The sequence below is a fragment of the Lepidochelys olivacea genome (genome assembly GCF_965140295.1).
Source record: "Lepidochelys olivacea isolate rLepOli2 genome assembly, chromosome: 9".
Lineage (NCBI taxonomy): Eukaryota > Metazoa > Chordata > Testudines > Cheloniidae > Lepidochelys > Lepidochelys olivacea.
Genome location: NC_140419.1, coordinates 96,610,548 through 96,839,908, shown reverse-complemented (window position 1 = coordinate 96,839,908; position 229,361 = coordinate 96,610,548). Strand labels below are relative to the sequence as shown.

Here is a 229,361-nt window from a genome sequence, read left to right as displayed (position 1 = left end):
ATTTCAGAATATACCCCTAAATAAATCTTTATATAAAAGAAGGGTACACGCAACTCTAGCTACACTTTCTTTCCAGTTCCTGTGGATCAGTATCACTTCAAAATTCTTTTCTTAGATGCACTGGTGTTTATGGTATGAGAATTCACCTCTTTAATCCCCTTGAGCTCCCCATTCACTCTTTTAAAGCCCTCAGGCAAATGAGATTAGCTGGCATGATTATGGTCCTGAGCCTTTTCCCTTTGAATTCCATAATAAAACCCTCATTGACTTCAACTGGAGCAGGATTGGGTCCTAAATCTGAGAGTCCAAACAGGATAAAGTCTCTCTAATACCATTTTCTCTTTCCTTTCCCGATGACATTATTGCATTTAGATGGGAACTGGGAGTATTCATTACTTTGTGATCAAAGCAAGTATGTGACAGTCAGCCATATCCAATGTTTTACTACCACCGTTTCTGAAGTCTACTTGTAAAACACATCCAAACAAATCCATCACACTTTTTTCGTTAGGTCCTGATACATTTCAATTATAGCAGCAGTGTCATTAGAGTCAATGTGAGTTTTGTCATAAAATCATTCCCTTAAAAAGAGAGGATTGTGAATGGTTTGCTCTAGTTGGTAAACACAACATTCTGGCCAAAATATGCCCTATTTTCTGTCAGTTTTTAAAGATCCACCTTGTATCCACTAAAAGGATCCCCAGTGGACTTATCATAGAATCATAGAATATCAGGGTTGGAAGGGAGCTCAGGAGGTCATCTAGTCCAACCCCTTGCTCAAAGCAGGACCAATCCCCAATTAAATCATCCCAGCCAGGGCTTTGTCAAGCCTGACCTTCAAAACTTCTAAGGAAGGAGATTCTACCACCTCCCTAGGTAACACATTCCAGTGTTTCACCACCCTCCTAGTGAAAAAGTTTTTCCTAATATCCAACCTAAACCTCCCCCACTGCAACTTGAGACCATTACTCCTTGTCCTGTCCTCTTCCACCACTGAGAATAGTCTAGAACCATCCTCTCTGGAACCACCTCTCAGGTAGTTGAAAGCAGCCATCAAATCCCCCCTCATTCTTCTCTTCTGCAGACTATACAATCCCAGTTCCCTCAGCCTCTCCTCATAAGTCATGTGTTCCAGACCCCTAATCATTTTTGTTGCCCTTCGCTGGACTCTTTCCAATTTATCCACATCCTTCTTGTAGTGTGGGGCTCAAAACTGGACACAGTACTCCAGATGAGGCCTCACCAATGTTGAATAGAGGGGGACGATCACATCCCTTGATCTGCTCGCTATGCCCCTACTTATACATCCCAAAATGCCATTGGCCTTCTTGGCAACAAGGCCTTGTTCATTCATATCCAGCTTCTCATCCACTGTCACCCCTAGGTCCTTTTCCGCAGAACTGCTGCCTAGCCATTCGGTCCCTAGTCTGTAGTGGTGCATTGGGTTCTTCCGTCCTAAGTGCAGGACCCTGCACTTATCCTTATTGAACCTCATTAGATTTCTTTTGGCCCAATCCTCCAATTTGTCTAGGTCCCTCTGTATCCTATCCCTGCCCTCCAGCGTATCTACCACTCCTCCTAGTTTAGTATCATCTGCAAATTTGCGGAGAGTGCAATCCACACCATCCTCCAGATCATTTATGAAGATATTGAACAAAACCGGCCCCAGGACCAACCCCTGAGGCACTCCACTTGACACCGACTGCCAACTAGACATGGAGCCATTGATCACTACCTGTTGAGCCCGACAATCTAGCCAACTTTCAACCCACCTTATAGTGCATTTATCCAGCCCATATTTCCTTAACTTGCTGACAAGAATACTGTGGGAGACCATGTCAAAAGCTTTGCTAAAGTCAAGAAACAATACATCCACTGCTTTCCCTTCATCCACAGAACCAGTAATCTCATCATAGAAGGCGATTAGATTAGTCAGGCATGACCTTCCCTTGGTGAATCCATGCTGACTGTTCCTGATCACTTTCCACTCATGTAAGTGCTTCAGGATTGATTCCTTGAGGACCTCCATGATTTTTCTGGGGACTGAGGTGAGGCTGACTGGCCTGTAGTTCCCAGGATCCTCCTTCTTCCCTTTTTTAAAGATTGGCACTACATTAGCCTTTTTCCAGTCACCTGGGACTTCCCCCATTCACCACGAGTTTTCAAAGATAATGGCCAATGGCTCTGCAATCACAGCCACCAATTCCTTTAGCACTCTTGGATGCAATGCGTCCGGCCCCATGGACTTGTGCATGTCCAGCTTTTCTAAATAGTCCCTAACCACCTCTTTCTCCACAGAGGACTGGCCATCTACTCCCCATGCTGTGATGCCCAGTGCAGCAGTCTGGGAGCTGACCTTGTTAGTGAAGACAGAGGCAAAAAAAGCATTGAGTACATTAGTTTTTTCCACATCCTCTGTCATAGGTTGCCTCCCTCATTCAGTAAGGGGCCCACACTTTCCTTGGCTTTCTTCTTGTTGCCAACATACCTGAAGAAACCCTTCTTGTTACTCTTGACATCTCTTGCTAGCTGCAGCTCCAGGTGAGATTTAGCCCTCTGATTCCATTCCTACATGCCCGAGCAATATTTTTATACTCTTCCCTGGTCATATGTTCAACCTGCCACTTCTTGTAAGCTTCTTTATGATGAAGATCTGCTAGGATTTCACCGTTAGGCCAAGCTGGTCGCCTGCCATATTTACTATTCTTTCGACACATCGGGATGGTTTGTCCCTGTAACCTCAACAGGGATTCCTTGAAATACAGCCAGCTCTCCTGGACTCCTTTCCCCTTCATGTTAGTCCCCCAGGGGATCCTGCCCATCCGTTCCCTGAGGGAGTCAAAGTCTGCTTTCCTGAAGTCCAAGGTCCGTATCCTGCTGCTTACCTTTCTTCCCTGTGTCAGGATCCTGAACTCAACCAACTCATGGTCACTGCCTCCCAGATTCCCATCCACTTTTGCTTCCCCCACTAATTCTTCCCGGTTTGTGAGCAGCAGGTCGAGAAAAGCTCCCCCGCAGTTGGCTCCTCTAGCACTTGCACCAGGAAATTGTCCCCTACGCTTTCCAAAAACTTCATGGATTGTCTATGCACCGCTGTATTGCTCTCCCAGCAGATATCAGGAAAATTAAAGTCACCCATGAGAATCAGGGCATGCGATCTAGTAGCTTCTGCGAGTTCCTGGAAGAAAGCCTCATCCACCTCATTCCCCTGGTCCGGTGGTCTATAGCAGACTCCCACCACCACATCACCCTTGTTGCTCACACTTCTAAACTGAATCCAGAGACACTCAGGTTTTTCTGCAGTTTCGTACCGGAGCTCTGAGCAGTCATACTGCTCCCTTACATACAGTGCTACTCCCCCACTTCACCATTCCTATTCCTGATTAATCCACAGAGGCCCCTTCAATGGCAGACAGTTTACTGTGCTAAATATTCTTATTTTTGATGACCAACAAGCAACTGCTGTATGTAGTCCAACCCTGATATTCTATGATTCTATGCAAATAGAGGTCTAACTAATGGATAGCATGGAGATTGCAGCTTAATTTCACTAAATAATTCAGTCAAGTAAACACCACAGCAGCCCTTAGCAGATAGTGATAATAGATAATGATCATACACACACCGTAAATCTCTCACCTATTTAACATGAATAGTTTCCAGTTAAATTAATGAACATTAAGCCTTCTGTGCTACCACTCTGATACTTGGGTTTATTTCCCTAGGCTACGTAAGGTGTTCAGTGCCTGAAAGATGGAGTGTCTCCCATGGCTCTGCAGTGACCCAGCTCAGACTCATAGACTTTAAGGTCAGAAGGGTTGGGAGTTGCAAAGGAAATTCTAAACTAGGAGGGCTGAAGGTGGCCTGGAGGGAGGAGGCAGGAGAGTCCTTAGTGCTGGGGATCAAAGTCTTACAAAAACTATTGAATATCTAAAAATAGAATTCTATACATGTCTCAAAGTCTTTTACCCATACTCCAGTCCTGCTGATGAATTAGATTAGTCACCATCAAAATACAACCATCCTCTCTGTAAGAAAGAATCACATGAACTTGGTGTTTAAGTGAAAATCTTTACAATGAAAGCTTCTCAGTTGTGATTTAATACAGAGAGATCTTATTATAAAAAGGGATATAAAATCCAAAAGTCACTTCATTCACTGGTATCAGGTGTATTAAACACTTTCACAGGAGGTCTGTTTTAGATCCTTTATTTAGTGGGATATGTAGTTTATTCTTTTAATGCCAAAACATTTTTGAAAATAGAAATATCCACTCAATGTGCAGCAGCAGCCAAAAAAGGGAACAGAATGTTGGGAATCATTAAGAAAGGGATAGCTAATAAGACAGAAAATATCATATTGCCTCTATATAAATGCATGGCACACCCACATCTTGAATACTATGTGCAGATGTGGTTGTCCCATCTCAAAAAAAGATACATTGGAATTGGAAGAGGTTCAGAAAAGGTCAATAAAAATGATTAAGGGTATGGAACAGCTGCCATATGAGGAGAGATTAATAAGAATGGGACTTTTTGTGTTGGAAAAGAGATGACTAAGGGAGGATATGATGTTTATAAACTCATGACTGGCATGGAGAAAGTAAATAAGGAAGTTTTATTTACTCCTCAAAACACAAGAACTAGGGCTCACCAAATGAAGTTAATAAGCAGCAGGTTTTAAAACAAGAAAGGAATTTTTTTCCCCACACAACGCACAGTCAACCTGTGGAACTCCTTGCCAGAAGATGTTGTGAAGGCCAAGACTATAAAAGGATTCAAAAAAGAGCTAGATAAGTTCCTAGAGGAGAGGTCCATCAATGGCTACTAGCCAGGATGGACAGGGATGGTGTCCCTAGCCTCTGTTTGCCAGAAGCTGGGAATGGGTGACAGGGGACAGAGCACTCGAGGATTACCTGTTCTGTTCATTCCCTCTGGGGCACCTGGCATTGGCCACTGTTGGAAGACAGGATACTGGGCTAGAGGGACCTTTGCTCTGACCCAGTATGGCCATTCTTAAACATCGACAGGAAAGAAATAGTGAAAGATTCATTTGTGGGATGCTGGTGGTGAAAAAGTCATTGGGCGAATGGAGCATTTATGAAATTATTAACAAGCTGTATGTAATACTGTTTGTGATTGAGCTTTTAAAACTCTGAACTTATCTGCAGAGTTTACACAGATTTTCACTGAGGCACAGAAACTCTGAACAGACCTGCCTAGTAACTTTTCCGTCTTAAAATCCTGCCCACATCACTTCTAACAGGGGACAGCTTGATTACCTATTCTTCTGTAAGGATGGGTCCACTCTCCTTACCTATATGCCAGTTTATCTAAAATAAAGATGCCAAACTATGATGGGCAGCTGTAGAATTGCAAGTGCCATCCCTTCTTTCCAAATTTGTGACAGCAATGCCACAGTGACACCAGTGTTTCTGTACATCTGATCACTGTTTATCACCTGCATGCTAAAACAGAATACCAAACAGTGAGGAAAGACACAGGGCTTGCAAGCCTTTTAGGGTGCTTTATAGAGAGGTTTTCCAGGCACCCACTGCAACCTATTAAGAACATATGAAGTGACATAAGAGAACTGATTGCTGGCACTCTGTAGTAAGTAAGTCCAAGGCAGACATTAGCAGGAAGGGCCTAGTTAAAGTACAATTAAGTCAAGGACATAATGTTCAAAATGCAAGTGGTTCACTTGCCTTGAGAAGCAGATGACTAACCAAAACTTCGTGACTTTTATCTGGTTAGCCTTTTGGAGGCTGATGTTTCTGCCCTCCCGACCCCAACGATTTCCTTTTATTTCCTGTTCAGGAGAGAAATGAGTGTAAACAAATGCAAGGTCAATAAAAGGTGTCCATGCAGTAGCTGCAGCTACTGCATCACTTTTCACATTAGCTTTATTTCGCACAGCCCTTAGCGTCTGCATATTGGACATTTGATTATTTTTCTGCACGGCAGCCAATGCTGAGAGAGCACAGTAGATCTGACAAGCTCCTCTCCCCCTGCAGCACAGTTTAAGATTAGTGTTTCTTTGTAAGCTTTGCTAAAAGCTTACAAAATGAAGAGTGATCGCCTATGTGGGTGGGGAGGGAAGGGAAGAAAAGAAAGGGAAACTTGACATGCCTGTAAAACTTCATTTAATCCCAACACTCCAAAACAAAAATCACCTGAATTGAAAACAAAAGCATCCAGAATTCTGCATGAAGCGCAGCTACGGTATCACTTGGCCTGGCAGCTTGTGTTGACCTGCAACCTTGCTTAAAGGGTGTCAGGATGCTGCCTTCTCTAAAGACAAACAATCCTTTCTGCCTCTTAAGATTTGATGGGGATTAACCATGACAGGTTGGTACTGGGTTTTGGCAGAGGTAAGTGGGAACGTTTTGTGAACCTTGTCAAAAGCTCATGGAAGGTTCATTTTGAGAGATGGCAGGTAGAAGTTTGGGATGGTTCTTATTCTAGCCAAGCCAGTCCAGTCCCTCAGGCAGGTCACAAGAGAGACTGGTGGTCCCATACTCCTCATGCAAGGTCACAAGCACAGCTCAATGTGACCATCTTTGCTCCTTTTACCTACAGGGTCAGTAGTCTTGCAAGGCAAAGGGCTTTCCCCTTAGCACTGTTTCTGTTACTCAGTCAAGCCTTAAATGTTCCAGTGTTTTGAAGTAGTCCTGAAACAGAAGCCTTGTTGCTTGACTCTGCCAAGGTGTATTGAGATGTAGGCAGACATTGTGGTGCTGGAAGGAAAAAAATAATATTTGAAAGTCAGGGAGAAGAGAAGTGAAAATTCACATTCTGGAGCAGAGGTTCTTAAAAGAAAGTTCCTTGTCTGGGCCTGAAAACCAACAAAGTCAGACCCCATAGAACCTCCCACGTACCAGTAACCAGATGTTAGGTGTCTTGGGATAGTTAGAGAGTAAAGCAGCAGCAGATGGCTTTACCCCCAAAAAATTCAGTGTGGAAGAACCTGAACATCAGAAAACTGAAGCAGAGAGCAATGGCAGAATTAAGAGACTCTATGGTGAAATGTGAGGGGGAAAAAATAGCAAAGTACACCCGTAAAGTTATAGTATTACATTAGCAAGTTCATGGCTATGAATACCCTCATCTTTGTACAAGTACCCAATTTGCATGATAAAAAACTCATAGCAACTGCATGCAATTTTTAAAATCAAGTCCACATGTTTTTATCTGAGAGCAACTCATGTTCTCTTCTTGTATCTATCATCTGTGTAGCACTGGAGAGAAGACGACCATATATTTAGTACTGGTGTTTGTTAATGAGGTAAAAAAGGGACAGCCGGTAGTTCATTAGAGCCCAATTTTGGGGTTCAGGTCCCATCTTCTATGTGCTCAAGCCATTATATATATCTATATCTATCTCTATCACAAAAATCTTTAAAAAGTCAAGCACTCAAGTGAGGAAATGCCACAATTAAGGTTGCCTGTGTAACCTTAATTTGGCACCTTTGTGCATACACATTAGGATACAGTCTTTAATTACATGCCCTCCATGTTAAGAATAAAAAACTGAGGGGGCGGGGGGTTGTTCAAAGGCAGTGTTAATAGGAATAGTTCCAAAGTGGACCATTGGGGCTGCTGTTCATTTCCGCTCTTCCCGTCAGGGTGCAACATCATTATAAACCACAATGTGTGTGTCCTCTTGATCATGACGTTTTGTGCATCAAATCGGATTGCTCTATTTCTGCATTTTAAATTCCCAGAGCTGTTTCTTTTCTTCTCCCTATTTGGCTTAGTTATGTGCCTGAGGGGGAAAGGGCTACATGCCCTTTGGGAAGGGGAGCTGTATCGTCAAACAGAAGCTCTGTTTGTAAACACGTCAAATCCAAAATTAGCAGAGGTAAGTAGAAGAAGCATTTATAAACTCCTGGCTCCCTGAGGCATCTTAAATAACGTCACAGACATATTGACACCTCTGCTGCGGATTTAAATAGCAACCAGAGTTAGCTTCCCTCTGCTGAATAGGCCAATGAAAAGTCTGTGTCGCCAACTCCTTATATGACTTGTCAGATGACTCGGCATGCCTAAGACTGTCTTGTTAAGCCAAAGACTCGAAGCTGCCAGACCACAGCAAACAATTGCAAATAATTTTGGCTGCAGAAAATATTCAGCTTATATTTCACTCCTTTCAAAAAGGACACTTAAAATGGTCTTGATCAGTCAGTCTTAGTCTGTAAAATATGTTGGATCCCAGCACCTGATTTAACAGTTAAACCCTATTCACCCATTACAACATTAACCATTTTAAGCACTCGTATGCCATCTATTTTGAGGCCTCCGAGGGAGAAGTTATAAGCCATGTTAAGTATAGCAAGGGATTTAACTATTAAGTGGGAGAAGAGCAGCCCCTTGGTTCTATTTGGAAGTAATAATGAGCTACAGCACAAGAAATGACCTTTGCAATGGCTAAAGGAATAGCACAACTACAGGGGAACAGAGTTTCATCCGCAAATACCACGTTCAATAAAAGCCAAGCTTCTCTCAACAATCCACCGCATATTGGACACCAGGTGGACTGAACAGATTAAAGACTTACATTAACTCTTTCTAGGTGAAAGCACTAACTCAATATCAGCACATTATTTACAGGAAAAAAAAAACCCCACACCCGTGTTTTTATAAACTAGCATGCTACTTGTTTTATAAAACAGTGAACTACGGCTGTGTCTTCTTCTACAAATGTACTGACATCAGGACCACCACATAAAAGGAAATGAGTAGGCTATGTGGAAAGAAAAGAAATCATAGCTTTGAAAATTACAACTTCACTCCTGCAGCCATGGAGAGAGAGCACACAGTGTAAATACAGTCATGGGCCAAAACAATACCATTATGGACGTGTTTTCAGCCATTATTTGGCAGTACTGTTGCCTTTTCTTCCCCAAAATGTGAAGACACACACCAATAAACCCTTAATTATGGAAGAGATTTATGAAAGAAGACATTTTTATTTCAAAAGGAAAAGACTGAGTTGAAAGAGTAAAATGCTGCAGGTTACTATTGTCTACATGGAAAATTAAACACTCACCTGGCCAGCAAAGGCAAATAAAGAGGAGGCAGGAGTTCAGAGAAGCCTGTATGTGATTGCCCAAGCCGTAAGCCTTTATCTTATATAGCGTCCAAATAATGCAATACATTGCATTGCTGGCCCTTTAAAAGAAAGACGTGCAAAGAGATTCCGCATGTAGTTGTGTGATGTCAGAGGAGTTACACTAGGGATCGATTATGCCACCGACAGAGCATGCCTGGGCCAATTTAGAGCTGATAATCGTGGTATTCTGACCTTAACACAAAAGGATAAGGGAGTATTTGCAATCAGTAATAAATGTTCTAGTGTCATTTGACCAGGCACTCTCAGCCCTACTGGGACAGCCCCTAAAGCAGGCGGAGATAAAAAGCAAAAGCCAGTACTAAAATGAAAGCCCTACAGCCTCTTATATTCCAAATACTCCTGTCAGCTCCAAACAATGATCCAGAAACTGGTGCCTAGAGGAGGGGAGAAAATAGTAGAACTACGTGACTTTGGGTCACTTTTGAAAGCTTTGCATCCTTTCAGCTTCAACTACAATGCCCATCCATGCTTCTGTTTTTCTACCATCTGCAATCACACACGGGGTCATATCCACAAAATACTTGGCAACTGTTTACATGCCAGAAAGCCTCGCCATATGCAAAACATTCTATTAATTTAAATAGGAGGATTATGGGAGGAGGAGGAAGCTTAGCACAAACAATGGCAGCGAGCAGAACCAGAATGCACACAAGTGATTTGTGGGAAGTGCAAGACATCTCAAAAGAGCCTCATGCTCTCGAGCTATTTATATTTATGGACTCATTTCACAAACACTCCTTAATTTGGTACACTCCTAGGATTCTTTATGAAAGGGAGAGATGAAAGAAATTGTGGAGAATTACTGTGTGATCATGTCTTTTTTTTTTTAAGCATAGCTCGTGTAAGTATATATATATATATAAATTCTATGAATAGAGAAATTTTATTAGGATTTTTGAACAGTACCAAAAAACCCATAATAAACCTCATCTAATCAGCTTTAATCATTCTGAAGCAACACAGACAGAAGAGTCAACGAAGATGCTACGGTCAAAAGATATTGTACAGCTTTCTAAAGAGAATCTTGGCAGATTAAAGGAATTGAATTAGCAAGTAGCATGGAATTCAGCACACCACAATGTACTGTATATTCTTCACACACACACAGAGTGGCATTAATGGGAGGTGCAGTCAGTGCATTGACTGCATGTCTAAGGCCCTGTACTGAACGAGAACAATTACTCATCCTAAAGTAACTCTGACTCTCCAAGGTGTTGTCCATGTGGATTCAGCGTAGGTGTGCACATGCTTCATGCATCGCAGATTGGAGTCTTTTGAACCGCAGCCACTGTTGAAGCAGCATATGGCCTTCATGCCTCCTCTTGCTCCTACATGAGGGCATAAAGGACAGAGCAGCTGCGACCCTCCCTTAGTTCCCAATTCACAGTCTGTGGTCGCTGGGGACTCCCAAAAGTGGGGACGGAGGGCAGGTTGTGGATCCATACGGATTATAACGTCTCAAAGAACTGCAGTTACTGTAGGGTGTGTAATTGTTCTCTCTTCTTGGCTCATGTGTCAGTTTGGATCCCAGGCAGCCTCCTCTCAGGATGGTGGGAAATGAGGCGTTTCAGTTGCATTGGTCAAATAGTGATTGTAGAACTGCTCTCCCAAACTTGGCAGCTGACCTAGCAGCTAAGTCCAAGGCTTAATGTTTGACAAAGTCAGTGGATTACAGATTTCTGATATCAGCACATTCCTGAAGCAGGCAGAGGATGTTGCTTGCACTGTAGTGGAGCGATGAGCATTGATGTTGGGTGGAAAAAAGTTATTCCAGCCAGCTGGTAACACTGAACTGTATTACCCCTTTAGCTATTCTCTGTGAAAAGACGACCTGACCTTTAGAATTCCTGGCAGTGGCTAGAAATAGACAGACGACAGTCTGAATGCTTTATTCCACTGGCAGGACCAATCCAAAATCCTGAATACATCTAGCGTGTGCAATTTCTTTCCTCCCACTGCTGAGTGAGGCTTTGGGAACAAGACAGGCAGGCTGATCGATTAGTTTCGAGGATATTCTTGGACCACTTTAGAAATGAACGTCAGGTGAGGTCTTAGCACCACCTTGTCCCTATGGAATGTCAGAGAGAGGGGTTTGGCCATAAGTGGTCTTCTGACTGAAGCAAGAGCTGCTAGGAAGACTATCAGCAGAGTGAGGTGGTGTAAAAAGGGACATTCTGAGGGAGGCTTGAATAGACGCTCCAGGAGTCTCAGAAGGACTATGCCGATGTCCCAGGCAGGATTAGCTTCTCTGTCTCATGGGCAAGTATGTAATAGCCCTTTAAGAAACTTCAATACCATTCAAGTGAGAAGACTGAGCATGACTGCTCAGGCACATGCCAAGAGGACATTGCTGTGAGATGGACTTAAAAACTGGCCCGCTTTTCATCCAGCTCTATTTAAAGTTCAATAAGTACGTAACGTTCAATATCAAGACCAGGACAAGGACCAGGACCGGGGCCAGACAGTGGTGAGCTGCCCATGTTAAGAACCTCTTCCGTTTGGAGGTTTTCCTACTCTACTTCAAAATTTCCTGGATCTGCTGGATGCAGGAGTCTCTGTCCATGGTGCTCAGACACCCAACAGCCTTACCATCAGGTTCAGCGAGTTCAGGTCTGGGCCTTGGATTAAAGGATGAGCAGACATCTACAGCAGGTCCATCAGCAGGAACTGTGTCAGTCAGTGTGGAGCTACAGAAATCACCACCCTGGGAACCAGGGGAAAGGCACATAAAAGGCCTTCAATTCACTAGAGAAGGAAGGTGTCCAGTAACAACCTTGGGCTCACTGCTCCCCCCTGCCCCAGCCACCCCTTCCCTGGAACAAAAGTTTGCGTACTTTGCATAGTTGTTGGTGTTGAACAAGTCCTTCGTGGGGGCTCCCCCAAGGCAGGAATGGCTGCTCTGTGATGGATGTCTGTAGTGACCACTCCTGAGTAGTAACTCACTGTCTTCTCAGAAGTCTGCTAGGTTGTTGCTGACACCACAGAGGTAAAAAGCCATGGGGTTATCCAGAGTTGGTTGCACCATGGCCAGCACTTGATGGCTTCCAGACAGAAGGGAGACAAGCATGGACCTCCTTACTTGTTTGCATAATGCATTGCGGATGATACTAAACTGGGAGGAGTGGTAGATATGCTGGAGGGGAGGGATAGGATACAGAAGGACCTAGACAAATTGGAGGATTGGGCCAAAAGAAATCTGATGAGGTTCAATAAGGATAAGTGCAGGGTCCTGCACTTAGGACGGAAGAACCCAATGCACAGCTACAGACTAGGGACCGAATGGCTAGGCAGCAGTTCTGCGGAAAAGGACCTAGGGGTGACAGTGGACGAGAAGCTGGATATGAGTCAGCAGTGTGCCCTTGTTGCCAAGAAGGCCAATGGCATTTTGGGATGTATAAGTAGGGGCATAGCGAGCAGATCGAGGGACGTGATCGTCCCCCTCTATTCGACATTGGTGAGGCCTCATCTGGAGTACTGTGTCCAGTTTTGGGCCCCACACTTCAAGAAGGATGTGGATAAATTGGAGAGAGTCCAGCGAAGGGCAACAAAAATGATTAGGGGTCTGGAACACATGAGTTATGAGGAGAGGCTGAAGGAGCTGGGATTGTTTAGCCTGCAGAAGAGAAGAATGAGGGGGGATTTGATAGCTGCTTTCAACTACCTGAAAGGGGGTTCCAAAGAGGATGGCTCTAGACTGTTCTCAATGGTAGCAGATGACAGAACGAGGAGTAATGTCTCAAGTTGCAGTGGGGGAGGTTTAGATTGGATATTAGGAAAAACTTTTTCACTAAGAGGGTGGTGAAACACTGGAATGCGTTACCTAGGGAGGTGGTAGAATCTCCTTCCTTAGAGGTTTTTAAGGTCAGGCTTGACAAAGCCCTGGCTGGGATGATTTAACTGGGAATTGGTCCTGCTTCGAGCAGGGGGTTGGACTAGATGACCTTGTGAGGTCCCTTCCAACCCTGATATTCTATGATTCTATGATCACAGAGGTGTTGTCCATTAGGATCTGCACTGTGGAGTTTTGAAAAACCGTAGGAAAGCCATGTAAACTATCCTGATGGCTCCAAGCTCCAGGGCATTGATGTGAACCCCGTTGTCTGTGGTGGGATAAAAGACAACCTTCACAGTTTACTAGAAAGCCCAGCAGTCACTCAATCATCTAGATGAGGATAGATGCAGATGCCCATCATTCTCTGAGACTGGCCATTACCTCAGCAAGACACTTTGTAAAGATTCTCGTGGTTGGAGAGACACAATGGCAGTATTTTGTACGGATAATGATTGGGCCCCACTGTGAATCTGAGTGGAAGCCTCTTCCCTTGTACTTCCTCTTCTACAGCTCCCATACAAAGCCACTTCTGTCTGTAACAGGGTCTTGTTGGAAGGGTCCCTGACAAGGGCCAGGGTAGGTAGGGGGGGATGAATGGAAATGTATAGGGTAGCCTGTGGCAATGTCGTCCAATGTCTATTTGTTCACTGTGATGGCTGCTCCGTCCCAGTGCAAGGATGCAGCGTGGTTCCCAAAGGTGGGGACAGGATTCAAATTGAGTCACACTGGAGCCATCAACCATCGAATCTGCTGCCTCCGAGAGGGCACCCGCTTGATTAAAAGGGCAAAAGACAGATACCAACCGAGAGAAATCCAGGTACTTCAGGGGGTATTTTGTCTATCGACCTGGGGACCAGGATGTCCTCCTCTGCCTGTGATGGGGTTCATATCTGTAGAGCTTCCTGTAATGTATGTAAATCCCCAGGGACCTTAGTGGAACCCTTGAGTCCTTGAGGGAATGGAGTGGTTCATCGGTCCTCTGGCTGAAGAGCTCCATCCCCTCAAAGGACAGGTCGTTGACTGTGGCCCGTACTTTGTGTGGTACGCCCCATGCCTGGAGCCACAAGGACCAACTCATTGTCATGCCCATGGCCATCAACCTATATCAGAACTTGCAAAGTTATTTGCAAAGTTTGCAGCTATATCAGAGGCATCCATGGCTGCCTGCAGCAATGTTCTCACGACCATCAGTGCCTCCCTGATGATCTATTTCATTTCATCCCTCCAATCCTGCCAGATTTTTGAAAGAAAGGGAGGGGGTGACTCTCTCCCACGTGAGATAGTTATATTTGGTGAACACCACCCAGAGCTTCAGTGAGGCTGATGAATCCTGCAATCGCAGCTACATAGGCAGACCCTTGTGCCTGCATGGAGCTCCACTGACCTCAGCAAGACTCTGCACTGGAGCAAGGCTCACCCTGCAAATGGATTTCTGCAGGTGGACAGCTTTTAAACTCGGTGAAAAATAGGAACTGATCCATGCAAAGTGGCCAAGTAAGGCACATCATCCAAACCAGTCCTGCTATGAATGCTTGTTGAGTGTAAGAGAGAATTATGAGATCATCCTGGGACGCATGAGGTTGATCTGCGATCTCCTGTACTCCCTGGTTTAAAAGAGATCAACACTGATTTCACAATATAAACTGAACCACCCATGTGCATTGTGGAAAAACATCCAATTTCAATCCAGATACCCTTTAAGTGACGACTCCCACAGCATTCTCATCCTTACCTTTGTAAATCTGGAAATAATTGTTTGAGAGATTTCTAATTCTGACTCATGATTTCATTAGACAGTGCATCCAAGTGAAAAGGGTAGCACTTATGTTATTTACATGCCAACGCAGTACAAAGGAGCTAACACAGGTTCAAATGTCAGAGTGTAAACGGGACAACCTATTCTTGATAGCCCTAATCCTATAGTCTTTAGTCAGGCGTGTGGCCATTAAAGTGAATGAGCGTTTGCCTGAGTAATAACTGTAAGGATCTGAAGATTCGTCCTTCTCTTTTGCACTATTGTATTTTTCAATAACTACTGCAACATGTCTTGTTGCAGTAGGCAAAAATCACCAACATTGGAAAAAAAAATAATTAGTAACAAAGAGCTTTGACTATGTGCTAAGTACCATTATCACCGTCTCATTATAACTAAAGCAATCATACAAATCTCAGAAATAATTTGGGGGGTGGGGAATCTAATCTGCAGTCATTTTACACAAAAAGAAAAATAATAAATCATGGCAGACATACAGATTCTAGTCTAAGAAAAAAAAAGCTAACTAGTCCTATGACAAGACGACAAAGTTTTTAAAAAAAAATCATTGCCGGATGGATATATATGCTTTTATACCAGGGATTACAGCAAAGCGATTGATTTCATTAGTGGTTCCAACAAATGCTTGACCAGAAACCACTGAAAAGCCTATAAAATGCAAGAATCCCATATCAAGAAAGCATCAGTTTAGTTTATTATATGGTACTTTGTCCTAGGCACCGGAGTACTCATCATACTCTGAAAAGAGATAATTTTCAAATTAAACAAGAGGATTCCATATCTTGTCCATAAAATTGTTCTATTCTATGTGCACTGGTATCATAAATGGTCATCTGAGGTGATAAGAAATTACATTCATAATCTCGTGATAACATAAGTGCTGATGTTTCTGAGTATCACACCAAAGGTGGGGGTTGGGGGGGGGAAGGAAACCCACACACTGCATGATGCCAGCCGGGGAAATATCGTGGCTCCCCAGTGGATTGGTGCAGATGAAAGAAAATTCCTTGGTAGTTCAAATTATAAACTAGAAGTGAAATCACTACTATGTGTTGCTTTCTGAGGGAAAAAAACGAGCATATAAGGAACAGTGTGAGTGAGGCATACAAAACCCCACACTGGACAACAAGGGGCGAAGGAGAAGCTCTCAGTTCAGGCAAGGCATGAGGAGGAGCTTAAAAGTTTGAGGAGAGGGGCTCACTTGTTGGCAGATGGAGAACAGACCTTCAGCTCTTGAGGAAAGGGCTGACTGAAGGCAGGCACTTCTCAGAGGACCACTGCCTGAAGGCCCCTCCGTGAGGGAACAGGGGGGGCAGATTCTGATGCACCCTAAGAGCGAGTCATTCCCCTCTAGTTCTATTTGTGTTAATTCTTCTTGCTTTTTGTTCATGGACTACCTTGGAAGGGGACAGACTTAAAGTGACCTGGTTGGAGGGCCAAGTCCTAGAGAGAGGCAGGCCACCACACAGGTGGAGCAGCCAGAAGACACCCAATGGGGAGAAAGCTGCTGTGCCACACCTGGCCACAAGGAGGCTGTAGCAGTGAGTCAATCCCTTCACAACATTCAGAAGTCTCAACAGAGCACTGAAGCCATAAGAAGATTGAGCTAACCCCTGCTGCCTAGAGGTGGTTCCGCATGGTATGGATCGAGAGCTGTTGATGGGGAAGTTTGAAGTGCTGTTGTACTTGCCCTGTTCAGAAAGAGAAGGCTTCAGTCTCCAAGGCTATCAGTCCAGCGCTTGACATGAATTCACCCTCATTTGTTTTAAATGGGGTGGGGTTAGAAGTTTTGACACACATTCACCTGACTTACTAGGAACGTTGTTACAAAGGGGATGCATGGAACTGGAATGACTAGGGTTTCAAAACTCAGCTCTGCCGATCTTTCCTGGAAACAGGAGTTCTTTAATAATGAAGGACAGTGTTTTCTTTCCATGAGAAAAGCTAAGTAAATCTTTCTACTGTGCAGAGAATGAAACACTGCGAGTAGAGTACTGGGGCTAAATCCTGTCAAGGCACAGGCCACCAAAAGTGGATAACCAGCCAACAAACTGCACACAGGCACTAATACCCACAATGCAGACATCAAGAGGTAATTCATCCATGGCACACAAGAATATGCTAACAAATGTGCCTAGCCAATGCCTACAGATTATGTGCCCACTGCCCCAGAAGGGTAACAGGGGTGGAGGTAAGCCAACAACCAGTGAATACTGTCACCCGTCTGCCAATTTGGTAGCACATGTTTGGGCCTTGCAGGTCGGTTTCCTGTTGGAGTTTAAAATCACTGACACAACGTCTGGGTATTTTCTTAGTGTAACTGGTTTTATTTACACTATATGCACCAGTCCCGGAGCAGAGGTGGTCAGAAAGGACATGCAGGCAGCCTCTTACTTTAGGGATCTCAGCCCAAACACAAATATGCCCAATTCCCTGGGAGCAGCTCTGCCCTAAGAATTGATTCTAATTAACGAGAATAAGGCAGAGAGCATATACTCTTGCTGCTTGCTAGAGCTTCCCTAAAATAGGAATGACATTACAGAACAAACACTACACTATTTCTTCAAAGACTGTGCAGTGCTCACATGCTAGACCATATGGAACAGTACCATCTGCGACAGTACATATGCTGCAGTCAATAGCACGTGCAAGATAACACAGACTGTATTTATGTTGCTCCTGTAAAACAAGCAAAAAGCCCCAGCAAATGGCATCCTGCTATGTGCTAAACAGCCTTCCAAATGCAGCATGCTGCCCTGCAACTGACGGATGGCTGCACAACCAGCTACGCCTCACAGTGCATTCCAGCTATCCTCTGCTGTCCAGGTTTTTGAACACAAGGCCGGAACGATTTCCTGAAAAATATTCATTGCAAGTGAAGGGGTCAGGAACCACAGCGGTTACTGACACACGCAAAAGCCTCGCCTCGGTATCATCCTGAGGCAACAGTCACACAGCTGAAGTGACAATCACACAGTTTTTGGTGATACTCAGTGGGGAAAATCCATCTCTGGTGTAAGCCCTAGTGAAGACAGCAGCTTTTACAGCAGAGGAGAATTTGGCCCATTGTATTTAAATATCAGGACCTTTAGAGATTTATTTAGTGCACTATTTGTAGAAAATCTTGTAGCACTTATATTTCAATATGTGATTTTATTATAAATGGAGAATTTCGCTAATGTACTCTTTACACAATTGATTGGTACTACAAGAAAAACATCTGATATTGTGTGAATAAAACTTATATTCTTCTTTTAAAAAAATAATTGGTGCAAATACTGAGATCTCTATATACTGATATGAGGGTGGTGTTTCCCCTAAAAGGAATAATGTTTTCTGTTTCTGGCATACAATATTTTTGCAAGCTGTTTGAGTTTATACGAGAAGAGTGGCATAGCTAGAAGGAAAAAGAAAAGTATCGCCTAGTTTTATGAAAAACAAAAAGCTCTTGACAGTGTCTGATTTTCAGAGATGTGACCACCGCTCCTCCTGCCTTCAATTGCTCAACACTTCTGAGAATCAGAAGCACCGTTTCTTCATTCTAAGGTCTTTTATGCAGGCAGCAAACACCAACAGGTTGGACAAAGCCCTGTCAGCAATGATCTAGGTTTAATGGTCCTGCTTCATCACAGGTGACTGACTTGATGAGTTCTTGAGGTCCCTTCCAGCCCTACATTTCTATGGTTCCATGAGACAGGGCTCTGTCCCCTTAAATTTTCAGGGTTGATGCACCGTGTTTTTCTCTTCCCCTCAGAAATGTTAGGACATAGCTTTGATCCCTGCCCGGGACAGATTACTTACAGCATAAATGTTTGCCGTCTTTAAACTCACTGTCACTGGTTATGTTTCTCAGAGCACAGGAAGGTCTCCAAAGTACAAAAACGTACTGAGGCATGGGAGATCACCAAGAAAGCTACATGGACAGTGCATGATGTAAACACCCCCCCCCCCTTTGGAAAACTGTCCCAGAAGGCACTGCTGTATGAGGGAGTATTTCACCAGTACCAGACAATACTGAAGTCACAAAATTACCTCCTGGGACAAAATTCTGCTCTCAGTTATGTAGGTGCAATTCCCCCTGAAAAACAGCACGCTTACATTTAAGGACTCCAAGACCGCCTAAACCTTTATCTCCTTCGGCACTGTGGTGCTCTTGAAATATGCTGTAGCTGAAACATGGCTGCAGAGCGCACTGCTGACCCGGGGGTGGGGCGATATCGCTGCTCTTCGAAAAATCATTGACAAATTATTCCTTTTCCCAAACCTATCAGTACTTCCTGAAACTGCTAGTACATTTCTACACAGTCGGATACAATCATGTCAACTATCCTGCTTCACTAACCCTACTAAAGTGAACTTGTTACAGAATTATGCAGCCTTTGGTCAAGCTCAGGTGTGTTCATAACTGACGTGCAGTGTTGCATTACAGGTGTATGGGTACATTGAGGTCTGTAGATAAGGAAATTAACACCACATTTGTTATTCCAAATGGGTGACTATTTGTGTAGCATAATAGGACCACAACGAATGATGTAAATCTATTTAACCGGCATCTTTAAAATAAGATTTTCTTAAGTCACACATGAAATGCACCTTAAAAACCTATGTTACATATAATCAAATAAAAATGTGTCTACTTATTTACTGAATGAAATGTCATCCCAAGGTTATAAACATCACTTCAATGTTAATTACAACACAGCTGTTTGCTTGATAAAACACTCAGGCCTTCATCAAGGCTACGACAGGTTGTCTTTTGGAAAACGTAAGTCCCCAAACCTCCTGTGAGCCAGCTGCTCGCTGGACACCCTTCTGTACAGTAACCCTCCTGGAATCCCACCTGATTCCTCCCTCTCTCGCCCTCTCTGCATGCACATGGTGAATTTAACAAAAGCCCCCTGCTGCATGACACTGAGGAGCACCACCGGTTTTTGGATTACACTGTGCTAGGCGCGAGCCAAATGCATAGTAAGACTCGGGTGACCAGATGTCCCAATTTTATAGGGACAGTCCCGATTTTTGGGTCTTTTTCTTATATAGGCTCCCATTACCCCCCACCCCTTGTCCCGATTTTTCACATTTGCTGTCTGGTCACCCTAAGTAAGACTCAGTCCCTGTCCCAAAGAGTGCAGAGTTTGAGAGATGGAGTGTCACCCTTTGAGTTAAAACCTGATGGGTGATGCCAAGGGATTCTTTTATCCTACTTAGCAGGATCCCCTGTGCCCCATGTTTGGGGTCTCCTTTTTCGCATAGGACTGCAGTTGAGATTCAGTTCAGGACTTGTTTAGTCCTAAAGTAGCAACAACAAAAATCACATAAGCCTTAAGAGAAATTCCAGTTGCAAAGGGTTTGATCCTGCAAGGTGCTGAGCACCTCCAGTGAAGCCCAGACTCCCCTTAACCCTAGCTGCTTTCAGTGGATTGGACCCCTTGAGAGCCAAAGCACACAGGAACTACCCCTTCCTACCAAAATCCTATGTTCAAATAAGATTGAAGTGAGGAACTTGTACGTCAACACTTCATTTAGCTGGCCCAGCAGTACAGCATAGATACACACTGGTCAGCTGACCACTGTCACCTTATGTCCTGCTTCCAGAAATTCAAACTAGTTATGCTCACTGTAAAAGAATGAAGGGGTGCAGTGAATCCACAGCAAAGATAGGGTTAACTTCAAATCAGCTTCCTCCTCCCTTGGGTCAGCTCCTCAAGGAAAGAGCTATAAGAGTGACTGCTTAGGAGACCGAAAAGAGGGAGCGGGCCACCTCCAGGAAGTCAGAAGACTGAACCCAAAGTTGGGTTCTTTTCTGTGTTAAACAAAAATCCTCAAAGAAAAGACCTTGCTGACAGTGGCTGTTTGTTCTGATGAGTCATTCCACCAAATTACACATCCATTACAATAACTCTTAGCAAAGCCAGCGGTAGACAATGGCGATAGAAGGTGTATCTGGGCTTTCACATAAAGCCTCACTGCTCTTACCTGACAGTGTTTTTGGTTTTGTTTTTTTAACTGCAACAACATTTGCTGGGAAGGAATGATCAAAGTCTTACCTAAATGTAGCCTGTTTTGACTAGAGCTGCTAAAGGCTTTTCCATCAAAGATGATTAGATTTTGCAAAAACTGCATTTTCTGTCAAAAAAAAATTTCTGGAGAAAAAATTTCAACAAAATTCAGTATTTCATCAGGAAAATCTAAACAGAATATTTTGTTTGGAGTTGGTTTGATCTTAATCAAAGCCTTTTAGTTTGACCTGAATGGAAACATTTTGCTCCAGATCATTTCAACATTTAACCATGCATGGGCCTATTGTGCTGTGAAGTGTCATGAGATCTGTAGTTTGGGTGCTTTATGTCCCCATTCTCTCCTTTGGGCAGGGCTCCTTGTCTGGACTACAGCTCCCATGATGCTTCATGGTCTTCTCTGACTGGGCTGCATGGTGCATCATGGAAGATATAGCCCAGCAATGAAGCCGTGGGAAGCATGAGGGCATAGCACTGAAACTATTATAACCACTGCATCTTAGGCAGATACAGTTTACCATCAAACTGACTTGAATCAAAATGTTACTATTCAATTCAGCACACCAAAATGAAGTGTTTCAATACATGCACGTCAAAACATTTTGTTTACATCAAAAATGTTAAAAGGAAAATGTTTCAATTTTTACAGATCAAAAATGTTTCAGAACTTTTTGGTCTGCGAAAACCTTCGATATTTTGATTCCGAGTCCAGGACAAAAACAAATGTCAAAATATCAGAATTTCCCAAGGGATGGAAATTCACTCAACTCTTGTTGTGACTTTCAGTGTATGTCTACACTAATCACGAGGTAGGATGACAGCTCAAATAGACATACCCAAGCTAAGTATAATCTTCACCAGAGCAGCGAAGCCGTGGCAACGTGTGTCTCAGCACAGACCGTACAAGTTCAAGAACCCTGGGTAATTATTTGTGTCACTTTGGTATCCGAGCTAACTGGAGCAAAGCTAGCTTGGGTACGTCTACATAAGCTGCAATCACACCCCGTGATTGCAGTATAGACATAGCTTAATACAGGATAGCAAGCAACTTCATTGAGAGTCTTATCCAAAGTCTATTGTGAAGTCAATGGGAGCCTTTCCATCAACTGCATCAGGATCAGGTCCTAATGAAAGCAGAAGTAGGTTTTTGTTTCTTGAATGTTGAAGATTAAAGTGCTTTCCCATACGTTAACATTCAAGCTCTGATTAGAGCCTGTGACAGAGTCCACTCACCACAGGAGCCCTCCTGCTGGCCATCACAGGGCTTAGTTCTGCCAGTTGGTGTGTCCTCTCCAAGTGATGCCTCTCCCATCGTTGTCTCCACCTGCAGACCCACCTCGGTTCAAGTACCGCCATGACCTCTTCCTGACTTGGCCTTCGAGCCTTGTCACCATCCTTGTTCCCCCCCTTTGAGGGGAGGGGAAGTATCTCAGTCTTGCAACTTCCCCACTGGTAAGTATGTGTGGAGGCGGGGTGTGTGGGGGGGGAACCCAGGCCTACCCAACACTCTGGGGGCCCTGTAGATAGCAGCCTCCTGTTGCATCTCCTTAACTTTGTTCAAGCTGCTTCAATGCCCTGGGCCACTTCCCCACAGCACTTCTTTGCCCTCTTCTCAGAGCATTCAGCCAGCAAGTCTTAACAGCCAGCCAGGGGCTCCCTCTTGCTCGCCTGGTACCTGCCAGAAACTGCTCTTTCTGTCCAAGGTACTACCCTTGCTTCAGCCTGCTAGAAACACAGTCCTCACTCGTTGGGCTCTCTGCAGCAACTGACTGTCTCTAGCACTGCAGCTCCTTTTATCTGAGCCCGCTGGGCCCTGATTAGCTGCATCCATGCATCCTCCCTCCAATTAGTTGCTTCCAGTACAGCCTACCTAGGCTGCTTGGAGGACTCCCCTCCACTGCTCCTTTCTGGGACAGGGTGTGGCAGGCCCTTCATGAGGCTTCTATTAACCCCTTTTTCTCCATTGTGGGGTGAACACCTCATCACAGAGCCATCAAGTCTACATCCACAAGTTTCAACTTTTTAATGTATAGAAATGCCATTTAGGTGTCAAATACAATGCCTGCTTGTATACTCAATGTATAGAGTACAAAATTATTATTTCCTACAGCTTCTATATTTGCAGAGAACTGGGATAAATTCCTACAGTCTCTTTTAGCCCTCACATGGATGTTAGAGTTATGAAAACAATGATTCATATTTCATCACTATGGCTCATTCAATATTTTGATGGCTGCCTCACTTCCACAGGGGATTTTTCTATCAGCTCAGTGCTATGTTGTGGATACTGGAAAGGAGGTAGCACTTGATTTGAAATGTAAATAGCTGGTTCTCCTCTTGTGACTTGAAGGCTCATGCTTGCATTATGCATAGTAACACCACGGACATGAATGCCCTCAGCAGGGTCTGATTCATTGTCATAATTACATGATGCTCTCTGATGCTTAACTTCGGGTGGGGGGGCTGTTATCGCTGGATCAGGTCAGTCATGCAGAATCAAAATGCTATCTTACAGTATTTCCACAGCTGTTCTTATTGTTTACCTATCTGGCTGGGAGGCAGCCTAACTGGTTTAATACTAATAATCATTCCTGATGTAAAGTGAATATAGATGGCAGAATTCACATACTTTACATGACCCTTTTCCAATAATGTTGCCATCTTGTGACCTTTCCCCCCCCCCCCAAAACCGGCATAAATTATAACACCCATTAAAGAATGACTTGTTAGTCAGCCAGCAATTCTATGTGTATTACTCATGCGCCTAAATGATCTTAAATTCTGGATCCTGAAAAAACAGTCAGGTCACTTAACACATTTCTGGAAAGTGCTCAGTAACACTGACAGACCCCGGGTGGGCGGGATTGAACCTGGGATCTCTGAAGCTTAATGCATGAGCCTCTGCTGCATGAGCTAAAAGCCACATGGCGCTTAGCTAAGGCTGTAGCTGACTCATTCATCTCTAAGTGGTCTTGGGGGCACTGGAGGGGACAGAACAGCACACCCAGGAGGTGTGTGGGTTACCCGCAGATACCATGAGTGCACCACAAGAATGTGAATGGAACAGAACAGCTTCTATTCCTAAATGTCCTGAGTGTTTAGATCTAGGGTTTTGGTTTGGTCCCATCTCTAATATCCTTTCAATGTACTGTGTATTTGGTCCCATCTCTATCCTTTCAATGTACTATGTATTTATCATCTTTGTAAAATAGTAACAGACCAAGCCACAAAAAGGACCTGTTAATCCAGACTGCTATGTTATTCACTCCACCCATTCCCTTTCTTTTCCAACAGTAAGTTAATTGACTACAAACAGCCTGATGATGTTTGATGGGTACCAATAAACAAGTGCCTAAAGGAGGCTGCTGGAAATAGCAAGACGCAATCTGAGCCTACAGAGCGCAAGCATCCTTGGGCCTGAAGACCCATATTGTCTTTGGCAGCCTTGAGTCTCCCAATGCCCTTTGTTAACCTCATTTTAGGAGCTGAATTGTTTGAAATATTAGCTATAAGTGTGCAAGTTCCAAAATGAGGAGCCTTTTCTTATCAGCTGCAAAAATTGTAACGTTGGGTGCAGACTGAAACAGCGAAACTGCAATTAAGTAATGGTGGTAGTTTATAAACTGATAATAACAAGGAAATATAGTGTAACGGAGGTCATCGAAGGGTGATACTTGGGCACCATTCCTTACGTTTGTGCTGTTAGGTGTTTCACAAGGACTGCTCTGGCACGTCAAGACACCCTACAGTTGGGCTTCAAGGAGAGTTGCATTCTGCCCCCAGTGCAGGAAGGACAAATTAGATTGTATGCCTTCTGGAGCCGAGACCGTGTCTTCCCATACCTCAGTACAGCGAACATTGTGTGTGTACAACCCTTGGGATGTCCCTAGTCACTCAGACCCACCCCCTTTGTCTCTAGGGCTCTGTTCCTGCTCCCACTGATATCAAAAGCAAAACTCCCACCAATGCGGGTCCTTAGAACATAAACATGCATATTCTGGATGCTACAAATCTGTCAGTACAAAGAGGTAGGAAGGGTCACCGCTACTCTTTCTCTTCTCTTGCACACTTGAACTGGAGTTTTTCACCAGCTAATTAGCTGAAATTCTTGGCTGAGTCTTCAGTATCTGAATCACAGAGGTGAAAGAGGAGACTTATCTGTCTGTAAGTGAGGGAAGTTTGCGTCCAGTAACGATTATCATTAGGATCTACTTTCAGAGGAGACTTAATTGCTCTCTTGCCGAAGTTCTGGATACCTTTGCTGTAAAAGTTACTTGGAGGATACAGTATGTTTAATGGTCAAGTAATAAACTAATTTTCAGAGAAGAATCAGTAGATGGACCACCAGTCTCCTGATTTCTCAGGTGAGGCTCTGCATTAAAGTGAAAAAAAGGAATTAGTCTACTTACCTGTCCTTATCTCAGCCTTTCTGTCAAGCAATGAATGCCTGAGCTGAATTTTTGCTACAGGTTGGCAGTTCAGGTTCCAAGAGATGACCAAATAATTATTCTGCTCACATGGACAGTGGGAATTTTAATATAAAACACAAGGCAAAAGACCGTGTTCAATATCTATGCAATTATATTCTTAGAAAAAAATAGTTGAAAATGATACAATAAAGTAATCATCACAGAAAAAAAAAATCAATATAGAATTTTCTGTCCATTCACTGTAGGTCAGATCCTCGGCTGTAGCTGTGTAGATCTGTGGAGCTCCATTGATTTTACTGGAGCTCTGCTGATTTACAGTATGATGTGATGTGAAATACCCAAGCAGCTCTTTTTTTGCTACTGCAATTACTGCAATTCCTACCATGAAGAATATTAATATTTTCACTATCTAATAAGATAGCTTGGCAAACATAGTAGATGATCGAAGCATTATTGTACTTTCATGACAAATATAGAATGTGGTCCACAGTTCCAAAAACTACTTCTGAATTTGCACGCCTAAATTTATACACCATGGTTTTGCACATGCAATTTTGGAAGATGCAGGCCAATCTGGAAGGCATTTTATATAACTTCAGTGTTTATACAGATTCCGCTACTAACACTCTTACATGGGAGTAGCGCCTCACTACCCAGGTTGCATAGAAACATACTTTAGATCAGGGATTCTTGACTATTTTCTTATTGAGGAACATGTGTCCAAAGAATGGTAGTTTCTCAGTCCACTGCCTCCAGCATTTAGGATCATGAAACATCCATGCATCAACTACAACAATTACAACCATGGAAAAAACAATATTAGGGAAGTAGCGATGAGTTTTTAGCTATCTTTTAATGAAGCTGGAAACAAGAAAGAGAGCAAGCATGGCAGCAGCAAGTGATTCTCAGTTTGTAAGGGGACTTCTGTAACACATGAGACTATCATGTCTTGCAGGGTTCTAACATATGGTCATGACTTCTGAGCAGCCGGGAAGATTCTCACTCCAGGACTGGGTTATATTCTTTCGGGAGAAAAACAGGTAGACAGATTTGGGATACTTTACCCTAGTTAGCCCTCGTTTACCATATGTGCAGCTTTAAAGAGATGTTAGACAGTGAAAACTAAAGGCTACAACTGACATATCCTGGTGCTACCCCCACAACTTGACATCAATACCTAGACAGACTAGTCTTGTATTTACCTACTACCAGCACAGCACCTCCCAGCACAGAAAATCCATTGCTATATCCATATGCCCTCACAGTCACTCAAAACCACCATCAGTCAGGTGGTGTAATTGTCAAAGAAAATCCAGTGCAGATGGATCAGCCCTCGGGGGGGGGAGGGGGGGAGGAAGGGATCCATGTATAACTCATGCCATTTTTGCTGTAATTCTTGCATTTCACAGTAACCTCAATAGCTGGGGCTGTAAATTCCTTTTCTATTTGTGGAAACCCTGAGACAGCAACCATTTAAATTCCCCATTTAAAAACCTGATAATGATAGTTGGTTGGAACAGCCTTCTGTGATGATTTTAAATATTCCTCCTTGTTGTGAAAGATACCCTTCCATTTCAGACACAGTTTTATTTTATTACATGTTTCAGGTTCCTACTAGTATTACTACCAGTTCTACTAAAGCTCGAAGACATTCTTCTACTCTGATATTAAAAAGACCCAGAAATAGCATTAAATAATGTGAGGAAGATAAGAGAATTTAAATTCTCTTGGGTTTTTGGGAACCAATAATTCATTCCTATTGCAAGATGAAGTCTGCTGGTACATATCATCCAGAAAAAGCATTCATAATCTCGATCAAGAAACCTCTTAACTCTAGACATGGTATGGCGTACTATATTTCTTAAAGAGTCAGACGCAACTCATCAAAGTCTCAAACTGTCCACCTTTTTCTTTGTGTAGAAAGCTATCCAACAGAGCTCTCCAGCACCTGCTTCCAGCTGGTCAGGCAGGCCCAGGAGAATTGCCACTTTTGAGCTAATTATAGTTAAAAAAAATTAATGGTCAAAATCAAAAAAACAGTTTGAAGTTATAGAACGAAAATGTTTTGATTGATCCAAATAGACTTGTAAAAAAAATATTTAAATAAAAAAAACTTAAGATTTCAACTTTTCTCCTGGATTTGTGAAAGAAAATATTTTTGAAATCTCAAATACTTTCCCAGGATGGAAAAACCATTCCTTGCCCAGCTGTAATAATGTGGTTATTCAGTGTAGGCGTGTGCACACTGTTGAGTCTATTAAATTATTCTGGAGGTTTTCAAAGTAATTGAGGGGATTTGGATTAAAGTTCCTAGCAAATATAACTGAGCACCCAAATCCCAGGTTTGGAACTCTCAGTCTATATATTGTATTGATAAAGATTGAAAATCCTACTCGCTAAGTGTTGGCCGAATTCTGCTTCTGCTGAAGTCAGTGGCAAAACTCCTATTGGCATCAGGGGAGCACTTCTGAAAAAGAAAACCACACAGAATATTATTACCGACAATTATTATAACAGAACATTGCCTCACGTTTTGCAGAAATAAGTACGTTCTTGTTGAGTTGCCATACTGCACTTCCAATGCCTATAACTAACAGGCAACTTAAACTCTACAAAATAAAAAGTTTTGCTATAGAAAAAAAACTTATTTAATTTGTAAAGTATGGAACAATTATAGTCCAATTTGTTTCTTAACCTTCTCTGTGCCCTGGAGCAAACATAGTACATACCAGGGAATGGCATTTTTAATTGCTTGTCGACATATGCCGTACGACCTCATATGAGAATGCTAGAAATGATCATCTGCAAGAGCATGGGGCTTCCATCTGGCACAGTTTTGATTTGAGACTTACAAAATCTCTCGGAGAAATAAATCTAAAATGCTGAGATACCAAATGGCCTGCACGCAGAATCCCTCTGCAAATCACACCATATGCAACAGCACATTTCAAGCAGCTAGCGAGAGAGATTTGCTTCTTACTGTGGCTGTCTAGGTGTCCAATGCAAGCTCACATGACATGGAGCTATGCAAACTTATTGTTAAGGTTTCATGGACAAGGAGGTCACAGCTTTGTGAGGCCGTATCTACCATGGGAAAATAGGTGACACCTTAACAACGAGGAACACTGAGTTTTGTTCTCCGTAAAATTCAAAGGAAAGAACTCCGTGAACACTCAAGTTTCACCTGGGATTGTGTTGACTTTGAAACCATAAATTTTGCATTATTTGGACCCCAAACCATAATCTCCCCAGCTTTGTGAAAGAAGGCAAGGAAGGGGATGTCACCTGTAAACTGCCACAAGATCTTTCACTATATCAGTGGAGCTTCTGAATATTAAGAGAAAGAAAGAAATCAGTTCGGAATGTTGCACACTGAGGGGCCAGAAACCGCACAGAGCCCTAGATAAATAGAACTGGGCAACTGCTGACAAAACAAATTCCAACTATTTGTTAAGTGTGTTTAGGCCATGATCATGCCTGGGTTTGCTTTCTGTTAACATGCATGCAATCACTTTGTACAGGAACACGACAGGAATTTCAAAGTTGCCTGCATGAGTAACTGCAGAAATGGGGTTATAAACTGGGTGTGTGCGCATCACACACACACAAATGTTTACACTGGATGCAACTGTCTACTTGTCCAGTCAGGGAACACTCACAATGTTACATGATTTGACCCGTCACAATTAACCAACGCAGCATAAATACGGAGTATCCACAGGCATCTGTTTGTAGTCACTCCAGAATCTACAACATTTGCAAACATATATATAGTCAGCTGTTTTTAGACCTAGCTGGAAAATTTAGAAGTTGTTTTGATTTAAAAATGGAAGTGAAATTTTGCAAAAGTTTGATGACTCTCACCCCCACTCCTGCCCCTACCCCTCTTTTCCAACCAGCTGTACTTTCAGATGACAAATGAACTCTAGGAAACTGCAATCTAAGTAGCTAAAATTATCAGATACATTATTTATTGCAAAATATTGTCTCAGTTCTGATAAACAGAACCAAACTGTCTGTTTTTAATCCAAGGTATCTGTGACAAGGTAGTCTGCCTTTAAGGGTAGTGCTGCTCACTCCTGTCACATGGTATGGTCCTTTAACGATTTTGAAAGGTCCAATACATAAGGATCTAGGGGATGCTGATAAAAAGGAAGCGGTCCCAGAAATGAGCAGCTGTCCCAACTGCCGTGTTTGTAGCAAAGCTCCCCAAAGTGTCTCTCCTTTTCTTCCCCCTATAGGCCGGGCATTGGCTGCAGGTATAGATGGGCAGGGCTCGCTGGGCCTGCAGGCCCTCTTTAATCCTTTTTCCGCTGGTGTGAGGTTTCTCTGCTCCATCCCAGGGGACATTGACCAAACCAGAAAGAGAGAAAGGAATTGCACCAGGGCAGAGACTCATTTTAAACCTAAACAGACGGAGAATTTAAGCGCATCTTGTGTTATAGAATATATGGCGAGTGGCCTTGCAACAGAGCTGCTGGTCCTTCCCCTCCATCCCAGCAGCATAGGGACAGTGTGCACTCTGGACCTTCCCTTTGGACGCTACAATCTGCTCCCTCCAGTGCACCTGGGCAATTCTATTGGGCGCTGCCTCTTCTTCTCCTTCTTCAGGATGTCATGTGGGCCCAGGGGCTAGGACGGAGCAGTCCTTGTGTTCATTCACACTCAGGGACAGCCCTTGAGTCTGGTCATTGCACAGAGAGGGAGAAGGCTCCTTGTACTTGCTCTTCACCCCTGCTCAGGCCAGACACCATCAAGTCCCTGGTGAGTAGCAGGATTTAAAATCACCATACTTCATGCCTTCCCTACGTGTCTTATTCACAGCCCCTTGTTTGTGGAAGAGTACCCACAAACCTTTGTTCCCTCCCCTCACCCACATCACGCGTTACTAGCTTTCTCCCAAAGGATCAGCAATGAGATGACAGCAGGGTTTCCTCTCGGCAACTGAGCCGAAGTTGAAAATGAGTGACATCTGCGCTGAACAAAGGGAAGTTCTGTTCAGCCTTCATATGCCCCCACCCCAGGCTTGAAGAAGAGTCAGTGTCTGCTGACTGCACGTCACGCCCCTTCTTTCAAGCCAGTACAAGTCGGCCTTCTCTGTCCAAATGCCCAGCTGTGCTCTCTGGCTTCTGAACAGCACCCTTTGCTTTGCTCAGAAAGCATATCCGTGTCCGCGTAGCCACATATGCTCTCAAGTTCTGACCGCCACCTGCTCCCAAAAAACACAAAGGCACTTTTCAGTGGAAAATATAAAATGAGCAAACTTGCACTCCCCTAACAACCCCAGCCACTATAAACCCATCTGTGCTGCTGAAGTGCAAAGCTTCAAGCTGATGCAATATGGAACTTACTGTACGGGGCCAATGCCTGTCCTAGCAAAATCCTTTGTCATCACTTCCTGCAAAGGAGAGGTTTTGTCGGCTACTAATTCAGAGGAAAGTATCCGTGGGGACCTCTATGTACTAGTCCCAGCTCTGTCACCAATGCGCTGTGTGCCCACAGACCAGTCACTTTACCTCTTCATGTATCCAGCTGAAAACTGCCTGTTAAAAATGCTCTTCTGAAGTCCAAACCCTAGGCCACCCACCTCGGTGTTGAGGGGGATACAAGCTCACCTGTCCTGACAGCTTCCAAGCAAGCCAAGGCGACACCTGTTCCAACCAGCACCACTTCCAAATAAGCATTTGTCTCCCTATTTCACCCATGACCTCTACAATAACCCGTACCATTTAGTGGGGATAAGATCACCCCGGAGCAGACCCCTCCTCCCACAGTGATTGAGGGTAGATCTACACTGCAGTCAGAGGTAGACCCACAAGCCCCTGTAGTCACACCCATGCTAGCTTTGATCTAGCCAGCTCAAACAGCAATAGCAGCAAAGCTGCAGCCGCGTGGGCTGTACAAGCCCCTCCAGAATTGGGGGGGTGGGGTGTAGCTAGCCCATACTGCCCCTCACGTGGCCACACGGCTTTACTGCTATTGTTATGTGAGCTAGTTAAATCAAAGCTGCCTTGGGTCTGTCTACACATGCTGCAGTCACACCTCTGACTGCAGTGCAGACCTACCTTTATTAGTCTCAGAGCTGAGCTCATCCTTTAGCCCATTGTTTGGATAAAAAACTCCTGCATCATTAGACTCCCAACCATCCAAGTGTTCTGCTCTTCAGACAACTGCTCATTTCACAAACACGTGGGGAAACTGCAGTTTCTTTGGTGCAAAGCATAATTGACCTTCGTCTGACTGAATGGCATTTCAGCAGTGACGTTTGGAGGGGTTCCACCCGTCCTGCCCATTCACGTCAACCATCTGGTCTGTATTCAGGGGATCGGAGGAAAAAAAAAAACCCATGCACAATATTTTCCCCTGTCATTTCAACATCCCCAGACAGTCTGTTTCCCTGTCCTGCCTGAAGATAGCTGTGCGAAAGAGCTGCATTCATATAAATGTACAGTCATTGACATAAATGCAAGTCACTTTATTTCAGGATGTGCAGTCCTGACTGTGTGGAGCTATGCATTAGATTTTGATAGTTCCCATATATCCAGGGATTACTCCTCAAGGAGAGCGAGTGTCTCTGAGTGTCTCTGAATAAATGTGGTTTAGGAACAACGTTCCGAGTTGGCAAGTTGCACACTGGGCACGTGCAGCATCTGATGAAGATATTTTTGAACTGAAAACAAAATTCTTCGTTAGTGAAAGCCACGGTCCGGCGACATTCCAGGCAGCTGCCATGGAGATATCTGGGCACAAGCCAAGCCTTCTACGTCACCTTTGAGCTGCGAACACGTGTGATAAATTTCAGCGGAAGGGGTAATGTTTTTGAGTTATAAGCATCTAAAAATAGGGCTGTGTAATGAAATTGCCTTCTCAACCATAACTAGAGCATCGCTAGTAATAATGCACTCTGTCCTCCTGGAAGCAGCCAATACCTTACACATACTGTCATGTCGTCTTCAGCCTATTGAGCCAGCTCCAACTCCCGCTGAAGTCAATGGAAAGATTCCCATTGATTTCACTGGGGCATTATCAGACATTGGGCCCCTTGGCTCTTGTAAAACTCCACCAACGTAAGTGATGTTTATCAAAAGTTCTGGAACAGCAGGATCAAAAGCAAACCAAGGCTATTCCTGCTCACCCGGGTCTGCTTCAATAATTACTGGGCATAATGGAGCTCGTCCATTTTTCATTTTGTCAGTATTGTTTTCACTCTCTGTTATCCCTCTCTTTAAAATGATCGCTTCCACATATTACCCTTTCCGGCCACTCACATAGCTTAGTGTTAATCTCCTAACAATTGGGAGGAAAGCTTTTTAATCAGCGATGAAAGCCAAACATTAATCTAACCTTCGTTGAGCTGTGATAACTTAACTACTGCTTGCACTTTTCCCCTGTGGCTCTTGCACAGGTTCATTTGACTGTGCAGATTGTTTCTCGGCCTGTGATTGGTGTTTATTCTTAGCTCGCAAAGCTGAGAGTTTGTAGCATTGATTTGCTGTACTTCATGTCCAATCCCCAGCTGCCCCTCAGCCTCCATGTATCAAGTCTGAAAGACACAAACACTTCTAGTTCTGAGACACAATCCTGATTGTGGTTTAGATCATGTGAATATCGTTTTCCACCTCTTCTGCACACAGCACCTTAAACATTAGGGACAATATTGATATTACAACAAAGCAGAGGTATTAACAAATGAGAGCTTGCTTTCACCTGAGCCAAGAGCGATTTTTTTTGGAAATGGAAAGGACGGTACGGCAGATTATGTACACTCAGGATACAAACATCTTTTCTTTGTTAATGGCTAGGCAGATGGTGAGCCACATGGTGGGCAGAGCTAGATAATACTATTGTTACCATGTCCTCCTTTGTTTTTTGCATCCACCTGTTGTGTCTTATCATTAACCTCGATTGGAAGCTCTTTGGGGCAGGTCCCATCTGTCTACTATATGTTTGTATAGTATCTAGCAAAAGAAGTGTAAATTTCCTGATGCAGGTAAAAGAGAGGTGATAAGGAAAAAATGTATGGGGAGGTGGAAGGAGATTTTAAAGTAAAGCTGACTAAATGAGGTGCATAACCACATCCTCCTGCACCTAATGGAAAAATGACATCAGGTCTATCTTAGGTAGTTACTCCACCCCTGTGAGGTAGGCCAGTGCTGTTATCCCCATCTTACAGAAGGAAACTGAGGCACAGAGACGCTAATGGCTACATTTTAAAAACAGTATTTAGATACTTAGCTCCCATTGAAATCAGCAGGAGTTAGGTGGCTAGAAATCTAGCCTGGAGTGATTTGCCCAAGGAAGTTGGTGATGGAGTAGGGAACTCAACTTGTGTCTCCTAGGTCCCAGGCTAGCACCCAAACCATGGACAGTTCCCAACATGTGACACTTGTTCCGTAAAACTGGAGCCTCCATCTCTGGGAGCTGAAGAAAGTTGCATCACAAAACTCCAGCCTGGACAAAGAACTCACTGGCAGCCTGCTACAGGAGATGATGGGGTCGGACACCCACCAAATGCATATGGCAGGATGGGGATATGTGCAAGAATCTGTTTTCAGTCATGTGCATTTCTTTCCTCTACCACTCAGATTTGGAGCAAAATGGCAGCAATTTCACCTTCGAAAGAAGAATTGGAAAAATCCACAGAGATCTGCAAGTTTGGCTTAAAGAGCCAGATCCTCCACAGAGGAAGCTAGCCCTTTGATTCCAGTGGAACTACAGCCGAGGATCTGGCCATTGATTCCAATGGAGCTCAACAGATTTCCCTCACGTGGGGCTCTTGGCCCAGTCGGAGGCGGCGGGTGACTAGGGCGAGAGGGGGCTCAGCCTCCCCGGCTCTGAGCCGCCAGCCAGCCTTGCATGCAGCCCAGGTGAAGGCCCACAGGTAAAGCATGGCACTGAGCCGGCGGGCTGCCCAGAAGCAGGACAAGCAGGGAGAGTCCCTGGAGCCCAGAGGTGGCCGCAAGGTGAGCCCACGGGGCCGTGGCATGGTGCCGCGGGCAGAGTCTGTCCCAAGTGCGGGCAGTGCCCGGCGAGCCAGCCTCTTCCTGATGTGACAGAGGCGAGTCCGCCCCTTCCCGGGTCAGCGAGGGGGCAAGCGAGACAGAGAGAGGAGAGGAGAGGAGAGGAGAGGGGGCTGTGGAGGAGAGAGCCAGACGCAGCACCAACACGCGGGTCCCTGCGCTCCCAGCCGCTCCCCCTGCCATGGGCCCCCAGCCCACCCCACCCCCACACAGCTTCCCTCAACTCCCCCACCTCCCACTTAAACCCATCCAACCCTCGCTACCCCTTCCCCTCACATACACCCCCCACCCCCATCTCCCCACACAAACCTGAACCTCACAAAAATCTCCTCCTGCCCCAGCCCCCACCCCAAATAAACCCAACCCCCAAAAACCTCCCCCCAGCCCACAAAGCTTCCTTCCCCACAGTCCCCCCCACCAAGCCCATTTCTTCAAATAACCCCACCCCATACACAATCCCCACATAAATCCCTCCTTAAAACATCACTGTCAAACCCTTCCCCCAAACCCCACATCCTCACCTGGAAACCCTCCCTTGCTGTTGCTCACTATTCCCCCCCGCCCCCCGCAAAGCCCCATTCCCCAGTAAACGCACTTCTTAAAACCTCCCTTCCACCCCAGCCCTCACCACATCCCTCCCGCCCCTGTGGGGTGAGTACAGGGCAGGCTCACTCGCCCACCCGCCCAAACCTCTCCTCCACGCAGGGCCGGGACAGGGATAGTGACTGTTACACACACACACACACCCCAGAGCAAGGCCTGACCATTTTACTCAGCTGCCCCTCTCCCCACCGAATATTTTCACCAGCTGCCTAGGAGCTCCCTGTCTCCAATGGAGGAGCACTTATTCACACCCGCTGGGAATCCAGTGCACAAGTGGTTCCATAATTCTGCTACTCACCCTTTCTCCACCCCCTAGTTCTCTTCTCTTTACTGTGTTTCCATTTTCTTGTTGTCACCACGCCAAGCCCAACTCTTCTCCCCTGGTTTCAAGTTAGAACAGAGAAAAGATGCTCATTTCCCTTCTGGTTCAAAAGCCAGAATGAGTGACCAGCAATAGTTGCATTCCAGACAGCAGTGTGCCCTACTTTAGCTTCCTTCATAGTCATGCTCGCTCAAAGGTCTTCCCACTGTAAATGTGAGAGCTGCTCATTATATGGCCATGGAGACCTCTTCTGCAAACATGACACAGTAAGTCCAATTCCCTCTCATCTTCAGCTCTTCCCTATGCTTAGAGATGGATTATGCATCCTCAGATCAGTGTGAACAATGCCGTATCATGACACTAACACGTGTGCTACACTGTGGGGGCTCTTCAAAGCCTGGAAGCTGAATCTGCCCTAAATCCATCGATACCTCTAAGCTTTGGTTTGATGGCGAAAACTACATTTCATATTTAGCAAAACTTTTGTGGTCTGTACATAAATCTGGGCTATGTCACATAAAGCCAGTACTAAAGGTAAAATTTTCAAAAGCCCTTTGATTCCTAAGTTAATTAGGTTCCACTTTCAAAAGTGACTGAAAATTTTACCCAGCACACCTATGTCTATTTTCAGCTTGAAAAACTAAAGTCATCGTTAAGTGGTAGAAAATTTAATTGTACATCTCAATGTGTTGCCTCTGGGGACATGACAAGAGAAGTGTCTTAGTTTCAAGATTTGATAAATACTGTAGAGAAGATGGGAATGAACCAGACCAGCTTCGGCCTTTCTGTGCTCCCCAAAAAAAGGAAATTGTTGCAGGGACACTGATTGCATCCAATGCTTGATTGTCTTGATCTTCTTCACTCGTGCTACTTTATTGCAGCCACAAGGCCAGACTGGTTTTGAGCAGGGCTGTTTTGATTAAACCACAAAGAAGTCACTCTACTATTTTTACTGTATGGATACATTATGAGATAGGTTCTTCAGGATACCCAGAAGCTCAGCGCTGTTGCTGTGGAAAGGGAATTAGGGGTAATTTCCAAATCCAAGACACTTCAATGAGGGACGGAGTCAGGAGGCCTTGCTGAGGAGATGCAGCTGAAATGGTTTTAATTTCCTTTCCAGACTGGGGAGCCTTCCAGTTCAGGAAGATGTCAGCTAAAAAGCAGTTCCCATGAATTTTGCCTACACCTACCAAAAAAAGGCATTGCCAGCACCAGGGGTTTGGGCATTTGGTTCCAGCAAAGCTTTGCATCCAGGGTCTGTACAGGTGCTGCTGGTGGTAGTACACTACCTGCCTTCAAGGCCAAATAAATATTAAATCTCATATTTGCCAGCCTGCGGGATGTGAACCAACTCTTTCCTCTCCCTGCTTCCCCACAAGTGGACTAGATCCCTTGGGCCCACATTCTCAGAGCTGGAGCACGGAAGACAGAGTGGGGCTCTAACAGAGGAGATCTGCTCTCTCCAGACCATTGCATGGAGCATCCCCATGGGAGAATACTAGGGGGAGGAATACAGAAGAGGGAAGGAAATGAGTAATACATACACACCGTTCTTTTCCATGCATAATGCCCAGGAAGAAAGTATTCAGGGCCTGCTCTGCTTTTGCTGGTTCCCAAGCCCATATGGGGTAGTTGCCTGTGACCTGGGTCCCACAATGCCGTGACCGGAGGATATTGCTATGTGAATAGGAGTCCGCCAATGCAACAACAGATAGTGCAAACAATGATGGCATGCACTATTTGTTTCTGCACCCAGTGCAGTTGACTTGGCTATTTAAGAGTAACAATCAATTACTAGCATGGGAGTAATTAATCATGCTATTTCCAATTTAACAACAGTTCTATTTAGATTCTTGTCCTGACTAAAATCAACTTCCACGTCAACAACAGAAAAATATGATAAATAGTACAAGGTCAAATCCTAAAGTGGAGTAAATTTGCGTAACTCCTCTGAAGTCTATGGAAAGGATGCCAGTTTACAATCTGGCCCGCAGGATTTAAAATTAGAAACAAAAAAAAAAAAAATACAGAAAACAAACTTAATATATCCCACTTACCGCACTCTCTTTTCAAAATGAGAAGGAAAACAGTCAGAACTAGCCATTAGGCACAATAACTCATCATGGGTTTAGGTTAGGACCATTACCCAAAACTGGATTTTAAAAGTGCTACCGCACCTACTTTCTGCACAGTAGGATGCAAATAAAGTCAACATACATTAGCGTTAATCAGAGGGGGAAAAGGCAAATGGCTTTATATTTCATACAGCATTAGAAATGAAAAGATTCCTGAAAGCCTTGTTCTTCGATTCTTTAACGGTCAATGGGAAACAGGAGTGGCAAGATTTAGCAATAAAACCATGCTATTAACTGGGGCATCGTGGGGGAAATTCAGTTATTACAGCATAAGTGGTGTGTTTTCTCTCTCTGCCTTGTTGTTACAAGTTATCTTAACAAGTTCCTGCACTGCACATACTATGCTACACTTTCGCTTTAATTCATAGATCCATGGAGTTTAAGCCCAGAAGGGCCCATTAGACCAGCCAGCCTGACCTGCTGTATAAGACAGGCCATAGAATTTCACCAGTTACTTCTTCACTGAGCCCAGTACGTACAGGCAACATTTTGCCTCTTGATCTTAGACAACCCAAAGTGTCACTATCCTTTTAACTGAAATGATTATATTTGTGTGTCCCAGGACGTGCGAAAACAGCTGCTTTCAAAGGTGCCTTGTGAACCCTTGGCCATTAAAATTGAAGGGACAGACAGCCATGTGTCACTGGAACCTATTTTATTCCATCAGGATGATGCCACATTACTATGAGACAGATTCCACACTGCTAGCCAAAGTATGTTATATGTATTACGTACACCACATGAATATGTGTTAAGTGCACAATATAACTATTGTCTGCATGAATGCCAGACAGTTGGCCAAAAGAATTGTACTGCTTTTCCCACAGTGCTGTTCGCTTTTATTCACCAGTATATCCCACTGTATCTTGGACCAGGCCAAGTATTTGGCATAAGTGGACCAGAAAACTGTCCAAGGCAGAATACATGAACGTTCTGCCTCTGTGCCTTCACGGACAAATACCTGGAACCCACAACAAAGCTGAGAAAGATACGAAACAAGTTAAGGAACTGGTACAAAGTGGTGGGTTGGATCGTAGGTGACATACCAAGTGTTTTCTAACTTGTAAGCAGTCATCCTATAAATCCAAGTGGTCTTGGGCGTATTTTTGGGAATACACCTTCTGTGTAAGGTGAACTGAACACAAACACGAGAACCCTCTTCCCAGAAGGATTGGTGATGCATTACGCCCTCCTTACTTGTACCTTACTGTTTTGTCTATAGGCAATGAATTGGCTGAGCTTGGTTATAGCATTTTTACTATTAGATTGCAACTGCAGTCAGAATGAATTTGCTATACATATAAATCGACAAGATACTCCCCACTGGTGCTGCCAGGCCTTGAATGTCATTTGTTGTTCTCATGGGATAATGTACCCCTGAAGCACCATGAAGGTTCACAAATTCTCACACCTATCCATCCACAAATGGATATTTAAATGGTGTCACGTTAAAAAAAAAAGAGAGAGAGAGAGAGAGAGTCTCAATACTTCTAAAAATAGACAGCAGTAAAAAAAAAAATAATAATAAAATGTAAAAATAGCCTCAACATATCTCAAACAGATCCTTTTATTCCAGGGTTTCATGAAAGCCATATAGTTAAAATTGCTTGAGGATAATTCCCTTAAAGCCTTACAAGAAATGTTGCGGTCCCAGAACCCTAGTACAAATCCTGGCAAGAATATTGGAGATAACAGACTGGATGCCATGGAAACGGAGACAGACCTAATTTCAGCTGTAACCATTGCTGTTATTTATTAATTCTGATAAGCCATCTCAATGGAGAACGACTAAAAGGTCCACTGTGCTAAAAATAGCATGCTTGTAATATTTTAAATCCCTACTGTTGAATAGCAGATACCCACAATATTGTTTAAAAGTCCCTTTCACCGGGGAGATGTCATAGAACGCCACCTCCTGATGTACTCAGGATCAGAGGAACGCTCAGACAGCCCATGCCCTCTTAAACTGACATTTTACATGCAGCCAGGGCCCCTTTTTTTAAGGCCACAGAGTCTATGTTAGCACATAGGGGCCCAATCCTGCCCCCACTGGAGCAAATGCCAGGCTTACTGTTGACTGGAATGAAAGCAGACTTGAGGAGAGGATGTTAGAATGAGGCGACATTTGATCTTAACCCAAAATGTTCTTCGTCTATAAGCTGATGACATTTTCCGAAGGTGCCTTACTTATGGAGACAGCGACAGCAATCCATGCCGGAAAATCATCGTTCAACAGCTTCCCTCTTTGTTGAATGGGAGCAACAAAAACACACCAGCAAAAATATTACACTCTGCTCTTCTCTGTAGCTCAGCACAGCTCTGTGGCACATGACAGGTGGCTGGCTTCATGGAAAGCAAAGAGAGCAGTGGAAGTCAGCCCTCCCGGTCTTCCTCCATAGCCCTATCCAGCATGGTTTTGGGGGCAGGACAGCTGTGAGCCCAGGGGGCATAGGATCTGCTGCTATGTGACTCAACCAGCCACTAGCCTAGTAGGGGACAACAGCAGCTGCTCCTCTACAACTGCTCTGTAGCCGGAGTGGAGGGTAGAATTCCTCCCCCGCCACCCTCCTGTGAAAGATTTTGCCCGTTATCTGATTGGCATTTAACTGTACGTCGATTCATGAGGTTTAAGGGCAGAAGGGACCATTATGACCTTCTGCTCTGACCTCTTGCATAACAAGTCAGAAAACCTCACCCAATAAACTTCAGCATCAAACCCCTGGCTTCTGTTTGAGCTAGTTGTTAGAAAGACACTCCCTCGCAAAGACTGCAGGTGCTGGAGAATCACCACCGCCCTAGTGAACACAGATGTTAGTAAGAGCTGATGTTGATGTCATGACCTTGGTAGGTACCAAGGGACACAACCTGAGCTCTTTGGCCCTTTTCCCTTTTTTTGCTGGGGGGAGGGGTGGGTAACCTTTGACATTTCCACAGAAAAGATACCACCTCTATATTCCCACCAAAGCCTATTGAAGAATATATTTGCCTTACATTGCATAGACTAGGAATACAAATCCTGGTCGTGTTACATCTTTACTAGAAACACTTCCCACATTTAATGATCTTAGTGTCAAATGGATCACAACATCACCAGCTTCATTATTTTTATTATCCCAGCATCCTTGGTACTTAATGACTGTTTAAACTTCTCTTTTTCTTGTGGGCAAAAATCCATAAGCTGCAGCACCAAGAATAAATTTTCATGGCATTTTCCAGGCACTTTGTTCTTTCCCTCAGCTTTGCTTCTCTTAATAGATTTTGCTCTTTTCCCCTCTGCTCCCATTCCCTCTTTGAATTCCCAGCTAAAAAGATGACAAAATGAAAATCTACATTCCAAATGGGTGACGAGAGAGGAGCTGCTGGCACTGATGTGCCATCCCGCACAGCGGGAAGCGTTCATTCTGCTGCAAGAGACACAAAGCCAGATCCTCATGCCAATTAACACCAGCTAACTCCCTTCACTTCAGTGGAACTGCGCCAATTTACACAGCTGAGGATCCGGCCCATGGCTTACCGTGGCAGTCTGGATTTTGAACATGAAGTAGTGATGTAACCAATATGCCTTTCTGATTATATTCTTTATAATTAGCTAAGTTCCCTGACAATACAAAGGCTTCTTTTTCAGCTGGATGAGGCTGAAGGGTTAGCTGCCACCTTGTTTGTCTACTTCCTTTAAAGATTCAGAAGTGGTACTGCAAGAAAGGTAGTCTAGCCTAAAATCAAATGAATAAGAATTGCTTTCAGAGTCTATCACACTGTGTGTATAGCATCAGTTTGGCATCCTTTGCTTACGGCTTACAAACAGGAAGTGATATTGAAGTAACTGACATTTATAGAATTCAAACATTTTTTATATTCAGCTGATTATAGCTACAAGGGACCTGCGTATGTTGGAATGATCTAGCAGTAATATGGTACATTAGTATACAATGATGCAACTATTTTGTTTTTATAAGGCATAGGAGACTAGAATTATTGTGAAAGGGTAGAAAGGTTGTGATTACAGCTTTTCACAGCTTCACTGAATGTGTGCTATCGGATTGTTGCCAGTTTAGAGATTTAATGGTTAGCTATTATGTTTAGATTGGAAGGGTTCATTCATCAGCTAGGATTTAATCTCTGGCATGATACAACTATAAAATAAATACTATATAACATGCTGTTCACACTTTGGGGACAAATGAAATCCTGTTAGCTCAATTAAAGACGAAGAACCAGAGTTAGCTGTTTGCTCCAAAGACCTGAATGAGTCTAATCACAACCAAGTTTTCCCTGATATGAAAAGAGGAGCAGCTTATTGGCTTGATGCTAAGTGCCTGTGGAAAAACATTTTAAGGGGCGGGGGGGATATAATGTCTTCACATCCCAGTTACACATCTGGTCATTATGGTGTTTGTAAATGCTGAGTTTCTGAATGGGGGTCTGCCTTTTTAAGGAAGCTATTCTTAAGTTATCCAACTAAAAACTCAAAAGCATTTGCAAGAAGGGTGGTTGTGTTTTTGGCAGACTGCTCTACAGTGCAATAAAACTTGGATTATCCAAATGTAGTGGGGAATGTTGAATAATTTCAGATTATGGAGATGTCAGACAATAGAAACACCAGCACCTAAAATTAGCCACCTAAATCCATAATTAGGCTCCTAAATGAAAAGGATTATCAGAGATGCTGAGTGATCTACATCTCCCCATTAAAGCAGTGGATTTAGATGCCAGAGGTTCCCTATCCATCAGCGATATAGTAAATTAAGAGCAGCCCAAGAATAAATCCAAAGCGGGCTTTGGTTTCACTCGCCTAGGGTTTGGTTATTTCAGTGTGGATCATTCTCAACTACTGGCATTGTTGCTCTTTTCCATTTTCCCTTGCCTCTCATCCATCTCCTCTCTTCCCCCCACATCTTTTCCCAACCACCCACGGACCATCCTTCTCAGTCCTTCACTCCTAGTCTTAGCTTATGTTGGCTGTGGTATGTTTTTGTGGAAAGGTGGGATTTGCACCAGGCTCTGAAGGTGCTTAGAATAGATTCCATTCCATTCTTCTGAACCATTCTCCATAACCTAGGACCTACTGCTGAAGATGCCTGAATTCTGGCTTCCAAGGCTTTCTCCTTGGGCACATGCAGTCCCTATGTTCCTCCTGTTATGTTGGAAGGCCATCAATGGAGACATGGTCCCTAAAGTAGTCAGTTCATTAACAGCTTTGATGATTAGGAGCAGGACTTTGACTGAGACTTGGTTATGATCAAGAAGCCAAGAGTGGGCATAGAGCACTGCTGTTGTGGAAGTCCCTAACTCCCTTAGGCTCCTTTGAACATCCCAGCCCCAGTGCACAAATCTGTATTGACTGGAGAGAGAGCGCGCAGAGCAGAAGGTAGGTGGCTTGCTCTGTACTTCCACAATTTCCACCAACTGTGCCCGATTGCCATGCCACTTACACCACCTTTCGATTGCTAAGACTCTACTGACTTCAGTAGGATCCGTCCCAATTTAGACCCCATTGTGAAATCAGAATCAGACCCGATCTGTTCACAATCACACTTGGTTGTTCAACCTCAGAACATTCCAACAAAAGCAATTCCATTACAATAGAGGGTACAAGAACAAGTTGTTAATTCTGCTTAATATTTGAGTTGCCCTTGACATTCAGTAACAAGACTCTAGTGCATTGAAACAAGTGTAAATAAAGCTGAAGCATCAAGAGAATTGCTCTTAAAATTGACAAATGTAGTCGTTGGCTGACAGTAATCTATTCTTTTAGTCACAAGCAACAACACTATAATTCTGGAAGAAAGCTACGGTTGAGTCAGCACTTCATTTCCAAGAATTTATAACTTGGTCATTTTAAAAAAAAACAAAAAAAACCCCAAAACCCCACACCCTTAGCTGAAATTTCCATACAGGCTTTTTGGAATGATTTTTCTCTTTTAATATGTTTAAAAATTCTGGGCATGATTCTCCACTGCCTCACATCTTGTGTCATTATTTATGCCTATGCAAAGTGAGTGTGAAAAATTTTGCTCCTGGCTTAGCAGCCATCTAAATGCTTTGCACACACGTGACTGACTCAAAGTGCAATGCATTGGAGACTTGGATGCCGGATAGCAGTTTCCTCCTGCGAGTATAAATATAGGGAAAATGTCAGAGTCGGATAGTTATTTCAGGTTATTTTTCAGAAATGAAACGTGGCAAATAACTTCTCTATGGTGAAAACTAGCATGGTTCAAGACTGAAACACACGACTGCTGGTTTTGCATTCAATATTTTTCTTTTACAGACATTTCATAAGGGATTTGCTACATGCTTAACTACCTGCTAGTAATAAACGGACAGACTATCACTGCTCTTTTGCAATGCATTATGCCTGAGGTAATTATAAGGTCTTAAAAACCATTTACAACAATGTACTGATTTTCTCAATTGCATAGACTACCCTGCCTGCCCAATTGGTCATGTCCAGGACTGGTTTAGCCACAGGGAAATTTTTTGACAATAGGGGAAGCCAGAGAGCAGAAGCAGGGGAGTCATTTGGAAACTAACGGCTTTTTAACGCAACTTTTTAAACTCTGCGTTTCCCCTGTAACAGTTGGGGACAACACAACCCAAAGATGCCATGGAATAGAGCATCAGCTGGTTTAAACTGGCATAGTGCCATTAAAGGCAGTAGAGGTTGTGCTGATTCACTCCAGCTGAGGATCTGATCCAGTATAGGCAGCTGCATGCATTTCCCTGCCTTAGCATTAAGGCAGCTTAAATAAAGTTACCTTCAGGGGAGTCTGTGCACTCCTAATGGAGGATTTCAGTCCTCTCTCTTGCAATTACTGCAGCACAACAACTATTTAGGAGCTGATCCTACAAACAAGCAGGAAATTAAGATTTACTCTAAAGCTGGCTAAAAGTTTTCCAATTCTGAAGTTGATAAAATTGGATAAGTGGGGAAGGGAAGAAGAAAAGACTTTTGTGACCATTTCATTGACTTTTTTTTCCACACATGTCTCTCTACTTCTAGAACTGGTTGAAAGTCATTAATATTTTAGAGTCTCGTCCCACTCCAGTTGATGCCAATGGGGCTGGGGGAGGAAATCCTGTTGACTTCAGTTGGAGCAGGAGTGTGTTTGAAAAGGGAGAGATAACAGCACTGCAGAGGTCGCATTGATTAAAAACAACACAAACAAAACACAGCTCCAAGTCTTTGAAAAGCAGACTAAGGTCATGTCTTCACTATCACTTACGTTGGCAAAATTCGTGTCGCTCAGGGGGGTGGGTTTTTTCACACTCCCGAGCAACAAAAGTTTTGCCGGCAAAGCACTTGGTCGCTGGGAGATGCTCTTCCCCCAGCATTGCTAGCCACCGCTTGTTGAGTTGGTTTTATGATGTCGACAGGAGAGCTCTCTCCTGCTGGCATAACGTGGCTACGCAAGCTCTCTTACATCAGCACGGCCGTATCGGTACAGCTGTACCGATACAAGCTTGTAAGCACGGACGTGGCCTGAGGCCCTTGTTCACCAAAGCACAGGAGAGAGAGTGTTCTTACCTAAAAGTTGCACTGCTGTCCATAGGATTTAAGCACATGCTTAATTGTAATCAGGTACTTAAGTGCTTTGCTGAATCAGGGCCTTAATCTCTTAGGGCTTGTCTACATTACCCGCAGGATCGACGGGCAGCAATGGATCTGGCGGGGGTCGATTTACTGTGTCTAGTCCAGACGCGGTATACCGACCGCCAAGCGTTCTCCCGTCAGCTCCGGGACTCCACCGGAGCGAGAGGCACAGGCGGAGTCGCCGGGGGAGCGTCAGCTGTCGACTCACCGCCGTGAACACTGCAGTGAGTAGACCTCAGTATGTCGACTTCAGCTATGTTATTCACATAGCTAAAGTTGCATAACTTAGATCGATTCCCCCGCCCAGTGTAGACCAGGCCTTAGTTGCTTTAATTCTAATTTCCTCTATGTTATCCTTTACTGAAGGAGAGTATGTTTTATCCTACTGCACTACAGAATTACTACATTTTGTTTGTTTCCTTCTGACATTCTTTTACACCTTATAGAAGTCTGCAGAACCACTTTAATTCTCTTTGTCAAGATTTTTCTCCACCCAGATCCATCTTAGCTGTCAGTTCTATCATAAGGACATTAAAATACAAGTACCATGCTGTCAAATGAATCATGTAATGACAGCTAAGAATGTAATTCAGAGGATCCACTATTCTTCAGGGACTGCATTTTAGCTATTTTGGATTTGTTTCAATTTGATTTCTTAAAAAACAAAACCAAAAAAACTATCCACCTAAAAACATGGTTAGGTAAATCAGATGTGTAATTTCTAGTAGAAATATTTCATAGTAACATGTTCTGTAAACACTGATTATAGCTCAATAGAAGTTGTAATTCCTCTTTATTTCTCTCTCAATTGTCCTCGCTAGAACCAGAAATAAGCCTCTGTAGGCATTTAAGTCAAATGGATGCATAAATACAGGAACCCAAGGCCTTAATCCAGAACAGTACTTGAGCACACACATAAGTACAAGAGCAGTCCTACTGAAGTCATCAGGATGTACATTTATGCACGTGCTCATGAGCCATGTTGAATCAGGGTCTGAACACACGTCTTTCATTTTCCAGGAGTGTGTCTAGAACATTGGATCTGACCCAATACCCTAGATCCACATTTTCCCAAACTCAGTCTAAACCTTAGGTCCAGATTCCGGTCTATTTCACTTGCACCTGAGCAGTTAATAGGACAAAAACAACTTTAAAAAAAAAGCCACTTGTTTTTTCAGAAGGTTTTTACCTACTATTACTGCAAGCAACACTTAAGATGTCTGTAACAAAGATTTGAGGGAAACGTTTTTTCAGTCTATTTACTCTGGGCATTCGTCAGGAATTTGTGTGGTGTCTGTTTCACTGTAGGCAGAGTCCCATTGTTTCATTATTGTGCGCATTTGACAGCACTTTCTGTATAGTAATTTTCCTCAAATTTGCGCCAAAGTTTTACACAGCTTGAGGGGGTGAGGAAGAAAAACAAATAAGAAAATACAATTGTAAAACCACAAAAATAGGCAGGAGCTCTGAGGAGTACCTAAAACAATTTGTAACTCATTTTTGAAGTGGCTAGATTTCAAGTTGCAACAGCTCTCATCAGGGCAGGCTCCACCCCTAGTTGACTGAATACCCAGGGTAGTAGTTCCCCCGATTTCAGAATAAGGTGCATTAGCCAGTGGTAACATCTACAGCAGATTTAACCCATTGCTATTGCACATTTACAAGACAGTAATCTTTATAGTTAAATGTTATTAATTCTTTTCTCCATGGGATCTCTTTCATAGACTTTCAGGCCAGATGGTACCATAATGATCATCTAGTCTGACCTCCTGCACATCGCAGGCCACAGAACCTTGCCCACCCACTACTGTAATAGGCCCATTATCTCTGGCTGAGTTACTGAAGTCTTCAAATCATGATTTAAAGATGTCAAGTTACAGAGAATCCACCATTTACCTAGTTTAAACCTGCAAGCAACCCGTGTCCCATGCTGCACAGGAAGATGAAAACCCACCAAGGTCACTGCCAATCTGACCCGGGGGGAAATTCCTTCCCGACCCCAAATACAGTGATCAGTTGGACCCTAAGCATGTGGGCAAAATCCAGCAGCCAAAACACCTGGGAAAGAATCTTCTGTATTAACCTACAGCCCTTCCTATCTAGCATCCCCAACGGTTATCAATGGGATATTTGCTACTAGCAGTCACAGATCGGCTACATGCCATTGTAGGCATCTCATCATATCATCCTCTCCATAAACTTATGAAGCTCAGTCTCAAAGCCATGTACGTTTTTTGCCCCCACTGCTCCTGTGAAGGCTGTTCCAGAACTTCAGTCCCTTGATGGTTAGAAACCTTTGTCTAATTTCAAGCCTAAACTTGTTCATGGCCAGTTTATGTCCATTTGTTCTTGTATCCACATTGGTGCTTAACTTAAATAACTCCTCTCTCTCCCTGATATTTATCCCTCTGATGTATTTATATAAAGCACTCATATCTCCCCTCAGCCTTCTTTTGGTTAGGCTAAACAAGCCAAGCTCTTTGCGTCTCCTCTCGTAAGGAAGGTTTTCCCTTCCTCTGATTATCCTAGTAGCCCTTCTCTGCACCTGCTTCAGTTTACATTCATCTTTCTTAAAGAAGGGAAACCAGAACTGCACACAATATTCCAGAGGAGCTCACCAGTTCCTTGTATAATGGTATTAACACTTCCCTATCTCTACTAGAACTACCTTGCCTGATGCATCCTTGGATTGTGTTAGCCTTTTTCACAGCTGCATCACATCAGTAGCTCAGTCATCCTGTGATCAACCAATACATCCAGGTCTTCCTCTTCCAGTTGATAAGGCCCCAGCTTACAGCACTAAATTTTTGCTAGTCCCTAAGTGCATAACATTGCACTTTGCAATATTAAATTTCATCCCATTTCTATTGCTCCAGTTTTCAAGGTTGTCCAGATCTTCTTGTATGATATTCCAATCCTCCTCTGTATTCCTCTCAACTTTGGGTCCACTGCGTATTTTATTAGCACACTCCCACTTTTTATGCCAAGGTCAAAAAAAAAAAAAAATAAAGTAAGGTTGGTCCTAAGACAGCTCCCTGAGGAACTGCACTAGTAACCTCCATCCAGCCTGAGAATTCATCTTTCAGTGTGAGCTGCTGTAGTCTTGCTTTTAACCAGTTACTTATCCACATTTAAATTCTCATATTGATCCCCGTAGTCTCCAATTAATAATTTCCCCTATATGAACTTAAGAACAGCCATACTGGGTCAGACCATGGTCCATCTTGCCCGGTACCCTCTTTCCGACAGTGGCCCATACCAGAGCATACCAGACCGGGCAGTTTTGGCGTGATGCACTGCTGTCTTCCACTCCCAGCTTCTGAGTAGAAGCTTCCCAGTCTGAGGTTTAGGGTCACCCTGAACATGGGATTGCAATAATCCATCGGTGTCATGGTCCATCCGACTATCGGCTGACTGCCAACATAGAGTCCGATGCTGAAATATATACTCACAGCATTTACTACCATGTGAAGTCCAAATACATGCTTTAGGCACAGCCCTGAGCAAGGGATTTTTCTTCGAGGCTTAGCCAGACAGTCGGCCATAGTGATAGTTCGCCATTTGGTCCATTCCTGCGCAACTGCAAAGGCTTGACAGCCTGAGAGTCCAACATCAGAACAGACTTGATGAACCCATGTAATAGGGAGTCTGCCTCTGGGCCGCCTCCACCCCTCGGTTGGTGGAATTTTATCCCGGATGTTACAAGCACCCAGACAACGGTGTTCGCTGGAACATCTTGTGGCATCCTTGTGACATGTCCGAAAAGCATAAGGCTGTGGACAATGGCCCCAGTAGGCTGTAGACCCGAATGACCATAAACATCTGCATTACAGATGAAGTAATTCCACTTTATGTCCAAGATACGATGTTGACATTTTGTGTGGAAAGCCTCCAGCTTTGTCCAGCTGCGCGGCATAGTGTCCATGATTCACAGCCTTACAATAGTATGGGAAGGATACATCTCGAATACATCCTGAACTTGGTTGTCATACTAAGCTGATGTTGATTCCATATCCGTTGTAAATGACCCATGGCAGATGCTGCAATGCCAATCCGATGGAGAACCTCTGTGTGAGAGCTGGAGGAGCTGGTAAGTATAGAAACAAGATAGCAAAAGCTGGAAACTGATTCAACCGTTTCATTGTTCAAAGAGATTGGACTCGCAGGTGGACCTGGTCCTAGATTTTGCAGTTTTGTCTTTGACCATGAAACAGGGAGACCAAGCTTAGCTGACTCCTCCTCCATATGCTGGAAAGCCTCATGAAACCTGTCGGGACTCTGTACTAAAAGAACAACATCATCAGCGTAGTCAAGGTCTGTGAGCGAGAGATCATTGATCTCAGTGCCTATGGACCTGATGGAATGCTGCATTATGAAATCCATTGCCCAACAAAAGAGTGCAGGGGCCAGAACACAGCCCTTCCTAACACCAGATACTGATTTAAAAGGTGCTGACATCCAGCTCCCCAGACAAACACGGGCAGTGGTTGCAGCTTTCTAATCCCGTCCAGCAGAGTGGTAGGGACACCTACACCCTTTAAGGCCTTCCATAATGCAACACAGTCTATTGAATCAAATGCAGACTTAAGATCAACATACGCTATGTGCAGTGGCTTCCTGAACTCGCAGTGTATCTCTGACAAAAAGTGAAGGGCCAAAATGGCATCTAATGGGGACCTGTTCCTCATAAAGCCTCACGCATCCAATGTAGCAAAGACTCCAGGCATGCCAGCAAAACATGCACAAATACCTTCCCTGGAACGGAGAGCAGGATGATTGTCCTGTAGCTCTTACATTCACTGTGTGTCCCCTTGCCCTTATATAGAGTGAGATCACAATACCGTCCTTCCAGGCAGTTGGCAGGTTTCCAGTTCTCCACACCAGAGGAAAGATGGCCAGAAGTAATTCTGCTACAGGATCAATAGCATATTTTAGCAGCTCTGAGGGGATGCCATCAACTCTGGCTGTGCATCCGTTTTTCAGTTTAGATATGGCGCACTTCACTTCATTCAGTGTTGGTGCATCAGTACAAATGTCTGGATCCTGAACAGCAGTGACTGCCAGATCATCCAGCTCTGAGGAAGTGGCAGCTGGAGGATGGTTCAGGACATTGTGCTAATATTCCACCCAGCGTGAGAGAATGTCATCATCCGATTTACATGGATGGCCTTGGCTGTCATTCAGGATGTTGTTTGTAGTGACTACCTCTTGACCGCTGAAGTTGCAAATGGCATGGAATGGTGGCTTCAAGTCGCCCCTGGCTAAGCCAAATTCAACGTCATCTGCCACTTGGTTATAATAGGCCTTGTGATCACAGAGTGCCAGGGTGTTAAATTTTTGCTTCAGCTGATTACGAGTGCGCTTATCACCACGCTGGCGGGCTGCGGCCTTCAATTTAATTGTCCTTCAATAGCCATGGTTGGCGTGCTGGATGCCTATAGCCAATTGTCTGCTCAGCAGATCAGTTGAGGGTAGAAGTGAACAGGGATACGGCAACCTTCACGTCGTCTGGCAGATTGGCTAGAGCCAAGAATCCGTTGCTGATGTCAATACAAAACCTGTTGGCTAAACCTGGCACACGGAGTGCATCCATGTCAAACTTCTTCATCATTGCAGAGGGCTTACCTGCTCGTTGGAGCATCAACATGATACGGACAACCACTAGATGGTGATCTGTGTTCGCCGCGCATTCTGCGCCACAATATACTCTACAGGAGGCAAAGAGGCCTATCGTGTGTAATGATATAGTCCAACTCCTTCTGAGTGACACCATCATGAAAGATCCATGACATCTGTTGTATGTGTCACTGCTTGAACCATGACCCAAGAATGGAAAGATTCTGGGAGGCACAGAATGTACACAAGCAGTGAGTTATCATTGGGTGTGCCTAAACCATAATGACAAACGACCTGTTCAAACCTGGTTCACAGGGAGCCAGTAACTGCATTTAGGTCCTCCAGAATCATGAGATTATCATGTGGAGGGTCTGTGCACACTAGATGTTCCAACTGATCGTAGAAGTGATCTTTAACTGAGTCAACGGATTCTTCTGGCGGCGCATAGACTTCTATGACAGGGAGGTAACTGTGCTGATGTTTAAGACATGCAGTAAGTAAATGAGGAGACACGGGCATCCAGGTTGTCAAGGAGGACTTGGACTCACCTTGCAGTAGTACTGGTATCACATATAAATGGTTAGGGCCACCAGAATACAGAAGTAAAGAATCTTCCACCCTGTGACATCTGTGATCCATCAGCCTCGCTTCTGTTAGTCCTGTGATTGATATACCAAGACAGTCCATTTCGCATGCGACAGTGACCTGATGACCATGCCTGTGAAGAGTTGCAACATTCCAAGTTGCAATTTTGGTGGACTGTCGGAGATCCCAGATACAATTGGATGCACTGTCACAAGCAACAGGTGGTATGATGTGTAAACTGCACTACCCCAGGAGTGGGCCCAGAAAGCATTGCAAGTCCGAGACATTCCTCCCCTGCTTCATTGGAGGGGTAATCATTTATGGCTGGTCTATATCAGTAACAAATTACAACTGCCAGTTCATCAACACTCTAGCCTTCCCAGTTTCTCCCTGGCCACCTACTATATGTATGGGCCAGGAGAGTCAGTAAGTGGGCACAGAATGCATTATGACTCACATACCTGGACCTAAGATCCTTTAACCCACACAATGAGGTTAATGGGGGTTCTTTCTTAATGTAGTCCAAATCATAGTCTAGCCCTACAGGGTGGCAGGATTGAGTCTGTTGGTTTTAATCTTCTAAAGGAAACAAAAATGGATCAATTTACCTGCAAAGCAGACCCCCCCCCAAAAAAAGCAATTATTTAAATAGTAAAATCTTCTAGAGTTGATCATTGTCTATGTAGGAATCTGATGTGTATCTGCAAAGGATCTTTTCAGTATGCAAATGTTCTCTGGAAGTTTAAATTAATAGCATCAGAAAGATATTTAATGGTTAGCGACAAAATATCAGAATTTCAAAGAAGAAGCTTCAGCGTTACCCTATATAGCAGAGTCTCCTAGTTTCTGTTACCAAAAAGGAGTCTAGCAAGCCAAGCGAACATGTTTCTCTGCCAGTTCCAGGAAAATACAATTAACCTGTGCATCATACTGTAGCTCTGTACCCCACAGCAACTAAAATATTGACAAGGCTGCATCAAGGGCTAGCGGTGCATCTGTGAAAGAACTATATTAAATCGAGCAGTTGACGTGAAACTAAAACGGAGTAAAGCTTTTGGGGCCAAAAAAATCCACTGAAAATATTTACTAATTCATTGTTCGATGACGGACTGCTTAATACTGTGCACATTTCAACATCAAGCATTGCTGTGACAGCTTTTTAAAATTCTGATTGGCCTAAAATATTGAGTTCATTTTCATGTTAATTAAGGCAAGCAGGCAGGCAGGGAAACTACTGACTTGTGAGAGGGTAACCATCTGTTTTCATTTTAAATGAGGTGCTTTTTTGCCTTCAAGTACCAAAAATGTGATAAAAAACTTTAGGTGTTTGTAGGTATTGGCAATCCACTTCTACACGACAGATCACAGCCAACGGGGTTTTTGGAGACGGCATTTCTTAGGCAATCATGGGTGAAGGGGAGCAAAATTCTGTGATCAAACACAAATCAAAGGCACCACATACTGTTACAATCCCAAACTAAATGTTCTTTCTTCGTTTTAGGGCAGATAGTTCTGTATCTTCTAGGAAGTCTTTGAACACAGAAGTTACTCTAGCTGGCTAACCCTCTGGGGCATCCGGGGGGAGGACAGCTTTTTCTGATAGTCTGCAAGCGTCCTTTTCATCGCTGTGGTAACATCTGAGCTCCTGCTTCCTGAAGCTTAGGATTTACCAGCTTTCTCTGGCATTTTTCTGTTATCTGTTTTCACTAACAAGGTCAGCTCCCAGACTGCTGCGCTGGGCATCACAAAATGCGGAAGAGATGGCCAGCCCTCTGTGGAGATAGAGGCGGTTAGGGACTATTTAGAAAAGCTGGACGTGCACAAGTCCATGGGGCCGGACGAGTTGCATCCGAGAGTGCTGAAGGAATTGGCGGCTGTGATTGCAGAGCCACTGGCCATTATCTTTGAAAACTCATGGCGAACCGGGGAAGTCCCGGATGACTGGAAAAAGGCTAATGTAGTGCCAATCTTTAAAAAAGGGAAGAAGGAGGATCCTGGGAACTACAGGCCAGTCAGCCTCACCTCAGTCCCTGGAAAAATCATGGAGCAGGTCCTCAAAGAATCAATCCTGAAGCACTTGCATGAGAGGAAAGTGATCAGGAACAGCCAGCATGGATTCACCAAGGGAAGGTCATGCCTGACTAATCTAATCGCCTTTTATGATGAGATTACTGGTTCTGTGGATGAAGGGAAAGCAGTGGATGTATTGTTTCTTGACTTTAGCAAAGCTTTTGACACGGTCTCCCATAGTATTCTTGTGAGCAAGTTAAGGAAGTATGGGCTGGATGAATGCACTATAAGGTGGGTAGAAAGCTGGCTAAATTGTCGGGCTCAACGGGTAGTGATCAATGGCTCCATGTCTAGTTGGCAGCCGGTATCAAGTGGAGTGCCCCAAGGGTCGGTCCTGGGGCCGGTTTTATTCAATATCTTCATAAATGATCTGGAGGATGGTGTGGATTGCACTCTCAGCAAATTTGCGGAGGATACTAAACTGGGAGGAGTAGTAGATACGCTGGAGGGGAGGGATAGGCTACAGAAGGACCTAGACCAATTGGAAGATTGGGCCAAAAGGAATCTGATGAGGTTCAATAAGGATAAGTGCAGGGTCCTGCACTTAGGACGGAAGAACCCAATGCACAGCTACAGACTAGGGACCGAATGGCTAGGCAGCAGTTCTGCAGAAAAGGACCTAGGGGTGACAGTGGACGAGAAGCTGGATATGAGTCAGCAGTGTGCCCTTGTTGCCAAGAAGGCCAATGGCATTTTGGGATGTATAAGTAGGGGCATAGCGAGCAGATCGAGGGACGTGATCGTCCCCCTCTATTCGACATTGGTGAGGCCTCATCTGGAGTACTGTGTCCAGTTTTGGGCCCCACACTTCAAGAAGGATGTGGATAAATTGGAGAGAGTCCAGCGAAGGGCAACAAAAATGATTAGGTGACTGGAACACATGAGTTATGAGGAGAGGCTGAGGGAGCTGGGATTGTTTAGCCTGCAGAAGAGAAGAATGAGGGGGGATTTGATAGCTGCTTTCAACTACCTGAAAGGGGGTTCCAAAGAGGATGGCTCTAGGCTGTTCTCAATGGTAGCAGATGACAGAACGAGGAGTAATGGTCTCAAGTTGCAGTGGGGGAGGGTTAGATTGGATATTAGGAAAAACTTTTTCACTAAGAGGGTGGTGAAACACTGGAATGCGTTACCTAGGGAGGTGGTAGAATCTCCTTCCTTAGAGGTTTTTAAGGTCAGGCTTGACAAAGCCCTGGCTGGGATGATTTAACTGGGAATTGGTCCTGCTTTGAGCAGGGGGTTGGACTAGATGACCTTCTGGGGTCCCTTCCAACCCTGATATTCTATGATTCTATGATTCTATGATTTGTTCATCTCTCTGCCAGCCCATTTACCTCTTCCTCATAGGTAGAAATTCCTGACATCTCAAGAGGCATGAATAGTTTTGGAGATGATGGGAGACATGATCAAAAGCCAGTCTTCTCTCTAAAGAGTGAAGATGACAGAGAGCACACCAAAGAAGAGGGATTGTGGCCTTGGGGCATTAGCCAATAACGATTTAAGTGGCTGTATGTATCAAATGTGTCACAACCCTTCCAGAGCTCCCCCTGCTGGACGCTCACCAAGTTGCTGTGTTTGGATCCCAACATGCTGGACCTGTGTGCTTTAAGCTTTCCCAGATCTCAGTGAGCTCCAGCCACTGGTTCTGGCTCCAGCTTCTCGGGCACACTTTGGGTGGGACTGTCCATGTCCACTACCCCCTCATACAAGTGGGATCTCATGGTCCAGCTGCCCCAGGCCCAGTACTGATTCTCCACTCCCCAACATACCCCAGTGACTTTCCCAAAGCTCCATCTGTGGGCATTCTGATTTACTAATCAGCTCTTGAGGGACAAATGAGTGAGTGAGCGTGAGAGAGAGAGTGCACACATTTTGTGAAAGGAATTCCAGAACAATTACTCTACTTTAGATGGCACAAGAGATCTACAGATCTAGACAAAACAATAAGACACCTGTGTAGCTTTCCAACATCTTCAAATCTAGAAGTTAAAGCTCCTAAATCCATATTTAGGCACCTAACAAGGACCTAATCCAAAGACCCCAATTGACTTTAGATCCTAAAAGTGGCCTAAATTTTAAAAGATGTCAAGCTCCCAAAGTCCTGTTGACTTCGGTAGAATTTGTGAGGGCTTATATCCGAAAGTGAGGCCATTTTATACAGGTACTTGACTGTGAATGTAAGTGTCTACCTGTAGGCATCAAAGCCTAAAAATTTTGACTTTCATTTGTTCCTGAAAAGTGGCAGAATGTTCAGGCTCAGGCCTGGCCCAACAGTGAACATGCCCTACTGTGAAATATGTGACTCGTTTCAGTTTTGCAGGAACTCCTCTGTCCACTGAGATTTGCAAAATGCTTTAGGAGACTTGTGCAAATATTTTTTCGATGCAGAATCAATATCTTGTAGATGACGAATTACAAATAAGAGGAGGAATAGCTAGCATTGAAACTATGCTTTATGGTTAGATTCAGAGGGTTAATGAAGTGACAGCCACCATAAAGTAACAGACACCTACTAGCCCAGTGACTCAGATGTATATATATTTCAGTGAACCATTTACATGGTGTTTATCAACTCCCATTAAATCTGAAGTGTCCATATGCTAGAGAGACTGTATCCTGAAATTAAAGCTACAAAAGATGAGGGTAAAAGAGAGGAGAACTACAGTGTGGACAAGATCTGCTAATTGGTTATGACATTCCAAATAGTCAGTGGGATACTGTATTATGGGGGGGGAGAGGGGGAGGAAGACTTTGAAAATGCAACACTATATATATATATATATATATATATATATATATATATATATATATATATATATATATATAAATAAAACTAGTGCTTACAGTGAAGTTTCTCTTGATCAAAAGTTGGTTTTCCAATAAAGCAGTCTTCACCATTACAGATAATCCGATTCTGGAGTAAACCTCTGTCTTTCCTTTACTTTTCACACTCTATTTCAGGGACTTTTCATCATACAAGAAAGTTCCATTTGTCAAGGTCAGCAGCACGTTACCCCCATCACCACCTTCATCCCAACTCCCATAAAAATTCCATTTCAAATGAGGAGCATTGCGGGTGAGGAGAAAATTGTCCCTCTGAATCTTGTTTTGTAGCAAGGCTTAGCTTTCCTGAAACTATAATGATTGCTGCTCTTTCTCTAGAATGGAAAGCAGTTGACATTTTGTTTGTTCTCCGGTGAGACAGCTGAACTTCAAATACAATTGTATTTCAGAGATTCAAAAGGCGCTAATAATGTTCTTCTGTACAGCGCAACATAAGTCGATCCTATCACAGGCAAGGACAAAATTTCCATAGACTACAATCGGAACTGGAGCAGGTCCCACGGTAGTTTACACTCAGAAGAACATTCTATAAACATAGGGCCAGATTTAAAAAGAGATTTAGGGGTCTAAAGATGCACATAGGCAGCCAGTAGGATTTTCAAAAGCACTGGAGTTAGGTGCCTAATTCCCTTAAGTACTTTTCAAAACCCCACTGGGCACCTAAATACCTTTGTTAATTACAAAGGTTAACTTCCATTATGCTTAGAGTATTGTCTTAATCCTTTACAACTCATGATGCCTCACAGAATCCTGGTCTGATTTCTGATTCATTTTATTCTAAGAAAAATCTTTGTATATAGAGGTTAAGTTAGAAAATAATTATATCTTGGGCCAGACCTGCAAAGTCCAGATTTGAATTTTCCAAACTTTCAGGGCGTTTTGATCCAAGATCTTTGTTTCTGCCTATCCTTCATCTTTGGTACCTTTATTGTCCAATAGTTGGTGTAACTACTAGCCTGTAACTAATGCCACATGCAAATGTGCTATTTACAACAGTTGTACGTAGCATTGTTATGGCTGTCTTGGTCCCAGGATATTAGAGAGACAAGGTGGGTGAGGTAATATCTCTTATTGGACCAACTTCTTTTGTTGGTCCTATAAAAGACATTTAAAAATGGAAGATACCTTATCTGTGTAGCATACATTCAAAGTATATTAAGGGACAAGTTCCACAAGCCTTATACTAAGTAGCTCTTACCTCAGAGTCCCCCTATTGACTTCAACGTTACTTCAACGTTACTTGAGTAAGTGCTACTCCGTGTGAGCAGGAATTGCAGAATCAGGTCTAAGTAAATAGCTTGTTTGTTTTTTTAAAACCATACCTGGCTCCCCTCCTCAAATGTAACAGTCCTCAGAGAAGGTAAGAAAACCAGCGCTTCCCTCAGGGGATAGGATTAAGCAAGTCCATAGCATCCACTTACATCCCAGAGCACCTCCAGACTCTGCCACCATTGGCTTTCTCCCTAGCAATGGAACATTTTCCCTTCTCCAAGGAGAATTAGAAGCAACATTAACTACCAGTAAATTTCTAGGCAGAAATCCAGTCTCTGTATCTGTGTACTGTGACCGCGTCCTTGCTCTGTCCCCTTCCTGCCTTGGCATGACCCTTACCTTGAAACGCTTGGATTTAGCTAGCTTGGGAGACCTTGCATGGGCTCCTTGAAAGGGGAGGAGTGAACTTTTTAGTTCTTTTCCCATGCCTCTCCTCGCTGTACAGTGGAAGAGAGGGTCTAACCCACTGTTATCACCACAGCATTTTTATCTTAAGCGTACTAATTTAAGAAGTCAAATTCAAAGGTCAGGGCAAACCTTTCTGTACACATCACTGCATAAGAGTCGGATGAAAGGAAGTGATACTCACCACTCCATCTGTTGAAATCCAGGTGAGGATAGCTGATGGAATTGAGATCTGTGCCTGCAGAGGGAGAAAGGAGCCTGAATCTGGTTGTTTTGAATTGGAGAAAAAAACAGACGGTAAAAGTGAGTGTGGGTGAGTGATTTGCCGGTCTCTTTTGCACATAAAAATACCACCAGCTCATCTCATGTGCCACATGTTATTTACTGACTATGTCTCCAACAGAACTGAATCCTCTGTGCAGAATGCTGCTGCTGAATGCCAAAGTGTTTTTCCAGAGGGTAGATCCAGGTGGGATTGACTGTGCATATTGACTATGCAGTATCTAAAGCACTTATCTGGGATCGGATCTCTGCTTACTCTGTCGCATCTGTAATACCAACAGGCAAACAGCTTCTACTGATATTTTAAACTTCCTAACCTGGCTTTTCACCAGAGTATGAGCTAGAAATGGTGCTAATCACGCGGAGTCATCTCATGGTGGTGGAGGAATACTGATGCTGATGAAAGTCGCCCATGATATTCCCTAGCATGGAGGTACCTTACTGATGACACTAGGAAATATTACAGTGATGCTACATAGTAGAGGGAAGCATGGAGAAGAACTGGCAAACATTGCCATCTGGTCCTTGATTGGGGCTGTATTTTCACCCGGGATCAAGAGAATGTGCAACCTTGGAGTCATGCTGGGCCTGTCCATACTCCTGGACATGCAAAGAACAGCAATTGCTGAAAATGCTTTTTGTCATCTTTAGCTAGACCAATCTGCAGCGGAATCGTCCTGACACATAGGGTGTTGAAGAAGGAACCAAACAAGCGTAGTTATTCCTTTCAGAGTCCAGATCCCAGCCTCACCTGGAAAGAGTAGATGTCACTCACAGGAAAGAACCCACACGATCCCTATACTCCAGGTTTCTCCACTGTCAAAACCACCAGAGAGGTTATTCTGGAAAAAAAATCAAGACATCTAAAGCAGCTCAGCTAGTGTCCGAGTCTTCCTGAGAAACCCCCTTCTCCCACTCCCCTCAAATCCTCCCAGGTACAACTGCAGCAGAATTGCTACCAATGAGAGGAAAGATGGTCTTGTGACTACTCCACTGGACTGGTACAATTTCCAGCTCTGCTATAGGATCCTTGTGACACTTTGGGCAGTCCCTTTATCTCCGCCCCTTGAGTTCTCCAATCAGTAAAATGGAGATAATGATATTTTATGTCTCCCCTCTCGGTCTGTCTTGTATAGACAAGATGCTAATTAGACAAACAAACAAAGGAAATATTTCTTCACACAAACACACAGTCAACCTGTGGAACTCTCTGCCAGAGGATGCTGTGAATGTTAAGACTATAACAGGGTTAAAAACAGAGCTAGATAAATTCATGGAGGATAGTCCCTCAATGGCTATTAGCCAGGATGTACAGGGATGGTGTCCCTAGCCTCTGTTTGCTGAGAATGGGCGACAGGGGATGGATCACTTGGTGATTACCTGTTCTGTTCATTCCCTCTGGGGCACCTAGCATTGGCCACTGTCAGAAGACCGGATACTGGGCTAGATGGACCTTTGCTCTGACCTAGTATGGCTGCAGGTTTCGAGGCAGAGACTGTTCTTTACTGGGTCTGTCTGATGGCCACCATCTTTGCCAATCCTGAAGACTGAACCAGGAAGTTGCAGAGTTAGAAGCATGGAGTTTCTGTGTGTTAGGTGTCTATGTGTTAGGTCACACACGTGTTAGGTGTCTCCCGCTGTGCCCCATACACAAATGGATCTATCCCAGCTCTCCACTTGGGCAGCTGGCTCTTTAACTCAAGATGTAGAAACTCCATGCTCCTATAAGTTAAACAGCGTTGATGCTACTGAGCCAGCCTGGCCGAGTCTCACTCTCTGCAGCTGAATCTGCCTGCATCAGAGACAGACAGCCCCGGAAGTGTGGCACAGCATGCCAGCTTGACACCTCATGCTGAACCTGAACCCCTTACAGCACAAACACCCCCAATGTGCAATCCATCCATACCACCGAAAGCCAGTAGTCCTGCTAGCCAGAGACTGATTTTACAGTTCATATATACCGGAGCCAAATAGAGATTTTATCATTCAAACACAACACCATCCAGAGTGCAGCACAAAATTAAACACTCCAGTGTGGCTAATCCAGGAGATTTTTAGCAGTGGTCTGGAAATAGGTCCAGCTGAGCTCCAAGAGGATTTATTTGCCCTAAAGTAGCATGGGTACCTTATACGGAGAAAATACCACTCTGGCGTGTTCTCTCTCTCACTCAAACCACCCATCTCTGGATCTATTCTCAATGCCAATACCTCTGAGGGCACTGACTGTTCCTGGCACATACAGGGGCATAATTATTCAGGAAGATGCAGCTTTAAGTAATAATTTTGACATCACTTCAATGTCCTCGTTACAGCAATTGCTATTTCTTTGCTTCGGCGTGCTCTCTCTCTCTCTCCAGTGCTCAGTCTGGGACTGGAGCCTCCAGGCAGCCGCAGCAGCCGCCACACACAGACGTAAACAAGCCAGCAACAGCAACCGTCAGCACAGGCTTCCTCCTGCTTGTCATTTCTGATTTGGCAGCCTACTTGCACAGACTGCTTGCTTCTGGTATCTCTGTAGAATAAGGAAATGCCCAAGCGCTCTGCTGGAGGACTTTGCACACTCCTAATGAAGCATGCAAAAGCCCGTTTCTCTCAATGCCCGGGTGAGCAAGGCGTTAATAGGTCCCTGCCATTCATGACAGACAACAAGGGGTCACGCAGCCTTTCAGCAGGCCAGTTGTGCACAATTTCCATAGCAAACCATTCTAATTAGGGACAGAGACAACAAGAGGAGGTTTCATACAGGGATTAGTCAGATGCTGTGTATTTTTGGTGGCTAATTTAGAATCAGAGAGAGAATGAGAGGAGATGTTTCTGTCCCCAAGCAAGGGCTGTGCAGATATGTAAAGAGTAAATCTATTTGCATATATTATTTTGCAACGTAAAAATGAGCACTGCAGCGCCAGCTACCTTTAGATCTAGCAGTTTATAACTACACGCCAGCTGTACTCAGTTTTAAATTAATTGACACAGGATACCAGTATCTGGCCGACAGCAGTTAACTCCTCCGGTCTGAATTTAACATACGTGGAAGATAACTCCTGTAAACAAAAACAACCTCCTGGCTTTCTTTGTTAAGGACCCTCTTCATGGGGCTGAACATATGTGGCAAAATTAGGACATGAGATAATCAGAGGTGAGTTAGCATAGATCCCTCCATCCCCCCAAGATTTGACCTATATTTTCAAGGAGTAATTTTAGCCATCTTTATTCTCTCAGGCCCTCAGGTGCATAAGGTGTCCTCCAATTTCCACCATTTATTTCAGTCTTGTGCTGGGCTGTTCAGGCTCCTGAGTGCCATGTTGATGGATCTGGCTTCTTTCTCTGTCATTCTGCGTAATGTCTCTCTAGGTCGCCCTCTTTCTTTGTCGCCAGCTGGTATCCACACGATCACTTGCCATGGAAGGCATGTTGGTGACATCCTTAAAGCATGTCCTAAATATGCCCATCTTCTTACTATATTTGATGCTTTGAATGGGTTTGCTCTTACAATTTCTGCTGTTGCAAGAATCTCCTTCCAATGGACTGACAATCTACCACAGGCATTTATTTTGGAATGAGTTTATCTTATCAATTTTTATTGTAGATTTCCATGACTCTGCTCCATCAAGGAGACACACATATGAATTTGTAACACAAGCATTGTGTGCATCAGTGCTAGTTTTAGCTGTGATTAGTGTTTATTGCGTGTGCCTTGCCTAAAAGTACAAGGAAAAATTTGGTACCATAGGAAAATAACCTGCCAAACAGCAAACACAGAGAATCCGACATTTTGGCTGTATGGGTAAACTGAAGAGATGCAACTGAACAAATAGCTCAGGAATTGCAATGAGGAGCAGCAAAACACAGCGCACACAAGAGCAAGTGTCTAAATCAGGCTTGTGTGCACAGGTTCTGATCAGGAACAGAGCCTCTGACTAATGCCACAGTATGAATAAATACATATATGTTCTGCAGTTGTGAAAGCCAAGTAGATTTGGGGACGCGGGGGGAAAGAGTTCTACGAGAACTTGCACAGTTGGATTGACAGAGTTTTGCTCAGACCTTGTGTACTGACTGACACCATGACACTGAATGACTCCCCAGCACTTCGTCTACCAACAAGAATCCTGTAATGACACTGTACTGAACTCACCATCTCAGAGCACCATTTCTTGCGGCATGGCAGCCACTCTGTCTCAGCTTCCCCACCACATTCACAGCATGCTCTGGACATAGAGACGCTCTGACCACACCCCCAGTCAAGCATAGAGAGCTAAGCCACTCTGGAATAACAGAGTCCTTTAAACAAAGGACAACCAAAAGCACAGATCACAGGCATCTTCAGTCCAGCTGGGCTCAGCATCCAGCCCCCCTCCCTGCAACAGTGAGTCTCAACACCCATTAACAGGCACCTAGGCTCTGCTCAACACAAAAATCCAATGTAGGCCCAGCTCCCAGGTAGGAGCTCTGTCGGCTCTTCTCCGCAGCCATCCCTCAACTGCTGGGCTTTCCTCCTTTTAAGTCCCACACGCAGCACAGGTGTAGCAAGGAAGGCCTAACTGAACAAGGCAGACTGGCTGCAGGTGTCCTGTCCTTTAAAGAGGCAGGCTGGCCTATTACAGACACCATGAATGAAATCCTAATCCCCTCGGGTTGCCAATCCTCCAGGATTGGCCTGGAGTCTCCAGGAATTAAAGATTAATCTTTAATTAAAGATGCTGTCATGTGATGAAATCTCCAGGAATACATCCAACAAAAATTGGCAACCTGATGCCCCGCTGAAGTTGTGGGGAGTTTTGCCATTGACTTCAAATGAGGCCAGGACTGCACCTATTATTTTAAATCCAAGCGCCACATTAGCATGAATAAGAAGCTTGACTTGCAAAGCTGGTGGTACCCCATGATCAAAATAATTTTAGTCACTGCTAAAAATGACACACGGGAGACATTGTTCTCAGACAGCGTTTGGGAAGGCGTCTTACCAGTTCCATGATGGGAGAAGCCTGCACTTCCCTGATAATAGCCCATCCTATCATAGACTCGGGCACAGATCGAACGCAGCCGACAAGAACGTTAAAACGCTCAGGTTGCTTGTGGACGGAGTTCTTTGCACGCAAACGTATAAGTTTGTCCGCCTGGTGCCTTAGCGCACACTGGCATGCGGTGTGCGAACCAGCCCATGTGGTGCACACTGAAAGTTCCCTATGCACACTAACAGAGTCTTGTTTCAAACAGTACGACACTTATGTGCACGTGGGGACTTAGTGAACGCTGGAAGAGTCCACGTCGGCCTGTTGGTGCACATTCATATTTATACCCCTGCTGGCGAGCACTGTGTGGACAAGCCCTAAACAAACAACTCAAGCGAGTTCTCCTAGCTGGAAAGAGAGTGAGAGATCGTAGTTATTTCTAGCTTTAAATACTTGGAGGCACCCAGAAATAGCGGATTAAAGTGAATGGAAACTGGGCATACAAATTCTGTGGTTAGCTTTAAAAGAATCTCAGCCAACATAGACCATCAGAATTAGTTATTTTCATTGTATCAGAACTTTAAGAAATTAAAAAAGGTGGAAGAAAGGAAAAGAAAAAGACTAAAATAAACCCCAAACAGAACAAAATACTCATCTAATAGTAGAATAGGGATCAAATTCTTCTCACTTCCAAGGGTAAATCAGCAGAGGCTTCACTGAGTTGGACCCAAGACCTCTGATTCAAGGGGGACATACAAGAGTCTCATTGTTCCATTAAATGTTTCAGACCTCACTGGGGATGGTAAACAGTTTGAAAATTGGCTTCAGGAAATACAGAGCGGTGATAAGGGAGCATATGGGACAAAAATACATAAACGGCCAGCAGGGGGTGGGGTGGGGGGAAGAAGTGAGAACATTAAATCTATTTGTACAGATGCTTTTTGTGTGGAATAATCTCTTTCAAACATACCGGAAGCAGTTTGTTCAGCATAAAGCAGCACCCCCAAAAGTGGGCAAATGCTTTGAAGGATAATTAAACAGAAGCATGAGGAGAAGCAAATCTAGCAGCTACCTATTCTAAATGCTTGGCAGCAACAGAAGGAAGAGTTTATATAGCACCCTCGCTGACAGGTTAGATTTCCATATTGTTGCAACAACTGTTTAACCTCCATTGACTCCTTTAGACTGGATAAACCCCAGCACACAATGAAGCGACGTATCCTCTAAATAGCTGGAATAGTAAGAAGAGCTGACAAGGCTTCCTGTACTCCTTCTCTGCCAGCTGTCTTCACCCTGTGCCTGACACCGACTGGCCTACACTCCAACGAGTGAACAGACTGAATGGTATGCCACCGGCCACCTTGTACCAACATCTATCCAGTCTGACTCACTAATCAAAACACCCCCTTGCTTTGATACATGCTCTCTTTAGGAAGGAAACTAAATAACGGTAGTCTGATGCCTGTACCCAGTTCCCATTCAGAAGGGAACAGATGCCCTAGGGAGACATTTGGCATGGATGTGTACCACATTTCAGATGCCCAGACAATTTCAAAGATGAGCCAAACTAATCTGGAGAAATATGGGGATCTACTAATGCAAAGGTGAGTCAAGAACAACCAATACAAGGAGTTTAATGGTGCAACTGGGGGAAAGAGGGTTGGGGTTAGGCATCTTTTCACCCTATGGATTCTGGACGGCTCCAGAGTGCAAAAATGACCCTTGTTGTAAGTGAGAGCAGCCCCCAGAATCTTCATAACACTGTTCTACAGCTCCAACAGCCCAGAATTCCCATAGCACCATGTGCTACCTCCCACCCCTTCCGGTCCCTAGCGACACCCCCATCGTGCCCCACCCACCATGGGCCACTACAGTGGCCCTACTCTGAACCTGTTTTGCAGGAATTCTCCCAGCTGGTTGTATGACCCCTCTACACCAATAGAGGGGTGTATTGAGAGGCCAGGCTGGGGGACAGAATCAGTCCCAAGGTATTGTTTTATACACTCCCTGTAGTTATTTTCAGATTTACCCTGCTGTCCTTGTTTTCTCCATTACGGAATAGTACATTGGGGACACCAAAGCATCAAAAGATGGTTGGCCAACACCAGCACTTACAGCACGTCCTTACCAGAGCACCCCCTTCCAGTGTTGTGCAATGCAGCTGCCCCTCATCCTCAGTTTCCCAGCTAGGCTGCCACTGCTCTGCCCAGCCTCCAGTGCCATCTGGATTGCAGATCCTTATCCCTCTGGTTAGATCACTTATGGTTCTACCCATTGGAGGATACTTAAAGTTCAAAACAAGAGTAGAACAACATACCCCTAAACTCTTCCCTTTCCTCCAGAAGATGCTAAGCACCAGTCTTCTCTCCCCAGTGAGCACTCCACATCTGCTTGCTCTCACTCTCCCTGCCTGCACACCCCCACAGCTGAGCTGGCCTCTTCCTTTTAAGCCTCCCTGGAAGTCTACCTCCTGCTCCAGGTGTCTCAGTATGGGCTGATCAGGCTTTCCATAGCCCATTAATCCCTTCCTGCATCGCAAGGAGGAATGTGCATCCCCATTACACTGCTGTCAGGCCAGTAAGCAGTGTTCCCTACTCTCATGGTTCTGGGTTATTTTTAACCAAGTCATAGCTTGGTTTTGCAGCAGAAGGAAGCTTCTGCTGTTCTCTACAGGTTTTAAGTCTTAAGCCCTTATTCAATGCAGCATCCCCATGAAAGCTTATAGGGATGCTGCATTGAATAGAGGCTTAAGTGCCTTGCTGAAGGCCCCAGCCTTAGAGAGGCACTGATGAACTAGGAGCAGGAGATGGGAAAGGCAGAGCCCCAGTTTGGCTGGGACAGTCCCCGTCTTTGAACATCCATCCCAAGGAGCTGGTGTCCTAGGGACAGTAAGACTGAAGCCCGCTCTCTTTCTGGAGCGGAGCTAGCAGCTGAAGCCACTCTGCTGGCCCTGCCCTCTACGAAAACCACTGGGGGCTCACGCCCTGCAAGCTGTTTCACTGGGAAAAGATCTCAGAGATGAGAGGGACATTTTCTACTCCACATCCAAAATAGGAGGGGGCACCAAAGTGGTCTCTTCAGATTATCAGGAACCAAAAGGAGATTAGATTCTTATGATAACGTAAATGATAAAAGGAAACTCCTGGGAGGTCTGACATCACACTACATTGTAATCAGCCTCTGGGTAAGAAATGGACATAAGGGATAACTCCCCAAACACTATGTGAACCCCAATCTAAGCATTTCAAACCATCCTCATCCAGGCCAGGCCCCAAGGCCCTCCTTGTACCTAGCCAACTCCCTTTCCCTCTAAGGAGGGACTGCAGATCTCCTCCCTTAATCTCTTTTGACTCTCACTTCCTGGCTTTTACCCCTAGCCCAGCAACTCCCCCAGCTGGGCTTCATCTGCCTAGATGCAACACATAGAGTTAATTGGCCCCTTCTGGCCCCCATTAACCCAGTCCGGGCTTGTGTGACACCCCATCACATTGCCCATCATTCACAGGTGATCAGCTGGGAGCTCTGCCAGCTGCACTACATTGACATGCTTTCATTGCACAGCTGCCCAATTGCAGTCTCTTCTTCACACATGTGAACTCACTGATGCTTTGCTCTCTTCTCTGGAGGCCTCCAAACAGAGCCCCAGGCCAAAGCTGGATTCCACACCATGGCTAGCAGAGTCCAGAACTGCATGGGGGAAAGGGAGGTCATCAAACACAGAGTCTACTGGGCACTGTTGCACCAGCCAGAATGACCCACCTTGTTGGTGCTGGACCAGACAGGCAGTGAAGTCCCCAAATCAGGGTCAATCCTGCAAATCCATGACTTTCTTGGGTGTCCCCAGAGCAGTGCCAGGTAGAGTGGGCAGGCTACAGAGACAGAGCTTTTGAAAGGAGCCCTGCATGGGTACCATGCTCATGGGTACCCATGCTAGGAAAATCCAGCTGGACTTGGAGCAGAGAGGGCCTGATTCTCCTCTCATCTATGTGGCTGCTGGAGTCAGTGTAAGTGGACCTCTGCAGCTACGCTCTGGGAGCAACTCCCCCCGGTGTCCCATTCTGTGGAGTCACAAAGAGGAGAGGAGCCATGTAGCAGGAGAGTCTCTGGCCTGCTGCTCACTGGTTCACCCATGCCCAATCCCTTACCTGAAAGCTGCTAAAATCCCACCTGCCCCACTCACACTCTGCCATCCTCTCATACAGCAGAGTCTCACCCAGTCCAGGGGACCCCCTGGCCTGGACAGATGCAGGAAGAGACTTGACCCGCCCCCACCCCCCCAGGGCTCATTCCTGTACTGGGAAGGGAAGAGGATAAAAGGAACTCTCTTTCCCCTGTTCTGACATCAGGGCTAGATCCTTCCACAGGCATGTGCAAGGAGGAGGACCCACCACATGCCAAGCAATTAGGAGCCTTTCCTGCTGGTTTAGCTGCTGGGGCCAACAAAGGGCATGTGCCAATGTGCCCTCCACCACCACCCTCCCAAAGTATCAGGCTGCCAAGCAGCTGCTTGCTTATTGCATGCTCAGAGGACCAGCAGAGGGTACAGGGACATGGTGCATTCTAACCACAGGGGTCTGTGTAACCAGCCTTCTCCTGCAGACATGTGCTCACGTGGCACTCATGATGAAAGGTTATGGGGAAACCTGTGCTGTCAGTTACACCTGCACCAACCCCAGCAACTCCAGCCCAGAACAGAATTGAGCCCTGAATTCTATTGCACAATTGTCTGACTATTGCTTTTCTGTGGTTTGAGACAGCCACCCACAGGCGCTTGGGTGAGGGGTGGGGGGAGAAAGCATCTTTATAAAAAAAAAGAAAAAGAAAAGCCAAGCAGGCTACTCAGCAGCAACTTGTTGCTTTGCTAACTGGAAAGCGGCAGGGTCACTTGTGGGTGAACACGCCAGCAAGATGATGTACTCTGTCTCCATGGGGAGCATGCTGGCTGCTCTGCTTATGCAGCTGCTCAGTGGAACTGCACTAAAATCAGCACCGAAGGGAGTTTCTCGCCCACTCTTTCTGACATAAGTGATGAGGAATCAGAGCTTTGTGCTGAGCAAAAAATAAGTAAGAGGCTGGAGATCAAAACACCACACTGGATGGGATTCATGGGATTCCATCGGTCTTAAATACATCGTGCCGTTCATCAATGGCTAACTCATTGGAATAAAAATGGTCCATTTTGGACCAGTTTCAAATCCATCAAGGGTTAGTCTTCAGGCTGGTTATCAATGACCCCGCATGGAGGCTGCAATTGCATGATGATCTCTTTTAATTAAGAGGAGGAAACTTCTCTAATTTGATCCAAGGTGCAGAGTTAGATTTGTGTCCTCCGCACTTCTACAGTGTGGCTATTCCAGCGGCACACACATTCCACCATCTAATATAAAATAAATTAGAGTTTTGACTTCAGAGAGGTACTGAGTCTCTGATCATTGTACATACAGATGGTTTGTAAGGAAGGCTTAGATGAGGCACAGTACTAGCAGGCAGAAGTGACTGGCAAAACAAGACTCATGAAACTAAACTGGGCTTCTATGGATGTGGCAAACTGCAACAATTGACCTCGACTTCCGTTATGCATCGTCTTTAGTCTGTGATGCATAGTTCGCATCACAATGTAAATCAAGAGGTTGAACCTGCCAATGACGGACTGTTGAGCAGCAAAGGAAAGCAGCATTAGTCTGAAAAAGGAAGGCCGAGTGATTCAGAGGTGCTCTTCATTATAAGCTTCCTTCAAAGTCACAGCCCATGGTAGTCATGAAGACTGCAAGAGTAGTGCTTTGGGGAGACAATACTCTTGGGTGCTTTAACTGAGCATAGGTGGTAAATTATTTGCCCTCTCCAACTTTAATTACCACAGCCAACAGCCAGAAGCAGAAAGTTCTCCACTAGCCTTTCCCTACAGAGACTTTCTCTGAAGAAATAGGCTTGATGGGAGAAGCAGGAATTGTGCTTTCTTTAATGTTCAGGTGCCAGTGTTGAAGAGACTAATAAACCAGGCTAAATTTTATGCAGTCATTCGGCTTTTCAATCTGAGTTCACCAAAGCAAATGGGAGAGGAAGAAAGAATCCAAGCCAGGAGTTTGCTCCTCCAAACACTTTTAGACCCAGGGACTTTGACCCAGGGACTTTTTCAGTCCCAGGGACTTTGTTGGTAATAAGGATTGATGAGGCTCTAACTGCTGTGGCTGAAAATTTTAGATCAGTCTAAGACCCATCCCTTGTATTAATTTCAGTGGAAAAAGTTCAGAAGTGCTGAACATACACAGTTCCCATTGAAATCAACTGGGACTGCGGGAGCTCAGTACCTTCTGAAATCAGGCCAACGATTTTTAAGTTATGTGATCAAATACTAATCTTTGAAATAATACAGTACCATTTTCTACAACCTAGACTATTCATAATATTTGCTTCATTCACGATTATGGTGGGCCAGTATATTTTGTTGATTCGGGACCAGATTTTCGAAAGTATTTAGGCACCTAAAGAGGCAGGCGGTAGGGTTTTCACAAGCACCTAAGGAGGTTAGGTACCTCATTGCCATTGAAATCAGAGTTAGGCTCCAAATCTGTGTAGGAACATCTGAAAAATCCCAGTAAGTCTCTATCTGCATCTCTAGGTATCTAAATCCCTTGAACAATCTGGCTCTTAGGGTCTATGCAAAGCCCAGTGAAGTCAATGGGATGCTTTCCATTGATTTCCATGGGATTCCTTCCATTGACTTCAAGGGGCTTTGTAGTAGGCGCTTAAATTTCTCTCCCCTCTGTTGTATGCAGTGTTATTGCTGTGTCAGTCCCAGGATATCAAAGAGAAAAGGCGCGGGAGGTAATATCTTTTCTTGGACCAGCTTCTACTGGAGAGAGAGACAAGTGTTCAACCCTCTTTCCTGTTAGTTATTTTAATAATACTATCACTATGCATGTGCTTACTATATGTGTAAACAGAATAATTGTTTCTTTTGTCTTCCTTACCTCAATGGTTGTGACTCGCTACATTCAGGATAGATAGGAGAAGCTGAACATTCAGTTAAATTTGTTGAGGGTCTGTTTAGCTAAAGTGGATAGTCCACAGGCTTTTTTAAATTTCTCTCACACACATTCAAAACCTGGCTGGTTTAGCTTGTCTTTGAAACAGTTTTCTGCTTTCACTTGCCTGAAACACAAAGTCTGAAAGACAAACGTGTCCCTGTTTGGAACAGGTTTTACTTTCCCTCTGTGTCTAACGTGCAGGAGACAGCTTGATTTTTATTTTAAAGCATCAGCTGTTTTCCACTATTAAGTACTCCACCGAGGCTGGGGGATGGAATACTACAGAGAGTGGCAATGACACTATTATGTGTAATGCAAGAGGTTGAAAGGCACAAGAGACGGCAGTGTTCTCCTGGCACATTTTAGCATCAACATCACAGCGATGAGTCAAACTGCAATGAGCATGCCAGAGAGAAACAATAGTTTCTGCTGCAATTCCCTGGGCCACTTTCCATGTAGCCCCTTCCACTTCACCACTGACTCCACCCCACCTTAGTGGTGGTTTGTTGCTAGAACAGTTAAGAACCAGAGGGCATTGAAGATATTCAATCAGAACTTGTTTGTGTACATGGAATACCCATTAAGGGTCAAGAATAACTGAGTCTAGGAGTCCTTCAAGGTGAGCTGCAAAACCAAAGAGATGCACAGTCTTTCCATGTCAGTGGCTGGCAGGAGGCTGATATACCTTTATTAGTAGAAACGAGGAAACAAATATAATATAGACAAGAAAAACAAAGTTCTAGCTGTCAAAATTCAGTTTGACTGGGGCCCTAAATACTCTGCAGTAGCTACGTTTGGAAAAAGGAGAGTGCTTAGTTTAATACAGAATTTTTTACTTAGGGGGAGGGTCATACCAATTAAAAGTAAGTGAATAATAGGGTACACCAATTTCTCGCTAAAACTGTAGATTACCCCGATTCCCTTCTCCCCCCAAAAAGAGCCCAGAAACAATGGAGGAAATGGGTTTAATACTCTGGTTTCTTGTAGGTATCTATGTCCAGTGTTGGCACCTCAGCACACAGAGGGAAAAAGACTACAGAGACAGGAATGAGAGAGCTAGAAGCATCCTGTCCAGTGCACTCTTCTCTGTGCTAGATTATGAAATGTGTAGCTAGTGGGAATATAAATTCCATGTGGGTAATGGGTATTTAACCTGCCTGGGGTCACGATGAGCACATCATATAGGCTACAGTATATTGCCTATAATACATTCCTTTCTCAATGTAATTGCTCTTACCCTCATCATCTCTGCTTTTGTTGCACAGTTTTGTTCTTTGCTTTATTAGCTCACATTCCAATTTATTGTTTGCCTTTGATGGGTTTGTCATTGGCCAGAGCAACGATGAAGACACGTAATTCTCTGGAAAAATATTTTCCCCACCTAGCTTTTCTGAATCTGTCCTATAGGATATATTGAGAATTATATCCCAACTGTGGGATGGCTAGAGAGGTTATCATTTACTATTACATTCTATAAACTATTAGGCAAACTTCTGTAGAACCCTGTTGGTCTTATTCCTATTGAATTCGGCATGGTAAAAAAGTAGGGCACTAGACTGGCCTTAAAAACCTGTATTCTCTTCCCACTTCTGCCATTGAATTATGATGTGGCCTTGGGCAAATCACTTCATCTCTCTGTGTCTGTTTTCCCTCCCATCCTGTCTACATCGATTATAAACTCGATGGGTGCAGACAATGTCTTGCCCTGTGTGAGTATGGAATTTGGCACTATGCAGCCCCAGTCTCCGTTGAGGCCTCTATGTGCTGCAGTAACACAAATAATCATTGAATTCTCTAGGACTTTCCCATAAGGGACGCTTCTTAAGCATATTCATCAGTGGTCAGGAAAATGAAGAGTATGGTCCCAGCATGTCGTATTAACACAGCATACCCTTGAAGCACACTGCAGCAGTTAGTTGACATGGAGGATTAAACACGAGCCTAAAACTATCATTTTCCATAAGAAGTTTCACTTTATCTGGAGGTTTTCTTCATTTGCACCTCTTCACAGGAGACAGATTATCAGAGATATTGCACTTGACACACACAACTACAAAGTTCAAAGGAAAATACAAAAGCAGTGACTAATCAAGCCTAGTGTATCTCTCAAGATGCATTCAGCAAGCAATTCCTCCCCCCCCCGAAACCCCAAAAATCAAGAAAACAAAGGTCAGACTCAGTCCAATCTTGGCACTTCTCTCGTGTTGCCACCCTTCACACACAGACATCTCATTGCCTGCAGTCAAGTGATTAATTTTTGTTTAAAATTTAAGCTTTTTTTAAAGACAAAGTACAGAAAGTAGGTCATTCCAGCCTGCTATGCTAGAACAAGGAGTGGGGAAAGTTTCTTCAGATTTTTATTTCCAAATTATGAGTACAAAACATTGTTTTAATATTTTCCACCACTGGGGGGAGCTAAAAAGCTTTTCAGGTTCAAGTCACCCTTTAACTACCTGACTGACACAATTCAGACACAAGCCATTTGCTGTGGAACAGTTTTAAAGGGCTCAGTCCTGCAAAGGCGTAAGCATGTGAATAGCTTCACTCAGGCAAGTAGTCAATGGAACAACTCGCATGAGTAAAGTTGCTGACATCCATGACTTGACAGGCTCGGGTCTTAGGAAGGCACCACAACACTTGTAGTTGAGTAGGGCAACTGGTCTGTTTACAACAGGAGCTGCAAAACAAAGATCGTTTCCATCTTTACTGTATTTCTTAAACCGAAGAAAACAATTATAGACCTATTCCTTTCCCAATCAGAAATAGGCTTGGCAGAATTCAGGGTTGTTTTTAATTTTGAGGGCTACTGATGTTTATTTTTAAGCTTTTTTATTTTTATCCATTTAAATGTTCATACTGGTGTGAAATTATTGCGGGGGAGGGGGTGCATCAACCTCACGTCAAAATATCCTGAAAGCAAATAAATTCTGAAGCAGTATTTTTCTTACTTTACCTATGTGGAAATTTCAATCATCAATTAAAATATTTTTGGTTGGCCCGCGCCTGCGCGCGTGTGTGTGGTGAAGTTGACGTTTACTGATAACAATCTAAGCCTTCCAAGCCTAATTATAATACGAATTTGAGGGGCTTCCTAGGAAATTATATTGGCTTTTGGTTCTGCAAATGAAATGTTTTCCTTCGTAGAATGAGATTGAGTATTTTAAGATTACAGAAGAGCAGAAACACCGATGATTAATATTTAAAGACGCAGAGCCTCCCGGGAAAGGAAGGATTTGTTGGAGAACATTGCAGTTTCCTTAACCTGTTTGTTTGCCATTCAAATTGAAAATTTTAATTTTATGCTGATTGCTTGAAGAGCTGATGTTCAGAAACTTTCACAAGAGACTGCCGAGCTGGAGAAGAGTCCATAAATAACTGCTTTAGAAGTAAGCCTCAGTGAGTTGGCCATAACCCAGATCAAATTGAGACTGTGAGACTTCAAAAAGTATTGTGAGTTACTTTAAGTCACCTCTGATTCATTCAGAAATAGTACCTAGCATTGAGACAGGAGCCCCAGATCCACCTACTGAAAGTATTTGAAGCCTGAAGTTTAATTCCCTGTTGCCGTGCACCTTCTGCTGATGCAAAGTGAGGGTAAAACAATCCCCTATGACAGCATTTTCTCCTGACTTTGCACTATGTAAAGGTGACTATACAAGATGTAGAGTAACGGGGAAATCTGGCAGCAGGGTAGCTGGCACTTGCTGTGAGGTAGCTTGCTACACCTTTGGCATTCTTTCATGCTCTTGTATTCCTTTTCTTTGCACCATGTTACTATAGCCCTCTGGGGATTTCCTTTGTGCTTGTACATGGGCTGGGTGGGTAGTGTTTCTGGACATCCTGGGATATTGTCCTCTCTTTGTCTATGGCTTCTCTTGCAGGTTCCTCCTCAAAGTTATTCCCGAGGAGTGTCAGTTGCTTGTCTACATAAGGACTTTGGAGGACTATGTTTTTAGCTATTTTTAGTGTAAGGTTAGAATCATTTTGGAGTCTGATACTGTAATTGCAGTCTTTCAGTCCTACAACAACAAGCCTGTTTCTGATAAGTTCTTTGCTCATTTCTCCATGGTCACAGTGTTTGATTAGGTTGTACAGAGCGTTATGAATTCACTGGTTCACACTTTTCCTGCTTGCGTAAGTCAAATTGTGCCAGCTCAAAAAAAAATTTAAAAAAAATCACATGGTGTGGTATGAAATACTTACCCAGTATTGAACTGTTTCACCTGAGCAGTTGTGAGGCTTCTGGAAAGGATAGCATCCTCTACTATAGGTCCTAGTCTATAGAGCTGGGTATTAACCGGCTTCTTCTTTATTGCAGTTCTAAACCAGAGACCTGATGGAACCTTTGGGATCTGCTTACCCAGAGTGTCCAACGCTCAGGGTGCAGAGAACTAAATCCTGCTGGGGGTGGTATTTGGAAAAAAAAGTAAGGTCATACATAGATCTCTCTCACACTGTTGTGTCAGCCTGGACTTACCGTAACCGGGAGTGAGGGTAGGAATGTAAGGAACAATGAAGCAAAGGCTAGGCCTGCAGTAAGAGCAGTTTGTTTCCATAAAGGGCCACGCCAGCTCACTTCACACACAGGTCAGGCTGAATGCAAGACTGACTTTATTTCACGTTTACACAAAAACAACAAGGCGTCCAGTGGCACAGATTCTTACATCCTGACTATATGTCCCCTAGTGGCCACTCCGAATAATGCATCTAAACATTCACACCACTGTCTTGGTCCCTACTGCTAGCAATTAATGATAATATTTTAAAATCAGACTCTTGTGGTTATTGCTCTTTATACAATATGAAAAAACCACATGGGGAGAGTTGGCTGCCAAATAACGACATTTACTAACTATATCTCTACATACCAGGGCCTAGCTACATACACACTGCCGCACTGATTGGTTTCCAGCACTTTCAAAACCATAGGTTCTGGGGAGAACCACTAGAGGGCTCACAAACCATTTACACTGGTTAAAGGGCTACTACCCTATTGCTATACACTACAGGCTCCCTAATATTCAAGAGTGAAAACTGTTTCTAACCCAAGGATTCCATTCTTAGTTCAATTGTCCTCAACAAAAAGAAGAGCCCCAACTGGAACAGGTGTTTGGTGAAAATGGGGTGTGACAGGAAGAATATTCTAGAGAAAAATCATTTCTGCACCCCAAAAATTTTTAAAATACCAGATAAAATTTTGGTAATGGTCCTGTGAATATTAAAATTCTCAATCAAGGGCATCAGAAAGCCTGATTTTCACTGGTGTCAAGTAAAGACCTAAGGGCCTAACTTCAGGCTCAGAAGCTTGAATGACATTAGTTTCAAAGTCCTGCCAAGGCTGTGAATACATCTGCTTGGAAAGGAGATAGTTAGGGGCATCTTTCCTGAGGAGACAAACAGACAATAAAACTCCTGCATCCAATGGACTTCATACTAGTAAGCAGGTCTATTCTACCTCAGGACAGAAAGAAGACTGCTGGAAAGGACCTTAGCTGAAGGTTGGTTCTGCTCAGGAGTGAGCTGGATCCAAAGCCTACTTGAGCGATTGGAAAGACTCCAGGGAAAGTTCATATAAGGCTGCCTCCTCTAAGTGACACTGAGAGGAGCAAAGCATTTCCAGCACCAATCTAGCCTGACCGTTAAGCAAGGAACAGGGTGGAGAGCAGCCTTCAATGCATTAGCCCCTCAAAACAACAGAAGTCCTTCCACATGAACAGTGTAAGATTGGAATGTACCATTTGATAGTCAAGGGGGAAAGAAGGCAGCAAGGGAGAAGTTGCCATGTTCTATATTTTCTCCTGAGAAATCCATGGACGTATTTCCAGAACATTCAGCAGGAGTAAAAATGTACTGTGTTTTTAAATGCTCAGATCTGTGTGAGAAGAGTTTGGCAAACTGGGATATACACTGTACAGAGGGTTTACTATTAGCTGTTTAAGAATGGCTTTACATCAACACCGGCAACTTGCACAACATAGCACAGCCCACAATATAAATGCCTAAACAACCTGAGCAGAATGTTCTAAGGTGAGGGTGTGGCCTGTTCAATTCCCTGCTCCACAACAGACTTCCTTGTGTGACATTGGGCAAGTCACTTAGCCTCTCTGGGCCTCAGTTCCCCATCTGTACAATGGGGATGATAGCCCTGCCCTCCCTCACAGATGTGTCATGAGGATAAATGCATTGAAGAGTGTGAGGTGTGATGGGGGCCAGATAAATACTTTAGATAGAGAGACCTCCACCACTAAAGCCTGAGAGGTTGTGCCTGGAGAATGGTGAATCGCCATCATCTGCTCAAAAATGATAACTTTCTAAACACAAAAAGCATTATGACCAACTCACGGTAGCTCTATATTTGATCTCATTCTGATGGATGAAGATGAATCGATCACTGAACTAAATCTGATGGTCATCTAGGTGTAAGTGATCATGTTCTTATTTCTCTTACTATATGCAAATAGAAGATAGTTCCAACCAGTAACATATATACTTGAGGCTTTAAAAAGGCCAGGTTCCAAAAGGCAAAAACAACTGTGGAAAACTGAGCAGGAGAAAATATTTAAACAAACATAAAAATGTGACTGATCATCAGGAATGGATTAAGTATATTTTATTTGATATCACACACACACGCACTTCCACAGGCATGAAAGAAGTCTTCTTTGATTAAAATACCCTTCTGGCTCAGAGGGAAGAGGCAAGCAGCAATAACCAAACAATATGCAGTAAATGGAAAGATGAGGAAGCATGTAGGAATGAGTGCAAGTCAGCAGTTACCAAATGTAGATAATCGATATGGAAAGTTAAGGCTGTTAATGAAAACAATTATATGGCCAGTAGTGTTTAGGAAAAGTTCTTTAAATGCATCAGGAACATTTTTCATCAATGATTGGAATAAAAAAGTAAAATAATTGCTTATAAAATTGATGGAGTGGTCAGTAACGATAGTTATATAGACTGATCTGAATTATTTGAACAGGCATTTTAACACAGACAAATGCAAGGTCAGACCTCTAGGAACAAAGCATGTCAGTCACACTTTTAAGATGGCTGAGTGAATCTTTAAAATAGTGACTCAGAGAAAGACTTGGTCAATTGGTCATCTGCCATGACCCCCATGAGCTACAGAATTACACAGGAAGCTACAAGGGCAAACATGATCTTTGGATGTATAAATAGGAGAATATGAAGGAGTTGAGATGTGGATATGGCATTAGTGAAATCATTGCTGGAATACTAGGTCCAGACTTCAAAAAAAGATGTTGACAAATTGAAAATGGTAGAAAACATGCCTTATAATGAGCTTTTTTTAGTCTCTCAATCTATTTAGTTTATCCAAGGTTAAGCAGTGACTTGATCCCGGTCTACAAGTAGCTACATAGGGTAGAAATTTACAGTAGTAGATAGCTCTTTAATCTAGCAGAAGATATAGTGCGATCCAATGGTTTGATGCTAAGCTAGGCAGATTCAGATGAGAAATAAGGCACATATTTTAACAGTGAGGTAGTTAACCATTGGAACAATCTATGTGGGGACAGGGCGGATTCTCTATTACTTGCAATCTTTAAATCAAGATTGGATATCTTTCTAAGGCACACTATAGCTTAACCAGAACTTATGGGCTTGATGCTGAAATTATTGGATACGTTTCTCTGGCCTGTGTTAGGCAGGATGTCAGACTAAACGATCATGATGGTCCCTTCTGGCCATAAAAATAAGGAAATAAATAAATATGAATCTGTGCTTACATCTGCCTTTTTTTTAAACCTTCTGGTAAATGGAAAAAGCTTATGGTGACACTGGAAATATTTTGTAAAATGTCCAGAATGATTATTCTCAATTTGAAGTCAATGAATAATGCAGAAAATTCCCAAATGGTATCAGCAATAAATGGTTGTCTTCCTAAATGGTCTGAGTGAGCTATAATGGGGAAACATTTCAGGGAACGTTACATGAGGGTGACCAAAAAGGTAATTTTAAAAACATGAGGAAAAATACACCTGAGGACTAACATTTATTAAACTGTAAACACCACCGAGAAGCAGGTGACCCATAACAGTGTATGCAATGTGAGCTTCATAGAGGAGGTTTAATTCTTTTCTGCATTCTCCTTGGTATTATTTTTTTTCCTGAGAAAATAAAATGGAATAGTGTTGAGAAGTAGCAGTGGGACCATGCTGTGGGACCCAAGATCACACATCATTCAGCGTGCAGAGGTAGTGGTATGTGACGTAGCACATCTTACAATGTATTCTTTTGGTAATATTTGGGAATACTTGTAAGCAATATAAATGGGTTGAAAGTCTGCACCAATTCTTCAATCCACCTTTATTAAAATATACTGCAACATTCTATAGTAATGGATCAAAATGCAACAGGTGGGAATCTTTCAAAACCATTTGTCTTTGACTTCTATGGAAGCAGAATTCAACCAACAATTTTGAACAATTTCATCTTTAGTTAGATAGAAATCCTGTGTGTATAATGCCTACTATACACACAGGATCTTTGTTTTTTAAATTAAAATGGGGAGGAAAAAGGCTTTATTGAGAACAGATGAGTCCAAGCAAAAACTCAGATCTGAAATACATCACTGAGGATTGAGGGCTCATTGTGCTAGGCCACCTCTGGATAACATCAACCCAACAGGGCCTTGGGTTAATTCCAGAACATGCAAGGATGCTTTGGATTTGAGCCTGATGACAGCTTGGGGTGGTTATAGCTTTCCCCCTTTCACCAATGCCAAGGCAGGCTGCCTTTGGATTTCCTTCTTTGAAGTGAAAGTTCCAAATGAATTTGCAACAAAATGAACAAAAGATTCTAATTTCTGTCTCCATGTAACCAGTCACAAGCAGAGAAATAGGTTAATGAGGCCAGTACCATAGGTAGAGCAGGGAGTGGGAATGAGAAGAGTGTTAACCAGCTTGTATATGTTATACACGTTGCACACCATGTTAAAGTGTTACACATTATATATTATGTGAGCAGAAAGCTTTATAATTAAATGTTATTATGCTTACTCTTGTTCACTCATACGTCGTGTCCCATAACACTTTGCAAAGCTGAAGTCAGCTTTGGCACTAGCAAATACAAACTCAAGATACATTTGTTCTCTGTTCTAGTATAGGTACCTTTATGGGCAACTAGTTTGGATTGTAGTATCGAAAACAGAGACAAGAAAAATATGGAACAAAAACTGTTACAAACTGTTGAGCTGGATTTTAGTGATGTATAAAGAGTTTCGTAATTTGTAAAACCATCCTATAAATATTCCTAGCTGAAATGTCTATCTTTGAAACATGCTTTCTGTGTAAGGCAAACAAACATCTGCAAGATAAGACTTGCTTCCCAGATGGAGGGTATGTATGTCTCCTTTTTATATTGTACTATTTTGTCTTTAGACAATAGATTTGGCTAAGTTCAGTTACTGGGTCCCTTCAACATTTTAAAGAATGAGTGATGTCAAACAATTAGCTACACCGTTTAGTCAATAAGAGTAAATAGGGAAGAGCCTTCAACTCAATATGGTGGGAGCCAGAGAACCATTTGAGGAATTCAAAGACGGGTCGTGATATGGTCCAACTGATGAGGAAGGAACATAATCTTCACAGCCAAATTGTGTTAACCAGAATGGGGGTTAGTACAAGCATCACTTTATAAAGTTCTACTTGGCGGCTAGGTAGATTTAAATCACTTGGTTTTAACCAAAGACTGACAGAGATCAGGCAACTGTTCATTTCCACCCAGTTACCACTTTTTAGGGATTGCTAAAATTGTGTCTTAAAACTCAGCAGAACAAGGCTCACTTACAAATCCCTCAAAGTTGGGACAGCTAACATTCACATGGCACTTCCCAAGTTACCCAGCTTCACAAATTCTGCCCTCCATTATAGAATCATAGAACTGGAAGGGACCTCGAGAGGTCATCTAGTCCAATCCCCTGCACTCATGGCAGGACAAAGTATTATCTAGGCCATCCCTGACAGCTGTTTGTCCATTCTGCTCTTAAAAATCCCCAATGATGGAGATTCCACACCCTCCCTAGGCAATTTATTCCAGCGCTTAACCACCCTGACAGGAAGTTTTTTCTAACGTCCAACCTAAGCCACCCTTGCTGCAATTTAAGCCCATTGCTTCTTGTCCTATCCTCAGAGGTTAAAAAGAACCATTTTTCTCCCTCCTCCTTGTAACAACCTTTTATGTACTTGAAAACTGTTATGTCCCCTCGCAGTCTTCTCTTCTCCAGACTAAACAAACCCATTTTTTTCAAGTCTTCCCTCATAGGTCATGTTTTCTAGACCTTTAATCATTTTCATTGCTCTTCTCTGGGTTCTCCAATTTGTCCACATCTTTCGTGAAATGTGGTGCCCAGAACTAGACACAATACTCCAGTTCAGGCCCAATCAGCATGTAGTAGAGCGGAAGAATTACTTCTCGTGTCTTGCTTACAATACTCCTGCTAAAAAATCCCAGAATTATGTTTGCTTTTTTTCCAACAGCATTACACTGTTGACTCATTTAGCTTGTGATCCACTCTGACCCCCAGATCCCTTTCCGCAGTACTCCTTCCTAGGCAGTCATTTCCCATTTTGTATGTGTGCAACTGATTGTTCCTTCCTAAGTGGAGTACTTTGCATTTGTCCTTCTTGAATTTTATCCTATTTACTTCAGACCAGTTTCTCCAGTTATGCTGCAACCCTTGTCCAATCGACCAAGCTGCGTGGTGTAACGGAAGATAGAATTTAGCTCTGCGTCTGCGAGAAACTCAAGACGAGATCAGCATACTGAGAACTGGGCAAGAGGAATTCATGGCACTGCTAGATGTGATCCCGATGATGCATTCCTTCCACTGTGCAATCCAAGAATAAAGGTCTTGAGGAGAAACACTCAAAGCCCTGTGTTTATTTAGAGATAGAATATATATAGCACTTACCTGTCTAAAGCAGGATTCATAACGTAGGATACACATTGCAAACTCTTTATTCTTCAGTTAGCTTGACACTATATTTCAAGATAAAAAAGCTTATATGAAAAAGCACTCAAGAGCATTAGGGAGATACCTTTCTGTGATGTCTAAACTAGATCATAGTTTAAATTGCAGAGGATAAGTCTGAGCTGCAGAACTCAGGCATTTGTTCAAAGTCTCTAATTTGGAGGGGGGGAGCCACAAATAGATCAAATATTAGGCTTTTTAAGTGGTTGCATTTCCAAGCATCCACAACACTTGACTCAAATTAAAGAATTTCACAGTATTACTCCAGCTCAGAAAGGGTATATTTGCAATTTAGTCATGCAACTTTAATTGCTAAATGAGTTGGATGGGATGGAATAAATAGTTTGTTAAGGTAAATTGGGAATGTAGCTTTTGAAGTTACTCAAATTTGTAATTTAAATAACCCTATACACTAGAATCCCAGGAAATTTACAGTTAAGGCTCCAAATACCAACTTTGGGCCAGATCTTCAACTGGTGTAAGTAGATTAATCTCCCTTGACATCAGTGATGATGTAACGAGGTGAGACTCACCACCATGGTGCCACCTGCTGGTTGTTCTGGGAATTAGCTCAGTCTTTTCACAGGTGCCCTCCTCTGGTAGCATCTCACGACTGCCACTTCTGCTCCAGACCTGCGTTGCCTCAAGATCACAGCGTCCTCTTCAGGACACAGCCCATTCCAGGAGTGCCCCATTCTGTTCTCCTCCGCTTCCAGGGAAGCAGCAGTCCTCTGGCCAGCCACTCACCTCCGTGGCCAACTGCAGCCCAAGGTTCTAGTCACTTGCCTCAGTGGCAAACTGTAGCCCTTAACTGGCCACTCTCCTCAGTGGCAAGTGGGGGCGAGAGGGAGAGGAGACCCAGGCCCGCCCACTACTCCGGGTCCCAACCCAAGGACTCTCTAGGCGGCAGCCACGCGTTGCATCTCCTTCAACCCCCACCACCCGTTTCCCTGAGCTACTTCCCCATAGCCCTAGCACCTTCTCTGCCCCTGTATCTGGGCTTCATTCTTTCAGACAGTCAGGCTGGCGCTCCCTCTCACTCCCCTGACCTGGCCCAGCACTGCTCTGTCCAGGGTGCTGGCACTTCCCTCAGCCCTTCAGCAACCCAGTCCTTTCTCCCTGGGCTGCCAAGAGGGAACTGCCCCCTCTGCCCTGCAGCTCTCTTTATATATGGGCCTGCTCTGCCCTGATGGGCTGCTCCTTGCAGCCCCTCTCTGATTGGCTGTCTGCTGCGCAGCCTCCCCAGGGCTGCTATTAACCCTTTCTCCACCAGTGCGGGGCAGGTGCCCCATCACAGGTGCCTAAGCCAGTTTAGGATCCAGACTCTTGTGTCTGCCCTGTATCCCATTCTGTACCTTCTTCCACCTATCAAGATCCTCACCAGCAGCCACACAAAACGGGTGTCTGCCTCATTGATTATATGGATTCCAACTGTGTACTCTACAAATTGTTGTAACCCACCTCCACACTATACCAAGTGCCTGGGAGGTATCAGCAAGGCCTAAGGGAAAATCTGTACAGTTCTGGGATCCACTTTTTCCTGCTAAGGAGTTGGTGAGAGTCCCGGAAATATAAGGGGATCGGAAGGTGGCACCTGGGGAGCTTGTGGGGGAGAATGGAGGGATGCAAGGAGTCCCTGGCATGTCCCAGGCACTCGGCTGCCAGAAGCAATAAAGTGTGTGACCCCCTGCTACCGTTTAGCAAAGAAAGGCGAGGTCCTTGTCATAATGTGATTAGACCATCTCTGTCAAATGAGTTGTATGGGCTAGATTTTCAGCTGGTGTAAGTGAAGTTAGCTCCAATGAAGATACCCCAAAAGAGGATCTGGCCCATAGGTTTTTAAAAGGAAGTTGACTGCCACTGACTTATATACAGATCAGGCTTGTTTATGGTAATGATGCTTTTGATATCAAATGTTAAATCATACAGGGTTTTAAAAAAGTGCAAAATGTTTCCCTTGACAGTGTATCTGTCTCCCATGGGTTTCTGGACACAGTGTCATCCATATTAATCCAATGGATTTTTCAGATGGACAAAGAGGAGGATCAGAAATCTTTCAAACAAATTTCCAGAATTCGGGCAGAGGCAGTTCACATTCATGCCAATTAGAGACAGAAAGAGCCTCTTTACTGAGCACACAAGGAACCCCTGAAGGAAATTGCCTGACATGGTGCCGAGCTAATAGGTTTTTAGAAAAACAAAAAACTTGTTAAAAAATGGTCAAGTTCAGACCTGATGACCTGCGAGTCCTGTCAACATCTGTGAGCTGCGGAGTGGGCTCCCGTGGCATTTCACCTGTTCATACCCAGGTTGAATTAATCCCAGTGTTTGGAAGCAAGTGGGAACGGCGAGGTCTAAATTCAAGCCCTGTAGGAATGGAGCCAACGCAGCCTTGCATTTATTTCCAGAAAAGACAATTAAAAGGAAGCCTGATCAGACATTTTCAAAAACAGACCTAATAGGAAGTTATTAGAGCCACAGTGAAATGTGGCACGCTAGTGAATTAATAATTGTGTTTACCCTTTTCCTTGGGAATCTTTTGCCCGTCTCGCCATTTCTGACAGTCGCTCAACATCTTTGAAAAAGAATATTTCAAAGCCATTCTCTGCTTCTGCAGAGCCAGTGACGGATTTCCTTTCTGACAGTTATTTACTTCCTGTAATATTTCACAGCACTGGAGCTCCCAGATGAAAGCAGAGTTCGCACTGTGCGCCCGTCCTGAAGTCTAATTAAAAACTGACTAAAATGGAAGGGGTGGCAGCTAGTGAAGGGGGGTGTTTCTTGAGGGGACTCAGAAAGGGGAGCTTTTTTCTTGGCAAAACACTCAAGCCTCCACACTGAAGCAGAAGAACAATGCCCGGTGCAGGGAATAAAAACCCTGAGCTGGGCAGGGGGGAAAAAAGCCTTTCAAATGCAGAAGAGCTGTGAGCCAACAATTCATTTTTGTATAAACTAACTGAACACCAGCAAGACTGAAATTTCAGGACTGGCTGCCATCTTGCACCACTGAAAACAACCTTCTCTTTCCCCTAAATGCCCCCTCATCAGCGCAAAGAGAAGATGGGTGACAACAGCCACCCAAATTTGTGAACTCCCCATCCTAGAGTTATCAGCAAAATAAAGAACCTGAGGATAAGGATTCTGCTTTCCACATATGAGCGTGATTTTATATATTTTAGACACCGGGGTTGAGATTCTTCCCTGTGCAGAGGAGACAACATGAGCCCCAGGTGTCATTGAAGGGGTTTCAGGGTGTAAGTGGAACTTCATTGGTGCATAGAACTAGTGCAAGCCCTCTGCCCAGGAGAGCATTTCATCCAAGGTGCCTCTTGTGAGACCGCTATGCACAGCGAAAGAAAAGCACACAAAATCAGGTCACTCAACTACATAGAGCAGTGCAATGGTCCAGCACTTCCCTTTTCTTTTATATCTTCCAACTGATGTAAGACCGAGGGGCAAGCCCGAGTGGTCCTAACTCCATTGACTTCAAATATACACCTTGCCATTGTCTTCAACGGAGCTTTGACAATTTACACCACTTGATGATTTGGCCCTCATATGTTAATCATTGCAACATAAAGACTGTACTTCAAAATGAGAGAGACTGTAACGAACTGACAGAGGTAGCAAGGTGAGCGTGTTTATTTGTAGAAAATCTTGCTGTCCTTGCTCAGGACAGAAAGTCACAGACTTAAAGCAACTGAGTAGAGACATGGGGAAGAGATGGACATCAAGCAACACTTTCATTGTTATCCAGAAATAGTGTGTTGTTCACTTAATGAAAAAGTTATATACTGTAGCTGTCCTAGAAGCAAAACGCAAATTTCTTATTTTTTTTTAAACAAAAACTTGTTTTGTTGGAGAGAATGGGTATTTTCTACAATCCTTAAATAGGATCCTCGTATCATCAAGCTGTAACACATCTTGTCACTATAGTCAACACACACACAAAGCTAGGAAATTAAAATGGAAATACTTTTCTTGTGCTGTCTTTTTATAAGTTTCATTATTTTTGCAATAGAGCTGTTCTGTATAAGGCCCTGAGCCTCAAATGAAGCTATAACTGAGCTGAATAATATGTATGCATAGCACTCTGTCTATAGAACCATGTTACTGTCCGCTAGTTAACATACCCTTGTTTCTCAGAAGGCAGGGTGTACACTTTCAGATAATTAGATCCAATATGTTGGCCCCAAACCTGCCCTCCCTGACAACTGTGTAACTATGTGAAATCCAGGCATTTAGAATAATACCAGGGACACATTTGCACAGCAGTAAGAAACCCATCCTGCTCCCACTCAAGGCAACAGGTCAAGTGTATTTGGTGACTAGAGGTCACCAAATGAAATTTATAGGCAGCAAGTTTTTTTTAAAAAAAAGGAAGTATTGCTTCACACAACACACAGTCAACCTGTGGAACTCCTTGCCAGAGAATGTTGTGAAGGCCAAGACTTTAACAGGATTCAAAAAAGAGCTAGATAAGTTCATGGAGGATAGGTCCCTCAATGGCTATTAGTCAGGATGGACAGGCATGGTGTCTCTAGCCTCTGTTTGCCAGAAGCTGGGAATGGGCGACAGGGAATGGATCACTTGATGACTCCCTGATCTGTTCATTCCCTCTGGGGCACCTGGCACTGGCCACTGTTGGAAGACAGGATACTGGGCTAGATGGACCTTTGGTCTGACCCAGTATGGCCGTTTGTATGTTCTTAAGTTAATTCCCCTTGGGTCCAGTGGTTCTTTCCCACTTACAGTTCTATAAATCAGGAATAAGGCCACTGAGCTATCCCAGTGTGAACCTGGAATGGGGCTTTCAGAAGGAGCAGGCACAGGCCCTAATATGAAGGTAAAATTTGTGCCAATACATTGAATGGGATATCTTTTTTAAAAGACCTGTGATTAGAATGGAGTTATTGAGCATTATACACACCTTGCACAGCTCACTTACTCATAGCATCAAGTAGGAGGAGAGCTCTTCCTCTGTGGCATCATTGTACTACTGCCATGGTGCACCACAAGGGACAGGCTAAAGCAAGGGATGTTCGGCCACACGCCTCGGAGGCCTCCTCTCAAACAAACCACACAGGATTTCAGCAGGGAAGACAGGGCCAGATTTACAAGCACTGGGCACCCAGCAGCTCCCCTGGGATGTTTTGGGACAATTTTGGAGCTGCTCAGAGCCCAACATGCACCCAATATGCTGGGCTCTTTTGAAAGTTTGGCTCCAGCTGTGGGTGCTGACTCAGCCCTTCCAGAAAGCCAGCGCTGAATACCCACTTTCCCAGCTCTGTGGAGTGGAAATCCCCACCCCCCGGAACATTCTAGGGGAACAGCCAGGAAGGGCACCTTGGTGACGGTTCCATTAGAGCCATGATCCCCAGAAGCCAAGCAAGGCAGGGAGGGTCTCCAGTGGTAGAGTGAAAGCATAGGAACAAAGAGCCCTGGGCTCCAAAAGGCTCCTGGGAGCTACAGGTGTAGGGGGCAGACTCCTTCCTATTTCACCTCAGGAGATGGGCCCCAAGGGAGCAATCTGTTATAAACTCCCTGGATGAAACCAAGACCCCATTGAAGTCAATGGCAAAACTCCTCTTGACTTCACTGGGGCCGGAATTTCACCCCATGAATGCAAATGTAACTCCAATAAGTAGGGTGACCAGATAGCAAGTGTGAAATATCAGGACGGGGGTGGGGGATAATAGGAGCCCATATAAAAAAGCCCCAAATCTCAGGACTGTCCCTATCATATCAAAAGGAATACTTGTGGCACCTTAGAGACTAACAAATTTATTTGAGCATAAGCTTAGTGAGCTGTAGCTCACGAAAGCTTATGCTCAAATATATTTGTTAGTCTCTAAGGTGCCACAAGTCCTCCTTTTGATTTTGTGAATACAGACTAACACGGCTGCTACTCTGAAACCTATAAAATCAGGACATCTGGTCACTCTACCTATAGGGGGCAATATGGTCCAATCAACTTATAGCGAGTTCTCTCCCTCTTCTCCACCCACCCCAAAAACCATCATGAGAATTAGCCTTCTCTGACCTCCCAAGAGGATTATAATGACCATAAGGTTTTAAATAATAATAATGAAAAATCTCCATGGATGGAATGCTGCCTCTGAATGAAGTTATTTTTAGTCCAGTTACAAAAGACTTTCCACATACAATATTCAGAGGCTCTTCTACAAAATTCTTGAAAGCACAGAATAGCCATAGGAAGTGAGCAGATAGCAAGGTGGCCTTGTTATAAAAAATAATTTGATGAGTAATGTTACTAGAGCTGATGTTACTAAGTTTCCACAAAGAGCTGGTCAGAATGTTTTCATTGACATGCTCTTTCCTCAAAGCCTTTTGCAGAGATGCATTGATTTTGACAAGGTTGATGAGAGGACTGTTTCCAAATTCCAGGGCTGTGGTCACTTCCAACGAGAGAAAGATCGACCCGAATCAAAAACCTGATCTTTTTTATTCAAAAGTGAATGTTTTGACCCAATTCTGTTTCCTGAAAACCTTCACAAGATTTTGTTTTCATTCCAGTGTGGAACAAAAACAAATTTTGAAGCCTCAAAAGTTGCCACGAAATGGAATTATCCTCCAGACAGCTGTAATTGTTACAGAAATCTCAGTTATGGGAGAGCACTGAACTTAATTCTGAATTTTAAGTAGCCCCATTTTGAGAACTTGACCATTTTAAATCAAAATTAAGCTGGACCAATATTTCATTGCTGGGATCTAACAGAACAAGAATGCTTCGCTCTCCAAAGTACTTATGGTATTGTGCAAATCCCAGCACTGCGGATTTTGTTTGCAAATGAAATAAATAAAAGATAAATTCGTTATTTTCATTTGGTGCCACAATAATTGATAGCAGTTACTGTGGACTTATACAATGGCTTATATTAATGGCCTTGTTTAGTCTAATGATGATGGCATTTTCTGTGGAGATTAATTAGCATTAATGTTGCAAATATTATTAGAACTGAAACATGCACCATAAACCAAAATAATTTGACTGAACTATGTTCTTATTAAAAAAACCTCAAAAATAATGAGAATCTAATTGTCCTTTGTTTGTTAGAGTTGGCTATTCTGCACGTTCCTTTTATCTGTGCAACACATATTGTTTCTTTGTTTTATACCAATTTGCTTCTCTTATTTTCCCACATTTGCATGTTCTTATACACAGAAAATGCGGGATGATTATTACCCTCTCTAGTTTGCATTCAATTTACATCACAAACACATTAACACATCTTAACTCATCTATGTAGAGTGGAAATTTGATAATAGTCCCTTGGAAGCCCTACCGGCTATGTCAAACACAAACAATTTCAGACACTGCAAACCAAAATGAGATGAAACGTCACGTCTCAAAAAATAAATGATCTTTGCTGGCAAAGTGCAACAGATTTTACAAACCCATAACTCAATTTTAGCTCCTCTTGTTTTAATCTGCAGCTTATCAGTTCTCCCCTTAGTCAAAAAGTGACTCCAAAACACCTCCACAACCGTAAATGTCTCTCACATCAGCTGCAGGAAGGAACATTTTTAATGTTTTGGACACAGTGCACAGCATTCACGGTTCATAAACTCAAACACTTTTACAATGACCCAAGGGCCATCATAACCTCATAGCAAGGGAGAGGTCATTCTCCAGCCTCCCCCATACTGGTGCATTCAGGACTTCACATATTCTATTCCACATGGAATCCAGTTAGCCTGTTTGTGGGCATAAGCAGTTAGCCTGTTTATTACGGTGTGAAATGCTCTCCAGAATTCTATAGCAATTACAGTAATAGAATATCCATCTTGCTTTGCAAAGACCTGGGGATGCTTGTCAAAGATCATCTCCCTCCAGATGTCCTCAAAGGAAAAGTCACAGCTCTTCCTCTCTTCTAGTAAAGTTATTAGAGTTAATACAGAGAGGTAATAGCACCACATACCAAACAGATTCTTTAAAATGCAATCCTGATTTAAAATCTTTAGGTTTGGGTATCTTTTGCAGTTGCCAGTTAAGTCTATTATTCATTCCGGCACAGAGATTCTCATTTAAAGCAGGATCATTTATATCAGTACTTGGTGCCACAATTTTGAGTCCTGATTCTGTAGTGTAAGTCATGAGCACATTAGTCATCTATTCTGCGGGGCAAACTCCTGGCAGAAAGGTAGGTGAGAACAAGGGTCTCCTGGGTAAAAAGAGCAGACTGTAACTCTTAAAAGGCAGGCTATTTGACTGGCATTGTATTAGATTAGAATGCTGTTTAACAATACTATCAGCTCAGTTAAGATAAGCATATATATGGTCCCAGGGCAAGGAACCAATTACTGACCAAGGCCCTGCAATCAGGAAAACCAACCGGATTCCACATGGCGGCAGGGTTCTGCACTAACAGATCTCAAATACAAGAAAGGGGCCCTGTAGCAGATCGACACTCGCCGGTGTGGTGCCTCCTGCTGGTCACTCAGGAATTAGCTCTTTCCAGCATGGCAGAGCGCCTCCTGTTGGCCGGTGTCTCACCCGCCTCAGGCCCCCGTGTCCTTCCCAGACCCCAGTGCCCCTTTACCTTGAGGTTCTGCCCCAGCAGCACCCCCACACTCTGGGTCTCCCTTCCCAGGGGAGCCCTCAAACCTCTATCCCCACCTTGCCTCAGTGGCTACTGCCCGTCATCATCTGGCCCCCTCTCACTGGGGCAAACTGCAATGTAATGGCCACTCATCATCGGCAGGGGGGGTGGACCAGCTGCCTCTGCCTATCCCTGGGCTACACCTCTGCAGCCCCAGTACCTCTTTAGGCCTTGCGCCAGGCTGGAGCTGAGCTCCCCTCCCCTCCCCTCCCCTGCCTTGCTTCAGGTACCCTTTTCTCCCAGACAACTAGATTCTTCTCCCTAGAAGGCTGGAGAGAGACTCTGACCCAGCTCCTCCCTTAGGCCTTCTTATATTCCCAGCCCCACCCTGATTGGCTCCCCAGGACTGTTTTTAACCCCTTCCACACCGGAGCAGGGTGACCACCCCGCTATCGGCCCAAAGATCACATTCAATCCCCTTTGACATGTATTCTTTAGATACTTTGAGTGAGACTGTGCTGCCCCTCTAACATGACCCCGATACACCTCTCCCATCTCCAGCCCTGCTCCTGGTCAACATCAGGGCTTTTGACGGGGTCCTTGGAAAGCAGCCTTACAGCAGTCTTCTATAGAGCCTGCACCAGGGGAGTCCTGTTCTGACTGGAACTGGTGTTTTTAGAGCCCTTTTATGTTTATTCCACGGTGAAATTCTGGCTCCATAAAGTCACTAGGAATTTTGCCATGGACTTCAAACCCCTGACCCTTTTACCCAGATGGGAGTGAAGAATCTCACTCTTTGTTTCAAAGTTTTCAGTAGGTGTTGCTCTGCCTGGTTAGTTGGGGGCATTTAGTACACACCTCTGGGCTTGACTCTGTTTCTCATGTTTGCATTACATCAAGCTTCCCTGAATACACATTTAATTCACACTTACAGTAGAGAACCCCATGAACACTGAGCTCATGTTACTAAACAATTGATTGGGGCTGGAATCACAGAAGCCAGTGCAAATTATATCACTTACAGCCTGCAATAACCCACAGCGGGTGAAATTGGGGTGAAACAGAGAGCAATATTTAAGATTTTCCACTGTGGAGGGCTGCATTAAGCACACTATTCAAACCCCACTGGGGCTTCCCTGGACTTCAAGAGGTTCTGCATCAGGACCCAGTGGAGATAACTGAGTCGGCACATTCCTTGGCTATGCGCCATCCACTTCTTGGCTTGCACGGACCTCTACAGGTCTGCCAGCATAGAGGAGTTTGCAGCATTATCAGCTCACCCCAGCTGATGGTCTGGTCAGAGAGCAGATTAAGATTTATTGGAGCCCTGGTCACAAAGACCATTCCCCCCACCCTGAATCTCCCTCACCATGGGGCCCTGCCCCCTGCTCCTCCCCTTCCCCCAAAGACCCTGCCCCCTCAGGGCCGGATTAATGCTCCTGTGGGCCTGGGGCTATTAAATTTTGTGGGGCCCCTGTAGACAAGTCTTTTTCCTAATTTAAAACAAAATGATCACAATTATGGCATTGAGGCTATTAACGCTATACGAAACTTGCCTTTTAATTAATATAAAGCCGTTCTGTGGTTACATTTCAGGCTTAAAACATGTAGAATATAGTTAAGTTAATTCAAAATAGCCTGCTTCTTACCTTAGCACAGCTGTTATATTAGTTTCTTTCTGGGATGGAGTTTGGGTGCAGGAGGGGATGCTGACTTGGGGCAGAGGGTTGGGGGGCAGGAGGGGGTGCGAGGTGCAGGCTCCAGCCGGGAGGTGCTTGCCACAGGTGGCTCCTAGCCACCGGCACAGCAGGGCTCAGGCAGGCTGCCTGCATGCCATGGTCCCACGGTGCTCCCAGAAGTGGCCGGCTGCTGGCACGTCTCTGCGCAGCCCTCGGTGGAGGGGGACAGCGTGTCTTCATGCGCTGCCCATGCCCACAAGCGCCACTCCTGCAAGCACCAATGGGAGCTGTGGAGTCGGTACTGGGGGAGGGAGCAGTGTGCGGAGCCGCCTCCCCTTCCCCCCGCCACAGAGATGTGCCAGCAGCCAGCCACTTCCAGGAGTGAGCCCTGCTGCGCCCTGAGCCCTGTGCGCCCTGAGCCCTGCTGCGCCGGGGCCCCCCCTTAGCCCGGGGGCCTGGGCTGCAGCCCCTAAAGCCCCTGCATTAATCCAGCCCTGTGCCCCCTGGCCAGGCTGGAAGCCGGAGCTGGGCTGTGGTAAGAGTCTCCAAGGGAGCCTGGGCCACTGTAGGGAGCCCTGGACCCTCCACCTGTCCTGGGCAGCCCCTTGGGCATGGGCTCTGTAGGTCCATGCATGAATTTGCCACTGGTTCTAGAACTTGGGCTCTGTGGCTGTTTCTTTTACATGGGCAACAGCAAATATAAACCCACCTAACCCGGCCCACGATATTTCTTGGGGTTTGAAACTATGCAATAGGTTTATCCTATGCAAAGTTGGGGTGGTTGCTCCTCCTTTCACATCCAAGCTACCATTTCAGAGAATCCTCGTCAAATGAACATTTGGGGACCTTAAATTAAAGGGTTACCCGAAGTAAGCAAACAAGAGCCTGTACTTTGGAACTATTGCTCCAGCTTCTCTATACTTGCACAATTCATTAGCGAAAGGATTGCTTGGTACACGAAAATGGCAAAAACCTCTCTCATGATCATAACTGGTCTTTTGGGATCTCTTCTCAGTGCCGAATGTACAGGTTGGTTCATTTTAAACCTAGCAAGTCCTCTGCTTTTTAGTTGCTCTCATAGATCGGATTACGTTTCTGTCCTCTGATAAGGAATAAATCATTTACCAGCAACAAAGTTCACATAGTAAGACTGCTGAATTTTACAAGTTCTCTGTTTAAAAATATGTTTGCTCTTAAGAATAAAAAAAAATAGGGGTTTTATGGTGATAAGATTAACTGCTTTGCTGCTTTTTATTTAAAGAATGGGACTTTTCTGATACTTGTTTTATAACTATTCATGTCAAGGACTTGCTCTAGATTCAGCCATTTTAATACAAATAAAACAATAGGAGGAAAAAATATTTACAAGTTAGCATCTGTGTCTTTTACTGTGTATTGGAATCCCAGAACAAATTGTCCAGTAGACCGACCAATAAATGCATGACATGGTCCTTGGATTTGCTACTGTGAAGATTGTTTAAATGCCAAATTCGGGCTGAATTCAAATGCAGTATTTTAAACTAAGCTCATGAGCGTGCAAGAGAACAGTTTGGCCAAAGAGCAGACATTTCTCATAGAAATGAGGCTGATACACCAGCTATCACACCATTTGTTGCCTAGCTTTCCTCATGTCCAGGGGCATGATCCTGCATGAAGGGAATCAAAGGCAGTTTTACCATTTACCTCAGTGGAAGCAGGACCCAGTCCTACATAGGAAGGATACCACGCCCCCTCAGGTGGGATTATGAGGTTGTATCCATGTTTGTGCTGTGTTGTGGGGGGTGGAAGGGACTATATATCGGTGCAGAGTACTATATTGTTATTTCACTTCAAACCAGACAGCCTGTCCTAGCTGGAAGATAAAATATTCTTTCTAGTGTGCTTACTCACTGATTAGAGCTGAGAGCCTAAAGCACAGTATTGCGATACTTCTTGAAAGCAAACGGTGGCAAAATATTCTTCCCATGCCCCGTGAGACGTGCCTACCACAGAATTCTGTGTTAGACTTGGATACTGGAAACTCATAGACCCAGACACCGAGAAAGTGTATTTAAACTGTCTCTAAGGTGCCACAAGTACTCCTTTTCTTTTTGCGAATACAGACTAACACGGCTGTTACTCTGAAACCTGTCTCTCCATTGACTCTCAGATTCACCTACTTAGCTACTGGCAGTTGCTTCCAGCCAGAGGCGTCCCTGGGGATGGAATAAAGTGCCCGTTCCCCAAGTGGGCCTTTTGTCCAGGGTGTTGTTTTGGTTTGTTTTTAAAGCACTCTGCAGCATCAGTACATGACTGCATTAACTGGAATGGCAGAATGGCAGTAACTGGAGTTAGAGGAGTGCTTTGCATTATATTTTAATGAGGCAGCTGAAGAGTTACCATCTAGCGCTGCAAAAACAACGAGGAGTCCTTGTGGCACCTTAGAGACGAACACATTTATTTGGGCATAAGCTTTCGTGGGCTAGAACCCAATATTTTAGCCCACGAAAGCTTATGCCCAAATAAATGTGTTTGTCTCTAAGGTGCCACAAGGATTCCTCGTTGTTTTTGCTGATACAGACTAACACGGCTACCCCTCTGAAATCCTGTCATCTATATCTGGTGCACGTAGGTTAATTGGAACAGGTGCCTGCTGTATTCCTATTGGCTAGAAGTGTCCAAGAAGAGATATAAAGTGAAAAGGTTGCAACTGATGTTCTAGTTTTTGTGTAATTAGTCTGGAGACTAATTGTGGAAAAAGGCAGCAGAGTTGCTAAAGCAAGCAGGGTGAAAGGCAGCTCAGACTATCAGTTTTGTCTCTGAGCCCATGGAGCTGAACATGTCTTGGACTGCACTGGACTGGACCCTTTGCACAGGTCAAATGCAAAATGGCAGGCCCCAAAAGCACATTCACCACTAAAAGAGGCAGATTGTTTTCAAAGGGTAAGGTGGTAGAACCATCTTTACTCATATGGATGCTGCTACAGGTGATCTGTTGACAGTGATCGCCTTTGCATTTTAAGTGTGAACTGGTCAATGGTCAAAACTTCAAGGAAGAGAAAGGAAATCAAGTTTTGATCCCTCCCCCAAACACAAACCAAACTATTGCCATTGGACAATTTTTATTAATAGTCACAAGTCTCTACCAGACCTGCTTTCCGGGAAATATAATGTTTTACTCCATTAAGACTTCGGGCAAAGTAGTTCTATTAAGATCAAGCTTTTAATTCTCACAGCACCATTGTTGCCTTTGCTAATTGAAAGCAAGTGTCAGCACAAGGAATACAGAATGGTAGACTTGTTTTGCAGTCGTTTAAACTGTTATAAAAACAGTTGGCAGTCAGAATAATCACTTGCAGATAGAGTTCCACCTGAAGGGCCAAATTCCTGCCTTCAGTTACAGAGGGTAAGTGCAGAATGGTAATTCCAATGAACTCAAATGGGGTCAAAGTATAAATCTGGAGTAAGGGCTTTATTGAAGTCAGTGCGAGTTTCTCAGATGACTTCAAGGGGCATTTAATTAGGCACTAAGTGAGAGCAGAAACTAGCCTTCTAAAAGCAAACAGAGATTCTGTCTGGCAGTTACTAGTCCTCACAAGTTCCCTTTCTAGTCATAGAATATCAGGGTTGGAAGGGACCACAGGAGATCATCTAGTCCAACCCCTTGCTGAAAGCAGGACCAATCCCCTATTTTTGCCCCCGATCCCTAAATGGCCTCCTCAAGGATTGAATTCACAACCCTGGGTTTAGCAGGCCAATGCTCAAACCCCTGAGCTATCCCTTCTCTCTGTCACCAACTCTCAAGTGGCCAATGGAATTTACTCCCATTCACTTGGAAATTTGTTATAGTATAAACCTTATATGAACAAGAAGCTACATAATACTCTTTCACAAACGTAATGACCAACTTTAACCCCAAGCAGAACTGACAGCGCCATCTAGTGACCATGAGAGGCTTTGATTGAGAGGCTTTCACTGTAAGCCTGCTAGTCATAAGAAAGGGCCTTGAAAATCTGGCTGTAAAGTAGGTGACCAAGAAGTTTCTCTGTTTTAATAAGCAGATCTGCTCACACTCAGAACAGTGCTTGCGGTGTGAGGTGAAACAAAGCTCACTGGTTCCTAGAACATTGGAGAAATTAGTCAGGAACATTGAAACTTTGATAAAATATTGCCCACACGAGGCTGCCATTAATAAAGTCTTCAATGGGGAATTTATCTGCCATAGGGTAGCCCCACAGGATGAGTTATTGGGATCTGGTTCAGCAAAGAGTAAATAGAACAATAATTTTAAGCTGTGTTAGTTCTGGAAAAAATGTAAACAATGTTTTAAAAGTGAAAACAAATAGTAATCCTCTCCTTTTGATTTTCTTCTAGGACAAAATTCACCCCTCTGCAGGGGGCCTGCATAAATCTTGTGCAGTACTTACCTCTCACTTAAGCCTTTAGCCTCTGCACTGGGGTAAAATTAAACTCAACAAGCATTTTCAGGCTTGGTCTACACAAAGGTTTTGTACCAGCATAACTATTTTGGTTATGGGTGTGGGTTTTTTTATTGATATAGTCATAGGATTACAGCTTCTAGTGTGGACACAGTTATGTGTATACAGGTACCCTCCGGAATAAGGTATACTAGAATTTTACTATGCTTGTGCAATACGCTCATAGCCATGGTGCCTAGGTGGTGAAAACACAGGAGCGGAAAACATGGTGTTTGAGAACACAGCACTTAAACATGACAGTTAAAACATTGAGGGGAATGTGCCCTCTGTAACTATGGTCTATGGGGTTTTTTTAATTGCAGTTTTTATCAAAAATGAACAAGCAAGCTCAATTTTGCGGAGGCAGAAGAGATATAATTCAAATAGACTGGAAGAGTTTGTTCCAGGGAACCTCGAGAGAGAATGTAAGGAAGAAAAATGCAGTTTTGAAGAAGCGCGAGAAGTCTTTGAAAACACGGAAAAAACAGTGAGTGTCGTCATGGCAGAATGACACCAGACCCACCATTATGAACTCACTGGGGGAGAGACGGGAGGGAGACAATCATGGAAATTGCATGTGCAGTGCAATTGTCTATGCACTGCTGTATTGCTCTCCCAGCAGATATCGGGGCGATTGAAGTCCTCCATGAGAACCAGGGCCTGTGATCTAGTAACTTCTGTTAGTTGCCTGAAGAAAGCCTCGTCCACCTCAGCCCCCTGCTCTGGTGGCCTACAGCAGACTCCCACCACGATATCACCCTTGTTGCTCACACTTCTAAACTTAATCCAGAGATTCTCAGGGAACTGGGATTATTTAGTCTGTGGAAGAGAAGAATGAGGGGGGATTTGATAGCTGCTTTCAACTACCTGAAAGGGGGTTCCAAAGAGGATGGATCTAGGCTGTTCTCAGTGGTAGCAGATGACAGAATGAGGAGTAATGGTCTCAAGTTACAGTGGGGGAGATTTAGGTTGGATATTAGGAAAAACTTTTTCACTAGGAGGGTGGTGAAGCACTGGAATGCGTTACCTAGGCAGGTGATGGAATCTCCTTCCTTAGAGGTTTTTAAGGTCAAGCTTGACAAAGCCCTGGCTGGGATGATTTAATTGGGGATTGGTCCTGCTTTGAGCAGGGGGTTAGACTAGATGACCTCCTGAGGTCCCTTCCAACCCTGATATTCGATGATTCTATGAAAAAGCCTCTTTTCCCCAAAGGGTGCAATGGACCAGCATAGCACCTATGCTCATGCGAGTCTCACATAAGCACTTATGTCTGTGCTGACCCACTTCGTGAAAAGGATTTTAACCCTAAAAACTTTCTATTTGGATCCTTTACCTAAAGTTTGGGGGGCTTTACTTCATGCTAGTTCTGTAATTTAATTTTCAAATTAAATATCAAGAGAAATTATTCATGTTATTGTCTGTTTGTTTTGCAGATGGAGTTTTGGAAAGGGTATATTGGTAAGAGATTTGCTTCCTCCACATTCATACATAAAAACCATAAGGTCATCATGTATTCACCTTTCAGTAGTTGCCTATAAGTAATGGGAGGTACAGGTATTAATTGAAAGATTATTTCCCATTTAATGGAATATGTTCTACAGTAGAGCTAGTCAAAGTTATGCATAATGAATAATATATCCCTCCAGTTTAGTCCTTTTCCCTGTTCTGGTTGTAGATAATTCACAGCATTGGTTTTTACCAGTTTATTCATTATTGCATTTGTTCAATCAGCTTGGGTGAACAAGTTTCACTGTATGAGTTCCCACAGACCACTTGCTGTTTGTCATGTGTGATTGGTCATGTAAACCATGTAGAATGTTTCAGCTCCTATGGAAAAATGAAACGTTAAGGTCTGAGAACAAATGGCCAGTAGCAAATGCCCTGTTTGCATGCAAATATGGCTCTTCCTATGAATGGCCCCTCTGTAAACATGTGTGTGAGCACATCATGTTTGCTTGGAAACAGTGTATTAAAGAGAGCTATAAATGTGACCAAAGCAGATAGCTGTTTGGAATTCAAACCAATGCTCACAAACAGTTGTTTTGCATCTCCTGTCCAACTCTGCTTCACACTTACAATCTGTCTCTTCACTCCTTGGTCCCTAACCTCAACTACCCCCCACACCCACAAAAAAACATTCAATGAACACTAAATATATGAAACTAAGGATGTTTCAGCAAATGAAGTGCTTCGTAGATTGGCTGAACACACAGAACAGTTCACATGAGTCGGTCCAGACTATTCAATAAAATAGTTACATTTGCATTTTAAAATTGTCCCCTGAAAAAACAGTCGTCATGAAACTGAGATACTGTATTTTGTTTTTCTATGGTTGAAACTAATGACCCCTGCCAAAAAAAAAAAAAATCTTATCTTGTCCTTTTATCAGTGTGCGTGTTTTACTTGTTTAGCTCACGAGCTGCTCGTACCAGTCTCCGTGCTGCGTGGATGACATTCACGCCCGTGCAGAAACTCTAGACCTATGCACCACTTAAACCCTATTTGAGAGCTTAAGTGATGCATAGGCCTAACTCTCTGCACAGCGGTGAATGTGGCCGTAAGAGGCCATCTTCTGCACCACACAAGCAACCTTTTGACAGTTTCCAAGATTTGAGTCCTAATTCTCTGCTGCCCTGTGCTTTGTGTCTGCACTGGTGTAAGTGGCAAGTGGGTGCAAAACTCTACCATGTTGTTGAGGTAGAGTTTTATACTGACTTGCAGCAGTATAAGGGGCTCCACTGAGAGACAAAAAAATCCAGTCCCTGGCCTGCAAGCTGGTCATTCTGTAATTTGTTATATTTTGCCCCGTGTTTGCATTGGAACAAGGGGAAAGGAGAGAGAGGATAAAAAAAAAGCATTAACAGGTGAATTTGCTGGTGTAACATGAATGTGTCAGGGCACTCTTCACTTCCCCTTCCCTTTTGGCTTTGCTCTGTCTTTTAAGAGTTTATTTCCTTAAGATTCAGCATCACTGATCCAGTTGCCAAGTCCCTGGGAGTTTATTGCAAATTTTCTGATAATCGGTGTTTTCCTTAGAGCCCCAGCTCCTGGATTCACAGGAATACATGAAAAGAAAAGGAGGACTTGTGGCACCTTAGAGACTAACAAATTTATTTGAGCATAAGCTTTCGTGAGCTACAGCTCACTTCATCAGATGTAGCTCATGAAAGCTTATGCTCAAATAAATTTGTTAGTCTCTAAGGTGCCACAAGTCATCCTTTTCTTTTTGCGGATACAGACTAACATGGCTGCTACTCTGAAACCTGTCATCAGGAAAACATGAGAATCTCAGCTTTCATTTGTTTTAAGAAGTTTGTTTCTAGCCCTCACAGTTATGGAGAAAAGCTTGAGCCCTAAAGTTCAGGGTCTTACAGTAAAGGCTCAAAACCAGGTGGCCCCACCACAGTCTTCTTCAAGGAAGGATGAGAACTTTAAAAAAACAAAAACCTAATTTGGAGACAGCTGGCTCTGCATGTTCTCAAGGAAATCCACCTCCTAACTCCAACTTTCTAAGCTCGATCAGAAATAGGACCAGACTGATCTCACACTAGTGAGAACCGACAGAGAACAACTGAAGTCAGGGGAATTAACACACCAAAAGACTATAGTGAGGTTAGGTTTGATGCCAAAATCAGGCCTTTGTGCATAATGCAGCCGCAGAGGTCACCACGGGATTGCTGCTCTGTCAATTTGTTATGCAATTGTTTTCCAGAATCTAAATTTTCCCTTAAAAAGAAGTTTTCAGGTCCAAGCTTAACTTAACATTCTTTATCCTGAGCCTGGTAGGATGGGGGAAACACTCATTGTTGAGTAGCAAAGGTGATGAATACCCTTGTCTGCTAATTAATTGATCTTGTTTTCATTTCCAAGATGGAGACCAGTGTAATCCAAATCCGTGTAAAAATGGAGCCCGTTGCGCAGATGATGTCGGTTCCTATGTGTGTTGGTGTCTGGCAGGGTACGAAGGAAGGAACTGTGAGCTAGGTATGTACCAAGGGGCCAGATTCTCTGCTGCCCTGCACCATACATAGTCACTTAGACCTGGGCAAAATGGATGTGAATAACTTCCATTCTGATTGGCTGGTTTTTATACCCACTTTGCACTGCTGTAAGTGACCACGCAACACGCAGGTGTAACCCATTGGTGAGTGTGTTACAGGTCTCTCCTTCGGGGCCCAATCCACAGAGGAGATGCTACCCTCCCAACCCCAGCTAGTAAGGACTGATTATTTAGCTCATGCTAAAGCAACTTCTACTTCTTGCTATGGTGTCCCCTGGTTTCAACCTTGGTGTTAGCCAAGGTAGCAGCCATCACATACTATAAATGAGAATCAGATTCACAGCCTGCTCAGTAATGTCATGTCTCCCAATGCAAATATTTAATCAGGAACCTCCTTTCTCTCCCTATTACAAGCCCTTCCTGTATGGATTATATTAGTCAGGGCTATTTAACACCACAGGTGAAATCCTGAGCCTAATGAAGAGAATACAATATTTTTTCCATTGACTTTAATGAGGCCAGGATTTCACCCCATGGTTCCATTCAACTTTCTGGGGAGATAGAAAGGAATGGGGCCTGATTCAAAACCCACAGAAACCAAATTAGAGTTTTCCCATTGACTTCAGCGGGAGCAGGATCAGAGCTACCATGCTGGTGGGTTGAGTATTGCCCAACTGGTTCATGCACAGCCCACAGGGCCCTTTTTAACAATGAGCTCTCAACACATTGAAAAGAGCAATGATCAACTACACACACACACAATATGATTCCAAAGACCAACAAAATGCCAATACTTTCCTGAAGGGCTCAGGAGATTATGAAAATAGAACCACTAATGGTTTAAAGAGCTAGGATCTCACGGTCTCATTGTTCCTGTCCATCCTCTGATCTAGTATAGCCAGCGTAATGAACGAGCACCAAGAAGAGATTCTGTTTCTACTTGTGTTTTTACTCTGGCAGGGAAGAGGTGCGGGTCTGGAAGAGTGTTTTAAATTTGCAGCAAATATAAAATGGTCTCAAGCCACTGCAGTCTTCTGGTGGATGGGAGACTGGGACTAAAATAGCAATTGAAATGAAGTGACTTTGTAAAAATAGTAAACAATCACGTAAGCATGACGACAGGAATGGATGTGTCCTTGAGGAGTGGGAGGAAAGTTAATCTACTGTGAAGTTATTTGAAAACTCACTGAGAATTAAAAGCAAGTCTATTGACTTGTCACTTTCGACACCTGGAGGATGAGATTCCAGAAAGAAAGAGAAAAGCAAAGGGGAGCGTGCATCAAAAATGTTCACAACAAAATATGAGTGTAATGGGAATGCCCCTGGGTTGGTCATCAGCAGTGGGGATCGAACCTGGGAACCTCTGGATCTTCATGCATGAGCCTATACTGCTTGAGCTAAAAGACTCAACTCTCTTGGCTACCTCTGTAGCAGGCTCATCCATCTGCACTTGGCCAAGCCTCCACCTGAGGGGAAACAGAACGTCACCTCAAGTTGTCATGTCCTACAAAGACTCCTCCTGGCTGAGGAAGTGTGTCCCAGATGCTTCCTAGTTCAATTTCCTATCCAGACCACCACCTAGTGTGGGGTCAGTGGCAGAGGCTGAAGCTGGGGGCTGACTCTTTTTGCTTAGACAGCAGAGGTGCATGCAACAAGATATACTGCCAAGGACCCACCCAGAGGCATCAGCATTACACAAGGTTCCACTATAACCTCCAAGATTAGTTTCACTGAAAGCTGGGCTCAGGCTTGTGAGCTTTGTGTGTCCGTCAGGGAGGATTCAGGCTTTGCGTCAAGGGTAATCCGTGGTTTTACTTCAGTTATGATGCAAAACCTGGCCGTTTAAACTGACGTTTGCTTTGAGTTTCTGGGTTCAAGCCAATCTGAAATCAGAGTTCTAGCCCAAGGTTTACACTGCACACTTTGACCTGGCATCTGGTCACCTGAATCCAAACTGAAGAAAGGGGGAGGAGGAGCATGGTGGGGAAGCCACGTGACCTGTAGCCAAATATTTGTACAAACCCTTCCAAGTGGAGCTGCCAAGTCCCTGAGAGCTTCAAAATGCTGCGTGGCCTCATTCTCTCTGAAGTCATTGTTTGTCAGAAGGAGGCTGCCCTAGTGGACTCTGCTCCCTCTCCATACTGCAAAGCAGATCTCTGAAACCAGTCTCCTCGATAGCTGGCTAGGAGGTGCAGGGCAGGCCGCAGGTCCAGTGGATCGGCAATGAGAACCAAGTCCACCAGCCAAAACATTCTCCAGCAGAGAGAGAAATGAGGGGACCCACAGATGCTACCACTTCACCATGACTTTCCACAATACATTTTCCAACCAGTTTCATCCAGTTCAAGCTCAGATATTTGCCGTTTTGAGGAGATTGGCTTTAACCCAGGGTCGTCAATAGGCGGACCGCCGGCCACATCCAGACTGCCAGATGTTATTGAACTGACCCTGAAATATTTTATTTACTTATTAATTACTATTATTATTTTCTCTGGAGTCTGGACCTTGACTATACCTTGGCCAAGAAATTTGGACCTTGACAAAAAATAATTGACTGCCCATGCTTTAACCTCTTGGTCTCACATAAGCTGTACATGTATTCCTTGGAGAAGTGCATGAGTTAGATACAATGGTTGAGGTTTTCAAGGAAGATGAAGGGATTTAGCCATGCTTTCAGATTAAATGGGTTTTTTAACTCCGGTTCCTTTAACACACAACAGGCACAAATTTCTGTCTATACCACATCCTGATCAGTGCTTTCATTGGAAGAAGGGAAGATGCAAATTTGCTTCTGCCATGCAACAGTTTGGGTTGTTTATATGCTGGTGTCTAAAGGCCTGATCTTGAGAAGTGTTAACCACCCATTACTTCTGGGCTAGGCCCTAAGTAAACAGCTCAGGGACATGCTTTGCATTTATTGCACTTTTAAAGTGTCTTAAGGGTTTGGTTTAATTTCTTTCAGATTCAACCTGTGCTACTAAGAATGGAGGATGCAAGCATTTTTGCAACAATGACCCACCCCACAAAGTTGTTTGCTCCTGTGCACCTGGCTATAAACTGAATGGAGACGGAAAATCCTGTGACCCTGCAGGTCAAGTTCTAAAATGATTTAAAGATTTGGGATGAGATTTCAAAAGCTTCTTAGAGCATTTAGGCACAGAGTGTCATTGAAATTAATGCATCTAAATCCCCTTGGTGGCTTTGGAACTCCCAGCCTGGTTGTTTCATAAAGCATGTTATGAAATGTGTAGTGTAGCAGGTTAGCAATAACCGTGGACATTTTGTTGCAGATAAGGGCCACACGTGCAGCTGGTGGCATAAACTCCTTCCCCAAACAAGACATAGAAAAAATAGGGCCACACTAAGTCCACCATTCTGCAGAGCAGGAATGGGATGCTTAAGAGTAGACATTGGGATCACTGTTTGTTTCAGGTGGCCAGAGACCCATCTATAGGTCATGTCTACTTTTCCTGTCAATGGACCAGTATGACCCCCTTACAACATTCTAAATGGAGCCCCCCAACTTTCTAGCCATGTGCCCAGCTTCTCTCATGCCCACAGGCATGCATGTCATATGAGTTCTTGCAAGCAAGAGCTATTATACTGTTGAACCCACATTCTTCATATTTGGGATGCTGTGGGCTTTTTGATTACAGTAGACAGGATGGAGAAAGTCTACATCCAGTCAGAATGGGCTACAGCCTACAGATGGTACAGAACAGGGCTAGATCCCATCTTTGAACATCAGGGGAGGTTGTCCTACAAGTTATTTGAGAAGTCTTCACTGGAGACATGCTAAGCTGGTGCTGCTTTTGGGTGCTATTTCTATTCCACCACTTGGTAGTAAGAAAAAGACATGCAGTTGATGCTAAAATATGCAGCCTAAATCTATTGTTTAGGAGGTAAAAAAAAAATCTTTAAAAGGAAATACATGGATTTTCATGGTTGCAACTTTAGAAGGAAGCTTTACTTTAAAAAAAATAATGAAACAACTTTATCTTGTTACGTGTCCCCAGTTTGATATATTACTAGCTGTGCATATAAAGTAAGTGAGAAGTAAGTGGTCATAGAAAAGAACCGTTAACTCTGTCTGCAATGTGGTTGCAGTTATGTTGGGCACAGGATATTCGAGAGACAAGCTGTGTGAGGTCATATCTTTTATTGGATCAATTTCTCTTGGTGAAAGAGACAAACTTTCCAGCTACACAGAGCTGAAGAAGAGCTCTATGTGGCTCCAAAGCTTGTCTCTTTCACCAAGAGAAATTGATCCAATAAAAGATATGATCTCATATAAAGTAAGTGAGATGTGGCTCTTAAAAATAACAGTTAACGGTCTGCATTTAAAGTACTTAGAAATGGAAACTTGTTTTTAAAAACTCTAAAATGCATTTACTAATCCATCAACAGCTTTTTAATAGTCTTCTCACCTTCATCGATTGTAAAATATTTACCTATACATGTATAATTTCCATGCTGTTCTAGCTCAGACACATGCTATATTTATATTGCACTGTAGTTAGTTGCTATAGAAATGTCAGTTATAATAAGCAAGCACAGTGGGAGAAATCTCTGTCTATAAATGTGCAACAGGAGAGTTGATTTTCTTGGTTTCTAATTCTGATGTTCTGAACCCTCCCGTCGGCTTTCCCAAACTCTCTGATCATAGAATCATAGAATATCAGGGTTGGAAGGGACCCCAGAAGGTCATCTAGTCCAACCCCCTGCTCAAAGCAGGACCAATCCCCAACTAAATCATCTCAGCCAGGGCTTTGTCAAGCCTGACCTTAAAAATATCTAAGGAAGGAGATTCCACCACCTCCCTAGGTAACGCATTCCAGTGTTTCACCACCCTCCTAGTGAAAAAGTTTTTCCTAATATCCAACCTAACCCTCCCCCACTGCAACTTGAGACCATTACTCCTTGTTCTGTCATCAGCTACCACTGAGAACAGTCTAGAGCCATCCTCTTTGGAACCCCCTTTCAGGTAGCTGAAAGCAGCTATCAAATCCCCCCTCATTCTTCTCTTCCGCAGACTAAACAATCCCAGTTCCCTCAGCCTCTCCTCATAACTCATGTGTTCCATCCCCTAATCATTTTTGTTGCCCTTCACTGGACTCCCTCCAATTTCTTCACATCCTTCTTGTAGTGTGGGGCCCAAAACTGGACACAGTACTCCAGATGAGGCCTCACCAATGTCAAATAGAGGGGAATGATCACATCCCTCGATCTGCTGGCAATGCCCCTACTTATACATCCCAAAATGCCATTGGCCTTCTTGGCAACAAGGGCACACTGTTGACTCATATCCAGCTTCTCGTCCACTGTAACCCCTAGGTCCTTTTCTGCAGAACTACTGCCGAGCCATTCGGTCCCTAGTCTATAGTGGTGCATTGGATTTTTCCGTCCTAAGTGCAGGACTCTGCACTTGTCCTTGTTGAACTTCATCAGATTTCTTTTGGCCCAATCCTCCAGTTTGTCTAGGTCCCTCTGTATCCTATCCCTACCCTCCAGCATATTTACCTCTTCTCCCAGTTTAGTGTCATCTGCAAACTTGCTGAGGGAGCAATCCACACCATCCTCCAGATCATTTATGAAGATATTGAACAAAACTGGCCCCAGGACCGACCCTTGGGGCACTCCGCTTGATACCGGCTGCCAACTAGACATGGAGCCATTGATCACTACCCGTTGAGCCCGACAATCTAGACAACTTTCTGCCCACCTTATAGTGCATTCATCCAGCCCATTCTTCTTTAACTTGCAGGCAAGAATACTGTGAGAGACCGTGTCAAAAGCTTTGCTAAAGTCAAGGAACAACACGTCCACTGCTTTCCCTTCATCCACAGAGCCAGTTATCTCATCATAGAAGGCAATTAGATTAGTCAGGCATAACTTGCCCTTGGTGAATCCATGCTGACTGTTCCTGATCACTTTCCTCTCCTCTAAGTGCTTCAGAATTGATTCCTTGAGGACCTGCTCCATGATTTTTCCAGGGACTGAGGTGAGGCTGACTGGCCTGTAGTTCCCAGGATCCTCCTTCTTCCCTTTTTTAAAGATGGGCACTACATTAGCCTTTTTACATTACAGCAGAGTTATGCCATGTGAGGCCCTTATTCAGCCAGATACGTGAGCACATCCTAACTTTAACCATGCAAGTAGACCCCCTTAGGTCAATTGAACTATTCTGATCCTAAAGTTAGGCATATGCCAGTACCATGCTGAATAAAGACCTGAGTTAATCGTATCCACATGTGCACATACACACAGGGTAGTTGGTTTTTCCTTTTTAAAGTCCTCAAAATTGATTTCTAAAACCTGGGAAAGCTTTGTGCTTGCACTACCAAAGGCTTATCGCTTGGAGCTCCTATTCCTGACCTTCGGATGGAGTTTATTGTTGTGTTTATTTGACTATTAGAGCTACTTACATCACCATCAATTAATTCAAACATAAACATGAACCACTTGAATCAGCCCACTCCCCTAGAGCTCCTTTATCATCCTGCCGGTGAGATGTGTGTAACATTTATCTCCAGTTTTGCCACTTCATTGGTAATAACACTTAATATGATGCATGGCCAGCAGAAGTGCTGCTTTATGAATCTGTACATTCTTTTCACAGTGCCATTTCCATGTGGGAGGATTACAGCTCCCGAAGCCAAAAGCAAGTACACCCGGGCCATGAATACCTTTGACAAGTGGAAGTACAATTCTACCGATGATCATGACGAAGCAACAGACAATACCACTCAAATCACACCCATCATTAAGCAAGTTACACGAGTCGTCGGTGGAGTGGAAAGCAGGAAAGGTGAAGTTCCTTGGCAGGTACTGGATGTTCTGTTCCTGTTTGTTATCCTGCTAAACTTGATTGCTCTCATGTCATTTTGTACACAGCAGCATTTCTCCTATACGTTCTTTGATGCACTTAAAATCTCAGAGTCTTTTGGCCCATGTACATTATCTATGCTGTAGCAACATACTTTGCCCAGTTCAGAGCCATATTGGCAACATGCTAGGAGACAGAGTGACTGCATCTTTGTCCAAACGGGACAATCCAACCAGATTTGGCTGCTGGCAGAATAGTACATGAGCGCACCAAGCACTTCACTGCGAGCAGTCGAAGGGGAAGACTTCTGTGATCAAGCAAAACTTATGGGGACATGTTGACATTTTGGGACACAACTTCACAGTGAAGAAAGGAGAGAGCCAGGTTTTAATACTTCAGACTAAACTGTGGGCTGCTTTTCATGATATTGTCACTGAATGAATCAGAATTTACAGGTAAAGGTCCTGATCCTGCAGATGGACCCACGTGGGCAGACTTCTGCACCCAGGCAGAAACCCACTGATTTGAGGGGGCTCCAGAAGGGTCTGCCAACACTTGCAAGATTAGGTCTTAGATTTGGGTCAGGGACTTCATTTTGCCTGGCAAGTGCCAGGCACACATATGGCATCATATAAATAATTGCTATGTTCCTTGCTCACCCTCTCTTACCATGGAACACCTATATGAGTACACAGATTGGGCCAGAGCCTCAGCGGATGTAAGTCAGTGTACTTCCACTGGCTTCAATGAAGCTATGATAATTTACATCAACAGGAAAACTGGTCCTATATATATTTGAAGGAGTCTCGTCTACTCCATTTGCTCATTCCTCACCTGAAGTCACAAACGGATATTGTGACATCACAGCCATCTCCATCCAAACCAACAGGGATGTAATAAAACAGAGATATTGTGATGTCTGGAGCAGGGAAATGCAAATAAAACTCCACCCACCGACTGCTATGTAAGCAGTTGTAAAAACGAGGAGCAGCAGAAGAGAGGTGCAGAAGAAATTGTTACTAAATGGAACCTATTTCAAAGTCTTCCACAGTTATCCTGGCTTAGATGAGGTGGATGTATCCAGCGATGGCTGAGAGAGTTAAACAGTGAACTAATAAAATTAGTATGAGGGACAATCTTTTGATAACTTGAGCCCCAGCACAGCTGGTAATGGGGATTGTAAGACCAATGAATAGATGCTGCACAAACTGGGATATAAAATTTTCACTCAGACAGATCAAGTGGAGGAATTTCAATCCTGTCTCAAACAGAGGGAAAATGACATTCTTCAGCAGGTGTTTCTAGGAAGCCGAGTAGTGAAAAGGGAGCTCAGTAAGAGGCAGAGAGAGCTTTGCTGAAGAAGCCAAGAAGCAAAAGGGGGTTAAGTTAGAAGGTCAGCAGCTGGCAGAAGTGACCATTTGCCTTACATCTTAAGGATGACAGCAAAACAGTTGTGTTTATGTGAACATAGATGGTCACACACAAGTTGACGCTAGGTTCTTCTATGGACTCCAAAACTGACAGACGTCAGGGCCCCAAAATTGACATCAAAAATCAACATTTAGGTGCATCAGGGGAAAAAAGAGATCCATCGTCTCCAGGAATGACAAAGCTTGCAGTCTTGCTCGGACTACCAGCCCCGAGATGCTCAAAGCCCTGCGTTCTCTGGCTCCATATGTTGCATGGTGATGATACACCACTATACAATGATTCATCTCAAGTGACATAAAATCATATATAGGAGACACGACGGTAGGATACACATTTAAAAAGAGTGAAGGGGAAACCACACAGGACTGGAAAAACCCCTTCAAATTCCAATGCTTAGCCAACTCTCGAGAGGCCTTTACCAAGCCATGCAACTCTCCTGCTGCCCTAAACATGGGTGCCTCCCCGTTTCCAGTTTGTATCCCCATCATATGGGGAAGTAGCTAGTAGACCTGCTACCGTGTAAGAGTTGGCAATGGTCAGAAGCTCTGCTGCCTCCTGCAATGTGTTTGAGTGGCCCAGTACTCCATTTGGGTTTTTTCCAAGCTATCTCCCGCTTCTGTGTCCCCTTTCCATTCACCTTGGGGCATTCTTCCCCACACTCTCACGTGTGGAGTCACCTTCTGGATCCACCTATTTTTCTCCCCCTTTGTCTCTCTCCTCCACCTCTTCCCACCCCCCCATGCTTTCTCTGGTCCATATTCTCTTCTCTCCACCACCCCTACATGTTTCTGTGCAGAGTTCTTGTTGAGGAATGGTTTCTAAAGAGTGAACAAATCACCCCATGCAGGAAGATATCTGGAGAGCACAAGAAAGGCAGCCCTCCTGACAGCTGAACGAGAGGCTTCTAGTGGCTGCAATGGATAACTTCAGGCAGAAAACCCTACACCCAGGCCAGTCTACCTGAGACAGACAAGGACACAGGGAAAAGATAGCCTAGAACTACTAACAACATGCACCACTATACCAGCTCTGGGCAAGAATTTATGGTGCTGCAAGTTCTGTGGTGGACGGGCACAAACAGCCTGATTAATGTTAGAGAAGGCCTTTAACGTCACTTGAAATCTAAGACATTGCTAATGGACATGGGCCCAAGACACAGAATTCAGACCTTCATCTAAACTGTCTCAGATCTTGGAAACAGTTGGATCTGGAGATTAGCTTGGGCCGCATCTCAAATCAGTAGCAAATACTTTTTTAAAATTATGTTGATACTTTCGCAGCCTGATATTTAAGTAGCTGGGTTAGTGTTGTAATTTTCAATCTATAGCTGCCCTCCGGTGGCCAGGTACCTTCAAGTCTACAACTGAATTACTTAGAGTTCTCTCTTGCCAAAATAAAACATGGTTGGAATAACAGGGGCATTTGTCTTTCATCTGTACAAATAGATACTGTGCTTTATTAACAGAGAGCTGCGAGGTACAAAGTATTGATCTTTAATTGCAGAGCAGATCCTGTTTGGTGCAAACCTCTTGTAGTATGTAGGCTTGCGTCTCTTAGTTATGAGTATTGATCTCTCATGCTTAAAATTCTGCTTCTCAGAGCTAAAGAGGCAGCAGGTACACTTACAGGAGGAAGCTGATATCTAGTAGCAATCATGTGGTATTTAAGGAACATGGTTGGGAAATCCCTCTTCTAAATTAATTGTGCCTAGTAAATTTGCATATTTAATTTGAAATTAAGTTTTGGAATGTAAAACATATAGGCCTGTATCCCCTGGCTACCACAGGAGCAGCACTTAGTGTCTTAATATAGCAGAGGATCTGGTCCATTGCCACTATTCTCACCAGTGTCCAATATAACCTGTTCACGAGTCTGTCTGGAATGACGAGTTGAACTTCATGTTGTGTCAGATTGGTTTCCCCTTGTCATGACCTAGCCAGAGGAGGAATGGGAGATGGTATTTAGCCATTGATAAGGTTGTCTTGTGAAATGTGGTCAAACCAGCAGGACTGGACAGGAATACCTCAAGAAGGGAGGAAGGACACTCAGGAACTCATCAGAAATTGCCTTCTTGCATGAGGAAAAGTGAGGAAAAGTTGCTTTCTCAGTGTCAATTTTGCATGTACCACTTAGCAGTGGCTGTTCCTCACCCCTTGTCCGCTCCCTTAATATACCTATGATGTTTGATTTCCCTTCATTACTGGTTTGTGTGGCACCCAAGGCTTGGATTTCTCTTTCCGTAGGTTCATTTACAGAACAGTAATGGAGTAGGATTCTGCGGGGGGTCTATTGTCAATGAAAAATGGATCGTAACAGCAGCGCACTGCATTGTGCCTGGCGCACAGATTATTGTTGTGGCAGGTAAGCAAAAGGAGGTCTGAATGCATTAGTGGATATTCAGTTAGGTATGCTAAATAAAATTGGTGCTATCCAGTTTATGAACATGTTTATCATGGCAAAGCTTCCCCTAAGATCCACCCCACACACAAGTCTAGTTATGCCACTAGACCTGTGCCTGACACCCATGTTCCAGGGGGGTGGGTTTGTTACGTTGATGGGACAACATGGTTTTTGGCAGGTAGGGAACAAGGTTTGTGTTACAGCCTGATAGTCACGTTATCCCACTCCAGCTGTACATACAAACTGTATTAGAACATGGATGCCTCTCTCCAGGCCAGACAACTGTGCCATGGTACCGCTAGAGTTGTAATGTAGCGGGCTTTAAAGGTGTCCACTGACTGTAGAAAACAAAAGATGTAGGGCCAGGTCCTTAGCTAGTATAAATTGGCTTAGCTCCATTAAAAAGTCAACTGACTTCAGTGGAGCTATACCAGCTTACACCAACTGAAAATCTGGCCCATAATAAATTAGAAGAGGTAAGTTCAGGTGGCTTTAATATTGTCTCCAGGATCATGGCTCCCAACAACAAGAACCTAAAAGGGAGGAGTTTATGGGTCTCTGTTTAGTGGAGCAAAAATCCATAAAACCACCACTCAGAATATGACAAGGAGCAGTCTCCCCTCAGAAGCCTTAGCTGACACAAAACGTGAAATACCTTATAAATAGATCCGCATCCGAGCCGCAAAAGTGCTCCGCAGATATCCTCGTTTGTGGCTATAAAGCAGATATCCGCAGATTTGCAGGGCTCTGCTTATAAGAGCATCTCTGGCTTTCCCTAATATGGGACTATCGGTGGCAGTGTGCCGCACAGCTCCAAATACATGGACCAACTAGTGTCTCGCCTGTGGCTAAAAACTGCATTTCTGGTTCCATTCTTGTCAGGCTTTAAGCTTTCATAAAAATAACGGTTCACCCAAAACGTCACACGGATCTGAGACTTAATTAAGGGATCAGCAGAAGCAGAAATGGATCCTGTAAGCCTGAAATTCTGTAAAAAGTAGAAACTATGGACTGAAGTAGAGAACTGAACTTCCATGCACAACAACGTCCCTGTGAGGTGTAGACAGGCGCCAGGAAGCCAAAACTGACACATCCACAAAATGACTTCATTGCATCTTTACCAATGCTATTTCCGATCTCAACCCCCTGTTCCCATCGCCCTCCCCCCCCCAGCTTTTATTGGTTGCCTGTGGGAAATCTGAAGATAATTCAACGCAGGGCCCCGTAACTAAGGCAAGGGTAAAAAGATGATGGTTCACAGGTGTGGCACAAGTCAGTTTCCTCAAGTTGTTTATGAAGTGTGTATTTCATATTATAATTGCTGAGCACATGGGACACAAATCTAGTTAGTAGCAGCCGCCAATAACAACAGATTCAATTGAAACGTGCAACACACCCAGAATAAAAGTTAGGTGATCTGGGTATATTTATAACTGTCACTTAAATTGGACCAACTCAGACATTAAGAGTGGGATTGTCAAAAAGGCTTAAGAGACTAGGGAGCACAAGTCCCATCAATGAGAATGGCTCAAGGCACTTATTGGATTTTGATCCACTACTTACTTTTGCTCTCTTGGCCCTTGATTCGGCCTGGGTGGACCCCTGGGACTGATTTCAGCCGAACTCCATACTAGTACAGGGTGCGTCTGGGCCTGCACAGGATCAGGGTCTACAGAAGGTTGAGTGCCACATTTTCTACCATTTACTTTCAACCAGTTTTGCCTCCATGAAAGTTCACAAGGGTGATAGAGCATATCTGTTAAACTGCGAGTACACAACTTCCGCTCTTTATACAGCGGAAACAGCTTCACGCTAGAAGGGCCCTTTTTTTCGCTTGGAAATGGGTCTGTTTCTGGGTTTGCATTTTGTAGCAAGTTCATTGATTTCTAGTTTCATCACAGAAATTTCACACCCCTCCGATTGGGATACAGGAGGATTGTTCGGCAGCACAGCTGGGTTTTACTAGAGTAGATTTGATGGACAGGCACCAAGGAAAGAGGGGGAAAGATCGGGGGTTGCCGGTTTTCACAGTGACTTTGGAATATATGCCAAACATCATGCATATCGCACTTGCCCCTCCGTCCATGCCAAACACCTAGCTTTAGTTGTAGCACAATAGCGCCCCCCACTTGAAATATTTAGCAAACAAAAATAAAGGCATTAAAATTACCCCCACAAATTCCATATAGGGCATATGTTTAGCCTGTCCCTCAACAATTATGCGGCAATACCAATAAGAAAAAAAAAACCCTCAAAGTCTCCCCCATGGGTGTCTTATTTTTACAGTTTAGTAATGTCATCTGAAAAGAAATCCCTACTCCTTCATTTATCTCTCATATCCTAATGCACTGAAAACACACACACACGGAGCGTGGCCCAGGAGCAGTGTAGTGAGCAAAGCTGCCATAGTGGCCCTCGTCAGATAACATTCACATGAACGCAGACAGCTAACTGATGATAGGACTTCAGGCTCTCTCTGCACGTTCAGCAGGAAGCCAATACACCGTTAAAACCAGAAGCACTGTGACTACGCTTGACAGGCCAGCTCAGATCCTGCAGATTGCAGCGAAGCTCCTAGAAAGATTGAGGCAGAGGCAAAACATGCCTGACCCACTTTGGGCCACAAATAAAGAGAAGCGGGTTGTTTATGACAAGCTGTTGATCAGGGCTCAGGATTCCCCTCCATCCCATCCTAGTTACCTGCAGATTTAGGATATTGGTCAGAGCAGGGGGGAGTGATTCTGCTGCTGGTTTCCTTGCAGAGCTAGTTAGCAAGCTACTTGGGCAGGCAGACTTTCCTTTGGGTGGGAAAGGACTTCTCTGACTGCCGCCAGACAAATCTTAATGCTGTGCAGACTCAAAACACCTGAAGTCTTGACAAATTCCCCCTTTTTGTCTAGAAAAATCTTTTAAGGAAGGGAATAGCCTGCCAATAGCTGCAATAGCCCTATTATACCAATAGCCTGCCAAATCAGCTGCAATAGCCCTAAACAGCAAACTCCCTGCTGCTGATGTTTATCCTCAGCAGAGGAAAGTGAAGGAAGCTGTGGGAGGGGGATCTGCCGGAGCTGGGAAAGATTGGCTTTGGAACAGAGACTTTGTATCTACTTGCTTTGTAGGGCCTAATATTCCAGTTGCTGGCAACAACTACCTGCATCTCACTCTATGGGGTTGCGGTCCTTCTGGCAAAGATACAGAATGTTTGCAGGTTGCTGTTGGTCTGAAGTATTGTTTGCTAGTAAGGGGTCTGTTTTAAAAGATAATATTCTTGGTTCCAGAGATTTTGTAATATCCCAGGACAACACTCCTCCTTACAACTCTGCAAAGAATTGCCAAACTTCTGTTATCCCAAACACTGCAAAACTTTGATCACCACCCCCTATTTTCAAAGGAAATGTTTGGGCTACGAGGCCAGGGTTAGCCTCAACTGTTTGGGTTGGTTGGTTGGTTGGTTTTTTAAACACAGTACTATTGGATCTTTAGCTGGGCAGCCACTGTCTCTGGGCTGATGCATCATTCAACGTAGTCAGCTAAACTTGATGTATGTGTAACCCACTGGTGTGTGTGTGTGTTGCAGGTTCCCCTCTGTGTTGCTCCGCAAAGGATATGAGTTGTTAGAGCCCTCAGCTATAGAGCATTAACTCGGACAACCATAGCAGCTCATGTTGTCCCTGGTCTGTCACCTCAAGAGGGTGGTCATTGCATCAGGCACCTCTAGAGCTAAAAGTATGAACTGCTGCAGCTTGAAGTAAAGAGCCAAGACTCTGGATTTGGGGACTGTAGCAATTCATCTTCTCCCTGGATTGGCACAGCAGGGAGCCCATAGCACACACTCATCAATGGGTTGCATTTGCACCGTAAGGGACATAGCTCATAACCTGCTCCTGCAGCACTGGACTCTGTCACATAGCATAAGGAAACTACTCATGAGCTATCACTGGTATTTGGTTTCCTACTCCTTGTAGGGCAGACACTGATCCTGCTTCCAATGAAGTCAATTTCAAAAGGGGGCAGGATCAGGCCCTAGCTGAGGAAATAATCACACACTTTGGCCTCAGTTCTGCAGCTGGCAAGTTTTTGCCTATGTCTCCCTTTGCAGGATCAGGGCCTTAGTCAGATCTGTTAATAGATTGCATTGGCACAAACACAAGCAACAAAGAGATTATACAGCGGCAGGCAGAGTGAACCTTGTCTCATCCAACAGACGGCACATCTAATATCTCCTTGTAGTGCGGCACACTATCAGCAAGGGTCTGAGCCAATTCCCAGTGTGGGATTTGAACTTATGACATTTTGGCTCCCAGCTGATCCTTAGTGACACTAGACGTATCAGTTGCATGTAGTTCCTAACGCTGAGAGTGTATTTAGTCACCCACAGGTTGCTTGTAATTGTAAACAGCATGACATTTCTTTCACCAGGTGAACACAACACGGAAGTCAGTGACGGTACCGAGCAGTATCGCCAAGTGGTGAAAATCCTTACGCATCACACCTATAATGCCAGCAAAAACAAGCATGAGAATGACATAGCACTGTTAGAGCTTGGGACCCCACTGGAGTTCAACAGCTACGTCACCCCCATTTGCATTGCCAGCAGGGAATTCACCAACAGCCTCCTCAAGTATGGAACTGGCACCGTGAGTGGCTGGGGAAGCCAGCTGTTCCGGGGAAGGGTGGCCACAGTCCTACAGGTTCTGAAAGTCCCATTTGTTGACCGTGCAACATGCATGAAAAGCAGCACGTTTTCTATCTTACATAATATGTTCTGTGCGGGTTACCATTCAGAGGCTAAAGATACATGTGAAGGGGACAGCGGGGGCCCTCATACTTCAGAAATAGAAGGTACCTGGTTTCTAACTGGAATAACCAGCTGGGGGGAAGAGTGTGCACTGAAGGGCAAATATGGTATCTACACCAGAGTATCAAAGTACACCAAGTGGATAAAAGATAAAACAAGTGGTTAATCAACAGAGCTAAAGCTTTCTATTGCTTTTCTGTGGGTTGCCTGATTAAGAGTTGTTGGAGAATGTAAAAAAAAAAAAAAAAAAAAAACCCTAATTTGTTTTTTCTTAAAATTTTGCATTTTAATAAACAATTTTAATAGAACCAATTTTTCTCTTTGAAGATAAATATTTACGCAGGGGGTTCAGAGTGCATGTGGTTAAAAAGGAAAAAAATGCATTCATTGTAAATGGCCAAATTCTACCTTCATTCTTGAGCATACCTCTACCTTTGAAGTCACTGTCGCGTGTTTGTAGCAGAGGACAGAATTTGAGTTGAAGGATACAATACTGTGAGCTTTTGCAGCGACTGAAAAAATATCGCATTACCTTGTCTGCCAACAATCTCAAGGGTCTGGAAGTTTTAATGTCAACCAGTGCAAGTATTGTTATGATCAGTAGGAAATTCTTGAGATTTATTAACATGTAACACTGGTTCTCATGATGTAAAATAACCTGAAAGCACAGACCTATTAAAAACTCACATGGAAGTAGCTGCAGGATTTGTGATACTGATTTCTGCCGAGACTTGATTCTAGGTTATGAAAAGATAATTGTTTGGCATCTATCTCCATAACTTAACATTCATTGTATTATTCAGAGTTAATTAGAACTAGCAACCAGATCCTCTGCTACTGTAAATTGATGTCACTCCATTGACTTCAATGGAGCTATGCATATTTACATCATCAGAAGAACCGGCCTGATATTTTTAAAGCTCATAACGATCCTCCTTGTTCGATCACTCATGGGTAAGTATTTGAGAATAGATGTCATTCCAATGGGAAAGAAAGTAACCCGGACTTTGTATTCAATGGGATTTTAACCTTAAAAACATTGTAATTCACTAAGATCCAGGTTCTCAAAGGTATTTAGGCACCTAACTCCTATTGAAAACAATGAAAACAATGGGAGTTAGGTGCCTCTGAGGATTTGGGCTTTATTGCCTGATCTACTGCCCACTAGTTATTCCAGTGGGCAGCGGATTAGGTCTATATGGTCTGTTGCTGTTCCTATTCAAATTAATGATAGCTTTGCCACTTGAATAAATCAGGCTCTTGCACAATATATTCAATCTATTCATGCAACATAAACACCATTGTCCAGTCTTGTGTCATATCCCTTTGATCTTCCCCTGACTCAAGGCATTTACGTTATTAAGATATTATTGTGCTTTGGGCATCATTGGTTAATTCTAACACTAAACGCATTAATAAATAAACCTGATGATGGAACACCTAAGAGGACTGAAAATATTGTCCCTTAAACTCTGAAATTTTGAAGCATCGTATGCTCAGCCATAAGAAGAGAACGTGTACATTTGGGTAACAATTTACCAAGTTTCACACACTTTTGTAGCCTCCAGATTCACCTCCTCATTGCTATCAGAAAATCCTTAGCTACTTAACTGGAAAAAGCAGACAAATGCTGCAGAGTCACTGGCTGTTAGCATAAAACAAAGCCTTCTGTTGAGCAAGTACTTGTCTAATAAAATAATACACATTTTAAGTATGGGATTCCATTTTTGCTGGACGTATTAGTTGCTTCTGGTTCCAGGAACTAAATACAACTCTTTCCCATTACGGCTGAAATCTTCGGTGTGGCAGCACATTGCATTTGTAGCAAAACCATACCCTAAAGAACTCTCACTGAGCTGAGATGTGGGATGAATGCATCCAAAGGTTTTGCATTGTTTTCTTGGTAGTTTAGGTATATAAATGAATACCTGATTCAGCGAAAGGGCTCTACTCCACACTCAGAGAGGACAGGGCTTAAGTCATAACAGTAGCAAAACCATTCCATGGTGGAGGGTACATTGGTGGATGCAACCTGCTGCTCCTCTCTTTGTGTTGCTTTGGGCTACAGGACCCACCAACCCCCATGCTGTTTATACATCAACTGGCCACCCCTCTGACCTGCTTACCTCAGCTCCACGGTGTCCCTTCACAGCTCTCTTCTCCCTGGACAGCGGAAATATCCGTAGCTTTCCTGGGTCCTGTAGAAGGCCTCATGAGTCCATCCACGGTGTACCCTTCCCATAGGAAGCAGAGAGATATTTGCTTTAGGAACTGATGAATCTAAACTAAACAGAGCCTTCTGAGACCCCTGCAGAGGTATAGCAAATTTTTAATCTGATTCACTTGGTTAATTGCGTATTTGTTTATCTATGCAGTTGTATTTCCCAAATTCCAGGGAAGTGAAATAAATATAGTTAAGGGAAAGTTTAAATAAGATCATCACTAACTCCTGTCTCGTTTCCACTGAAAAACACTGATTTCTATAGAATTCCATAGGCCGTGCTGTCACTCCTGTGGGATGGTGATCAGCATATGCTGGTGACGTACAAGCTTTGTCACACAGCTCTACTTTGGGCATTGGCCAAAGCATGACAGCAAATGCTTGTACAAGCAATACTCCTTGATTTGCGTGACCATCCGCCATCCCGGCTTCCTTCCCTCACAAAGCCAGAATATTAGCAGGGGAGGGGACCTGTTAGACGTCAATAAGACGTCTTTATGTCCACTATCATTTGGAATCTTATGGCTCATGCACATTTCATAAGGTCTCTGCTGCAGGCTGTACAGTGAAGAGCCTTGGGAAGGCATCATGTGTTACTCCCCCAATATGGTAATCCCACAGCAATCCTGGCATTGCACGAATCAAAGGGCACATGCTAGCTGGATTTAATTGGGGATTGGTCCTGCTTTGAGCAGGGGGTTGGACTAGATGACCTCCTGAGGTCCCTTCCAACCCTGATATTCTATGATTCTATGATTCTCCCCTCCTCCTTCAGCAGTGTTCAAACGGGAGCTCGATTGTCACCTTCTTGTCACTGACAGTAGCATGACACAATTATGCTGAAGTGGATGAAACAAATGAATACTTCATAGGGGGGTAACCATAGCTCCATGCTATGGCAGAAAGTAAAATATTGCCTCCAGCCATTCTTTAAATGCAGCTGCTGTATTTATCTAAATTGAGCTAATTTTAGCCTCATTTCTGAAAAGCACCAGTCACTACAATTTTTACCTGCTGTATCTATGAAATGCCACAAACATGAGTGGTGTTATATGTTAGGGGGCTTATTCCTTCACCCACTTACTTCCCTGGTCCTTCTCGCATGAACAGAGAGCAACAATACCCAAAGTCCAAAGGTGCAAACAATTCGATGTTTATTGGGGTGAACTTCCAGCAAACATGATTCCAGTTTTCTTCCTTAGTATCCTCCTTCCCAGCTCTGACACCACAGAGCCTTACACCTGTGTCCCTGTTCCCCATTCCTGCCCTTAGCAAAACATGATTCCAATTTCCTTACCCCCATTCCCTGTTCCCATTTCCCCTTTTAGCAAAACATGATTCCAATTTCCTTACCCCATTCCCTGTTCCCATTTCCCCCTTTAGCAAAACATGATTCCAATTTCCCCACCCCCATTCCCTGTTCCCATCTCCCCCACCCACACACCCACCCCCTCACTTTCTGATTGACTGCAGACTATATAGTAAAACTTGAGTTCTGCTTAGCTATACCTTAACCAATCATTTTCCTGAAATTTAACTAACCAATCCTAACATGATTATGTAACCATTTATATCCCACCACAATTAATTATACAGCAGACAGGAACGATCACAGAACCAGACAGAGATTATACAGACAAACAATAGCAAAATGGGAACTATAATGACAAAACAATACAGAAATGAGGATTTCACGTCCCAACTATTGATAAGTGAGTTCTTGCCAGACAGGATGCTATCAAACTAAGTTTCCTTTTATATTTTCTAGGCACTTCCCTTTCTCTGGAGGTGACAGGCATTATCAGGACAGGATTGTATCCTAACAGCCCAATAGCACCTTTCAATGGGACTAGTTTGGAATGTGAGGATGTGACCGGTCGCTTCCCAGCTTACGGCTGCCTCTGCTGCTTAGCCAAAGGCCTTAGCCTGAGAACAAGGCCTCAGACTGTCACAGTAAGAGAAGGCCCTTACACCAGACGACAGTGATTTTGATTTTCTTTTATACCTCTATCACTAGCCAAGTGATAAGAATACATCAAAATTCTTAAAGTACAGGCCTTTGCAGACAGGCCTGAATATCTATATCCTAACATTATATGCAAATGAATTACTAATAGGCACTAGGCTTGGGCCAGATATGGGTCCCGATTCAGGGAAGCACTAACCACGTGCTTAACTTTAAGCATGTACTTAATTCCACTGAAGTCAATAGGAATCAAGTATATTCTCCAGTGTTTTCCTGAATTAGGGGTATCCATAAGGCAGGCAAGGGCTACCCAAGCTTCCCCAAATAGCTCTTCAAAAATACTTCCACTCTGAACTGCAATACCTTTACTATTCCAGTCCTGGGACCCTCTTGGCTAAGTTTCAGATGTGCCAAATTGTATGGTTTCAGAGTAGCAGCCGTGTTAGTCTGTATTCGCAAAAAGAAAAGGAGGACTTGTGGCACCTTAGAGACTAACCAATTTATTAGAGCATAAGCTTTCGTGAGCTACAGCTCACTTCCTCAGATGCATATCGTGGAAACTGCAGCAGGCTTTATATATACACAGAGAATATGAAACAATACCTATTCCCACCCCACTGTCCTGCTGGTAATAGCTTATCTAAAGTGATTTCCAGCACAAATCCAGGTTTTCTCACCCTCCACCCCCCCACACAAATTCACTCTCCTGCTGGTGATAGCTGGCTATCACCAGCAGGAGAGTGAATTTGTGTGGGGGGGTGGAGGGTGAGAAAACCTGGATTTGTGCTGGAAATCACTTTAGATAAGCTATTACCAGCAGGACAGTGGGGTGGGAATAGGTATTGTTTCATATTCTCTGTGTATATATAAAGCCTGCTGCAGTTTCCACGATATGCATCTGAGGAAGTGAGCTGTAGCTCACGAAAGCTTATGCTCTAATAAATTGGTTAGTCTCTAAGGTGCCACAAGTCCTCCTTTTCTTTTTCCAAATTGTATGGTAGTTTTGTGATTTCAAGATTAAGGACAAAGGATTTATTCTTAGTTTTTCAGGCTATAGCACTAGTCACTGAAACCTCTCTGTCCCTCTTATAACCAGTTTATCCGCCACTAAACAAATCAGTTCATTTATAATATCGATATGTATTATTTTATGTCAAAATATGTATAAGGGTTTTATGGCTGTTATGAACAAAGGAAATACAGTCAAAATGAAAACTATTTTTGTAAAGTAAAAGTACAGCACTCAGACAGAATTAAGTGTTCTCATATGAATTTATTTAACAATGTTTACATTTTTTTAAATATAGATTTAACACATTTTTAAAAGTACATATACAATATAGTTCATTTAAATTTACAGACAGAGAAAACCCTCTGCTGTATAGTACCATATACATGAACACCCTCATTAATCCATATACTTAAGGTAACATAACATTTATTGTGCAAAGGTCCAAATGTGAAAAATCTAAGACTGTACAGTCAGATTTGCAGAACTAATCAATCTCTTCAATTAGTCAAAGCTTAGATTCAAGACTATAGAAGACAGAGAAAATTAAAACCATTTTAATATGCAAAGTATGCTATGATTCCAACACTGCTATTTATACTGGTACCTCCAAAATGTGTACTTTTTAACCATAAGAATTGTTACTACTATAAGTAGCCCCGACAGTAATTGAACAGAATCTTATTTTTACTCTTAACAAGTGCATTGTGATCCTATTTAAAATAGATAAAAATGTATTTGGATGATTTAAAATCTGTTCATTAAGAATGCCCGTAATTGGACAAGATTGGGATCTCTAATATTTGCAGCGATCCTTAATTCAAATGCAGCTGATCTACTGTACAAGTTTCATATTTTTGAGGATGGATGAGTAATATTATGTTAGAGAAGTGCCAAACAGCATTAGTTTGGTGTACAACCCTGCTACAAAATGTACCATGCAATTCGAATGACAGTCATACAGTAGCTCAGCAATTCCTCTGTACAAAAATGGTCACTGGAAAATAAAAATGAGGTTTAATATAACTTTACACCATAACTCAGAATTCATGGCTCACAAATCAAATTCACATCAAAAGGATCCCTCATTAATCCAGAGTATAAAACATTTCAATCCAATGAGACAGTGTGTAAATTCAATATTGCATGCATATCACTAACCCTGTTTTCAATGCAATCAGAATTATCTTTATACAGCCCTGTTTAAAAGTCAAACCACCTGTACATATGTATTACAAAAAGAAAAACTAGACAAACAAAATAAATTATGAAACATTTTAATTTTTTTTTCCCAAAAATTCACAAGGTAAGTTATCAGTAAAGATGCTGACAAGTACAGTCTTATAAGAAGAACATCTGTAGTGCAAATGTGGACATTTAACTTATAGTTATGGCACACGTTCCAAAAGGACAATACATTACATGTAAACTTCAACACTTGCTAGATACTGGTGTTACCCCTGGAACACTTTGGAACTTGAAGTGATTCTTGACAACCCTGAGTTGTCAGTCAGTGGGCCTGATCCCCAGCCCATTGAAATCAACAGGAGTCTTTCTATTGACTACAATGGGCTTTGAATCAGCTATTCAGTGCAAAAGGAAGTTCTTTAGCATTATTGCATCATCATCATATGACCCAGCCAGAAGATGATCTTATTGTACATTACATTCACATAGCTGCAATATATCTAAACCCATTCCATAAAATGAATAACTAGAAAATGTGGCTTTTTTATATTTTTGGTTTACTAAAACTGAACTCTTTCATTTGCAATCAAGCGCAACAAATAAATAGGTAAAGCTTTCAACCTGTCGAATCAATTTCAGGCATCTAAATGAAGGGTCAGGACACTGTCGATTTACTTCTCTGATGAACTTAATGGATGTCATGGAAAAACAGCAGGCAAAAATAAAATACAGTGCTTTCCATAGGGGAAAAAGAATGAAATAGCCAATAATGTCTTCCTTTATGACTGTGACAAACTGTTTATGACTGTGACAAACTGCAGTCCCGGTCCGTGCAGATGAAGCTGTGAAATTCTGTGACTGTGATGAATAGTACAGAGTAACTCCAGCTATTGTGCGGTTTCTTTGTAACACCTAGTGCAAAATCTCCAAAGGAGCATCAAAAATAGGGGGCTACTAGTTCACCTGTAACTCAGGGGGAACTAAACTTGCTTGTGTTACACAGGGCAGCATCTATAAAGTAATGAAGAATGAGAACATTAGAGCATCTTATTCGAAGAATACACTGGTTCTTATAATAATGTAACAATGCCTCAAAACTGTGGTCTTCACTAACAGCAAACTCCCACTAGCTTGAGTGGGAGTCTTGTCCAAGCAAAGACCCCAGAATTTGACTTAATTCAGTAATCTGCCCGTTGACTACCACAACCAGTTGGATAGTATCATCTCTGCATTTATTTTGCTGTGACGCTCGAATGTTCTTTACGTAGTAACAAAAGATCTACTGCATGAAGCGGATGAGAATATCCACTTGTAAAAAAGTGAAGTCTGCTTTCTGTTTCAAAGGCAAAAAATCAGCATGGGGTTTAATGGACCCTGCATAAACAATTCTGCTTGAATAAATGACAAAGCTTGTGACTGAAGTCATTAAAGTGCGTACAAGTGCAAACTGCTTCATTATATTTGCAAAACTGTAAGTGAGATTTTAAATTGAATTATTTACAGTATACTTGTTAATGTTAGCAAACATGCCCACGTAAGCTTGCGAAAGCTCAACGTTAAACCAAAGTACAGTATTATCTCAAAGCAAGTGATCTGCTGTCATTAATATTCCCCCAGACTGCCACACATGGGTCTAACCCAAGTCCATTGAAGTCAACAAAAAGACTCCCACTGACTCCAATACGCACTGGACCAAGCCAAGAATACATACTGATAGGTCATGATGGTCCATTATGTGTTACGGATTTCAGTAGAACAAGAGGGCAAATTAATGTCCAGAGCTTCACTGTCATATGAGAAAACACTTTGTTGGATGCATCATGCACCTGGGGGAACTGAAGGGGTTAATTAGGTACTTAGGGCAATATCACTAATCAAAATCATGAACACACTTGGTGTTAATAATATGCTATTTAAGCAAATGTAAAAGCAACTACAGCCCTGGATCCTGGAAAGAGCTCTTAGGAACAGACGTGGGGTGCACCCACGCAGAGCTCATTGCAGCGTGAGATCTAACAGTGGAAAGAAGTCTCTTGACTTGTTACTCTTTAGTTTTTTTATGGTCTAGTTTTTAGATAGAACTCTGCCCAGATTCTCATTTTGCTGGCACAGTTTTATGCCCACAAAAAATTGCACCATTAACGAATCACTGGTATACCTGGTAGAACTTAAAACATCTCATTGCCTGATCTCTGGGCACAAACAGGAGGTAATGAAACTAGATGTCTAAGGCTTTGTCCACATGGGAAATTTTTACCAGTTATAACAGAATAGTTACACTGGTACAGGACACTTTTGTTCCAAATCCACGGTTTGAGACCACCAATGAAATGTCAAGCTCCTAAGGTACAAAAGTTTGATTAATGGCTCCAAGGATGAAGACCTACTCTCTGCCCTTTGCTTTTGTTAACGACTAAATATGTTCACCACATTACGGAGTGTGTGATTTCCACCATAAAATACTCAATGCTTGGGCACCCAAGAAATTTCTCTCTTCATCTGTTATATCACATCCCCATGTAATTTGTTATTTCCCTTTTTAGTCAATGATTATGCATTGATAATCAAACATCTATAAGTGCAATCTTATTGAGCATACAAATCTGTTTTTAAATAGTCCATTTTACATTATTTTTGAGCTATCAAAAAATGTTTCCTATGTATTGGAGGGGGAGGAAGCACGCTTCGAAAGCGCGCAGGGTTGACCTAATTCTGCTTCCACTGCATTCAATGGAAGTGTTACCGCCGACTTCAATGGAAGCTGAGTTAGGCCTACACAGAAGACTATTGACAGTCTCTCATCCTCTGTCTATTTTCTCCTTTGAATATATACAAAAACATCATGGGTGCAGCCGTGCTTCCTTACTCATGGAGGGCCTGGTTCTGATCTCACCAACATCAGTGTCATTCAAGAGAGACCCCAGTAGAGCTACACTGGTGTGAGAACAGTGTATGTTCAAAGGAAAATCAGGTCTGCAGCCTCTAGGGAGACAACTGGATATATTTATTTTCACACACAGGCCTCAAACTAGCAAGGAGGTCCTCACAGATAGCACCCCTATAGCAACACAGCCCCTGTTCACTTCAGTGGTGCTCCATACAGGCAGCAGGGTCTCCACCTTTTCGGAACTATTTCGGGATCAGGGGTGGGATTTTTCAGAAGCATCTAGAGGAGTTAGGAGTCCAGCTCCCATTGACTTTCACTCACTTGGCACTTCTCAAAATCCTACCTCTGAGTCTTGCATTGCATCTGACAATGTAGGTGTCCCTAAGCAACAGAAGAGCATGTGATTTTGATATGAAAGACTTCTGTTACATACACCGGCAGTTAGAATCAGATCTAACTCTATCCTGTTTCCTGCTATTTAAAGGGACCTAACTTTAAAATAATATTAATATTTTAAAAAACTATTATTACATATAATAAAAATAGAGAATTTTCTTTATTTCCCCCTTTTTCTTATTTGGAAAGCCGGGAGATGACATGCCAGGAGATGGATGCAAGATTCACAGAACTTACATGATCTTTGGCATATTAGCTACAAGTGAGATTTTCAGAGAATATGTTATCTGATGGTCCATTGTGGAATAGTAGTTTGGATTATCAACTGACCTTCTAGCACACATAGAAATAGTCTTCAGATCCTTAGTGAGGAAAGTTTTTATGTGACCACGTAATATCTGATAGCTAGAACAAGGCACCTTAATGCAAAAGCACCTGCTTAAGTCTAAGGGGAAGCTCATGCTTGAATGCTGGTATTTTATGGACATGTCTATCTAGAAACCCCTTTCACCATGACAGCTGCACATTAACACCTGTAGTACAGAGTGCTTTGCTGCCCTTTAATGCATGCAGAAATCCACAGACAACTGGCAAATCCCCCCATGGATTTCCACAATGGTAGAATGTATCCCTCAGGAATTAAAGTGACTTCCCAAAAGCAAGCAAGGGCTTGCTTCAGAAATTATGGAGAGTTACAGAGCTGTACCAAACTCTAGTTCACGAGAGGGAAGGATTAGTCTTCCGAATAGCCCCCCAGGCTAGTAACTGATTTTCCCAAATCTTCTATTTTATATCTAGGTAAGGCTTGTGAAGTACTTAATAAAGCTTTCTCCATCTTTGTCTGGGATATAGAAAGACTGGGCTTGAAATATCTGCTTTACCTTGCACTACAGACAGGTTACAGGTCTGGCATTTACTATTGTTATGTAAAGGAATGAAAAGAACCTGGTGACCACTGGATTAGTCTGGCTATCGGAAGCTCCCTCTTGAGTATAGTCTCTCTCTATTTGCTGGGTCTGGCATATTTAAAGTGGATGCCATAACCAGTACCAGCCCACAGCATACTGGGTTATTCGCCAAATACAGTATTGGTTGGTCTGTACTTGGGAAGAAATGTCCCATAACTTCATTAGCCTATAAAGTGTTTTGAAGAAAAAAAAAAAAAAAACCCTTTCTTCCAGTGGGCACTGTGCATTTGTTGGGATCCTTGTGGTCATGATACCTTCAAGATACAGATTCCTTAATGGAGGACAGCACCATCTGCCCAGGAGTTGGAAAACTAGGAAAAGGCAGGAGCTCAAGGGAAACAGGTGGGACCTACACAACAAAGAACGCATATATAGAGGGCTGTCTCTTAGGAGAAACATCTCCCCACTCCCTAAGCGAGTGATACAAATGTAAGTTCTCTTGTTTTGCTTATTTTGCAGTGGGATCCATGTTTACAACAACCAGCCTGAGGCCCTTTATGAAAGAGCCTCACTTTGCATTGGTCCTCTAAATAAATAACCAGGCCCAGACAGAACTTGGAAAGGTTCTGGCCCAATTTTTTCCTTTTAGATGGCGTTTTAGTTTGCTTGTCTTTTAATCTCTTACTGAATCTGGAGCGAGGCTGCCAGGGTGAATCTTGATGTTGAAGTCTGGGAGGAGCTTTGGGATAGCACTAAGAAGATCCCTACCAATAATTCCAAGATGGAATTTTAAGGTATAAAACCTCTTTTCTCATTCAGTTTTAAATGTTCCTGAGCATGATTTTGCACTGAAATTGTAACTTCTCAGACTCTCCCATGGTTTGAGCATGAAACTCTGGGCTACTTTACACTACACAGTTAAGTCAGCTTAACTCCTCTGCTCATGGCTGTGAAACATTTCAAGCCCTGTGTGAGGTAATGAAACCACCTCAGCCCTGATGTAGTGTAGCCAGACAGCCAGCACCCCCCCCCCCCCGCCCTCAGACCAGCATTGCTGGAAACACAGGAGGAAGCCGGAACAGGGCACTTAACATATATTCCAGCACAGCCTTTGAAGCTGTGAAAAGCACAGGTGTGCTGCTACAATGTGCCTCTGGGAACAGATACAAGGATTAAGCTCACAGCAGGCAGAGGCCCTGTGACAGACATGGCTCTTAGCCCCTACTAAATAGCGTGATGCACACACACCAACATCCTAGGTGGGAAAATATTTACCCTGATAAAAGAAATGTCCAGTAGTCGACACTTATTGTTTCTCTCCCTTGCAAGTGTAAACTACTCTTGCGAAAGCTGGCGTCACCCCGACAGACCAGCCTCAATTTGGCATAAGAAAGGAGAAAGAGAATAAAGGAGTACAGAGGTATAAGTAGGGGACCTACAGCACCATGATTTTTGAGTGCTTTTCACTATCTATCTGCTGGTCAGATAAGTGACAGCCTCCCAAGGCTTCTGCAGCTAAGAGGGTCCCTAAGCCTTGTCCCTTATTCGTCTTTCCGCGGAATTGAGTGACCGATCCTGGCTTGGCACCGCTGGAATCAAGAGATGCAAGGAGGGTAAGAAGCACCCACACCTGATCTCCTATCTTTAGTGTACACATATTTTGAAATAGAGCTCTATACTTTGTTTTCTTTCTTTGGGATTGTGGCTTCAGTTTTGTAACTTGCTTGTGTGTGTAACATCTCTACATTTAAATAAGTAGGCACTAGCAATTTTGTAACCACATGATTAGAATCTAGCTTAATAAATTTTGGTAACCATTTGTGCATAAGCCTGACTTGTTTTCTCTGGTTTACTGTAAAGCAGCCAACACAATTAAAGAACCTCAGCCGTTTTGGCTCTAAAGCCTGGCCATTAGGTGAGAGTACTAAGAGCCTAGCGTTGAGTTGTGCCGCCTCCACGGGGCAAACTCTTGGGGCACCTGTCAGTCAATCCTGGCTGCCCGCTGCGAAGGAGCTCTGAGCTCTAGCAGTTAAAGTCACGGGTGTGGAGAGGCTCTTAGTGCTGCCATTGGGGCACCTGTCAGTCAGTATTGACTGCCCGCTGAGAAGGAGCTCTGAGCTCTAGCAGTTAAAGTCACGGGTGGTTAGGACCTTGGGGCATCCGTCAGCCTAGCCCGGGCTGCCCGCCGCGAAGGGACAGTGCGTCCTAGCGGTTAAAGTCACGGATGGTATAAACGAGCATAGCTGGCACCTCACCAAACATCCTTGGCCATCGGCTAACATGTAGACACCACTAGACCAAAGCAAGAATCTTTCCATCGCCCTAGCTACCACGCTTTTGCAGACCCCTAAAAAATTTCAAATGGAGGTGTGGACCCCTTTGGAAATCTTAGGCGTAGTCTGCGGACCGCGGGGGTCTGCAGGTCACTGGCTGAAAAGCACTGTATTACAGCAATGGAAGAACCTTTCCTGTCGCTATAGCAAGTGTCTACACTGCAGTGCAACAGCAGGGCAGCTGCAACGATGCCACGGTCGCGTTTTTAGGGTCGACGTCCCCTCTGTGCTTTCATTTGTATTTTGCTTACAGATTCTGAGTCAATTGCAATTTGAACCCAAGCAAAATGCTGCATTTCACAAAGCTCGGAAAAAGGACACCGCAAGGTTTTACGTTTATTGTACCTCAATGACTCCAGCTCAAATTTACTCTGCTTATAAAGGAAAAGATGTTTCTACAGAGAGCCCTGGAAGTTCAATTTGGGTTCTAAGAGGCAAGCTGTGCTGTTTCCTATCATTATACCAGATTCTGCAGCCAAATTCTGCTCTCAGTTACTCCAAGGTAACCTCATCGCCTTCATAATCTGCTGTCATTGCAGACGTTTAACCCAGAGCAGTAATTGGCCTTGCAAAACTGAAGCTATTGTATACTGCCTGGAAAATGCAACAAACCAGATATAATCCAGCTCGCTTTCCTACAATAGCATTGGCTCCTCAGCACGAGCAAGAATAAAGGAAGTAGAGAAATATTGATATTTCTTTCTCAGGGCAGCAGATATGGCCAAATGCACGCAAGGAACAGAGCTGTTGAGAATGAAGATACCTTTGTCATATCACATTTCAGAGAACAACTGCTTAGCAAGTATAAAGATACGACATCACTGAAAATCACTGTCTAGAAACCAGTTCACTCCAATGAAGATTTTTATATTATGGCCAAATTTTTTCAAACTTTACTGCCTAAAGTAGGCACCTAACTCCATATTTAGGCACCTCTGTGGTCTGATTTTCAGAGCTATTGAGCCCTGAAACTTCCCCTGAAATGAACAGAAAATGCATAAATGGCATATATGACCTTAGCTCTGCCCACTTTTTGCTATGCTTTATGAGGCACTCTTAAAATGGCCTGAGGACAGACTATTTCTCCAACACCACCACATATTTTTTTCTCTACAACTCTTAGAAACCTTTGGCCAGCTTAGGAGACTGCAGCTGTCCCATAAGCCAAATAGTTTAGCTGCCCCAGGACAGTTGGCAGGTACAGTTTTGCATGGTGCGTGCCCACTGCAACCGTCATCTAATTTGCGAAGTGCATTGAGGAATTTTGCAAGCTAACAAAAATCGTTGAACTTCTAGAATAAATTATGATTTGGGGAAATTCATGGGTTTTGCTGAAAACAAACCCAAAGTATCCAGTGACTTGTTGTCCCACATCAAACATCTGCCTTCTGTGTGCCAACTCTTATTCCTTTAGTAATCTTCCCTGTCACAGAACTTTTCATTGTGCTAATGCTTTGGGCACACACAAGTTCATTTGCCTAACAACAGGAAGCCAGATACTTGAGCTTAAACATGCAGGAAAATATCCTACAAAAATGGCTAAAGTGCAAGTAAGATCAGAATCAGATCTAGAATCTCTAAATTGACAGGAAATACAGAAGTATATGGAAGAGAAAAAATTAACTTTTAGGGAGAACAAATAAATTGTCCGAATTGTCATCAGACAACCCCTGAGAACTCATGAGCAAAGCTTCTTGGTGGCCACAAGAAACTCAGATTTCAACACTATCTTTCTGTGTTGTTTCCCTTAATTTTTACTCAGACCCCTTTGTCTGCACAACAAAATTAAGTTGACCTATGTTAGGCTGACATACAGCTACTGCAGCAATTACTGTGGTTTTTCATGTCCACACCACGCTCCATCTGCTGGTGGTGTGCATCCTCACCAGGAGCACTTGCACTGACTTAAGTGGGGCAGTCTGCCCCATGCGGGGCTCAGACCTGAAGCCCAGCCAGCCTGGGCCAGATAGCCAACAGGCGATGTAAGTAACAAGCGTCTATGTTGACATTGTCACCCTAACTACGTCAACCTAAGTGCTACGCCTCTCATGGAGGTGTAATTATTAAGTCAGCGTAGTGGGCAACTTACATCGGTGAGAGCTGCAGTGCAGACGCTTACAGAATTAGGGTGACGTGAGCTGCCTTACATCAACTCTGTAGTGTAGATCAGGCCTCAGTCTTTAAGTGACTTTCAATCTGAGCTGAGAACAGCAGTTCTCTATGATTTTTAGAGACTATTAGCACAACCCCTATAAAAATAGCCATTGTGCAAAGCCCTGGACCACAGCCATCCTGCTCCAGGCAGCATCTGTGGCTCGTGGAGCCCAGAGAATCTTTTTGATGCACAATACAGTCCCAGAGAAACTGAGTTACGTTAACCAAGAGTTCTGATAAAATCAGGATGCACTGGTTGAGGGTTTGTAAACATTTGTTATACATTATGATGAAATCTGATTAATACAAACTAGGTCATTGTTCAACCAGCCCTAGCTAACCCAGATGTGAAAATCAGAACACCTGAAATCTAAGTAATGTAGCAAATTAACACAAGGGAAAAAGTACCATAATATTTAGCACTGATGTTGGGGTGGGTGGGAGATTGGAAAATGTCAACATTTCTTGACTATATCCAATTGAAAAAGGTTGAAATTATGACAAAACTCATCAACATTTTTAATTTCAATAAAAAGGGTCAACCTTTTCAATGAAATTTTCTGCTAATATTTTTACAGCTGTTCGAAAGCTTTTACATTTTCTATGAAAAACAGTTAAAAAAAAAAAAACCCTGGATAAATTTGTGTGAAAATTTTCCCTTTTTTTTTTTTTAAAAGCAAATCTGCTTATAACCCTCAGTAACATATGGCCAACACTGCAGCATGGTAAGACGACGTTAAACCTGGGTGGTAAGCTAAAATGTGAGGAATGCCAAGTGGTTGTAAAAGTGTTTTCTTGTATAATCTGTCTCCCCTCTAGGTCTGGATTTATACCAAGAACGATCATGGGGGAAAATACATTTTAGAATCTTGGAGTCTTTCACAGAAACCCAGTCTATTGTCAATAAACTTTAACCAGTAAGCCAGCAGTCAGCTGTGAATAAAACACTGAGACCTATCAAAGCTGTATATGGGCTGGTCCAAAGTCCAATGAAGTAAATGGAAAGACTCCCTTCAAAGGATTTTGTATCAGGCATAAATATCTTTTTAAAGAGTGACACGATTTTGCCTCGGTGATATTATATTCACACAGGGGACCAAACTTGCAGCAATGTGTGGACAAAACAGCCATAGAAATCCCTTAATGGCTGTACTCCATCCCTTCGCCCATCATACAGTACCAAGTGCTCTTGCAACATCTACATTTTTAAATATTTGGCATTATTTTGCCAGTGCCTTAGTCTTCAAAATCACAACAAATTCTTAAAATGTCAACAAAACAGAGCAGCAGCTTCACGTACTACTTTTGCAAGCTTTTCGGAGTAATTGCTTTCATATTATTCATTTCTTTTTTCTCTTGAGTTTTACATAGCCAAATTTGAGACACAAAATATAATGCAAGCCAAGGTTTATAAAAATCTGATTCCAGTTCTGAAACTATTTCCTATATGTTTATTGTATGATACCTGCGACTTTGGCATTCCGAAACCTACAGTCGCCGATTACTATCTGCAAACTGTTGACAGGAATCCAGCCCTCTTTCCTTCTGTTCAGGTTTTTCACCAACCTTTGAATGATAAATGTATTAGTGGAAAACATGGGCAGCTTTAGACCCATTACACACAATGTTCATCATTAATTTTGAAAAGTTACAGAACACAGACAATACATTCAAATCAGTGGCCTTGGTTCAGCAAAGCAAGTCAATGGGACTTAAGCACGTGCTTAAAGTACTTTGCTGAATTAGGATTTGGGTGTCTAAAGTAAAGCACCCACCATCAGTATTTAGGCACCATTGAACTCAATGGGCCTAATCAAACATTTATAGGATTGAGGCAAAAAGCATTAGGCACCTGTGTTTGAAAATTTGGATCTTAATATTTCCGTGTCTGTCAAATCCTTTATTTAATAATGTGTCAAAATATGACATCTTGATCAGCTGATCTGTGTTTAGATGGTCTCATTCATGTTTGGAAATTCACTACACAATAAATTAAACCTATTCTGTGCTAACAATAGGTAACAGTTTTTCCATTCATTCCTCCTCATGATTCCCCTGTGAGATCGGTAAGAGAGCTTATGCAACTTGTCTAAGGCCACAGAGAGATGCAGCGTCAGAGTCAGGACGAGAACTCGCATCCTTTGTTCCCAAGCTCATATTCTTTGTTCAGACTATGTCTCTATCATTTAGCCTCGCATGTCACAGTCATTCCTGAGCAGTGCAGCATCATTTAGTCCAATGTATACTTGGCATTTTTACCTTTTTACTCCTCATGTCTAATACTATATATCCAGCTGTAACTGATCCATGGTCACAACAGGAACTCATGGTTCAGTCTTGTGGTTAAAGCACTGGACTGAGAACCAACAGATCAGGGACCAACTCCAGGCTCTGCCACTGATTTCTTGTGTGACCTTGGCCAAGTGACTTAATCTTTCTGTGCCTTAGTTCCCCATCCATAAAACAGGCCAAGACCTTTTGCTTCCAACCTCCATCCCTACAGAAGGCCCTGCCACCGAAGATAAAGGAGAATCTCCATTAGCTGTCACACTGTTAGAACTCACTGTGAGCCACTAGAGATCTGTAGAGTACATTCACAGTAGCCAGTCTCTGTGACACAGTGTTGCTAAAACCACCATGGGAATTGGTGATTGCTCAACAAAACCCCACCCGATTCAATGCTTTGTATATTGATGTTCCTAACATTCAATGTAACTTCCCTTACAATACAACGAATGCAGATTTGGGCCAGGAATCCTCTAATGGGCAGTGTGTGTCTGCACACTTAGAATCTGGTCACTGCACCCCTCCAATTCAGATTTCTCATAATAGCACAATCTCCATCCCCATGAAAATATATGAAATGATGCAGCTTGCTTTCATACCAGGACTCAAGGAAAGGCTCTGAGGGCTGACTGACAAGAGCCAGGTAACAAAACCTGAAAAGGAAAAGCAGCCAGACCATAGGCCAAATTATGAGAGGGCACCATGCCCTCCGAGCTAATGAGCTTAACCGTTTGACAGGCAGGACATCAGATATGGTAATTTCCTAGGCAGTATTCCCAGCTGAAAGCAGAGAGCCAGCTGTTAATCCTTACCTTGCAAGCCAAACTCAAACTTTCCCCGAGCCAATGGCTCATTGGGCTGACATGCTTAAGGCACATCAGTTTCATAGCCAACAGTACACAAGGGAGTGATGTGATCGGCATCACCTCCGACTGTCTTTGCAAGCCACTGAAGAAGAAAAAAGCCTTCTAATTGCTAAGTGCTATTATTAATTGCCCCAGAGGAAGAAGACCCAGAGCTGAGCTGCAGAGGACAGGGAGAGGACAAAGGCAAAGAGCAGTCATTCACACCACGGCTTCAAACAGAAACGTCAGGTGTTTAAAAAGGTCTTTCTCGCAACGTGTTGGATTTTACGTTATTCACTCAAGCTAGGAAGGGAAGGGACACCCAATCACAATTTCCAGGTCAATAAGAATGGAATACACCATTTGTAAGGAGTCTAAGGGTCTGGCTATACTCAGTCAATGGGCTTTAATGTAGCTAGCTCAGATATCAGAGCAGCAAGGCCGCGACGGCATGGACTTCAAAGCACACTGTACACGTCCCCCTCCCCCACAGAACTCTGGGTAATTACTCAGCCACTTGGCTAATCTAGAGGTCTACTCAAGCTGCAATAGCTCCCCATGATTGCAGTTTAGACCTATGCTAATTCTGTAGTTTCCAGTAGAGTACACACACTAACGAAGTTACACCAGATATATTCCGAGTTAAACTAGATTGAGCATAGTTACCTTGTAGGTTCCTGGAGGTAAGGTAAAAGAATTCTAAAATACTTACCATTGCCCTTCCCCATCTTCATGCAAAAGTTGAATTACATCCCCGTTTTTAACCAGCAGGTCCTCCGATCCCCTATTCTTGCAGTCTGCTAGGGCTTTATATTTTCCTGGAGACTAACATTAAAAAAAAAAATTACTTCACAAGAACTCTGTTCCACAACACGGCTGTAATTAATTTTTTAACAGTCTTTATTCCTGGCTGCTGTGGGGAAAGTGGTACCCTTCTTGGTTTATGTATAATAATAAGCAATCATGCAACAATGTTGGCGATAAGTATTCATATGCAACCTGCTTTCTTAACACTTCTATAAACAAATTATTTTTATCTACAAAAAACAATTACTGTAATGCATGCAGCAACGGGTAACATGCTATTAAAGTCAAATTAAGTGGTGCTGAGAACTACTTTTATTCTTCTTCCTGAATACAATTAGTAGCGAGAATTAAAATGAGGCTTTTTTTCCTTCTGGTACTGTTGTGACTTCCATGTCTTCGGGGTTTTTTTTTTTCTGTACATCAAGTGAACATTTATGGCACTGGTGCTGCAAGTTGTAGAGAGCACTCGAATGTGCTTTAGATACTGACGCAGTTCGAGGTCCTGATCCCAGGCTGTGCTCTGTTCCCCTTGGCTAGCACTCACACAATAACAAAAAAATATTAACAGGAAAAAATTCGCTGAGGTCAGATTGAATCCTCCCACCCCAATGCTGCTTGGGAAAAAAAACTCACTCAAAATTGTTTTAAACTGGGGAACAGTAGAGGAGACAAGTAGGGACGTGTTTACACCCTAGACGCTTCCATGCTTCTGCTGGTATGCCATCAGGGCCAAGAGCTCTCTTATTTTTCATGTGGTCCAATGCTTCCTCAATGACTACTTCTAGGACTGGTGCCATCAGATCCTGGTGTGGATTTATCATAAGGCATGGTTCTCTTGGATTCTCTTAATTAAGAAGCCTTTCAAAGTAATTTCTCCGCCATTCCTTAATGTGGTCTCATTGATTAACATGATGGTTTTTTCCCTTCTGGTACTGTTTCCACTTTCATTTTTAGTGACTTGATCTTACCAATATCTTTCCTTCTCTTATTGCCAGTCTGTATATTTCCCTCTCACCCTGCTTTGTTTCAAGATGGACATATAAGCCCTCCTCAGCCCTAGCCCCAGTGGCTGCCACCTCTTTCTTCATTTTATACTCTTGAAAATCCTGCTGTTGGAGCATTGCTTGACAAAGTTTAAACACTTTTTTCTCCTTGATGCCCTCTCAAACTCTCTCATTCCACCACCAGATCTAACTGGAGAAAAAGACTCTCGCTTTTGTTTCACCATTCTCAAGTTTTACTTGCAATATGATTCTGCCATTGATTCATATTTTCTCTTAACCCTTCTAAAGAGATATTTCCCAACACTTTCATTTTAAACCCCTTGCTAACTTTGTTAAGCTTCCAGCACTGGTTTTCTGTACTGCTTTGGACTATTTTCTTCTCATGTATATGGTTCCAGAGTCAAGAACCAGCAAGTCTATGCTGAGTTGCAATGTTTTCCCTTGAGATAACCTGACAGGTTTTTGATGTTCTTCAGCTCAGTTTGGCTTACCAAGAAGTAACCTATCTGCACCCTCAGCTTTTCACTCTTGTAGGTAATCAAATGTTCTTCCTTCCTAGGAAAGAGTGTATAAATGACTCCCAAATCACGTCTGGGTGTACGGAAAGACAGTTTCCCCTTCCTTGTTCTTGTGTCCAAATCCATGGCTGCTATGGTACATTTGGAAGCATTTACTGTCTCTCCCCAGTGCCCATTAAGGTCAGCTCCAATTATGACTTTTCATTCTTTAGCACTTTGTGCAACCATGTCCATTTTCCCCAGAAATCCTTTTTCTTGTTTGCCACATCCCACTTAGGGTTCATATTCACATGTAACATTTAGGGGGCATTTTCAAGAGCTAGCGTAACCAAAATTTATCCAATATACAAAGAGACAAGGTCAGTGAGGTAATATCTTTTATTAGACCAGCTTCTGTTGGTGAGAGAGAGACAAGCTTTTGAGTTTACACAGAGCTCTTCTCCAGGTCACCAACAGATAAAAGATATGACCTCACCCAGCTTGTCTCCCTAATATCCTGGGGCCATCCAACAACAATGGCATACACCAGTACACAGAAGGCATAAGCAAATACAGATTTTAACAAAAAGAGAAGTCTTATAGTAGATATCCCCAGACACACTATTTAGTGCCCTTGAAATAAAGCATTTTTTTATGCATCACTAACCAACTGGCTCCCATCTTCTTCTTCTGTGTCTGAGCAATTAGAAAGGTAATTGTTGCTGGACCAGTCCTCAAGCCCTTCACAGATTTCCACAGATTGTGACATTCTCGACCAATCTGCAAGAAAATGTGTTACTTAGGGCCTTAGTTCAAATAACGGATATATTTTTCGGCTGTTGGTTTGGAATAGAACACATTGCAGTGTAATATTATGCATGCAGAAAGATCTTGCAAACTTGTACATACTTTGCTTTGGCTTGTTCTGTGGCGATGAGCTGATACGATCCAACATTACAGGACTGGTGCGTTCAGAATCATTTTCTTCGGAGCTTATGGAGGCTCTATGCTGCTTTCTGAAACGTATTTAAAAGAAATGTGTCATTGTTTTCAATTTCAAATATTGGTGAAGTCTGTTCAATTTGGCAAGCCAAGGATCTAAGCAGATACTACAAGGTGCTTTTGAATACATCAGTGACTCTAGTGGCATATAGTCTCAATGTGGGGGGGGGGGAAGGGGCAGAGAACAAACACAGCTAAAGCAATTGCTTCTCAAAGCACAAGCACCACCTTTGCGGTAGATTTCTTCTGACTACACCCTACCTGCTGAGATTATCGGAAATGTCCTTCTGCGTGCAAAACGCAGAGTTGCTATTTTCTATGGGAGTTCTGGGCACCAATCAATATGGACTTCCTGTGGATGTTTTCAGCAGAGGGTGAGATGCTATGCTGCGCCTCTAAGAGGCACAGCACAGAATTCACAGCTCAGGGGATGGGGAGGTGGGTTGGCTTTAAGCCACTCTGAGGGCCTTTCTAAGCTATGGCAGCTTCTTCAGCACTGCCCGGAACCACCGCAGCACGGCATGCAGGAGCTTCATCCCCAGCACGCCCCTCCTGCCACCAGCTGCGTTCCTATGTCAGGGCTTGCAAGGAGGTCCTCAAGAGACAGCCTTACGGCGGTTTTCCACAGTGCTGCCCCAGTGCAATCCTCTCTGGCTGGATATGGGGCTTTTAGGGCCCCTCTCCACTTTTCCAGCCCTTTTGCATGGCATGAGGGGGCCAGAGTGGGGGCAAAGAGCTCACCCAGAGAGTGCCCAAAAGGCTCTGGATTTGCATATGTATTTTAAATAGTGAACATAGCAAATGATTTTATTTTTTTCTTCCAAATTTGTAGAGCTCATCTGACTTACCCATCACTCAGCTGAGGGGAAAGTTGGATCTGGTCTGTAAACAAACCGTATGGTTTCTTCTCAACTGTGAGTAGGTTGCAAATACTCTGTTAGTTTAACGTGGTTTGTTAAATCACTCAGTCATCACCCACTCAAAACAGTCGAAGCATTATTTCAAACATCAGACTCCTTTGCACACATCAGTGCTCTTTTTTTTTTTTTTTTTTTAAAGGCAAAGTAGAGCCTCATGAACTTGCACTACTAACTGCAGATTAGTTGGATTACCAACTTTTGCAAATTGGAGAGAGTTAGTCTTTGATTCAGCCTGGTCTGTTAGCAGGCGTCCCAACTGCACACATGAAAGTAGCCCACTAAAGTCCAGATTACTCATGTACCTAAAATGAGGCAGGTGCTGAAGTACCTTGCTGAATAAGGGCCTAAGAGAACAAATAAGAAATTTTAATATATCAAGATGCTCCCATCAAAAAAGGATCATTCTGATTTATTTTCCGCAAGGGTAATTTGCCTTTACTTATAATAATACTGCCTGTTATCCTAGTATATGCACTATAACTTTTTTCTTAAAAGTAATGAAGGATCAGTAATAGGAGACATGCTATTTCTCTGGTGAGAAGGACTGGGCTGGCAGATGAGCAATGTGAGCATCAGAATGTGAACACCATCAGGAAACGTACCTTTTATAAGCTCCTGCTGCTTGAACAAAATTTTTCTCATTTCACTTAACCACGCCATCTTCACATCTACTGTTGGGGCCTGAAAGAGGAGACATATTTGAAATTTGGGGGCTTTTATGAATCCTCCGTTATAAAATTGAGGTGAGCCTCAGTCATCTAAACTGTAATTATCCAAAAATCCCTATTATCCAAAGCAAGATTATAGCCTCTGATGACTATTAATTATATTTAAAATGTTCCTGAGTCCCCAAAATTATTTAAAGTCCTCCATTACATTCAGATAGCAAAGGTTGTACTGTAAATGGAAATCATGTAGAGCTCATCACAATACAAGGGATGCAGTCAAAGGTACATGGGCATGTCTCATTAACTCTTTTTCCAAAACACCCAAAGGCAAAACCTGCTTATGAATAAACAGCTACCACATTTCAACTGAACAACAGAGCTGGTTCAGAATTCTAAGGCAACACCATACACATTTCAAAATACAAGCTTGCTGTGATCAGACACAACAATCTGCATATATTGTCTCCACTACTCGACCTACACACCCATAGATATACAGCCACAAATATATGATATATAATCATTGGGAGTTTTGCCATTGACTTCAATGGAGTCAGGATTTCACCCAGAGAGTTAATAAAATTCTCTTCAAATACAAATAAAAAAAGTTTGGAAGAAAGCTGTGTCACGTCTTGCAATGACATTTCAGTACGACCGTGTGTTTTGGAAGGGGTATCGATTAAAGGTGGGTGGGAAACTGACTTCTAGTTCTGCAAAAAAATTTGAATCAGGACGAAAATCCCCACCGCCCCCGCGAAAATCTGCAATATTACATTTTGGACACAGTGAAAGGTTCTGAAGCAGGAATAGTTCCCAAATGGAACACACTCCTTGGGAGCCTTGGATCCAAGGCAGCCTGTCTGGGAAGATACTAAGGAGCTCAGGAACCAGGGCTCTCAGGGCTGCCAGGCCTGTTTCAGACCAACGCTAGTATCCATGTTTATTGATTTAAGGTACAGTTTCACCAATATTCCTTTAGCACAGGGGGATTTTCTTAACATTATACTATGCAGTTTATGTTCTTAATCTTAAGCACGGCACACTGCAAATGCCACTAAACAAAGGCAACGTAAGAACCTATTCTATTAATCTACTGGATCATTCTCAGGCTAATAGAGCAGCGAGGGATTTGAACAGAAACGGTCCACACACATTTGCCAGCCAGAGTCCCTGGTTCGCAAGGAGACAGGCAATTCTAAGCTGAATGTCCACCAGTTTAAACAGCACTATGAGGATATAAAAACAAACATGGCATTTTAAAAATCACACACCTGCACAACATACACCTCCTCTCGTCCGCTGTACCAGATCTCAAATTTTCGATGATCCCCCTTCACGTTTTCAGTGATTCCAACAGCATTCATCTGTTTAAAAAGAATCACATGTACTTTTACTCGAATCTGAAAACCAAATGTCTTCACATTGTGTTCATCTTAAACAATCCCCTAGTTCCCCCCCACACCCGCAAATTAACAAAGCTCACCAAAAATGCTTATCTTCAGTGGTGACTGAAAGTGGTTATCTACAGTTGTTCACACTGGGCGTTTTGTTTAACCATTTGTAACATCTATAGAAGGTTTCTTGGAGCTAGCAGCGCCCCTCTGGGGACTTTCCATAACATTCATGGATCAGTGGGAGTGATTTAGAAGAGGGATCACAGGCCTGAGTCTCAGGCCTTCTCCACAGTTTGTGCATCAACTTCCCGCTGAGGAGAAGGTTTAAGAAACAACCCCAACACTCTCCTCATTTCAGACACAGCATCCACGTGTCAGGGCAGTTCTGCTTTTCACCCAGGTCTACCGCTAAAGGCCAACATTTCTGAGAGGAAGAGGGATGTACAACTTGAGCTACCTTGGGCAGCTGGGAGAGCTCAGCAACTCTGAAAATCAGGCCGAAAGCTGGGCACCCAAAACCAAAACCATTTTTGACAATTTGGCTGGAGGGGACCAAGGCACAAAGAGATCATGTGACTTGTACAGAGACAAACAGAGCCACTGACTCAACTAGGATTAAAACCCTAGAGAGGTCTAGCCGCCAAGGAAGCCTTTACCCTACCTCTTAAACATACCACCAGATTACTGCCTCACCAGCAATGGATACTAAGCAATATTTTAATACCAGGCTTATTCCTCTAAAGTATGTGCATTAATATGCTTCTTGATCGCTTTTACAGCACAAGGTGCTAGGAATTGATAGCTAATAATTAGATCAGAGGTGGGCAAACTATGGCCTGCGGGACCATCCTGCCCGGCTCTTGAGCTCCCTGCCGGGGAGTGCTCTGGGCAGTGGGGCTGCGAGCTCCTGCCGGGCAGCGCGGCTGTGAGAGCCGCCGGCCTGCCCCGGTGCTCTAGACTGTGTGGTGGTGGTGTGGCTGGGTCCGGTTGGGCGGTGCGACTGCCAGTCCTGGTGTTCTGAGCAGCATGGTAAAGGGGCAGGGAGCAGGGTTGGATAAGGGGCAGGGGGTCCCACAGGGCAGTCAGGGGACATGGAGCAGGGGGCGGTTGGCTGGGGCGGAGGTTCTGGGCCAGGGGGCGGTCAGGGGACAGGGAACAGGGGAGGTTGGATAGGCATGGGAGTCCTGGGTTGCCTGTCAGGGGGCAGAGGTGTGGATAGGGGTCGGGGCAGTCAGGGGACAGGGAGAAGGGGGGGTTGGATAGAGGGTGGGGTGCCAGGGGGGCAGTTAGGGGGCGGTCAGGGGACAAGGAGCAGGGGGGGTTGGATGGGTCAAGGGTTCTGAGGGGGGCAGTCAGGGGACGGGAAGTGGGAGAGGGCTGATAGGGGGCAGGGGGCAGGCTGTTTGGGGAGGCTGTTTGACCCAGAAAAGAGACATTAGATAAGACTTGTTCACTGATACATATTCCACTGGTTCAGTGCCAAACTGGACCTGCAAATTGCTATTTTACAAAATTCTGCATGCCTGCACTGAAGAACAGGGTCAAGTTTTCAAAGGTGCCTCAACCCAGCCTCCATTTGCTCTCCTACAATTGTGTGTATATAAAAATACCCATGCTCAAGAAACGTGCACACTAAAACCTGCTGCACAGGAGTTAGTACTCTCACAGAGATCAATAGAAACCCATTCTGGAAAGTTTTGGCCCACGTTGTACAGTGCCATAATGCTGCAAAAAGCCAGATCTAGCTCCATTTTTTTTTAAATTAAAAAATACAAGAGCTGAGAATTTTTTTCCCAAATGATTCAATTTCTATTATTTACGCATGTTTGGCATAGGGATTTGCAAGGTTGTTTTTTTTTTAATTTTTCTCTCTCTCTCTCTCTTTTTTTTTTTTAATTAATGGACTCATGTCACAAGTGATGGTCTAGAAGATTATATACTGACTCAGGAATAAAGTAGCCAGGAGTAAGTGGGAGCAAGTTGCAGTGAGGGAGGTTTAGGTTGGATATTAGGAAAAACTTTTTCACTAGGAGGGTGGTGAAACACTGGAATGCGTTACCTAGGGAGGTGGTGGAATCTCCTTTCTTAGATATTTTTAAGGTCAGGCTTGACAAAGCCCTGGCTGGGATGATTTAGTTGGGGATTGGTCTTGCTTTGAGCAGGGGGTTGGACTAGATGACCTCCTGAGGTCCCTTCCAGCCCTGATATTCTATGATTCTAATTTACTGTAATAGTCTTAAACCAACTCTTCTCAGAAAAGTACTGTATCTGCAGTCATTTAAAGTATTATCCCAAGTCTTACAGATATACAGCTCTCAAATGAAGTTATTCTGATAGATTTCTCAGTTCCACCGATTCTACTAAACAGATTTCCTGAACTATACGTCTCTGAAAAACATTCTTCCTGAGCAAAAAAATGATTCAATACTATCACTAATCAAACAAATCCAGGGCTCCAGAAACTCATTTCTGCCCCTCATGCCACCAATACAGAAAAGAAAATAATTCTTTTATCACAAATCACTCAGCTCTGCAGCATGAGCAGCTGGAAAGCGAAGCAGACCCGGACAAATGTTAAGACTGGCTGAACCCTGGATTTTCTCCTCTGAACAAGGATTCCCCAAGCAGCCACTCTGGAATCTGTAAAAGCACTGAGGTACTTTTCCTACAAGGAAAGAGAAGCTCTCAAGAAACAAAATGATGAAGTTTGGAAAAACAAACAAATACTGAAATAAATGGCCCGGTACTTATTGATCTCCAACTGCAATTGCTATTGTGCCTATGAGCTGAACAGACTTGAGAGAGCATAACATATTTAAAAGACATTCTGAATAGAGTGAGGGCCTAACTCTCCAAGCCCATCCAAGTCAGTGGGAGTTCCATACATGGAGGCTTATCCTCTAAATACAGATTTGTTCGGCTCTAAAATACGCACATATTATTATTATTATTATTATACACTAGAGGCTGGGCACTATGCTGGCCAGAGGAGAACATGGTCCCTGCCTTCAGGAGCTTACCACATGGAATGCACTGGGAGGCCCATGGAAAGGGTCCATCTTAAAGGGGTGGGTGCTTTACAGTATAATGGGAGAGCGATAGCATTTTCGCTGATAATGGTTAGCACTTGTGGGCACAGTGGAAACTGGAGCACAATGGGCCCTAAGAAAGGCAGGAAACAGGAGAATGATAGATTGGGGTTTCTCCGACCTTTGCTGATAGCAGGGTCTGTAGGTGCCCTGGGATAGCTGTTTACATCGCTTGAGTTCTGTTCTATGCTATTTCCTATTGAAACTTACCTTTTTAGTAGCGGCAAATCCTTGCCAAAGGAGGGAGGGTAGCGAGAGAGGAAGAGGGGTCATCTACTTACCTTCCTGACTACACAGACAATTGGGAAGTCGGGTGATTAGCAGCCGTTGCTCAGACATCTCCAGGAATCAGAGGGTGCAAGAGCAGGGTGACCTGCTCTGGCCTAAGAACAGAGAAGGCATGGCCTTGCTGTCTTGTTGCCCCAGCAGGGACTGATCTTACCAGGAGGCCTCAAAGCCTTGGCAGTGATTGAGAAGCTTGGGACGATGCCTCATTATCCCCATTGGCTTTCAGACAGAGCTTTAATTCAGCAGGATCACATGGCTGAACTACAATTTCCCTGATGCTCAATGGAAGAAGCAGACTCATGTTTCCCAAAAACACATCTCTGTCCCTCATGCATGGCTTGCCCAGGGCAAAATTTCATTGACAAAGTGTCATCTGATCTTTGAAACGAAAGACTTGCCTATGATTCTAATTTGGCGTGTTGCCCATTCTGTGCTTGGAGAACAAGGGACTTCGTAGCTTTTTAAAATCAGAAAAGATTCTTTCATTAGGCTAGCAGTAACACTCTGTACATCATGAATATTAATAGCTGAGAGCGTTACCTTATCTATTGGATAAATAATACTTTCCCAATTCTGAAAGCTACCTGTTTATTACATAAAATGCAATTTCCCATCGTTACCAGGTTTTCCTTACTTTCAAAAAATGCTTAAAACTGTATGAAGAGGTTTTATCATACGCATCTCCATGCTCCTCTCTCTTCTTACAAAACACCAGGGCTTTCTCATACAGGAAGAGGTGCCTCTGCATTGGTTTGAACCTGGCAAGCTCCTTCATTTTTGTAGGGCCTTTTCGGTGTCCTGCCCAAACACTGAACGATCCTTGCATCAATACTTTTCCAAGTTCACTCAAGTCCCCCTGGTAATAACACAGCAAATAAATAATCACCAGTTAAAAATTTAAAACATGCCCTGTAACAGGGTGGTCTGTCCCCTTTAAGGGCAGGTGTGGCCCAGGGCCAGCCAACCCTGTCCCAGAGCCAGAGGTCTCTCTGGCAGGATCAGCAGACCAAGCTGGAAATGGGGGCCAATTGTCAGAAGCAATGCACAGACCAAGGAAGGAGGGCTGTAGTTATCCTGTTCCAAGGGGAAGACGTCCACAGGGGGAAGAACTGGGAAGCTGTAGAAACTTATCAGGAGTGATGCACAGCCCAGGAAAGAGGGCTGTGAATACCCTGTTCCAAGTTCACGGGGGCGGGAGGGGGGAGAAGTAATTTGAACCCAATTTGTACCTAGGAAAGACCCAAGGAGAAGGACTTTCTGGAGACAGTAGGGTCTGGAGTGGGACCAGCACAGCTTCCCTGCTTAGCGGGAATAAGATATCACAACCCAAAGCCTCAGGAAGGACACAGTTTTGAGCTTCGAAGGGTCTAAAGGAACGGTGTTTCAAGAGGATTTAATAAATTAGACCCCAAGAGGGAAATTTTATGAAAAAGCCCTGACAGTGGGTGAGTTATTGGGTGAACCAGTAGGGAAATGGAGATTGTGCCATGAAGTGGCTTTGCTCTGGGACTGCACCTGCAACATGCCCTTTGCATGCAAACAAAAAAGGGAAGTGTTTACCCAACTAATGCGATTAGAGGAAAGATCGACACCCAGAAGTGTTTTCTCATCCTATTCATTTTGTAACTGTCTTGTCTATTATACTTTTTAACATCATATTGATTCATTTTAGACACTATTTATTCCCTATCTTTTTGGACTCTATCCATTCCCACTGAGATGCCCAGAACTTTGGAGTAAAAGGTCTTTCATGACCCAGATGTACTTACATCATATCCTGTTATTGAAATCTGATGCATAGAGTCATTGACTGATTTTAGTAAATCCAACATTGCAACCAAAGCTTCTTGCAATTCTTTAACTCCATCACAGCTTGTGCTGTATTTTAGCAATTCCTGTAACAAGAAAGCAAAGACTATACGTTTTCACGAGAATGTAACACATTTTCTCCATTGCCTATGAAATCGCAATCGTTCAGAAAGCAGTGTCTCTTTTATTTTGTATCTTGGGGGGGAAATGGAACATTTTAAAATACATTCACTGTTGTGTGGAAAACGTGTCACATAAGCACCACATTCACACACAGGTTTTTTCTCGGCTTCATTATAGACAGTCAGTGTTGGTTCCGGGAGGTCATATTCAACTAACCTCCCAGAGTTCTTTGAAGATATTGATGCTGTGATAGATAAAGGACATGCAACCGAGACAGGCTGTAGGTTTCACACATCAGAGAATAATATTCTAGGAAAAGAGAGTCAGAGAACAGGGACTAAAATAAGATACCAAACAGAAGACTACCCTAACAGTGGGAGACCCCAGGTAACTATAGATGAAAACCCTTAACAATGGACAGAGGCAGTAAGTGAGTAACCAAGGTGTCAGTGTTTAAAAATTGTATTATCCGTAATATATACACATACAAAGTTACATTATATAGCTGATCTCTTTCTCTCTCTCGGTTATAACTTTGTATGTACATCCCCCCACCTGAGAGGAAGGATAATCCAGTGGTTAAAGTGCTAGCTTGGCACTTGGGAGACTTGGGTTCATTGGCCCACTCTTCCATAGACTTCCCGTGTGACCATGGACAAGTCACTTAGTGTCTCTGTGCCTTGGTTCCCCATCTGTAAAATAGGGACCACGGCCTTTCCCTGTGTCACAGGAGTGTTGCAAGAACAAATACACTAAAGTCTGTGAGGCACTCAGATAGTATGGTGATGGCTGCCATAGAAATACCTAAGAAAAAGTAGACATGCCAATGTGGTAAATTGCATTTATCATGCTCTTTTGATCATCATATCTACTCATAGTTCCATTTCCTGCAGGATTCTTTCATTCCATATCACTGGGCAGATTCAAACAACCTTTTCCCTCCTAAAAATAGCTTGCTACAAATACTTGTTTCCTCCTCCAATATGGAATTTTCCCTCCCCATACAATTTCTCCATTTTGAAGCCAAGGTTAAGCCATATTCAGACATGAGCCTATCACAGGTTTAAAGGTAAAGGTTAAGGGGCTGGGAAGAGGGAGATATTGGGTTGGTGGCTTTGTTCACACTGTGTAAAGAATGCCTGACAGTTAAATTCAGGTATTTGGGGTTCTTCTTCCTTGTTTCTGATTTAGAAAGTCAGGTCTTGTCTACCTGGGAAAGCTGGAGAACTAGGAGATATCAAGGATGCGAAACCTGATTCATTAAAAGGAGTAGTCAATTTTAACATTATTTAGTAAAAAATACTCGGGCAAAAGGCTTGCTTTAATAAAAATTCTGTATTTATGTCTATTCAACTCAGGGCTGAAAAAGATCCCAATCTACACTTCTAGGTCATCCAACAAAAATAGGGAAGGCAAGACTTGATATTCCTGATATTTCTAAGGTGAAAAAACCCTAAGCAACTCCTCCCCCTTTATTCAAATGGTCAGGTCTTCTTCAGACATCACAACTGTGCACTGCATGAGGGCTTAATGATGGCTGGAATTTTAAGAAGGATCCAGTAAATCACCAGCCACATAAGTGAAGAGAACAGCATACAAATCTGCAATTCTGTTGCCGAATAAGTTGCTAAGGGGTGCAGTAATAACAAGACATTCTCAGACTTCAGTAGTACAGTGCTTTGAGTGTTGCCCTCAGCATACGCCAGACATAAAAGAGAATTTAAAACTCTCCAACAGCCGTCAGCAATGTCCCAGACTTAAGGCCTAAGCATTCCTGGTGATGGCTAGTGAATATCCATTAGTCTAGACCTCCCCTCAGTTCCTTATGCTTTAAAAAAAAAAAAAAAGACATATGAATACCTTCAAAAGCAACTGGTATTTTGTCAAACGTTGTACTGGCTTGAGCAAATAGGAATCCAGCCCAAGTCTGTGTTCTAATTTTCTTTGGCATTCCTGTAACAAAGAAATAGCATAAAGTAAACATGCAGACAAATGTATAACAAGATCCAATGGTTGAAAGTTGAAACCAGCCAAATTTGGACGGGAAATAAGGCACAATTTTTTAACAGTGATGGTAATCAACCATTGGGACAAGTTACCAAGGATTGTGCAGGATTCTCCATCATTGGCAAGTTTTCAATCAGAACTGGATTTTTTAAAGATATGCTCTAGTTCAAACAGGAATTACTGTAGTGAAGTTCTCTGGCCTGCGTTACACAGGTCAGACTGTATGATGACAATTGTTCCATCCAGCCTTGAACTCTATGAATAGGATGCACAATAATTTACTCTTCTACGTGCCATATGTTCAAGTAACTGCGGTGGATATTAATGGGGATTTCCCACATGGATAGAATGGAGAATAAGGTTGCAATGTTGAGGACATGAATGTTGCATTTTGCAAAAATAATTCACCTAGGCTAACGTATGCTTTGCACATGAATAATTAGCATACCTGAAAGAAGGTGCTTTCTGAACACTGCCTCCACAGGGATTCCGACCGGGGTTTGTTCTGACAATATTTCTCATACATCTGAAAATCTTCTCGCTGCAAGGAGAATAAATAAATCAATTTTAAAATACATACACTCTAGTACTTCTTACTTAAGACAACTGTAAGGCAGAATACGGTGAGCACCAAATGCCCTTCTTAGCTTCTATTTCACTTGCAAATTGGGAGAATATATATTTAAAAAAAAAACACAAGTAAATGGGAAATGAGAGTCACCCCCTAAAATTAGGAGATTCTTACACGGTAGATAGGCCTATTGCCATGCCTGCTGCTTTTCCCTGTATGTTGCTGGACATGTGGGCAAGATACATTTTTAGCTCAGATGCTCTGCTTGCTCCCCGGACCTGAAGAAGAGCTCTGTGTAGCTCAAAAGTTTGTACCTTCCACCAACAGACGTTGGCTAAGTAAAAGCTATTACTTCACCTACCTTGTCTCTCTCCCATAAACACAGTGTCCAGGGGTTGCTATTTCATATAGGAAGCATCAAGTTGAGGAATGCTAAGTATCGGGGGGAAATGGGGCTTACATAGTCTGTTCTAAATAAGACAATTGATTCACTTACCCTTTCCAGGAAACAAAGCCCCACTCGCTCTGGTGCTCCAACACAGCTTTCCAGATTGCGTAGGAAAATTCTGAAAGAGGTTAAGGGAGAGACACAATGTGACTGGGAATACAACAGCAGCTGAGCAGTCCATTTTTAAGGGGAACTCATAAAGAAAGGGAATATACAGCTAGTTACCTACTTGTTATGGAAGTCATATATCTCTGGCATATTCCCAAAGAGAACATCCTCTCTGTTTCTCAGGGCAGGCGGCATGAGAATGACCATTGCTGGATTTTCCATTTCAGCCCTGTAACCCTGTAGAACACAGCAGGTATTCATGATTAGGCCTGTATAAGCCTGGTTTATTGCCATATTAAAGACTAGATGGAAAGTTACATGACTAAAACGTACGTGGTTACAAAATGCTACTTTCCTTTCATTTCTTTTTTTAGTCCCCACATCTTCTTGATTTCCCCTATTTTTTTCTTTGAATTCTCCTTGCTTTCAGAGGTTGAGTATTAGTGACATTTGTCTGATGGGGAGGGCTTCACATGACACTGTTGTTTCATCAGACAGCACGAGGAAGTAACTACAGAGCAACATGAGATGTTCCTGCACCTAGGGTTGAATGCGATGCTTGTGCTCAGCATCATTCCCTGTGTGTGACAGGGCAAGGAGACCAGGCCAAAGTCTGGGAATGGAATTCAGAGCCCTCGCACGGAAGAAAATTGCTCTCTTGTTAAGGATCCACATTGTCCTCTCGTCTACATATACACATGCATGCCTCGGTCTGTGTTTACACATAATGTAACAGTTGATTTCTGAAACTTTTAGATATACAATAGGATAAGGAAAGTACCCACATACACACCCATTAAAACACCATTTACTTCGGAGACGTGCTGTATTTTGATAAGACAAACTGCCATTGGCTTCTCTCTACAGTACAACTGAGGGAGAGGTCCTGGAGGAATATTTGTCTTGGTTACACATCTGCTGTTATGACTGCAAGACATAGCTGACAACTTGTTAAGTGGAGAACAATTAAAGATACTCTCACAAGGTCTGATGCGGTGGGAAATTTGTAACAAAGCAAAAGACTGCTAGATATCAAATAACAAAATCAATGGGCATTTTTTGCTGTTCAACAATACACTCTCAGAACACCAGATCCCTTTTCTCCTTGATTCCTGCTGCCTAAGGTTTTTTTCCCGGCTCTGCTTCAGCATCTGCCTCTTGAAATCAACGGCATTTTCCAAAAGGGAATCTGCACTAAGTAACCTGGCAGTGGCACAATGGATATTATTGGACTGTAAATTGTTATCTTTTATTAGTAAATTAAAGTGTAGCACTCTACCTTAAGGTCACATTAGAACACCACTGCAAAAAATATTTATCAATTGTGTAATCCCTGGAAAGAGACCTAACACAAAAGAATAAACTGCTCAGGAAAAATGAACAGGGAATGGGCAGAGCCAGGACTCTGGACAGTCCTTGTTTTTGTCTCCGAGCTGGATATATAATTTTTTTTGTGAAAAAGATAACAAGTAGCCAGTCTCAGGGACAGCTTCTAACTACGGATGCAGACGCATGAGGCTTCCACAGAATTCAATGCATGCTACACACAATGGATGACAAAATGTGCCTGTATAATGGATCTAGTCAACCAGTTAGGAATAATGAATGCAATTATATATAATTTCACCTACATCAGCTTTGAAATGTGCGTCTTTTGCACAATTGCTTATTAGCAATGCTGGCATCTCTTACCTAAAATATGAATTTACTACTGACTTTAAGATACAACAGGAACATAAATCTTGAGTCAACTAAATGGAAATCAATCATCATTTCAGTTTTAATCACCATTACCAAGCCTTGCTATATAAAATGCCATGTCTTGGGAAGAAATTGATTTTTCTGAAAAGCATGGGGATGGGGGAGAGAGAGGATTTCAATCAAGCCAGTATATTATATGATATACACATAGAGACACATTCATGTATTTGTGCATATGATCAAATTGCAGCTTATTCTGTATATTTCCTCTCCAACCATTGATGAAATTAGTTACCAAGACATATGTTTGTGAACAGAAGGTTCCCCCCAAATTATAGATTAAAAGATTGTGCACATACTATCTGAATCAAAAGAATCATCTGAATCAAAATGATAGGAGAAAAACTCCAGATCACCTGGGATGTGCCAGCAAAGTAGAAATTTACCAAATCACATTTTTGTTTAATTTGCCAGATTGGCAGATGCCTTTCAGAAAACACATCAGAGAGCAGTAAGGAGGAATTTTAAGTAACTCACCATCAGAACAGTGGACAGTTCCTCTACGTACACTCTCTCTGTTTCTATTAGCTCATTTATGACATGGCTGAAATAAAAAAAAAAAAAAAACACCACCACAATCAGAAATGCTCTATCTATGTTTGCAGGGTTGAGCCACTGCATTTCGATTTCATGGTAAATATGCCTGAAATTAGCCACACTGTAACAATTAGGGGCAGGTAAATGCGTAACAGATGAAATCCATCTCAGATCAGAGGGCCATATGCACCTTAAATGCAGAATTAAGGGTTTTGTTTGGACCCTTTGCTCTTTATGTGCATTTTATTTACACTTGGTGAATTCAGAGTGACCATTTAACTCCCTGCATGCCTGTATTTTACTGTAAACACCAACTTGGTTGTGTAACAAACCACTAATTTTAATATGTTCATTTTCTATCAATAAAGTGTAACACCCAAACAGATTACTACATTAAAACTCCTCTTTCTCCTCACTACACATCAAATAATTGGCTGTTCTTAACAAATTTCACTAAAGGATCATTTTTGGAACTGTGTTTTGAGGGGAATTACTATTTTAAAATTCAGACATGGTTTATCTAAGCTTAAAAAAATAGCACCATGTTTTAGCCTTGAAAAAGGATTTTGAGCTTCTTAGGCTCTCCCCATGTTTCTCTAAATGCTGCATGTTCCCAGTTCTTCTGAGCACCAACAAAATCTTAGCCTCATGTTTTCCTGAAGAGTAAAACTTCCACCTCTCTAAACTTCCAAATTTTGATTGATGGATTTCTAATAAAGAGGTGCTACAAAAATGATGACTTTTGGACATTTCCATAATTATTTACCAGTTCAGAAGCTTTAGATGTCATTCACCATTTTGCTTTCAAGAATTTGTTCTCCTCTAAGAAGAACCCAAAATCTGAATTAAAGAACTAACTTTTCTGGAATGTAGTTTATAGCAGATTTTTTTTAAAATTAGATTTGCAAATCTAAGAGGCAAGCCGATACTTCATAGCTTCTATCTGGAAGAGTTTTGTCTAAGACGACTCATTTCTTACACTGCTGCCAAAAGGATCTCTCTCCAAGTGAGGCAAACATAGTGCAATCTCAAAAGACTGCATTCAGAACATGGTGAATAGCAAAGGTTTACAGAAGACAACATGGAGGGCTTGTCTACTCTACCACTTAAATTAATTAACTAATGTTGCTCAGAAGTGTAAAAAAGCCACCTCCCTGAGTGATGCAAGTTACATCGACCTAGGCATCATCCATACCAGTGCTAAGTCAACAGGAGACACTCTCCTGCCAACATAACTTCCACCTCTCACTGAAGTGGAGTAATTATGCTGATGGGAGATCGCTCTCCCATTGGCATAGCGCGTCTTCACCAGACACGCTACAGTGGTGTGGAGTAGTGTAGATTAGCTCTGAGGTTGACCCTTGGAAGGTGCTAATCTATGTATGTCTTCTCTAGACTCATTCAACCGGATGGATGCGGTCAGCCTCAAAAATGCTTTGGACATGAAATGAAAGGACAACGCTTTTCCATGTGAACAGCTCCTTCAAATTCTTTAAAAGCACCAAGGCTGTGCTCACCTCCAAAGAGCAGCTTGGTATATCTTAGTAACTTTAAACTCTTGCCTATTCCCTAGGACTCTTCCAAGTTGTGCTACCAGCCTCAGGAGTCTGTCAGCTTGATGCACACTTAAGTAGTATATATAAACTGACTTTCCCTAATCATTTTCATATGGGCAATAAAAAAAAAATTGGAAGCCAAATCTATGAACAGGACACACAGAAGCCTGAATAAACCAGCACATGACCAAACTAAATGGTGAAAACTGGTGGAAAACACTGTACACCTGAGGTGCGGAAAGATAAAGAAAGAATAAAAACATGTTCAAGCCATGGCCCAGCCTCCATCCCGAACATGTGCCAGATCATACAGGGAGAGAGAAATTTAACAATGTCCTCAGCATTCCGGGGCCATCTCGGCTCAGCTGCTTGAGTGGACAGACATGTCATATTAGTGGAGGTTCGTTGTTCCTACAGCAGCAAACTCGAGACTGCTTGTCTGTCTCATTCTAGGTCGTACCCCTACAACAAAGCCAAACTGGGAAGTTTTAGCTTTGATGGTGGATCTAACAGAAAGATCAAATTGTTAAGGATACTGGGCTTCTCTTTCAGCACATTTGTTCAAGTGTTTTGCTCAGATGTGAAAACCTGCACTTGTGTTCTATTCACAGACCTTCCCTTTGCTCTCCCTTGCCATGAAACAATCTTTTACAAAGAGCTCCATGAGTCCCCTCTTAATCACTCGTTTCCCATATTTATTTAAGCTACATTGGCACATGCACTTTATTGGTGAGTTTTGATTTTTTACACACCAGCCAAGAGAATTGTTGCACTGAAAATTCCTTTTCCATTGATATAGAGTGCATTTTGAGGATAAGAGTCACCTAATAATTACTATAGTCTTCCTCCTTTTGTGATGTTTCCAACAGAGGTTCTGATTTTGCACTAAGCAGATCTTCTGAACACAAGATAGTCTACATCAGGTTCTACTAGGACGATATATGAAACAAAACATACCCTTTTAGTGTATCTAAGTTGTCTTCACTTTCTGAAAGAAAAGACTGCAAGGAATTCCTTTTTTCTTGATAGTCATGCATTACTTCAATCTAGAATGGAAATGGTACGTATTAGAGAGGGCGCAAGAGATGGATATGCTTGAGCTAATATCAATCAGCTCAGTTTCTGAAATAAACACAAGAACCTCTGAGGAAGATTTCCTGGATAAGGATGAGATATGCTGAACAGCGGAACTTCCTTGCAGTATAGGAGAGCTAAAATTAAAAATGACATACTGCGTAAGGAGCTGTCAAACTTTCTCCCAGAAATTCCTTGGCTAGGTTACTGTCTAAAAATATTGGTTACTTCCTTTTTGGGAATCGGGTTGTTTGTTTGGTTCCGTGTCTGTACAGTGCTGAGCACAAGAAGCTCCTGGCCCATGACCGGGCCTCCTAGATTCTATGATAATACAAATAATAATACTCAATTTCATAATCTACAAATAAATATGTAAGGGCATTATGAGAGAATTTCAGAGTCACTGTGAAGGCCTGATTAACCTATGCACTGAAGAACGTGCCGAACTTTAAAGGGACTTGGACACGTGCTTAGGTGCTTTGCTGAATTGGGGCCTTAGTGGTGACTAATCTTGAATTTCCTATTTCATGAGTAATTTAGACAAATACAGGTAAATGATCAGGATATTGTAATACAATTGTACAAAATGTACTAGGTACCATATATGTGCAAAGGCCATAGGCAACTATAAGTTATAATGTATACGAAAAATCAGATAAATTGATACCTACATAAATAGATTACATATTAAAGTAATAGTTACATAGCAGCTAGAATTACAAATGCCAAATGAACTAAGAATTGCAACAGTGTGTTATATACTGGTAATAAATACCTAACATTTATTTCAATATTATCTCTGCTATTAAGCAAAACAAGAAACTCCATTAGTTCCCCATCCTTCCCCTCCCCCGCCCTTTAGAATATTAGCTTTCTGATAAGGACACAAGCAACAGGCTTCAATCCTACAGATGTTAAATTATTTAAAAGCCCAAATCCTTGACAGGTATACTTTATGCATCCTTCTTGAATAAAGCTGATTGCAGAATTAAAAAGAAAGAGCCAAATGACATTAGTTTTTCCAACTCTTAAAACAGTTGCGAGGAGAGGGGCATTAGAGTTTTGTTTCTAGTCTTCAAAGCATTGAAGATTCCTGAAGGAAGGATTATTTCCTTAATTGATCTCATTGTTATACCAGGCCTAAAACAGGAAATCGATAAAGAAACGTGATTTTTGGCCCCAATCCAGGAAAACTCTCGGGCATGTACTTAACTTGTAAGCATGAATAGTCCCATTGAAGTCAATCAGGGTGTGAGTAAAAAAGGATGCAAAACATCTCACCCAAAAAAACCTGAATCTAAATTCTATCAATCCCTGGAAAAATATGATTTCAGATCTTGCCATGTAAAACCCATTCAAGGTTCACTAACAATTTTTACCTTACGAGAGTTGAGAGATTTTCTTGACGTTTTCTTCCCAGGGAGAGAGATGTCAAATGAAAACTTCAAACCAGAATTAAAATCCATGCCTTAGATAGAAAAATGCACAATTACACAATGTAAAACAGTAACCAAGGAAGCATTGCAGGAAGAGATTAAAAAGTTAGATCATCTGCATAAACGTAAATGATCCAGAGAGTATATAATCAGTTAAAATTAAAGCTAAACGCAGACCCAATACACTCCTAATTGAAAAAAAAATACCTTAGACTTATCAAACAATTTTGTTATGAAAAGGGGAATAAAAGCAATCGATCATTAGGCCGTAAAATAAAAGCTCATTGGGCACAAAGAAACATCTCTCCAAGTAGGGGATATTGTAACTAACATAATCAGTGAAGCCTCTGTAAATTATAAGGAGCTATACCTTTCTAATAACCTGTCTGAAGAAATACCACCTATTGTGATTAGATTAGAAAAGCTGTGAGGCTCGTCTGCTATAAGTTGGCTCCTTTGACTCCAATGCAGCTATTCTGACTCACACCAGCTGCAGCACTAACCTATAATGTTCAGTTATAACCAAGAATCAGACAATTTTGTCTGAAGAGATAAGTCTGAAGATGAATAACATGAAGGATGCCCGACAGATGTCCAGCTGAGTCTTATAAAATCTTTAAAAAGAGATGCTTGGCTCCATCAATTGACAGGACTGGTACTTAAATCAAACAGGACCTGTTCCTTTGATATGTCCAGAGTTAACGGACAGCTCCAGACTCTATTATTCTGGTCATCCTCAAACGTGGGGAAAATCTTTCATGATGTGATGCCTATAGACCTATAATGTTTTTAAACCACAAGGATAAATGGCTGGCTACGGTATTGCTATTTTTTTCTTGATTATTAAAGAAAATACACCAAGTCTTTCCATTTACTTCCATAGGCTTTGTGAGAGATATGTTAGACATGCTTTGTATAAGGAAGACAGCCTGTAGATAATTTAGGGAGCCTTACTAATCTCTATTAGGATTGATTCAAACAACAGTTCTAGGGTGAAATCCTGGGCCCACTCAAGTGAAGGTAAAACTCCCATTAACTTCAGTGGAGCCAGGATTTCACCCTTTGTGTTTTAGCACCATTAAAGCATTTGATAGGGTTGAATGGAGATGCCTTGAAATGGCAATAGAAAAAATTGGAATTAAACCACAGCTGGAAGGACTGAGGGCTTGTGTGCTATTACTACGACAGAAGAATGTTCAAATGGAAGCAGATGAGAGAGATACACAGGACCCGCGCGAGTTTACTTTAATTTATATTATCTCACAATATCAGAGCAATTCCAAGTGACTAAGGGCCATCTCTCCCCCTCTCACTGGCAAGACGACACAGGAGGAGGGGAAGATTCCATCTGAAACAGTGTCTGTGGTGGAAGGGACTTAGGAGCAGTGGATTTTTGAAGCTGTGTTGCCTCCCAGCCCTTGGGCTCCTCAGTACAGAAAAATAACAGCATTCCCTTCTGCAATGAGATATGAGCTAGGATAAGGGATAACTTCACACTCTACTGCTGTCCCATTTACCCCTTGCAGCAAGGCTGTGGCAGGAGCTGCATTACTACAGGCTGGATCCCACCAAGCCTGCAGAACAGCAGCTACAGAAGGACCCCAGACAAAGGTACTGAATCTCTGAGCTGCATTACCGACTGCCCACATTCCGAGCAGAAATCCAGGGGCAAAGTAAAAGGAGAGTGCCACAGAAAACAACATCTCCGCCCCACCCATCCCACTGGCCACCCTGCCCTCAAGCTCTCTCAGAATGGGGCACAGTGCTACAAAGGCTCCTACCGCTAAAGTCAATCTAAAATGATGGCGCTTTTGTCTCAAAGGAACAGAATCATTTTCTATCTCATCTATCACCAGTAAGACAGGAAGCAGAGTCTTGCGGTCACAGGAGATATGGAGTTCATTCCTGACTCTCAGCCAGAGAGGTATTAGTGTCTCCCCCAATGACAATGTCTACACCTCTCTGGCTATGCCTACATGCATTTTGGAGCGAGCAGAAGCCAACCTCCCAGCCTGGGTTGACAGACTTGGTACGCTCTAACAGAAGGCGTCTAGACAGCGCTTTGAAGTCACAGCTCAGGCTGGAGTTCAAGCTCTGAAACCTAGGGCCAGGGGTGGGTTTCACAGTCTGAGCTCCAGCCCAAGCCTCAACTTGAAAGCAGTGACCACACAGCTCTTTTTAGAGCACTTGCGTGAGCCCTGCTACCTTAGTCTGTTGACCCAGGCTGGAAGCACGCTCCCGTACGCTCCAAAAACACTGTGTCGACATACCCTCTGTGCCTTCTTTCCCCAAAAACAAAATGAGGAAGATAATACTGTCCTTTTCCCCACCCTTTGGCCATTTTGATTTAGTTGGGATTGGTCCTGCTCTGGGCAGGAGGTTGGACTGGATGGCCTCGAGTCCCTTCCAACTCTGTTATTCTATGATTTACATTGGAAGCTGTTTGGGATAAGGCCTCTCTCTTACTACGCATACATGCCGTGCACATCATAATGGGGCCTCAATCTCTCTTGCGGTCCACAGGTGCTACCTGAATACAAATAATTAGTAATTGTCAATATATGAAATGACAATTTTAAAGTCTCTCACTAGTAGGAGGAAATGTTGATGTTTGGGGGAAAGCAGGTACTTGATCATTGTGTGACTTGTTATAAGAAGGGCTGTACGCAATTTTGAGACCAAATAAAATAAAAATTCCTAAGACTTGTAATCTTCACACGTGTTAAAAATCATAGAATAAGTCAGCACAGGCAAAAATAAAGCAACATTAATGAAAGATTCTTTTCAATAGGGAAAACCTTAATGTTGCAGATGAGAGTATAAAAGGGAGCTGGAGCTAGGTTATTTAAAATTTTGAATAGTATTTATACAAAAGAACCACCTTTTGTAAAGCAATGAGCAAAAGATGTAGGGAGAAAAATGGATGCAGAGGAACAGATATGGAGAGAAGGCTTCTCGTCTTCAAAATGTGCTGTTACAAAATAAAATTATTACAAATTACTATTTCAGTGATTACTTTTATACTAGTTAGATTGAAAAGGACTTCAACCGCAAAGGGTGACTGCTGGAGAGAAGGTGGGGAATACATACCTGAAGCATCAAAAAAGTTAACAATAGAGCCATTAATAAATATGGTTGACCAAAGGACCCGTCTCACTGTTGAGACTTCCATTGAAGATCAATGATGATATTTCAAAACAAACGACGCTGATTAAACACAGATGTTCTGTTGCAAGTCATCGGAAGAAAACATATCCTCCAATGGCAATATTGTGTTGCAATTTAAAAATGGGGCAATGAAGGTGCAAGGAAAGTATTTTAAACACTGGTTCCCTTTTACTGAATTTGCGGGAGGACGGTGGGGAAATCATTCTCCAGCAATTGAGCCTCCATATTTACACTCATGTTTTTTAAAAATGAAAAAGGTAGAAATTACTGTAACACATTCAGCAAAATTCCTACTTTTTAAAAGTAGGATACTTTCTCTCTCTAAGTGTTATTTGGATTGATACGCACAAGGAGGACAGTAGCTTGTACCATTATAGACAACCAGAACATTAAGGGTCAGCGAAAAGGTCCCTCCAGTGACTCCTGTTGGTCAGAAGCCCATTATCATCTTCTTATCATTCTCCTGGGCTGTGGCTTAGCCACTGTAATGCAGCCCACAAATGCCACTGGCAAGCCAGAGTGAACTTCCCTTTGCTTTTAGAAGTGAGGCTTGGCATTGAAGAGCAAACATATAAATGGCCCTGTGGCACTCTAAACTTATTTGACTTTCAATGGTTTCCATATCTTAGATGCACTTTTTACAAGTCAAGCTTTTTCTTCCCTAACTGCCAGCTCTGCAAATTCAGCCAGCACTCTGAGAATCAAGATGGATCCTTTATCCATCACAAAAGGTCCTGCAGGCCAAATTATACCCCATGGCACATGCGACATCTGTGCATCTCCTCTATCTTCATATCATGCCCTTTGTACACCTGTGCTAACTAGCTAGACAGCTGTAACTGATTGGAACTATGTCAACAATTCTGTCGATGATGCATGAGAGGGAAACGAATCCAGTTCCTGCCCTCTTAGTTGTGTTGATTCAGCAGGACTATCAGGAGAGAATCACGGTCAAACTGATTTTTGTGGTTAAGTTTAGCAGATAGGACTGAATACACACAGGGACAAAATGAGTTGAGTGCGTCTAGGTGTCATGGTTAGATTGGTAATTTTCAAACCTGAACTGCACCTTAAAAGGAGCTGGTCAAAAGTCACAGATGAAAAACATTGCAATTTGACGATAAAATTCCATCCTTGTGCCTCCTCCTCTGTACCAATACAATAAGTTGGACATGTTGTCCTTAACTTTACCTTACCTTGCTCTTGTTTGAAATACACCCTTAACTGGCAACATTTTGAAATCTTCATTCCTAAACTGCAGTTGTAAAATGTGTACTCCTCAGCTGTGCCTACATAGCACACATCTGCATGTGCACGACATATATTTGCATGTCTGCGAGGTTCTTGTGAGTATAACTATCCCCTTTACACAGGCAAAGACTCTTTCGTACATATTTTGCAGGAACAGACGCACGTATGTGAGTATCTCCTAAATAGCACTGAGCAACCTCAACTCTCATTGACAGCAGTGGGAGACTCCACTGAAACTGGAAGGTGCTCAGGACCATCCTGTATTCTGTGTCTGTGACTCAGGTGGCAAAGTTTGAAAATACAGCCCTTAACGTTACTTTATTACAGAGCCATAACATTATTGCACTTTACTGCACTTCAGTATACGGTACTACATTATTTTATGATTTACAATTTTTCAAAAGTAGTTTTAAAAATAGACCTGCCTCCCAACAGAGAGACTTCAAAACCAGGGCAAAGATGAAAGGAGAAAGTCCCTACCCTCTTAAAAAAAAAAGAGAGAAAAGAGCACAAAAAAGTGTGCTTCCCAGTAGCTTGCTTTCAATCTGTGCCATGGTGTCTGCAGAACTCTAAGCACGCTCAGTGCATCCCAGGATGGATCTTTGACACAAGATATCCCACCAGTTCAGATACAGCCATTCTGATGTTTCACTGTCAAAGGGAGACCTTTCCAAAAGGATCTCCGGCAGCATGTCTCCAAAAGAAGTGCCTTTCATCTTTTCACCCTTTGCTGACTGTGCTCACTTCCAGATGCTTGTTTGCATCTTTCAGGGTTAAGATTATGGAGGGTACCTGTCCATTACGACTGATTTCATGCCTTTAAAATGTACAATGTTTAAGGGAACAGCATCAAATACATCCAGTCAGATACCCACTGTGATGGTGTGAGACTCAGGGTCCAGGCATCCCCAGGGTAGAACAGGGGTTTGAACCCCAAAGAATAAGCTGTATACAATGTTACTATGCTTTACAAATATGTGAATAAGGTCTTTTATGAAAGCCTGTCATGTTCTGAACTTGATGGTCATGATGAGATAGTCATACAGACTGTGGTTATGCATTTATGTGTATATATGAATTTATTTCTTTGTGCTCCTAATTTGCGCTGCAGCTTTCAGCTCCCGCTCACAGGAGGGCGGTAAGTAGTCAGGCAGGAATGGCCTCCCCAACCAGATGAGATGAGCCCTAAGCACCTACCACTGTATAACCCAGGCAAAGACAAATGATGGGCCGCTAGAGTTAATGGGAAAACACTGAAACAACTTGAAACTGAAAAGAAACCCCCGGTCCTGGAAACTAAGAAAGGCGGGGTGTGGGTTCCCCACTTTGAATTTCTACAGTGACTGAAGGGAAAAAAAACCCTAAAAACCCTTTTTAAAGGGGAAGGGGTTTGAAGTGAAACCGATTCAGAAACTGAGGACAACATCAAAGTGGGAAGCTGTCTTTGAACCCTGGATCCCCCCTACAATTAGGGAGTATGCTGAGAAACTGTTCAAGGGCAATTGGTGTGACAGAAAAGGGATTTTTCTCTCATTTGAAAGGGTACATCCTGAAGATGCTTCTTTATGTTTATTGTCCCCGTAGCTTGTATGTGTTTGCTTCCCTTGCTATTTCGTCTTTGAAACCGTGGTTTTCCCATTAAATTAACTTCTTGTTTATTTTTACCCCAAGCAGGTCCCTGGTGTGCAAACTGCATGGAGTTTGTGTGCCAAAGCAAGCGGACTGGTTTCACACCTTCATGGGTGACAAACCAGAGAGGAAAAGTCTACATGTCTGGTCATTAGGAACTCAGGATGATGGATTTGGGGAGACTTGGGGCTGAAAGGGCCATTAGGGTCACCCTCCCAGGACCAAGCAGGCTGGTGGAAGCTGGGGTGAGAGCTTTATGGTTATGGGCTGGCTCCTGATGTCAGGAATGTGAACCGCAGCAGATTAGCATTCAAATACCCAAGGTCACAGGGCAGGCGGTGACAGAACCCTTTACTAGTGTGAATGATCCCAAAACATCACAGATAGCTACAGGTCACACAATTTGCCCTAATCTTTAAGGCAAAGTTCTCTCTTTATCACTCTCCTGTTTCCGCCGACGATGGAACATTAAGAAATAGTCACAACTCTTTGATTTTAAAGAGCCATCACAATACTGTTGATGAGTAATGCTGGAGAGGCAGTGCTTGAAAAGGGACTGGACAGAGGACAGGAGACCTGAGGCTATTCTCAACGCTGACATGTGTGAGACCTTGGGCACGTCACTTCACCGCTCTCTTACTGTGTTTCCTCTCCCATCTTTGCCTGCCCTGTTTATTTACTGGATAAACTCTCCAGAGTGAGGAGCATTTCTTAACATGTGCATATCCAGAGCCTAGCCCAACAGGGTTCTGATCTCAGCTGAGGGCTCTAAGGTACTGCCATAACATACCTAATATCATAATAAATCATTAACGATCATGGATCAGCGTTCACTTCTCACTCCCTGTCACTAACTGGCCTGGGCCAGGGAAGCTAATGATCCAACCAGCAGACCAAATTCGGTGATGAATCCTGAGGCACATTGTGCATATGCTAAGAAAAATGATCCTCGTGTAGATCATAAATGATTGATTAATTGTCTTATATAGTCAAACCACTGAACATTACCTTGGACAACTTGTTTATACTGGTATATAAACTTTTTTCCCTAACAAGTATTTAATTTCATCATTTAAACTAACACCGGGCCAAATACTGTTCTGGGCAGAACATTCATGGACCTTTATTTCCCAGGATTTGGCTTTTTGTTATTCCATAATAAGGGCTTAAGAGAGGAATTTTTAAATGACACTAAGGAAGTTAAGCGCCCTACTCCCTTTCAATTTCAGTGGGATCTGGGTGACTAATTTCCTTAGGCTCCTGCAAAACGTCAGCCAAAATCTGTGTCAGTGCATCTCTACATATATTGACGAGATTGCTAACTGAGGACTTCTTGACATAGAAAATAAATCTGTTCAGGTGTTTTAATAGGTTCTTGTCCTTTTCCCATGTAACACTAATTTCACTTCCAATTGAGCACTGCAGGCTGTCTGATGGGACAGTGTGGGGAAGTCTGCACTGCGTCTTTCAGGATAAATACCAGGCAACCAATCCCAGCCAAACCAGCTTGAACGTCAAAAATGAACTGAGAAAAACTGCATCAGCTTGTCTAGACAGACAGTGGAGAAAATATTGCACCCGTTCTCATGCAGCCTTTTCACAACTGAAATAAAAACTGTAAGAAACTTGAAGGCTCCAAAACTTCAAGGAGCTCAAGAGTTTTCAATATCTCACAGCTCTACTTATAACTATATTGTGCTTATGAAGCTAAAACATTCCATACAATAGAAGAGACCAACATAAACTTAAATACGACAGGGATCTTTGTCCCATCTATGCACCACATGGGGGACTTCTAGACATACGTTACTTACCCATTAATCGGAGAGTCAAGCCCAAAACTTGAGAGGTAATAATCTCCTAAGCATTGATATATACATTGATATAGTAATTTTACATCAGCCCATAAAGTCTAGTTTATTTCTTAAAACTACACTTAGACTTATTCTTTCATAGCTCAGAGCAAAATGAACAAAACTGAACGTTTTAAGATGCCAGAAACTTAAAAATACTTTTACCGTGTTTGGGAGAGAATAAAGGAGATTTTGATCTTGGTGGGTTTTCTGGTCGAGGGGCTACTAACTGAACAGGCCGGACTTGTTTATCCACCAGCTTTTTGAAGCAAGTTTGCCGATTCTCAAACATAGTTCGAACGTTTTCAAGCTTGATCTGGACTGACTGTATCTGGTCCTGCGGAGTGCGAATAAGACAACCATAAGCAAATTATTATTATTATTATTAGGCACTTTTGTCACTGTAACAGAGACAGTACAAAGGCTGGCGATATTGCAATTGTATTATTATTATTTTTAAAAGAGGACAGAGGTATCTTACCTTTATTTCAGGTGTTAAAACAGATTCAAAGTCATAGCACAGGACTTGAGGATCATAGTTTAAGTACAGCAAAGAACTTTCAAGAAATTTGTCTATATCCTCAAGAGCTTTCTGAGCACCTTCTTTAGACTGGCATTTATCCATTGGCTGATTAGCTAGAAGATTAGCCCCTTCATCACAGCACTCGAGGGCCTGATAAAAGTGTAACACAAATAAGGAGTAAACAGATCAGTGAGCTGAAACCTCCAGTTAACCGAAGTATAAATGAAAAATATTCATCACCCATTAATTCAGCATTCACTTCATCTGTTTTTCAATCTGGAGAAAACCAAAAAGCTAATTAGCTTTATGAGAAGTCCAATCAACACTCTTGCATTCTGATAATAGGAAGTCGGGCCTTAAATTTCTGGAGAATGGCTAGCATTGCCAGCCAAAGTCTGCTCTCAGCTACACAGGTGCAAAGTCACTGGTATGGCACTGACATAAAAGTAGAATTTGGTACATGACTCTTCCCGTATTATCTTGCTCTGAAAGTAAACATGGCAAAATGAACAAGAAGATCAGCCATTAATGTGTTTAGTGACTAACTAGTTTGGCTAAAAACTGACTAAAAAGTTGGGCTCAACATAGAGTTTGAGTTGTGATGAATAGCTCACATCATTGTGTCCATATTTTTATAACGAGGAGCTTAATAGCAGCAGTTTACAGTTTTATACCTATAATATTATATAAATAACATCTGAAAGTTCGAAGCATGCCACTTAATTACTGTAAGTACACTGTGAAACTCATTGCCACAAGGTGATATTGCGATGACTGAGAACGGAATAGGTTTTTTTAAAGGATCAGACTTTTATATAGTCAATGAGATTGTCCAGAATTACTTTAATAAGCACTTAGAAAACAAGGGCAGAAGCCAACCTCTAACTGAGGGGTTAACTAGAAACGTCTGTTCTGGGCAAGTTATTCCACAGCTGCCCACTTCCTGTCCCTTTTTCTGAAGAATCTGGTACTGGCCGCTCTCTCAGACAAGATACTGGACTAGATGGGCCACTGGTCTGATCTGGCAATGCCTATGTTCCTATATAATCCTGTGCCCAGTCAGATTAGTGCTATACTGAAGTGGAGTGGATGGAGAAAAAACACGTTCCCTTGATGAAAAATGTGGCAGATACTGAGTCAGAAAGGATGGTCACAAGTTTGCTACTTCATTGACTCAAGTTCATTTCAGTTGTGTCTTCTAGCCAAATTGCCATGATTGTCTCTGAAACGTCAATGCTAATTAAGATATTAACAAGCATTGTAGCTACAGGACTCCATTTGCATGCAAGCAAACAGATGTTTTATTTACCCACCAACACGTCATCTTATTTTATAATCAATTATGCTGCTTCTCCTCAAATTACTGAGAGAGAGCAAGCACGAGCGAGCTGGAGTACATCATCAGGTGTTCTCTCTATTCCAGTGAGTCAAAGCCTCAAAGAGGAAAGCTAACATGTTAGGTTGCATCACTAATACAAGCATGAGTACCAACAAGACTGTTACATCACGTGAACATTGCTTTTGTGATGTTGGCCACTTGAACTGACTCAATTTTATGGCCACAGAACCCTCGAAGAATAAACAGGGTGACTTTTGGCACCATTCTTATTTCCCAGGAGAGCGCAATTTTGGGCAACTGCTGCCCCAAGGCACGCTTAGGTGGTGGTTCCACTGAATTGTATCTTGTCTCCTTATTTTCCCACACAACTCTGAAGCCATTGCAATGGTTAGTGAGGAAGCAAAGGCTAAATTTTTTTCAGTATGCAGATGACACCCAATTCTGTATCTCTCTCTGTCTCATCTGATCATGCCAATGCTGTCAAATGCCCCACCCAGTATTTGGTATGACAGTGGCATGGATGAGGCCTAGCTGGCTGCATTTCAGTCTGGATAAGAGTGTGGGGATATTTGTAGGTTGAGAACTGTGTCTGTCCCTTTAATTGAGGGTGTGTGCCCGCCTTTTGTTACCAGAGACTGGGAGGACTGTTTGAGACCTGGGACATTAGCTACGATTGGCCGATCACAAAAAAGCTGTATCAAGGAAGGACGTTGTGACGGCTATAACAATATCCTGGACAAACCTTATGGAACGACATTAAACCTTAGTGAATCAAGTTAACTGCCTTTGGGGTCCACTCTATTGAAAATCCAAATGTTTGTGGATTATTGTAGGATTGTATGAAACTTCTTAAGGAGCAAAAAGCCTTAATGCAGTAGCTGGGAGTTAACATGAACTCCCCCATTTTGGCGGGGAAAGGCCCAGATTTCTTGGCCTTTATGCACACTTCAGGGCCAATCTGTTTGTGCAGGTGTCTGGAGAGGGAGAGATGGGACTTTGTAGTCTTTGTGGATGGGGAAATCCAACAATTCCTGTGAAGCTCTATAACTAACTGTTTTGGTTCTCTGGATTTTGGGTGATGGATCTACAAAAACATGAGATCACCAGTTTCCTCTCCTGTGACTACAGCTAGATTCATAGTTAGTTCTACAGGTAAATAGACTGTGATGCTGGCAGACCAGTTGCCAGCTCATGCCAAGGCCCCAGGACTCAGTGAACACTGAAAAATGCACAGCTGGAAACCAGTCTGGCTTACCTGTGGGCTAGGACAGTTAAAAGAGACAATAGTGTTAGAAGAATGAGTTCAGGATTTATGGCATGCTTGTAGGATGCTGCATGTATTAATCCTACTTAAAATCTCTGTATCCCATGTTAGAAGGTAATGTTGACATGTTTGCTCTGTAACTATAAAAATGTTTGCTAAGACGGTAAACCCCCAGAGTCAGGGGAGAAGCATTACCCAGTGTGAAATATGCGTCTATCACAAGAGGTGTTATCTCCTGCCCATCAGCAGGGACTATTCAATCCAGTGGGCCATTGTGGAATGATGATTTAATAGTTTGCTTCCCCCACATCTGTGAAGAGGAGAGGTGCCCAAGGCCTCATCCCATCACAGCCCGAACGCTGGAGGAAGAAAATAAAGATCCCTTTTAATGAGAATTTATTATTCCTTTGCTGCTTGAACTCTGAGAGGCGAGGATTTGTATGCATAAGCAAGGAGTCCCCAACTGTTTAGCTTGGGTTAGCCCTAAAGGATATACAGAATGTGCTTACTTTAGAAGTTGCTATTACCTGTGGAAACCCGACTAACCCATTTGTGTGTGCACGCTTACCTGCTTTAACCTTGTAAATAATTCTCATTTCTTTTTCTTAGTTAGTAAATCCCTACTTTACTACAGGACTGGCTACACCTAATGATATACTCCAGCTTGCTCGTGCTCTCTCTCTCTCTGGTGTGAGATCTAAGTGCGTATCGACCTAGGGTAAGTGACTGGTTCTTTGGAACTGGGAGTAACCAGACTATTTTGTGATTTTGGTGTAAAGTGGCCATTTATCACGGAGGCAAGATAGATCGGAAGGCACAAGGGGAAAGTCTGTGACTCCATGGTAAGGCCGTACAGTGCCTGAGGAGTTTACACTTGTTACTGGGTTGATGAACTTCTAAGTATAGAGCTCACAACCAGCTGGGGGTTTGTGCCTTGCTTCCTAACAGTCTGCCCTAAGGCTGGTATTCTCACTTGTGAGCCACTCCAGACAGCGTGACATGAACCATCAGAAACAACACTAAGAACTACATATGGAGATCACATGGGGAATGATTAGAGGGGGCTGCTAGAGAGTAGATTCAAGTACAACCAGACCCACTTGGGTGTACCACAGGGCATGAACCTGGAAGCTTCAACCCGAAAATCATACCGAGCTAGCCATGGTAGCTATGTGTTAACCCCTTGTGTGGCTCAGCCACTAGAGAAGGACAAAGAGGCACTCTGTCCTAGTGCAAGTTATATAAGCAGAATATTTTCACCACAAGATGTGCATTGCAAGCGGGATGCTTGCAGCCAGGGTGTCCGTCTGCAGGAGATCCACACAGAGAGGTTAAACAGCCACTCCCCAGTGCACCATTGTTCTGACGGTTACCTGCTGCAGGCGGGTGTGCAGATCTAAGGTCATCTGGAGCTGTACGCGCTTCCTCTTGATCTCCTCCGACAGGATGTCAGAATGGTGCCGCAGCTCATTGCACTGCTGACAGATTAAGCTGAGTGCATAATGATGATTTGCCGCTAGCTGGTGCCCATGTAATATCACCACCTGCGCTTTCCCTACCAGGTCCTTTCGTAAAGACAAAGCAATGGAGGGGATTACACACTTGTTTGGATCATGCCATCAAGACGAAACATAGAAACATTTATCAGTATTAACTTGCACCTAACAATTTCATCTGTTCTCACCTACCAAATCCATACCACTTGAAATGGGTAAAAGAGCTTCAGCATGCGGCATCCACCTCTGAAAACAGGGCACCCACAGCCGGGGATGGGCAGCTTTTAATGTCTTTGTACCATTCAAAAGGATAAGCAACAACCACCTCCACAACCTGGCTGGCCTACCAGTGCATGGCCAGAGCTACCTCGGATATTGTACCGTCATTTCCAGAAATATTGTCCTCAAAGGTGGTTAACAGCCAGCTTTGGCAACTGCTCTGCCTTCTCCCATGTGGGCCCTCCCCTGGGACCCCTTCCCCAACATTCCCTATCTGCCAGGCCTCATTTTATTCCTTCAAGCTTCAGCTTAAGCACACCCTTCTTTCAAATGGCCCACAAGCCCTAAGCCTTTCCACAGAGTCATATTAACTAGGAGAGTTAGGCACCCAATTCTCTTACATGCCTTTGAAAATCCCAGCCTACATATATGTCTGTAGGCATGCATGCCTATCACACATAGTATATATCACTATACAAAAAGCATGCAATCGGCAAGACTCCCAGCAAACTTCACCGCTCCTATCCCTCTCCTTTTTGTCACATCTCCTATTCTTCACCTATGTGTTGCCTACTTAAATTGCCAACACTTTAGGCCAGGGACTTGTCTTGCCTCTTCACTGGTAAGTGAGCACCTATGGAACACGGGTTACCAAATAATGACATTTATTAAATAAATAACTGTTCCCCCAGATCTGCAGCCCCCTGGTCTTCACTATGGACAGACTTATCTGTGCTGGATTTTGTGGTGGTTCAGTGATTTATTTTGTCTAGGAGAACCACGTTCATTGCCATAGGGTTTTCATTGTGTTCTGAATGAAGTTCCACAGAGGTGAAAGACTAGTGAAATCAATACCTGCTTGTAGCCACCTACTGATGAGTTACAAGAAAGTCAGGCCATTTCAGACAGGTAGTTCTGGCACTCTCAGAAAGCGCCTATAATGTTTCATTGGTACATCTAGCATTTGAAAGATTATCTCACCTGAGCCATTCCATCTAAGTTACCCAAGTCTTTGAGCCTTAGTTTCACCTGAGCCACGCTATCTCCAGTATCAGGCAGTTCCGCTTGCTGACCCATTAAAAATTCAATGGCACTCTGGAGCTAAAAATAAGACGACAACAATTGCAAAAGGATACAAGTTATAAGCACAAAATTATTCTCAAACCAAAAGCTCATCCCATTATAGTTAAGGTTGCTAAGTGAGACATCTCAAACTGAAAGAACATTCAGCTAAAAAAACATCCCAAAGCCTGGAAATCATCAGTTAAGTCTATCCATGGGCAGGTCTAGACCTAACAAACTGAACCAGCACAGCTGCACCAAGGGAAGATATTCCAGCACTGACGGGGGAGCTTCTCCCATTGACATAATTAATCCACCTCCCCGAGAGGCAGTAGTTATGTCAGGGGGAGAAGCTCTCCTGCCAACATAGCACTAGCGACAGAGAGGATTAGGTCAATAGAATTATGTCGCTCAGGGGTGTAGCCTAGGTATTATACAGTATCATCCCTTTTTGCTTCAAACGGCCAAGTTTGGAGCCCTGAGAGTGTCCCAGTTTGGAAACAAAACTGACCAGAGTCTGGTATTTTCTGTGAAGCAATCTTGTTTATTTACAAGGGATGTACAAAATCCTACTTCTCCGAATGCAAGAGGAACTAAAACCAAAAGGAGATATTTTCTTTGCTTACAGCCTCAATCCTCTTTACCAGCAACAGACCCAGAAGCCCCCTCTCTAGCTTCTTCTGGGTTCTGTGCTTGTCCAGGCTCTCTCCCAGTCGGTCTTACTTCAGCTGGTCTTGTCTCTCTTTCTGGTGTTTGCACACACACACACAAAACAGTTCTACCAATCAAAGCCCCAGCCCCTGCGTTTTAAAACCCTTGGATTACAGTATTCAGCTGCTACTCAGCATTTCCATGTGCCTGTTGTTTTGGGTGCTCCTGTCATTGTTTCAGCAGCCTGGTTATAATGCCTTCTTTACATTTATTCTGAATGGAAGGCAGCAACCATGGCTGTGCCTGACAGGACAATAGGATAGTGCCCAAAATCTCTTTTTAGGACTCCCATTTCTGTGGGGGGAAGGATCAGTCTCTTCATACCTCTTGAAAACTTTGCTCAAACTTCCACAGTTGTAAATACTGCTCCATTTTTAGTTGATGTTTTTCCCAGAAGCCATCAAAAGCGGTTTCCATCTCATGCAACTGAGCAAGTAACCTGAACAAGAATGAAAAAGGACGAGACCAAAAAAAAAAAAAAAAGAGTTGGCCAATACAGGATTATGGGAGATGGGACCACCCGGCAAAGTTCTGACCCAGAGTCCCCTCTACTTTATGGAGTTTTGAATCTGGGCTTTCAATTCAGGGCCCCTCTCTAATGATAACTCATTAGATGTGTATCTAAACGACTGCGTGCAGATCTCAAAAGAACCTTACAAACATCATTAAGGCAGACAATAGCCATGCGAGGTAGGTATAAAACTGCTTCTATTTTATCTTTCTAATCTATGATGTCTAAGGGACTTGTCACTGAGGATGCAAAGCCCCTTCCTCCCAAACAGAATCACAGCAAGGTTAAATCACTTGCAAAAGCAAGTCAGTGGTACAGATAGGAACAGCACCCATGATGGTATCATTGTACTGACCACTGCTGCCATGGAAAGTGCATGCATGGCTTAATACATGAGAAGTCTTATTTTAGTCTATCTTGAGAGTTCCCATTCGAAATCAAACAAGCAGCACGGTGCACTCACCGATTCACAGTTTCCCAGTCTCCGGGCCTGTCGTGGTGTTGTTTCTGACTACGTTCGTTGGCATTGGGCTCTTCTAAACTACTTAACAGCACGTTTCCTTCTTTTGTTACTACTGTAATATCTCCCTGCACAAATATAGGACACTACTGGTTAGTTTATTCTCAGACACGGTCAGGCTCCACAGTGATGCGCTTGCGCAAGTCAATTCATTTCTCTGGGTCTCCATGTCCCCATCTGTAAAATGGGGATGTCAGCACCTACAGGGGAATAATGCTTTAACAGCATTGGATGGGAAAGCACTATAAAAGTGTTATTATATAGTGGTTAATAAAGATTATAGAGTGCAGGATATTAGATAGACTAGGTATAAACAGCTGGCGTACTGAATTAATATTGCTCCAGGTAGTATATTGCATTTTTCAGTCAAGGTCAATATCATAGGAAGAACAAACATCCCCACTATGTGCTGGCTGCACACAGAACTTGAGACTGTGATCGTCCGACAGCATGCCCCAGAGTCTCTACAACCAAACGTTTGCCAGCGTGTTCATTATAAACTCATTGGAAGTGGATTCAAACTAAAAATTTGGTATTTGAGTTTCAGCTGAAAAATTTCACTCTACATCAGGTTCAGCCCAAGAGCAAGTGTTTTCTTTGTTTATTTTCACATGGGACGCAACAGCTGGGGCAGGGCTGGAGATGCTAAGAGAGTAGGAAAAACTGCGGTGGGCGTTGAACTGGGCTGAAAGGCACATCTCAGGAAGTAAAACAGAAAACGGAAGACGGGCTAGTCAACATGGGGAAACTGTCTGGCAGAACTCCAGAGGCATAATTAAACGGCTATAGCTATGCTGGTATAACTGCCCATGAGGACACACTAATCTGAAATAAAAGGGACTCCCGGTATTGCAAGATAAGCTATCCTGTTAACAAGGCTGGGTTCCAGCAGACCACCCCAAAGCGAAGGGGCTCTCACACAGCACGCTCTGCTGGCAACTCCTTTACGTGTGGCATGAGGGTGCATTGCAGTGGGTTGCTCCCATTTATCAATATTACTTCATATTACTTCTCTTACCGGTGGAGTAATGTTGCCAGCAAAGTTGAGGGGGACACAGACCCTCCGACTGCTACAAGCCCTCCTCATCCCCCAGCAGTGCAAGTGCCCTCCTTCCTCCTATGCCCTGCTGCCAATAAGGGTCTCAGTACCTCGCGCCTCAATCATTCGCTCACTGGCGCTTCCCCAGATAGCAGCTTCACTCCCTCTCCCACCAGACCCCTCAAATCCCTTCCCCCCCACCCCTACTAATACCCTTTCCTCCCAAAAAAACACCTCATCTTCCCCTCTCCCCCAGCTTTCTTCCGCAAGACCCGTTCCTGAGCCTGCATCTCCCCACTGCCAAGTTTGAGCCACTCAAGTATAGGTCCATCACCACACCACTTCACCCCAGCCTGTCACTCCCCACAATTCCCCACCCCAGGGACCCCCTCTCCCATCTTGTGTCCTCTGAAGGCTGCCCCCTGGCTGATTCCTCCTTCCCCTCAGCTCCAAATCTCCTTCATGGGGAGTGTGGGGGGAAATGAAGGGGGACAGGGACCAGGGCTTGTCTGCCTGCCAGGGGGACTGCTCTGCATACAGAGGATGGGGGCTGCAGCTCCAGAAATCAGCCTCTGGTCTCCCCAGCAGAGCAGCCCCTAGTAACAGAAGCAATGCCAAGCTGCACTATGCAATGAACTCAGATGGCTACCTTCTCCCCACCATCTCGCTGCATCCCTCCCTGCCCTCCCCTCCATGGAGGGGCTGAAATTGGGGGTGGGGGAAGGGAAGAAAGAACAGGGTTTTCCATTCAAGTTAGAGGTTTGGAGGAGATTCCTCCCTCCCTTTCCCTCTTAAAATGATACCCACGTCTATTAGAGTAGCACCTCCGACCTGGTCTGCACCTTGAACTTAGGTTGACGACCTAGCAACGTCGCTCGATGCAGTGAAAACCTTCATGCCCTGTGCGGCGTAGCTAGGTCACTCTAACCTCCACTGTCGACCCAGCTAGGTCGATGTGTCACTGCAGTGCTTGTAGCATAGACCTACTCCCACCTGACATTAGGGCTTCATTGCGCTAGGTGCTGTTCATACACATAGGGTATGATAGTCCCCTATCATATAGTCCCTGCCTCAAAAAGCTTCCAGGGTAAACTTTTAAATCACTAGGCCCCATAACTACGGGTGCACAAGGTCCTGCAACAGCACAAGAGTTATGCACCAGGCCCATTTACCTTCTGCCCTTCTAGCTATGACCCAATTATACCACCAAAGGCATTTGGCTGGGAATATCGCACCATGCAACTTCCCTCTGAAGGCCAACTCTTGTCCAAGAAAGAGCCTTTCACGGCTGTGACTGGACCCCGTCTTGCCTCCTTGGCGTGGCAATGCAAAGTACCACCTGATACTGTCAGCCCAACCCGCGCAGCTGTGTTTGTTGATTAATGGGAAACGCCGGGGCATGAGAACAGTGCAGTTGCACACCGTTGTGTGTGATGCTCCTGGATATTTCTTCTTTCTATAGGAAGGAGCAGCAGGATCATCATGGGAGGGAGGGGGGAGATTAAAAAGCAGCTAGTCTCACACTTCCTTCAGAAGTATGCCTGGCTGGATTAGCGTATACATAGACAACAAGCTAAAGTATCTCAAGGGACTGGTTTATTTACAGGGGGTGGGAGCAGATCCATCATTTGATTCTGTGCATTTCACCGGCCTTACTATGTTAAAAGAACAGAACAGATTTGATTTGTATCCCACGCTTTCTTCCACACTTATTGTTTATATTATTGTAGTGCCTAAGGGCTCCAGTCATGGACCAGAACCCCATTGTGCTAGGTGCTGTACAGACACAGTGTGACAGACAGTCCCTGCCCCAAGGAGCTTACTATCTAAATAGAGCAGGCATCACCGGGTAGGAGAAGCAGTAGAGAACACAAGCAGCGTGAACACTGCGAGAGTAGCAAATGTCATGTTAGTTCCACTTTGGTTCAGGGGGGCGGAGGGGGAGGGGAAGGGTTACTTAGGAGGGAATCAGCTAAATGGAAAGAAAGGGGTAAGGAAGGAGGGTGAGGGGGCCAGGCCAAGGCAGAAGAGGGTTAGAGGGGCAGGTGTGGCGTGACGTTGAGCTGAAGAGACCATGAGGGAGGGCCAGGTGGACCAAACAGCCAATCAGAGCACATGAAGTGCAAACTGTTGGAATGTGTTAGTATCACTTGGCACTTGATTGATGTGACCTAGGACAAAAGTTCTGACCACGTTTGATACTTCAGTAATCCAGGAAACACGAAAGGGAAGAGGAATTACGCAGCATGCTTTAGGCAAGAGACAGCTGCTACTTTACCCTCTCATGTTTAGCTCTCCAGAGACCTAAAGTCTCCTTTCGTTTCAGACAATTCCATTACACGGGAAGATGCTGTAACCCAAGCACCAAAAGCAACTGAACGGGTGTTAAATATGATTTTTCCCCTTCCAGTATATCAAAGGGGTTAATTTCTTAGTTAGCGTGCTTAATTAGTTTTGCTCTTTTTCTCATTACCTTTAGGAGTGGCTTCTGTTCAGTATCACAGCTACACAAATGCGTAAATAGTTCTTATATGTACTCAGAAATCTCCTGCCCCAGTCTTTCAGTTGCCATGACAGCAATCTCGTATCATTATGACTGCAATCTGTGCACAATTTCTTATCGAGCTTCATCTTTCATGTTCTTGAAAACACACACACACACACACACAACTAGGCTACATTTTGTTCAAGAACTCACCAGCCTTTTTGATATTTTAAACTAATGAATAAGATTAAAAAAAACCAGATGATTTCGACTGAATGATTAATCTAAAGGAACATCTCAATATTTTAACTGCAAATGAAAACTCATGATCTTTTTGATTTCGCCAGAAAACAAGCAGGCATCACTGACGTGTCTATAATTTACTATCACATTTGTAACAGACACTTTCTTCACTGTCTAAGGATTTGTTCCTCAACACAAAAGGTTAAATCAAACATGAACTACAGCGCATAGCTGGCATATTACAATTGTTTCTAAAAATACAGCGATATTTCCCTATCCTGTATATATTTTATATGCACCTATGTATACATACACAGAGCACATTTTGGTTGCCATTGTGTGTATTTCTAATTGGGAGCTTTCTATAAAGACAATGCCATAGGAATGACATAACATGATATATATAAATTATACAAACGTTACCAGATTAACCCATTGCACTCTCGTGCAAATACAGGACCTAATCCTATATTACATATTATTAGCCCTACTGAATGCATGAGCAATCTAACAGGCAGGTTGTTGGCATTGGTCTGAGGCTCCTGCCTCCAGTGCTGGAGGTAGGTTGCGGGTTCAAATCCACAGGAGCACTTGGCCAATTACTCTTACAGCACAAATTTTAATGGTGAGAGTAAATTAACCATTGGAACAATTAACCATGGGTCATGGTGGATTCTCCATCAACAACAATTTTTCTATCAAGATTGGGCATTATTCTAAAAGATCTGTTCTAGGAATTCTTTTGCGCACATTCTATGGCCTGTGTTATATAGGCAGTCAGGCTAGATGATCACAGTGGTTCCTTCTGGCCTTCGAATCTCTGAACTGAAGTTAAGGCTTTCAGAACTATACCCAGTCTGGCCTCTCACATATGCAGCAGTATCAAAAACAACAGCTTGGTTGGCAGCTGCTGTACCCAAAATCCTTGTGTAAGCATATAATATTTTAATCATAATCTCAAATAAGTAAAATATATCTTTAAATATTAAAGAAACAAGAAAAGAAGAGTTCTGCCAAAAAGTACAGGAAGGCTTTCGTGCTTTGCCAATGACAAATGGGGAGGAAGAAGGGAAGAAGTTTAAAGAAAGTTCCATTATGGCAGTGGAGGGAATAGCTAGCGGCACTCAATAATGTATAGCTGGGAGCAGGTTACATATTAGAGGCCGGGTGTGGGCAAAGCCTGGAGGGGTGGCTGTTTACGAGCAAAGCAGTGTAAAAGGGATCTCAGGCTGGAGAGCTGAGGGGACACGGCTGGAGAGCTGAGGGGACACAGTTGTTCAGGTAGGGTGACCAGGTGTCCGGTTTTCAACCAGGGAACCCTGGCGGCTCCGGTCAGCACTGGCAACTGGGCCAATAAAAGTCCAGTCGGCGGTGCTGCGGGACTAAGGCAGGCTAGTCCCTACCTGTCCTAGCACCGCACTGTGCCCCGGAAGCAGCCAGCAGGTCTGGCTCCTAGGCTGGGTGGGGGCGGGGGTCATGGGGCTCTGCACTCTGCTCCTGCCCCGAACATCGGTTCTGCACTCCCATTTGATTTATATAAAACAAGGGGGCTCACATTAAGATAAAGCTCACATCATGGGTAACAAAATCCGTAGTATATTCTCTCAATATATTTACACCTACACATTCACTGCCTCCTCTCAAACCAAGGGACCCTTCCTGAAGTCACTGGGAGAACAGAATTTGCCCCATAGTATCTGTGAATCTGCAATCACATTCATAAGAGGTATGCCGCTCTAGGGCAAAATTATCCTTCAAATCTATCCCACTTTTCTGCTCTCTTTATATGTGCAAAACTCCCATTGATGTCAGTGGGAGATTGGCATTGTGTTCACCCTGCATATGCCAAATTTGGGTACTATCAAGCAGATCCACGAGGGAAGCATTGCACTTGGACTTGACAAAGCCTTCCATAGTTCTTTCCTGGAAGACACGCTGTAGGAGAAGAGTGTGATGCACATTCAAGAATGGGCAAGAATTGCTTTGTTTCTCGAGCTCTGACACCTACATGGCTATCAAATAACCAGCTAGGAGCAGAGAGTTTCCTGGATGTTGGCATGGCAATTGTTTGAATGGATGAAAGGCAAATATAGATGTAACATACAGAGATAGGTATAGTTTATTTTAACGGTCATAATAGACACACACGCATATGGGGGAGGGGGAGAGAGAGAGAGAGAGAGAGAGAACAAACAGTCAGTCAAACCACAGAAGTCCGACCTTGCAGTAGGACACTGACTTATTATAGAGCTGAGTTTCTGAGTAGCATACCTTGAGCTGACAATACTTTTCTGTGCGCAAAGCCAGGATGCGCTCAATTGAATACGTGTCATCTGGTAGCTCTGTTTCTGCCAGCTCTGTGCCGAAAGATTGTAACATCTGTGCAATTTCCTTCACTGTTAGTGCAAAACTCTCAATAGCCTGGTGGAAGACAATGATTTCAACAGCTTATCAGGATAGTCTAAGAGCTCATCAAAAAATGCACTAAGGGCCGTGCTGAGATTTTCAGATGAGCCTAAGGGAGTTAGGCACACCCCAACCCATTGAAATTCATGGGAGTTGGGCAATTAACTCTTAAAGCTCATTTGAGCTTAAAGCAGCTCAAACCCTGCTCATATTAGAGTCAATGGGAGTTTTGCCATTAGTTTCAAAGTAGCTGCGAAGTTTATGTATTTTAATCCTTGTACAATAGTAAGATTTAAGCCGGGGGTTCTCAAACTTCATTGGACTGCGACTCCCTTCTGACAACAAAAATTACTACCTGATCCCAGGAGCGGGGACCGAAGCCTGAGCCTGCCCCAGTCCCACTGCCCTGGGTGTGGGGGCCAAAGCCAAACCCTGAGCTCCACCGCCTCGAAGGGAAGGGGTCAAAAATCGAAGCCTAGTGGCTCCAGTCCCAGACAAGGGGCCTGTAACCTGAGTCTTGCACCCAGGGCTGAATCCCTCAGGCTTTGGCTTCGGCCCGGAGCCCCAGCAAGTCTAAGTCAGCCCTGGCGACCTCGTTAAAATGGGGTCACGATCCACGTGGGGGTCCAATGGGAAAAAAGGAGATCAACCTTTTTTCGGTCTCATTTTTTAAATTATGCTCAGTAGGCTACGTTATAAACACCTTTTTGCTTAACAATGTGCTCTCAGTAATTCTTGCCGCCAGGTGCAGAACGTGAAGGAGAGGCTTGTGGCCCCGATCCTGCAATGAGCTCCATGCAGATACAGAGGCCTGCCCTTGCGGCTCTCATTCCAGGATTATAGCCATAAGCAATAATTCGGTGCAATTTTCATCAGCATTTTGAGCGGTCCGGATAATAATTAGCAGAACAGCCTACCATAGCTGTGTGAGCAGACAGTCCATTGAAATCAAAGGGTGCTGCATAGAAATTTATGGCAGGATATAGCTCAGAGAAAGCATGGAGGCCAAAGTCATAGAAAAATGGCAATATGAAAGAGTTGCACGTGCAAGGAACAAACACCCTTATTCAATTACTTTAATCCACAAGCAAAGAAAAACGCACAATATTTGTCATTTTAAACCAATGGGACAAAAGGAGATGATCTCTGTATCTGCTGTGAAGAGAATTTTACAATGGTTTTAAAGCGATGAGGGGCCTAAGGAAGTTAGTTGCCCATCTCCTATAGAAATTCTGTGCCTAATTCCCTTGGAGTCCTTTGCAAATCCTAGTCAATAAGCAATGGTTAAAGCGCACCGGGTCATGTACCTGGGAAATCACAATTTAAGAAGCCAGCTGGGTCGCTGAGGGGAGCATGTTTGTTGTATAGCCTGAGGGGGGCAAACCTCTCTGATTCGCTGCTTTCCTCACTTGAATACCACCTAGGCAAGAGCAGCCAATCAGAGTTGTGCGGAACTCTGAGTCCCGCCCCTCAGAAGCTGACACCATTCACACAGGAGGGGAGCAGAAGGAACCCAGCAGTTCAAGGCAGGTCTGGCTCCTTCCTCTCCCTTCCTCTGAGCAACAGGATTGCTCCTCTTCCTCACTGGGAAGGCGCAGAAAGGACCCTGCTGGCCTAGGAGAAGGGGGTGAAGAATGCCTGAGCTGCAGGAAGAGCAGAGGTGAGGTGGGGGGCAATCGGGGGATGGAAATTGATGGAGGGATGCGTCAGGGGGACAGGTAGATGAGGGGGCAATGACAGACAGACAGACAGACAGACAGACAGACAGACAGACAGACAGACAGACAGACAGACAGACAGACAATCTCCCTTCTTTCAGATCCCTTTAAGCACTGCCAATAACTTGAGCTACACAAAGGTCTTGATCGTGCAGGGCGCTAACTAGGGAATCGAGGGTGTTCATCACCTCCCAGGAGGGTTTTAGTGGGGGGCGGCAGCTCTCAGCACTTTGCAGAATCAGGCCCTGCTTGAGCTAGGCTTTACACAGAGTAACCCCATATAAGCGGCGCTACGTACAGTTCTGAAGATAACCCATTCGCTATGACGGTATTCCAAGGTGCCCCCGAACTCCGGGGTTAACTGCTTCTCATCAATATACATCAGCAAATCACTGACTGAGCTCAGCATAACCACCTAGGAACAAAGAAACATCATTAATTGATTCATTGCAGCTTCTTCACAATTATCATACAAATCATGCCTGCAAAACTTCATGTACTAATCTCTATTATACAAACTAATTGGGGACTGAAGAGATTCATAAAATTGAACATCTCAAAACCACAGTAAGTACAGTGCATAAGTTGCAGTGTTGTACAGTGCATCAAATTTCTTCTCATCTTTCAAGCCACTGCAAAACGATTTCCAGGCATCAAAATATGAAGGGATGTTGGTTTGTTCTTCACTGACAGTATTCATTATGTGCTCATTTATTTTTATGTAAGGAAAAAATGGTTTAGATACCTTGTCGTTCGTTAGATTGGTATTCTTAAAATCAAGACCCTACTGTATTTACAACATTGGCTTTTGCACCAATTATTTCTTTATGGCACGCCTTCATTTTACATGCAGCTGAGGTCAAATTTGTATTTATCAATTACAGGCTAACAAAACATACGCTTATTTTAGAATATATAGATATTCGCTTTTGTTCACATAAAATGAGTTGACCCAACTTTTTCTGATAGGATAGCTCAGTGGTTTGGCCTGTGTCTGTGTGGGTTGGCCACTGGCCTGCTAAACCCAGGGTTGTCAGTTCAGTCCTTGAGGGGGCCATTGCGGATTGGTCCTGCTTTGAGCAGGGGGTTGGACTTGACGACCTCCTGAGGTCCCTTCTAACCCTGATATTCTATGATTACATCATGCACAGCTGAAATACTCATACCGGTAATTTGAGTAGAAAATCCTCCTGACTGAAGCGAAATCCAATGTCAGTGAAAGTGCGCTGGAAAAACCCAGTGGGACGTAGAACCATCACTAGCTGCAGGTTCCCAGGGAAGGAGGCCTGCAGGAAAACATGGCAGATGATCAACATGGGCATTCAACTGGTGAAAATTCAGACGAGACTCAATTGCAAAAGTGGGTCAAAATTCAAAGCCTACTTTTCAAGCAATTCTTACTATTTCTTTGTGCTCATCCATGATTCACTCACCCCTCCTTACTTTAACTGTTGCTCTTTGGCAGATGAAAATGCTGGATTTGAAACATTCCATAAAATGTTCTACCAAGAAATGAGTCATAGCTGTGAAGTAGCTGTAATTTAGCTCCGTGATTCATTATGTAATGTACTTGTATGTATTCCTCAGAAGTGTATCAGAATTAACCTGCTCATCCTTAATAATTATTGGCAATGTTTAATTTGTGGCACAAATATTAAACCTCATTTCCATATTTCAAACATAGTGGTAGAGACTTGTAAATGATACACTGAAAAGAATGTTGAATATTTCAATGGAGCCAAGAAAAATTACTTGAAATCACAGATAAGCAAATGACAGAAGGAACCCAGTTAATTAAGATGTATGATATTTCTCTAAAATCCAGTTGTGCCAAACTATCTCCATATATTATCTCATATATACATTTTCTTACTGTATCTTGAGAACTTTAAAAGTATCAAGTGCACGTTAACTTGTCAGCATAAACATGTGAATCCTTTATCAAGTGTAAATTACCATTTCATTTATATGATTATAAATGATAGAAACGTCCTGATACTTCCAGTTAAATCTACATTAAATGAAGTTTTCACTGAGGGGCAATGAAAAAAACCCTGGTATGAAATATTCACTAGCCCATTTTTCAAGGGAAAAATGTGTACAACTGGCGGGGGGGGGGAGGGGGAGCGGGAAGAAAGATGACTTTCACATAAGCATCTACACTCTGATGAAGAAGAATACAAGCATCTATATCTGTGCACACAAAACACGGTTTGGTTCCATAAACATCCCATTATGTACTGTTCAAAGAAGCCATAATTTACAGTTGAGATGTGACACGCACAAATTACACTGTGGCAAAGTTTGCACGCAATACAAAATTACTCGAGACAGTTAAGTCCAAAGCAGATTGCAAAGAATTACAAAGGGATCTCACAGAACTGGCTGACTGGGCAACAAAGTGGCAGATAAAATTCAACATTGATAAATGCAAAGTAATGGACATTGGAAAACATAATCCCAACTATAAGTACAAAATCATGCGGTCTATATTGGCTGTTACTACTCAAGAAACAGAGCTTGGTGTCATCGTGGATAATTCTCCGAAAACATCCACTCAATGCAGAGCGGCAATCAGAAAAAGCTATCAGAATGTTAGGAACCATTAGGAAAGGGGTAGATAATAATGCAGAAAATATTGTAATGCCACTATGTAAATCCATAGTACACCCATACTTTGAATACTGGGGGCAACCAGAACTGCACTCTCTCAAAAAAAGACATATCAGAATTGGAAAAGGGGCAGAGAAGGGCAACAAAAATTATCAGGGGTATGGAACAGCTTCCATATGAGGAGACATTAAAGAAGTTTGAGACAGTTCATCTTAGAAAGGAGACGACTAAGGGGGGATATGATAGAGATATATGAAATCCTCAGTGCTGTGGAGAAAGCGAATAAGAAAGCACTTTTTACTCCATCACATAACACAGGAACCAGGGGTCATCCAATAAAATGAGTAGCAGCAGGTTTAAAATAAACAAAAGGCACGGTCTTCACACAAGGCACGGTCAACCTGTGGAACGCATTGCAAGGAGACATTGTGAGGGCTTAAAGTACAACTTGATTAAAAAAAGAATTAGATACGTTCATGCAGGATGAGTCCACCAATGGCCATTAGCCAAAATGATATGGGGATGCAACCCCATGCTCTGGGTGTCCCTAAACTTCTGAGTGCTAGAAGCTGGGACTGGACATCAGGGGACGAACACTCAATAATCACCCTGTTCTGTTCATTCCCTCTGAAGCATCTGACACTGGCCACTGTCAGAAGACAGGATACTGGGTGAGATCGGCTAGTTTGAGCCAATATGGCCGTGCTTATGTTTTTCTTAATAAAAATTTTTAAAAAACCTGATTGAGGATTGTGCTCCTCTTAGAAATGGTCAGTGCTCTTTTGCATCACAAGAGCCACATAAATGTGCTATATTCATCTGTAGTGATTTTAAACAGGAGTGAAAAAATAAAGGAACACAAACTAAGTTCCATTCAATGGGAATTTTGCCAGGGCTTAAGATTTCGCTCTGACAGCAAGAGCGAACCACTAAATGGCCAGTGACATTGTCTCAGATTCAAACCCTGGATGCCTACCCTTTCCTTGCCAATATTTGTACGCTATTGCTTTGATACCGAATGTTGGTTAGTAAAACGTTTGCCAGTCTAGAGCTCTGTGAACCTTGCACAATAAAACCTCCCACCAGGCCGAACCTGCCCCTGGGCTTGTTGCCAATTGAAACTTGGCCCCAGTCATAGAAAGCTTTGCAAACCTGGTTCTAAGACTAGCTATTACTCCCTTCCTCCAACCGGCTCAGAATCTCCCTTTAGCAAACCTGCTGGGAACCGTACAGCCTGCAGTTCTCTCTCCCAACGAGACGGCACGCTCACACGCTCCTCCTGATATTTCCGAGCAGTCCGGCTGACTGGAGCTCTTCGTTTTCTCCCTGGCACAGTAGGGAAGGCAAGCCCCCTCCCATGTGGTCCAGAGAAGCAGGCTGCCTGTCCACCCCTCTGCATGGCAATCAGTGGGACTCCAAATGCTGCTGCTGTTGACGGTCCCATGGTTGGTTCACCTAGCCCGTTATGTCTTTCTGAGCTCTGATGTACCCCACAATGAACAGCAGCGCTAGGGAGTCCCCAAAACATGTGAGGGGAGGGAGGCGTGTAGGCGTTATTGGCACGAATTGAATACAGGCGTCAGTCAGCATGCTGTAGTACAGTGGTACATTCTGGCACAGTATGGGGGAAAGGGAAGGTGTCAGACCCTAGACTAAGGTCAAGTCCAATGTAGGCAGCAGCTAAAGGGCCAGCTGCCACAAGTTTATAGGACTGATGCTGTGAAACTGGCGGGGGGGGGGGGGGAGGAAGGTCTGGCAAGAAGCTCATTCCTGTGTAAAGCACCACCCTCAACCAGAGGGGGGTAGCCAACCACTAAGCTCCCACCCAAAAGACAAGGTAGGTCCGGAGAGAGGTGGGTTTTCTGGGAGAGGAGAGGTCTTAGACTTCGCAGTTTGATAATGTCAAGACACCAGTGTCTCCTAGGAGGGTTTCACAGACCCAACCAAAGCCTGGCAGTTTCATCTGAGCATCTCAACACAATCCTTGGAGGGAGTGAACCTGACACGCCAAAGTTTAGAAGGACTCATGTACAGTTACAGAACCAGAGACCAATTTTATGTCACATCAGTGGGTTAACTTCAGACAGGTTGCTGACTAGGAACGCAACCATCCTCAAAAGGTCAGAATCAAAGAAAAATTCTCATCTTTCTTTTGCCAAGGGTAGTGTTAACTGGAAGAGCGGGAAATCTCCAACTTGAAAGTCTGCAATACTCCAAATTACGGATGGGGGGAGGGGTTGTTGCCATTTTTTCTTCTCTCAAGTCAGAGCTTCCTCTGCTAACATGCAGGGGTTTGTTTCAAGAATTTTGTGCTGTTTGGTTCTCCCTAACAATATATAGATTGTGAGGTGGTTGGACATTTGTTGCAAGCCACATGGATGGTCACACGGCATCTCTCCTGATCATTAGATTAGCCTGTCCCATGAACTCAGGAGGCTCAAGGAAATCATTTGCAATCAGGTACCCATAGGGAGAATCTGCACTGGTTGTCCCCCCTATGAGGCCTGTCTGCCTATATACTACTGACAGAGCATGTATGCCGCCCTGGAACTGCATTCCTATCACATGCAATTCCCTAGGTTTACCACTCTCAGCCTTAAAACCATTTTACTATTTGTTTATTAGTCTCACCCCACAGCATAGTAATTTCAACAGCAGACGTTCCTCTGAAAACTGGGCAGGGGAGCAGCAGCCACCAAGGAGATCACAAGGCTCCATCAAGGAGCCACAGCAAGATGAGAATGGACAGGTACAGCTTACATTCCTCCCAAATCCTGCACCCAATCAAGTCAATGGCCCAAACTGACATAAACAAGCACGTGACCCGGCCCACTGCCACTTCCAAACGCGGTAGTTCTGGCAGACCTCATAGCTCGATCTTTGAACAAACTGGGAAGCTTTCATACAGCTGTTGTGTTAAACTCTGGCCCAGTGCCTCTCTGCAGTCAACAGTCTGTTGAGAGTAGACCCACTCCTGGCTCCCATGTGCTCCCAGACCAGCTGGATCTGGGTAAAATCTAAGCTGTAGGTCTACAGGGCACTCTCCTTGGCTCAGACCTCTTGTCTGATGCCCTTCCTTGGGACATAGGGTGCTGCTGCCCAGCTGCCCTAGACCCCAAAATCAAAAGCCCCCAGCCTCTTACATGTGCTCATCCAGGGGTCCACCTAGAGACTCTCTGGACTTCAATTGAAACCCTTCAGGGACAAGATGTCAGGATAGCAAGAAACACTGGCTTGACAAAGGAATTGCTTAACCAGGATGAGTTTACTCTCAAAGCACAAGACATTACAGATCTTTGAAAACAAAAGTCCTGAAATGTACCCTCCCTGTGAGGCTGAGGTTTGTCAACATGTCAGGCTGGGAAGAATTCCTCCTGCAACTCTTTCTTAAATGTGGCAATGATCAGTCCTCTCGCCCCCTTGGGCAGAAGAGAATCCTTCTCTTTAATAGGAACCCTGTTTCTGAGCCTTTTGCTCAGAGAGTGAAGCTACAGATCCATCAATTACACTCTCCCTCCCCTCTCCTTGCCCTGTTCAGGATGCTGTGTAGAAAAGCTATTGTTCCACCGCGGGCAAGGCCTGTAAATGAGACACAATCAGCATCCCTGGCCCTAAATTTCTCTGTGACAGCTCTTACACCATGTCTACACTACGGACTTTACAGCAACAAAGCTGTGCCACTGTAAGGTTGCCCATGTAGCTGCTCTCCTGCCAGCATAATTAAATCACCCCTAATGAACAGCAGTAGCTATGTCAGCAGGAAAGCATCTCCCGCTGACATAGCGCTGTCCACACCGGTGCATTTGCCGGTGAAACTTTTGCAAAGTTTTGCCAACAAAAGTGCTCGTGTAGACATAAGCCTTAGTGTTAGTCCTTCAACAAGGTGTCAAACGTCTTTCTCAAGCCTTGCGATTCATTGGGATGAAGTACAGTAGATTGCCTTTGGGCATGTCCAGGCTTATGCAATCATAGTTCCGAGCATTTTCACACATAATACAAGATAGAGTTCATAATCTGGCACAGATTTATCCCAGTCTGTCACATCTGGGATACAGGCAAATTCCAGTCTGATATGGTATTTTTAAATGTTGTATCCTAAACTTAAGTAAGAGGATCTGTTTGCTATTAAACATGTGTCACGTTTCACCCAAGAGGTAGCTGCATTTCCAGAATGGGAAACAGGATTCCTACTGTTTAGAAAGCATTTTAAGATTTTCCTGCATGAAAGGTGATTTTATCAATGTTCAATCAAGGTCACCACTTAACGAGAAGCAAAAAGGTGATATGTACTTGACGAAGAAATGTACCTTTTGCAGATCAATATCTAGTATGGACTACGTATGGAAAAATCCCTTGCTTTAAGTCTGCTACCAGCAGAAAGGTGTCCTCTGTGTAGTATTAACTTAAGGGGAAAGATGATAGATGAAAATAAAAAATAAAAAATCAGCTGGTTTAATAATTATTCAAAGTTAACGTTTATGAAGGCTTCATTGCACTTCTCTATACCTTAATGGAGGTTAGCCAGCACCTTTGCGCTCAACTCCAATATTAGCCAAGGCAAGAAATGTGTCATGCGACAATAGGACAGAGAAAGAACATGTGGGGAACTTTCACACCCTATGCTCCTCAAATCCAAAAGAGGGAGCGTCTTAACCCAGCTGAACTTCCAGTCCTACCATTCATTATACTAAAGAGAATCATTGTCATTTGATAAAACCTGGTAAAAAGACCCATGAACCCCTTTATACTCAATTTCCCTTCTCCAGCTTCTAGCATTCTCTATAACGTGAGAGTTAGAAAAGAATTTAAAGTAATCTGTGCAATGAAAAAGAATCAACCCGCTGATAATATTTTAACAGCGTTCCTAATTTAGTAGCACTATAATTTGGGTTTTTTGAAAAACGATCCAAAAGCTCGAAGGACATAAAAAATTAAGCCCAAAAAGGGCAATCCACTTTTAGGGAGTGAAGCATCCTACTGTCTTCAATACACACAGTTTTGTGACTACATTAGGACTTACATAGGTTGGAAGGAACATGGCCATTATTTACTTAATTTTCTGCACTAAAAGCATTTACCATCTTTTCTCAGAATTACATTTAAAAGCATAATCTCCCCCTGAATAGACAACCCTCCATTGGGATTTCCCTGCACCCAGGGAAAGAAGAACAGACCAAGAGGAAAGGAAAACCCACCAGGAAGTTTGATCCCGGACACAGGAAACGGATCAATACACAGATTGCAAAGTTAGTGACTTTCTTCTCTCCTTGGAGAGCAAAGTCAGGCAACAAAAACGCTGGGACAGTCGTAGGGCAGCTTCTACTTCTGCTGAAGCTAACAAAGCTACACCATGCTCGGATAGCTTTATTGTACCCTCTGAGCCGGCGGCAGAGTTCACCAATGCAGCCTCTATCTGCCCAGCTGCCGTTACAACCGCAGGATGTTCTCGGTACGGCCTTTCCCCAGGAACGCAGAGGGTTTCTGGGGAAAGCAGCAGACAAAACCTTCGGCTAGGTATTTTGTTGGTTTTAACGCAACCTCAGCACGCAGGACAAGGCTGCAGAGAGATCTCCGGGGCATCCGGCGCCTCCTTCGAAAGGAGACGCGCCTCACCGTGCGTCCTGGGATGCTCGGCTGAAATCATCAGGGGACAGGGTTGACATCTCCCCCCTCCTCCCTCCCTCCAGCTTTCGGGCGGGCGATGCAAGCAGCAGGCGGGTGGCCGCATGCAGGGCATGCCAAGGCAGCGTCGCCCAGGTCCCGGCACCGTTCAGCCGCAGCCTTGCACGCGAACCCGGGCTGGGCAGCTGGCAGGCCGGGCCCTTACCGCATTGCTCCGGGGCCGCCGCATGCCTCCGCCGGGGGTCGCCTCGGCCATCGCCGCCTTCCCCGGCTGGCGGGGCGGCGTGCCGGGGCGGGAGCCGCCGCTCAGCGGGGGCGGACCAATCCCGCCCGCAAGCCGGCCCCCCGCACAGCTGCCGCGGCCGCCGCTGCCAGCGCGGCCCCCGCTCCGCCTCGCCCGGGCCCCGCGCGCCTCATCCCAGCTCGAGCCCGGGGGCTCACCCGGGGCGCGGCTGCGGGAGCGGACCAGGCATGCACCAGGCGATTGACTCTCGCCCGCTCCCTCCGTTTTTTCTTTTTAAGGTGGAATGCCAAAAATCTTCCTCGAGTTGGGGGCTGTTCGTTCCTGGGGGCGCTCTCTGGGGAGCCCTTCAGAAAGCAGAACGCCCATTTCTTGAATTAGGGGGGCCTTGAAAGACGCATCTTTAAATGATATGCCCAATTATGCCGTAGAAAAGCGAAGCCGGTCAAATCCTAAGGCCTGGGATTCACAGGGAGGGCCTGAGGTTCTACATTGGAGGGTACAAACGTGCACATACATTGCACATGCATCCTGTGAGCCGGCGGATACTTACATTTGCAAACAGAGAGACAAAACAGAGAGACGGGGGGAGGAAGGGAGAGGTGATCTCTTTTACTGGACCAACTGGTGTGGGTGAGACACAAGCTTTGGAGTTTACACAGAATTCTTCATAAGGTCACAGAGCTCTGCGGAATAAGCTGGGAAGCTTGTCTCTCTCACCAACAGAAACTGGTCCAAGAAAAGATTATCACCTCACCCACCTTGTCTCTCTAATACCTTGGGACCAACATGGCTACAACAGCGCTGCATACATGTCTGCAAATAGGTAGTTAGACACCGACCTGAAGAAAAAACTCTGTGTAAACTCAAAAGCTTGCCTCTTGGCCAACAGAAGTTAGTTCAATAAAAGATAGTGATTATCCCTACAAAAGGTTCCTGCCCCCCTCCTGCTGGTAATAGCTCACTTTACCTGATCACTGGCATTACAGTGTGTATGGTAACACCCATTGTTTCATGTTCTCGGTGTATATAAATCTCCCCACTGTATTTTCCACTGAATGCATCCGATGAAGTGAGCTGTAGCTCACGAAAGCTTATGCTCAAATAAATTGCTTAGTCTCTAAGGTGCCACAAGTCCTTTTCTTTTTACAGACTCACACAGCTGCTACTCTGAAACTTATCAAGCTCCATCTTAAAACTAGTTAGTTTGTTTTCCCAGTTACATGCACCTGAGAGAGGCATCTTAAGGGCTGATCCTACTCCTGTCTTTTCACAGGCAGAACTCCAAAGTCTTACAACTTGATGTGCACAGATTTTTCGGTCTTTCATTCTTAGTTACATTGGATGTCTCTGTATTGTTTGCACACAGCACTGCCTTAAGTGCTCAGATATACAGGATGCAGAAGGAAATGCACAGAGCATATCTTGTGAGATCACATGCTCATGTACCATTTAAAATGAAATGTAAAGGGCAGGCACTTTTGTGAAAGCTAAATCAGGACAGGCAAGTAAAGCTCCATTCTAAAAAATTGGTTTCAAGCTATTTAAATGGAAAACGGCATTCAAGGGCCAGTCCTGAACCAGAAAAAGCCCCCGCTGGGATCAATGCAAGTGTTGCCCGTGTAAAGGCAATAGGACCAGGCTCTGACAGTCATGATTTATTTTAACTATCCAAAAATACCATTACTGCCACTAGATGCTTATCAGCAAAAATGTCCTTAATGCCACATTCAGCAACAGTCAAACACTTGTTAACGCTTAAGATCTGACCTGATGGGGCATCAGCTAGCCCAACGAGATTTCGGTGCAAAGTGGTCTAACTTATACGCTCTTCTTGATAAACTCTTTGCCTCATTCTCTATCTGCTGAGTTTTCATATCCAACTCTTCATCTGAAGTGCCTCTTTGTGGGCAGGTGTACACCACAACCTAAGTTGATATAACTTATGTCGCTCAGGGGTGTGAAAAAGCCCTCCCATCCAAATATGCATGTTTTGCGCTGTCCATACCAGTGCTATGTTGGCCTGAGACACTCTCCCGCTGACTGAGCTTCCGCTTCTCACCAAGGTGGAGTAATTATGCCAACAGGAGAGTGCTCTCCCATGGACATAGTGCATCCCCACCAAAAACGGAGCAGCTACGCCGAAGAGAAGTAGTGTAGACTTGCCCTGTGTTACAGGAGGAGGCGACGGTGATGATTGTGACCTTTTCAGAACATTTCTTTTCACCTTCCACTGTAGCAAGGTCAGTTTAGATCTGGCCTTTCACTGCCAGCTTTTTTAGTACAGCCTCCATTCATTATAAAATTGAATTTTTATATACACCAGTGTAGCACTTTTAGACTACATATTAATTTTTGCAAAAGATCACATACTGTTGACTGGGGAGGGGAGTGTTACTTGTGAGATTTATTCAGCATCTGATGGTACATCTGCTCTAGTTAATTAAGAGAGACACATTTTATATACATATATCTGTACAAACGTGCTTTATATGGCAGCATTTTAGTTGGTTTCTCCAGAGGAGAAGGAGAGAAGCAGTGGGAAGGAGACATGGATCTTAGCTGGATATTACATCTCCACACACTTGCAGGGAGCAGGGCAGAGCAAGTCAGCTAGAAGAATCGAGAAACATCCAGAACAGAGTGTGGCAGTTACTGGACAGGCTCAATAATTGTTTCTGAGGCTGATCCATGCAAGACTATGAGATGCATCTGCTCTGAGGTCTGGGTCCCAATCCCTGTATCATTTTGGATACAGTCTACAGTTACCCCATTATATACATGGGCACACACATATAACCTTCAAAGTAGTTTTTCCCTGATTTTTTACATATAAAAATTAGGGCAGGGAACTATTTTGAAGGCTATTTTGCAATAAATAAAACATTGCCCAATTAAGGGTAAAATAATCATCTGCTGCTAAAAATCAGAATCTACACATAGCATATATGCTGAGATGGATTGTCTAAACATCAAATGCCCAGAGCAGGGCACAAAAATGTGTACACAGCTGTGTGACTAATTTGCATGAGCACAGGCAAATGATCAGTTGGATGTCCAAACAGCTAAAATATGCATACAAATTAGGCACATCATAATACCTGCTTTTACTATGGTGAAAAGGGTCATAGAAATGCCTTGAAAGAAAGACTAGTTCAACAGGTCTGGTCTACTGATGTTTTCAAAATCTGAAACAATGTACATGACGACTCAATAGCTTAACAAAGCATTTAACAATAAAAAGGGCTTACTGCTATCCTTTGGAGAGTCATTTTGACAGACGTCCATGTATCCAATCTTCTATCCAGGATTAGCATAAATTTTGTGTCGGTTTCATGTTGACTACAAGACAAGAAAATACCAAGTAGCTAGGTAACATTTTGAGAGCAATCCATTTAAGTCCCAGTAAAAAACACACACACAAAGTTATCATAAATACGCAGAACACAATACCTCTCTCACCTTTCATAAACATTAAAAGTCCATTTGAAACTAATTTTCTACAGTTGGTTCCAGAAATAAACTCAACAAACTTACCTCACTGTTATTTGACAGCAAGCTTGACATTAGAAACATGCAAAGTTGCTCCTGTTCGATGGGAATTTTATTTGCACTTGAGTGGGCTGTGTGTGCAGTTTGGAAAGTTCCTTGCAAATCCACATTACTTTGGAGCTGGAATTTGCAAAGGAGCCTAAGAACTCCCTTAAATTCCTTTGAAAATCCCAACCCTAATAGATAACTGAGCAGCATTCTAGTTCTACACACTGGGGGATAACATAAGTGTTCAGATGAGCCCCTGTCTACGATACAAGTACAACCATATCTAGGAATCTGGTTACTACACTTTAAGTGTATGTCCGTTTTGCAATCAACAAGGTTGAGCAGTGGTCTCATATAGTCACACGCCACACCCCCTGCTGACCAGAGATGCATTACCACTACTGTCAACAGACTCAGAAAAAACCATCTTTCTATGACCTGGTTTCCATGAATGCCAAGTTTTAACCATCGCCTGATATGAAGCTGCCTGGCAGTGTGTGAAGTGAAGACAGAAAAATCTGAGCAAAGAGTGAGAGTGAGAGAAAGAAACACAGAAAAGGGGAATGGGAAGTGAAAGGATATGAAGGAAAGGAGAGGAGTCGGGTGGGGGAGTAAAGCAGGAAGAAGCGGCAAGTAAGGGAAATAGCAGAAGAGAAATGACTAGAGATGGAAATGGAGCCTGACCCAATGACCTTGCAGAGGCTGGTTCACCACCAGAGACTGCAAGGTCCGTTTGCACATGCCCAGCTCTACTCGGAAGGCTACGCTGACAGAAGCCCTCTCTTGGAGGAACTGGTGGCTAGCAGGGACTGCCACCTAATATCCTGGGACCAACACAACTATAACCACACTGCATACAACCTAGCTGCCCTGGGAGTTTTGCTTTGTTACCAGCACAACTATGAGGAGGGTAGATGTAGAATGCAAGTCACTCAAGATTAACTAGGGCACGAGAACCCAGCGACTCTTTGTCCTTGAGTTTGTGAGAAAACTCATGGCACTTTTCCAGGACAGTAGTTGATGGCCACCTAGATGTCTTCTTCACCCTGCTCCCTCTGTAGCAATTTGCCAAAATAGGTGATATGGAGTGAAAAAAGAGATTAAGCATTTCAGGTAACTTCAATCCACCAACCTCAGGAACAAGAAATTGTTCAGATCCATTAATTCTAGTGTAACTACCTTGTGGGACTGGTAGACTGTCAGCGAGTAAATGTTGCTATAGAAAAACGGTACTGGAAAATGCAGTACAGCACCAGGAGAGCAAGTATAATGATCTGGGAAGGTATTAAACCAAATGGCTTTGTTCTTTTAGTTATTTTACTTCTCAAGGTGTCTCTCTCTTTTTCCAAATTAACATACTCTCCACTTGCATGTGCAAAATATATCCCAAATGACTTGCCAGTGGCTTATCATTTTTGAGTGCTGACACCCATCTAAGATTAAGCCAAGTGATTCCATTAATTATTGTCATCATCAGGTAAGTTTATGAAACCAGCAACCAATAGGGACAAAAATCTACTTTTTATTATGTAGTTATCGGTATAAGAACTACCAATGTAACACTCTGGCTCAACATCATGAGGCTTTGCAGGTAATTTCTTCCTTCTCTAGCTAGCTTCATTCACAATGAGGCAATTGTATTGCAGCTCACATGTCCGACACCAGATCAGATGGGAACCTCTGCTAACGAAGCACGAAAGCGGGAAGGCAGCACCGTACCTTGGGACCGAAGTTAAGTATGTTAAGACTTTCGTTAGAACCTCCTCCGATGCTTCATTGAAATGGGAGTTTTCAGGAAACGTGATGATCCAACCGTTGTCTTTCCCTCGGCCACCTACAAGTAACAGAATAGTGCTTGTCTGTACAGTTTGTCCAGAAAACATGCCAAGCCGAAAAAGCCCCAATTTAAAATAAAACATGCAGCTAGTCCAATAGTAGTCATAAATAGCACTTACATCTTTAACATCTACAGACTAAAGGCAAAATCCTACCCTATCCCTTTTGAGCTTTGTATATTGGAGAGGGTGGGGGGCGAAGTCAGGAAGTAAAGCAGGTTCTGCCTATGCTAAGACACATCCTACAAATACCAGACAGGGTGATTTGGGGCATGGAGGATCTGGGGAAACACTGCAGCATTCATTGTTGCTCATTGTAGCCTCTGCTGCCAACCATCGGCATCATTCATGGTTGCCGGGGACTCACTGTGCCCTCATGCCATGAGCCTGCCCTGTTGGATTCCTGCCCAGTTGCTTTGAGGGTGCACCGAAGGGATGGGGAAGAGAGAGAATCCTGGCATCTTTTCTCCTCCTATTCCATCATTGCACCTATGCAACCCACGGCAGGATTTTTTCATAAAAGTGTATCCTCATTGCAATACCAACAGGGTGTTACTGGCACCTGCTGGTGAGAACAAACAGTTCGGTACTGCAACATGGAAGTGCTGGAGAGAAATCCAAATGACCCAATCCAAAAGCTCCATGTTGTCATGATCCTGAAACTGAAGAGAAAAATCATACACTTTCCATGGGGTTTAGGAACAATCCAATGGAATTCTTTATAGCAGGGTGTACTAAGTGGTCTGCCCCTGTGAAGACCAGAGACCAGTCAGCATTGTTCTTTAAGACCAGGTGTTTGGGCCAGGTAGAGGGAATGATCAGACCCACCGGGTTAGGCGATTCCTATAAAGAGCTCCATCGAGGTGGAGAGCTACAGGAAGCAGGCTGGTTCCTGTATAGGCCATGGGGCAGGATGACTCCAAGGCAGATGGCTCATAGGAGGACTGAGGAAGACCTGCCAGAAGCAGGGAGGTTCTGGCAAGAATGGCCTAGGTCAAGGGAACTAACTGTTGGATCTATGTTGAACTGTTTATTCTTGGGTTTTTGTGAAAGATTGTCGGTGCCCCCAGTAAACGAAGCCCTGAGGAAAAGGGCCCAATCAGGGTATGGGGTCCATCCTTCTTGAACTGGGGAGAAAGATGACCAGCCTACATAGGGATAGAATTTTCAAAAATTCTGCAGGAAGATCATCATTTTCTAATAAATTCTTTGGTACGATTTTCAAATGCCCCTAAATCCCATTTTCAGACGTGACACTTGGGAGCCTAAGTCTCACTGAGCGTCAATGAGATTTGGGCTTCTAAGACACTTAGGATCTGATTTTTAAAGGTATCTATATGCCTAACAATGCAGATAGGTGTGGAGGTGCTTTTGAAAATCCCAGTAGACACCTAATTACCTTAAACAATCTGGCCTTTAGGCACTTCTGAAAATTTTACCCTTCGGTTTCTAAGGGTACAGCAATTAAACACCTGTGGATGGCCTGGGTCAGCTGACTTGGGCTCGCAGGACCTGGGCTGTGGGGCTGTAAAATTGCTGTGTAGACAGTCGGGCCAAGACTGGAGCCCAAGCTCGGGGACCTCACGAGGGAGGAGGATTCCAGATCTCAGGTTCAAGCCAGAGTTTGAACAGCAACTTTTAGGCCTGCAGCCCGAGCCCCATACGCCCAAGTAAGCTGACTCAGGCCAGCCCCATGTCTTTTATTCCAGTGTGGACATACCATAAAATCACTTTTGAAAATGGGACATAAGGGGTGCTATTTTCAATAGAACCTATCTTCAGGCAGGAACTTTCCTCAGGAGGGATCAGACGAAAAACTAAGAAAGGACCTGGGAATTGGCCCCTAAAATGTTTCAGTATTATGGGCCAAATTCTAGCTTGGGTTTCAAAGGCACATTTCCCACATAAAAGAGTTAGAACTATCAAAACTATCAGATGTTGGGGTCTGGGAGGGGTAACCAGCTGTATCACTTAATCTCTGTATCAGCATACTTAGGATGTGATGACAAAGAAGTCAGGAAAAAAAGGGTTAATACTTGTAAACTGGCCACAAACCTATAGAAACATATTCTATTTCAAAGCACCATACTTGTGAATACTCTAAATGTATGAAGAGTGGAATATTTTGTAGCATGGCTTGAGAAAGAAACCTAAACTGGTCTTTCAAACTGCCACAATGTTTTATTAACAACACTTCTAGTGGCACCAGAGATGACCTGATGAATAATCGCCTGTGTATAGTATCATTTTGCCAAACAGTGCATAGGTTCATGCAGCAAATTAAATTACTTTACACAGAGAACATGGGGAACATTTACCATACTCACCAGAAAGAAAAGCAAACTTCTTCCTCAAATCGTCACTGATGTCCTTTGCACAAAGGGGAATTGTGGTTTCTAGCAAACACAGCAAAAACAAAACAGCTAAATGCATCCATTAGTGGAGGCTTATCACTACTCCACTAAACTAAATATTTAAAAGGTCACACCTAAGAACACTGTATACCTAGGTATATACATTTCTTAACTCATCAAGCAGATCAAATGCCACAATACAGCAGTAACTATCAGGTGTATTAATTACGTTAAAGATAACATGTCAGGGTCATCTTGACATGTTAAGAATACATGCCTGTATTCAACAGGATGTAGGGGATACTCGGAACGTTTTTTGGTTTGTTTTTTAAGTAAGCTACAGTTATAGGGGGATGAGGTGGACGAGGCTTTCTTCCGGCAACTAATGGAAGTTACTAGATTGCAGGCCCTGGTTCTCATGGGAGACTTCAATCCCCCTGATATCTGCTGGGAGAGCAATACAGTGGTGCACAGACAATCCAGGAAGTTTTTGGAATAGGTAGGGGACAATTTCCTGGTGCAATTGCTGGAGGAACCAAGTAGGGGCAGAGCTCTTCTTGACTTGCTGCTCACAAACCGGGAAGAATTAGTAGGGGAAGCAAAAGTGGATGGGAACCTGGGAGGCAGTGACCATGAGATGGTGGAGTTCAGGATCCTGACACAAGGAATAAAGGAGAGCAGCAGAATACGGACCCTGGACTTCAGAAAAGCAGACTTTGACAACCTCAGGGAACTGATGGGCAGGATCCCCTGGGAGAATAACATGAGGGGGAAAGGAGTCCAGGAAAGCTGGCTGTGTTTTAAAGAATCCTTATTGAGGTTACAGGGACAAACCATCCTGATGTGTAGAAAGAATAGTAATTATGGCAGGCGACTAGCTTGGCTTAACAGTGAAATCCTTGCTGATCTTAAACACAAAAAAGAAGCCTACAAGAAGTGGAAGATTGGACAAATGACCAGGGAAGAGTAAAAAAATATTGCTCGGGCATGCAGGAGTGAAATCAGGAAGACCAAATCACACCTGGAGTTGCAGCTAGCAAGAGATGTTCAGAATCACAAGAAGGGTTCTTCAGGTATGTTAGCAACAAGAAGAAAGTCAGGGAAAGTGTGGGCCCCTTACTGAATGAGGGAGTCAACCTAGTGATGGAGGATGTGGAAAAAGCTAATGTACTCAATGCTTTTTTTGCCTCTGTCTTCAGGAACAAGGTCAGTTCCCAGACTGCTGCACTGGGTAGCACAGCATGGGGAGGAGGTAACCAGCCCTCTGTGGAGAAAAGTGGTTCAGGACTATTTAGAAAAGCTGGACAAGCACAAGTCCATGGGGCCGGATGCGTTGCATCCAAGAGTGCTAAAGGAGTTGGTGGATGTGATTGCGGAGCCATTGGCCATTATCTTTGAAAACTCATGGCGATCGGGGGAGGTCCCAGACGACTGGAGAAAGGCTAATGTAGTGCCCATCTTTAAAAAAGGGAAGAAGGAGGATCCTGGGAACTACAGGCCAGTCAGCCTCAGTCCCTGGAAAAATCATGGAGCAGGTCCTCAAGGAATCAATTCTGAAGCACTTAGGGGAGAGGAAAGTGATCAGGAACAGTCAGCATGGATTCACCAAGGGCAAGTCATGCCTGACTAATCTAATTGCCTTCTATGATGAGATAACTGGTTCTGTGGATGAAGGGAAAGCAGTGGACGTGTTATTCCTTGACTTTAGCAAAGCTTTTGACACGGTCTCCCACAGTATTCTTGCCAGCAAGTTGAAGTATGGGCTGGATGAGTGGACGATAAGGTGGATAAAAAGCTGGCTAGATTGTCAGGCTCAACGGGTAGTGATCAATGGCTCCATGTCTAGTTGGCAGCCGGTAGCAAGTGGAGTGCCCCAAGGGTCGGGACCGGTTTTGTTCAATATCTTCATAAATGATCTGGAGGATGGTGTGGATTGCACCCTCAGCAAGTTTGCAGATGACACTAAACTGGGAGGAGAGGTAGATACGCTGGAGGGTAGGGATAGGATACAGAGGGACCTAGACAAATTGGAGGATTGGGCCAAAAGAAATCTGATGAGGTTCAACATGGACAAGTGCAGAGTCCTGCACTTAGGACGGAAGAATCCCATGCATCGCTACAGACTTAGGACTGAATGGCTAGGCAGCAGTTCTGCAGAAAAGGACCTAGGGGTTACAGCGGACGAGAAGCCGGATACGAGTCAACAGTGTGCCCTTGTTGCCAAGAAGGCCAACGGCATTTTGGGATGTATAAGTAGGGGCATTGCCAGCAGATCGAGGGATGTGATCATTCCCCTCTATTCGACATTGGTGAGGCCTCATACTGTGTCCAGTTTTGGGCCCCATACTACAAGAAGGATGTGGAAAAATTGGAAGACGTCCAGCGGAGGGCAACAAAAATTATTAGGGGACTGGAACACATGACTTATGAGGAGAGGCTGAGGGAATTGGGATTGTTTAGTCTGCGGAAGAGAAGAATGAGGGGGATTTGATAGCTGCTTTCAACTACCTGAAAGGGGTTTCCAAAGAGGATGGATCTAGACTGTTCTCAGTGGTAGCTGATGACAGAACAAGGAGTAATGGTCTCAAGTTGCAGTGAGGAAGGTTTAGGTTGGATATTAGGAAAAACTTTTTCACTAGGAGGGTGGTGAAACACTGGAATGCGTTACCTAGGGAGGTGGAGGAATCTCCTTCCTTAGAAGTTTTTAAGGTCAGGCTTGACAAAGCCCTGGCTGGGATGATTTAGTTGGGGATTGGTCCTGCTTTGAGCAGGGGGTTAGACTAGATGACCTCCTGAGGTCCCTTCCAACCCTGATATTCTATAGTTCCCTCCTCTCAAGAATCCCTTGGTACTTCCCAGCACAGCAAGCTGTATGTTTCTGTTGACAGCAGCAGTGTCAGAGAATAGTATCTTGTGAAATATACAGGGCATTTTATCATGTCATGTTTCTTAATTCTGGAAAAATTAATGCACTCCCAAAGCAAATAAAACTCTGCAGTCAGCCAAGCTGTTTGCACAAAACACATTAGAAAGATTAGAAAGGTTCTGATGCATCATGATTAGATTTCTAAAATTAAATAAATAGGGAAAAAGAGGCTGTCAGCCATCTGTAGTGTACCATGACCCCGGCCTCCTGCATCTCAGCAGAATTTTATGACACAGAGAGAGAGAGAATGAACAAGGATTTGTGTCCATTAGAATATTATACCACAATGTGTAAATGGAGTGATTGCTTAAAAATAAAAAAAAACACTCAATTTACACTGATTGAAGGTGCTGGAAACAAATATTACTATATAATGTATGTCCTTGATAGGGTAAATATGATCATTTTAAACACACCTATATGCCATTAAGTCTGTGCTTTTTGACACTTAAGCTTAAATCGATGTTTCTTTGATAAAACTCTGATTTCAGGGATTATTCTCTTGGCTGTCTGAAGTCCTGACACTGGGTGACATTCCACTACCTCCTTGGCTCACTGGGATCATTTCTTACTCGAATCCCTTTACTGGCATCAAACATCGCTTATGTTGTTTTATTTGAGTGTTTCCCCAGCATTCAGTTGCATACCTTGCTATTTTCACTCCCATTCACTTAAACTGTTCTGTTTGCTCTTCACAGGTCAAGCCTGGGCCCAGTGATGTCAGCCGTAAAACTACTTATTTCAATCATAGAATCATAGAATATCAGGGTTGGAAGGGACCTCAGGAGGTCATCTAGTCCAACCCCCTGCTCAAAATGAGATCAAGATTTAGCCCTATTACTGTTGCTTACTCTACAGAGTTAATTTTACTCCCAAGGGAATTCTGCGCACAATATTTTTAAATTCTGCATATTTTATTTGTCAAAATAACACAATATAATCATACCATGTTCAATTATTTGCTAACAAGTATTTTGAAATAACTTACCAAAATAACTGAACATGGTATGATTATATTGTTATTGTGTTTCTGTGTTATTTTGATAAATAAAATATGCAAAAGTTTAAAATTTTTAATTTTTTGGTGCAGAATTTCCTCAAGAGTACCAGGGTTCTGTGTGGTGCAATCTGAGTGCGGGCAACTCGATGGAGAGCTAGGTGCTGTTGCGGGGGGGAGTGTCCTAGGTGCACAGGGGCTCGGTGTAGGGTTCTGGGTGCAGGGGAACCCAGGTGAAGATAGTTAGGGCTCAGTGAGGTGGGGGGCTCCTGATACATGGGGTGAGGCTTAGCAGGGTGGGGGTTTGGGAGGCTCAGTGGGGGGCTCCAGATTTCAGGGGGGGGGCCTCAATGGGAGGGTTCCCTGGTGTGTTGATGGGGGAAGGGTTACTGTACAGGGAGCTGCTCCCCTTGTCTGCCCTACCCCCTTGCATCCAGACCTCCCTACACCCAACCCCCCGCTGAGCTTCACACACACCCCCCTCAGAACTCTCCCTCCCAAGCCCCTCCTGCGGTGCAGAGCTTCCTGCAGCCAGAAGAACTTTCTGGGGATTGATCTGACCCAGCCCTGCACAGAGCAGCCGGGAAGGGAAGGGGGAGGGGAAACTCCGTCTCCATCCTCCTCCTCCTCCTCCCCCCATCCCCCCGCCCAGCCAAGACTAATGTCCCTGGCTGGCCAGGGAAGCCCCAGTTCCCCTTCCCCCCCTCCAGTGATTTACTTCTCCCCCAACTGCCCGAACAGAAGCATCTGAGTTGCCGGGGAGGGGTGAGTGAACACTGGTTAGCTTCTCTTTGCTTCCCCACCCCAACAGAAATCATTTTCTGTAAGGAAGCAAAGGGCATCTGTGGGAATGGGCATTTTTCTGTTGCACCACAATGGTGCAGAATTTCCCCAGAAGTCGTTCATCAACTTCCTTTAGCTCAACTCAGCTAGCCCTCTCATCTACCCTGATGTACTTAATGACAATGGTACCAGAATGTCTTTCTTCTCCTTTGCCTTCAATTTGTCCCATCAATCAAGGTCAGCAGCTCTTGTTCTTCATCTCTAAGTGTTCTTGCCAACTGTGTCATCCAACCTGAGGCCAACCTTCTTCATGTCCTCCTTCACCATCTCAAAGCACCATTTTCTAGGTCTTCTTTGTGGTCTTTGTCCCTTGACTACTAGCTCTTGTACTCTCTGGCCAACACACCCCACATCTTGTCATCTCACATGACCCGGCCATGTCAGTTGATATGCCCTCAGCTTTTCTGTGATGGGGGATAGCTGCATCATGGCTTGTACCATTTCACTGGGTAGCTCTCGTCTTACTCAGTGTCCACTTTCGCATTCTCAGTTTGGCTGTCTGAAGTAGCTGTTGTTCTCTCTTCCTCATTGGCGATCATTCTGACCCCATACATTATGGCTGGCCTAATCATGATCTTATATACTTTGCTCTTTAGTTTACTTGGCATATTCTTACTGCAGAGAATTCCCATCAACTCCCTCCATTTACACCAAGTGCTCTTCATGTGGTTCCTAACGTCCGCATCGACATTCCCATCATGCCTCAACCCTGAACCAAGATATTTAAATTGTTGCATAGACTTTAACTCTATGCCAGCCTGTTTTACTGACTTCTCGTTGTCCCTCTCAATGAAGCATTGCATGTATTCAGCCTTTTGTCAGCTGATTTGTAAGCCATTTCCCTCTAATGCAGCCTTCCATAGTTCTAGGTCCTTTTCCAGTCCATATTTCTCTTCACAGCACAACATAATGTCCTTGGCGCAAAGTGTGCTCTACTGAGCTGATCTCCTAATCTCCTGCACCAATATGTCCTTTCCAATCACCAATAGGAATGGCCTGAAGGCCGATCCTCGATGTAGAGCCACCCTTGCAGTGAATGACTCCCTGCAGCAGCAGCTGCTTCTCACGACCATTGTGCTACTGTGGTACACGTCCATGATAGTCTCAACATATGTCTCCGGCAAATGGCACGACCCCAAGCATCACCAGAACAATTCTCCAGGCACTCTGTCATAAGCTTCACAGCTTCCTCTGTGCTTTTTTGCCTAATCTTAGCTAATCTATATACTCCTTTCTCCCCCTCCTTCTTAAGTGGTCCTGCACATAAGGCTTTCAGTGCCTGACCCTTACTTTCTGCCACTGCTCTTTTGGCCATTTTCTTTACCAGCTTGCACTCCATTCTTATTTTCTGCCACCACTTAAAACTTTCCTCCTCCTCTTTCATTGCCTCCAGCACATCACTTGATCACTACCACATTGCCTTGCCGTGAAATTTCCCTTCTTTCATTAGTGCACAAGCTGCCTGTGGCCAAGCTGTAATACGCTCAGATATTTTCCCCCAAAGCCTCGTTGGTATCATTGTGGTCAGTTTGGCCATTGTCCAACCCCTGCAGAACCTCATCCTTCAATCTCAAATTAACTTCACTACCCACAAGCCTTTATCCTTTGTTCCACAGCTTGTATTTTGTTCCCCATTAGTCTTTTCACCCAGAAGTACATTACAAGCAATGGATGTTGCTGCTTTGCAATCTTGTCTCCCAGGATCACTTTATAGAAATGTGATCGACTGTAAAAAGACTCTGTCTCCACCCCCAAAGAGTTTACAGTCAAAGGCCTTGATACTATAGTCAGATCCACATGTGCAAGGACCAGGACCCCACTGTGTTAGGCATGGCACATGCATATAAATGAATGCAACATTTGCATGCTGAATGACATCAGTAAACACAAATGCAGGACTTGAGCGTGCACTCACAGTTACAGGCTATGTCTTCGCTGTCCAAAAGGTGCATTTTCCCATCAAGATAGCTAATTTGCTATAAAAGTCTAATGGAGACAAAGCACAGGTAATTTTTACCTCACTGTAGCTAGTCAGGGTCAACCCTATACCCCACACCTAGGGATTGCCTTTTTTTGCAGTGAAGACATAGCCACAGGACATTGTTTGAAAAGCTGGCCCACAGAATAAACTACTGCGACAATAAAATAGAAAGATTTACAATAAAGGCACTCTTTGTTTGCCTAAATTTAGGAATAGGGGCAGAAAGGCTGATTTATTAATAGCTCTCAGAGAACACTGTTTGGCAATGAGGAGTTAACCTTAGGTTGGTAACAAAAGCACTTATTTTAAAAAAAACTAAAAAAACCCAGTGTCTTTCCAAGTCAATGTTTAATAAGGAAGGCACTTATTTATCAGTTTGCATTCTTACCAGACTAGACAGGTTGCAGTGGATAAAGCAATTCGCTCCTTCCCCCTTTGAGCTGTGCCAATTTTCTTGAGAACTTTTTTCACTGAAAAGGCATATTTGGGCAACCAAAACATTCTGGTGAATTTGTGTCAAATTCACCAAATTGTCTGGGTCTAAAAAAGAAAAAGAAAAAAAATTCTGAAAAGCTGAAACATTTTGCTACATGTCCTAAATTAAAGCTTTTGATTTTTTCTTCAAAAACTTTTTGTTTTGAATTTTATTCCACTTAAATCAAAAAAGTTTTAAAACTTCAGAAGCAAATGAAACATTTCACGTGACCCAAAACAAAAAAATGTTCAACTTTCTAGTTTTGCCAGAAAATTCAAAATATATTTATTTTTGGGTCAACCTGAATCTCCTCCCCCACCCTGATTCAGCCACAAACCAAAAACTGGTTATTTGCACAGCTCTATTCCCACTGACATTTAGATAGTCCTTTTCCTCCAAGCAGGGCTGGCCTAAGGGAAAAAATGGCAGCCTGGGCGAACTTGTATTTTGGCGCCTTTGGTCCCCATGGGTGAGGTGCCCCCCGCCATGGCCCCTCTCAATCTGCCCATCCCCTACCCCCCAACTCCTGCACTGTGTCTCCATCACCCATAACCCCTGCACTCCCTCCTGCGCCCACATGGGGAAACTGACCTGAATGCGTGGAGCAGCTGACATTGCTGCTCGCTCCCCCCTCGAACGCTAGGGGGCTGTGAGGTGGGAGCGAGAAGCGACATCAGGGCTCCCTGCATCCAGGTCACTTCCGCACCTGGGCTGCGTAAGGGGAGGGCAGAAGAGTAGCAGCCTCTGATGCTCACCTCACAGCACAACCCAGGTGGGGAAAGTGACCTGGATGCACGGAGCGCCCGGGGGGCCCACCCCTTAGGCCGGCCCTGCCTCCAAGAGAAATATCTGTTATCTGAAAACATGCATGGTTCACCAGCAGCTGTGCTGTTAGCAGACGCCAGTCACAGAATCATGGAATATCAGGGTTGGAAAAGACCTCAGGAGGTCATCTAGTCCAACCCCCTGCTCAAAGCAGGACCAACCCCAACTAAATCATCCTAGCCAGAGCTTTGTCAAGCCTGACCCAGCCTGCCCACTCTTGTGCCTTTCCCACCTGCCAGCCTCCGAAAGATCAGCTATGCTACAGGACAGTAATTGGAGGGGAAAAAATCTATTTTAAACAACAGTCCCTGATAATGAAGGCTATTTATCACTAGGGGCTTGTATTACTGTAGGGCCTTGTGGTCCCAAATGAGCTTATGACCCTGTTGTGCTACACACTATACAAACACATAGTGAGAGACCATCCTTGACCCAAACAGTTTACAACCTAAATAGACAAGTCATACCCACGGTGGTAGGAGAAAGAGTTCCCTAGAGTCACAGGTAGGACTAGAACCTACAACTTCTGCACCCCTGGTCAGTGCCCTACCCACTGGGCCACACTGCCGATAAGTTGAAAGGCACTTTTTACCTTCAAAGCACTGTGCAAACACTAACCAATCAATCTTCACAACACTCTCTGAGATACAACTTAAGTGACCACTTAAAGCCACATACACTAAAGCATGGGTGGCCTCGTGGGGGAGGGGGGCGAAGGAAAGGAGGGATGCGGCAAGCGGCAGGCAGGGGGGGCCTTGAGGAGTGGAGGGACACGGCTATCAGCAGGGACCTCCGGAGTGGGAATTGGAGTGGAGAAGAGGAAGGACTCACGAGGGAGCAACAGGTGGTGAGGGCCTCGCAGAAGGGGTGGAGCAGGGATGGGAAGAGGTAGAGGGCAGGCGGGCCCACCACGGCTCAGGTATCCCTCAGCAGGGTGGCATCAGCTATGCCAGGGGAGGCTAAGCCTCCCCTGACCTATCATGCCCACCACCTATGACACTAAGGACAGGGACTCTGTCAGGTTTGGAACTCGGAAGTTCCTCGCCAACACCATGCCTTCCCCTCCAGCAACACTTTATTCACTTAAATTTTAAGTCTGTTTAAAGACAAAAGCTACTCCTCCCTGTCCATGGGGGCAGCTGAACCCTCCAACAGCAAGTGTAACCGACAGCTACACCAACACCGCACGAAAGAGTGCCTCTCCCACCTTGGCACAACGTAGCCAAGGACAAGCAGTGACAGAACCACTTGTGGGAAAGTTAGGGAGATGGGGAGAAGAGTTGGGGATTTTGTTGAGTGTCCGGCAGCTGTGGGGAAGGACAGCAGACGAGACTGGTGGACAGAAGGGCCCTAGAGCTGAAGATTCAACGGCTGAGAGAGAGAGTTTGAGTTGCGACTCATGCTTAGGAGTCAGGGTTGGGGGGGGCATAGGCTCAGCGACTGACAGTGATGGAGGCCCAGATTTTCAGAAGTGACTAGCATTTTGGGGTCTCCCATTCAAGACACCTCAAAGGAGCTTCACTGCCAGAGAGTGGGTACTCAGCACTTTCTGACAAACAGGCCATTCTAAGGCGTCTCCACTTGGCCACTCAAAACCAGTTACTCTTGAAAATCTTGGCTGGGAATGCTTGGATCAGGCAGCAAAGAGGCGCTTATGGGAGTACACTCCCTTGCAGAGCCTTAAGGGTTAAGGGAAGGCAGTGGCTCGACAAGAAAATATACAAATGAGACCACCACCCTTTTGGTAAAGGTCTAAGTGTAACCACTTCATGATCACATTCCCATTGCGGCTGTCACCTCACCAGCTTCCCTCTAGCACTCCTCAGTTTGCATTCCTCACCCCATTCAACTTCCTGGGTAAATACTAGGAAAAATAAAGGCCTGGCACCCAATTCACCTTGCCTAAACCACACCAGGCAGACAACTGCTCTCAGATTGACCCTATCAGAGCAGTGCAGATACAAAACTGAACCTAAAACCAGGATTCTACTAGGTGCTACTTTCTCCTGTCGTATCCCACAGGGCTTTACATATCATACTGATGTCCATGCCAAGCAAGTTTGACTTTCACTTTTAAGGTTGCATCTAAAAACATATGCAGAACTGGAGGGTAGATTGCCTGTAATAACATTTTACTATTCATTTCTATATACATACCCGGCTGAATATATAAAAATCACTCTGAAGCCATTGCTGCATTCAAGGAACAGAGCTGAAAGATTCCTCTGCCAGCCGGATTGTTGCTACAACACAGGGTTCCTGAGAACGTGTGAAGTCAGGAGGGGGAAGGAAGGGGAGTATAGTGGTGTGTGGGGGGCGTGTGGGATTGAGCCTTTACTCCTCAGGGGGGGGGGGGGAGAATATGAATCTGTACTTAAGAGAACACTGCTGAATCTATTTCTGTCCTAGCTGGTTGGTTTTGTGCAGCCCAGAATATGCTGCTGAGTCCTCTTCCCTTCTGACTGTCTCCTGGGATGGATTTTAGGATTTGTACAAATTGAGGCTGTGAGAATGATGCCCATTCTTAGAAATCTTTCCTTTCAGGATGGTCAAAGTCCATTTGTTCAGGTACTTACAGTAAACTACACAGTTAATAAGGAGCTAGCTTTTGAGCCCTGACTCCCTCTGTTCAGATACACAGGCCCTCTGGCTTCATTAATATCCTTTTTAAAGGGTTCCCTGTCCCTCTCCCACTGCTTTCTTTCCTTTCTGAACTTCATTGTAGCCCACACCATCTGTAAACAGCAGCTGCACCACACACCTGCCAAGCCGACGTAGTAACTCATTACATTTTTATGATATTTATCGAGTGTTCTTTGTAACTACAAAGCCAGCTCTAAGTGTATTTAATTGAAAGGAGTAGAAATGTGTTTTATTGGAAGGCTGCTGCAACGCTGTGGGAAGCTACAATAGAGAGACATTAAACCAGGAAGATAATCCCTTGATCATTCCCTGTTTGCGCCTGCTGAGGACACTATGCTCTGAAGAGGGAATATTTGTCTGGCGGTCAGAGGGGCCTGGGAAACTGGATCATTGAGTCCTATTACCCCTTCTCGCACTGTATCAGTTTGGGCCAGCCACTTAATCATGCTAAACCATGCTCTACCTTAGTTTAGTCATCTGCAAGCCTTCCCCGCCTCAGAAGGCTCCTGTGAAGTTGCTGATGTCTATAAAGTGCTTTGAGGCCACCACATGAATGATATTATGCAAGTGCAAAATATTCTTGCTTCAAAGGCAATGCATCTGCCAGGAAAGATTATGCATTTTGCCCAGAGTGCAAGGCAGAAGCTAGTCATTTTAAACTATATACTATCTATACAACCTATGCAACGTCCTCAGCTCTCGTCCCCTAAAGCCCCTACTCTACTTGCGCTATATTGATGACATCTTCATCATCTGGACCCATGGAAAAGAAGCCCTTGAGGAATTCCACCATGATTTCAACAATTTCCATCCCACCACCAACCTCAGCCTGGTCCAGTCCACACAAGAGATCCACTTCCTGGACACTACAGTGCTAATAAACAATGGTCACATAAACACCACCCTATACCGGAAACCTACTGACCGCTATTCCTACCTGCATGCCTCCAGCTTTCACCCTGACCACACCACACGATCCATCGTCTACAGCCAAGCTCTGCGATACAACCGCATTTGCTCCAACCCCTCAGACAGAGACAAACACCTACAAGATCTCTGTCAAGCTTTCTTACAACTACAATACCCACCTGCAGAAGTAAAGAAACAGATTGATAGAGCCAGAAGAGTTCCCAGAAGTTACCTACTACAGGACAGGCCTAACAAAGAAAATAACAGAACGCCACTAGCCGTCACCTTCAGCCCCCAACTAAAACCCCTCCAACGCATTATTAAGGATCTACAACCTATCCTAAAGGATGACCCAACACTCTCACAAATCTTGGGAGACAGGCCAGTCCTTGCCTACAGACAGCCCCGCAACCTGAAGCAAATACTCACCAACAACCACATACCACACAACAGAACCACTAACCCAGGAACTTATCCTTGCAACAAAGCCCGTTGCCAACTGTGCCCACATATCTATTCAGGGGACACCATCACAGGGCCTAATAACATCAGCCACACTATCAGAGGCTCGTTCACCTGCACATCCACCAATGTGATATATGCCATCATGTGCCAGCAATGCCCCTCTGCCATGTACATTGGTCAAACTGGACAGTCTCTACGTAAAAGAATAAATGGACACAAATCAGATGTCAAGAATTATAACATTCATAAACCAGTCGGAGAACACTTCAATCTCTCTGGTCACGCAATCACAGACATGAAGGTCGCTATCTTAAAACAAAAAAACTACAAATCCAGACTCCAGCGAGAAACTGCTGAATTGGAATTCATTCATTCATTCATATTTAGGCTTAAATAGAGACTTGGAGTGGCTAAGTCATTATGCAAGGTAGCCTGTTTCCTCTTGTTTTTTCCTACCCCCCCCCCCAGATGTTCTGGTTTAACTTGGATTTTAACTTGAAGAGTTGTCACTTTGGATGAGCTATTACCAGCAGGAGAGTGAATTTGTGTGGGGGGGTGGAGGGTGAGAAAACCTGGATTTGTGCTGGAAATCACTTTAGATAAGCTATTACCAGCAGGACAGTGGGGTGGGAATAGGTATTGTTTCATATTCTCTGTGTATATATAAAGCCTGCTGCAGTTTCCACGATATGCATCTGAGGAAGTGAGCTGTAGCTCACGAAAGCTTATGCTCTAATAAATTGGTTAGTCTCTAAGGTGCCACAAGTCCTCCTTTTCTTTCTACAATAAATTGCACACGACTGAGAAAAATCTACACAGGACATTAAAAACACACTGTGTTAAACAGGAAAGCAGCTCTTTTCCTCGCCTGCAGGGAACACATGATGCAGGCATGCTACCATAAGCGGGCAGCTGTTGCTACTGCCATGCACTCCAGGCTCAAACTTTGAACTACTGTGGTACTAAATGTTGTGAAGAACACAACACGCACACACAGTGCCCTAGAGGCTCAGAACGCACCAACACCCACTGCCTAGATGTCAGTTCTGCCTGCACCTCCATCTTCGCCCACTCCTGGCCATGCGGCTGCTTCTACCGCAACCTTATGGCTGGAACTAGGTCCACTCTGGTCCCCCGTCACTAGGTCCACTCTGTTCCTTGAAACTCACCTCTTTTACTAAGCTGATCACCTCACTTTGGGGGTACCTTCCTGCATCTAATCTCCTGCATCACGCTTGTTTGTGCTAGATGCGTGTGCAATAGTTCAGGTACCTGCTATGGGGGGCAGGGACCCTCGAAGCACCAATCAGCACATACATGACGTGTGCTTAAATGACACTCCTGTCAAACAGGTGTGAGCAGGAAGCGTGCCCTGGTTATCATCATGCAAGAGGAGGGCAGAAAGCTGCCCATATTTTCACAGGCATCTTATTTTCAAGGACAAAACTCTGTATTTTAATATTACGTTTTTATTAATACTCCTTGGAATATGGGACCTATCTTATTTACAGTAAGGTGTAGGCTAGTGACCTGAGCACATGGCTGGTAGCCAGGAACTCCTGAGCCGTCATCCCTGGCTCTGAGACTGACTTCCTTTGTGGCCATGGATTAGATCACTTGCCTTCCCTGCTTCGGTTTCCCCATTTGTAAAGTGGGACAATCACAGGCCTCTCAGGGAGGTTGTAGGGCTTAACACTGGGTTTCTGGCACAGTCCTGTATTATCCCCCGAAGAACCTCAAGTTTTAAAACAGCCCAACCTCCAGCCATCAGGCAGGCATGGACTATGCAGGTTCGTGAACATGTAGGATGATGGGCTCTGAGCAAGTGTCAATCAAAGGGCGTGTGCTTAGAACAAAACAGGTGTGAAATAAAATTACATTAGACTCTCCTGGGCAATTGGATACAAACAGGTTTCCTTAAGCTGCCGGACCTGTTTGTCTGTACCTGGCAAAGGACTTCAGAGCTCAGACAAAGCTGCAGTCTGGCCGGATCTGTGCTCCAGCCTTACATCCAGCAGGGAAACTACCTCAGCTCCTTGATTAGGATCTCCCTTCACTCCTTAAAGGGTGTACATTTAATCTGCATTGACATCCAATGTATACAGCATCCTTATTATGGGAAGGCAGAAGGAACTCCACAGTTAAGGCTGCAACTGAGTTTGCATTATGAACTCCCTAAAATCCACAAACAAAAGGAACATCAGCCTCCAAATCAGTAGGTGAGGTCTGGGGCGGAGAGAATTTTTCTACCAAGTTGGAAGCAAGATGGCTCATGGGGGTTCTGTGACAGCAGCAGAAGAGAGAGACCGCGGGCGGGGGGCAGGTGGAGACCTCAGCAAGTCTCATCCCATGGAAATGAGATGCCAGGAAGGAGCTCATGCTGGGACAAGCTTGGGGAGTCTCCCAAAGAACCAGGTTTTGATTTTAATTACACTGAATTCACCCAGAGCAACTTGGTGCCAATAGCCTCACTCTGGATTTACACCAGTGTAAGTGAGATCATAGTCTGGCCATAGAGCTTTAAAACTCTGGGCTGCTTCACCCCACTTAATACACACACATCTTTTTACACATACAACAGTGATGGACACCCGATAAATGCATGGATTTTATTAAGCAGATCCCTCTCTTACCTACAGTGAGAATGGGATTATTACACAAATTTGGCACCCAAGCGTGCAAAACACACACACAGTTGTGGGCCGGTTTGCGTGCACAATTGGCACCTCGGCACACTGCTGCTGTATGCCAATTACTGTAATGAGCCATTTGCAACAGCGGTTACCTGAACTACACATCCACTTGCAGTAAATGCACGCACAAATAAGGCACCAAACAAGATGCACAGCTGCTCACCCAAACCCCAATCCTGCAAAAACGTACACACCTGCTTCACTTTCCACACACAGCTAACCACTGAAGCCACTGGGGCTACACAGCTGAATCAATCCGCACAGGATCGGGGTCCCAATGCATTAAGGGAGAAGTCTTATATATCCATTTAGGAAAAAAGAATATGAGAATAATGATTGCTATTGAACTCAGACGTGACCAGAAATTCAACGGCTGCTATTTTATTCCAAAGCATAGCAGCCCTTCTCTTTACCGTGCTACAATGGCACAAAAGATATGGTAAAATATTGATGACATGGTCTCAGTTACTCTGAATGCTGAAAACACAGCCTGCCTGATAGCAGATCCTGCCAGAGTTGGTTCTTCTGACATTTACAGTATCGCTTCTCGGCTCTATGAGCTAAGATCAAGTATAGTGGCTAAGATCAAGTGTAAGTAGTCTCTTGGCCTATCCAAGGCTGTGATCAAGCATCTTGATGTTTTTGGTCTTTTGGCCTCGAGATGAAAACTTTGTCTGTGTCTCTTGGACCTTGAAGTGAAAAAGTTATCTAAGTTATATCTGTTCTTATCAGTTTAATATCTGACATGTACTTTATTTGAGGACTGTATATTAAATTGATTTACAGTTTGCATGCTGCAGTGTCCCCAGGCTACATAAAATCTGTAACCCTTGCGAGTAACATTCAAAAGGCTTTCAGCCACAAGACTGTAAATGCTTAATTATAGCAAGTTAAAACCAGATTTTCATTAGCAGGTAAAGATTAGCAATGAGATAAATTAGAAAAAAATGACTTCTGATATTAAAGATACACTTCAACAACGCTGGGAAAGCCAACAAGCATCATCGGCTGGTTCTGTCAAAAATACCACAGCAAACCACCATCTGTCACATACTAATTGAAGAGGAAGTTCCATAAAGCTCAGGAATCACTGACATGCTTACGAAAGAAAACCAGCTCACAGTCTACTCTGCAATGATACAACATGCAGGCAAATCAACCCCACGGAAGTTTAACACGCACCCCGCACCTTCCAAATCAGGACACAGACATTACTTTCTAACGGGCCAGGTTTTGCTCACAGTTCCGCGCCCATCGCCCCACTGCAGTTAAAACCATGCTCACACCGGCTGCACACGTGTAGCTGCGGAGAAAATCAGGTTTTCGAATGCCGTACAGGGGCTTTTCACCATGTGGCTCTCATTGGCTTAAATCGGTGAAGCCATCCCTGAGCATATAAATTGGCCTCTACCAAGTAGCCCCTAACTCGGTTTCAGCATTGATGGCAAGGTGGGGCAGAGCTTTTACTGCACTGAGTGGGAGTCTAGTACCCACCACAGCCTACCTCTCCCACCATGGCTGCCTACCCAGCCCGGAGCCATTATTACTCACACCCACCAGCTGGGAGAGAGTCGCTGCTCAACCAGTAGCCCTGCTCCCCACCCCTCATGTTAGCCTCCAGCAATTAGGAGAGATCTACTGTCAAGACAAGGAGACCCAATCCAGGCCCATTACCAAAGAGGACCTGCTCACCACCCAACCAGCCACCTCCAGCCCAAAGAGCACAAGGTGGCCTGCTGTCCTCACTCCTGACAGAAGAGACCATAGGACAACCTTCTGCCACCCTTTCTGCTGCCAAAGACCTGCTCTCAGGTAGGGAACCGCACAGCGGAGCATCGGAGTAACAAGGTGGATCAAGGGCTGCAGGGTGTTGGGAAGAGTGTGGTACACAGGGAAGGAGTCTCCGACCGAGGTGGATGTTTATTGAGGGAGCCCCTTAGTGAAACGTTAGCAGCGCCTCACCGGTCATCAGCTTTCCACGTGGTGCCGAGTTCTGTGGGGCGCTGGGAGTCAGGCCGGGACTGCAGAGCTGTAGCAGCTGGGTGCTCGCTAGGACTTAGGGTCTCCAACAAATGCAGATATACCAGCTGAAGAGCAGCAGCAAAGCAGCCTCAGCAAAGCGTGCTGGCTTCCCATGCAGACCCAGCCTTCGGACGGCAGCGGCCAGTCCACGCCCATTACCCGTACCCAACACGGAGGCGCCCTGCAGGGCGCACAGCGTCAGTGCCGGGGCTGAAGAGGGCAGCATTCCTTACGTTCGCCGCGGTGTCTGCCTCCAAGAAGGGGCACGCACAGAGGGAGGGCTCTGGGGAGCCCCCTGCTGGCCACATCCCCTTGAGCCACGAAGTAGCACCAACAGAACCAGCCGCCTTGCCATCAGAGCAATAGCAACAACATTTTGCCCACTCTCTATGCAGGTGCATTGTGGGAGGGGAAAGACTTCCCTGGCTCCTTTCTCCACCGCAAATGCACCTCCACAAGACACAGCAGAATACTGCACCTTCACCTCTGAACACTTCGTCCACCTAGCTGTTCATCCCAGCTCCCGTGCCCTGAGGTCTAGGTCACCGGGACATCTGGGGAACAGGCAACACATGCCATGGTTTCATGTATAAGGGCATCAACCTCTGTAGGACACAGTGCCTGAAGTAAATGGTAACTTATAATAATACTTCGCACTCTTTCAGCCTTTCATCCATGGCACCTCGCCAAGGCACCTCACAAACACTCATGAATAAGCCTCACAACAGCCCTGTGAGGAAGGAAAGCATTCCCCCCCTTTTTACAGAGTGGGAAACTGAGGCAGGGAAATTAAGGGATGTCTCCAGGTCACCTAGCACCGGTCTAACACTTGACATTTTCATTGTGTTTTAACAGCTGTTAACTAACCTGGTTGAAAATTCTAGTGTAAACACAACATGAACATTTGTTCCTAGACACAAACACTTCTCACTAGTCATCCCTAGGCTGCATCCTGGGGTTCAATAGAACTGATGACGAGCTTCTGTGTCCTGTCGAGGCTAGAATTTATACTTGTGTTAGTTAACATGAGAGAAAGCAGAAGAAAGAATTCAAGCGTAAACACTGCCAGACTTCCAGTAAGTGAGTCATGAATTGATTCCTAGACTTCTTCTTAAAGTAGTAATCCACAGATTGATTAAATAGCTCAGTGAAATTCACTAACCATTCACTTCTTAGCATACTGGAAATCAGAGATTACCAGCTAACCAAGCATAAATTATAAGTGTGTCATTGTACACAATGAAGTGGAGGAGAGAGAGAGGGGAAATTGCCATTCAGGCTCTGTGACGCTTTGTGGAACTTTTCACACGTGCAAGGAGAACACAATCCTAAGGCTAGCTGATCCATATCCAGGCAGGGTGTCTGGAGAGAGAGAGGGGCTGATCTGCGTGAAAACGTATCACAGATAAACTTCACAGGACAAGGGGGATCATAACGTCACTATAGGATCTGATCAGCACAGAACCAAGCTTATGCAATGTCAGAGTCCACAACAAAACGGACCCTCTGTAAACCCTTAGCATGGAACCGCATTGTAAATTCCCCGGAGCCCCTCCAGCAGACACCGGAGTGAAGGAAACCCACATCCACAGAGCAGCAAAAACATCCAGAATCCTTAGTCATCCCCATTATACTCAAACTATAGAGACCCATATACCCGACAGGTAGCAAAGATATGCAGCCATGGAAAAGTCCCAGCCAGAACAGCTGAATGCTGTCAGCTGAACAGAAGGGGGCAGTTGGCTCAGAGCCAGTTCTGGATTTTGGGGGTCCACTAGTTCTGGGGACTGAACTTCTTGCTTCTTTCCTATAGGCCAGATCCTGCTTCCCCAATCAGAATAATGTCACAAAGGGAGTGAGCCTCAGGGAATTTTTCCCCCTCTGTATGGAGGGGAAATATGCCAAGTTCGTGAGTTCATGGGAGCCTCGATCCCTCAGCATCTCTATACACTTCCTGGCTCCAAACCAGAGTTAACAGCTAGCCAACTACAGAAGCTTTATTCAAAGCAGGCCAAGCAAAAATAAGCTAAATTACAGTCGGAGAGACTTTCATATTACCCAGTTCCATCACCTGGCTGCTAACCTCCCAGACTGTTAGAGCAACGTCCGACATGCTGAACTATGTGTGTCTAACCAGACCAGCTCTCTGTCTGTACCCACCCCAACGCCAGCTGAAAATTGGGAAAGTTAAAAGCCAGTTCAGCTCAGTTTTGGATTTATGTTTAACAAAAGAAATGCAATAGAAGTTTCTCAACTCCCACAATGTGCATTCATACTCACCCCCCAGTAAACAGTGTGGGCATTAAAAAACACTTGTACAGAGTCTTTCACATTAAGCTTAAAGCAATGTCTGAGCTTCAGCCAACTTTTAACTTTCCTCAATTTCCAACTTCAGTCGGTCTGTGCTTAGGAAAGACCCAGGAGTGAGACTAAAGAGGTTTTCCCAATCAGCATAGAGCTGTATTTGCCAAACAGGCATTGGGGAATATGCTTAGCATCTGCCCTCACGATGCATCATGATAGCCAATATTATCAGCTTCCAAAGTAAATCTAATTCACTACAAGGTAATTTAAAGGAGGGCTGCAGAGGCAAAGAAGAGCGAACTTTTCACATCATCTTCAATCTCTTGCAAATCTTTCTCCCTTTAGGCCAAATTCCAGCTTTGCATATGTATAGGTAAGAACCTCAGCGGGAGATGCAGATGCAAGGCAGAGGGTAGACTTGAAGGATAAATCCTGGGGCCTAATTCACTTGCAAACTTGGGAGCAGCAGCGTTGAAGTCTATGGAGTGATGAATTCCCTGCCCTTAGCCCATGTACCCTGTAATAATGGGAAATTCAATTCTGCAGCAAGGCCCCCAGTTTTGAAATAATTAGCTGTGTTGACATTTGTCAACTTGCGGTTTCAGAATTAACTCGCTGAAACAGACATGAGAGTCCACCACTTTCAGCATTGTTTCAGGCTGTCTGCAGACTTAGGCAGACAACGCTACATCAGTTTACACCGCCTTTGTTGTTGTAGGGCTTTCTTCTGAACCACAAGTGCCAGAAACAACTGTCTTTAAAAAAGGAAGGGACACCGGAACCCAATTCTGTGTTAAACTCTGGAGCTGGGGAATCATGTAATCTTAAAGCCCTGGTTAAAAATGTGGCATTATTCTGTTACTCTGACTCAAGAAGCAAACACAGCAGAAAAAGTAGAGAAAACGTTTTCCCATAAGAAACCGTGGAAGCTCTCCCTGTTTCAGAGCATCATGCAGATTAGAGGCAAAGGTAGACTCTGACAATCCTGAAGTCAATTACCCTCCCCCACTCCACTTTATATTTCAGATTACCTCCCTCCCACACAGCCTTGTTGTCATTTCACTTTTCTTATGGTAAACGACTGATAAATCATGAAATTGCAGGTGTAGAATCTGTGCTTTATGCGAACAGAATGCATCCTACATACTGTTTAAGATTCCTGTTTCTCCTGTGGTCCTCGTTGGGGCTGCAGCTCCTTGAATGGCTTTGAGTGATAATATTATTCATTTTCTGGACATCAGAATACAAGCTTACTATGTAATAACAGCTCTCAAATAGTATCTCCTATAATCACGGCTATAAACACGTTACTCCCTAAAGAGGCTGAAAGGATGTGCGTGTGTGTGTTGTGACAGGGTCAGGCCAGATGGCTACAAGAGAGTGCTAGAAGGCAGATATATTAGCCCCAGATTAAGTAGGTCCCTTTTCCCTGGGTAAGGTAATAGGGAAGGTTTTTTTTTTTTTAAAAAATGTTAATAGTTATAATATTGGATAGCGCAAGCAGATGAGTCATTTGATATTGGTTTTTGTGTATTACAGTCTTTTGCCTTTTGGCCCATAGATTAAAATTGAAAAATGCTTTGCACAAAATATAGTTATATAATGTACTGTGACAGGGTCGGGCCAGATGGCTACAGGGAAGTAATAGAAGGCAGATATATTAGCCCCAGGTTAAGTAGGTCCCTTTTCCCGGGTAAGGTAATAGGGAAGGTTCCAAAACAATCAGGAACTTTCTGGAAACAATTAAGGCGGACAGGCTAATTAGAACACCTGCAGCAAATCAAGAATCAGCTAGAATCAATTAAGGCAGGCTAATCAGGGCACCTGGGTTTAAAAAGGAGCTCACTTCAGTTTGTGGTGCATGTGTGAGGAGCTGGGAGCAAGAGGCACAAGAAGCTGAGAGTGAGAAGGCGTACTACTGGAAGACTGAGGAGTGCAGGCATTATCAGACATTGGGAGGAAGGTCCTGTGGTGAGAATAAAGAAGGTGTTGGGAGGAGGCCATGGGGAAGTAGCCCAGGGAGTTGTAGCTGTCACGCAGCTGTTACAGGAGCCACTGTAGACAGCTGCAATCCACAGGGCCCTGGGCTGGAACCCGGAGTAGAGGGAGGGCCCAGGTTCCCCCCATCCCTCCAACTCCCTACTTGATACCAGAGGAGTTGACCTGGACTGTGGGTTCCACCAGAGGGGAAGGTCTCTGGCCTGTTTCCGGATCCACTAGGTGGATCATTAGAGACTGCAGGGATTGTTCTTCTTTCTTTTCCCCATGCTGGCCAGTGATGAGGCTAACTGAGTGAACAGCAGATTTGAGCCACGAAAGTGGCCAAACTGAGGGCAGCCATGAACCTCTGAGGTGAGCAAATCCACCAATAAGCACAGGACCCACCAAGGCAGAGGAGGAACTTTGTCACAATATATACACACAACGTTGCCAACCCTCATGATTTTGTCACAAGTCTCATGATATTGGATGCTTTCCTTGAACCCTCTGCACTTGCAGTCAAGCAACTGTGTGAGAATCTCAGTTTTCATTTTTAAAAAAGTTTCTTCCCCTGGTGGTTGGGGGAAAGTGCCTAAAATGTATCCCACGGCCAGCCTAAAAAGGTCAGAAATTATGGGGTGGGAAAGAATCCCACATTTTTTATCCTTTTCAAAATGTCATGATTTGGAGTGGAGGCTGACACAACTGTTTCAACACTGAGAGCAGCCCAAATCATGGTCCCAGGCCTTCAACGGGACCCACACAAACTCATCTTTGTTCCCGTGTAGAGTCCCACAGACTTTCCAAAAGCAGGTGTAAAGGTCCATCCGCACAGAGCGGAATGCAGGACTGGGACCTGTGTTACCGGAGAGCGATCTGCCCAGTTTCCCCAGACTTCATTTACATAGTGTGGAGAATTGATGCATCACCGCTGTGTTCGTGCACTTACACTCATGCTGCCTCTCTAAAGCCCAGTCCTTCAGGAAAATAGGAGTTTTGCCGTTGACTCCACAGAACAGGATCAGACTCTATAGAACTGTTTTGTTTTAATTGCACATTCCCACAAACAGCAATTTCTGGCTCATGCAAGTGTTCCTTTGCATCACCAACCACTTTTACTACAGAACCTAATCATCTCTCCCCATGTTCTCCAATAAAAAAAAAATCCAGCCTAATAAATTCAGCTACGCTATGCAAAGGAATCGAGACAAACAGAAGGAGACTGTTAGATCTTTGTGTTAGAGTGTCTTCTTTGCCAGGCCTAGCTCCAAGCACATAGATGGCCCTTAAGAGATAATGAATGACATGTGTCTTCAGTTCTGGGACTGGGTGTGCTCTCTGTCACGACGGGGAAAAGCAGCGCCCATAGGCCCTGACCCTTTCCCCTGGGAATCCATTAAAGGATTATGCTGAAAAGAAATAAAATCTCCCCCAAAAGCAAACCCTTGGAAGGTTTATCAGCAAATTATAGAATCACAAAAGTGTAGGACTGGAATGGACCGCAGTAAATCATCTAGCCCAGTCCACTGCACTCAATGCAGGACTGTACAATAACTAGATCGTGGGCCATCAAAGGGAGCTCTGTTAAGGCACAAGGGCAGCCCATGGCCTAAAGTTACTGGGTCAAGTCACACCTGCTTTTCATCAGTGTAGCACATCCACATTAAGGGTTCACACTGATGTAACATCATCGATGTAGTCAAACTAGTAAATTTTTGAATGGAGACCTAAGTGACTCAGGAAGGGCAACAAGCAAGGAAAACAAGCAATCATACACAATTGTATACACATCTGCTGCTTTTTTTTAATACTGTAAATAGATCAATCAAGAGTTGATCATGCTCAGCTGCCATTCAACCTACCCATCATTAACTGGCTGACCTGGAACCATTCTGAGGCTTCGGTGCAGCAATTTGTAAAATGCTGATGGCTTCTACCGCGTGACTATACCAAACATGCAGGTGACTCGGAGCCTGCATAATCAATGCGAGGTTCGTCTTGGCGCATCACTGCCAGTCACAGAGGTTCCAAAACAAGTCACAACTTTCTGACCATCACGCAATCTATGAGCAAATAAACTGCAGCCTGATTTATACACCCAAAGCCCAACAGAAGGCCCACCAAAAGCATAAGGCAGAGTATTGCAAATACAAACAAGAGGGAGTACTGCAGCAACGCTGGCCAATGGAAGCCTGACAAAGGGGCTAGCATCCGATCACACACTTTTGCTTATTCCTTTTCGATAGTGTTCCCGCAACAAGAAAGGGCATGTCAGAGACACAAGGGGAAGCAGTGATTACTGTAAAAATAAGACACCCTTCTACATGCATAGTACAATCCATCAAAGCAAGCGTTATTCAGTGCCTTTTAAACAACAACCATCCAGCACTTAGGATGAAACCTACTAGAGACTTCTAACAAGAATTCACTTTAGTGAACTGTCTGCCTAGTATTTAGGCCCCAGTTCTGTAAACAGCTACACCTGTTTGATATTATGTATGTGAATAAAGTTAAGCACGTGCATAGGTGCATTCAGGATCCTGGCTTTAGAGTGCGAGGGCCCAGGTTATTTCCCCCCCCCCCAAACTAGTACAGTTCTGTCAGCCATTACATCGCACACCTGTATCCGAAGTGTCACCCCCACCGCTCCCCTGGGTGCAAGGAGCATGGTATGTGGAAGGCATGAGAATACAGTACATTTATTTGTGAGCAACCTGAAGATGCGGAAGTTTGTCCCTTTGGCTTGGTAAAAAAAAATCAGTCTTTAGGAAGCATGTTTGAAGGCATGCTCTAAATTAGGCAGGAAAATCGCTGCTGGACAGAAGACCTAGATGAGGGAGAACAAACAGGCAGGGTCAAAGAGACTAGGGGCTGCAGGTGGATTCTGGGTTTGAGTTTCCAATATGATTTTTGGCTCTCTTGAGTTTAACAATACTACTCCCCCCTCCATGTTTTCACACCTCCCCTCTCCAAGCCCCGCGCCCGTCCGGGCAGGTCAGCCCCCTCCTAGCACTTCAAACGGCCACAGAAGCAGTCCCCATGGCCGGTATTAAAGCTCCTGCCAGGTTTGGGCTTGGACTGCTGCCATCGCTGGGGGTAAGGCGCGAACGAACCGGGCAGAGAGCGACTCGCGTCCCAGCAGCAGCCCCGTGACCCCGGCCACCCCACGGAACTTTCGCTCGCTGCGGCACCGCGGCTCCGCCCGGCAGGACCCCGGGGCTGGGGGGCAGGGAAGAGGAGTCGGATCCCGGGGGGCTGAGGCGAAGCAGGGGGCGCCAGGCCGGCTGCGCACTGAGGGCGAGCCGGGGAAGGGGAGCGGTCGCTTACCGGCGACGCTGGAGTCGAGGCGGGCGGCGGCTTGCAGCAGGCAGTAGTAGCGCTCCATTTCCACCTCGGAGATCCGGATGCGCTCCGGCGCGGGGCGCGCCAGGGCCATGCCCGAGGCCGGGCGCTCCGGCGCGGGGCTCGCCAGGGCCGAGCTCCGCGGGGAGGGGGATGCAGGTGAGTTGGTCCCCGCTGCCAGCCAGCCGGTCTCCCTGCTAGTGCCGGGCTGGACTCCCCATGCTCCCCCCAGCCGGGAGCCAGCGCCGGGATCGCCCCCGAGATTCGCTCCCCGGCTGCTGCTTGCCCGGCTCAGCCTGGCCCCTCGCCTCCGCGGCGGGCAGCGCCAGCCCCGGGCCGAGCCGCGCCTCCGGCGCTCCGGGCAGCCTGGCCTGCGCGCCCAGCACTGCGGAGCCGCCGGCTGCCCTGCTAGCCCGGCAGGGCCGCTCCCTCCAGCCCGAGCGCACGGGACCTTGGCTGGGAGTTTCCCCCGCTGGGGACGACTCGGGAACGCCTCGCCCTGCAGCGGCCGGGGACGGGGCCGTTCCACCCTCCCCGGCGCCTCCCGGAGGAGCGGCTGGCGAGGGGCAGGGGGCTGAGCCCGGCCCCCAGCCCTGCTCTGCCGCTTCCTCCCGGGCTCGCTGCTGCGCTCAGGGCGCAGCGGGGCTCTGCGCTCACGGGGTGGCCGGGATGCGGGTAGCCTTCCCCACGTACCGCCCAGCGGGACGGCGAGAGTCGGGTACGCGAGCCAAGCTGGGCCATCGCCAAGGATGGGGACCCCCTCCCTTCTCTCCAGCGGGCAGAAGGCAGCAGGGACCTGCCCTTTACCCTCCACCCCAGCTATTCCTCGCCTGGCAGCAAGCACTGGCTTTCCCCTGCTCTAAATTAGGCAAGCCCCCCAGGGGGGAATCCTGGCTCCGCTGAAATCAGTGGGAGCTTTCCTATTGTCTTTAAAGGGACCAGGAGTTTATCAAAGCCGGCTTTATCAAAGCCATTGGCTGTGAGGGCGGAGATATTTCACAGCCTGCTGCTGCCCATCAGCCTTCACTGCCCAGGCCCCATGATGGGTGATAATCTGGGTTATTGGAATAAGGGACCGGGGTGTTAAATGTCCAGTGAACTTAAGTCTTCTAGAAAGTAACACAAGAGGCTTTGTTTGGTGGCCACAGGTTGGATGCAGGTGCCCTGACCTGCCTCAGTGGGCCTCAGCCCTTCCTGGAGAGGCCCTTTGGGTCTGAGGAGGTAGTTGAGTCACCTCATCCTTACTCTTCCTTCTGGTTCTCAGCTGAGGCCATCAGCCAGAAAGCCAGTTGCCACCTGCATCGCCACTATGTCATACCAACCACTGCATCTTAAAGCAAGCCTTGCAATTCCTAGCACAGTAAGGTGGTCAGATCAGGCTTGAGCCATTGCCTGGGCTTAGAAGTGCCTCTTCCCTGTTAAGGCTATTGGCCCAAGCAGCATCTCCTCTCAGCTGTGTGAAATCATCCAAACCTGATGGCCCCCTTTGGGCCCTTTTAAATTACACTCTGCAGCAGGCTGAAAGGGACAGGGTCAGTTCCTGGACAAGACAAATAATACTATTACCTCCCTAGCTGTTCCTTCCCATCTACATTTTCAAAGCAGCATGTTCGATCTGAGCTAGAATTTTGTCCAGCTCTGTTTAAAACCAAAGTCTTTTTGTATTTGGTCGCCGGGCTCCAGCACGGTTGCCTGAAACAGAGCTGGCGCAGAATTGTTTGGTCTCAGAAACATGTTAAACCAGCAGTGTGCTTTAGCAGCTAGGGCTGACCCCTGTCAGCTTCCGTGATCAGATGTCAATGGCTAACATCCTGCCAGCTCATGCAGATCAGAGGCTACTGTGATGGGATACTCTAAAGGGAAACAGCTGTTTTTAATTATGTCAATTTCCCATAAAACCATAGAATATCAGAGTTGGAAGGGACCTCAGGAGGTCATCTAGTCTAACCCCCTGCTCAAAGCAGGACTAATCCCCAATTTTTGCCCCCATCCCTAAATAGCCCCCCCAAGGATTGAACTCACAACCCTGGGTTTAGCAGGCCAATGCTCAAACCACTGAGCTATCCCTTCCCCCTTTGGCCTAGCCCTTTGCCTTCCAGCATTTAGGGCTAGTCATTATTTAGGCAGGCTATCAGATTAGGGTGCAAACTCTGGCAAGAGTCATATTTACAGGGCTTCCATGGTTGTTTAACATTTGTCTAATTTTATAAGAAAAATTTCCCCACAAATGTCATAGTTTAGTTACCAGTTCAACCAATGCTTTCTCCTTGTTTCTAACACAGCAGATGCCATCCTGGCTGTCTCTTCTTTCTCGTTGTTCGGCTAGAGGTATCATCACTGATGTCAGGACTGTGCACAGTTCTAGCAACAGCATGAAATCATAGTTGCTGCCCAACAAGCAGAAAGAGTGCAATGCATGGAGTTTGTGTAGGACCTACCAAAATATGTTTGTAAAAAAATTAACAGGGAATTGGAGGGTCAGAAAATGATTAAGGGGAGATTCATCCGTTCAAATCCTGCCTAGGCTGGTAGAGAGATAAAATGTTACCAGCTGCTGATTGGGGATAGGGTGGATCTAAGAGAGTTGATGATCTCAATACAGTTCCAAAATTGATACACATCACATACAAAACAGTCCACTCTTATTTGACATCAATTTTCTCTTTAGTGGCCGGTCTCAGCAGAGAGGCCATGAATTAAAGGAGCATGGAGATGAACCCATGTTCCCATCCTAGGGCAGTCCCTGCAGGTCAGTCTGACTCTGCTTGCACAGCTGTTGTATGTTATGCAAAGAAAATGAGCATGTCAGGTTCCAGCAAGGGTTAAGTTAATACCTTGTGTAAGCATTCCATCTCTAAGGGGCTTGTGTGTGAGAGGGCGCCCTTACTTGTGAATGAAGAGTATCTAATTTAAAAGGAGAGAGATTTAGAATCCAAGAGCCTTCAGGTAATACTGCGTTTGCGCTAGTCTTGGGCCTCCACTCTGGGGTTCTCATTTAAAAATATCTTTCCAACGTGCTAGGGTATTCCAAACTAAGGAAAGTTTCCCAGATGGGTTCAAAATGCAGATTTGCCAGGCAATCTAGCCCCTGAGTCAGATTCTCTCTCCTACAACAAGGTTATAAGACCACTGTCTTGTTAAGGATGTTTTCAGTGATGCTTTAGTGTTTTCCCTGGGAAATTAACTGCTGAGCCTTATTTCTGGGGGTTTTGTTTGTTTGTTTGTTTGTTGGGGCAGTGCAGGGGCTGATATTTCACAGTCAATCAGAACCCAGGAAGCGCCCCTCTCTAGTTCAGTGTGTTGTGTAATTGTACTTAATTTTTTAACATTGACACGACTGACAGCGAACGCCAACCTAATAGTTCAGTGAATGGAGACTCCTGTCTGGCTGTGGAGTGCTGGATCTGTTTATGTTCTTCAGGGCCTTCAAGGAGAGGATACACTCACCTCTTCTAAAGCAACCCCAGCAATTGCAGAGTGGAGAGAGATTAAAAATAGTCAACGCGTGCAAAGCTAGGGACTCAGACATGGTGCAGCTGTCGAATAGCCAAGGAGCTGTAGATCAATAACTTATTACAGTAAAGCCATTGCCCCACTTCCACACCACATCAGTTGATGCAGAGATTAGCAGCAGCCCCTTGCTGTGTGATTGGTTTCAGAGTAGCAGTCGTGTTAGTCTGTATCTGCAAAAAGAAAAGGAGGACTTGTGGCACTTCAGAGACTAACCGATTTATTTGAGCATAAGCTTTTGTGAGGTACAGCTCACTTCATTGGATGCATGCAGTGGAAAATACAGTGCGGAGATTTTATATACACAGAGAACATGAAACAATGGGTGTTACCATACACACTGTAACAAGAGTGATCAGGAAAGGTGAGCTATTACCAGCAGGAGAGCGGGGGGAGAAAAAAATTTTGTAGTGATAATCAAGGTGGGCCATTTCCAGCAGTTGACAAGAACGTGTGAGGAACAGTGGGGGCGGGGGGGTGGGGAATAAACATGGGGAAATAGTTTTACTTCGTGTAATGACCCATCCATTCCCAGACTTTATTCAAGCCTAATTTAATGGTGTCCAGTTTGCAAATTAATTCCAATTCAGCAGTTTCGCATTGGAGTCTGTTTTTGAAGTTTTTTTGTTGTAATATTGCCTCTTTCAGGTCTGTAATCGAGTGACCAGAGAGATTGAATGTTATAATTCTTGACGTCTGGTTTGTGTCCATTTATTCTTTTACGTAGAGACTGTCCAGTTTGACCAATGTACATGGCAGAGGGGCATTGCTGGCACATATCCTATGGGTAGATGTGCAAGTGAACGAGCCTCTGATAGTGTGGCTGATGTGATTAGGCCCTTTGATGGTGTCCCCTGAATAGATGTTCATTTTACTTCACCACAGAAGGTGTCTCTCTGCAAGTGGGAGCCACAGGACATGGCTTGACTGGCTCAGCACCAGAGAGTTCTCCTGCACCGACCTCCAGTATTTTGTGAGATGCTGCAAAGGTCTTGATGTCTATGGCCAGTGTTTAGTTACACATGCCCAGGCACCTAGCGACATTGATATTGACCAGCTCTGCTGCCATCAAACCCAAATGAGAAAGCCCAGTAAGAGCAAGCTCTTCTAAGCCTGAGCCATCAGTCCCGGCTCTTTTTTATTGGATACAGATACCTTCGCGCAACCCCAGGAGACGTCAGCAGCCAGATACAACTGACAGATGCAAAGCATGTAAGAGAAAACACTGGGCACAACTTCCATTCAGTGTCCAGGGGGGTTTCTGGTGAAACAGAAGGCAAGGTTTGCCCATTAAGGATTTAGTGTTTACGTGTTGCATGGGTAGCTAGACTGCCACGCAGCCCTAGCAATGTAGCCATGCACAGACATGATTGGCCCAAAATATCACGAGCCAGTTTCCAGGGGAAACCTCTTATGCGTAGGTCAAAGAACACACAGGTACACCTTTTCCTCAACAGTATTCCCTCACATTGCTGCATTACAGCAAAATCTTCTCTTTTACATACTGTAGTTATTTTTCAAGCCCTCCATACACTTGCCATCTCTCCAGCATGCTGCGGCAGTGATGGATTTCCAGAGGAGGCAAAGTCTGGGTTGATCCTATTTTGCACTGGCTGATGAATGGACACTTAAACAGAAGCTACCAGTCCTGTTCTTCTGGCTGAAGAGGCTCTCCGTCCCAGGGCATGATCCCACAACATGCTAAGTGATATGGTGCTCAGCACCTTGCAAGATGGGGCCCCTGGGATGATGTTCTTTGACTGCACTGGAAGGGAACAAGGCTCCACAGGGAGCAGGACAGATCTCATTCCCTTGGAAAGGTTATGTTAGAGTTTCCACAAGACCCCTCTACTTTCCGAGTTTTATTCCATGTGGGCTGACAGCAACAGACCATCGGGGAGTGGGAGAATTTCCCCATTAATTTAATAATTTCAGCTCATACTTCAGTAAAACCCAGTTCTGACAAAGGCCAACATAGCCTGTATGGGACTGATGCTATTTGGTGAAAAAACGCAGCAGAAATCCCTGTTCAATCAAACAAGTCGCTCTTTACATGTTGCCTTTTAAACAAACCCAGACATGTAACTCCCCATGCCACTGTAAGCTCCTTCTGAGGCTGATCTGAAGAACCAGAGACCGTTCCCGAACATAGCTCCGTTTTGGAGCAACAGCCATTCTCCCTCTTGGAAAGGCTTCAGTTTTTATTGCTCCCGCTTCTGACTGCTGCTCCTTCCAACTGTGTGGCCAGGCTGAAAAGCCAGGAACTCAGATGCGGAATTTCCTTTCAAATGCCCCAGGCCCTCTGCTCTGTCAGAAGCTGCTCTGTTAGACCCAGAGAAACGCCTGCACTTAAGGAAGAAATCAATTGGCTGAACTCTCTGCATTGCCCTCTTCTGCAACTGGCAGCCTTAGGCTTCGCCTGGCCCAGGGAATTTTGGCATGCTTATCACTGAGTGGATTCCCCTGGTATGCTGGTAACTCACCACTGTTTCTACACACAGCACTGGTCCCAGTAGAGCACAGGCAATTGTACTGCTATCATGCACTGGGCTCACCACCCTCATCAGTCTCCACTGGGCCGGATTCTCTTTGTAAGGGATAGCGATAGGCAACCCCTCACCCCCACGTCCTCCGAGCATCCTCCGGCTGTGCCCAAGTCCCTGTTCACAGAACTCCCCGATCCGCTATTCCCAAAGGAGCAGTCCACACCAGTTTGTTAGATTCAACTCAGAATCACCACATCACTTAACACATAGCACTTTATAGAGACAAGAAGAAGAAGTTTATTATCAAAGAACTGAGATTCGAGTGAACGAGAGTGAGAATACTGGAAACAAGTGGTGACACATTAAACAAAATCGTAACACACTTTCTAGAGCCTACACATCAACAACAAGGCATTCCCCTATCTCCTACAAGATAGCTTACCCCTGTCATTTCCCCAGGATTTTCAACCAGTTTGGCTGCAGTCCCTTCTTATGAGATCAAGGCTGCTGGCCGCTTGTCTTGACAGATGGACGGAATGAGGGTGTGCCTCTGCACTGCTTAGTTGTATTCCCAAAAGTTCATTGTCCTTATGTAAATAGGGCTCTCTCTCTCCTGCTGGGTCACTTCTGCCTGTAAATTTCCTCTCTTTGAAGATTTCACAATCCTTCATTAGCATTTGACTCATATAGTAAATGGAGGCCCACTGTGAACCAGACAATATTTAATTTACATGGAAGCAGGCAGCTAGAAACACAATTCTTGCCTGAAAGAAAACCAACTTTTTACCCTTCAGGTGACCAGTCTCGTGACAGACCTTAAGAACATATTTTTCAGTGTATACACATAACTCCTTATACAACATCCATTTTGCCATTATTATGACCACCAATGGGACAGAGGCTTTCATCAGAGCCCCTCCATGACATTCCTTTGGTGAATCCAGAGTTGCCCTCTGCCTGTTGGCATCCATGGTCTTTGGGTCACAGTGACCTATGTAGTAGTGGGGAGACTGACGCCTCAGTCCCATCTTGTGCCCTTACTGTGACAGCTGCTGAAGTTTAGGAAGCTCCAGCTACAGTCCTTCTACCCTGGTTTCCAACTAGCAGATTCACATAATTCAGGAAATCAGTTGCTACGTTCCTGTTTATCACCCCTATCTCATCCACAACCATTGGTTCTGTACATTGGTCTCTGGCCAAATCCCAGCCCAAGGCCTTCCACAGGTGAGCATTAGCGGGTTTAAGGCCCTGGGATGCGCACATAGATGATGGATTATTTGATGCTGGTGCTTCCTAGGAAAATATCCACAAGCACTAACAGCCCCACAGAGCAGCAGGGCAATCTAGCACTTTCACGCCCAGAGCTGGAGCGAAGAGTTTATATTTTAAGCAATCCTGGAAACTGGAAAAACAGTTTCAATTTAGTTTGGAACTGACCCGAAGTGAAAGGGATATGTTCATTGCTGGTATAAGTATATTGACATCAAAGAGCTTATACCAGGGATGAACTACCTTTTACATACCCAGCAATTTCAGCAGAGTTTAAAGTGCATCAGATACGTAAGCTCACTTGTCTACAGTTTACCAGTGTCTTAGCAATAAGTCAGGGGACAGGGAAATTACCTGGTCCCCAGTGAACAAGAGGCTAGCTTCAGTTCATCTTCCCTAGAACCTACCACGGAGAAGCAAAGGTGAAATCCTGACCCTACTGAAGTCAATGGCAAATAGCAAATAACCATCTGGCCACCACACCTCACACCTTAGAATCATAGAATATCAGGGTTGGAAGGGACCTCAGGAGGTCATCTAGTCCAACCCCCTGCTCAAAGCAGGACTGATCCCCAACTAAATCATCCCAGCCAGGGCTTTGTCAAGCCTGACCTTAAAAACTTCTAGGGAAGGAGATTCCACCACCTCCCTAGATAACACATTCCAGTGTTTCACCACCCTCCTGGTGAAAAAGTTTTTCCTAATATCCAACCTAAATCTCCCCCACTGCACCTTGAGACCATTACTCCTTGTTCTGTCATCTGCTACCACTGAGAACAGTCTAGAGCCATCCTCTTTGGAACCCCCTTTCAGGTAGTTGAAAGCAGCTATCAAATCCCCCCTCATTCTTTTCTTCTGAAGACTCAACATCCCCATTTATGAAGATATTGAACAAAACCGGACCCAGGACCGACCCCTGGGGCACTCCACTTGATACCGGCTGCCAACTAGACATGGAGCCATTGATCACTACCCATTGAGCCCGACAATCTAGCCAGCTTTCTATCCACCTTATAGTCCATTCATCCAGCCCATACTTCTTTAACTTGCTGGCAAGAATACTGTGGGAGACCGTGTCAAAAGCTTTGCTAAAGTCAAGGAACAACACGTCCACTGCTTTCCCTTCATCCACAGAGCCAGTTATCTCATCATAGAAGGCAATTAGATTAGTCAGGCATGACTTGCCCTTGGTGAATCCATGCTGACTGTTCCTGATCACTTTCCTCTCCTCTAAGTACTTCAGAATTGATTCCTGGAGGACCTGCTCCATGATTTTTCCAGGGACTGAGGGGAGGCTGGCTGGTCTGTAGTTCCCAGGATCCTCCTTCTTCCCTTTTTTAAAGATGGGCACTACATTAGCCTTTTTTCTGTCATCTGGGACCTCCCCCGATCGCCATGAGTTTTCAAAGATAATAGCCAATGGCTCTGCAATCACATCCGCCAACTCCTTTAGTAGCTGGGGTAAAATCTTTTAAGTAGCTGGGGTAAAATCCCTGTTGAAGTCAATGGCTAAGGCGTTCAGCTACAATCTTGGAGGTTGTAGGTTTATGCCTTATTGGATCGCATATGGAAAGGCTGCTCCAGTTCATCCAGATGTAAAACTGGTACCTGGTCAATAGGATTAGGGAAGTCAAAGGCAATTGGATGTGATGCCGGCCACATCACTCCTTTGCATACCAGCGGCTATGGAAACTGCCATGCTTTAAACCGCATCAGCCATCTGTGGCTTGGGGCAGACTGACGTAAAGAGGGGAGGCTAACCCCTTTGGGAAGGTTGGACTCCATGCCCGAGGACTGAGTTGGAACCCTGCTTAGGTTCATTTACTTTACTTGCTTGATATAAATACTAGTACATGAGGGGGGGAAATATGCTGTTGCAGTCTGCTGCAGTCAGCTCACCACTTTAGATCCCACTATTTCAAAAGTTTCAAAGCGAGCCTGAAATCAAATTGTAATGTTTCCACAAGCAGCTGCAGGAAGGCCACCTTTTCTCTCTCTCACACACATGCACACGGAGATGCAGATGGATGTTTTTGCCCTTATCGCACTGAAACAAACAAATATGGAGTGAGGGGTGTGAAGGCCTGGTGTATATGCAAGCGGGCTTTGACGTTTTGAAAACTTGTCCTTAAAAGTCCTTATTAAAAAAAAAAAAGAAAGGTCTGAACATTAGGAAATGCCCATTATGTCTCATTTCAAAAACTTCTCTAATTCATAGAGTTAGAATTTAAGGCCAGAGAGACCACTAGATCATCTGGTCTGACCTCCTGTATTGCACAACCCACCCACACCACCCAGCACCCCAACAGCAAACCCAACATCAGAAATAAGAGCAACATAAATGAGACCCTCAGAAGACCAGACTATTATGCGCCCCAGGCACTGCATAGGAGGGACCAAGGTGCACCAGTGCCTGAGGCCCCCGCAATAGCAGGGACATGATTAAATGAGATACACCCAGAGAATCCTGGCAAGTGACCTGCACTCACATAATGCAGAGGAAGGTGAACACCCCTCCCCCTCCCCCCCCCCCCGAGGGTACCTGTCAGTCTGACCTGGAGGAAAATTCCTTCCTGACCTCACATACGGTGAGCAGTTAGACCCTGAGCATGTGAGCAAAAACCATCCAGCCAAGCACCTGAGGGGGAGAACGCTCAGTACCCCTGCCCGCCTTAGCCATTAAATAGATATTTTAAACGTTATCGCGATGGTTCAGAGCTTTCTGAAGTATTTAGCAATTCACATAAGTCTCACACCACTAACTTTACTCCCACTCTGTTCCTGCCACTCTTTATAGCCAATTCAGATAAAAAGCCTTTGCAATTGTTCAGATCATTTTACCTATCACTCAGTACAGTATAATATACAGTACAATAGACTATTAAGATTCTCAACATGTATATTTGGTTTCCAATAGTACATGCTACTCCGTAAAGGTTAACTTTAGTTTTAAATAGCTCTGCCATCTGTCCTGTGATGGTTCACAGGAGCTTAATAATTAAAGAGGCAGAAACAGAATTTCTCAAACTTTTTTTTTTTTTGACAAACATTTTGAGTCAGACACACTCATCTTAAAAATAAACACACACAGTGTGTGAATTGCTCCAACAATTTGTAATGACACTGAATTTCATTAGCACAAATCCTAACCTGCATTTCATCAACTCCAGGCAGTTTAGAGATCGGGCTCTGATCTTCTCTGCTGTGCTTGTAGCATGGAAGACAAGATTGCTGGGAGCTGAAAACCAGCTGATAGTTTCAGTTACTCCTTACCCAAGTCCCCAGTATATAACATTGTGCATCAAGGCCAACATTTTCACACTTGGTGCCTAGCTAAGCAGTCTGATTTGCTGAGGAACTGAGCAGCTGCAGTTCCCACTAAGTTGGACCTTTGGGTGCTCAGCACCTCTGAAAATGAAAGTACTTGTGCATCTAAACTCCAGCACCCAGGTTTTTACATTTTGACCCAGGGCATTATTTGTGGATTGGGGATGTGTGTCCACAGCAATAGCTACAGATGTGCAGTGTTTTATTTATTGTTAGTAGAATGACTATTTAGTGGATTGACAAAAGATACAGTAAGGTAGAGGCTACCTACTCTTCCCTTGTGTGTCATTCTTGTTGACAGCAGTGGGAGTTGCCCATGGAGAATTACGTATGGCTCTGTCGACCCAATCCAGTACCCACTGAAGA

General features: G+C 44.1%; 2 protein-coding genes across 2 annotated transcripts; one reads left to right on the top strand and one right to left on the bottom strand.

Moving 5' to 3' along the window:
• Positions 1-92,068: 92,068 nt before the first annotated feature.
• Positions 92,069-116,775, top strand: F9 (coagulation factor IX). Its single transcript, XM_084638252.1, has 8 exons — positions 92,069-92,181; positions 95,933-96,096; positions 97,043-97,067; positions 99,480-99,593; positions 102,572-102,700; positions 106,229-106,434; positions 110,110-110,227; positions 114,686-116,775. The coding sequence occupies exons 1-8, from the start codon at positions 92,115-92,117 to the stop codon at positions 115,228-115,230; spliced, it is 1,368 nt and encodes a 455-aa protein (XP_084494378.1). The 5' UTR covers positions 92,069-92,114; the 3' UTR covers positions 115,231-116,775.
• A 3,854-nt stretch (positions 116,776-120,629) lies between these two features.
• MCF2 (MCF.2 cell line derived transforming sequence) lies at positions 120,630-218,532 on the bottom strand. The gene is made up of 30 exons (XM_084639259.1): positions 218,389-218,532; positions 193,972-194,040; positions 191,529-191,643; positions 189,521-189,611; positions 178,960-179,079; positions 178,092-178,208; positions 175,941-176,090; positions 169,846-169,970; positions 169,196-169,310; positions 168,080-168,199; positions 166,757-166,948; positions 162,739-162,930; positions 162,423-162,594; positions 154,300-154,388; positions 152,804-152,892; positions 150,231-150,297; positions 148,114-148,229; positions 147,933-148,002; positions 147,314-147,406; positions 146,719-146,811; positions 144,696-144,821; positions 143,561-143,782; positions 139,427-139,519; positions 138,090-138,168; positions 137,416-137,479; positions 136,475-136,581; positions 136,233-136,345; positions 133,970-134,082; positions 131,592-131,692; positions 120,630-122,781 (listed from the first exon to the last, which is right to left on the bottom strand). Exons 1-30 carry the CDS (start codon positions 218,495-218,497, stop codon positions 122,681-122,683), a joined length of 3,423 nt encoding a protein of 1,140 aa, XP_084495385.1. The 5' UTR covers positions 218,498-218,532; the 3' UTR covers positions 120,630-122,680.
• Between the last annotated feature and the right edge of the window lie 10,829 nt (positions 218,533-229,361).

Coding starts and splice junctions, on each gene's coding strand:
- F9 (XM_084638252.1), top strand. CDS start 92,115: ATGGCAAAAACCTCTCTCATGATCATAACTGGTCTTTTGGGATCTCTT. Junction 92,182..95,932: donor TCTCAGTGCCGAATGTACAG/GTTGGTTCATTT, acceptor TTTTAATTGCAG/TTTTTATCAAAAATGAACAA. Junction 102,701..106,228: donor AAAATCCTGTGACCCTGCAG/GTCAAGTTCTAA, acceptor TTCTTTTCACAG/TGCCATTTCCATGTGGGAGG.
- MCF2 (XM_084639259.1), bottom strand. CDS start 218,497: ATGGCCCTGGCGCGCCCCGCGCCGGAGCGCATCCGGATCTCCGAGGTG. Junction 152,893..154,299: donor AATCTCTCAACTCTCGTAAG/GTAAAAATTGTT, acceptor TTTCCATTCTAG/ATTGAAGTAATGCATGACTA. Junction 147,407..147,932: donor GGCTTTGTTTCCTGGAAAGG/GTAAGTGAATCA, acceptor TTCTCCTTGCAG/CGAGAAGATTTTCAGATGTA.